This window comes from Macrotis lagotis, chromosome 2 (genome assembly GCF_037893015.1).
Source record: "Macrotis lagotis isolate mMagLag1 chromosome 2, bilby.v1.9.chrom.fasta, whole genome shotgun sequence".
Classification (NCBI taxonomy): domain Eukaryota; kingdom Metazoa; phylum Chordata; class Mammalia; order Peramelemorphia; family Peramelidae; genus Macrotis; species Macrotis lagotis.
In genome coordinates this window covers 188,450,244-188,722,996 of record NC_133659.1, presented here as the reverse complement: position 1 = coordinate 188,722,996, position 272,753 = coordinate 188,450,244, and the positions used below count along the sequence as shown (strand labels likewise).

The following is a 272,753-nucleotide window of genomic DNA, read 5'->3' as shown; positions in this document are numbered from 1 at the left end:
ATTGACTATTTCCTGGCAATCTGTACTCCCAGATCTTCTGTTTCTGCTCATACCCAGGTTATGTTGGTAGGCAAAGGGGACTCAGAATTTGGGATGATCTCAGCTGTCTTTGGAGGTTTCTCTTTGGCAGTATGAGATGGGGGGGCTTGTTAATGGGGAGTGGTTGAATTCATTATCTGATGCTAATGAAAATCCTTCTCCAGTCCCCTCAGGTGCATGGAAAGGAATGCCATTTTCAGGGGAGGGGGGATTTGAGGGGCCAGGGCTGGGGGGGGGGGCTGAGCTTGGAGGAGTGTTCACTGTAGTTTCAAAAACTGGCATCAGTCGCTATACAGATGGCTTCTCAGCTGCGGCCCCTGCCTCTGTGGGCCAGCACAAACCTCTTACAGCTTTATTTCCATCCGACAATGACAACGTGAGCTGAATAAACTACAAAGGCCCAGACATGGAGAGCCGAAGAGGTGCTGAGCCAGAGCTGAGCTGTGGCTGGGAAAAGTATCATAGTTTCTTGGGACAAGCTCATCCAATCCAGTTCTCTAGCACTGACTCTTTTCTCATGTTACACATGAGGAAACCAAGGCCCAGAGCAGAGAAGTGAATTGACCAGTTACCTAGATAGTAAAGCAACAGAACTTTGATTCAAAATCTAGTGTTTATTTCACTTACCAGGCATCCTTTCTAAGAACAAAATGGCCTTCCTTAGAGTCGGAAATTCCCAGTGCAGGAAACCTGAGCCAAGGTCATAGGTAGACTGTCCTGGAGGCCTGGGTTCTCCCATAAGCACGCTATGTGACTGGGTCGTTCAGGAAGGGAGGAAGAGGGGGTTGTGTCATTGAAAGGAGGGAATGCAGCCCTACCTCCACCCCGGGGGAAATTGGAGCCGGCTGCTCAGGAAATAAATTTAATTTTCCAGCATCTTGGAAGGTTTGTTGAACAATAGAGAATTTTTTTTCCCTTTCCAAAAAAAGTAAAAGTCCAATAAAGTAAAAAAAAAAAACCCAACCTCCCAGCCTTTGGCTGAATCTTTTCTTGGTTTTGTTTCTAGGCTCTTTTGAAAGGATGGATCACTGGTTGATAACCCTGAGGCTAGGAGAAGGGGAAAGGAAAACCTTGGGGCTTTGGGGCTAAGGACTGATTGGGGCTTTAGGGGGAAGGTCAGGTCAGGCCAAGGGGAAATAAGAGGTGGGAGCCCCAGTAATATGGCTGCGGGATGTTACTAGGAATGCCAGTCCCTCTCCCCTTCCCCCTTCCCACCAAGCCTTTTAGGTTTGAACAGGAGGGACAAGGTTTAATTTAGGAACGAGGATGGAAGAAAACTTCCAGCTTAGGTTGGTATTTTTACATTATTTAGAGTTGCTTAGAGAGATCTGAAAGATGAAGCAATTTGTTCAGTATCACACATCCAGAAGGTATTAGAGACTTGAACCCTGGTCTTCCCAGTTCTTAAACCACTGACTCTAACCATTAGGCAATTTTCAATGCAATTGAATTCAATAAACACTTATTGAATTGTTTATGTGTAAAGCAATGTGGATTGGAGCTAGGGATATAAAGGTTTATAAATTGAAATTCCTACCCTTAAGGAACTTTCTGAGATTTAAATGAGCTCACAAAACATTTAACAATAGGCTTCAGTTTGAGCTAACTAGTAACCTCCCCCCAATTCCTTCCCCCCCCCCCAACTTGGCCAAGAGAAACCTAAGGGAGAAGGGAGAGTTCTCAAACTTTTCTCCCTTTCTGTTCCTCCTTCCTCTTTTCCCCATAGGATACTATCTCCCTTCTGGACCCAGTGGGGTATGATAGAATTGTCTGTGTGTGTGTGTGTGTGTGTGTGTGTGTGTGTGTGTGTGTGTGTGTTCGGGACTTTCAATTTTATCTGTTTCTTCATAATCACATTTGGTGTTTTCTTGGCAGAGATAACTGTAGTAGTTTGCTATTTCCTTCTCTGATTTATTTTACAGACAAGAAAACTGAAACAAAAAGGGTTAAATGACTTGTCCAGGTTCATACAAATAATAAATGTCTGAAGCCATACTTGAATACAGAAAGATGAGTTTTCCTGACTGTAGGCTCAGCATTCTAACCACTGTGCCACCTAGCTACCCCTTATGATAGAATATCCCCTCCTTAAAAAACTGAAACATCTTCCCTTCCTATCCCTAAACCCAAAGATGTCTGGAGTTAGAATGTAAAGGTGAGGTTTTAAGTAATTTTAAATGTTTACTAGGTTACTGAGCAGAAATTTGGATTGTGGCTGGCCTTGAAGATCTGGGTTTGAGTGTTGCCTCGGATACCTATTGAATGAGTGACCCTGGGCACGTCACTTAACTTATCACTGATCTCACTAAGTGATTGAGAAAGTGCCTACTTACCGTGAGCCTAGTGAGTTTGCACACTTGGATGAGCCTAACACTAAGGAAATCACAGGTCCAATCTTTATCTTTGCTAGGATGCTATAGAGTTGACTCTAGAAAGTCCATGCATAATGGATGGAATTAGTGTGTTGGGCTTGGAGTTAGGAACATGGGGCCTCTGACTCTTGATAATTATCTGACCTTGGAAGGTTATTTAACCTCTGTGTACCTCAAGCAGCTTCCCGGGTCTGTTTCACTAAGTCAATAAAACAAAACAAACAAACAAACCACTACTCATTAAGTCATCTTGGACTAGTGGAGAAGTGACCAGGAGTATGCTGGTAAATGTTTAACAATCATCTTTGTGGGGAAAAAAATGTACCCACAAAACACTCTAAAATTTAATTTACAGTGTTAAGCTTTTCTCTATCACTTTCAAAATTCCAGCCAATCAATCAATCAAATCCTGAATTGTAGCTTTTGCTGATTTCTGAAGCATAAATGGTAATGATTCGGTTTGAGCTAATTCCAGCAAATCATCAGTTGTATCCCCTTAGAATTCCTATCATTGTATCTATCTATCTATCTATCTATCTGTCTATCTCCATCTACCTATCTCGTTATCTCTCTCTGTCTCTCTGTCTCTCTTTCTCTCTCTTTCTGTCTGTTTTTCTTACAACTACACATACACTACCTCTCTCTCTCTCTCTCTGCCTCTCTCTGTTTCTGTGTGTGTCTCTCTGTTTTTGTCTGTTTCTGTTTCTGTTTCTGTTTCTTTGTCTCTCTCTGTCTCTGTCTCTCTGTCATGGAATTTTGCCTACAATGATTTCCAGAGAAAATAAAATACATCAATGAAATCTTATTGAAAACCCAACCCCATGTCTATAACCGGTTCTTGAAACAACACTACTTCAGGCAGTGGGCTGGGATTTGGTTAAAGTTGGGTAATTGTAGGCAGCATAAAACCACTCTTAAATATATTGGTAGAGGAGTGGGAAATAATTGTATACAGCTTCTGCTCTGGAATCTAAGATCTTATGCTTGAAATTGTTGCCTTGAGGCATGTTGAAAATTTTGATGTCTGTTAATTCATCTACTTTCTGGAGTTCATATATTAAGAGACTCATACTTTCTTGAAGCAAAGAAGGGTCAAGGACCTTCATAAGATGCACAGAGAGCCTGTAAGGCCAAAATATATACAATAATAAGATTCCCTTCCACCCCTCCCACCCCCACCCTAACACCTGCATCTCCTAAAACTAAGTCATTTGATACAATTGAAGGGTTATTGAAGCAAGCTTCTTCTTTCACAAATGGAATGAATAGCTTAGCCAGGACATTGCTGTTTAAATTGAAAAGCTTCACCATCTCTCTCATAAGATGGAAATGTTGAGGATTTCTTAGGTGACACTGGAGGATTGCCTTTGATGTGGAATTTATGTTAAAGAGTTTCAAAAGTGCTGCTTGCTTAAATCAAATTCAACACTTACAACAGTATAAAATAAATCCCTTGCCGATGAGACTGTATAACACGTCTCAGGAAGGAAGTTTCTAGTATTAAAGCCATCTACTTCCCCTAAAGAGCTCTTGGCAAAAGGGTCAAAAGATCCCTAGGAAAATGTAGGCTCCCTAATTAATCAAGAAGTATTCACTAAGAACTTAATATGTGACAGGTGCAGAAAAAGACAAAAATGAAAGTCTAGTTCTTGAAGGCAGCCAGATGGTTCAGTGGTTAGTGCTGAACCTGGAGTCAGGAGGACCTGCATTCAAATCCAATCTCAGATACTTACTAACTGTGTGACCCTGTGGACAAGTCACCTAATGTTTTACTCCTTAGTTTCCTCATCTGTAAAACGGGAATAATGATAGCATCTACATACCAAGGTTGTTGTGAATTTAAAATGAGATACTTGTAAAATGCTTTGTAAATCCTTAAGATGCTAGTTTAGTCAATCAATAGACATTTATTATATGCCAGGAACTCAATGGGGAAAGAAAAGGGGGCAAGAGACAATTCTTGCTCTCAAGGAGTTTATGATCTAATGGTGGAGAAAGCATGCAAATGAAAATATACAAAACAAGTTAAAAGAACAAGATATATAGGAAATAATTAGCACTAGACTTAAGACAGGTTAGAGAAGACTTCCAGGAAAAGATGGGCTTTTAGTTGGAACTTAAAGGAAGACAGGTAGATCAGTAGTAGAAGCTAAATAGTGTTATTATTATTATTGTTAGTAGTAGAAGCAGCAATAGCAGCAGCTGCAGTAGTAATAGCTGAAGCAGCAACAGTAGCAGCAGCTGTATTAGTAATAGTATTAAGAACATCAGCAGCAGTAGCAGTAGTAGTAGTAGTAGTAGTAGTGGCAACAGAGGCAGTAGTAGTAGTAGTAGAAATAATAGTAGTAGTAATAGCAGTAGTAGTGATTATAATAGTAGTAATAGTAGTAGTAGTAATAATAGTAGTAATAGTGGTAGTAGTAGTAGCAGCAGCAGTAGTAGTAGTGGCAGCAGTAGCAGTAGTAGTAGAAGTAGTAGTGGTAGTAGTAGTAATGATAGAAGTGGTAGCAGCAGCAGTGGAAGTGATAAGTAATAGTATTAATAGTAGTAGTAATAATAATAACAGCATCTATATTAGTAGCAATAGTAATAGCAGCAATAACAGCAGCAGTAGCAGTAGTAATGATAGTAACAGCAGCAGCAATAGCAGTAATAGAAGTAGTAGCAGCAACAGCAGTGGTAGTGGTAAGTAATAGAAGTAGTTATTGAGGAACTTCTATTGGAAAAACAAGTGGGCATACATGAAAATATGCAAAATGTAAAGGAGGTGTAAATACATGTTTATACTTTAGTGGGTATGAAGAAATTGCTCTATTAGCTGGATGGATGAAATGGCAATCCATTCCAGTATCTTTGCCAAGACAACTCCAAATGGCTTCATGATGGAGCAACAGCCTTTGGATGAAAGTGACTGAACTATCACAGTGAATTTCTAGTGATTAGGTTGAAAGCATATAATATATATGCATATGAATATATACATATATATTCATATGCAATCATATACCCTTGGTTTATTAGGTAGAAACCATCTACTATATATATATATATTCATATGCAGCCATATACCCTTGGTTTATATTTTTGCTTTTCAGAGTTCTTTCATTCTCTTCCTTCTCCCTTGCATTGTCAATGACATCTTATAGCAGATTAATAATGTGGCTATAGGAGATGGAAGTCTATAGGAGAGTACAGACAATTGTGGATTAAGTGAAGCTAATTAGCAAGAAGACTCAGAATTCCAATGACTGGAAGCTCCTTGGAAGATAGAAGGACCAAAGTAAAGAGAGAATTCTGCTAGTCCTAGGACATAGCCTCTGGTTCTTTCTGAAAGGGCCAGGATGTTAGATGGGTCAGACATGAAGCCATGAAGACCACAGTCAAGTTGTGAAGTGGATCTAGTAGAAACTTTGAGAATCAAGGGTTGGTGGGAGCAATTCAATAAACAGCAGTGACTCAATTACTACCACCCACCCCACCATTGTTAAGAATCAACAACCCATTGTTAGAGCAGGATGACTGAAACTGAAAGAAAGACAACAAGATGGCAGTATCAACAATAATCTCTGGTTAAAAATTCAGAGTTTTTAACCCAGTATTTGACATACTATCCATACAATCTGGCAACTACAACAAATTGGGAGCTATTGAAATTTATTGAGTAGCAGTATGATCACATCACTTTGGTAGCCTTGTGGAGGATGTGTTGGAGAGGTTCCCATTGTCAATTAGGTAACTTTTGTAATTGTCCAGGTAAGAAGGTCTGAGCAAAGGTAGGATGTCTTAGGTGACACCCTTGCCCCTTTCCCTCCCCATTCCCCCTACAACTGCCCCTGAGAAGGAGTTTTAGAGTACTTACTCATAAGAGCAGATATACTAAAACTGGGGCTAACTATGGATTACAGTCTCATCTGATTTAGCCACTAGTCCTAATATCAAGTGCAACCAATAGCTGCTTGAGGATGGGGAATCCATGGATGTGCTAAAAAGTCTTTCCCCTGGCTGCCTTCCATCAGGTTAGCTAGAACACCAGCAGGTCCCAGACAACACAAGTAGAACAAATAGTCTCGAGTGATGCAGACAATTGCACTCTTGAGAATTATACTCTCAAAGCATCTGTCTGCCCCAATCCTGGCTACAGCTGCTCCCTTTGTATTCAGTGAGATGGCATGGTGAGCTGGTGCCTCCTTCTTTGCTTCAGTATGATAGAGATATCTACTCAGTGAGAGTCAATCTTCATATCTCCCAGGCTATTGGACACAGAGAAAAAAATCTGTCAGCCTCTTTTGCCAGTTTGGACCATTCCTTTGCCCTGCCCCTTTTTTCATCTTTCTGATCTAGCTTAATAGGTTTGAACTGTTGATTCTTTTCCCACCTTTGGATTTGACCAACTACTTCTAAATGGGCAGCCAGGTGGTGAAGTGGATAGAACACAGGGCCTGGAGCCAGGAAGACTCAGCTTTCTGAATTAAAATCTGGCCTCAGACACTTACTTAGCTGTTTGACTTTGGGCTAGTCATCTAATTCTATTTGCCTCAGTTTCCATATTTGTAAAATGACCTGGAAAAGGAAATGGCAATTCATTTCAGTATCTTTGCCAAGACAACTCCAAATGGCTTCATGATGAACAAACAATTGCTTAATGAGGTTGGGGGGTCGGGGAGGGAATTGAGTAACAGAGCATTGAACCTGGAGTCACAAAGAGATGAGTTTGAATTCTGAATCAAAAAACTTACTAGCTGTGTGACCCTGGGCAAGTCACTTAACTGCTGTCTACCTCAGTTTCCTCATTTGTAAAAATGAAAAGACTGGATTCTGTATTCTCACTATGAAACATCCAGTGTTCCATGAGACCCATTGACATTATGGAAAGTCAGCTAAACCTCAAGTTTCACTCCACTCTGGCTCTGACTCTTACTGGAACTGAGTTGACTGATCAAGATTCCCTCCTCTCTCTCACTTCCAGTGGCCTGCCTATTTATATAATAGCAAAGGAAAATCTCTCTCCTACTTCCATATGTTGGAAACAGCAATGTAATCACTCCCAGTGTCCCCACCTGATCCTTTTCTGCCACCGTGGCTTCATGGGGTTGCCTGGTTACTACACTAACATTTGAAGATCATTTGAAGACATAACAATTCCTGCCCAGGCTGGTCAGGGGTTATGACTTTGTTCTGCTTTGATGAAAGAATGCAGAGTTCAGGTTTTGAGAAGGGGGCAAATTAAGAGAGAGGCAGGGGTGGGGGTGGGGGAGGTGAATGTAGTGGGAACTGGGCTGGAATTGGAGTCAGGGGATCTGAATCTTGGCTCCCAGTATCCCCTCTAGCTAGCCCTCGTGTCTGGAATGCTCTTTCTCCTCACCTCCACTCCTGGCTTCCTGACTTCTTGCAACTCTGGGCTACAATCCAACTTAACTGCCAACCTTTCTTAATTCTACAGTGCCGTCTCTCTTTTAATTATTTCCTGTCCATCCTAGATTTGGTTTGCTGGTTCTTATTTGTTTATATGTTGTCTCCCTCATTAGATTGTAAGCTTGATGAGGGCAGGGATAGTCTTTTGCCTTTTTATTTTTGGTATCTCCAGGGTCTAGCATATGGTAGAAATGTTTATTGATCGTATTCAAATTCTCCCTCTGTCATGTATTACCTGTGACTCATGGCAAATAATTTAATTGGTGTTCTCACTTGTAAAATGAGGAAGAATTAGAGGCTCCAATTAGACTATCTCCAGAGTTCTTTCTGGCTCAGAATCAAGAATTTATGAAGAGGATATTCAAAATCCATCAAAAGAAGCTGTCTAGGCAGTTCCCAGCCCCTGGCATTAGGTGGTCTTGATTATCCAATCAACAGAGTTCTGGAGTTATAGGGTGTGCTGTAATAGAAAAGAAGATTGGACTAGGACTAGAGACCCTAGGTTCAAATCCTTCCTCTGACACTCACTGTCTATGTAACTTTGGGCAAGTCACTTAACTGCTTTTAGTCTCAGTTTCCTCAACTATATAGTAAGGGAGTTGCAAAAGGATTTTGGCTCCATGGATTGGTTCAAACTAAAGACTACTTAACAGGAAATTGTTTTGTTGCTTAAATCTATAACCAAAAGGAATGTTAAATTTGAGTTAGAAGTTAGTGAAATTAAAGTTATAGTTTTTCCCCCCCTTTCACCATCCAAATTCATGAATCCCCTGAAATCTATCCATGGACCTCTTCAGATTAAAAACTCTTGTGCTATATCATCTTCAAGGGCCTTTCTTCGATGATCTGGGTGAGTGATCTGGAATATTCAGAGTCAGGACCTTTTGCAGTATTTACAATGGGTAGTTGTTGAGTTGTTTAAATTGTATCTAATTTTTCATTACTTCATTTGGAATTTTCTGGGCAAAATCACTTGGAGTGGCTTGCCATTTCCTTCTCCAGTTCATTGTACAGAAAAGGAAACTGAGACAAACAGAGTTAAGTGACTTGCCTAGGGTCACACAGCTAATAAATGTCTGAGGGTCAGATATGAATTTAGGAAGAGAAGTTTTCCTGACATCAGGTCCTAGGTTCTATCTGGTATGCCACTTAGCTTTCCTATTTACAATGGGACTAGTGATGAATTCAATTGTGTTGTATGACTAGTTTGTAAAATATCACAGTCTCAAAAGAATCAAAATCACAGGGAGTCTAAGGGAAATGAAACACTTCTAAGTGAATATTAGTAGGCAGAAATAAAATACTAATGTATTGAGGGTTGTGCCCTAGATATAATCTGTCATTATTTGGTTGGAGGGAAGAACAAAGCTCTCCAGCTTCTTCTCCCACACTCTGCTCTAAGGGAGGTTTTTATTCCTGTTTGAATCCAGGACCACTGGGTTTCCCTCAAGGGTGTGGGGGGGTAACAGAGTTAGACTTGTATCTCTCAGCTTCCCTTTGCCATTTCTTTCTTCAGTTCATTTTACAGATAAGGAAACTGAGGCAAACAGGATTAAGTGACTTATCCAGAATCACAAAGGTAGTTTCTGAGGCCAAATTTGAACTCAGGAAGATGAGTATTCCTGATTCCAGGTCTAGCATTCTGTCTACTGGAATACCTAGCTGCTCCTAAGCATGACTACAAATATTAAGTAAGTAGCAAAGAAACCTATTTATCAAGTTGAAAGCAAAACATAAATCATAAAAAGCATACATAGGAAAATATATATGAGACAATTATGTAAGAATTTCTTCCACTGGACTATGGAGGTAACTCAGTTTAACATAGTCCTATATCTCATCCAAGAGATTTCCCAAAGTCTCTAGTATAGTAAATTAGGGAGAGGAACATGATGGAGACCACCTTCTTCTTTCAAGTTAGCTTCTTTTTTTCCTTTACCCACCTGAACTGAGGTTGACATTGTCCTCTCTTGAAACTGAAAGACAGAAGTGTCTGAAGAGACTCAAAGCAAATGCAGAGAGAACAGAATTCTCTTGCATTTCATTTTGAAAAACTTTACCCCATCCTAGCCTTCCTGCAGGCCCAGGGCACGGATCTTCACCAATGAGGAGAATGGCTCATGCCAATGGCGTTAGGACTTGGACCATTTATGAAGAGTCTTTTATGTACTAGACAGTATGATAAGCACTGTTCACTTATTAGATGCTCTGGTGCATTGGGAAGACTTCATGGAGGATTTATAGACATAAATAAGGATTGTATAGATTGGGATGAAAAAGAATACTCTAAATCATAAAGATGATTTCCTTCCTATTTTCTCAATGGTCCCTTTGCCGGTGGTTTCTCTCTCCCTCCCCCTCTACCCCTCTCCCACCTCCCCCTCTCTCCATCTCTTCATCCCCCTCTCCCCCTCTTTTCTTCTCCCTTCCCCCCCCCCAAACTGTGTCTATTTCTCTCTCTGGATCTCTATTTCTCTGTCTCTGTCCCACCTCTTCCCCCTATTTCCATTTAACCACTTAAACAGTTTATCTTTTACAAAGGAATATTTACTTACAAGGACAAATAATCAAGTGTACAAATATTTCCGAAAGACCTCAAAGGCATAATTCTTTCTCCACTGCCTTGATTTTTGAGGAGGGGAAAAGAATCAGACCTACAATCTATTTCAGGTCATAGTTAGTTCAGCTGCCCCCCCCCACATTCACCCCCTCCCCCAAGTTACAGTCTAAAGCTTTTAATGATTGCTATTTCTCAAATAATAGTTCCTATTGTTACTTAGGAGTCTGTGTTGGACACAGAGGGTAGGATACAGCAACAATTCCTTTTCTACTTAAAAGAATGTAGGTGTATATAATTTGGAGTGGATCCAAACCTAGGAGGGAACCTGGCCTTTAATAAGAAGGGCTAGACTCCCTGTCCTCATAGGCTTTAGCTCATTAAATTCTCCACATTGGTGCCCTCAGGTTGATTTTATTTATAACTTAATGGGTTATGGTCCTCAACTAGCATTTTCCCCCAAAGGGAGGACTATTGAAGGTATTCATTATACAATATGAATCATGTATGGTACAGACAATTTATTTCTATCCCCCCAAAATAACAAGGGCAAAAATAAGTGGGAATTTGACAAAAAACAAACTTAAACGGGATTTAGTAACTTAACATAACCACTGTTAACAGTCTGCTGGGAGACTGACACGTAAATCTCACTAGAATAGAAAGCAGTTTGCAGGACTGCCAATTAAGCATTTTATATTTTCCCTTGATTCTGCACCATCCAAACAATCTGTGGGTATAATAGCCAAACTTGGCCCAATATTCTTCTTGTCAGGGGTCAGCTTCTATGATGAAGAAAATTTCTTTGCCACAAGTCAGCTTCTCTGATTAGACTCAGTATCTCTTTGCCTCTTAGACTCATAAAGTTGACTCTAATCTTAGACATGTCCACTTCCAGAACTGCCTGTTCATATATATAAAATGGTAGAACATGGAGTCATGGATCTGGGAGCAAGTTTGTCTAATTAAATCTATACTTTATATGAGAAATGTAGCTGGTAGGGGAAAGAGCATAATCTGTTCCCCCATTCCTCCAATGAACTAAAAGGGAATCTAGAGACAAATACTACTTACCAGAATAAAAGAATAAAAAAGCTAAGGGGTGCAAACAGAAATTATCTTTTATTTCACTAATATAGTCCTCTGCTACTGCCACAGATTAAGGCAATATCTAAGGGTCTCTCAGCATTTGCCATATTAGACCAGAATTCCAAATCATCACATAAGCAGGAAGCCGATCCCAAAGCTTCCACATGCTTCACTGGAATCACAAGTGGTAATTCTGATCATGCTCCATGGAAGAGCCTCCCCTACACATATTATCGTTTATCACTGTCTTTTTTGTTTAATCTAATAAACCAAGACAACAATATAATGATCAAACTTTGCATAGAGGTCTTTCATTGAGGACAGTGAAGAAGAGAAGGGATGGCAAAGTAGAGGTGCCTCAGAGTCATTCATGTGATTGGATAAACCATACAGCCTCAGACTAACAAGAGGAAAAAGGACACCTCCCAGAAAGAAGAGAGCCAAAGACAGGCAACTCTGACAGTCCAAGAGAGGTATGAAGAACATGTCATATACTCCAGGAGCTCTCTCTGGTGTTGAGTGGTGTGCATGACAGGAAAACAAAGACTAAAAAAATACTATATACCCTTAGTCCCAGAAGCTGAATCGAACCAGTTCAACAGCATCCCTATGATCACACAAAATAAAAAATTAAGCAATATCAACAAACTTAGCAATCCTCTCATTTGTCAACATATGCTAAATTTGTATTTCCCTTTGGCTCTACCAAAGAGCTGTATTTCATAATATGACCTTTGGAATCAATATTGGCCATTGCATTTAATCAGTTGCCTTTCTGTGTTGTTTTCATTTATATTTTTGTAGGTATTGTATATATTATTCTATTCTTTCTTATCAGCATCTGTTCATAAAAGTCTTTTTAAGTTTCTCTGAATTCCTCATGTTAGTAATTTCTCACAGCAAAATAATATCCCAATATATTTTTATACTTTTGCTTTTCTAGTCGTTCATTATTTGATGTATTTTTTTTTAGATTTTTGGAGGCAATGGGGTTAAGTGGCTTGCCCAAGGCCACACAGCTAGGTAATTATTAAGTGTCTGAGGTGGGATTTGAACCCAGGCACTCCTGACTCCAAGGCCGGTGCTCTATTCACTGTGCCACCTAGCCGCCCCTGATGTATTTTGTTAAAAATTTTTTCCTACCATATAAGTATGACTCTAAATATTTTGGTATGTATGTGTAGGATCTTTCCATCTTTGACATTCTTAGTGATCATGCACCCCCAATAGCAAAGATCATTATGAACAATTTATTGACTTTTCTGGAATAATTCCCCCAAATTGCAGCAGGTTTGGTCAATTCACAGCTTCACCAACAATTTTTCTTAGTTTACCTAGAGGTGAGTCTAAACCCCCAAGTTGTTTTAATTTATGTTTCTTTTATCATTAGTGGGTTGGAACATATTTTCATAAAGGTTTTTTTTGGGGGGGGGTTGTATATGGGAGCATTGTAGCTTATCTTCACTTGGTGTCCTTGAGCACCAGAGTCTTATCTTACTCAGTGCCATGGGAGTGGGAGTGGATTAGAGACTGGAAAGGTATTTAAGCACTGGTGTTTTGGTAAATAAATGGAGCATTTGGAGATCTTGATGGAGTACTTGTCTCCCATCCCCTCCAATGCCTGGCAAAGATTGAAGGAGTCCAGAAAAGAGACTAAATGGGGGCAAGCAGTAGGATTAAATGACTTGCCGAAAGTCACACAGCTAGGTAATTGTTTCTAAGGTTGGATTTGAACTCAGATCCTCCTGTCTCCAGGACCTATCCATTATGCCACCTAGTTTCCCCTCATAAGGTTTTTACAATAATTCTTTCATTTTTTAAAATCTGTTTGTTCATATCTTTGACCACCTCGTGAATTTCATTTTCAAGATGGCAGTGGCAGACCAATTGCTGAGAGCTGTGCCGTGAATGTGCAATATGGTTTCTTATTGGGAAAATTTTCACTCATCATTTTCCTCATTTCTCACAAGTACTTCCAAGCTACTTTGGATTTTTCTTCTTTATGTGTGTTGTATATTGTATATGTATGTATTTATCTTATATAATATATTGCATACATATATTATAAATGCATATGAATATATATCATTTAATTTATATTTAAGCTGTATATATATATATATATATATATATATATATATATATAAATTTTTGCAAGGCAATGGGGTTAAGTGGCTTGCCCAAGGCCACACAGCTAGGTAATTATGAAGTGTCTGAGGCCGGATTTGAACCTGACTCTAGGGCCGGTGCTCTATCCACTGTACCACCTAGCTGCCCCTAAGCTGTATATATTTTTATATGTACTTGACTTTCCCATCAGGATATAAACTCATTGAAGGTAGTGATTATTTCATTTTTTTATCTTTTATCTTTAGTACTTAGTACTTTTATCTTTAGTACTTAGTACTAGTAATTGGCACATAGTAAGTGCTTAATAAATATTTGTTGATTTATTAATTGATCATTACTAGGTTATGTTATTAGAAACTTTAAAGTAAAGAATTAGTTCCAACCATCAGGAGTAAGTTCACAAGACAGTTGTAGCATTTGAACAATCTGATACCAGGAAGTTGTTAGCAGATAAATTTTAGTATGTTCCCTGAAGCCTTGGGAACTTAGGAGAGAGGGTTACCAGTATCACTCTACCTAATCCTATCATTGCCACAATTGACTTGAAATCTTAAACTATCCCTTTTGCCCAAAGGGTGGTGGGTAGATTTAAAGAAAGGCTTGAGTATCTAATCTGTGTCCTTGAAGGAGTTATATTTTTTCAAAACTTAAATGCCATCCACATCTGTCTGCTGTCAGTCAACTCTTTTTTTTTATCTTTGTAAAATTGACCTTGTCCAAGATTATCAACAGTTGAATGCTAAAGATGCTACTAAAAAACTTGAATAATAAGAATAATAGCTTCTAACACTTATAAAGTGTGCTTCATCTTAAAAAAAATCTTATGGATCTGACATATCAGCAAATATCAATATTTTCATATATAAAAAAACAGAAAAAAAACACATATATGAAGCCCTGTATCCTATTAGGCACAGCTTATTTTTGTTTGTTTTTTGTTTGCAAGGCAGTGGGGTTAAGTGACTTGCTCAAGATCACTCAGCTAGGTAATTATTAAGTGTCTGAGGTCACATTTGAACTCATGTCCTCCTGACTCCAAGGCTGGTGCTCTATCCACTGTGCCACCTAGCTGCCTTTACAACTTTTTTTTTTTTTAAATTATAATGGAAAGGTACTGCTCAATGAGTCTCTTTAGAGGATATCTAGATTTATTTTTCCTGGTGTATTATACAGAACATGTGCAGATAACTAGTCCCTATCTGTTTTCAATCCAACATGTGGAACTTTGAAATCCTCTTTTTAGCCATGCATGACTAAGGGACTGGAACTGTATGATGGTGAAGAGTTTTTCCAGTTGATTATGGAGCCAGAAATACTTATTACTCAGGAGATATTGAATTGGAATTGAGTTGAAATGCAAAAGAAATGATCCAATGGCCTCTCAGTTTCATTTTCTTCCTGGACAGGGAGACCAGGACTGTTGCTATGAGCTGCTGGGTGGGATGAGGAATGGATGACTGACCTATTTCCCACCTGTTCATTGTGGTCCATGAGGATATATCACTTTCATTTCTTTGATATTTATTCCTTCCTGATCTTAAGTGAACAAGTCTTCTGAGAAGGTAGTGTCCAGGCAATTGTGAGAGTTTGGGAGAACCATAACAGGTTCAGATGTGCTTTGGGGAACTGGAATTGATAGCAAAGTTCATCAAAGGTGTAGTAGGGATCAGTGGAGTGGTAGTGGTTGAAGGAAGCAGAGGAAATGCTTGCAGATGGATGTGGAATTATGCTCATTACCCATGGATAGTGATGATTCCAGGGATCATGAACCTAAGTGATGGGAAGATGATCTGGCTATGGACACTAGAAAGATATTGATCTTTAGAACCAAAAGGTACATCTATGATAATGTTAATGAGATCTTTAAAAGAAGAAAAGACCTTCAAGTGCTAGGTCTTTTGAACTACCCCTTTCTCATTTTTTTGTTTTCTTTTTTTTTTAATATTTATTTTTGCAAGACAATGGGGTTAAGTGACTTGCCCAAGGCAGGTAAGTATTATGAGCCTGAAGCTGAATTTGAACTCAGGCCTGACTCTAGGACTGGTGCTCTATCCAATTCGTCACCTAGATGCCTCTCATTTTTGTTTCCTACACAAATGACTCATTATCTCTGTGCTTTATGTTTGAGTCCACTCTCTCTAAGGATCATGATATATCCAAGGGGAGGGTACCTCTTTGGTTTAACAAGATTATTTTGTATGACTGTTTTCCGTTATATCTGCTTGGTAAATGCCCTTTGTTAAAACCTAATTGAAATCAACCAGTTAATTGATAATGGGGCTCACACTGGTCGGGGTTTAAGAATAACAGGGTTATGCAATTACTAAATATCTGAGGTCGCATTTGAACTCAGCTCTTCCTGATTCCAGGTCCAGCCATTATCCATTGTACCACCCAGCTACCTACAATCTTTGATTTTGTCCTAGTATTTCTTTTGTTTCTTGGAGTCATTGAGTCTTGTTTTCTTCAGTTTAATTTTTAGAAACTCTGATATTTGGGTTTTCCATCTTCTGATTTAGGCTATTTATGCTCCTTTTAATTCATTCCCCCAGAACTTTTATTTCATTTTTCATTTCTCATTTCAATTCTTTTAGATATTTTTTTTAGGTTTTTGCAAGGCAAATGGGGTTAAGTGGCTTGCCCAAGGCCACACAGCTAGGTAATTATTAAGTGTCTGAGACCGAATTTGAACCCAGGTACTCCTGACTCCAAGGCCGGTGCTTTATCCACTATGCCACCTAGCCACCCATCTTTTAGATATTCTTGAAGTTACTGTGACCAAGCCATATTCCCCCCCTTAATTTGGTCCTGTCCTCAATTTCCAGAGTTTCTTGCTGACTTGCACCTCTTCTGACGTGTCTGTCCCACACTGGAGTGTTGCAGTTAAGTCGGTCAATAAGCTTTTGTTAATCTCTCTCTCTCTCTCTCTCTCTCTCTCTCTCCCTCCCTCCCTCCCTCTCTCTCTCTCTCCCTCCCTCCTTCCCCACCCACAATCATTTATAATCATTTCCAACTGTAGCTAAATGCTAGAGATACAAGATTTTTTTAACTCCCCCCCCAAGCATCCAAGTTCAGTGTGATGGGTTTTCAATCCCCTGGAACTTAACTCTAAGAGCATTCTGGATTTCTTGCCCTTTGGCAATGGAGAGCTGCATGCAGCAGGTGCCCCTGAAGATCACTATGAGGTTATTAGCTTGCTCACCTGAACTTCTTCTGGCTTCCTTGCCAAGGGAAGCGCCTGCAGGCTTCTGGCTTTCTCTTTTTGTACAATCCTAAACTGGATGGAAGAGTTTTATTATTGTTTCTTTTTGGATTGTTTGATCATTATTCAACCTATTGCCCTTCAAAAATCTTTGTTGGACTTTATGTGTGGGAGAGCTGGATCCTCCAGGATCTTTCACAACAACATGTAAATTTGAAGTCCTTTCTGCCCTTGGTTTATCATTACCCAAAGGACCCAAATCATGCTTCCACCCTCTGGTTCCTGAATTTTTCTCTTAGGAGTGTATTTTCTTATTAAATAATGTGATTCTACTTCCTTCTCCCCTGGAATCAGACATATATTCTCAAAGCCAGTGTCCAGTTATGGGTCAAATCCCTGTTTCCCATCATGGGTTTGTTATCTATGAGGTCAAATTGCCAATTTATGATAAACTTTCTATTTTATTTGACTTGTTATTCATCCTTTGGGCATTCACACATAGATATTGAAAAACATGGATTTTAACATTGGCTACTTTCTTGAATTTTGCCTCTAGAGATCTCCTGAGTGTCTTTATTGTTATTCCTCTTACACATAGTTTTCTCCCTTCCCTTTCCTTTTCTGTTTAAAGTCCTTTGGATTAGATTTGAAAGACTCCAGGCTGATATATTCCTACCAGACCTTATAAGGTGCACTCTATTCCCCAGCCAGGAACTTGTCATTCCTATATTTTATGTCTTGGTTCAGAAATAAACACCATCTTATTTCTTAACCAATTTATTTCCCAAATCTGTCTTTCTTTTTGGAAATCCTTGCTTTCAGTGGGTAGCAGTTGTAAACCCACTTGTGACCTCAAAGGCTTCAATTTCTTTCCAATACTTCATAATCTTAAATAATGCTTCCTAGGTTATATCAGATAGTGTCATTTGAATCCCCCTGAATTATTAGAAGTGTCTAGTAGTTAAGTTGGGTTTAATAGATCTTGATAGATTCTTCTTTTATATCTTAGATATACTCCAAGAAAATACCAGGCCTTTCCATTTCTATTCTATTGTTTGTTGTTGTTGTTCATTCTTTGTTTTGGAAGAGGACCAATGACATCACAGAGTGATAGTTTGACTTTGGATTTAAGTGAGGGAGGCAGAGATGCACAAAGTTGTTCACCTTACTCTCTTCCAGTCATCAAAGTCTAATTGGCAAGATAAAAGTCAGGATGACTGGTTAATTGTCCAGTATGCAATGCAAGGCCTTGGTGTCTTCTATGCTTGACCAAACTCTAAATGCTCCATGGGTGCTTGCAACAGCTACCTTCATGACTATTGGAATAAATTGTTTTCATTCACCCATTGCTGGGGAAAGTCTTCACATGATTGAGATAGATATCCCCCAATTCACAAATGGGTTTGAGGTCTATTGATTGCCCTCAACCAGGTTTAGCCCATCTGCCAAGATGGTTTATGGGGTATGACTACTGTCCATGCTACAACTTCTTGGAGTCACAGAGGAGAGCTGAGTGATAGGTGGACACCAAAGGTGGATGGAGTAGCTCTGAGAAGGACTCTGCAAACCCTTATGCCAGAGGTGGTAGCCCTCCCTGAAAACCTCACAGATCCCTTTCTATTGTTATTAGATTGACAGATGTCTCAGTAGCTCCTTTTGAAGGGTCAGTGGCTATCATTAATTTATCCCTTACTCAAATAATCTCATTTGAAATAGCACCATGGATCTACTACAGCAGATTTGGGTAGACAAACAGTGCTTATTTTTCAGAGAATGCAGATCCCTACTTTAAGGAAGAGTTATTTCTGTTTCTTAGCTTTAGTCTTTCAATGACTTTCCTCCTTTTTTTCTTTTATATAGCTGTGGAAGGAGAAGCAGCTTTTCTGGGAATCATTTGCATAGAGATGTTAATTCAGTTATTGTGAGCGTTTGTGTATGAGTATTTGACTCTTCATGACTCCATTTGGGAGTTTCTTGGCAAAGATAATGAAATGGTTTACCATTTCCTTCTTTAGCTCATTTTATAGATGAGAAAACTGAGGCAAACAGGGGAAGAGAGAGAAGGATCAAAGATAGAACCTTGGGGGTAAGTAGATACTTAATACATACTAGCTGTCTGACTGACAGCTTAGATGATGAGAAAGCAAAGAAGGCTAAAGAATGCTCAGACAAAAGGAGAAACAAGAGAGAGGTGGAAGAAAAGAGAAACCTGGGGAAGAAAGATAATCCAGGATGAGAGGTACTTATGTTATAGAAATGTTATAGAAAGAACAAAGGAAGAATGAGGGCTGAGAAAAGATCAGAAGAGTTGGCAATAAAGAGTTCACTATCAATTTTGAGAGCATATTTTCAGTTGAGTGATAAAGTAGGCATCCTGGTTGTAAGAAAAAGAAGAGGAAGGTGAGATAATAAGTGTAGACAACTGTTTTTCCCCCTAGGAATTTGTGAAAGAAAGGAGAGACGTGGAACAAAACTTTGAGGGAATGGTAGGATCTAAGAATTTTTTTTTAGTACAGGGAAGACTTGGGAATGTTTGTAGACAGCAGTAAAAGAATTAATAGTAGACAGGGAGAGAATGAAGATTAGAGAGAGAAGGAATAATTGTGGGGCAATTTTGTTGGAGAAGATGGGAGAGGATGATACCAAGGGTAGATATAGAGGGATCCATCATGGCAAAAAGACTATCTATTCATTAGAAGCTGGAGTAAGGAGGATTGAATGGAGAATGATATCCAGAAATTTTGAGATAGAAGATAAGAGGAGCTTAAAAATATGACTTTTATTTTCAAAGTATGATTTGAATTCCTCAATTGAGAGGTGTGGGGGGAAATAGGGTGGCATGAAACAACTGAGGAGAGAAGATGTTTAGAACAGTTGTAGATAGTGGGATAGAGAGGAGTAAATGGATTACTTTGCTACAGTGAGGGTGTAAGTGAGTCTGGATAACAAGAATTTGTAGTGGTCTGCTTTGGTGACTTCTTCAAGCTCCGATTTGTTGAATGTGAAGAGCTGAGGAGGCAGGAATAACTTGGGGTCAGAGTTTGCAAGTCACGAATGATGATGGGACAAAGAGGCAAGGGATCCAAGAGGAGCAAAGTTGATTGAAGCTATAGGGTCAAGACCGGGAAAAGAAGAAAGTAAAATGATGGCAGAAGTGATGCTACAAAAAAGAAGTGAGGGATAAAGAGATTTGAGGTCATAGTGAGGAAGGAGAATAGGTTTAGGAGAAGTAATGCTTAGGGGAGAATGAAAGAAAGCAACAATTGGAGGAAGGAATTTCATATTTTTTGATCAAGGAGGTAGAACATTTATGGGGGCTGCAAAGACCATTGGTGTGACCATCTTCATATATATATATATATATATATATGTATATATATGTATATATATATACATATATATATAATATTATTTATTTATTTATTTATTTAGGTTTTTGCAAGGCAAATGGGGTTAAGTGGCTTGCCCAAGGCCGCACAGCTAGGTAATTATTAAGTGTCTGAGACCAGATTTGAACCCAGGTACTCCTGACTCCAGGGCTGGTGCTTTATCCACTGTGCCACCTAGCCACCCACTATCTTTATTTATAACCGAGAAGGCTATGTTTGAGAGGAGTGAGGCAAGATGAGCTTGAACTCTACTGGGTGTGGCATTTTCATTGTACAAATCATTTCATTATGGTTGGTGGCTACTGGGATATAGGCTGAGCAAATGGTTCCATGATGGTTCCTGGGCATGGTAATCTCTGCCTGTTATTGTTCTACTATTATCAGGGGATTACTCAGGTAAAAATAATGATCCAGCCCAATGTGAACACTAACAGAATGCCTTCTGTGGGGGATGGGGGGAGGGAAGCAAGAATGGGGGAAAAATTATAAAACTCAAAATAAAGAAACTCTTCCTTTAAAAAAATAATAATAATCCAGGTTGGAGGCTTGGGGGGTATTTCTATAGGTTCAGATTTGAGGCTGGATTTGAACTAAAGTTTTCCTGACTCTAGGCCCAGCACTCTATCCAGTATCTAGAAGCCCCTAATCTCTGGTGTGTATTTCTCCCTTCCCACAGCTTCTGTGCTTTAGTTCTTCAAGACTGCTGTCAGTCTCAACTATAGCATGCTAAAACATAGTGTCCTTCTTGATAATGGCAAGATGTCATTTTTTTTTTTTTTAGGTTTTTGCAGGGCAATGGGATTAAGTGGCTTGCTCAAGACCACACAGTTAGGTAATTATTAAGTGTCTGAGGTCAGATTTGAACTCAGGTACTCCTGACTCCAGGGCTGGTGCTCTATCGACTGTGCCACTTAGCCGCCCCAAAGCTGTCATCTTTTTACTTATAACCATCACACCAGTGAAAACATATCAAGGGGTAGTGCTTCCAGGCAATAAGATTTTTCTTTAAATCTTTGTATTTGGGCAGAGATTTTAGGTATCTATTCAGAACAACTATCTGACTTAGGGTTAGCCATCTTCAACATGCTTTTTGGTTTAACACACAAATGAATTTGAGCCAAAGCAAAAGGTAAACTAAAAAGTCAAGATCATTGCTGTCCATCTATTTAGCTTGGATTCTTGCTTTTCTTATGCAAGTCTCTCAGCAACAAAATCCTGTTGCTTTGGTGATATATTTTGGTCAGGGGAAAAAATTTGCTGTTTCTCTATACAGGTTCCTGCTCTTCATATTTAATGGAAGATGTGATGGCATCATATTTTCCTTCCTTCTTGCTAATCACAACCCTAAATAACTGCACCGGCCCTGGAATCAGGAGTAACTTGGGCAAGCCACTTAACCCCATTTGCCTTGCAAAAAAAAAACAAACCCCAAAATAAATAAATAAAATAAGTAAATAGATAGATAGATAGATAGATAGATAAACTATCACAGAGAACCAACCTGAGGTGGGCAATGGAATCTGATAGGCAGAGCTTGTGGGGAGATACTAAAAACTCACACAGGTGAATCTATAGTGAAGAAACATTCAGAAAGCTGTGACTGCTAGGGATTCCTCAGGGAACCAGTATTGAATGATTCATGTCCACCATATGCCCCTCAACCATGTCGCAAATAATTACCCTGGCAACTGCAACTGATCAATAGTGTTTTTTTTTCCAAGTTACTTGGTGTTTACTGGCCTTTCTACCTGGTCAATAACTGGATCCCCAGGAGAGAAGCTGTCACTGAAAATGATGGCAGCTATGAAGAATTTCTCTTGAGCTCTGCTAAAGAGCTGTCAGTGATTATAAAATGGGTGTAGCCCCATTTAGCTTCTCATTTCTCCTGTGCCTGATCTTCTGTTTGTCTCTTAGAAAAGGCAACCATTGGAAGGAAGGAGAAAAGCAAGTATTTATTAAACTTTTAAGTTTTAGTAAGCAAGGTTAGATACTATGTGTTAAGTTCTTTAAAATTATCTCATTAGATCCCAACAATAATGCTGGCAGATAGGTCGTCATATTAACCTCATTTTACAGCTGAGGACACTAAAACTGATGTAAGTTGTATATGTAAAATAGTTTAACATATTTCCATTTTAGTTATGTTGTGAAAGTAGAATTAGAACTAAAGGGAAAAACCATGACAAAGTATCTTGCCCAGAGTTATATAACTTGTAAGTACCTAAATATGGATTTGAATTCAGGTCTCCTAGCTGCCTCTTTTGGGAAGGTGCTTCTTCTACCAGAAGAAGATACTTTGGGGAGCTGGGTTGAGCAGGGAACATAAACATTTTTGTGTGCTTGCTAGACCACTCTGGCAGTCTGGTGAAGATTATTGACCCCTTATCAGAAGAATGTTTTTAAATGCATAAAATAAAATATATAGGATTATACAGTAAATAATTCTATTGAAATGCAATTATTCAAATTTTCTAAAAAGTTCTTGGATTCTAGGTTAAGAACCCTTGATCTAGATCATAATGCATAATTTTATTCCTCCCCCTGTGGGTTTATTAAATGCTATAGTAAATGAAGTTGAGCTACCACAGAACTCTCACTAAAATGGCAAATTGAAATATATTATCTATTGTTTCAATAAAAACTTTAAAAAGTAAATCCTTACAAGAGAATTAAGGACATATTTTGGGTGCTCTTCTGTCTGTACTGGATCTCTCCATTTTGATTCCTAAATCTTTCTTTGCTGGGAACAATGAAGCTGGCTAAGTTCCTGGCCCCTATAGTTGAAGCCCCAGGACCCATGTTGAATAAAATCCCAAGTTCCAATGGGCCACAATGGTTGTTGTTGTTGATGATGATGATAATGTTTGTCCTTTGTTCTTGAAGACATGACATTAGGGAGCTGATGCCATGATGGGCAAGTGAGTTGGATTTGAGTGGGGTGGGGCTGTGTTTAGTCACCAGTCTTACTTTCTCCTGGGTCCAGAGTCCAGATGTGGATCAGGATGACTAGAGATGACTCTGTATACAATGAGAGACCTTGACCTTTTAAAAGCTAGGTTTTTCCCAGGTCACAATTTGATGTAGCAGAGAGAGATGAATGACCATTTGCCAAAAAACAAATTAATCTAGTAAGTTAAGAACCTTATAGTGTTTCAGTGATCAAGGATATCTTCATGCTGACTGACTGCTGTTTTATGTTATTTTATTTTTTCCCCAATTACATGCAAAGAGTTTTCAACATTCATCCTAAATTAATCTAGTAAGTTAAGAACCTTATAGTTTTCCAGTGATCAAGGATATCTTCATGTTAACTGACTGCTGTTTTTATTATTTTATTTTTTCCCCAATTACATGCAAAGAGTTTTCAACATTCATCTTTTTGTAATCTTTTGAATTCCACATTATTCTATCAATTTCCCTTCCCTCCCTGCTTCCCATGGCAGTGAGTAATCTGATATAACTTGTATATGTAAAATAGAGTTTAACATATTTCCATATTAGTCATATTGTAAAAGAAGAATTAGAACTAAAGGGAAAATCATGACAAAGAAAGAGAAACATAAAAGAAGTTTTAAAAATGAACATATAGTATACTTTGCATGTTGACTGACTTTGAATGGGGAACGATATCCAGAAGTTTTGAGATAAGAGGGAGCTCAAAGGCATGGCCTTTATTTTCAAAGTAAAGTATGATGAGAGTTGTGGGGAAAACAGAGCACTGAGGAAAGAAGAGGATGTTTAGAACAGTCTTTGTAGACAGTGGGGCAGAACATTTAGGGAGGAGTAAATGGATTACTTTGCTGCAGTGAGGGCCTAGATGAGGTTGGATATAATCCATATGTAGTGGTTTGCTTTGATGACTTCCTCTACTTTTGATTTGTTGAATATGTAGAGTGAGGAGACAGATGGTGGGAGTAATTTGGGGTTGGAGTTTGCAAGTCATGAGTGATGGGACAAAGAGGCAAGAGATCCAAGAATAGCAGATACAAGAGAGTTGAATTAAACTCTAGAGTTGAATTACTTTTAGAGGATCCTGACAAAGTCAAGCCATTGGTAACATGCTACAAAATCCAAGAATGTTAAAACTAGAAGGATCTTGGAACCCCCTCATTGAACAGTTGAGCAAACTAGGGTCTAGAGATTTGCCCAAAGTTATCTTTACTTGCCTCTAAGCAGCAGAGCTAAGGTAGAATTCTCATTCCAAATCTACTGTTCTTTTTTTCCCCCCTTGAACCCATGCAATAACCCACTATACTAATCAATATCTTCATTTCAGGTCCCTCTTTTGATTGCATGCCTAGCCTATCCCCTTTACATCCTCCTGGGGTTAGCTGTTATTGGTCATTCATCAACTATGAATAAATAAATAAACAAACAAACAAATATATGTATATGTGTATATGTTCTGGATAGGACTGTCATTAGATTTTGTTCCCTGGGGCAAAAACAATTGAGTTGGAATCAGATGAGTAATGGGAGAATGTTAACAGTCCAGTTGCACCTACAATGGGAAAATGGGGGTGATAGTTGGCTTTTTGAGGGACTTTCTTTGTATTCCCAACATTTAACACAGTTAACTGACTAATAGTAGGTGCTTAATAAATGCTTTGATTGCTTGGGGGTTGAAATTAATTGAGGGCTACCTGAGAAAAATTTGGGGTATTGTAGGTGGATTGGGGCTGGTGGAGGACTATATAGGGACAATGGCCACCTTGGGAAGAGCTTCCTCCTCCCTGTTCCAGCCACAGCAGAATCCTGGGGTAAGGTCTCATTTGCCTTTTGCTAGTTTGAGATCAGCTTCTTGAGATTAACTAGTGCCAGAAAACTGAATGCAGTGGTAATTCTTCTCTGATCATTATAGTTCCTTGGAAGTAGAGCATGCCAAACAAATGCCTACTTAGGTGGAAATTTCCTTTGTGTTTTTTTTTTTTGGTTGCCATTTAGTACTACTTAATCTGGGGGCAGAATCAGAGGCAAGAGGAAATGTCCAGAAGGGGCACTGAGTTAGGTGGCATAGTGGATAGAGTGCTAGGCCTGGAGTCAGGAAGACCTGAGCTAGCTTCAAATGCTAGCTGTGTGACCCTGGGCAAGTCACTTAACCTTTCTTTGTCTCAATTTGCCTTAGTTGTAAAATGAGAATAATAATAAAAACACTTGCCTCTTAGGTTTGTTAGGAAGATCAAATGGGATATATGTAAAGTACTTAGTGCAGTGCCTGAAATACTTAATAATGAATTTTCCTTCCTTCCTTCCTTCCTTTTCTTTCTTCCACAAATTAGTGTTGATTTATTTTTCTGTTGATTGACTAGACTTAAGAAAATAATAGACAACATGCAGATGAAGCTTAAAAGTTTAGTGAGAGTACATTTTGGAGAGTCCATTCCTTGGAGAATTGGTTGTTAAACATTTACCAGCATACCCCTCAGACCTAAGGAAACCTTCCTCTGAATAGAAGAGGAAACTGGGTCAAGTGTCTGCTGCAGTTAAGACATTCTAACTATATTTGACAGGTAGGCCTAACTCTTAATCTCTTTTTCCTGCCTTTGTTAATTGGCCTAAAAGTCTTCCTCACATGAAGGATCATTTATACTCACTGACATCCGTCCTTGTCTATGCCTACACTACCTCATCTCGTAGCTAAGAAGACTGGATGGTGTTCAATAGGGACACCAGGGGGCGCTGTGGACTAAAGACCAATAATTAAAAGCCTGCAAGCACCTGGCTGGGCAATGAATGGTTTATACTGGTACTGACCATATGGTTCTGCTCAGGTCCCAACAGGGGCAAGAGAAGCAGGAAGAATCCTGACCTGGGGTTGCACTCTGATGAATCTATTGGACTTTAAGCTTCCTGAGGGTAGGGATCTTATGTCTTACTTGTATGTCTTACTGTCCTGTGAGCCATCGAGTAGGTGTTTAATGACTGAGTCAGGGATTGGTTCTTCAACTAGGGTGAATGTAAATTTTTTTTAAAATAATCGTATTTCAGCATAATTAATTTCCTTTGTAATCCCGTGTATTTTATTTTATGTATTAAAAAACATTCTTCTGAGAAGGGGTCCATAGGTTTTATCCTATTGCCCAAGGGGTCTGTGACACACTCAGAAAAGTTCAAAATTTTTGGAATGACTGAATGAAATACCCTGACACATGAAGAAAAAAAGGAAAAGCAGAGGTGTGCATCCAGCTGTTCTTTCCCACTGGACTCTTTAATATACTTTTGCCTGGTTCTCCCCCGTTGAACCCCAGGGTAGTACCCCTAATTTTGTGAGAGACTTCATCGGTGCTAGGGAAACAAGGACTCATGGGTTACTTCTAGTAGCTGCATCCTCATCTTATGAATCTCTGTGGTTGTTTTCTTCTTTCCTTTTGTTTCTGTTTCCCCCTTGCCTCAGCCATAAACCCCAATACTGCTGGCCCTTTTGTTCTTCTCTTTGTGGGTTTCTGTGTCTCTGCCTCATCCTTTCTCTTGTTATCTACCTTCCTTATCTCTTTTTCTGTCTCCTTATATATAGTAGATCTCTACTGTGCACTTTGTCTGAATCTTTTTCCTATTTGTTGTTTGTTCTGACTTTCTGAGGCTCCTGAGACTACTACTTGAGTAAAAAGGAGGTCTAAAGGAAGTGCCTAGGAGTTTATCAAATATAAAAGAGCAATAGATGGTAAAGTTGCTACCTAAGCAACTTGACAACAAAATGTGCAGTTCTTCACTCAACTTAATGGAACTATGGGTTGGGGCCATTGAATGAAAGCAATTGAATAAGTACATGATTAATGTACTTATACAACTAAAAGCAAGCTGACCCCACTCCAAGATGAATTTGGAGGAAAGAATCTGCTTTTTCTTTTTTCCCTTTCACCTCTTAGTGCAGCAAGGGGAGGAAGAAGAGACTTTCTCTTTTTTCCCTTCCCCTCCCCATCAGCAATGGTGTAGAAAGGCAACATCCTATAGAGAGTCACCTGCTGACGCGGTATCCTGAGAGTCTGGTGCATGGGCTGGAATGGGATCTTGCTGGGGGGGGGGGGGACAGCAAGCTCCAGAAACCAGATCTCTTTGGTTCCTAGGATTTGGGCTCTGGTTCTTTCTGTATTACATTCTATGATGTCAGCTGAGGCCAAAACTAGAGATAATGGTCACTACAGCCAGGCTCCGTTGAGCAGCAGCTAACTTGGAAAGCTTGGGACCAAGTCAGTGGACAGAAGTATAGTAACAATTCTGCCAGCATCTGAGGTATTAGTTGTTCCTCTTCAAATATGTGAATTCTCTGAGTTTCTACTTTTCTCACTGAAGCTGATACAGGACTGCCCAGATGCCATACCCTCATCAGAGAGAGTACTGTTCTCTATGAGCAAGGCAGAATTGAAGCAGCCCAAAAGAAATGTGAGATGCCCAAGTTTAGAGAATCCACTCTAGGTATTCACATGGACTATTTGTGCCCAAGAGCATTCCAAATTCATATTGGTCTGATCAGCCAAGATGGACACTTTGGTCCTTTTTGATAACAAAGGATAAGAACAAAAGACATACCATACTGTATTTTTTTGAAAAGTGTGCTTCAGGTTTATGAATTGGATATAGTGCAGTGGTTCTTACTATTCTGTTTCAGTAAATACCTTTATTTTAAGCTAGTTGTATCCTCTGGCTACTTAAACATGGGCAAATGCACTCATGGACCCTCTTGAGCTATAGTTTTAGGAGTGTAGACCCAGAATGTACTTTATTCTGGGGTAGTTAATCACTGGGGTGTGTGTCATTCAAGAAGGACGAACACTTCTGGTATGAGAGCTTGCCTAATGTTTTTCAGGGTTTCTCATCTATTCCTGGTATCCACCTGTCACCAACTGGCTCCAAGAAGCTATAGTAAGGGCAGCAGCCATAACCCAATAAAACCATGTCAGCAAATGGACTAAGCCAGGTTGAAGGTAACCAATAGGACTCAAACCCATCAGTGATTAGGGGAATGACTACCCTGAGCATATGAAGATTTTTTCTGGGGGGAATGGGGAGAGAGAACAAAAAAGAGGTAAAATAGTCACCATAGCATATTTAGAGCCTAGTCAGACATGGACGATTCCAAGGTCATTTTTCTGCCATCACTAGTTGTCTTGACTTTTGTCCTGCCACTGGACTTGATGACTCTGAAAGAGAGTGAGGCTGATGATTTTGTACAGCTTTGCCTCCCTTAAATCCAAATTATCCTCAGGTCAGGATACACTGTGTTGCCATTGATTCTTTTCAAAAACTAAGGATCGGGCGGCTAGGTGGCGTAGTGGATAAAGCACCGGCCTTGGAGTCAGGAGTACCTGGGTTCAAATCCGGTCTCAGACACTTAATAATTACCTAGCTGTGTGGCCTTGGGCAAGCCACTTAACCCCATTTGCCTTGCAAAAACCTAAAAAACAAAAAACAACAAAAAAAACTAAGGATGAACAACAACAATTATTTCCCTGGGATGTGTGTGAATGAGGGATGGGTAACCCAAAGAAGGTATTATATGTGCATATATCTCTGTCCTGTTTCACTTCTTCCAATCAGGAATTCTGCCTCTTTTTAATTTTTCTCACCTGTCCTCTCCTCCTGGTTCCTACTAGTTTTCTCTCCCACTCTAATTCATGCTCTGTACTTCTAAAGCTGATTACCAGCCTTCCTGGATTACTGTATGTCATTCCATCTTAGCATCATAGGTCACAGGAACATGTATTTGGAGCTGTAAGGAATCTTGGAAGGCAGTTAACTCATTTCCTTCATTTAACAAAGGAGAAAACAAGAAACCAAGAGACTTTAAATGACTTGCCTGAAGTCACACCAGGGCTGAGTCTGGTTCTTTGGCTCTAAATTCATTGCTCTTTCCAAAAGCACCACAATGACTTCCCTCCCTCTCTTTGTCTCTACATTCCCCCATCCCTCTTCTCTCTTCCTCCTTTCCCAATGCTCCAACAACCTGACCATGATCTGGGAAAGAAATCAAGGCCACACACAATGAAGACCATAAAAACAAGGCCACCAGGACACCACCCATCACTCTCTAAGGAGAATGCTGGGTGGGCAACTAGTCATGAAGGAATGGGGCTAGTGTAAGGGGAGACAAAGAGGAGGAACTGGTGCTTGAAGGGGAGAATATTGATCCAGGGTTAGAAATGATGAGAAGCCAGAGGTGAAATGCAGAAGAGTTAAACACATGGTCTACATCACTCATGAATAAGGACAGACCAGATTAAAATGTAATTGGGGAAATATTTAACAAAATAAATGACAAAGCATTGATATTGTAAGCATTGATATTTCTAAGTCAGTATGTGGCCTCAGGGATTCTTCCTATGGTGTAGTGGCCCTCATTTTTATTTGAGTTTGATACCATAGAATAGTGGATAGAACATTAGGGCTGAGGACCTAGTTTTGAATCCCAGCTCTGTTTTATAAGATGGGTGTGACTGTGGCTATGTCATGCCATTTCTTTGGGTTTCCATATCCTCATCTGTAAAATAAGGGAGGGTTGAATAAATGCATTAAAAACATGTATTAAGCAGTTAACTCTGTGTTATACTTAGTGTAAGCTCTAAGAGCAGGAATACAAAATTGGGAAATTTCTTCCAACTGTGAATTCCACTATGACCATTCTGCTCTTCAGGGAGGAGTCAGATGCCCTCCACTCAGTTTCTATAGTCATTTTTCTTAAGTCATTTTTCTTAAGTGAAGATCTAACAAGGTCATTCCTACTCCACAAATTTTGGTGGTTCCCTAATGTTTCTTGGATTAAAATGTAGAACTCTATTTTTGGTATTTAAAACCCTTTCCAACATGGCTTCAACCCATACTTCCAAATTCATTTTAATGTTACTTATTGTTCAGTCATGTCTGACTCTTCATGACTCTATTTGGGTTTTTTTTTTTGCAAGGCAAATGGGGTTAAGTGGCTTGCCCAAGGCCACACAGCTAGGTAATTATTAAGTGTCTGAGACTGGATTTGAACCCAGGTACTCCTGACTCCAGGGCCAGTGCTTTATCCACTATGCCACCTAGCTGCCCCTTTTTCATTATTTTTTCAAGCCTTTCTACGTTGTTCTAAGATCAAATTTATCACTTCCTATAGCATAGTAGTATTTCCCAAAAATTATATACCATATCTTGTTTAGCCATTCCCTTATTGAAGAGCATCTGTCATTTTTTAACAAGACCATTTCCTGGGAAAGGTTTTAAACTCAACAGTTCAGTGGGTATTGAGGGTAGGAAGACTCAGCCTTCTCCTTGCTAACCCTTGTCTTTCAGGAACCTGACTCTTACAGGCTGGACAGGAGCCTATTAAGGCACCTGCAGGCCAACTATGCATTCTAGGAAGTGGGGTGTCTAAGCCAGGCCTGGCAAGAGCTCTGCTCTGGCAGGGGGCAGGGCTGGCAGAGGTCTGCAGAGAGGATGGCCAGGACAATGGCTTCCTTTTCTCCCTCTGATAGCATGAACCTTCATCTAAATTGGACTCAATTCAGTTTGACAAACACATATTAAACCCAGGCCCTGGTACATTTTAAGCCCTCAGTAAATGCTTTGTCTCTCCATCTTTATCTATCTTCTTCCTTGTCTGTGGTGAGAGGGCAGCAGGATGTAGTGAACAACAACTCACCTTCATGTTAGAAAGTCCTGGGTTCAAGTGTTGCCTCTGCCACATACTAATCATGGGCAAGTTATTGACTGTACCTTCTCAGTATCTGTTCTCCACCTTTCAAATGAGGAGAAACGGTCCTATTTGTTGGCAGGAGATGGATAAGATATATTCTTGTGGGGCTATACAATTCTCATGTTTACTAAAAGAATAATTCTTGTAGTGGAATCAGGCCTCTCAGTTGTGGATGGGCAGAAAGAGGATAAGAAAAGGGCCTTTATCTTAAGGGCTGCTAGTTTCTTGAATCTAAAATGGTGAAAGGGAAAGATGAAAGAGAATTTATTTCTTCCAGGGAACCACTGACAACCTTTTCTTTCACTGGCCTTTGCCCTTTAAAATGCATAAATATTTACCCAATAAATGAAGAGTTTTTTTAAGGGAATAGTCTGGATTGTGATTTCATCATTGCATGGAACTTCCACTATAGGACTGTCCTCCATTGATACAGATATGTCTTTGTACTGTATAAATTTGTAATCTAAAGTATCAGGACTTGAACCCAGGTCTTCCTGCTTTCAAAGCTGACCAGCTCTCTTGGCTATATCTTGAAGGAATAAATAGAACACAACAAACATTTATGAAGCAATACACTGGGGAGCTGCAAAATTTGATAAGACTTGGCCCCTGCCCTCAAGCAGATTAAAATTCTTGAAATGAAATGCCCTGTTCCCTGGACTTCCAAGTGCCACTCTCTACCGCTGCCAATGCCAATCCCTCTGTTAAGACCAGTTCTGGCTGGACCTGGCCTCTCTTGGGTTGGAGCTAGCCCAGAGAGACGTGAGCCACAGTGACTCCTTCCAAAAATAACAAATTGAGTAACAAAACAAGCTTTAGTCCAGCTGGAAGTGAAGGGAAGCATGTGGGGTAGTAGAATTGGGGGTCAGGCCAGGGACTGGGGTGGGAAGGCTTGTAAGTTTAGCTTGGGAGGAGAAGAGACAAAGACAGGCCAGGGAGGATGGTCATGGGACTAGAACTAGAGGAGGGTGTGAGGGGGTGGTACAATGAACTTGTTGGGCCTTCCTTGGGGTTTCTAGCCCCTGACCCTTCTAAAGGGTGGGGCCTGGACTAGAAAGGAAAAAAATCCATTTCTCTGATTCAGTCTCTCCTGGCTTTTTGACTATAGATTTGGAGTATCTATTCATACCCAGAGAAAGTCAGAGACCAGTCCCAAGGTCCCCTGCAGCAGACATTTCCTGTCCCAGAATTTAAGGTGGGAAGAACTCCAGTCTTTACCTTTTACACCTGGACTCTTAGAGCTTCTTGCCACTTACAGTCTCATGCTCCCTCAAATCCTTGTCCCCATACCTATCTCATTATCATAGATGGAAGACTCATCTTGCTGTGGGAGCTTGACCCTGGACTCCCTGAACATGGAAATCCTTTTCCTCTTTTGCTTCAGGACCAAGTTCTCAGATGATATCTGAGATAGTTGTGAGAACTAAAGCAACAGTGGGAAAGCTGATCCCCTTCAGCAGGAAGTGACTGCAGGCTGAAAGAGTCTGAAGTGGGGATCAGGGTCTTGAGTATTCCTGGGGTTATGAGTGGCATGGTGTATAATGTATTGAACTTTGAGTCCTAGATTCAAATCCCACCTCTGACACTTATTAGCCGTATAATCATACTCTTTAAAAAAAAGAAGAGGGTTGGACTAGAGGGCTTTTAAGGATGTTCCCCCTCCCCCCAGCTCTTGATTTATAATCCTATGAATGAATGACTGTGATGTGGAAAGAACACTGGTTTTCTCATCTAAAAATCCAAGTTCAAGTTCTGACTTTGCCACATGACACTGTGAACCTTTGGGCAAGACTCTTAACTTTTCAGGGCCTCAGTTTCTCCATCTGTGAAATGGGAGTGCTGGACTAGATGGCTTCTGAGGTTTCATTTATCTTCAATGGACTTCCATTCTAGGATGTGATGTAGGGATCCCACTCCCTTCCCCTAGTCAGTTCTAGTCTTACCCTCCAGAGGACAATGGAATGGAAGTTGATTTGAACAGGAGGAGGGAGGTTTCTGAGGTGAGGAGATGAGAGAGGAGAGAAGAGGGGAAAATAGATAGAGAGGGAAAATTAGGAGAGAAAGAAAGAGGGAAAGAGAGAAAAGAGAAGAGGATAAAAGAGGTGGAGAGGGAGGAGAGGAGAGAAGAGGGGAAAAGCAATAGAGAGGGAAAAGTAGGAGAAAAAGAAAGAGGGGAAAGAGAAAAGAGAAGAGAGAAGAGGATAAAAGAGATAGAGAAGGAGGAAAGGAGAGGAGAGAAGAGGGAAAAAGAGAGAGAGGGAGGAGAGAAGAGGAGAGAAGAGGGGAAAAGAGAGAGAGGGAGGAGAGGAGAGGAGAGGGGAAAAGAGAGAGAGGGAGGAGAGGAGAGGAGAGAAGAGGGGAAAAGAGAGAGAAGGAAAAGTAGGAGAGAAAGAGGGAAAGAGAAAAGAGAAGAGAGAAGATTAAAAGAGATGGAGAGGGAGCAGGGGTGAGGAGAGAAGGAGTAAAAAACAGAGGAAAGAGAAGCTGAGAGAGGGGAAAAGGGACAACTGGCAGGAGAATGGAAAAGAATTGTTTGTATGTGTGTGTGTGTGTGTGTGTGTGTGTGTGTGTGTGTGTGTGTATTGGGTGACCTTCTGGACCTATCTGAATTAGGGAAGTTAAGCCCCCTCTTCTTCAAACTCTTTTTATTCAAAGGTCCCAAGTTTCCTCTTGATCTGGACCTCAAGGACTCTCTGGAACTGAGAACTTCTTTCCATTTTGAGCACACTGCTTTGCTCTTTAGCAAAAAGTCAGTTCAATTTCTCTCCAACTCTTTCTTTCTGGAGGAAAGATTAACCAGGGTGGTTTGCTGCCTTGTGTGGACTTGGGCCTAGAGGCATTTTTGGCAGTAAAACTGAACTGAAAAAATGGCAGAGAAGTATGATGGGTGTGGGGGAAGGGCAGTGTATGTATAGTCTGTGTGTATAGCAGAGAAATCTGAACATTGAGAACAGAGACCTTCACTAACCTTGGAATGGCTGATGGACCACAGGGAAGGAGAGAAGGGTTCAGCGTCAGAAGAGACATTAGGGTCACTAAGTCCACCCTCCCCATCTTACAGGCAAGGAAACTGAGGCCCCAAGAATGGGGAAGGCTGCATATTCCCTTTAAAGAATTCTAGGGGCAGCTAGTTGTTGAAGTGGAGCCCAGGAAATCAGTAGCACCTGAACTCAGATCTCACCTCAGACACTTACTAGCTGTGTGACTCTGCCCAAGTCACTTTATCTGAATTGATTAAAAAAAAGAAAAGAAAAGAAAAAAGAAAAACAATTCTACTTGTGGGTTCACTAGAACACCTATGATTATTCTTTAACTTCTGGCAGAATTATCTCTTCCCTTATTCTAGATTGGAGAATAGAGAATTTTCTTCAAGGATGACTTTATAGGTCATCTTATCTAACCTTCTCATTCTGCAAAAGAAGAATTGGATCCCCAGAGAGAGGTTAGCTGATGTGTTTAAGCTGGCATCTAGGTGAAAACTGTGCTAGATCAGAATCAGAGAGATGAGAATTAAAATTCTGCCACAGTCACTTACTAGTTGTGTGACCCTGGGCAAGTCCTTTAACCTCCTTAAGCCTCAGTGTTTTCATCTCTATCTTGAAATAATAAGAACCTTCCTCATAGGGTTGTTATCAGGATTAAGTTATATAATTATACATAAATATTAAAATTGTCAAATTAAAAATAAATATTAAATCAAAATAAACATTTTTTAAGGTTTTTTTTTTTTTTGTAAGGCAAACGGGGTTAAGTGGATTGCTCAAGGCCACACAGCTAGGTAATTATTAAGTGTCTGAGACCGGATTTGAACCCAGGTACTCCTGACTCCAGGGCTGGTGCTTTTTCCACTACGCCACCTAGCTGCCCCAAAATAAACATATTAAATACATGTTAGTTATTATGAGGTTGAAGAAGGGAGCTCTTCCTTCTCCATTGTGAACCTCATCTCTGATGACCCTGTCTTTATGGAACCTGTATGGCCCAAGGTGTAATCTTGCCCTGAATATAGGGCATGAGCTAGACTCACAGTGTTTGGGCAGAAGTACCATAGTAGATTTGGTCAGAGAGAGGCCAGAAGCCAATATGAGGATGTCTTCTATTCCTACTGACTAGCTTATCCCTTGGTTATATGTGAGGGAGCAGGTAGACTGGGTCAACAGTCCAGGTACCTGAACATAGATTTAGAAGGAGCAGTGATTGTAGAGGTCTCCAGATCCAATTTCCTCATGTTAGAGATGAGGAAACTGAGACCCAGAGAGACTAAGTCATTTTGCTGAATTCAAGTTGAGTCAAGTTGACATGGGGATAGACTCCACATTTGGTGTTCCTACCACTATGCCACATTGTCTTCTGGGCAAGCTCAAAGGAGCACAGACTTAAAACTGGAATTTTCCTTAAAGGTCATTACCAATTGAGTAAATAAGGAATTTAATAAAATGAATAAATAAGGATCAGTGGGTCAGGTATTGGATTATAGATTTAGAACTGGGATGGTAGAGGTCTCCAGACCCAATTTCCTTATGTTGGAGATGAAGAAACTGAGACACAGAGAATTTAAGTGACTTGTTCTAGGTCATACAGATACTAGGTGGTGGAATTGGGATTAAAAACTGAGGTCTTCAGACTCCAGTATTCTCATTACTGGGTGATTTCCCAGCTACCCAGGCATACCCAGGGCTAATGTAGCAGTTAGAAGCCCTGGCTATGGGACTTTTTAAGTCCAAGATTGATTTCTCTAGGACTTCCACATGTCTGAGTTGTCTCTCCTGATCCCTAGCCCATCTCCTACATGTCTTGGGTTAGTCACAAGGAAGTGTTGACCCTTGTCTTCTCACTGCTCTGGGTGATGCTTCAGAGCCATCCCTGTTGTGATATGACCCCTGTCCACTCAGGTCTTGGTGGGTAGGGACCATCTCAAGTGGATCTAAATCAGGGTCAATCATATATTTTCTATTTGGTCCAACTTGACCCACCTGGGCAAGGGTTAGAGTTAGAGAAGGGAACTAGAGAAGGATTGGGCAATGGAAAGACCTGAACTGAATCCCAATCAATCACCATCTTGTACTAGGAAGAACATGGGACATAAGACCCTAGATGTAGAATTGGAAGGTTATCTTATAAGAGGTTATCTTGTGCAATTCCCTTAATTTACAGATGAGATCCCACAAGTATTAACTAGGGGAGCTGATATACAAATTTAGGTTCTAGGATTGTAAAATTGGGTTCTTACCTCTTTGTAACATGAATTTTAGTCTCCATTTTAGTTCCTAGCCATGTGACCCATGGCAATTCATTTAATATCTCTGAACCTCATTTCCCCTCCTCTAGACAATAAGGAGATTGGATTGGATGAACTTCAATGCTAATATCCTATAATTCCATGTTTCTTTTTGATTGGTGTCCTCAATTGTTGTTACCAATGATTCAAAATAACAGGATCAGAGATTGGCAGGGACTTTCAAGGTCATCGGGTTCAGGATCCTCATTTTGCACATGAGGAAAGTTAAGGTCCACAGAGTTCCTGGGCTCCTTATTTTCTTTCTTAATAATCTTTCATTTGTTGACCTCATCAATTCCTCTGGATGTAATTATCATTTGTAGGACTCCCACTCCTAACATGGCCATTTATCTATCTATTCCTAATCTCTCTCCTGAGCTCCAGAACTACACAATTAACTGCCCAATATATATTTGTACTGGATGTGCCCATGGGCATCTAAAACTCAGCAGGTCCAAAGCATAACTCATTATATTTCCCCACAAACCTTCCCCTCTTCCAAACATCTCTATTACTGCAGAGGCTACAATCCTTCTTTCAGTCATACAGGCTTGCATGTTGAAAGTTCTTCTTGATTTCTGACTTCATTTATACTCCAGAAATGAACAACTGGTTGCTGTTATCATTTCTGTCTCTACAACTTTCTCAGATCCTTTCTCTCTCTCTCTCTCTCTCTCTCTCTCTCTCTCTCTCTCTCTCTCTCTCTCTCTCTCTCTTTCTCTTCCTTTGCACAAGCAAAACTCTACTTCTTTTACCCTATCATTTCTTGCTTCCACTAGAGGGCAGCTAAAGACCTAAATTAAAAATTTACCCTCAGACACAACTAACTGTGACCCTGGACAAGTCACTAACTTCAGCCTACCTTAGTCTCCTCAATTATAAAATGGGAATGATAATAGTCTCTACTTCAGAGGGTTGCTGTGAGGCTCAAATGAGATATTTGTTAAACTAGCACAGTGATTGACATGTAAAGAAAACAATAAATTCCTTCCTCTCCCCCTCCTTTCCTTCTATCCCTCCCTCCTCCTCTCTCTTTTTTCCCTAACTTCCTTTTCTTTCCTTCTTTTCTTCCTTACCTCTTTTTCTTCTTTCCTTCCTTCCTTCTTTCCTTCCTATAGCCTCTCAATTGGTCTCCTGCCTTACATCTTTCCCCATTCAGAGCTATCCTCTGGTTATCAAATTCATTTTCCTTAAAGGCAGGAAGGCATAAACTCCAGTGGCTCTTTAGTTACCCGAGATCAAATATAAAGTCCTCCATTTGAATTTCAAAACCTTCCCTAAAACAATCTCAACCTATCTTCTCAGTCTGGTTGCCTATTACTCTCCCTCTGGCTTGGATTGAGGCTACTTGGTTGCCTCCTACAATCTCCTTCCCATGTTCCCCCCCCCCCAACCTTCCCCTTCTCTCTCCAGCACCCCCCTTTATGCATTGTCTTTCTCCATTAGAATATAGGGTCCTTGAAGGCATAGACTACTTAACTTTTATCTTTAGATTCCCAGGAACTAGCACTTGATAAATGTTTATTGACTGATGGATGGATAGGTTATCCAAGATGACACAATTAGTACGGAGAGAAAGAGTAAAAGGAAGAGACAGGCAGGGAGACAGACACACACACACACACACACACACACACACACACACACACACACACACACAGAAAGAGAGAGAGACAGAGAGAGAGGGAGAGGGAAGAGAGACAGATAGACTCAGAGTTAGAGACAGACTCAGAGATGTAGAGACAGAAACACAGACAAAGACAGAAAGAGAAAAAAAGAGAGAGACGGAGAAGGAAGAAAGAAACAGGCGGGAGAGAGAGAGAGAGACAGAGACAGAGAGACAGAGAGGCAGAGTTAGAGGCAGACTCAGAGACAGATTCAGAGATAGAGATGCAGAGACAGAGACAAAGGAGGAAAGAAACAGAAACAGGAGAGAAAAAGGCGGGAGAGAGAGAGAGACAATGAGAAAGATTGAAAGAAAGGAGAGAGGGAAAGAAAGATGTAGAGGAAAACAGGGAGAGGGGGAAAAAAGAGAAAGATTTTAAAAAAGTAAGTGGTCAAGGGAAAAAGAGGAAGATTAAAAAAAGAAAGGGAAAGGAGAGCAGGAGAGAAACAGGGATAGAAGAGACAGAGAAAAGACGGAAGAGAGAGAAAGGTTTGCTATGGTGTTGAGGAATTAGGTTTCAGTTTCCTCATCTGTAAAATGTGAATTCAGATTCTATCCTCACCCTTCTCTGTCTGCCCTGCTGGGCTTCCCTGGACCTAGCTGGGGCATAGGGAAGCAGCAGGAGGCTGGCTGGTTGGGGCTATATTCAGGGGGAGGTGGCTCTGGTTGGGCAGTTCCATGCCTGACGGTGCCCATCACCCCCTAGGCTGTTCCAACGGAATCTGGTTTTCCAGATTGAAACTGTAGCCTCCATCAAACCAAGCCCTTGGCCAAGGTTAATGATGTGCTTCTGGCCGCAGCTGCCAGCTGGCTCTCATTAGAGGCCAGTCACTTGTTACTTCTAGAACAAATGTGATCCTTCTTCCAGAGCACTCTCCCTCCCCCCACCAGAACTATCTCCTTCAGAAGAATCTGCTTAGGGCCTCCTATTTTCTCTCCTCCCCCATCCCTACAGGAGCTTGTGAACACACCGTCTGGCTTTAAGACCAAACCATTGTCTCTCTAGATTTTGTGCCTTAGCTGAATCTTTCCATTTCCTTTAGCAAAATCCCCCACCCCCACCCCCCAGTGTCCCTTTCTGGGAGCTGGGGTCTCCATCCATTGGCATGTTGTGATTATTGACTCTTTGCTGTCCCCTTGTGGTTGATGCTGTTGGCTGGAGCCATAAAACAGGTTTGGTCTTTTGTTCTGAGGTCAGAGCGAGAACTAATTGAAACCACATCCAGGGGGAAGAATCAGAGATGAGAACTGGAAAGGGACTGTATAGATCATCTAAACCTATTCCATCATTTCACAGCTGGGAAAACTGATGTCAAGAGAAGGATTTATCCAAGTAATCAAAGGTAAAAGTATGGGAACTCCTTAAGGTTGATGGACCCCGGGTTAACTCCTCTAGAGAAGGTGCATCTATGAAAGTTACATGTTGAATACTTTCTCCTAGGAAAGCTAAAAGAGTCATAGGAGTGAGAAACTGGTAGGGTCTGTTTCTGATCTCAAAGGAAAGGAAATTCAACTCAAGCTCCCTTTAAACTAATTATGCTTTATTGTTATGAACAAAGGTCATACAGCAGGGACATAGGCTAACTTGGGACACAGATGTCGGGCCAGTTTGTCCTGATTTGGGACGAGACACATTAGGAACATCCCAGAGCCAGTTGTCTGTTTGAACTGCAGGCAGAACTGAGCTTCTGGAGTTGATTTGAATATTGGAATTTTTGTTGTCCTTTACAAATACACCAATCCAGGGGAAGCAGACCCCAGATATTTTTGAATGCACCAATCAACAACAAGTAAGATCCAGATGCAAAAAGGAGGTCAGATTCCTTAGATGCTGAGAAGTTATACCTGTGACCATTTTCAGTTTCTATATATTCTGTCCTTCTCTCCTCACTCCCTCCTTCTTTTTGGAGGAAATCTGACCAAAATGTCTGAGAGACTCAGGAAAAAACCTTCCTGAATCTCTGCTTTTCTTCATCTACAAAAATGAAGGAATTGGACTAGATCAGGGCATTCTGGACTTTTTTTTGTATCATGCTCTCTTTGGTCTGGTAATGATGTGAACTCCTTTTCAGATTAACATTTCAAAGGTAAAAAATAAAATATATAGGATTGCAAAGGAAATATAGCTATCAAAATATTATTAAAAACCAAGTTCATAGACCCCCCAGAATAAGAATCACTGGACAAGATGTTCTGATTCTGGTTTTCAGTTTTCTGAGAAACCAGGGTGGGGTTCTGGGGTTGGTGCTGTGTGTGAGGGGCTGGAGGAGGGGAGCTGACTTGGACAGCCTTCAAGCATAGCATTGGTTAGATGAACTCATTTTAAGATTATGGGACCATGGTGACAAATGGAGCCAAACTAGAGCAGAAGACAGTACCCTTCCCCTCCTGGTCTTGTCATCATTGAACATGCATCCATCTGAGGTGAGCTTATTCAGTCCTTGAAGCATGGCAGGCACTGTGCTTTCTGGTCTCCCAAGCACATATTTCTTGAGTCTCATTGTGTTCTACAGAAGAGCTCAGTCCCTGACCATAAGAGTTCTGTTAATGTCTGGAGGTTGTATCTCTAGACTTAGCTTTATCAGACTCTTCCTTGTCTTCCATGGAGATGGCAATCCTGGTCCTCCTGGACCCTGTCTAGAAGTGGAATCTTGGCCTCTCTCCACTATCAGGCAGAGATGGTCAAGGGATTACCACCCTGGGATTCACTCAGAAATTGGCAAGCATCCCCTGACCAGCTGCCCCATACCTCTGTCTCTGGCACCTACATCCTTTCTGTATCCAGAAGTAGGGTGCCCACAAGGTTGATGACCAGAGAGACTGGCTGGACAGTGTCGTATTCAGCAAAGAGATGGCAAACGTTTTCTGTAGGCTCTGTCAAATTTTTGGCAATAAAGCCAAAAATCCTTGAGGAGAGAGAGAAAGAAAGGTGGTCTGAATGAGGTCTAGGGCTTGAGAATTCTCCAGATTGAAATTGGACTAGATTTCCTTAACTCATTATGCCCCTTTTCCCTTTCCCCTTCCCCATTTCAGTCTAGCCTTAGAATTTCCTTATGTTTCTGTCTGGATTCATTGAAGACATTTTTACCAAATGGAAGGGATAAAATCTCTATTCCCTTCCATCACACTGGAGTGTGTGTGTGTGTGTGTGTGTGTGTGTGTGTGTGTGTGTGTGTGTGTGTGTGTGTGTGGTTTTCTCCCAATCACATCAGACTGGAGGCAGAAACTATTTCTTCCTCCATCAGATTGAGGAGTCCTGAAAAGTAGAAACTATATTTCTCCCCACCCCATTCAGCTTGGGGAATTTCCTAAGGACAGGAACTATCTCTTTTCCTCACCTCATCAGACTGGAGACCTCCTGAGGATAGCAATTGATTTCTCCTCAAGCAAAAGGATTGAGTCGTCTCCATTCCAATTAGACTCCAATAGAGCCCCTCTGAAGATAGGGACTAATATTTTATCCAGCAAATAGGGGGCATCTGGAGAGCAAACACTATTTCTTCCATCTTTTGAATCTCTATCATGATCCCAGCATAAGGGTCTATCTATAGAGGATATCCAACAATGACTGGTCAGGAAAGTTTCAGAGTAAGAGAAGAGGGGAGGAAGACTTACCGAGAAGGTTTGCAAAATTTCTGCCACCTGTTAGAGAGAAAGGAGAAATAGAACAAAATGAAGAAGGGTTTGTTTACTTCTGAATGGAACTGTGCCTAAGAGGAGAGTGGAGAAAAGATCTAACATTCTCTTTCCTTGTCCTCCTCTAGTGAACCCTCTAGTGTCACTCCTAGTTCTCCCAAATGGGACCCCCTCATCCAGTGATCCCTGCTGAGAGAGGATCAGAACTGGCTGAAGGTTCCCTGAGAGTAATGGATGGGAAAGATGTGGGACCGACCACCACCTTGAATCCAAGGTTTGCTAGGCTTTGACTCTGTACTTACTTCCTATTCTCTGGGTCCATGCTACAGAAACGAAGGGTGGCAAGTGGATAATGGCGCCGGAAAAACACTCTGTGAAGAGAAGAAATAAGAGTGGTTGGGAGCCTACTGAAGCAGACCAAGAGCATTTCCCTAAAGCATTCCATGGAGAGTTGGGGAGCCAGAGAGGCTGAGGGACATAAATTCAATATGCATACATTAACATTAATATTATATTAATTATATAATATTAGAAAATACTTTGTTACATATAATCTTATATACTATTAGATAATACATGTTATATTGCAGCATTTTATTATATTAAATATAAAAGATAATATATACAACGTATTGTTATCTATTATATTATTTAAATAATATTAATATTTATTTAGTTGTTTGTTCATCACAGTGTTCAAAGTACAGAAAGATACATAAGATAGATACAAATAATTTTATAATCCAATAGAGGGAAATGATAAGGATGCAAATATAACAGAATTAAGGGAGAGGTCAGTTCTGAAGAAGAAATCCTGGCAAGGCTTGGGGACAATTTTGAAGAGAAACAACTCACCTTCAGAGGGGGGGAATTTTAGTGGAGGAAATGGTGCTTGAGTTGGATCTGGAAGGTGGGGCATAGACAGATTTGATGGAGAAGGGGTAGAGGGTTCAAACAGAATAGCCACTTGAGTGGAGACAAAGGATGGGACATGGAGTACAGAATACATGAAGCAGTATGTGAGATAAGACTGGAAAGTCATATTTGAGTAAGAGAATAAAAGATCTTGAATGTCAGGGCTGGGAGGTTACCCTTTATTCAACAGGCAAAGGAAAATGCTGAAGATTTTGTAGTAGAGCATGATAATCAAGGTACTGCATTGGTTGGGGAGGATGTGTGGGCCACTATTGGTTTGAAGCAATAAATTGGACAGACCACATGGAGACCACAATTGAAACTATGAGAATGGAAGAGCTCAAGAGAGTATTCTTTGTTCGGTGAATATTCTGCTTAAATTTTAGGGATAGAAGGGGCAGCTAGGTGGCTCAGTGGATAGAGCACAGGCCCTGAAGTCAGGAATACCTGAGTTCAAATCCGGCCTCCAACACTTAATAATTACCTAGCTGTGTGGCCTTGGGCAAGCCACTTAACCCCATTTGCCTTGCAAAAAAAAAAAAAACCTAAAAAAATTTTAGGGATAGAAAAGAAAATGATGTTTGTCCTGGATTCGAACTTCTGTCCTCCTGACTTCAAGGTCAGTGCTCTATCCGTCAGGATGGAGTTTGAATCCAGCCTCAGACACTTGACTCTTACTGTGTAACCTAGTAAGTCACTTAACCCTGATTGCCTCTCATTCAGGGCCATCTCCAGTTATCCTGATTCATATCTGGTCATTGGAATCAAATGGTTCTGAAGGAGAAAGTGAGGCTGGGGACTTAGTCCAGTACTCCCTTGCCCCACTCAAATCCAATTCACGTGCTTGTCCTGACATCACCTCCCTGATGTCATGATCTTCGAGAATGAAGGACAAATATTGCATTATGGGAGAGGCAGGAAATGAGTACTCTCTGTACCGAAGGGATCTTTGCTTTTTTTTTTTAAATTTTTATTTATTTAGAGCAATGGGGTTAAGAGTGACTTGCCCAAACAACCAGGAACAATTTTGAGCTATCTGCAATGGAGAATACCATCTGTATCCAGAGAAAGAATTATGGACTTTGAACAAAGACCAAAGACTATTACCATCAAATTGGGGGGGGGGAAAGCATTATACTATTATGTAATTTTACTATCTCATACTTTATTTTTCTTCCTTAAGGATATGATTTCTCTGTCATCACATTCAACTGAGATTAATGTATAACATGGAACCAATGTAAATACTAACAGAATGCCTTCTGTGTGGGTGGGGGAGGGAAGAAAGAATGGGGGGAAAATTGTAAAACTCAAAATAAACTTTCTTTAAAAAAAAAAAAGAGTGACTTGTCCAAGGTCACACAGCTAGGCAATTATTGAGTGTCTGAGGCTGAATTTGAACTCAAGTCCTCCTGACTCCAAGGCCGGTGCTCTATCCACTGCACCACATAGCTGCCCTGTTTTTTTTCTTTTAAGAAAGAGAATAAAAAGTCAGATAAGGAGTGATCAAAACCACAAAGAGTATAATGCCAGCAAGAAGAAGGGGGTAGTAAACAGTGTCAAATGTTGAAGAGAGGTCAAAGAGAATGAGTACAAAGCAAATACCATTAGATTTAGGGGCAAAGTGGACCAGAAAACCATGGCTTTCTTGCTATTTATTCCAAGATTCTATCCATTAGGCCACTTTGCTTCCCCTCTCCAAGTTGTACTACTGGAAAGATGTCCCTGTCATTCCCACCCATGCCTATCCCATCCCAGGAGGTCTGGTTGATAGGAAGTCTCTTACTTTCTTTGCATATCGGTGAGGGTGATGCCCTGGTCTGTGACTTTAACATGAACCACAGTAGGTGTTGGGAGCGTGTCCCTTTCAAAGGTAGTGGAGATGGCCTTCTGCACAGCCATGGCCCCTGTCAGTGTCTCCACACTCACAGAGGTCAGGTACAGGGCTTGGCAACCTAGAGGACATAGACAAGAATCACTACAGTTCACTGAGCCTTCCTGTCACCCATTTGGGATCATCTACATGTGGCTCTCTCCTTTTCACCATTCAGCCCTACTGCAAATGGTAGGGCTAAGTCTGAGGCAGTGGGTAGGGAGGAAGTGAGAGTATGTTTTGGATTAGAATTCAGAGTCAAATGGGAAGATTTGCGGTATCATCTGCTGTTCTGTGCTACTAGTCTATCTGCCTTCTGCCATTCATGGGAGGAATGGAGATGTGAAATTATGACCATGCAGGGGTCCTAAGATGGATTATCTATCCTAGATGTTATTTTTCCCTCCCTTGTTCTTCTGATTGGTCAAAGCTCATGGATCAATGTGCATGGTGGGGCAAGGTTGTAGATGAGAATGTAGGAACCCTGTAGATTTCAGTCCCTGGTCTTGATTGGTAAGAGGAAGTGCATGCGCGCGAGCATGTATGTGTGTGTGTGGTCAGAAATTGGAGTGAGAGGGAAGAAGTTGGGAGCTTCCAGATGTGACTTCAGGGTATGAGTTAATCCAGATGGTCAAAGTCTAATTAGGGGAAGCAACTAAAAACTGAAAGAATCTTGCTGGAGGGGGGGTCTTAGACAAAGAGAGGTAGCCCTCCCCCCTTTAGGGGAGGGTCCTCAGACCCAGAGAGACCCTCTTAAGATGAAAGAAATAATAGAATTTACAGCTGGTAGAATTGGAACCCTTCAGGCAACCTGCAGTCCAACTTTCTCATTTTACAGAAAAGGTTCAGAGGTGAAATGACTTGCCCATGATCCCAGGGCAGAGTAGGAAACTTAAGTCTTTGGACTCCAAATTTGGTTCTTTCCTCTCTAACATTCTGTATCTCAGACCCCAAGACTCCTTCCCACAAAAGAGGCTCCTAGACACAGCAAAATACTCTGTGTGTGTGTGTGTGTGTGTGTGTGTGTGTGTGTGTGTGACAAATGCCACTTAAATAAATTTCAGAGATCTCTCAAGATATGAAGAGAGATTGAGGCAAAAGTGAAAGGTTCAAGAATAACATTTATCCTAACTCGATCCCCCCCCCCCCCCCCCCCCACTGAACCACCCTCTTTAATGAGGAATGTGGTCTTACAATCTAAACAGGAAAACTACCCTAGGGAAAGGGTGCATAGAGTTCAAACAAAGCAAACTAATCTGGGGAAAAGAACATAAAATTCAAACCGAAACCGGATTATCTCTTTAGTCTCAGGAATTGAATGATTCTACAGACATCAACAGATAAGATGAAGTCAGTTGACTCTTCAACAATATCCCAGAAGTTTGCTTTGTCAAGGGAGGAGGGGCACATAGCTAACCAGATTCAATCTATAATTTTTTACTGAAGAAATCTCAAAACTTTATCCTACACACACACACGTGTGTGTGTGTGTGTGTGTGTGTGTGCATGTATTGTGTGGATGTTTTGTTGTGCATGTGTGTGTGCCCCCACATGTATATATAGCCCAGGACAATGCAAGTGAATGGAAGCAATATCAGATACCCTTCTTTCATTGAATAATGTTCATAGAACCTACTTTGCCTTAGATGGCCCCAATTGGCCCCTGTTACCTGGTTACCTTTCTGGCTGGTCAATTTAGCCTCTTAACATCTCTACTTTTACTAAGAGGAGAAAAGAATGTAGCACCTTGTTATAAAGGCTTAGAAATAAAGCCCTGATGGGAAACATGTGTATGTGGTTGGAGGTGGGGGTGGGAGGAGAGGGGTTTAGGAATGGGAGGTGAATCTGGACTGTTGGGTTCTTCCAAGCTAAGACTGGGGCCTTTGGATTCTTCCCTTTAACTACTTACTGGCTGATTTCTTCAATTGAGAGGCTTCATTGTCTCCTGGAGGATCTGGGGCCCCATCTCCACCTCCCAATTCTAAAGCAAAGAAAAATAACAGAATCCTAAAGGAGTTAGAAAAAATCAGTCCCTATAGCAAAGAACACCCCTTTGAATTGTACCTTCTAATTCTGTTATGTGACAATGTCTAAGTAGCCCAGTATAATTATTACAATTCTGTAAATATGAGATCTAGACCTTTAGTCACACCATCCCTTTGGGAACTTTATTGATCTTTAGCTCCCTGCTCTGGTCCTCTCCCCTTCCCCCTCCCCCTTTTCCTTCTCCTTTCTCTTTTTTCTATCATAATGTCCTCTTCACCCTCTTCCATCAGAAGCTTTCCTCTAAGATCCTACTGAAACTTGAGAACTTACCTTTCCTGGGGATGACTAGCTTACAGGGCAAGGCTAAGGGCATGATGGAGTGCTGGTATACAAAGGCTGACAAGCTGCCTGCAAGGAAAATTGTTATTAAAATGGAGAAGGACACACCATCACTACCCTTAAAAGCAGAAAAACAGTTGTTTTTGAGAGGGTAACAAAGATAGCCAGGGGACTTACCAAAGTAGGGTTCCTCCCCAGCTCCTTTGAGGTGCACCCCTTTGGCTGAAGATTCAATGAGGAAGTGTCGGATGACTTCGAGATCACTCCCTTCTGCTCCTGAATATGGGCAAGAGGAATAATGGGTGGATTACCAGCACTTAGAATATTTTAACTTTTCCCTATCTTACTTCCTCTGCAAAGTCAGGTTAAGGATGCATTTCCAGGTACCATCTTGGACTCAGGAGGACATAATGGCAAGAGCCATGAACTTGACATTTTTGAATTTCAAACTTTAGTTCTCTCACTTATTGTCACGTTTTAGGTCTCAGTTTCCACATCTATAAAATGATCTAGATGGTTCTAAGGTCCCTTCCAGTCCCATTCAGCCCCCTGCATTAAGGGAACTCCAAGTCAAAATCATCCTGATAGACATGAGAATTCATCCTTCAAATTCTCTCAAGAAGATGTCAACTTCTTTTGACTCCCAGTTCTAGTGTCTAATACTCATCACTGTACACCTGTGTGATCAAGGACATGTGAACTCACATTTCTGAGTCTCAGTTTCCTTACTTGTAATTTAAGAAAGCTAGACTAGATGGTCTCTTAAAGGTCCAAAATCAGTGCCAAATCTTAAGAACTAGCAAATTTTTCTCTGTATTCCAAGAACCTCCATTGGCTCCCAATTGCCTTCAGACCAAATCTAAACTCCTCAATTTAGTTCTCAAATTCTTTCATTTACTTTCCATGCTCTTTCTCTTAGAACTGATTTTCTTAATCTCCAGCATAGTCTCCTAGTTATAGAGTCAGTTTTCCTGGTACCTTACTTTCCTCTTCTGAGCCTTTGATAATGCCATTTTCTTGATTTGAGATGACCTGCTTCTTCTCAGCCAGTTCACAGATTTCATGGTTAATTTTCCCCAAGTGATCTTCCTTGATTCTCTCTAGTCTGATTCTGTGCTTTCCCCCAGAGTTATTGCCTACAGATTTTTTTCAGTCTTTCTGATACTTCATGTTGCCAATTGGGTTTTTTTTTTTTTTTGCAAGCAAATGGGGTTAAGTGGCTTGCCCAAGGCCTCACAGTTAGGTAATTATTAAGTGTCTAGAGGCTAGATTGGAACTCTGGTACTCCTAACTCCAGGGCTGGTGCTCTATCTACTGTGCCACCTAACCATTCCTTAATTGGGGTTTTCTTCACAGAGATAATGGAGTGGTTTACAATTTCCTTCTGTAGCTCATTTTACAGATGAGAAAACTGAGGCATACAGAGTTAAGTGACTTGCTCAGGGTCACACAACTAGTAAATTTCTGAGGTCAGATTTGAACTAAGGAAAATTGAGTCTTCTTGATTTCAGGTCCTCCATTTATTTAATACACCTTGCCTCCTAGTAAGACTAAATTCCTTGAAGATAGGATCTATATCCTGATATAATGAAAGTAACCTGGAAATTAGAAATTGAAGGATCTCAAAATTAATATATGATGACAGATAAGTCATTTTACTTCCCTTCCCTTCGGTTCTCTGTAAAATCAAGATAATAAGAAAGTACTTGTGAGGCTCAAGAGAGGTAATGTAAGTGAAGTGCTTTGTAATTAAAGTATTTGTGATATCAATGTTAATTATTATTAAACATTAGCTAAAATCATGACTTACTAGTAGTGTAACCTTGGGCAAGTCGCTTAACCCTATTTGCCTCAGTCTCCTCATCTGTAAAATGAACTGGAGAAGAAAATGGCAAACCACTCCAGTAACTTTGCCTAGAAAACCATAAATGGAGTCATGAAGATGTGAAACTACTGAAAAATGACTGAGCAACCATGCCATCACAACATCTATACCTAATAGAATGGAGGGGGGTGCTTTTGTATATATACATATATGTATATATATGCATATAGATAGATAGATAGATAGATAGATATAGATAGATAGATAGATAGATAGATAGATAGTCAGATAGTCATTCAGGAAAAGACATACTTTGATAAAAGTCAAATTCCTAAACTAATGTCCTTGTGGTAGGTGAAGCTGGATTGTCTATTAGGTTAATACCTCTTTTCCTTTCTTTATGGATTTGGAGTCCGAGGATATGGGTTCAAATCCCTTTCTGTCTATATGTCTAACTTCTCCTTTATGGACTTCAGTTTTCTATATGAGGAAACTGGACTTGACAACTCTATGAGGTACCTTCTAATTCTAAATCTGTGACCTTTGGCCATCCCTCCCCATGCCAATGGGCTGGCATGTCTTAGATTACCTGATGTATTCTGAAGGGATGTTGGGGATTCCTGAACTTTCATGGCAAGGCCAAAGGATCCTCGATACGAAGTGCTGTCCCTGATCACAAAAGCCCCTGGTTCCTCCATCCTCAGAAGCTCGATTGCTGAAATGATTCTCATGTCAGAAGCTGCTCCCCAACCTTACTTACTTTCCTCCAGTGGATCACACTGTGTGTCCCCCCCCCCCATTTGAGGTGGACCAACAGGCTAAGTACTCTCCCCTGTACTTGGAAATATCTGGGAAAGCAGGTACTCAAGGAGCCATTTTAGCACCTACTTATAGGCTTGTCTTGGTCATTTTGGCTGTAAGGTCAACCCACTTTGAACTGTGTTTGTATATGTTTATATATAGCTCCTCCATTAGATTGTAAACTCCTTGAGGTCAGGAGCTAACTTTTGCCTTTCTTTAAATCCCTAGTGTTTAGTACAGGATAAGTGTTTAATAAATCCTTTTTAACTGATTGACAATCAGGATGGATAATGGCAGAACTACTGATAGGCCTACCCTAGCCCATTCCCTATCCCTAAATGTACCATGACAAAGGATAAGCTTTACTTTGGTTTAGGCAGATGACCTTGATTTAGGGACTTGACTTTTCCTCTCCAATTGTCCACCCCCCCAACCTATAACTAAACTAAATAATTAATTATACCTAGGTCAAATTCATTTCTGGGGGATCTTGGTATTGGTGGTAGTGGTAAAGAGAAATGTCTGACCAATAGGTGAAGTTGGGGAAGAGATAGGGAATGGTTTCTAAAAGTTGAACTGTGTCCCTGAGAAGGTTAAGAGGAGGTGGCTCCATTAGAGGGGTGTCATGGGGATTGAACTCCAGGAGTAGCAGCCTGAGAGGGTGGTCTCTGGTGGTAGAATAGTTAGTGGAAGATCATAAGGTAAGGATCAGGTAGATATATCTTTCACCAAAGAGGGAACCTCCATGGAAGAAAGTATGCACCCTCATATCAGTGCCCTAGGGCAAAGTTCCCACTGTCTCATTCTAGTTTGGCTTTCTTCTTCCCCTTTCTATGTCTTCACCTCCTCTCCTTTCATCAGAGAGCAAGCCTATTACCTTGATCCCGAGTGATGCTTGGTTTAAACCAGTGCTTGGATGTGTCCATTACAAACTTCATGGTTGGTGGTGGGGTGTCTCTGCTGGGACCTAGGTAGGATATGGAAGAGAAGATCTTTATAGATGCCCTGCTAAATGACCCACAATGCCTTCCCACATCTTCTGTTCATTGCACCCTCAAACAGAACCAAATGAAGGACTTCTAGGATGTGAATATCTGAATTTGTGACCCCTTTACACATTTAACCTCTGTGGACATTAGTTCCTTCATCAATAAAATGAAGGGTTATTTCTTTTGAAAAAGAACAAAAGTTCCTTGAAGGCAGACACTATTTAGTTTTAGTTTTTGTATTTCCAATGAAATAGAACCTGGTACCTAGGAGATGCTTAAGATCTTCTATAACTCTAAATGACATGAAACCTGTGACAATGCTGGTAATTAATTAGAATTAAATTATTAAAAATTTAGTTAAAAGGATAAAATCCTCCCCTAGATTTGTGGTACTCCTCTTCCTGGATCCATTCAATTTCATGGCCCATTTCTTCCCTATTTCTAAAGTTGCCATATGACATATTTAGCTTTTAAAAGGCAAGCACCATGCTCTGATAGAATGAATATTTCAGTAGAAGTCAGTAGACCTGAATTCTAGAATTGACTCTTCCATTAATTTTGTGTGTGGCTTTATGGCAAGTCACTTCCTTTCCTGGTTGTCAGTTTCTTCATCTGTAAAATGAGGGTCTTGGATTAATTGGTCTGTGAAGTCCCTTCTGGAAGGTCTATAAAATTCAAATGAATTAGATTTGGAAGATAGCTGAAAGATTTGAAGATATCTCTGGGAAAAAACCAGAGATGGTTTTTGATGTACCAGAGATGGTCAAGGTGACATGAAACTGGTTCTGGGTACCACAGGGCTAAGGAACTCTGGAGGCCACACAGAACAGTAGAAAGAACAATGGATTTTGAAGTGACAGGACCTGAATTCAAATCTAGATCATTTAATCTGCAAATTCCTTAATTTCCTCAGTTGTGTATAATGAAAATACTGGGACTTTTTCAGTTTTATTTCTAAAATTCTATGAATTGGAGATTCCATGGCTTGACACAGAACTAGAATTGAGATCTTTAGGGTTTAGAAAATTCTAGAAGCAATCTACCATAGTGAAAAGAACATAGGATTTGAAGTCTCAGTTACTACCTGTGTGACTTTGGGCCAGTCATATAACATTCTGAGTTATAATTTCCTTATTTTTTGTAAAATAAAGGGGTTGGGGCAGCTAGGTGGCGCAGTGGCCCTGGAGTCAGGAGTACCTGAGTTCAAATCCGGACTCAGACACTTAATAATTACCTAGCTGTGTGGCCTTGGGCAAGCCACTTAACCCCATTGCCTTGAAAAAAAAAACACCTAAAATAAAGGGGTTGGTCCAGATGGCTTCTAAAGTTCCTTCATGTGCTAAAACTGTATTCATTCAATAAACATATAATAAAGAACCTATTATATGCTAGGCACTGTGTTTAGCTCTGATGATTACAAAAAGAGACAAAACACCTTATCCATGTGGCTCTGGGCTACTCATAGGGAGATTATTTTTGTGACTTAGTAAAGTGTTTAGCCCAGTGTCTAGCACATAATAGGAGCTTTAAAATGCTTATTTCCTCTCTTTCTTTCATCTGTAAAATGACCTCTGCTTCCACCAAGTTCTAGATTAGTATTCAGTCCTTAAGAGCTTTATTTTATTTACATTTATTTTACTGTTTTATTTAAAAAAATTTTTTTTTTTTTGGCAAAGCAATGGGGTTAAATGATTTGCCCAAGGTCACACAGCTAAGTAATTATTGAATGTCTGAGGCCAGATTTGAATTCAAATCCTCCTGACTCCAGGGCTGGTGCTCTGTCTATTGTGACACCTAGCTGCCCCTTACTGTTTTATTTATTATTATCTCCCTTCTTTATTGGAGAGATTTCCAGATAAAGGGAATAAGAGAATGAGATTTTTGGTAAGGAAGGAAAAGGGCCACACCTTAGACTCCCTATGATCTTTTATCCCATATTAAGGTTTAGCACCCAGAAGGAGCTTAATCAATGTTAGTGATTTGGAAAATGAAAACTCACCCTCTGAGGAGGAAGTATCTGAGAGGGTCTTGCTGGGGCTGTTGAGGGCTGCATAGGGGCTACTGGGAGTGTCAACCTTGAGCCGGACAAAGCTGTGATGTCGGCAGGGAGGTTGTGAAGAGGTAGGGCCTGGTTCTGGGCAGCCATTGACCAGCACAATAGGGATGTCCACCATGGAATTAGCAATGGATGCAGGGCAGCTGCTGGCATGCTCCTTCTGCAGCGGAGGTGAGTGCAAGCTAGCAGGCAGGCCTGGGGTGGAAATTGGTGGACTGAATCCTGAGTCAGGGCTCTGGAGGTGGAAGTAACTGGGTCTCCCGTTGGGAGATGATGTGTTGGAGGAAGAGCCTCTGGGGAATTCTGGGGACTTGTAGGCAGACTGGTGACTGGAGGTGCTGGCATGAAGCAGAGACTGGCTGCTGGAGAGAAGGAGAGAAGACAGTTTGAAATGATGTACCTGGGGAGCACATTCTCCATCCCCAGCATTGGCTACTGTGTCCTAAGCACAATATCTGGCTCTTAGTAAGAGCTTACCAAATACTCGTTGCCTGACTATGCAGCATTGGTTTGATTAAATGCCACTTGGCAGCTCTCTAAGTCAGGGTTTCTTTTTTTTTTCTTGCAAGGCAATGGGGTTAAGTGACTTGCCCAAGGTCACACAGCCTATAAGTCAGAGTTTCTTAACCCTTTTTGGAATCAGTTCAGTGAAGACTATAGACTCCTTCAAAGAATGTTCTTAAGTACATAAAATTAAATGCACAGGATTACAAAGAAAACAATTTATGCTAAAATAGCCAACCATTTGAAAACAACAAGTTCGTGAAAACCTGGGGAACCTGGAAAGATTTATATAATTAATACAAAGTGAAATGAACAGAACCAGGAGTACATTGTACACACTAAGAATAATATTGTTACAATGAAGAACTGTGAATGATTTAGCTGTTCTCAACAATCCAAGACTATCCCAAAGGACTCATGATGAAAAAGTGCTATATTCTTCAGAGGAAAAAAACTGAGGTTTTCTGAATACAGATTGAAATTTTCTTCCTTCCCCCCCCTACTTACTTCTTTTCCTCCCTCCTTCCTTTCCCTCCTCCCTTCCTTCTTCCTTTCCTTCCCTTCCTTCCCTACCCTCTTTCCTTCCTTCCTCCCTCCCTCCTTTCCTTCCTTTTCTCCCTCCTTTTCTTCCTTCCTCCCTCCCTCCCTTCCTTCCTGCATTAAATGACCAATATGGAAATGTTTTACATGATCGTACATGTACAACCTCTTGCTTACTGTCTCAGAGAGAGGAGAAGGGAGGGAGGGATAGAATTTGGAATTAAAACCTGTTAAAAATTGTTCTTTCATGTATTTAGGGAAAAAATAACGTTTAAAAACCCCCCACAACACTTTCAGGGACCCCAGATTAAGAACACTTGTTTTAAGCAAAGGATCAGTCCTATTAAATAAAGCAACTGTGAATAGAATAATGGACCTGGAGACAAGAAAACTTGAATTCAGCTCAGACACTTAATTAGCTGTGTGACCCAAGGCAAAGTCATTTTACCTCTGTTTTTGTTTCCTCAACTGTAAACCGGGAATGATCCAAAGCACTTATTTTCCAGGGTAGTTTAGAGGGTCAAGCAAGATAATATCTGGTATAGAGTAGGTGCTTAATAAATGTTTCCTTCCTTCCTTGAATCTCCCCAATAGATACTTAGTTATACAAGAATGAACTAAAAATTAAGTTTCTCTATCACTCTATCTTGTTTCCTAACATCCTCCCCATTCTGTGCCTCTCCTCCCCTTTGCCCCAGGGCTTCCCTCTTGATTGTAACTAGTACTTAGAGAGTTCTCTTTGAGGACAGATTGACCCAAACATGAAAGAAAATGAGTGACTGGGTGCAGGCCAACTGCTCTCAGCCTCTAGAATAGAATAGTGAATTACAATTACAATCTTAATAGGAACCAATAGTATGATATATAGCCAAGAAAACTAATCAGATCTTAGGCAATATGGAGAATGATAGAGACCTCAGAATAGGGGAGAAAGATGAAAATCCTGCTGTAATTTGCCATGACTGGACCACATTCAGAATACTGTGGGCACCCCAGTTTAGCAAGGACGTTCCTGAACTGGAGAATGTTCAAAGGAGAGTAACCGGGATGGTAAATGACCTAATTTAACTTGACTTCCCTGGTTTCCTTTTAATTATTTCCTATTATCCTGTACATGGCTTGCTTCATTTTATTTATTGCATGTTGTCTCCTCTTTTAGATTGTAAACTCCTTGAAGTCAGGGATTGTCTTTTGTCTCTTGTATCCTCAGAACATAACATAGTGTGAGGTACATAATAGGAGCTTAATAAATCTTTATTGAATGAATGAATGTCAGGGGAATATTGGTTGAAGGAATGAGGCAATGGTTTTGGTGATGGATATGTGGATGGTTCACAGAGAAGTAAGGATCTGCCTTACTCTGCTTGGCCCTAGATGGAATGGGTAAACATGCAAGAAGGGCATATTTGGTTTGATGTAAGGAAAAAGAATTCCTAACAATTAGAAATATTCCCAAGGCCTTATTGGGAGATATCCAGGGTTCCTTTCTCCTTCATTTAAAAGGGGGTTATGGTGTGGTTTCTTGGTCAGGTTCAGATTAGACTAGATGGGCTTCTAATTCTGAGATGCAGTACGATCTGTGTCCTAGTCCCCAGAAGACTGGGGTTCAAATATGACCTTTGCCATTAATCAGATACATGACTTTGAGCAAATCACTTAACTTTCTGGTTCTTTGTTAAGACAATGAAAGGGTTGGACTGGATGATCTACAATCCTTTTAGAAGCTCTAACTCCAATTATTATTAAGTTATTAAGCTTCAAACCACACTAAGACTTTTGGGATGGTCTGCATATTACTTTATGACTGCTACTATATTGTACATGATTATTTCATTTGAGCTTTACATCATCCTCACCCCACCCCTTAGATGCTTTAGATTTGATTGTATCTTTTTTATAGATAAGGAAATGGGATTTAAAAAGGTTAAGTGGTTTGTCAAGAATCACACAGCTAGTAAGTATCTGAGACCAGATTTGAACTCAGATACTTAGTAGCTGTGTGATCTTGGGCAAGTCACTTAACCCTGATTGCCTCCCATCCAGGGCTGTCTCCAGTCTTCCTGATTTATATATGACCACTGAATCCAGATGGCACTGGAGGAGAAAGTGAGGCTGGTGGCTTGCAGAGCACCCCCTCACACAAAACCAGTTCACACTGATCCAATCATTCTGGAGAGCAATATGGAACTATGCTCAAAGAGCAATAAAACTGATCATACCCCTTGACCCAGCAGTTCCAATACTAAGCTTATATCCAGAAAAAATCATTAAAAATGGGGAAAGTCCTACATGTTCCAAAATATTCATAGCAGAAAGTGAGGGGATGCTCATTAATTAGGGAATGGCTGAACATGGTATGGTATATGAATGTTATGGAATACTATTATTCTGTAAGAAATCACAAATGGTCAGACTCTAGAGAAGCATGGAATGAATTGCAGGATCTTAGCAAAGGGAGAAGAAGCAAGAGGACATTGTACAGTTAACAACATTGTGAGTTGCTCAACCTTGATAGAAGTAGCTCCTCTCAGCAGTTGCCCTTAACAACCCTATTAGACTGGCTATGGACAATACTATTCCCATCCAGAGGAAGAACAAAACAGAACAAACCAAACAAATCAATAAAACCTCCCTTCAGAATATGAATGAACACTACATTCCTTTTTTTTTTCCTTTGCAAGGCAAATGGGGTTAAGTGGCTTGCCCAAGGCCACACAGCTAGGTAATTATTAAGTGTCCAAGACCAGATTTGAACCCAGGTACTTCTGACTCCAGGGCCAGTGCTTTATCCACTGCGCCACCTAGCTGCCCCACTACATTCACTTTTTAAAAAATTTCTCTTACATATTTCTTTCCAATCTCATGGTTTTCTTTCTTTTCCCTTAAACTTAATTCCTCACACTGAAAATGACTAATCTGTAAACATGTTTAACACAGATGTTTATGTACAATATTCACCTAACTGTTTGCTGCTGAGGGGAGGGGGGTGGGAAGGGAGGATGGAAGGAAAATATGCATGTGGATGAATGTTGAAAAACTTTCATAATATGTAGCTGAAAAAATAAAACAAAATATCAATTGGAAAAAAACAAATCCAGTTCACATGAAGGTCATGGCATCACCTCCCCTGATGTCATGGTCTTCTTTGAAAACAAATGACAAAAAAAATCAGCAAATGTGAAAGATAGGACTTGAACCTGGGAATTTCCAGATCTAGAATATTTACTTTGCTAAACTGATTCTTGTATGCTATCAGTGGCTCATCCTGGTTGCACTAATAGGAAAACAACTCTATAAGCAAGCTGCCGGCAGTGTCCCAGACTGGAAATCAATCTGCAGTCATCTCTTTACCCTACTATGTCCAGGATTCAGCTGAAGCAAACGCTGAGGTTTATGATCAGAGAAAAAGTCTATTTATCTTATAGCATATGTTCATAGGATCCAAGATCTAGAACTGGACTGTACTTTTGAAGGCTCCTCATTTTATAGATTAGAAAATGGAGGTACAGACAAAAGTTAGGTGACCTGCCCAGGGTCACATTCATTCAGTCCACAAGCTTATACGTTGCACTGTCTTTGTAGTAGCTACCATGCAAAATACTGGGGTTTCAAAGAAAGGTGAAAAACAATCCCTGCTCTCATTAAACTCATAATCTAATTGGGGAGACAATGTCATTACAACTGTGGACAAACAAGCTGCAGGCAGGATAAATTGGGGGCAGTCCCTGAAGGAAGGCATTAAGTTTAGGGAGGACTGGGATGTATCTTAGTGAGAATTTGAATTCAGGTCATCTTGACTCTAAATCCAACATGGTGCTTACTTATGTGATCTTGGGTAGGTTGCTTAACCTGCCTAGCCTCATTGAAGTTATTTGTACAATGAGGAAGTTGAACTAAACGGTTTCCAAGGTTCCTTCCAACTCCATCTATATATTTATGAGCCTGTGACTATGAGTTCTTTCTAAAATATTCCCAACTTAGAACTACAAGATAAAAAGCAAACAGGCAAATCCATAAAGTAGATGATAGGAAAGGAACTGTAATAAGGAAAACTCCAGAAAGAAAAGCTTTGCTTCCTTTAGATTTCTTCTTTCTTTAAGGGTTTTCTAAGAGTATTTTCTGAATATATTTGGAGGTCTTGGGGCAACTAGGTGGAGTAGTGGTTGGAGCACCAGGCCTGAGTGCAAATACAGTCTCAGACATTTACTAGTTGTGTGACCTTGTAAAGTGACTTTGTGCTATTTGCCTCAGTTTCCTCATCAGTAAAATGATATAGAGAAAAACATGGCAAAACATTCTAGTATCTTTGCTAAGAAAACTCCATATGAAGTCACAAAGGGGTAGACATGACTGAAACAACTAAACAACAACAAAAAGAGGGTTTAGACTTTAAAATAATGCATTTTGCTTGACAACTTCTTATTATTGTATTATGGTGAGGTAGAAAGAGCACTGTCTTAGGAAGCAAGATTTGGAGTTTGACTACTCCAGATCCGAGTCAGGTTAGCTTTTAGGACTATGAAGGTTACCTAACTTCTCAAAGATTGATTCCTCATTTGTAAAATGCAGACAGTATATCCTCATGATCTTCCTTGGTAGATTTCTCCCTGAAGTGTTGTTGGTAGGGCAGCTTTTTTGTAAAAAAAAAAAATCCCATTTTCAACACATATGAGCTCCCTATTTAAAAGAATTCTTTTGTAAAGAGTCCTTAATTTATCTTGAGGGAAAAATATCATTCAGAGTTTTTTGCTTAAAGTGAGGCACACCTACAGATCCTTCTGCCAACATCTCTGAGAAGTTGATTTGGTCACTAGGAAGAGAGGGGGAACAAGAAAAAAGTGAATGTACCTGCCAAACACATAGCTGGTGTCTGAGCCTGGGCTGCTGGACAACAGAGAAGCCTCACTGCCTCTCTGCAGGGCCCAGCTCCCCAGTGAGGGCCTTGGCATAACTTCGGAGTCTGGAGAAGTTTCCAGAAGGAAGTTGTCATTCTGAGGATCAGGGTTCTTGTTTTTGGGATGGGGAATGGTGATACCAGGGGAGGGACGCTGATGTCGGTGGTGATGTCCTCTTTGTTGGTTCCCAGAGAAAATGAGGCTCTCACTACTGGCATTGTTTTCACGGGGGCTGTCTCTGCAGAGGAGGAGGCCACCACTAACAGGTGATCCACAGGAGGGGATGACTGAAGGGCTGACACAGCGCTGGAGGGGTTCTTGGCATCTTGATTTGGCAGATGTCACCTCAATATACTTGATATCTTATGGAGAGAAGAAGAAAGTCAAAAGTCAATGACATCATTCAGGCAGTCATGCTCAGAATAGAACCTCTCTAGAAGAAAAGGTTCTTTCTAGATTCTCAGGAGATGCTACCAATGTAGGAGCACTCTCCCTTGATTCCTCTGGGGATATAATCTTGAGGCATGGTCATTGTTATTCCTTCTTTCTGTTCCACCAACCCCATACCTAGCTGAAATGGCCCAGAACAGAAGAACTTGAATCAGGAGAGTCAGTCAATGGGTTGGGGCATATTACTTAACTCCTCTGACGTCTGATTGACTTATCTGTAAAACAGGGTATTGACCTGGATGATATCTAAGATACTTTCTGGCTCTAAAACTTATGATCCATTTCCTCCAACTCAGAGCCCTGGAGACATGGTTTCCTTCCTGCTCCTTCTTTCCCTCATCCTCCACAGTGCCTCAGGTAAGAGGAACCTGTTTCTTTGTACTATCCTGGACATGTCAGCTTTAGTGTTCCTTATTTTGGGACAACATTGAGTTCTGCCCTATTCTCTTGTCCCTATTCTCTGGTTCTGGCCCTCCCAGAACCTTCACCGGCTCCTGTATGTAGGCTCCTGGTAATAACTACAAAGCTTATACTTGTAGCAGCCTGTTGTAGGGTGGGGCTCATTATCTGGCCCTTGCACAGAACTTCTGGCTCTGTCCTTACCTGCTCGTTAAGACCTTGCCTTGCCAGCAGGAGCTGGTGGTGATGGTGGAACTTACGTCAATTGGAGAGTCAAAGGGTTGGACTTAACCTAGACTTTCTGGGTGGGTACTGACAGGACGGATTCAGCCTGTGTCCTTCTGACTGTCCTTAAGCTAGAAAGGGACTCCCACTGCTAAATAAAATGAAGAATAGGGAGGAATGTGTTTTGAAATTGCTAGACTATAGTGAAGTCCTTGGCACATAGAGCTAGATTATCTTACAGCGTCATAGTTTTTGCCTGGAGTGGGGGGCAGCTGAGTATATCTATTGAGAGGAACCTGCTTCATTTGCTCTTTTTGAGGAATAAGAACAAGCTGTTAATTCTGGACGCTACCCAATAATCCAGCACTGTGGGATATCCATCAGGGTAGCTTTGGAAAATTTCCCCCTGGTATCACTCCCACCTTTTGCTTTGTTTCTGGGACCCTAATACCTCAATGGGGCGGAAAGAGAGCTAGGATTGGGGAAGAGTGCTACTGAAAGGAAAGATGGATAGGGAGAATGATTCACTGCTGCTGTCCTGTAGATAGCAGGAGGTGGAGTGGAAGAACACAGTAGATTTCTCCACTCCTATACCCAAGGTGTGGTTCTTGTTTATCAGGACAAACAAAATGAGCCCGCAGGGCACTGAAGCAGCCAGTTACTAATGGGCAAGTCTGAGCCCAGCATTGGGTCATTTGCCAGGTGCCAAAAGCAGGAGCAGGCAGGGTGGAGGGAAGGGGTGATGGTTGGGTTATTAAAACTAAAAGCCCTTAATGTGGACAAGCATTTACCTAGGAGAAACAAGTTGGAAAGTGAAATATGGCAACATACGTAGAAAGAATTGCTCAGCTCTGGGCATCACATTTTTAGAGGGATAACACAAAGCTGAATGATAGATATAGTTTTTTTAAAAAAATCTTGACAGGATAGAAGATTGGGTTGAATTGAATCAGATGAAATTTAATGAGGGAAAATAAAAGATAGCATCAAAGGGTCATTGATTCAAAGTTGGAAGGGACTTCAGAGGCTCATCTTGTCTAACTTCCTCATTTGAGGAAACTGAGACCCAGGCAGGTCAAGTGACTTGTCCAAGGTCACTGAGATAATAATATTCATCATTTCCAAGTCCAAGATTCTATAAAATTGGACAAGTTTAAATTCATCCAGAGGAAAATTACCAGGATGGGAAAGATTTTGCTAATAAGGTCCTATGAGGAAGGTTCCATATGAAATGCCAGATTGGGTAAATCAAAAGCCAGAATTGAGGTTGCTGGAAGAAATATCAACAGTCTCAGGTATACAGATGTTACTATTCTGATGGCAAAAAGTAAAAAAGAATTATTAAGTCTCTTGATGAGAGTGAAAGAGGAGAGTGTCAAACCTGGTTTGAAGCTTAACATAAAACAAAGTCTTGGCAACTAATTCCATCATTTCCTGGCTAATAGATGGAGAAGAAATGAAAGCAGGGTCAGATTTTATATTCTTGGGCGCAAAGATCACTGTAGATGGTGACTGCAGACATGAAATTAAAAGATGCTCTTTGGAAGGAAAACTATGGCAAATCTGGACAACATGCTAAAAAGCATAGTCAAAGCTATGATTTTTCCAGTAGCACTGTATGGCAGCTTGTGAGAATTGGACTATAAGGAAAACTTTATTGTCTCAGAATCAATGCTTTGAATTGTGCTGGAGAATATTTTTGAGAGTCCCTTGGTCAGCAAGGAGGTCAAATCAGTCAATATTTAAAGAAATTAATTCAGGATATTCACTAGAAGGTCAGATACTGAAGCTGAAGCTTAAATACACCAGCTACATAATAAAAAGATGGGACTCATTAGAAAAGATCCTGTTGTTGGGAAAGACTAAAGACAAAAGGAATAGGAATGGTGAAAAATGAGTTAGATATATAGAGTCATGGAAACAATGAACATGAACTTTGATAGACTTTGAGATATAGTGGAAGACAGAAGGACCTGGTGTGCAATGGTCCAAGGGGTCATGAAGGGACAGACATGATTGAACAACAACAACAAACCTAGGAGGAAGGAAAGAATAGGTGATTGTTTACCTAGACTTACATAGGACCATGACAACTATTTCCAAATTCTGAAAAAAAAAATTTTTGTGAAGAGGGAAGATTTATTTTGCATTGCCCCAGAGAGCAGAACCAATAGGTAGGGGCCACAGGAAAATTGGTTTCAACTCAATATTTAAAAAAGAACTTTCAGGGGTGGCTAGGTGGCGTAGTGGATAAAGCACCGGCCTTGGAGTCAGGAGTACCTGGGTTCAAATCTGGTCTCAGACACTTAATAATTAACTAGCTGTGTGGCCTTGGTGGCCTTGGGCAAGCCACTTGCCTTGCAAAAAACCTAAAAAAAAAAAAAAGAACTTTCCAAGTCTGCTGTTGGGTCTTGTGAGGGAATAGTTCAAACAAAGGTGAATGACCAAGATCATACACTATTAGTGTTAGAAGGTACACTCAGACACCATTTAGTTTCACCCATGCCTGAAAAAACATCTTTATAGAGCTGCTGTTGAGATGATACCCAAATTGAATTGGCATTATGGGATGACATTCAAGACCTATCTACTGCTAACATTCTAGGAGTAAAGGATACAAGCAAGTTAGCTCTTCCTTTCCTCCTTAGCTTAAACCTTGAGAGAAGGGATTATTTTTTACCTTTTCATGGCCCCCAGTACATCCCACAGTGCTTGGAATGTAGAAGGTGTTTAATAAGTTGATTGATTCCTCCTATATCCTCATCCTTTTGTGATTATGATTAAATAAATTTTCTTCATTTCCAGCCTGTCTGGTAGGCACACCTCAATGATGCCCCTGAAAATCACTGAAACTCCAGCCCCTTGAGAAAAAAAAGCAGATTGGGAAAATCCCCAGCTAATCTTGACTCATCACCAACTCTTTATGGTTCACTTTAGGGTGAGTAGAGATAATTTGGGGGGAAGAGATTGCTGGGAGCTAGTTTTATTTTTAGAGGGCTTCAAGCTCAAGAAGTCAAAAGTGGGATACGTAAACCAACAATTCTAATGCTCTCCTAGGCTGTAGTAAGAAACACACTGTTCAAAAGGAGAGATTAAATATTTGTTATCCTCTGACATGGAGGGTTACATTCAATTTTGGGATCCACGTTTTAGGAAAGACATGAACAAGCTGGAGAATGTACAGATGAATGGGAATAGAATACCAAAGCATCTTGACACCAGACCATATAAAAGTTCAGTGGAAGGAAGTGAGGGTGTTTGTCATGAAATAGAGAAGGTTTGGGAAGAGGAAGGGAGGCATGTTGGAGGACAACATCATAGCTGTCATTGACTATTTGAAGGGTAGGTAGATGAAAAAAGAAGCAGCATGGTATTTGATGGACTTGAATTTAGAAAAAACCTGGGTTCAAATTCTGTCTCAGATACTAGCTATGTGATCCTGGGCAAGTCTGTAAATTGTTTTCTTTCTCTTCCTTTCTTTGTCTTCCTTCTCTTTCTTTATGCTTGCCCAGCTAGTAGGTATCTGAAGTTGAATTTGACCTCAGGTCCTTTTGACTCCAGGGCCAGTACTCTCGCTAAACACCACCTAGCACCCCAAGAAGTTTCTTAATCAGATATGGGTTGAACTATCAGGCCTCTGAGTCCCTTTTCCATTCTGCTCTCTTCTCCACCTAATCCATTTCCCCACTGGAAGCTAAAGATTCCTGATTTCTCATAACCCCAAGTCTTTTCTCAAGAGGAGTAACTAGATTTCCTTTGAGTTCAGAGGCCCCAGGATATATGGATGGGGAGAGGGAAATAGCAATAGTTCTCTCTGCCAAGAGGTTGCAAAGGTGCTCCATGTCCATTAAAGTACCCTTTAGGGTGTATAAAACACCCACCTAATGTCATTAATAACCCCCATTAAAATAGTTTGACTCTATTAATGGTAATTAGCCCCTAAACTCCCTCTCTTGGGCAACTCATCATTCTCAACTGGCCCTAACAAGCAATAATGACCACTAGAGGGATAATTATAGTTTTCATAACTAGAATGGAAGGTGGCCCAAATCTAAGGGGAGAGGTAGGAGACATGAGTGGGCAGAGGATAAGAGTTAGTCTCTATATTAAACCCTAACTTTAACTTTTAGAATCAGAGTTAAATCTGGGGTTGTTATTATTTCATTCTTAAAGAGGACCAATGATATCCCAAGGGTGTAGTTTTGACATATGAAGAACTTGGATTTAAGCTGCTCAAATCATCAAATGCACTCTCTCCAGTGGCAAGATGACTGTCAATGAATGGACCATAATATTAGAAAATAAAAACAAAAAGTATTTTAAGAAAGGAATAAAAATTAATTGGAGATTAAAACTGGGGCTTAACTGAATCTCAACCTGGATCCAACCTAACACTGATTCCATTTCCAATTCTGTTAGCCTTAACTTCATTCCTAGCACCAACCCTAACTTAGCCCTAAATCTGGGCAAGTCAGTGATCTTACTTTTCTGGGACATGGTTCCCTCTTCTGAAAAATGAGGCTGTTGCACTTTCTAGTCTTAAATTCTTGGATCCTTTCTCTAATGCTAGCAACTCTCATATAACTCTAACTCTAATCTCAGACAGCTGTTAGGTTTCAGTTGGTGTTGTTCAGCTGTGCCTGAATCTCTGTGACCCCATTTGAGATTTTCTTGGCAAATACACTAGAGTGGGTTTTTTTTTTTTTACATTTTACATTTTACAAATGAAGAAATTGAGGCAAACAGGGTTAAGTGACTTGCCCAGTGTAACACAACTAGTAAACATCTGAGGCTAGATTTGAATAAAATCCTCCTAACTCCAAGCCCTGTGCTTTGTCCACTGGTCTAGATACTTTGCTGCCCCTTCAGGTTTGGTATCCTCATATATATGGTCCTGTAGATGGGATGAAAGTGCCTTACTTAGAGTTCAGAGGAATTGTGATCACCTTTAGGTCAAGGTTTCAACTGAGAAAGGAAACCAGATTCAGAAGTACTTTTAGCATGGATCATATCAATCCTGTAGGATTCAATCCTAACTGGGGAGTGGGAATGGTAGAGAAGAAGAGAAAGGCATTTAGGGAATCCTGATCAATGTCGATACTCCACCCCCCATCCCACTCCAGATATCCCTTGGAAACAGACCTCTCAGGCCATATTACATAGTCTAAGATTTAAGAAGGACCTGAGAGATCATCTAGTCAGGGCTCTTTAAACCAGAGTCCATGAACTTCTTGTTTTTAAATATTTTAATAACTTCAATTTCAATAGAATTAATTTCCTTTATAATCCTATGCATTTTATTTTATGCATTTAAAAAAAAAGGGATCCAAAGGATACCACAGGGGTCCATGGACACACAAAAAAAAAAATATAACCTCTGATCAAGTCCAACCATGTCATTTTATAGATAGGAAAATAGAGACCCAGAGTAGAGGAAGTGCCTTGGCCAAGGTCCCCATTGATAGTCAGTAGCAGAACTGAGATTGGAAACCAGGTCTTCTGACTTCACATCTAGAGCTGCTCTGAGAGAAATCTCTCATCTTGGTAGCAGGACAGTGTCTCTTGCTCCTCATGATCAGGGATCAAGTTATCCTATTTAAAAAATTTATTTATTTTCCTTTTTCTTTTAAAAATCCTATCCTATTTTTATTTATTTATTCTTTTATTCTTTTTTAGTTTTTTCTTTTTCTTTTAAAAATCACAATCTATTTTAATTAGAGGTAAATAAATGACTTAATAAATAAAGTACTGGGTTTAGAGTCAGGACAATCAGATGCTTACTCTGGGCAAGTCACTTAATCTCTGCCTGCTTCAGTTTCTCCACCTGTAAAATGGGGATGATATCACCTTCTCAGGTTTGGTTTGAGGATCAAATGATATAATATCTGTGCTTAGCACAGAGGCTAGCTTATAGTAGGTGCTTAATAAATGCTTGTTTTCTGCTACCCTGAGCATGCCATTTTTTTTGTGTGTGTGCAAAGACCCCTTTTGGCACTTTGATGGAGACTAGGGTTCCCTTCTCAGAATTGTGTGTGTTTGTGTGTGTCTGTGTGTCTGTGTGTCTGTGTGTCTGTGTGTCTGTGTCTGTGTGTATCTTTTAATTTTGAGTTTTTGAGGTTTATGGGGCAATGGGGTTAAGTGACTTGCCCAAGGTCACCCAGCTAGTAAGTATCATGCATCTGAGGCTAGATTTGAACTAAAGTCCTCCTGACTCCAGAGCTGGTGCTTTATCTGCTGTGCCATCTAACTGTCTCAGAATGATATTTTCAAAGTACAAAGGAAACCAATTACATTGAAATATAGTTATCAATTAAAAACAATTTGCAGACTGCAGGTTTAGAAACCCTTTCTTTTATCATAGTCTTGCTGGGTCCTCCTTTCTTCACCTCCCTTTCCCCAGTCCTCTTACCCAACACTTCAGAGTCTTCTTTTTTGCTCCTTGCTACTGTAGCATTGGGGGTTGGGGCTGGGTCTGTTCTGACTCCTGAAGGTAGAAGCTCAAAGTTAGGGTCAAGTTCAAGGATCATCTGGTTGAGGCTCTCCAAGGAGAAACCAATGGAAGAAGTCAACTCATCAGTCCAGCCAGTATCCTGCTGCACTCTGGGCTGGGGGAAGCAATTCAATTTGGTCGCTGTTGGTGCGACCTCCCTTCCAGCTCCAAGGGTATGGAGGCTGAGGACACAGCTGCCCTTATTGGGGAGTGGCTGTCCCTTGCCAGGCATGGGAGCCATCTGCACCTGGGCCCCCCAGCCTTCGGTGGTATAGTATGGACACTGGGGAGCCAGGTTGGTAGTCCGGGCTGTAAGAAAGCTGTTTCTGGTCTCCTCTTGAGGGTGTCCACAGACAGTATGGCCTGCTTTCAGCATCTGGCTGGACATCACTTGGGACATGGTCAGTGTGGACCTGTGCTTTGGGGTTCAACCTTCTTTCTTGAGTCAGTCTTGATCAGGGAGGTAATCCTCAGCTTCTAGTGCTCAAGGAAATCTGGAATAGGCAAGGCACAAGAATAGATTTGGCTTGGATCATTTAGAAACACTGTTTCCAGATGCTAAGACCACTGGGCTCCCAGAATTCAGACCCCTCTAAGACAGTTTCTCTAAGGTTTCTTCTGAGTGTTCCAGAGCATGTGTCCCTCATCCTTTATGTGTCTGATATTCCTTGGGAAATCTAGTAAAACCTATGGATGGGTGCCTTCTCAGAATCATATTTTTAAGTTCATAAAATAAAAATACAGGATTACAAAAAACTACTTTTATTGAAATAGAGATATGATTTCCCCCCACACACACACACACAATCCTAATTTGAAATCTATCCATCTGTTCCTTTGGAATCAGTGGACTTTTGATGGGGTGGGGAGTGACCAATGTCATCTTGCTCATGGGCAGGGGGATGGATAAAACAAGCATTTTAGGGTTAATATAGCATAAAGAAGCAACATGGTATGCACTGAAAAGAGCCTTGTACTAGGAGTTAAGAAATCTAGATTTGATTCTAGCTTTGAATGATTCTTACCTGTATGATCCTGGGAAAGTAACTTAATCTCTCTGAACCTCAGTTACCAAATCCATAAAATAAGAATTGCATCACCATTGGAATACTTGAAGCACCTAGCTAGTTCAGGGGGGTAGTGGAATGGGTCTGGAATCAGGAAGACCTCAATTCAAATCTGGCCTTAGATATTTACTAGCTGTGTGACCTTGGGCAAGTCACAACCTCAATTTGCCTTAATCTACTGGAGATGAAAATGATAAATCACTTCAATAACTTTGCCAAGAAAACATGGATGGCAGGGTCCCAAGGGGTCATGAAGAGTCAGACCTGATTCCATAATAACAACTACAACCTATGGCACCTACTTCCTAGAGTCATAAAAATTGAATCCAACCTCCTTATTCTGCAGATTGTGAGGCCTAGGGGGAGGATGAGATGGCATGGATGGAAAGTGGGTCTTTTGACTCTAAGTCTAACTTTCTTTCCATAACTCCAAAACCAACATTTACTTCATCTACTTTGCTTAATTTAATTCAACCAGTATTACATGCCTACAAGTGTGAGACACTGGCATGAGTTCTGGGGAGACACAGGCAGAACAGAAACAGTCCTTGTTCTCAGGGAATATATTTTCCTTTATCAGTTTTGAAAATATATATCTTTTACTTTTACACAATAATTAGTATTTCTATTAAGTTTTAAGATTTGCAAAGTACTCTAAAATATTATCTCATTTTATCATTACTACAATTCTCAGAGATGGGTGCTATTATTATTCCTGTTTTACAGATGAGGATACTTAAATTAATAAGGGTCAAGTGACTTGACCAAGATCACAAAGTTGGTATATATATATATATATATATATATATATATATATATATATATATGTATGTATATGAGGTCTTCCTGACTCTAGGTCCAGTACTCTATGTATTGGGTCACACTGTGCAGCCCCCTGCCCCAGAGAGCCAGCCCATCCTGGACCTGTGATATCATTGCTATAGAGTTCAAAATCCACTCTAGGGTATTCCTCGCCCAACGCAAGTCAGTTTTCTTTGTAACTTAGTTTTAGAGATCAGAGAGGTTAAGAGAAGTTGCCCAGGGCCACATAGCCAGGAGAGGTCCCAGGCAGGACTTTTAAACAGCTTTCTTGGCTCTGAGGTTGGTTCTGCCAGGCTTTGATGTCTCTTAGATCTTCTAATCAAGTAAGTATAAACAAGAAGGGAAAAAGAAACAGTTCAGCAAAATAAATTGACCCATTGTAGAAGTTGGCATTTGGTGCTATATTCCTCTCTCAAAGTTCACTTATCTTCTTTTGAGGGGAAGCAACATATGCATAGAAAATTAAAGATAAAAGAAAGAATATTATTCCTATTTTATAATTGAGAAAATGGAATCTAGGAGGTTTGCCCAGGGTTACATAGCTCTTAAGTGACAGAGGAAGGGTTTTGAATCCAGATCTTCTTGACTGTAAGGCAGGCAAGCATTCTGTTTACTTCATAAGCTTTCTCTCATCTAGGGTGAGAACTTCTGTGAAGTTTCCTTCCTTTTTCTTTTTTTTTCTCTTTCCCTCCTTTTTTCTTCCCTTCCTTCTTTTCATTTCTTCCCTTCCTTTTTATCTTCCTTTTCTTCCTTTTTTTTTTTGGCAAAGCAATGGGGTTAAGTGACTTGCCCAAGGCCACACAGCTAAGTACTTACAAGTGTCTGAGGTCAAATTTGAACTCAGGTCCTCCTGACTCCAGGGTTGGTGCTCTAGCTGCCGGCAACTAGGTAATTATTAAGGGCTTTAATTCTTTCTTTCTTCTTTCTTTCCCTTCCTACCTTTCTTTTCCTATCTTTTTTCTTTCCTTTGATCATTCCTTTATTTTCCTCTTTTTTCTTTCTTTCCTTCCTCCTTTCCTTTTTTCTTATTTCTTTTGCTCTTTCCTTCCTTCTTTCTTTTTCTCTCTCCTTTCTTCCTTTCTTCTTTCTATTCCCTTCTTTCTCTTTTTTTTTCTTTCCCTTCCTACTTTTCTTCCTACTTCATCTTCTCACCTTCCATTTGGAGAAGCAAAAGCCTGGCTTTTGTTTGGCTTGAGTCCAGTCTGCTTTTTGGCTGCTGTGATTGGCTAGGATCCATTTTCCTGATTCACACTAGGATGGGTCTGAGATGCTTGGAAACTCCTGTTATCTTACTATGGCAGTAAGGGAACTCATTATTGCCAGAGAAAGGGGAGGAGGTTGTTGTTTCTACAGATGATTAGGGGAACAGGGAACAAGAGGACAAATCCACCTTGACAGGGCTAGGCTTGCTGCTCCCAAGGTGTCATGGGGACTTAGGCTGCTAAGACTGCATTTTGGAGGATGTCTATAAATGGAAATGGGAAAGAGCCAGCGAGATCTCCTTTCCATTACCTAGGCTCAGGGCAGCTGAGGATACTGGGAGCTGACTTTTTCCATGATTATGCTCAAATCTCTCTGATGTATAGGATAAGAACTCAAAGCACTTCACAGTATGTATCCTGAAGGAGTAACAGTTGTGAACCCTGCCATAGCCTTTGACTTAATGAGAGGATGGGTCAACTGCTTTGAATTGTGTCAAGTTGGGAGGTTTTGGGAAAGAGAGCTGAGATCTCTGCCTAGACTGGGGTGGAGAGAAAGATCTGGATTCAAATTCTGTCTCAGATACCTACTCACTGCTTGACCCCAGGCAAATCACTCAATCTATCCATGCTCTAGCCTAACAATATTCAAAGTGTGATTTTCAAAGGGGAGGTGGCCCTGGTGGTAAAAACTATTTTTATGATAATACTAAATTTTATTTCTGGAATTCATATTAAAAAACTCTTTGGGGTCCTCTGGATGTAAATGAGTCTTGAGGCCACCTTGAGAACTATTGCTCTAGGTAACTCTTTAAATATAAGGTCTTCACTTCCATACCAGTGAAATTCCAACTTCAGTCCCTATCTCTGTAAAATAAAGAAGCTGGACAAGAAAATCTAATTGTAAAATCAAATATTTCTGCCATTGTACAAAATGAAGTCTTGCCCATAGACTTGACTCAAGGTATATATTCCCTCCTTCCCTCACTTGGCAGTTTTCCTTCCCTGCTCCACCCCCACAACATTTTCTTTCCTGAAATGGGAAAATAAGAGACATGGAGAGGTGATCTGAGTCACACACAGACTGTGTAGAGCAAGGGCAGTGGCAGGGGAGGGAACAAGATCTTCTTTGAATTCTCCCTGATTTATGTGGTTACTGAATGAAATCATTCAAACCTCAGGTTACAATAATCCCAGGGGTTCCATAGGGAAGTGAGTGTCTCTTTCCACCTCAACTCCCACCCAACACCCTGAGAGCTCCTTGGGATTAGATCAGTTGATAATCAAGTCTGACTCTTCATGAACCCATTTGGAATTTTCTGGCAAAGATATTGGAGTGGTTTGCAATTTTCTTCTCTAACTCTAACTTTGCAGATGAGGAAGCTGAGGCCAATAGGGTTAAGTGACTTGTCTAGAGTAATACAGCTAGTAAGTTTTTTGAGGCTAGATTTTAATTTAGGAAGATAGAGGAGTCTTCCTAACTTCAGGCCTAGGAATTTATCCATTGGGCTACCTAGCTGCCCATCTAACTCCTTGGGGTAGAGAAAGTAACTAGTTGGTCAGACTTCTTTGTGGGCTCTTTCTCTTCCATCTCCCTTAGAGTCTAGCACTATATTCTTGTTCTCTGTCTCATACAAGGAAGGTTGGCTATCACAAGTTTGTGTGTGCATGGGAAGGGGCATGTAGGGTCCTTCTGCCCCCCTTCCTCACCTGTCAGAGTTACTCATTTTAAAGGGAAGAATGCTCATCTCCCCAGGCTGCATGAACCCCTCTCCAGAGATTTGGAGAATGAAGTAGGGGATTTTCAGGAAGTTAATGAGTCAGAAGTGTAGCTAATAGTCCTTGAAGGGTAAATATAGTAGGTGCCAGGTAGTATAGCTTGCTGAGGGAAGGGAGTGGGATAAGAACTCATGAAAAGAATTCTCTTGACTTTGGAGTCAAAAAAAAAACCTGGGCTCAGTTCCCAGCTCTGTCAAATTATTACACATACGACATTAGCAAGGCATCTCTGCTCTCTGCACAGTTTCCTTTTTAGTAAAATGAGAAAAGTGGAGTAAGTGACTTAAGGTCCCTCTGAGGGGCAGCTAGGTAGCACAGTAATTAGCATGTCAGACTTGAAGTCAGGAAGACTCGTCTTCCTGAGTTAAAATCTGGTCTCAGACACTTATTAGCTGTGTGACCTTGGGTAAGTCACCCTGTTTGCTTCAGTTTCCTCATCTGTAAAATGAACTGGAGAAGGCAATGGCAACACACACTAGTCTCTTTGCCAATAAAACTTCAAATAGAGTCACAAAGAGCTAGGCACAGCTGAAATGACTGAATAACAAAAACAAAACAAAGACCCCTTCCATTTTGTGATCACAGATGACAAATCCAATCTTGTTCCTAGAACAACATCCTACCTGGTAATTTATCTTTGGGCTTAGGCTCACACAATTCAGATCCTGATATCATATAGTCCTCCTCACACCTCTCATTTTTAGATGATAAAAATGAGGCTCAGAGAGTTTAAGGAGAATCCCCAAAGCCACACAGATATTCCATTTCAGAGCACAAATCTGAACTTGGATCCTCTGACTCTAATGGTTTGGGGATTAATAAATTGCAGAACCAGGATTCAATGCTGTCTCTCCACTGAGATGGCTGGATCCTTATCTTTGACCACATTTTCCTCATTAAATATGAGGTCCTTGAGGGCAGGGACTACCTTTTTGCCTTTCTTTGTATTTTCAAAATACAATCTTTCTTTACTTCTTAGTCCCAAAGAAAAAAATGGTGATGATAATAATATAATAACAATAATGATGATGATGATATTGATGATAACTAATATTTATAGAGCCCTTAGAATTTTGCATGGTTCGGAAAGACGCAGAGAGTTAATAAAGAGAGAGACTTTGATAGGAATGAATAACCAGACCTTCTTCCTCGAGCTTCCTCCCCTCCTACTTCAATACCCCCAAAGACTTAATTAATCTATGATTTGAGAGGCTACCTGTGAAACAGCTGCCTTGCGCCTCCGCGGACGAGATGCTTTCCCTGAGGCTCTCCTGCTGTAACTGGCCTCCTGGGACTCAAGAGGCTCCACGGCCAGATGTGGAATGCTCTGAGGCTCTAGGCCACCCCCCACTTCTTTAAGAGCATCTTTCCCGCCCTCCTTCCCGAGCCCCAGCCTTGACAGACGCCCCTCCCATTTCCTCCACTCCCGCTCGGATTTTTGGCCAACCTCAGGTGTGCCTCAGGTGAGGCTGGCGCGGGGCAGGGGCGGAAGTGAAGCAATGGGGAGCTGGCATACGAGTTCAGTGAGGAGGCAAGGTGGGCGGGCGCCCTGGGCATCGCTGATGCGATGGGAGTTGGAGATGGGGAGGAGGATTGGGTGTCTCCCAAGCTGGACTGGCCTCTCAGGTACCAGCAGCATCCCGGGAGCCCGGGGCTGCCTCAGTTTGCAGACTAGAGGTCTCAGGTAGGAGTGCCCCCCCCCCCCCCCCCCCCCCCCAGGGAAGCAACTTTTGTCTTAACGCTCAGGTGCCCAGGAGCTCAACGACTGGGCTGATGGGATTGGAAGAGAGGAACCCAGCTAGCTTCTTCACCTTTCTAATTTTTCCTGGCATTTTGTGATTGTCCTTTAGACTTCTTCAATAGGAAAGGATAGTATAATTAATGCCAACAAGCATTTATTAAGTGATAATTGTGACTCAGGTACTGTGCTCAAAACTGGGACTAGGGAGAAAGGCAAAAAAAATCCCAAACCAAACCAAAACCAAACCCCAAACAAACCTGGTCCTTAATCTCAGGAAGATCCCTCAAAAAGAGACATGGTATAAATAGCAGAGAGTTAAACCCGTCCATTGGTCTTCTTCTCTGTTGGGGCTTTTCCAATATTGTTATTTTTATAAACACCTTTCCTTGTCTCACAGGTTATTTTGAATACTGCACTTTATAAAATTTAAAGCACTATAGAAATGTGAATTATTCTCTATAGGAAGGAGGAAGGGAACACCTATTTATTAAGCAACAATTATGTGCCCGGGGGGAAATAACGGATAGAGTGCCGGACCTGAAGTCAGCGAAACTTATCTTCCTGAATTCATATCTGACCTCATATATACTATTTGTGTGGTCTTGGGCAAGTTATTTAAGTCTATTGCCTCAGTTTCCTCATCTGTAAAATAGGATGGAAGAAATGACAAATTACTCCAGCATTTTTGCCAAGAACACCCCAAATGGGGTCAAGGAGAGTCAGACAGGTCAAGAACAATAACACATACCAGGGCCTGTCCTGGGTGCTTTACAAAGCACCTCTGAGCCTCATAGCATCTTTGAGAGGAAAATGCTATTATCATTTATATTTTACAGTTAAGGAAACTGAGGCAAAAAGAAGTTAAAGGATTCAGCCTGGTAAGTGACTGAGGATGGATTTAAAATAAAATTTTCCTAACTCCAAGTCCAGTGGACTCCAGTCTATAGGAAGTTAGTATTAGATCATATTATTATTCTTAGTCATAGATAAAATGCTCAGTTCAAATATCACTCCCCACTGGAAGTATGTCTCCATCTTCTCCAGTAATTAATTTTCTAACCTCTTGAAATTTCTTGGCATTATGTGGTATATTGTATTTGTTTATCTGTGCCCTTGTTGAATTTCCCCAGTAAAATGGAAGTTCCTTGAAGGCAGGAGCTAATTTGGTTTTGTCACATTTGGTTATTCCCAATTTCTAGATATATTCATACTTCAGGCTTTTAATAAATGTTTATAAATGTTAGTTATAAGATCCCTCAAGGCAGGGTCTATGCTATTTGTATCTTCCAACAATATCCAGTTTATAGTAGGCTAAATGACTTTATTTTTAAAAATTTGTCGTGAATTTAACAAGCACTACATTAAAATGAACATCTTCAGAGACAAAGTAGGACAGATAATGAGGACTGTGCATGAATCTGTGAATCTGTGCTACATGCAAACTGCTCCTTTTATTTTTCCTTTCCCTAAGTCTATAACAAATTCAACATATAATTTTCAAAGTTGAACTGCTAGTTTGTGTTCTCTTCTGACCTTCCTTCTGTAACCTTCATTAAAAAAAATGCATCTCTATTTCTTTCCTTTTTTACATGTTTATTGAATGAATTGACCAAACAGAGATGTAGGCTGAACCCTTTGTTGAAAAGGATGAGGGATAACAGATGGTTAGCCCTATTTCTACATTAATACCATTAGTAGAATGTTACAAGACCTAGAGGAAACCTCCAGCAAATTGGTCCCAGGGAAGAACATGGACAAGGATGGCACAAGATAAAAAACCATGGACACTAACCCTAATTCTGAAGTTACAATCTACAGAAATAGAGGTAATACCCACATGTATGAGATCATAGACTCCTTGAAATACTGGAAAATGGCCTCAGCTTTTGGGTAGTGGCTAAATTTTGGAGAAGAGTGGAGAAAGGCTCTAAGTTGGATATAAATGAAGAAGGGCACTGTCTATTTGGATCTGTTCCAAGGGGGAGCTGAAATAACTCTCTACTCCCAGTCAGTAGCATGGTTAAAGAACTGTTTTCTCCCAGTGCTACTCCCACAGAGAAACTCAGATCTGATGAATTTTTTGCTTCATTCCCTCCTATTTGAGGGCAAAAAGTCATTTCAGTCTAGCTGTGGTGTTCATGTGATTTCATTTTCTCCCATTCCATTAGAGTGAAGTCCCCAGTCAAAAAACATGTCCTCCACTTATCATTGTGTAGGCTAAAATGGAAGATAGGCCTTGATGTAATGCCAGATCCATGGATTTACAACAAGGTAGATTTAAATCCTGGTGCTGCTATTGCAATTTGCTGAATTGCCTCAGGTAAGTGAAGTTAATGTTCCAAATGCTCCTTTCTTTCTCTTTTCTTTCTTCTTTATCTCTTTCCCTTTCCCCCTTCTGTGTACCTTCTTTCCTTTCTTCTCTTTTTTTCTGTTCCCTTTTCCATTCTTATTTAGCCACCATATTCCCTAGCCTACCTTTTATTCCACCCTTGTTTGTTTTTTCTTCTCAGATGGGAGTTCTAATCCAGTTTCAGACACTTGTCTCTTACAAGCTGTGTGACCTTGTCATTTAATCCTGATTGCCTGTATTCTGGGCTATATATGGTTGTCCTGATTCATATCTGGCCACTGGATCCAGATGGCTCTGGAGGAGAAAGCGAGGTTAGTACAACATCCTCTCACTCAAATCCAATTTATGTGCTTATCATGGTATCACTTCCCTGTCGTGGTCTTCTTTGAGAATGAAGGACAGGGGTAGCTAGGTGGAACAGTGGATAGAGCACTGGCCCTGGAGTCAGGAGTACCTGAGTTCAAATCTAACCTCAGACACTTAATTACCTAGCTGTGTGGCCTTGGGCAAGCCACTTAACCCCATTGCCTTGCAAAAAAATCTTTAAAAAAAAAGAGAGAGAATGAAGGACAAACACGTCAGCTATATTTCACACTAACCCCATTCACGAACTCTTAATACTGACCAAAATGTACTAATTATTGTTCCTCAATCTTGAACTTCTTTTTCTTGCCTCCATTGTATTTACTTTTCCTATTCACCATGTTTAGAACAAGCTTTCCCCACATCCTGGTAGTAACTTCCTTGTCTTTATAACACCTGTGTGTGTCCATATATTATGTCTACAGCTGTAAATCTGTTATCTATAACTTTAAGGTTTGCAAAACACTTTGCAAATGTTATCTCTTTTCCCAGAGTTTGGGAGAATTATGGAAAACTTCATGGAAGTGATAGCACCTAAGCAGGGCCTTGAAAAGAAAAGAATTTTTACTCTTTAGGTGGGTCTGTTATTCTAGAAGCTGCCACAGAGGCCCTAGGGCCTGATTAGTTTCTTGGAGAGACACTGAATCTCATTATGTTATTATTATGCTCTTTACTCAATACAATCTAATCTTGAAGGTGAAGATGTAAGAGGAGTCTATTCAAAACATGGGGGGAGGGAGTAATCAAAAGCTTGGGGGGAGGGCAAAATAGAATAAAGGAATGATGTTTAGTTAGAACATTGACTACTTTTCCAGTCTTCTTATATTTTTCCCTACCTCCAAGAGGTATTCTTGGATCCAGTGACATTGACCTCCTTGATTGATCTACATGCCCAATACCATGTGATGTTTGTCCTTCATTCTTGAAGAAGACCATGACATCAAGGAAGTGATGCCATGACAAGGAATGAATTGAATTTGAGTGAGGGGATGCTGTGCTAAGTCACCAGTCTCACTTTCTCCTCCAAAGCCATCTGGGTTCAGTGACCAGATATGAATCAGGATGACTGGAGATGTCCCTGGATGTGAGGCAATCAAGGTTAAGTGACCCATGCAAGGTCTAATAGCTAGTAAGTATCTGGAATCAGATATGAACATAGGTCTTCCTGATCTTAGGTGCTCTATCTGCTGTGCTATCTAGCTGCACTACTCAATAAACCATAGCTATTAACTATTACTTCCAGGTTCAAGTACAAAATCCTCTGTTTGGTCTTTAAAGCCCTTTATACCTGTGGTTCCTTCCTGCCTTCCCAGTATTATTATATACCTTATTCCCCATCTACATTCTTTTTGACCCAATGAAACTATCATGTTTTAAGTCTTTGTCAATGTGCACCATATAAAAGGAGCCTTTATAGACAAGGCACAGGAGAGAGCTGAATATGAAGATATAATACATTATAAAGATGGAGTTAATGGATGAGAAAGGGAAAGGAGAGGTAGAATATACTAAGATATTATATATAAAAGAGTCAAGAAAAAGGTTATGGAGTGGAAGGGGGGAAAGTGAGGGGGAATGAGTGAGCCTTCATTCTCATTGCATCTAGGTGGCACAGTGCACAGAACACTGGCCCTAGAATCAGGAGGACCTGAGTTCATATTTAACCTCAGAACACTTAATAATTACCTAGCTGTGTGACCTTGGACAAGTCACTTAACCCTTGCCTTGCAAAAAAACAAACAAAAAAAAAGAAATGACTCAGAGGGGAAAAAACATACACTCAATAGGGTATAGAACTCTATCTTAACCTAGAGTTAAAAAAAAAGGAGAGGAAAGCAATAGGAGAAAGGGTATAGGTGAAGAAAGTGGAGTTGTAGATGATAGACGTGAAGGAAGATAATGAGAGAAGATAGTCATATGTGACACACTTTTCACATACAGTATGAAAGGAGAAAGAGAGAATAGAATAAATGGGATGGGGAGGAATAGGATGGAGGGAAATATAGCTAGTAATAGCAAGGAAAAAATATTGAAGCAATTCTCTGATGGACTTATGATAAAGAATGTCATCCATCCCAAAGACAGAGCTGATGGTATCTGAATCCAGACTGAAGTACATTTTTTTCCTCTAAATTTATTTCTCTTGAAGTTTCCCTATCTTTGTGGGGAAGTTTCTCTATCTTTTTGAGGGGAGGAGGGATTATGTTTACTTTTACAACAAGACTATTATAGTAATGCGAAAAAAATAATTAATTAATTTTTTAAAAAAGCTGCTCAGGAACCTATATACATGAAAGTTCCCTCAAGCCATTTTCCTGGAGATTTGCTCTGGACAAGTCATGGTTTTTAGTGGTTCTTCTTTTTTCCTCACAACTCACTCTCTTCCTACTTTTCTTGACATTCTTAGACATTGACAATCCATGAAATTGAATGCTTTTGTAACAAATTACATTTGTACATGTAACAAAGTATATTAAAGACTTTTATTTCAAGAACACTACTGAACATCATGGAGAGTATAGTCATCACAAATTGACTACAACAACACCTGAAGGTCCTGAATGTTCTGTTCTGAGAAAGTAGAAATACCACTAGATCAAGAGCACAGAGAAGAAATGTATTAAAAGCAACACAATCTCAAGGAAGTTGAAAGATTTCTCAAAGGAAGGAAGAAGTCAATGGCACAGGACAAAATTATTTCTGAATCATGTCAATGTTCACTTTTGAATATTTGTGTTTTAAGCGTTTCTTTTCTAGTAGAGGAAAAAAAATAGCTGTCCTATACTTGATCTACCTATACAATGAATAATATTCTATTCCTTTTAGAAGAGATCCTAGATTGAGTTGAACTAAGCTTCAAGTGATTTTCCTCAGTATTCTGAGGTCAAGGTTTAAAGAACTAGAGAGCCTGACCCCTCTCTTTACAGGAGAGGTTTCCCCAGGGCTGAGAAATAGCCTATGAATATGAACCCAGAGCTAGGGTCCCTTAGTGGGGATGTATCCTCAGTCAGAAGGGCTCAGATGGTCTGATACATGGAGAAAAAGTAAGACTATTTAATTTTTCTCTTTATCTCTTAACTTCTTGATATCCATTTCCCTTTTCTCTTTTCTGCAGTTTTTGATGAAGAGGTGACTAAACCTTGCCAAGACCAATTCCTTTACAATTCCCGGCTTCCATTACCTCTTATTTTCTTCATCAGATTAACCACTCCCTACTTCTATAATCCTCAACCTCTATCTTCTGATTACTTCAACGGCCAAATATTGCCCTTTCAACTTTCCTACAAATTGAATTCACTTCTTTCTACTTTCACCATTACCCCCTTAATTCAGCTCCTCATCACCTCTTGGCTTGGTTCTTACCTCTTTATAGACCTTGATGCCTCAATTCTCTCCTCTTTTCATTCCATTCTTCCACAGCTGCTGAATTGATTTCCTTAAATCACAAAAATGGTCATGGAACTGCCCTACTCAATAAACTTCAATGACTTTCTATTACCTCTGGGATCAACTATAAAAAATGCTCTATTTGTTAGATATTGAAAGCCCACAACATGCCCTCAATCTACCTTTCCAGTCTTATTATGCATTACTTCATATCCTCTATGGTCCAGTCCAACTGGAGTTCCATTTTCCATTTCCATGCCTTTGTTTTGGTTGTCCCTTTGGAAAATAGTCTCCTAAAAAATTCTCATTTTTCTTTAGGGTTGAACTTCTACTTTCTTTTTGAAGCCTTTTTGATCCTCACAATGACTACCTTGCATCTATTTTATGTGTAGTTTGCATTTTGATGTTTAGTCTTTATGGCATATATTATAGATGCATATATGTTATATATTATAGATGCAAGCTAGGATGATAGGGTCATAAATTGAGAGCTAAGGCCATTTAGTCATTCGTATTATATATAACAAGAATCATAAGGTCATTGAAGCTAGAGGCCATCTAATTATATTTAAATAGGCATAATATAACATATACTTTTTGTCATATATATGTCTCTATATGGTTTGGAGCTAGAGATCATTTAGTTATATGTAATACTATATAATATAACATATACTATGTATGATATATACATATATGTCACTAGGATCATAGAGTCTTATGATTTGGAGCTTCAGGTCATCTAATTCACCTTTTTCATTTTACAATAAATGAGTAGCTAAGACCTGAATCTGTTCTGCTCCTGACTTTGCATATCTAGCACCTAGTACAGTGACTGAAACAAAGCTGTCTCTAAAGAAATGATAAATAGGGCATTGGATTGGGCACTTGACCTATAATCAAGAAGACCTGGGTTCAAATCCAATCTCAGACACTTTCTAGCTGTGTGACCCTGGGCAAGTCATTTGACCTCTGTTTGCTTCAGTTTCCTCATCTGTAAAATGTAGATAATCATAGCACCCACCTCCCAGGGTTGATGTAACAAAAATCAAATAAGATAACATTTGTTTTGTCTCTTCCTTCCCAATTCTAATTCCTTCAATTTCTTTTTCTTCTCTAATTGCTGATGCTAACATTTCTAATACAATATTGAATATAAGATAGCATTTGTAAAGAGCTATATAAATATTAACTATTCCTAATGACTGATTATTCGATGGAGGCAGACAGTGCCCAGGTTTTCTCTCTCCTTTGAAACCTTCTCTATGCATCCTGTTGTTAGTGGTCTGCTTCCCTAAAATAACTCATATGTCTTTAAGCATAAATAGTTCACATGTCTGTGAACATGTATCTCTACCATAGAATGGGAGACCTTTGAGGACAAGATTTTTTTTTCTTTTTTCAACTTTGTTGTTTTCATTCACTCATTTTAGTAGTGTCTAACTCTTTGTGAATCCATTTGGGGTTTTTTTTTTTTTAGGTTTTTGCAAGGCTTGTCCAAGGCCACACAGCTAGGTAATTATTAAGTATATGAGGTCAGATTTGAACTCAGGTACTCCTGACTCCAGTGCTCTATCCACCGTGCCACCTAGCCACCCCCATTTGGGGTTTTCTTGACAAAGATATTAGAGTGGTTCAACATTTCCTTCTGTGGCTAATTTTACAGATGAAGAAACTGAGGCAAATGGGTCAAATGATTTGCCCAGGGTCACATAGCTGAGACTGGATTTCAACTAGGATATTCTTGGTTCTAGACCTTGAGTAATTCTATCCATTATACTGCCAATCTGCCCCCATCTTTGTTTACCTAGTCCCAAGCATACTATTTTGTGTTGACTTTAATTGAAGTACTATGAGGATTCCAAAAAAGGGAAAAATAAAGGACATTATAGTGTTATCTTTTATCCTGTTGGATTCATTCTAGAATCCCCTCTGTGAGCTAGTCTTCAAGGTTTGTTGTGGAATTCTTATCTCCTGCCCATGACCTTGACCTGAGTTAGAGAGTTGTAGAGGACAGAGCAAGGGAAACCTATTTACCAAGCACAGAATATGTGACCTTGGATTCAACCACTCAGTTGAGTTAAATAACGTCAGTATAAGAAACTTTTCAGCAGGCAACTAGGGAATACAGTAGATAAAATGCTGGATATGGGGTCAGGAAGACTCTGCCTCAGATACTCATTAGCAGGGTGATTCTGGCCAAGTCACTTAACTTCTTCCACTCTGTTTACTTATCTTAAAATGGGGAAAACAATAGTATCTACCTTATTGGATTATTGTGAAGATCAAGTAACATATCAAGTACTTTGCAAAACTCAAAAATGCTATATAAATGTTATTATTAACATTGAACAACCCATATCTGAGTCAAGGTCCCTTTTGACAAATTGATGAAATTTATGGGCCCCTTCTTAGTTGCATGTTTTTTTAAATAATTGAAAGAAATGCTAAATTGCAGTTAGTGAAAAGAAAGATGTAATTGTTTTTCCATTTGAATTCACAGACTCCCCTGAAATCTATCCAAAACAACTGAGGGGGTCTGTGGACCCCAGGTTAAAAATGCTTGCTTTAGAACAAGGTTAGGAATATTCATTAATTCCCTTTTTGACCTCCAACCAGTGACTTTTCCACTCTGGCAGTTTCCTGCTCTTAAAAAATGTGGGGATTGCACTGGAATTTCGGTCAGGTTCCCTCCAGCTGTAACAGTTTAGGAAATCAGCTTTGATCACACCCAGAAAAGAGGCAGGCCCCAGATCGGGGAGACAATAGACCCAAAAGAGGCAAGCCCCAAAGCAGGGAAACAATAGACCTACCCCAGGGTCAAGAATCTGAGCCAGGCTGGAATGGCCAGGCTGAAGGGCCCACCTTCCCAGCTGCCTTCTCCTCTGTCCCCAGCTGACCCTGAGCTAAGTCCTGCTGCGTGCTTTGGGCTTGGGGTTTGTTATTGTGGTGGTGAAGCCTGGCCTGGCTCCCCCCTGCGGAGCAGGAGGAGAGGGTTCCAGGGGCTGAATTCCATTTCAAATGATATTCCCGTGGTTTGCTGAGCTGACACTTCCACAGAGAGAACAAACAATTTGGAATTAAATGTCACTGCAAAACAGACCTGCAAATGAAGATCTGAGCTGTCTCATTAGGGCAGGCAAAGGTCTCTTCCTCCCCACCTCCCTAAATGCCAAGCTGGACTCTCTTTGCCTTCTACGTGTTTCGAAATCCAGGCCTTCCCAAAGCCCAGCCCTGCCTCCCCACCACCACCTCCTCAGCCAACCCTTGAATCCAACTTTCATCACAGGCTTTTGCCTTTCCTGGGAGCAGGACGCCCTGCCCCAGAGAATAATGCTGCAGGAGTTTGCTGGAAATGCCATCCCCTTGTTCCCCTCCCCTCTGTCCCCTCCCTTCTGTTGAGAGGAGGGTCGGGAAACCATCTGCCTCCACCACTGTGGAGCCAGGCTCCCGGATTAGGTTGCAATGTGTATGGAGTGGTGAGACTTGTTGTCTCCCCTGGGTCCCTTGAGGCCTCAATGACAACTTCTAGGGTTACAGACCCCTAAGGGCTAAGCAGCCTGCAAAAAGGGTGCCCAGAGGCAGGCTTGTTCCAATGTACCTGATTTGACTATAAGTAAATAATAAACTAAGAACAGTCATTTATTCAGCATCTATTATATGTTCAGCCCACCTAGTGCTCAGATAAGTTGGGATGTTCAGGTACCCCAGCCCAACCCCACTGCAAATATTTTCCAAATCTCTAATATTGAACTCTCCAGTTCGATTCCAGTATTGGTTAATACATACCAACTATGTGCCTGGTCCTTCAGTCAATGAGAATACAAAGACAAATGAAAAACTAATTCTTACCTTCAAGAAGCATGTGGTCTACATAGAAAGACAAATGCACATGGGTATGCATGTATGTGCCAGTATATACATATATATACACACACACACACACACACACACACACACACACACACACACATAGTCCAAAATAGATACAAAGTGGTATCAGGATGGGGGAAGGTGGTAAGATCTGGACAATAAGAAAAGGTGGCCCTAGAGGGGAATCTTGAAAGAAACTCAGAATTCTATAAGACTGCACTGGGAAGAGAAGGCATTTGAGGCACAAGGGTGATAAGTGTACAATATAAGGAACAGCAAGATTAGTTTGGCTGTACCAGAGTGTGGATAGAGGCTGGAAATGGGTAATAAGCTTATAAAGGTTGGGGCTAGATTGTAAAATGTTTTAAATGCCCAAGAGAGAAAAAATCCAGTTCAAAATGTCCTGCAGGCAGTTAATGTGAGACTGGGAGACTGAGGCTAGATACATAGATCTGAAAGTCATCTGTGCAGAAATGAGAATTAAACTCATGAGGTCACCAGGAAAGAGAAGAAAGAGAGAAGGAGAGAGGGCATAGGACATAACTTTGGAGTGTACCCACAATTAGGAGTCACAACATGGTTAATGGTCCATCAAAGGAGACTGAGTGGTCAGATAGGTAAGAGGAGAGCCAAGAGAATGTCATGGAGACCCCCAGAGAGGGTATCCAGGAGGAGAGGTTAGTCAACAGTGCAAAATGCATATATAGAGATCAAGAAGGATAAAGATTAAGAAAATTTGGCAATATGGCTATTAAAGATTCTTGGCTCTTTGGAAGGGGTTAGCTAGATGTCATGGTGGATAGAATACTTGACGTGAGGTCAGACTAACCTTCCTAAGTTCACATCTGACCTCAGATACTTTCTAGCTGTGTGACCCTGGGCAAGTCACTTAACCCTGTTTGCCTTGGTTTCCTCACCTGTAAATGAACTAGAGAACGAACTAGAAATCTTCGCCAAAAAAACCCAAAGGAGTCAGACATGATTGAACAACAACACTGGTCTTTTGGAAGAGGGCAATTTTAATTGAGTGAAGAAGATGGAAGTCAGGTTGTAAGAAATGAAAGAGAGCAGAAGATGTAAGGGCAATGATTAGAGAAAACTTTTGCAAGGAGATGAGGTGAGAAAGAAGAGAAAATAATACCTAGTGGGAATGCTAAGGAGCAAGGTTTTTTTAAATTTTTTTTTAAGGATGAGAGAGACTTGAATGTGTGTTTTGAAGGCATCAGGGAAGCAGGTAGAGACACGATTAAAGACAAGGAGGTTGCCTGAGGGGGCAATGTGCTGGAGAAGATTCATTTTGCGCAAGGACAACCTAAGGACTAGGGAGGTTTGCTGCTGTTTGTCCATCATTCTCTGATCTAACAGGTAGTAAATAGGGGGACAGCTTTTTTTAAAAAAAATATAGATAGATAGGATAGGTCCTGAGAAGATGGCATATTCTGGAGACACTGGTAGTTCCATTTGTATGGAGAACAAATCATGTGAAGGAGAGAATATGTGAATGAAGGCTGAAAAAGTAGTTTGGAATTGGGGGAATGAGGATGGGGATGGAAATGGGGACAATTATTAGTCTGAGAAGTTTGTAGTTTATCCCAGAGTCAAAAAAGAGCCACTTGGAACTTTTAAGCAATGTACTAACATCATCAGAACTGTGCCTTAGGAAGATTAATTTGGCAGGTCCCTGGAGGAACACTGGAGGTGGGGGGAGACTAGAGGTAAGGAACAGTTCAGACAAAGGGGGAACAGGGAACTTCTCTGATTCCTTCTTTTAGGTACTTAACAAGAACTGCCTTGGAGGGCAGAGATGTCTCCATTAGAGACAAGAGTAGGTGACTCTCTTCCTGGAGGTGTTTTGGTTTATATGATTTATAGATGACATGATTATTAGATTTGTAGATGACACAAAATGGGAAGAAATAACTGATCTAGGGTATCCTGAAAGTCTGGTGCAGTTTGTTATATGTTTTTGATAGAATAGGAATATTAAAAATTTTCAGCAGTCTGGAATATAGGCTGAATTTAATGAAATGAAATCTAATGGTGATAAATGTAAAGTACCATTCAGAAAATCAACTGAACAGAATTTATTCATTCATTCAATAAATATTGATTAAGCAACTGCTATTTACTAGCCCCTACACTAAATGCAAGGGGAATTAAAACAAGACAAAAGACAATCCCTGTCCTCAAGGAATTTACAATCTAATGAGGGAGATAACAATCTCTCTCTCTGTCTCTCTGTCTCTGTCTGTCTCTGTCTCTGTCTCTGTCTCTGTCTCTGTCTCTGTCTCTCTCTCTCTCTCTCTCTCTCTCTGGCTGTTCATGATCCCAATTGAGATATTCTTGGCAAAGATACTAGAAAGGTTTGTTATTTCCTTCTCCAGTTCAATTTACAGATGAGGAAACCAAGGCAAGTATTTTTAAGTAATTTGCTCAGTCACACAGCTAAGGGTGTGAGGCCAGATGTCTGAGATCACTGAACCATCCTGCTACCTTTATTAGGACCATACTCTAAAGAATGCTCTGATCTGGAGATCTGGGTTTCCTTAATTCCACATCAGTAGGCACTTCTAGGACTGGGTTTACTATGCACTCATGTTTTCAGGATATGCCATTTCCCTTACTTAGTTCAAGGCTTGAAATGTCTTCTCTTCCGTCTTTACCCTAATTGGTCTTTTAAAGTCCTATTCAAGACTCTAAGAAGTTTTCCTTAAATCCTCATTGGGCAATGCCCTTCCTAATTCTCATATTTGTCCCTCTCTAGAGCACTTAAATGATTGCTTTAAAGTTATGTCTGTTTTATTTTTCTAATCTTTTCTCCTCTCTTTCTCCAAGACTGTTACATTATCTGAGGAAAAAGACTTTTATCTAAACATTTTTGTTTTCTTCTCCTAACTCCCCTCATTTCCAACATAATGATGTTTAATAAATATTTGAATGAATGAATGGATGGATGGATGAGGGAACTTAATTTTTTCCTATTCTTCTTCTAGAACTTCTGTTCCAGACTCAACCTTTTAAAGATTCTCTCCTGTTAAATCGACTTAATTCACTTTGGATGTCCATGCCATCTATTCTCTCTTATCATCTCCTTCCCTAGAATTAGATCAAAGATATTGCCTGAGAGGCTTTGGGTTTGAGTCATAGGTCTGCCACTTTTACTTACCTTTGTGATACTGGGCAAATTACTTCAGCTCTCTGGGTCTCAGTTCCCTCATTTATAAGGAGATTGATCCTCTGAAGTCCCTTTTTTTTTGTTTTTTTGTTTTTTTCAAGGCAAACGGGGTTAAGTGGCTTGCCCAAGGCCACACAGCTAGGTAATTTTTAAGTGTCTGAGACCGGATTTGAACTCAGGTACTCTTGACTCCAGGGCTGGTGCTCAGTGCTCTATCCACTGCGCCACCTAGCCGCCACTTGAGGTCCTTTTTAACTTTAAATCTGAAGGAATTCTAGCTAATGGAACCCTATCCCTAGAACAGATTTGCTTTGTTTGCCTTGGGCCAGTGTAACTGAGAGATGCTGATGAGACTTCTTCTAGGAAGGAGTGATGGTATGTAATTGAAGAGCCCTGCTCCATGATATAGAGCATGTCCAGACATTCAGATTGCTTTCAGTCTATTGTTTGTCCTACACTCTTGAAGATATACCACCTTAAGAAAAGTCCCTTTTGACTCATTTCTAAAATATACAAAGAACTGAGTCAAATTTTTTAAAAAAACAAGTCATTCCCCAATTGACAAATGGTCAAAGGATATGCAAAGGCAATTACAGATGAGGAAATCATATGAGAAATGCAAATTAAAGCATCTCTAAGGTACCACCTCATACCTCTCAGATTGACCAATATGACCAGAAAGGACAATGATCAGTGTTGGAAGGGATGTGGGATATCTGGGACACTAATACATTGTTGATGGAGCTGTGAACTCATCCAGCCTTTCTGGAGAGCAATTTGGAATTACTCCCAAAGGGCAACAAAAAGTATGAATACCCTTTGATCCAGTAATACTACTACTGGGTCAATAACCTGAAGAGATTATGAAAAAGGGAAAACATCACTTGTACAAAAATATTCATAGCAGCCCTGTTTGTGGTGGCAAAGAATTGGAAATTAAGTGAATGTCCTTCAATTGGGGAATGGTTTAGCAAACTGTGGTATATGTATGTCATGGAACACTATTGTTCTATTAGAAACCAGGAGGGATGGGAATTCAGGGAAGCCTGGAGGGATTTGCATGAACTGATGCTGAATGAGATGAGCAGAACCAGAAAAACATTGTACACCCTAATAGCAACATGGGGGTGATGATCCAACTTGATGAACTTGCTCATTCCATCAGTGCAACAATCAGGCACAATTTTGGTGCATCTTTGATGGAGAATACCATTTGTATCCAGAGAAAGAATTGTGGAGTTTCAACAAAGACCAAAGACTATTACCTTCAATTAGAAAAAAAAAACACAACAAAAACCCCCAATGTTATCTTATTATGTAATTTTGCTTTCTCTTATACTTTATTTTTCTTCCTTAAGGATATAATTTCTCCCTTATCACATTCAACTTAGATCAATGTATACCATGGAAACAATGTAAAGACTGGCAAATTGCCTTCTGTGGGGAGTGGGGGAGGGAAGTAAGATTGGGGGAAAGTTATAAAATACAAAATAAATAAACCTTTCTTTTATAAAAAACATAATAAAGGAACCTCGAAAAAAAAAAGAGTCCCTTTGTTTGATTACTGGTTTTCAAGTGTACTGAGTGCAAGTACATTTAAAAGACAGTAACTGTCCTGCCTATTTGTGTTTGAGTTGAAGAGGCAAGATCTGCTCTGGGGTATTGGGCCTTTATGGTCCCACCTGGATCATCACTCTGATGATCACTATGGAAGGTTGTGAGCAATACATTGCTGTTGATTCTCTCTGTTATATCTATTTTCCCCCCATATTGGATAAAGAAGTGTTGGAGATGCTTACATCTCTGTGAACTTTGAAAGCTCAGAATGTTGAGTGTCACAAGTCCAGGAAGAAGAGTCTATACTATGATTTGTGGAGGCCTTGAAGACCTGATTGACCTAGTCCAAGGGTAGCTGAGATTCAGCTCTTTCAGTTGCTATGTTGCATTTGGAAATGGTTTTGGTAGGGCAAATACTTTTTTGAAATTGCTTTACATCTAAACCCATTCTTTTTAGAGACTTAAGTAACATAAGGGAAAATGTAACCCCTAAATGCTGAGTGGGGCAGGGAATCAAATGTTTGTATTGTTTCTTTTATAATAACATTTTAACAAATATCTAATTGTAAAAAGGGAATTGATATTAATTCATTAAGTAATTTTAAGGTACTGTTCATCAGAGTATAACTATAATACAAGGGAGATGCTAACTAATTGACTGTTGCTCTCAGAAAGAAAACATTGGAATGTGGGCTTCAGCTGGTGACTTTAGAGAAGAATGATCCTGACTTCACAGAAGCACCTTCAAACCCTGTGGGGGAGATGTACAGTTGCTCTGGGGCAACTGATTCTCAATTATGAGTATGAATTTGGTTGAGAATTTCTAGAACTTCATATGGACTAAACCTATGATCAGCATGGCATTGGCACCTCCTTGAGAATAAGGACTGTGTTTTCCCCTGAAAGTAGATTAGATATTCCCCTCCCTAAAATAGGAGTTAGGTTGGAAGTGATTTCTCATGAGGTGGTATGGTGGATTAGAGCACTGGCCCTGGAGGAGGATCAGAGTTCAAATGTGACCTCAGACTTTTTTTTTTTTTTTTTTTTTTTTTTTTAGTTTTTGCAAGGCAATGGGTTAAGTGTTTTGCCCAAGGCCACACAGCTAGGTAATTATTAAGTGTCTGAGGTCAGATTTGAACTCAGGTACTCCTGACTCCAGGGCCAGTGCTCTATCCACTGCCCCACCTAGCTGCCCTTCTGACCTCAGACTCTTAAGATATCTGTGTGACCTTGGGCAAATCATTTAACCCTTTGCTTCACAAAAAAGAAAAAAAAAAGAAGTTATTTCTCATGGAAAAGGGATTTTTGGGAGGTAAATTTTTCAGATGACTTCTTTGTCAGTTTTTAGTCAACTGCTTATTCATTAAAACACATTATGTGTGGGGCCCTGTGCTAAGCACTGAGGATATAAAGAAAGATGGAAAACAGTCCCTACTCCTTTAAGAATGTTTAGTTTAACAGGGAGACAACATATAAACAACAATGGTCTTGGATGATTCAGGAGGAAAGAGAAATGTTGATAGTTTTGCCCAACTCTGTCTCACTTAAATTCAATTCATCAGCAAGTAAAGACTCATTCGGTGATGATCTCATTGATCCTCTTCTAAATGAAGGATAAACAACAATGGGAAAGGCATTAGAGTCAAGGGAGACTGTTTAGTTGTTTCAGTCTTCATGATAACATTTAGATTTTCTTGGCAAAGATACTTGAATGGCTTGTCATTTCCTTCTCTAGCACATTTAACAGATGGGAAACTGAGTCAAACAGTTTAAGTGACTTGCCCAGGGTCACACAGGCAAGGATCTGATAGTAAAGATCTGAGGCTAGATGTGAACTTGGGTCTTACTGATTCCAGGCTCTATCCACAAGCTACCTAGCTACCTCATATCAAGTAGATCTGAATTCAAATATGACTTCAGGTACTTACTATGTGACCTTGGGGAAATCATTTAACCTTTGCCTACCTCAGTTCCCTCATCTGTAAAATGAGGTTTACCAATAGTACCTACCTCCCAGGATTCTTATAAGGATAAAATGATATAATGTCCCTAAAACTCTTTGCAAATCTTGAAGTATTTTATTAAAGCTAGATATTAGAAAGATCAAGTTAGGAAGTTAAAATACCACTCAGTCTGAGACTCGAGAATTTTATACTTTTCTTGAAAATTACCTTATCCCACTGTATTGTTTCTGAATTTGCATAATTTCTTTTCCCTTAAAAATAAACCCTAGAAACCACACTCTAGTGGCCTGGAATGTGTAAACAGGGTGGAAGGGAAAGAGAGGATGGATGCCAGAATCAGGCAAGAAATAAAGGAAAAAAAGGAAATTGGGCATGATCTGAACCCTCATTAACATGTTGGCTCATAGGGAGGAAGGGTTAAGAAGCATTGACTTTGGAGGTCAGTAAAGGTTCATAGGGTTGGGAAAGGAGAAGGCTTTGAGTCAAAGGCAAGATTTCTGGGACTGAAAGAGTCCTCACAGTAGAGATGGTGGTGGTGGTGGTAAAAGGAATCTATATCATTGAGGAGGGAATACTAGATTTGCAGTTCTAAAATCTGAGTCTGAATCCTGGTTTTGCTGCTCAGTGTGTGACCTGGGGCAAGTCACTTCATCGCTATTGATCTCAGTTTCCTCATCTACAAAACAAAGAAGGGTCTCTATAAGACTTCTAAAGTCTGTTCCAGTTCTATATCCATGGATTTATAATTCAAGGCTGAATTCTGATTGTTATCCTTGGGATTCTAATCAGCACTGCAAGAAGGACAGTGAACTTAGGAACTGGGAGCTGTGATTCCCAAGCATCAGTTCTCTGTCCTCCTTCTTCAACTTCACCCCACCTTAACTCCCACCCAGGCATCCACACATTTAGCACCCTTCCCAGTTAGTAACTGTCCATTCAACAAAGTGCTTACTGTGGAAAAGGTATGAAAAATAATGTGCACAGTAGATAAGGAGATATCCCAGAAGTAAGGAAGATTCTGGTTCAAGTCCTGCCTCTGATACCATGACCTTGGGCAAGTCACTTAACCTCTTATTGATCTATGCAATTTAGGCAATGAATTAGAGGGAAAGTACAGATTAGCATAGTTCAAAGGCATTCATTTCCTCACCAGGAAGTTCCTTATTCAGTAACTGTCCTTACCCCTTAATGACAGGTAAGCCTAAACCCTTGGGGAGCTGGAGCTCTACTTGAAAGACAAGAGTATATACACCTTCTACCTTTCTTTCTCCATTGGTATAAGCCAGTTCAAGCCCACCTTCCTTCAGACAGAGATGGAGTTCAAGAGCCAACTGTTAAATTTTCAGGGTGAGCTTTTACACCACAGAAATTGGCAAAGGTGATAAATCAGGGTTTAATTGATTGTTTTGCTGATTGTCTAGACCTAAGAAAGTGATAGAGAAAATGTTAATAGATCAAAGTAAAAGTCTGTTGAGGGTATATTGATCTTTTATCTCCACCTCCCCTATTAAGTTAATAATTAAATGTTTACCCTTGGAATAGAAATAGGCACTAACCCAGGTAGTTTCTTGTCTTTGATGTTGAGGGCTATTTGAGTCAGGGCACTATTTGACAGGCTATTCCTTTGTCTGAGCCAAGGAAGAAAATGTGTTTATTTCCTCTTCCAGTATCAAGAAGCTGAGGACCCACCCTAAAATGTCCAGGATTTATGGAGCCATTATAGAAAATATGGTGCTCAGACTTCCTGCTTCATATCTTTCCAAGATTTGGGACAAAGAAGCTCTTTGATTTCCAAGTCTTAGATGGCATAAATGGGGCTTCTGACAGTATTTTCTCTTACAATCCTAATTTGATTCATCATCTCAAACCTGAACTCATTTAATCTATTAAAATTTTTAATTTAATTCAATTAAAATATTTTTCTTGTCTTCAGTCTTTTCCCCTTGTTCTTCCTTCTCCCCACTGAGAATACAAGAAAAACAAATCTTCTATGACAAACATGTATGTATGGTCAAGCAAAAGTAATTCCTGCATTGGTCTTGTCTTAAAGTCTTTGTATGCTGAATCTATCACCTTTCTCTTAGGAGATGGACAGAATGCTTCATCATGAGTCCTCTGGATTTGTGATTGGTTATTATGTTGTTCACAATTGCCAAGTCTTTCAAGGTTGTTTATCTTTGCTATAATGTTATTATACAAGTGGTTCTCCTAGTTCTGCTCACTTCATTCTCTTCAGTTCAAGTCTTCCCAGATTTCTCTGAAATCATACCTTCATAATTTCTTATGGCACAATAGTTTGAAACTCATTAGTATTACTGATAAGACTATTAGTAATCATATTATTATGAAAATTCCAGTACATTATAATGGTTCTAAATATTATTAATACTAGTTTAATAGTATTAAACTAAAACTAATTAAATTAAAGGTATTGACAGGTACTTGAGAGGTCATATATCAGATTAGTGAGAAGCACCACCAGTATCTGTTAGCAGACTCAGGTCAACCTCTTTGAGTCATGGAATGGTAGCATTCTTCAGAGTTCTTCCATTCTAATCCCAAATTAATCCCACATTTCCTTATTTCCCTTACCTCTGGGAGAATTATTAGTAAGTCCTGTTCATCATGAACTCCCTCTTCTCCCCGTGCCATATTTCAAGATCCCTTTTTATCACTCTCTTCCATTTTCTCTTCTTTTGCTTCAGTCTTTAATGGAAAGGTAAGTATGTAATGTCCTTTTCAGAGCTAACTACCTCACTTGTCCTCCTTTTCTCTTGTTTCTATCAATGATTTTCATTTTTCTTCTTTAATCTTACCTTATCTACCTGTCACTCAACTGTCACCTATGAATGTTTGGGTCTCACCTACTCATAAACAACTTGACATTTCTTCAAGAAAATATCACACATATCTTCTTCCTTTAATAGACAAACTCCTAGAAAATAGCCCAGAAAAGGTTATCTATTCTCAGTGCCACCATTTTTCTCATTCATTTCTCAATCCTTTGCAGTCTGTTTTCTTATCCTATCATTCAATTGAACTTTCTCTTTCCAATGCTAACAAAATTGTCTTTGCTTTTCCATCCAATGAATGACCTTTGCTCAATTCTCATTTTACATGAGCTTTCTTTAACTCTCAACACTATTGAACAACTCCCAAACTCCTTCCCTAAATGATCAATTTGTCCTTGGACTCCACAGGAGCTAGATGACCTAATGGCAATAGTGTCAGATTTGAAGACAGGGACAAACAAGTTTGAGTCCTGTGTCAGACACTTAATAACTGGGTGATTTTGGGCAAGTCTCTTCCTCTCTCTCTCTCAGCCTCAGTTTCATCAGCTGTAAAATAAAGATGGGAGTAACACCTCCCTTGAAGAGCTAGGAGAATGAAAAAAGATAATACATGTAAAGTGTTTTATAAGCATTGAAGTTCTCCATAAATGTTAGCTACTATGGTGATGACTATGGTGATGACTAGGATCTCCTACCCTCCTGTTCCTTTTCAGTCTCCTTTGCTGGATCTTTATCCATATCCTGCACTCCAAGAGTATGTATTTCCCAAAGCTCTAAAATGGATCTTCCTTTCTTATTTCTCTGTAATCTTTTTCTTGGTGATCTTTCACAGTGTCATTGTCTTTTCTATGTAGATGACTCCCAAATATGCATATACACACAGACACATAGACTTATTTCTAGACACACAGGTGTATACAAGCATGTGTATACACACACACACACACACACACACACACACACACACATATTCACACTCACATCCCCAAAGTCTTAGTGCAGGTTTGAAGCATATCAGTTTTAAGCTAATAAAAGCTTAATTTTGTATATGTATGCATACATGCATACATAGACTTACATATAATGCTGCATATAATATTTGAGACACCATATACATGTACAAAACATATATGTTCTAGATAGGAACATGTGTGTTGATTGGTTATTCTTCATTCTTTTTTTTTTTTTTATTTTGCAAGGCAGTGGGGTTAAGTGGCTTGCCCAAGGCCACACAGCTAGGTAATTATTAAGTGTCTGAGGCCAGATTTGAACTCAGGTACTCCTGACTCCAGGGCCAGTGCTCTATTCACTGCGCTACCTAGCCGCCCTGTTATTTTTCATTCTTGAGAAAGATCAAACTGACATCACTATGTTATAGACATCACTGTGTTATAGACAAGTGTGTGTGACTATGGATGATCAGACCAATATGAGCTTGGAATATTCTACCACAGGTTGAGCACAAATATCATGAGAACAAAACATATATGTTCTAGATAGGAACATGTGTGTTGATTGGTTATTCTTCATTCTTTTTTTTTTTTTATTTTGCAAGGCAGTGGGGTTAAGTGACTTACCCAAGGCCACACAGTTGGGTAATTATTAAGTGTCTGAGGTCACATTTGAACTCAGGTACTCCTCACTCCAGGGCTGGTGCTCTATCCACTGTGCCACCTAGCTGCCCCGTTCCAAAGTTTTTAAAAGAGATCTCGAGAGTGTCCTTGTATCACTTTTTCTGACCACATGAGAGTGCTTGCCTTGTATTAATTCTTCACAAAATAGTCTTTTTGGCTAGCATACATTTGGCAATCAAACAACATGACCAGCTCATTGTAGTTGCACTCTCTGTAGTAGAGTTTGAATGTTTGACAGTTTAATTGGAGAAAGTACTTCAGTGTCCAGTACCTTATTTTGCCAGATGATTTTCAGAATTTTCCCAAGACAATTCAGATGGAAACGATTTCATTTCCTGGCATGGCACTGGTAAACTGTCCAGATTTCACAGGCATATAACAATGAGGTCAGCACAATGGTTCTGTAGACATTCAGTTTGGTAGTCAGTCTAAAATCTCTTCTCTCCCATGCTTTCCTTTGGAACCTCCAAACACCAAGCTAGCTCTGGCAAATTGTGTGTCAACCTCATTATCAATGTATATCTCCCTGGAAAGTACATTGCCAAGGTAAGTGAACCTATCCACAGAATTCAAAATTTCTCTATTTGCTGTAATCAATAGTTCTACATATGGATGGTGTGATGCTTACTAATGGAGCACCTGTGTTTTCTTGGTGTTGATTGTTAGGTCAAAATTACCACAAGAGCAGAGAATCAATCCATACTTTGATGCATTTGTGTCTATATATTGCTTCTCTGCACCCCCAAACTTAATCCTTTAAACTTCTCCATTTCTTTTGGTGGTATGATCAGGCTTCCATTTTCCAAGCTTTATAACCCTGGAGTGATATGTAAGGATTTCTTTTTCCTTGATACCTATATCCAACCAGTTGTTAAGTCCTATCAATTCTACTTATTCATTTCTCACATGTGACCTTTTCTGCCAATTCAACCAGCCACCATCTTAGTTCATCTCAGTCTTTTCAGTTGGATTATTACAATGGCCTCTTAATTGGTTTTCCTGCCCTCACTTTCTCCATCCTCCAAACTACCTTCATACCTGATCATGTTACTCCCCTAATCAAAAAGATTCAGTGATTCATTATTGCTTCTACAATAAAAACTTTAAAAATAACAACAAATGAGCTCCTTTGACATTTAAAGCATTTCACAATCTGGTTTCAGTCTACCCTTCTAGATTGATTTCTTATTATTCTCCCTCCTTTACATAATTAGAGGTTCCACTCAAACTGGCCTCTTTACTGTTCCTCACACACAACATGTCATTTTCCATCTTGGACTTTTGAATATGCTGTTCTTTATATTCTGAAGCAAACAGTGTGGTATAATACAAGAGCCCTGGGTCTGGAGTACATATTTAGGTTTGAATCTCAGCCTATTCAGGGTGGAGGACTCTATGCCTCAGTTTCGCCTTTCATAAAATGAGGGATTGAAGTCACTGGTTATTAAGGACTTTTCCAGCTTTATAGCTGTGGATATTTTTGGCAATAAGTGCTGCTTCATTCCATACAAAATTACTTTGTCTATATTGTGTTTTTAATTACTTTCCTCCATTAAAATGTAAGCTTCTTGAGGGCAGGAATTTTCTCATGATTCTCTCTGTATCCCAGGTGCCATCTTGCATATTGTTGATTTGACTTAGATTTCTCAGGACAGGGTCAGGGAGAAATAGAAGTCTCATCTTAGAGGTGATTGAATACAACTCTTAACATACTCCCAACTTGGCTTCATGGGTCCCTGGCCACATATTCTTTCTTCTCCCATTTCCAAAGAAAGGATACAAAAGGGAAGGTTTCCTCCAAGGTCTTTGGGCAAATGCCATCTAGGAATAAAAGCTGGCAATCAGAAAAGAGAAAGGTTTCAAAAATTTCCTTCAAGTTCTAGGCTGCCCAGAGTAATGAGAACAGCTTGAATGGGGAGACTCAAGAAAGAGGGGTTTTAGTCCTTTACTATTATTTGCATGTTGTGTGGTATGATGAATCAGAGATACCTAAGAGGCCATCTGATCCTAGGCCCTCCAAGCAGGAGACTGAAGTCCTAAGAGAGGGGGGAAGTGACTTACCCAAGATTACCCAGAGTGTTATTGGCAGAGATAGGACCTGGACTGGTCCCCACTCCCTGCAAACCTCACCCTGTGGAGCACACTGAAGCAAGTTGCCTCTGCTTGGTTCAGCCCTGGTGGGGGGTTTCCAGCAAGGGTACCATGTACTAGAGCCTGACTTTGGGTATCCCCAGACCTGATGGAGGAAATGCCTGCATGTCCCAACCTGAAGATGGCACACAATGAGTGGATGAGAGTGGAATGTTCTCTCAGACCTCAGGAGCGGCAGGGAGGGGTACTGTGGGGTTACCCTTACACACATCCTGAGGTATCAAGGAAGAATCAACCGCACCCCATGTGTCCACAGGCATGTTTTTCCAAAGTAAAAGCTGTGTAAATACAGCCAGTGGGGCCCTGAATCATACTTTGGTGGGTTTGTTCTTTTTCCCTCTAGAGACTCAGAAATGTATGCTCCATTTACATATCATTGTCTAGTAATGGGTAGGATACAGCAATGACTTCACTTTTTAGTGTGTGTGTGTGTGTGTGTGTGTGTGTGTGTGTATGTTGTGTATGTGTGTGTGTGTGTATGTGATTATGATGGCTGGCAATGTGTTGTGTTCATGTATATGCTTTGTCTCCTTCATCAGTCTGGGAGCTCCCTGAGGGCAGGGACTATTTCCCCCATCACAAGACCATAGATTTAGGAAGGAAATTTACAGTTCATTCTAGATCCACCCCATGCTCAATTTATAAACAAGGAAACTGAACCCCAAAGAATGACTTAACCAGGGTCACATAGATAGTAAGTGGCAGAGTTGGCATTTGAACCCAAGTCTTTTTACTCTGGGGGGTGGTAGTGGTGGTGGGGTGGGACAAGTGACAGGTGGTGTAGTAGATAGAGCAGTTGAAGTCAGGAAGACCTGAGTTCAAATTCAACCTTATATACTTACTAACTATGTAACTCTGGGCAAGTCACTCAACTTTGTTTGCCTCAGTTTCTTCATCTGTAAAATGAGGTAGAAGGAAATGGCAAACCACTCCAATATCTTTGCCAAGAAAACCCCAAATGGGGTCATGAAGAATAAAATATGACTGGAAATAACTGAACAACTGATTCCAAATCTCACACTCTTCCCAGTACACCACATTATCTCTGTTTTTTGTCAAATAATCATACAGTATACATATATTTATTAGGTTAATACTGCAATGTGCTGGACTTAGGGGATACAAGTAATGCAACAATCCCTCCTGGCAAGGAGTTTACATGTTCATGTATTTTGTATCCTGCTCCCTTGGAAAGGGAGCTTCCTCAAGTTAGGAGACAAGTCTCTCTTCTCTCTCTCTCTCTCTCTCCCTCTCCACCCTACTTTCTCTGGATTGCCCTATCCTTTATAGGGAGCATTGCCTGAATAATGGGTCAATATCCCATTAACTTCAAGTTGGGTTGGGGAAGAGGCAGAAAGGAATGAAGAATAAGGAGTAGATCACCTTGTGCTCCTTTGGTGGGCAAAAAGAGAGTGAGCCCACTTCTCCATATTATTCCTAAATTTGAAGAATCAGCAACCACTCCTAGTAGGTTCCAAGAAATCTGGGTGGGGTCAGTCTACCTCCCTATGACTGTTGAGTCTGAGGGGGTGGACCAGGGGGTGGGGCAGGGCCCAAGCTGCTTTAAGGTGGGTGGAGATTTGGGTGGTGGGGTAAAAACAATCTGACCTGGGATAGTTTGTCTCTATTTACCTGTATTGCTGGAAGGGGTAGGGATACATTAAGTCTTGGCTTGTCTGAATCTACCTGTATGGATCACAGACTTTGCTTTTACTTTTTGAGGGTGCTTGTCCTTTGTTTCTGAAGGAGACTGACATCAGGGAGGTGATGCCATGACAAGCAAGTGAACTGGATTTGAATGAGGGGGGTACTATGCTAAGTCACCAACCTCACTTTCTCCTCCAGAGCCATCTGGATCCAGTAATCAGATATGAATCCCGAAAACTGGAGTTGGCCTCAGATTCATGGTAATCGGGATTAAAGTGATTTGCACAAGGTCACACAGATAGTGAGTTGAAGGGTCTGAAGTGTTCACTGTGCCACCTAACTGCCTTTGTTCTTCACACTGTTCCCTTCACACTGTTCTATTGAATGACTACTGGTGCTTGTTATAGAATCATGAAATCTTAGAGTTGAAAGGGAGCCCAGGCAGAGGTTGCCTGCTTTTCTTTTTCTCTTATTTTATTTTATTTTATTTTATCTTATCTCAGGTTTTTTGCAAGGCAATGGGTTAAAGTGGCTTGCCCAAGGCTACATAGCTAGGTAATTATTAAGTTGTCCGAGGTCAAATTTGAACTCAGGTACTCTTGACTCCAGGGCTGGTGCTTTATCCACTGCGCCACCTAGCTGCCCCTCTCTTATTTTATTTTATTTTAAATAAAAGGATTTTATTTGAGTTTTACAATTCTTTCCCTAATCTTGCTTCCCCCCGCCCCCCCACAGAAGGCAGTCTGTTAGTCTTTACATTGTTTCCATGGTATATACATTGATCCAAGTTGAGTGTGATGAGAGAGAAATCATATTCTTCATTTCCTTTTTTTTTTTTTTTGACAAGGCAGTGGGGTTAAGCAGCTTGCCCAAGGCTACACAGCTAGGTAATTATTAAGTGTCTGAGGCAGGATTTGAGCTCCAGTACTCCTTACTCCAGGGCTGGTGTTCTATCCACTGTGCCACCTAGCTGCCCTGAGAAATCATATTCTTAAGGAAGAAAAATAAAGTATAGAGATAGTAAAATTGCATAATAAGATAACTTTTTTTTTAAAAAAATTAAAGGTAATAGTCTTTGGTCTTTGTACAAACTTCTTTCTCTGGATATCTTTCTCTTATTTTTAAAATTATTTTTACAAGTACTTCTTATCTTTCTTTTTGATTATGCCCCCTTCCAAAATGAATAACAACAAAAAGAAAAGAAAAATAAAGACTCATAAAGACACACTTTGGTGAAACAAACTCCCACATTGTCCATGTCCATCATTTTGCATTCTGATCCATCATTGCTCTGTCAGGAAGTGGGTGGAAAGCTTCAGCTCTGGTCTTCTGGAGTCATGGTTATTCAATGCATTGATCAGAATTCTGAAATCTTTCAATTTTTTTTAATCTGCATAATGTTTTCTTTCTAGAAATCTTTTTTTTTCAGTTCTGCTCAATTATATCAATCAGTCAATTAGCATTTATTAAATACTTACGTGTCAGACACTGACCTAGGTGCTGGCACTATAAATTCAAGCAAAAAGAAAGACTTCCTGACAATCTATGCAGGGTCAAGGTGGTGAAATCCAAAGAATGAGACATTACTGGTCTAGACCATTCTCCAAAATGGAGGTTCTCAGAAGAATTAACTGAAGAGAGGAGAATCTGTAGGAGTGAAGTACGGAAGCAGCTAAGGCTTGGTGGCAAAGTCTAGAGAATGAGCATCAGTTATTAGATATCATCTTAGTTTCTCAGAGGTCATCTAACTAATCCCTAAACCAATACCTGTTCGGGATTCTTTTACTCCTGAGGAGTTATCATCTAGTCTTTGTATGTCTGCTACTAGATAGCAGAGATTTTATTTTTTGCTTTTATTTGCAGATCCATCAATTATTGAAGTGCCTGGCATGTAACAAATACTGTTAAATATTTGTTGACTGAATGACAAAGACCACCAGGGGTAGGGAAGCTCACTACTTTTCAAGGGAGCCCATCCTATTTTTGTAATGTTTTAATGTCAACATTCTAATGTAATGTTGTGGGTGGCACATCGGATAGAGGGCTGGGCTTGGAATCAGGAGACTCATCTACCTGAGACAAATTTGACCTCAGACATTTATTAGCTGATGACCCTGGGTAAATCACTTAACCTTATTTGTCTCAGTTTCCTCATCTGTAAAATGAGCTGGAGAAGAAAATGACAAAACCATTCCAGTATCTCTGCCAAGAAAGCCCTAAGTGGTATCATGAAGGGTTGGATATAATTGAATAATAATAAAATGATTAGAAAATTGTTTCCTTACACTGAAATGAAATATCCCTTTCAATACTACCACTGGGGTTACTTTGGATCTATCATTTCTCTTTGGAGGATTAGTTGGGGGTTGTTCCTTAGTATCTTAACCTGTAAAATGAAAGTTAAACTAGAAGAGTTATTCTGACTCTAATCAGTCGATTCCCCTACTTTCTCCCACCTCCCACCCCCTACTCACCCTACCATATAATAAATTCTATGCTTTGACCTTTATTCTACCTTGTGGGGTACAAAAGCCTTATTCCTCTTGGACAAGAGACTGAGTCGGAGTTTAATGACTTATCTAGGGTCACTCAGCTAGTTGGTTTCTGAGACCAGATTTAAAGATGAGTCTTCCTGACTCCAGGATTTACTGCACCATCTAGTTTCTTTTCACCTTCTTTATCAGGCCTTTCTGATTTCCTTTCCTTCTCCCAATTTCAAGTGCCCTTCTCCTCAAGTTATTTTGTATTTACTTTGTCTATATTCCCCTGATAAATTGGAAGCTCCTTGAGGGCAAAGATAGTTTTACTTTTGACTTTGTATCTCCAGGGCCTAATACAATTCTTGGAACAAAGTGGATGCTTAGTGAATATTTATTGAATGATTAATTGACTCCAATGATGCTGTTATTACTCCTCGGTACATGCCACAGCTTGTCAATGTCTTTGATTATCTAGACAAAAGAAAGCAATGAGGAAAATATTAATAATGCAGATTAAACTTGTAATTGTGTCTAGTGGACATTTTTTCCCCTTGGAAAGTCAGCTCTGGTTGGGTGGATTTGTAGAGTTCTGAATCTTGCCCTGGAACCCTGGACTTAGGTAGGTGAGCTTTCATCTTGTATGTCCTAGGATGAGACCACCTCAACACTAGCTAGTCATTTCCAAATCCCCCTCTCCATCCTGCTTTTCAACTCCAGTTGCCTCTTCCTCCATATGTCATTCTCTCTTATTGGAATGAAAACATTTTGTATTGCTTGGATATGTGTTGATAGTGCATAGTAGAGCCTGGCACATAAAGCATGCTTCTTCATCAATCAATCAATTAATTATTTCATCTGACCAATCAGTTGAATAAAGATAAACTTCAAACCCCATTCTCTGGTTAATTCTGCCTCCTTTTCAACATGCACATTTTGAATATAAACATTTTAGTGAATTCTGATCATGGGACTTTGGTTCACATGCTGAGATGCTGCATATATTTTTACTCAGCATAGAATTAATGAATAAATAAGCATTACTTAATAACCAGAGAATATAACACATAATAAAACCTTTGAGGCATGTACTGAATAAATGACTGTGAAGTTGTTACTCTCTCAAATTCCAGAATTGTCCCTCCTCCTTTTCTCCTCCATCTTGCATAGTATTGATCTATGCTCAGGAATTCTATGAAATGTATAGTTCCCACCCTTCTTTGATCAGGCAACATGAAGTATAATGACATCATTCCCACAGGATGTTTGACTCACGCTTCACTCCGGAAGGGCCATCAGTTCGAGATACAGAAACTTTGAAAGGAGCTTACTCCTGACTTAAGAATGAGGAAGGAAGGATCTATTGCAAACTGGAACTCAAGAGGATTGTGGCTCCTTATCTCAGTTATCTGCTTGGGTCCTCGGACCTCCCACAACTTTGGCTAACTTTTAATGGAGCAGGGAGAATGAAAATGACATCCAACCCCAGTAAATAGCAGCATCCCCATTTCATGTCCCTTCTACCCCTTCTCTTAACATGGACCACCATCTTCAGTGGCTGCATCATGTCCCTTCTTCTCTCTCTTCCCCAGTCCAAAGCCCCTGTTGTTCCTTGAAGCAGCATCCTGAAGTTATGGGTATCAATAAAGGAAGAAATATTACTCAATAGGAGAAAGACAATGAACTTACCTGATGAATGATTTTCTATCTCCTATTCCTTTATATAGAGATCAAAATAATTTGAAGGTTTGAAAACCTGAGGGACCTGGAACCCAGAGGGCTTTATGAAGCAGAGTCAGCTAGGTAGTATAATGAATATAATACTAGACCTAGAATCAGGAAGACAGAAATTCAAATATGTTTTTGATTACTAGCTTATTTGATCCTGGGATAATCATTTAATCATTAATTATCCCAGATTTCTCATCTATAAAATGGGGATGATATTGGCATCTATCTCCCAGGGTTGTGAGGATCAAATGAGATAAATATGTGTAAAAAGTCCTGGAACATAGAAAGTGTTTAATAAATGCTTTTCCCTCAACAACCTCATCACCACCAGCACCAACATCAGCACCAGCATCAGCATTACCACCATCATTATCCATTTTTGGAAGGGGAGTCATTCAACCTGATGTGGTTTAGCAATATGTGGGGAAACATAAGGAATTTCTAACCCTAAATAAAAATGATGATTCTCTGAGATCCAGCCTTTAGTGAAAAGGATAGAAATTGAAAAGACCCAGATCTATTAATAAGTTTCAGCCTGTAGGTACCAGCTAGCCAGGATTATCCCAAAAAAAGCTTGGTGCTTAGGGTAAGAGAACTGTTCTGTTTTATGTTCAGTGTCTAGCACAAAGTCTGTTGTATGTGTAGGAGGAACTAATAAATGCTTGTTGAATTGAAAGAAACTAAAGGTTTCTTTTGATTGATGAGGAAAAGTAAACATATAGGTGACCTATGGTTGCATTTTATTTTTAAATCAAATTTTTTTTCAATAAACTTTTGTTTATTCATTTTTTTCCTAGCTCCTTTCTCCCCTACTCCTTATTGAAAAAACAAAAGCAAAGCCCTTGTAACAAAAATTCATGGTCTAGCAAAAATAAACCCCCATATTGGCAGTATCCAAAAAGACATGTCTCATTATGCACCCTGAGACCACCACTTTTCTGTCAAGCAGTGGAGAGCATGTTTCATCCTGGTCTTCTGGGGAATGTAGAAAGTCATTGACTTGATCAGAGTTCTTACATCTTTCAAATTTTGTTTTACAATGTTGTCATTATTGCATGAATTGTTCTCCTCATTCTGTGAGCCATGTTTTTTTTAATTATTCCTTTTGTTTTTACATTCCATTTATTTCCAGATATATCCCTTTCCTTCCCTGACATCCAATAAGCCTTCCCTTGTAAGAGGGATTTTAAAAAATAATTCAACAAAAGCAACCAATATATTAATCACATCTGACAATATATTATTAGTCTCACACTTAGGATTATAGATTTTAGAGCTGGAAGGACTTCCAGAAGCCCAACTCCCTAATTTTTCTAATGAGGAAACTAAGGCACTAGGAAATTTGAGCAATTTGCCCAAATTCATACAAGTTATTAAATAGAAGAAACAGACTTTGAACACAGGTCCTTTGACATTAGAGCAGGGATTTTTCCTACTGCACCACTCCTCTACTCTTTTTTGGAATCAAATTTGGTTATTCCTTCAACATCTGTCCATCCTTCCAGGGCAGCTAGATAGTGTAGCGGACTGGCGTTGTATTCAGGAGGATGGGAGTTGGAAACTGGCCTTAGACGCTTGCCCACTTATTAGCTGTTTGACCTTGGGCAAGTCACTTAACCCTGATTGCTGATCCCCATCTAGGACCATTTCCAGTCATCCTGATTCATATCTGGCCACTGGACCTGGATGGCACTGGAGGAGAAAATGAGGCTGGTGACTTAGCACAACATCCCTCTCACTCAAATCCAATTCACGTGCTTGTCATGGCATTATGTCCCTGATGTCATGGTCTTCTTTGAAAATGAAGGACAAACATTATTATCTATCCATCCATCAATCCATCCATCCGTCCTCCCATCCTTCCATCTGTCCATCTGTTTATTTTTTTAATTTAAAAAGATTTAACTTATTTTGAGTTTTACAATTTTTCCCCCTACTCTTACTTCCCTCCTCCCACCCCCCACAGAAGGAAATTTGCCAGTCTTTACATTGTTTCCATGGTATACATTGATCCAAATTGAGTATGATGAGAGAGAAATCATATCCTTAATGAAGAAACATAAAGTATAAGAGATAGCAAGATCAGACAATAAGATATCAGGTTTTTTTTTTTTTTTCTTCTAAATTAAAGGTAATAGTCCTTGGTCTTTGTTCAAACTCCACAGTTCTTTCTCTGGATACAGATGGTATTCTCCATTGCAGATAATTCAAAATCCCTCCAGGCTTCCCTGAATTCCCATCCTTCCTGTTTTTTTCTTTTTCTTTTTTTTATAGAGATTTTATTTATTTTTGAATTTTACAATTTTTCCTCCATTCTTGCTTCCCTCCCCCACTTACATTGGTTCCATGTTATACATTGATCTCAGTTGAATGTGATGACAGAGAAATCATATCCTTAAGGAAGAAATATAAAGTATGAGATAGTAAAATTACATTATAATATAATGCTCCCCCCCCCCCCAATTTGACGGTAATAGTCTTTGGTCTTTGTTCAAAGTCCATAATTCTTTCTCTGGATACAGATGGTATTCTCCACTGCATATAGCTCAAAATTGTCCCTGGTTGTTGCACTGAAGGGATAAGAAAATCCATCAGGGTTGATCATCACCCATATGTTGCTGTTAGGGTGTACAATGTTTTTCTGGTTCTGCTCATCTCACTCAGCATCAGTTCATGCAAATCCCTCCAGGCTTCCCTGAATCCCTTTCCCTCCTGGTTTCTAATAGAACAATAGCATTCCATGACATACATACACCACAGTTTGCTAAGCCATTCCCCAATTGAAGGACACTCACTTGATTTCCAATTCTTTGCCACCACAAACAGGGCTGCTATGAATATACTTGTACAAGTGATGTTTCTACCCTTTTCCATCATCTCTTCAGGGTATAGACCCAGTAGTGGTATTGCTGGATCAAAGGATATACACATTTTACTGCCCTTTAGGATGTAATTCCAAATTCCTCTCCAGAAAGGTTGTATGAGTTCACTGCTCCACCAACAATGTATCCATCTGTTTATTCATCCATCAGTGAGACAATTAATTGGGTTTAAGTGACTTGTTCAGGATCACACAGTTAATAAGTGTTCAGAATTCTATCCATTGTGTCTCCTACCTACTACTCAACAAACATTTATTAAGCACCTACTATATTCTGTGTTAATTGGCTGGCTGCTGTTATTCAGCATCTTATTTCATTTTTCCATTGTCGATGTTATTGTATGGATTGTTTTCCTGGATCTAATCACTTTATTCCAGACCATATCATAGAAATCTTCCCAATTTTGGGAAATTCTTTATAGTCATCATTTCTTATGGCACAGAAATATTCCATTAAATGAATTCCCTTCAGGTAGGTTACTTATCCTCCAAAATAGATATCTATTTGTTTCAAGTTCTTTGTTAAAAACAACAAAAATAAAACAAAAAAGTAAGGGCAATAAATATTTTGGTAGGTATGGAATCTTTCTGTTTTTGACTTCTTTTTTTTAAAATTTTTATTAAAGATATTATTTGAGTTTTACAGTTTTCCCCCAATCTTGCTTCCCCCCCCCCCAGAAAGCACTCTGTCAGTCTTTACTTTGCTTCCATGTTGTACCTCATCCAAATTGGGTGTGATGAGAGAGAAATCATATCCTTAAAGAGAACAGAATTCTCAGAGGTAACCAGATCAAACCATAAGACATCTGGGTTTTTTTTTTCCGAATTAAAGGGAATAGTCCTTGTACTTTGTTCAAACTCCACAGCTCCTTATCTGGATACAGATGGTACTCTCCTTTGCAGACAGCCAAAAATTGTTCCCAATTGTTGCGCTGATGGAATGAGCAAGTCCTTCAAGGTTGAACATCACTCCCATGTTGCTGTTAGGGTGTACAGTGTTTTTCTGGTTCTGCTCATCTCACTTAGCATCGGTTCATGCAAATCCCTCCAGGTTTTCCTGAAATCCCATCCCTCCTGGTTTCTAATAGAACAATAGTGTTCCATGACATACATATACCACAGTTTGCTAAACCATTCCCCAATTGAAGGACATTTACCGGATTTCCAATTCTTTGCCACCACAAACAGGGCTGCTATAAATATTTTTGTACAAGTAATGTTTTTACCCTTTTTTCCTCATCTCTTCAGGGTATAGACCCAGTAGTGGTATTGCTGGGTCAAAGGGTATGCACATTTTTGTTGCCCTTTGGGCATAGTTCCAAATAGCTCTCCAGAAGGGTTGGATGAGTTCACAGCTCCACCAACAGTGTAATAGTGTCCCAGATTTCCCACATCCCTTCCAACAATGATCATTATCCTTCCTGATCATACTGGCCAATCTGAGAGGTGTGAGTGAGGTGGTACCTCAGCGAAGCTTTAATTTGCATTTCTCTAATAATTAATGATTTAGAGCATTTTTTCATATGGCTATGGATTGCTTTGATCTCATCTGTAAATTGCCTTTGCATATCCTTTGACCATTTGTCAATTGGGGAATGGCTTTTTGTTTTAAAAATATGACTCAGTTCTCTGTATATTTTAGAAATGAGTCCTTTGTCAGAATCATTAGTTGTAAAGATTGTTTCCCAATTTACTACTTTTCTTTTGATCTTGATTACATTGGTTTTATCTGTGCAAAAAGTTTTTACTCTAATGTAATCGAAATCATCTAATTGGTTTTTAGTGATGTTCTCCAACTCTTCCTTAGTCATAAACTGTTCCCCTTTCCATAGATCTGACAGGTAGACTAGTCCTTGATCTTCTAATTGTTTTTGACTTCTTTAGGGTATATTCTGAACAATGGGATCTCATGAACTTTGATTTTGTGTGGATATGTAGCCACAGATTTCTTTGAACTGAGGGTAGTCATGTCTAGGAGAAACTTGGCAAGATGTTGGGTACCCAAAATGTAAAACATGGAAATTATTTTCTAGCTTTGTCTCTCCTGTACTCTACTTGTATAATTGACATTTTGAACCTAAATGCAGTATTTTACATTTATTTATTTTTACTTTTTTAGCCTCTTTATTTGAACTTGTGTTTAATCCATGTGGATAAATCCTTGGAGTAAAAATACTTTCCAAAAATTAAGAGCAACATCTTGTTTATAATTCCTTACTTTTGGGAGGTGCCTAGGGTCCTATAAGGGACCTGTCCATTGTCATATGGGTATCATGTGTCAGAGATAGCTCTTCCTTAATGCCAGGTTAGCCTCATCATTCACTGGGTCCCACTGCCTCTCATTTATCTTTATTAAACTTTAATCTTATTAGTTTCAACTCATCATTCTAGTCCATTGAGATCTTTTTGGATACTAGTTCTGTCATCCAAAATATTAACTGCTACTTCCAGCTTTATGTCATTGGCAAATTGGATATCCTTTCATTGATTTAAAAAGGGAAGTTGAACAGCTCAGAGGCAAGGAGAGCATTAATAGTGCTTCACTAGAGACCTCTTTCCAAAATGATATCAATTAATCAAATTGGCACTTATCTTCTGTCTTTTATTATAGCTTAAAAATGTTTTTGGGAGATTGCTATGGTATGGTAGAGAGTATACCAGATTGGAAGGCAGAAGATCCAGGTTAGGATCTTGGTTATGCCTTTTGTTTGCTGCAAATGTCACTAAACCTTTTTTGATTGGTACTTGTCTTAGGTAGCTGGCCTTTCAAGTTTTTGACTCTGTGGGAAGAAAAGGGCATAAGCATTTATACACTATGAGCTAGGTACCTGCTGAGTATTCTACAAATATTGTCTCATTTTATCCTTACAAAAACTCTTCAAGGTGGGTGTTGATATTATCTCCATTTTACCATGAAGGAAACTGAGGTTCAATGACTTGCCCAGGGTCAGTCAACTAGTAAGTATCTGTGACTAGATTGGAGCTTGGGTTCTGCTTGTTCTTTTGGTTTCTAGGATGGGGATGGGGAGGAGAGAATGGGAAGTTTGCACCAAAGACAATTAAAGAATGACCTTGAAATATTTGTTCTTTCCCTGCGTCATGAGGAATTAGGAGAGTCAGTTTTGCTCTCTTTCTAGGTAGTTTCTTTGTTAAAATAAAGCCAATAAAAGCTCTTTCTTGGACTCCTAATGATGGGGGTGTATATTGAGGGTAGAGGGGAGGAAATTTCTCTCTCTGCCATATGTGTAGCTCTGCTGCTGGGGAGGACAAAACTCTCAATTGCCTTTCCTTTGGGTTAGGCTCTCCTATGACTGAACTCAGGTTTTTTTTTTTGTTTTTTTTTTTAGGTTTTTGCAAGGCAAATAGGGTTAAGTGGCTTGTCCAAGGCCACACAGCTAGGTAATTATTAAGTGTCTGAGGTCTCATTTGAACCCAGGTACTCCTGACTCCAGGGCCAGTGCTTTATCCACTGTGCCACCTAGCCACCCCTGAACTCAGGTTTGATCATGATGATGTTTGTTCTTCATTCTGGAAGATCATTTGGGCATAGAACTCAAGTGGGGTACCTTCTGGATCATGAATGACAAAGAAAAATTGTAATATTTTAACTACCTATCTCATAAGGTTGTTGTCACATGAATCTTCTTGAGGATCTTAGAGTACATACCTAAACCTGTCTCTACCAGCCCCCACCTCCCCCCAGCTTCTCTATTTCTGTGGATGACACTTGGTTCCTCCCACTCATCTGAGGATGGAAACCTCAGCCATCTCTGACTCTTTCTTCTCCCTCCCCCTCTATGATCTAATCAGTTATCAAGCTCTGTTGATGCTATTGTCATCTCTCTTACTTCTTTTCCCTTCTCCCTTCTCATACCAGCCACCACCCTAGCTCAGACCAGTCCTATCCAACCCAACAAACAAAATATTAAATGCCTAATTTGTGCTTTGTGCTGGGAATGGGAAGGCTAAATGGAAGGTCTTGTGGGATTTTTTTCTCACTATTCTTAACCTCTCAACGTTTTTCCTTTCCTGAGGCCTCCTTCCGTCTAAGAGTCATTCATCTCACAAACTGCCAAAAGAACCTTCCAAATGTACAGGTCAGGACATTGTATTCACTCCCTTACTTAACAAACCTATTGCCTACAGAACAAAATACAAGCTCCCTAATCTGGCATTTAAGGATCATGACAATCTGTTTCCAGCCTGCCTTGCTGCTTCATTTCAAATTACTCTTTCCTTTAGGCACTTTATGTCCTAGTCAAACTGAACCGTTCTTATTCCCTAAATTCAGTATTCTATCTGCCACTTTTATGTATTCATCCTGGCTGTCCCCAGGCCTGCAATGTGCTCCTTCTTCAACTCTGCCTCTTAAGAGCTCTCTTCTTTTCAGGCACAATTCAAGGGTCACCTCTTTTGGAGTTTTTTTAGAACTTCCTAGTGGAAAGTATCCTCTTCTTCCTCAAATTTTCTCAGAGTATTTTGTCTTGATCTCACCTTTATTCCCATTCAATCTGTGTTAAACAAGGTATCTCAAAAGTCTTAGTGCAGGGGGGGCTAGGTGGTGCAGGGGTGGCTAGGTGGTGCAGTGGATAGAGCACTGGCCCTGGAGTCAGGAGTATGTGAATTCAAATTTGACCTCAGACACTTAATAATTACCTAGCTGTGGGGCCTTGGGCAAAGCTTAACCCCATTTGCCTTGCAAAAGCCTAAAAAAACAAACAAAAATCTTAGTGCAGATTTAAGCTTTAATTGTTTATCTCTCTCTCTCTCTCTCTCTCTCTCTCTCTCTCTCTCTCTCTATCTATCTATCTATCATGTTGTTTCTCCCCTATAGAAAGTAAGGTCCTAAGAAAGATTCCTTCCTTCCTTTCTCCTTTTTTTCTCTCCCCTCAGGACCTAGTTAAAGCTTAAAACTGTATTAAGACTTTTGGGATAAACTGTATTAGTTTTATTTTTTCCCAGCCTATATTATAATTAATTTGATCTTAAAAAAATTAATCTGATCTATTTGTAAAATTGTATTTCCTCTCCCTACAAGAGTCTGTTAACTCCTTGAAGCAGGAACTATGGTTTTTTTTCACCTTCTTATCCTTAGCACTTGGCAAAGTGCTAATATGCATTTGAAATATTGAATTCTATATACCTCAATCTCTTATCAAGCATTTTTTAAGTAGGCAGTGGGGATTCAAAGGAAAAAAAATTTCTTCCCTCTTGGACAGGAGTGGAAAAGTCCAGTTGCAGAAGCAGCCAGGCAACTGCAGGTGGAACTTGAAATTCAATAAATCTAGGAACTTTTTAAGGGTGAATTAATTAAATGTTTGACCAAATATAGCAGGCCAGTTTTTAAGTTGATAAGTTGGTATGGCCCATGAATGATGTTGGCAGAACATCATTGGCAGAATGATGGCAGAAAAAAGTTCACCACTCCTGTTCTAGTAGTTACATTCTATGGGGGGAAATGATATGAATATGTATAAAGTAAGTACAAAATGCATGCAGAGTGATTTTTGAATGGGGGGGGGAGGGAGAATGGTTAATAACTGGGCTTGGTGGGGGTGGGAGAGGACCTCATGTAGGACTTGAGATGAACTTGAAGGAAGCTAGGGATTCTAGGAGGCAGAGGTAAGGGTGGAGTGCATTGTAGGTATGGCGAATAGTCCAGGCAAAGGCATTGGGGTGGGAGATGAGATGTGTGTGTGTGTGTGTGTGTGTGTGTGTGTGTGTGTGTGTGTGTGTGTGGAGCAACAAGGAAGTCATTTTGGTTGGTATGTAGAGTATGTGAAGGAGAGTAATGTAAAAGTCTAGGAAGTGTGGCTGGAGTGATGTTGGGAAGAGCTATAAATACCAAACACGAGTTTGTAATTTAAATGAGAGGAAATAGATGGTACTGGAGCTTTTTAAACAAGGGAATAATGACATAGTTAGGTCTGAGCTTTAGAATCATAACATCAGAAGAAGTAGAGGGTGAATGGAGTAGGGAGAGAATTAAGATAGGGAGGCCAATAAGGAGGCTGTGGCAATAGTCCAGATAATAAATGATGAGGGTGATAGCCCTATTTTTTTTAGCTTAAATAATCCTTTTTTTATTTTTTATTTTTATTAAAGATATTATTTGAGTTTTACAATTTTCCCCCAATCTTGCTTCCCTCCCCCCACAGATAGCACTCCATCAGTCTTTACTTTGTTTCCATGTTGTACCTTGATCCAAATTGGGTGTGATGAGAGAGGAATCATATCCTTAAAGAGAACAGAATTCTCAGAGGTAACAAGATCAGACAATAAGATATCTGTTTTTTTTTCCAAATTAAAGGGAATAGTTCTTGTACTTTGTTCAAACTCCACAGCTCCTTATCTGGATACAGATGGTTGATAGCCCTATTAATAGAGAAAAATTTAAGAGGTGTATGGGCCGCTAAATGGCACATGGATGGAGTGCTGTGCCTGTGCTCTTAACCCTGTTTGCCTTCATTTCCTCATCTGTAAAATGAACTGGAAGTCATCACACAAACCACTACACAAATCACAAGGATCTGAAAAATAACTGAACAAGTAGAAACAGAATGGATAAAACTTGGGCAACTGATTGGATTTGTGGGGTGGAAGAGAATGAGGTGTTGAGAATAGTTTCAAAGTAGCAAATCTAGGTAACTAGTAGATGATGGGATCTTCAAAATAAATAGGGAAGAAGCAGCGGTATATTTTAGGGGAAAGGAAATGAATTCTATTTTAGACACATAGAGTTTAAGATGTCTAAAATATATCCAGTTGGAACAATTCATTAGGCAGATGATTATGTGCAATTGAATATATATCTGGAACTCCTTCAGGAAAGTTGTCATCAAGATAGGGGAGGTCCAAAGGCTAGGGTAGCACTAACAAAAGTACAGTTCCTTTAGTTTTGATGGCATTGAAAAGAGACTTCTGAGGAAAGTTATAAGGTTAGATACAGAAAAATTACATGGAGAGGTTAGAGGAGAGGGGAGTGCTTCTGCTCTGTGTTTGTCTGTAATGTTTCTCTTGCTGAATTGGTAGAAAACTGGGTAACTAGGTACTACCTCTGACCAAAAGTAGGGAGAATTGGAGCTGAGATTTTGAGTTGTAGCAGTGTTCACGAAAGTATGTAGAGATGTGATGGGGTGGAGCAGTAAGGGGAAAGAAAGGAGATATGGAATAGATTTATCAACCATGGTCTTCTCTCAAATCCAATCTACTCTTGCTGCTCTTTCCAACGTCATAGGAGCAGGGAAGTCATCTGCTGTTTATATGTATGACCACCCACTTTATGTTTTCTTTCAGAAAGGAGGGGAAACAGATTTTACTGACTGGCTGTTATAGCCTGAAAGTAGAAATATGTTCCTTTAAATGCTTATTTGTTATTTCTATGTATTTTGAATTTTCTATTTAAGTATATAGTTACTTACAGTGATTTATTTCTCAGCCTATAGGTACATAATTTGGGACTGAAAAAGGTGAATGCCACCCTAAAAGGAAAGGAAATATTCCTCAACTCAGGCTGAATTGGGGGCAAATAGTTATTTAATTTTCTTTTTGTATTGTTAGTAATGTCTGAGATATCCATACTCAGGCTTTTTTTTTTCTAAATCCAGGGAAAAATCTGGGAAGGAAAAAAAAGTCAGTAGCACTGAGAAGTGGGGTTTCCCATATTTGTTCAGATAATCACCTTACACATAGAATGTAGCTAAGCCCTTCACTGCCACTCCTAACTAGCTACCCACATATCAATCCTTTCAGTTATTATTATAAATAGTGTTTTCTTCCAAAAAACAACATGATCTAGGAGATAGAGTACTGGTCTTGGAGTCAAGGAGTTCTGAGTTCAAATTCTAACTCTAACACATTCTGTTTTTGTGATCATGGGTCATTTTTGTCCTAAGGTAAATCTTTAAAAATGCTTACAGATGAGCTTGCTGATACACACTGGTGGAGAGAGTTTCCACACCAGGAATTTCCTATACTGATGAAAGCAAATGTCTGGATCCCAAAAAATAATTTATTATTTTTTTCTCATTTCTAGAAGATAGGTCAACAGGTAATTTGTTTGTTTTCTACTACTATCTACTAGAGTATGGAAGGAATGCCCAAACTAATGGAATCATTGTTCCTTTTGAAGTACAGAAATATTATTCTGATTCATACAATTTGTATGAATTTGTACAGAAATAGACCTAGCTATAAGCCCCTTAAGTGAAGGGAACATGGGCTCATTCATTTTTGACCCCCCATAGTGCATACATTGCATATGGTTGGTATGTGCTAAATAAACAATGGTTGATTGACTGATGTTGTCAGAAGATATGTTTGATTTTGTTGGGCCCATTGAACCACAGAATGTTAGATATAGAATAAACCTTAAGGTCTATTTAATACAGTGACCTCATTTTATAGAAGAGGAAAGAGAGACCCTGAGGATTTGATTAGTACTACACTGACTTTGTATCTAAGCTAGGACAGAGTCCTGGCTTTTCCCTTTGCAACTTTAATTAGTCAATAAATTGTAAATAACTACTATGTGCTAAGAACTGTGCTAAATTCTGGGATTACAAAAGATGCAAAAGACAATTTCTGCCCTCAAAGAGTTGTCTTTCTTTGCAAAAGAAAGGTTTTTAAATAGCAGAGATCAGCTTCAAACCAAAGCATTTTGGCTCTGAATCAATTCCATCACACAACAGGTTCCTGAGAGTTTCCAGATCTCAGTTTCCTTCTTTTTGACCTCTTTCTCTCAGACTGACCATTCAACCTTCTGACCCTTCCAACTCCTAGGGTGAGATCCCCATTGGGGTACAACTGAGATTTGCTGCTTTTTTTTTGCAATGGAAAAAGCTATGGGTTTGAGGAGTCATGGCTCTGTTATTATTAGCTCATGACTGTGGCCAAGTCACTTTTCTCTCCTGGGTCTTAGCTTCCTCTTTTATTAAATGAGGGGGTTGGACTGGGTGATTCTTAAAATTGCTTTCTGGGTTTAAATCTGTGATTTGATCTTTCCTCCATGGTGAATCGAAATCCTAAACTCAAGGGTTTGTCTGATGGTCTTCTGATGCCCCCTGGTGGATAGTCAACCCTCTCTTTATCTATCCACAGCTACCTAATAAGGGGAAGTCCAGGACCCTGCATGCGACTAGTGTGAAGTGAGGGGGTGGGTAGGAGGAGAGGCATATATCTGGAGACAGGAAATAACAACCCCAGGGCATTGTCTCTGCTTCTTAGAAAGGTGTTCACAAGTACATACAATAAAGTATAAGATAAACATATGATCCATTGTGTGTTCCTGTGTCTCCGTATACACAACTCATTGCTTCTAGATGTTGTATAGATAACTGCCCAGTACAGGCAGCTAAAAACTCTGGGTTCTAGCTGGCTCTGCCATGAGATCCTGGGGCAACCTTGGGCAAGTCACTTGAAGGAACTGGCAATATTTCTCCTGGAGAGATAAAAGAGACAGATGGTCTCTTAATATCTGTTTTTGAGTATCTGAAGTACTTTTATGTGGAAGAGGGATTTGCCCATGATTACCTAACTAGTTAGTTGTAGAGCCATGATTTAAACCCAGGTCCTTGGACATCTAAGCTGGATTGTTTTCAATTTACAAGGAAAGAGACAATTTCAAGGTGGGGCTCTGGTACAGTTATGTGCAACTCTCAGCTTTGAACCACTTTCAAAGCCCATTCATGCAACCCAAGTCACATAACTGGAAAATAAAGGAATGGGTGATGAGTTGCATTATAGTCATACATAAATATTAAATTCTATATGTGGTCTTTGACAAATTTTTGTTGGGTGATGCAGCCCAGAAGAGTTAAAAGGTTGAACATTCATGCCCTGGTAGTTATGTTTGAGCCCAGAGGGCAGAACTAGGGGCAATCAGGTGAATGCTGCCAAGAAGCAAATTTAACCTTAACAATGAGAGCAGTTCACAAGTAAAATGGGATGCCTCTAGAAAAGGAAGGTATTTTGTTCTTGATACCTAATATTCTGCCAACTCTAAATTGCTCTGATTCTATAGAAGTACTTCTGTTCCTTTAGTTCCTATATCTAGAAAATAGGGATGTTAGTTGAACTGCTTTATAACATCCCTTTCACATGTGATCTTCTCTGATTTTTGACTCTCAGAATCTGTGATGGTTCTTTCTCATGTCCCTCTTCAGTTGTCCTGATCCATATCTTGACCACTGGACCCAGATTACTCTGGAGGAGAAAGTGAGACTGATGACTTTGCATCTCATTTAAATCCAACTCACTTGCATGTCACCTTGCATGCACAGTAACACCTCGCTGATATCATGGTCTTCTTTGAGAGTGAAGGACAAACATCATCAACTCTCAAAGAGAAATGAAAGAGAAGTCAAAACTCTTCATGAGAAAAAAAAACCCAAGAGTTAAAAACAAGTCAAATGTAGATACATAGACAGCTTTCCCCCAACCACTCCCCTGTTGGAAACTCCCTTCTTGTCTCCTGGGTCTGAAGCCACTTAACTATGAGTGGGGAGGGGGCAGCTGTGGCTTAATTCAGAGTGGGTATTGATGGGGGGGAAGGGAAGTTCTAGAGCAGGAGCTCCTAAACTGGGATCTAGGGATCCACACTAAATCTGTGGGTAGATTTTAGGAGGTCTATGAATTTAGATAAGGAAAAAAAATACATCTTTATTTTCACCAACCCATAACTGACATTGAACGTTTCTTTCAATAATGGATAAAGACAACAAATTTCATTCTGAGAAGGGTTGTTCATCAGATTGCCTCCAGCTCACACCTGGACCCCAGACTTCACCTGGTAACATTTACATCTTTCCTCAGACCTTTTCCTGGAGACATTCCCACTTTCAGTGCCCAGCCTCTCCCTAGCAAACACTTAGGAAAGAGGCCCTCTCATCTCTCTCCCCTTTGTTTTCTTTCTGGGAAAGAAGCATTTCCAGCTGTAGGCAGTAGGATACTCCCCTTCTCAGTTCTGTTCATATTTCTTATGTTAGTATCCTTCACCTTGGACTAGAGAGGGGCAGGGACTTGATTGAAATCACACAACAAAACGAGAATGGGAAGTTTCCCTAACTTTTCAGTGCATCCTTTCTTTCTTTCTTTCTTTCTTTCTTTCTTTCTTTCTTTCTTTCTTTCTTTCTTTCTTTCTTTCTTTCTTTCTTTCTTTTTATTCTTTGCAGGAGTATCTGTATTTTATTTTTAATGGTATTTTATTTCTTCCAGTTATATGTAAAGACAATTTTAAACATTATTTTTACAAAATTTTGAGTTCCAAATTTTCCTTCTCCCTCCCCTTTCTTCCTATAATGATAAACAATTTGATAAAGGTTATATAAGTTCAATCATGTAAAACATATTTCCATATTAGTCTTGTTGTGAAAGAAGAAACAGACTAAAAGAGGGGAAAAAAAACCACAAAGATAAAAAAAAAGTGAGAACAGTATGCTTCGATCTGTATTCAGAGTCTATTAGTTCTTTTTTTGAATATGGTAACATTTTCCATCATGAATCCTTTGGAATTGTCTTGGTTCTTTGTCTTTGTATTGCTAGGAGGAGCTAAGTCATTCATAGTTGATCATTGTATAGTATTGCTATTAGTGTGTACAATGTTCTCCTTAATGTGTTTGTTTCATTTTGCATCATGAAAGTCTTTCCTGGTTTTTCTGAAATCCCTCAGACTCAGTTTTTAGCAACTTTGTCCCTGAGGCATGGGCACAGGAAAGTCCCTGGTAATCCTTTTGACTATCTCTTCTGGCCTAGTTCTTTATTTGGGGAAGGGTGGAAAAGGCCAACAGGGCAAGAATGAAACCTAAACTTTGGGCACTGGCAATTCACCAAGGCTCATTTCCTGGGCCACTTGTTTTCTACAATTAATAATCTTAATTAGGAATGCTTTTATCTAGGGCAAAAACAGTTGTATGGATATGTGGGGGTGACTTGTCCAAGGTCACATAGCTATTGAATAAATAGCAGAACTGGGATTTGAACCAAACACCTCTCCATGAGCCCTCTAAGGCAGCTATACTAGCTTATTTTCAGTTTCTTAAATCTGACACTCCAATTCCTATGTCTGTGTCTGAAATGTTTTCTCTCCCAACTTCCTACTCTCAAAATTTTGGCTTGTATGAATACTCACCTTAAGTACTACCACTCCTCAAGGCCTTTCCTGGTCCTCTCATCTGCTCTCCTGAAGTCAGGAAAATCTGAGTTTAAATTCCATCTCTGACATTTACTGACTTATGTGAACCTGGGCAAGTCATTTAATATCTGCCTCAGTATCCTCAACTGAAAAAAATGAAAGATGGGACTAAATGGTTTCTAATGTCCCTTCCAGCTATAAGTCTATGATAATAGTGGTAGTGAATACCCATAGCATCTTTATTATCCAACTCATACTTTATTATCAAACTCATACATTATTATTATTATCAAACTCATACTCCCTTATTATGAAGTGTGGAGAGTTCCTTCCAGAGCCTCCATTTAAAGTGCTGTTGAGACACACAAAAAAATCTACAAAAACTTCTTCACAGAAGATTTCACTCACCATTGGTGCATGGAATGTATGCACACTCATAAACACAAGATTCAATAGACCTGAAAGATATACAGCTCTTGCTTCAAGAGAACTCAGCAAGAATGGTATCAAAATAGCAGCCCTGAGTGAAACAAGGTTGGCAAATGAAGGCCAGCTTACAGAAGTTGGAGCTGGAAACATATTTTTTTTCTATAGTGGTTGAAGAGAAAAGGAAGGTTGGGAAGCTGGGGTAGGTTTTGCAATCAAAACTAATCTAGTCAACATTCTTGAATGCCTACCAAGAGGAGTGAATGATAGGCTCATGACAATGAGATTGCCACCTCCAGGAAAATTCCATGCCATCATCATCAGTGCCTCTGCTCCTACCATAATGAACACTATTAAAGTAAAAGAAAAATTTTATGAAGACCTGGAGACCTTTATCATCAATGTACCAAAAGAGAACAAGCTTATAATTCTGGGTGACTTTAATGCTAGAGTAGCTTCAGATTATCAGACATGGTAAGTAATGGAGTTGGAAACAGCTATAGCAATGGTTACCTTCTACTGAAGACTTGTGCATCTCATGACCTCATCACAAACACTTTCTTACATTTACCTAAATTCAATAAAACTTCCTGGATGTACTCTCACAGAAACCATTAGTATCTATTAGACTATGTAATTGTAAGGAGAGGAGACAGACAGGATGTGAGAGTGACAAAGGTAATGTGTGGTACAGAGTGCTGGACTGATTCCCTCTAAGCTAAATATTCACATTCAACCAAAGTGGTAGCCCCAAGGCAAAATGACTACTAGAAGAATCAATGTCAAGAGATTCGAGTGTCTCTCCAAGCAGAAACCATTTGTTGCTAACTCGAAGAGAAAACTGAGCCAACACAGAGCTGGCAATAGTGGAGCAGAAAAGGAGTGGACAGCTTTCAGAGATCTGCATTTGCTCATCTGGGCCAGAAACCAAGATAGCTTTGATGAAAATGATGGGAAAATACAGAAGCTGTTAAATGAAAAATGAGAAATCTACAGGGTTTAACAGCAGGATAGTTCATTTCTAAGAAGGCAGCATTTAATTTCATTAAAAAGTAAAGTCCAAGGGGTGGCTATGTGGCACAGTGGATAGAACACCAGCCCTGGAATCAGGAGTACCTGAGTTCAAATTTGACCTCAGACACTTAATAATTACCTATCTGTGTGGCCTTGGGCAAACCATTTAACCCCATTTGCAAAAACCTAAAAAAAAAAAGTAAAGTCCAAGTGAACCTGAGAGAGATGTAGGACTTTTGGTTCAGTAAGAAGGCAGATAAAATTCAATTTTATATAGACAGTAACAAACCAAAATGCTTTTATGATGCCCTGAAGGTTTCTTATGGGCCAAAGACATATGGTGCATCACAACTACTCAGTGCTGATGGATCCACATTAAAAGGGACTTGATCCTAGAGAGATGGGCTGAACACTTTCATAGTATTCATCAGTTGATGCAGAAGCCATTGACTGCTTACCTCTGATTGAAGTCAATCAGTCCCTAGCTGAAGTTCCACCTGAAGAAGAGGTTTTGAATGCCATTAGGTTCCTTTCAAGTGTCAAAGCACCTGTTGCTGATTCTATTCCAGCTGAGATCCACTAGGTGTGTGTGGGGGTCCATTGCTCATCCAAAAACTGACTGAGATTTTCCAGGTTATATGGCATGAAGAGGTTATCCCCCAAGTATTCAAGGATACTTCTATCATCCATCTCTGTAAAGGTAAAGAGAATAGATTGTCCTGTAACAATCTCAGGGATATTTCTCTTTTAGTCATTTCTGGTAAGATTCTTGCCAGAGTCCTCAATAGACTGATCCTTTTTGGAAGGATCCAACTTGGAAGTTGGTCACCTTCCTGAGAGCCAGTGTGGCTTCAGAAAGGGTAGAGGAACAGTTGATATGATTTTTGCTGCTCATCAACTCCAGGAAAAATTCCAGAAACAGAACAGAGGTCTGTATAGAAAGTTTGTAGATCTGACCAAGGTCTTTGATACTGCTAGACACGAGGATTTATGGAAAATTATGTCAAAATTTGGTTGTCCAGAAAAATTCATCAGTATTGTATGTCACTTTTATGAGGACATATCTGCCTGGGTTCTGAATAGTAGATGATGCTCTGGAGATTTCACAGTCACCAGTGGAGTAAAATAAGGATGTGTCCTTGCTCTCATACTTTTTAGCATGATGTTTTTAGTCATGTTATCAGTGAGGATATACATGGCCTCAAGGTCAGTTACCTCACCGATGCAAATTCTTTAACTTGAAAAGGCTACAAGCTAAGACCAAAGTGGAGGGAGTGTTGGTGCATGATCTTTTGTTTGCAGATGATTGTGCATTCAATGCACCCTCTGAAGCTGAGATGTGATAAAATGATTGATTCTCTGCTGCTTGTGCTAATTTTGGTCTAACAATTAACACCAAGAAAACATAGGTGCTCCATCAGCCAGCGCCACACCATCCATATGTGGAACCATTGATTATAGTAAATGGAGAAGTTTTGAGTATTGTGGACAAGTTCACTTAATTTGCCAGTGTCCTTTCCAAGGTGGTACATATTGACAATGAGGTTGACACTCTCATTGCCAGAGCTAGCTCAGTATTTGGGAGGCTCTGAAAGAAAGTATGGGACAGAAGAGGTATTAGACTGACTACCAAACTGAAGGTCCATAGAGCCATTGTGCTGACCTCATTGCTATATGCCTGTGGAACCTGGACAGTCTGCAAGCACCATGTCAGGAAACTGAATATCTTCCATTTAAATTGACTTGGGAAGATTCTGAAGATCATCTGGCAGGAGAAGATACCAGACATTGAGGTCTTTTCTCAAACTAAACTTCCTAGCATTCCAACATTACTATAGGGAATCCAATGGTCTGGAAATATTAGAATGCTAGACATATGCTTGCCAAAAAAAACCAACAAAAAACAAAAAACAAACCCATTTTATGGAGAACTCACACAGGGCAAGCACTCACAAGGGAGTCAGAAGAAATGATACTGAAACACCCTGAAGGTTTCATTGAAGAACTTTAAAATTAATTGTACAGCATAGGAGACATTGGCACAAGACCACCCAGAATGCCATGCCTACACCAGTGAGGGGACTACACTCTATGAGGAAAACAGAATTGAAGCAGCTCAAAGGAAACAGGACATCCATAAGTTTGGAGTACCTACCCCAGGTGTTTACATGGACTTTTGTTCCCAACCTGTGGTAAAGCATTCCAAGCTCATATGGTTTGATCAGCCACAATCAGACACACTGTAATTTGTCTCAAACATAGTGATATCATTTTGGTCTTCTTCAATAACGAATGACAAGAACCATTCAACCATTTAAAGAGGATGTGTAGTTTAGCCATTTCTTCATTTCCCACATGGTTGTACTCCTCTGGGTCATACTGGACCCCCCCTTCATCCCCATCCACCCTTTCAGCTTCTTTTTATAAGTTATCTTTCCCTCCATTAGACTATGAGCTCCTTGAGAGCAGGAAATGTCCTTTATCTTTCTTTATAGAACAGTGATTAGCACAGTGCCAAGCACATAATAAATACTTAACAAATGTTTATGAATTGATCTTATTGGATTCTCACAATAACTCAGAGAGAGAGAGAGATGAACAGAATTAAATCCTTCCTCCAATAATCACTATCTCTGGGTAAGTCACTTAACTGCTCCAAGTTTCTTCTAAGGGAGGAGGAGGGAAGGTGAACCTGAAGATCTTCAAGAGTCCTTCCAGTTCTAAATCTATGATCTGATGCTATTTTTATCTCCATTTTCCAGAAGAAACTGAGATTAAGAGAGAGGTCTCCTGGTATAGTAATCCCAATCACCTACTTTCTTTCCTCTGCTTTTATCACTCCCCAGCCCAGTATTTACATGTTCTAGTCCACAAACTGCATTTTCTAGAATTAATTTAGGAAAGAAAAAAAGACTAAAATTCAGAAAGTATAAACTGGAGTGAAGTAATTAAGAAACATCCCTGGTCCCCGACTGACCAGACTAATCCTTAACTAAAGTTCTCTAGGCCTAGATTGACTAGTCGTGATTCTATGGAGTTTGGTGTTGTATTGGGGCCTTCCAACGTGGACTTTCAACCAATTTTGGTTCTGATCTTCTAACTTTAGATTTAATCCCTCCTTCTTCTAAGCCGATCAGAAAACCCCTTCAGAATGATGGGTTCCATTGATATCTAGACTAGGGCCTCTCAATTAAGGGGAAACAAGGAAAGACAGATTCCTTACCTGGGGTGGGCATGGGGAGAATAAGCATACAAACAGAATAATTCAACCCCATACAGGTCACTGCTCAAGTTCTTAAGTAATAAATCCTTTTCTCGCTTTTTATAGTTACTAAGACCTCTCCAAAGACTCATAATAGAGCTGGGTAAGACATCTGGGTGTCTCCCCAACTTGGGTGGGAATTTTGTGATTCTATTAACTAATATTTTTTCTCATGGGATAAACAGCATAAACTACCACGGGGGAAACAATACCACACAGGCCCTCATGGTTCTGAGAAAGGCAGCCAAACACAGGCAGGGAAGGAGGGGAGGGCTGAATCAGTAGCTGTACTATCTGGTTGTTTCTTATTCTGTATCTTCTGGCTTTCTGGGGAATAGCAAGTGATGTTAGTGCCCAGTAATTTTGCAACCTGGGACAGAGCTCGGATCACTTACCCTAGTTATGTTTCTAGTGATAGAAGGGATAGGTGGAAAGAACTGAAGGGAGGTAATCAGTCAGGTTGATTGGTCATGTCTGGCATATATTGTTCTCTCCCCCCTCCCCCACTATTTCCTTTTCATATGATTCTTGGTATTTTAGGAGGAGGAGGTTATGCTTTCCTCCATCTAGTGTTGCTAATTGGTCAGTATATTTTTGATTTGGTCAGTAGGTTCTCAAAGAAGCTGCATGGAGTCAGAGAACCATGGTTGAAATTCTACCTCTGCCTCTCACAACCAAGGCAAATAGCCTTCTATCACCATAATTGCTTTAGCAAACTCGGTTCCCCTTGCTTCTGAAATATCATGCAGAGCCAGAGATCAAGTTTGCAATATTTGGGGTTTTCTTGACAATACTGGTCATTCAGCCAGTCAATAAATGCCTGTGTCAGACACTATTCTAAGTGTTGGGTGTACAAAGAAAGGTAACAGCCTCTATTCTCAAGGAGCTCACATTCTCTCAGGGGAGAAAATATAAGACAACAATGTACAAACAAAATATTTTTGTTGTTGTTCAGTTGTTTCAACTGTGTCTGACTCTTTGTGACTCCATTTGGGGTTTTCTTAGCCAAGATACTAAGGAATGGTTTGCTGTTTCCTTAACCAGTTCATTTTGCAGATGAGGAAACTGAGGCAAACTGGGCTAAGTAATTTAGCCAGAGTGACAGAGTTAGAAAGATGAGTCTTCCTGACTCCAGGCCTGGCACTTTATCTATTGCACTGTCTAGCTGCCCCACAAACAAGTTATAGACAGGATAAATTGGAGATAATCAATAGAGGGAAGTCACTAGGGTTAAGGGGAACCAGAAAGGCTTCCTATAGAGCTGGAATTTGAAGGAAGCTAGGAAAGCCAGGAGATAGAGACAGAGAGAGAGAGAGAGAGAACAGTCCACGAATGGGACATAGCCAGGAAAAATTCCGAGTTGATAAAAGGATCATCTAGTTAGAGAAACAATGAGGAGACCAGTGTCGCTGGATCAAAGACTTTGGGTTTGGTGGTTAATCTCTGGGCCTCAGTTTCTTCATCTATTAATTGAAGAGAGTGGACTAGATGACTTCTGAGGAACTTGGTGCTCTAAATCCATTGGTATACATAGAGTGTGAATGGTGTCTAACTGGTACTCTGAACCCCTATTTCTAAAAATCAGACCTAAATTAGTTATCAGTTTTGATTTTATGGTTTGACCTAGAGTTAGGAAGACTCATCTTCCTGAGTTCAAATCTGGCCTTAGACACTTACTCACATTTAATCCTGTTTCTCTCAGTTTCTTCCTCTGCAAAATGATCTGGAGAAGGACATGGCAATTTACTCCAGTATCTTTGTCAAGAAAACCCCAGATATTGCAAACTTGATCACTGACTGCATGACATTGCAGAAGCAAGGGGAACCGGGTCTGCTAAAGTAATTATGGTGTTAGAAGGTTATTTGCCTTGGAATTGAAATTTTTGAGGCACCTTGTTCAATCTTGACAAGATTAAAAAAAAAAAAAGAAAACCCTAAATGGGTCATGAAAAGTTGTACATGACTGAATGACTGAACAACCAAAAAAATTGATTTATGACCAGACCAGAGGAAAATAGTAGTTGAATTGTTCCATCAATTAGTCAATCAATCAGTAAGCATTTGTTAAATGTCTGTCCATAAGGATGCAAAGGCAAAAAAAAAAATGAAGATCTTTGTTCTCAAGGGACTTTTGACTAGAGGAAACCACAGGTCTACATATAAGTAAATGCAAAAAATATACAAAGCAAATATATGATAATTAGAAGTATGGGTCTATGTGGAAGTAACCCGGGGTGGGGGGAAGGAAGGTGATAGGAATTGGTTTTGGCTTTGAAGGAAGCTCGGCTTTCCAAGAGGCAGATGTGAGATGGGGGTGTATTCCAAATAGGGGTGACAACCTGTAAAAAAGACACAGAGATGGAGAATGGGATGTCTTTATGTGAATAATAATAATTAGGCCAGTCTGGCAGAGGTGAAAAGACATGATGGGGAATAATCTATACTAAGTCTGGAAGAAGTCTAACAGATAAGATACGAAAGGCTTTCCCTGTCAAATGGAAGGAATTGTATTTTATACTATTATGAATTTTTTTTTCTTTATAGATCCCAGCCTATGGACTTCTCAGAATCATGTTGTTAAATATATAAAGTAAAAAACATAGGATTAAAAAGGAGATCAATTATATGAAATAGATATAAAAATGTATTTTAAAATAGAAAAACATATTAAAAATGGCTTAGGGACCCCAGATTAAAAACTTCTATATTAGAAGCAAAGGTGAGCCATTCTAACTTCTTGAGAAGGGGAGTGGCCTAGTTAAAGCTATGTTATAGGAATGCCAGCTGTGTGGAGGGCAGATTGAAGAGAGAATTGAGAGGCTAAGAGACCAATTGGGAAATTTTTGTAAAAGTTCATATGAGAGTTAATAAAGATTAGAACTTTGGGAATGGTCATATAAGTAGAAGAAGAAGATAGATGGGAGAGATGCTGAGGTAGATTGGAAAATATTGGGCAACTGGTTTGGAAATATAGAGTAAGGGAGAGGGAAGGGCTGAAAATGGTTCCAGATTAGGAGTGTGGGTGATGGCAGTGAGGTGGTTCAGTGGCTAGAGCTTTGGGAAAAGAGTCAGGATAGAGTCAGGAAAACCCAAATTCAAATCCAGTTTCAGGCACTTTACTAGCTGTGAGATCTTAGCAAAGTCTGTTGGCTCAGGTGGTGGTAGTGATGGTAGCAGTAGTAGTAGTAGTAGTAGTAGTAGTAGTAGTAGTAGTAGTAGTAGTAGTAGTAGTAGTAGTGGTAGTAGTAGTAGTGGTAGTGGTGGTAGTGGTGGTGGTGATAGTGGTAGTAGTGGTGGTGGTGGTGGTGGTAGTAGTTGTTATAGTGGTAGTAGTATAGTGGTAGTGGTATCCTCAATGGAAATAGACAAATCAGGAAGATGGGTAGATTTTTCAGACAGATAAGAAATTCTATTTTGGACATGTGGGGTTTAAGACCCCCATGGGACTTCTAAGAGTAATTATTCCCTCAGACAGTTGGTGATGTGGGAATGGAGTTCAGGAGCAAGATTAAGATTAAATGTGGAGATTTGGGAGTCATCTGTATAAATGGTGAGTTCATGAAAACTAATGAGATTATCAAGAGAGTGAATGTAGGAAGAGTAGAGGGTCCAAGGGCCCATTTGGAACATGGATAATAGATTTAGAACAACTAATCCAAGTCCTTCATTTTATAGTTTTTGCTATGGAGATCCAGAGAGGTGATACCCTTGCCCAAGGTCACACAGGTAAGAAAGAGGTTTTGAATCTGGAACTGCTGACTTCACATTCTACTGAAGAGACAGAGCAGGAGAACCAGAGGATAGAAATGTCACAAAAATCCAGGGAGGAAAGAAAAATAAAGAAGGAAGTATTGGTTGACATCATCAAATCCTATAGGGAAATCATGAGGATTGAGACTTGATGAAAAGCTTTGAGTTTTAGCTTGAAAGAGAGACTAGGATTGGCTGTATGAATCTAGGAACATGCCTAGGAATGGTGATTATACTGGAGCAGATGAGGTCATCAGGAGAAAAGGACCCAGTTTAGAGCTTAGAGATGCAATTTAAATAATATGCCAAACTGGATGGACATGAAGAAACAAGGTACCAAGGTAGTGGTGGGAAGAACACCCTTATTCATGTTTCTATTTAGGGAAAGAACCTATGGTTTAATTAGCATAGAGAATTGTCTGTAACAATGCAGGTTGACACTTTCTCCACAATTTATAATTTTACAGAGTTGCCTAGAATGAGGAAAGGTTGTGATTTGCCCAGGGTCATATAGCCAGTACAGGTCAGAGGTAAGACTGGAACCTTGGTCTTCCAGTAAAGCTCTCTATCCATTAAACCACACTACCTCTTGGGTCTAGTTATGGTTGGTTTTTTAGTTCTGATTTTTGAAATTTTAGCGCAATCTCCCTTGGCAAGTTTCCTTTTCAGGGTTCTTTTCCACCCCCATCTGCCTATAGTGATGGATGAGACTGCATGCTTTGCAGCGCTCTTGTCTTCGTCCATCACACTCTCCCTGGAATGAACCAGGAATGGCTCTCCAGTCCAGGATATGGATAGGCTCCTGGGTAGAGACATGCCCAGCATGAGAATGAAGCAGCTGCCTCCCAGCTTTGCTTCAGTGTCTGCTGATGATTTTTCAAGAGACTGATTCTTGGGGGGAGGGGCAGAGCTGTTCTCTAAGCTTCTGATTAGATGGGGCCCCAGGCAGCCTTGTTCCAGAGAGGGGGATGCCATTCATTTAATTTATAGATGCTAAATGCATTTATTTTTTTCTTTTTCTTTTCTTTCTTTAAGGGGTTTAGCCTGGGAGAACAGCAAGTTTTAGGGCTAAAAGGAGAAGAGCCCATAGTTAGGAATTCCTTTAAAAACACTGGTATCCAATGTCCAAATAAAGGAATGGGGTCAATTCATTGCTAGTCAACTCAGCTGCTGCCATGCTTGGAAAAAATGGAAAAGTAGAAAACTATCTACACCCTTCTCTTCAATAGCCAATGATCCTCATGGAAACCTTCACATTGAATTGAATGACATTTACTGTGACAGCCTGGCCTGGATGACCACTGTGGGCCCTATTTGGGCTCCATCCTGTGCCTTTTGTTGAAGCATTGACACTATTTTCTGTCTGAAACCTTTCTTCATTCTCCAAATGAAAGCACCCTTCCTCCCAAGCTCTGGGTATTTAACTACTTTTTGTATATGTATGTATTTATAAATTTTATATTCAAACTTTATATATTTTAATGTATGCTTGATGTATACTCCCATTAGAATGTCAACTTTTTTTGAGTAGGGATTGTTTCATTATTTGTTCTCATATGCCTAATGTCTGACACACTGTCATTAATAAGTAGAGAACAATAAGAAGAGAAATGAAACCTGTCATTGGGAAACTCCCAATACTATGGGGGAGACCCAACTTTTGCCCCCTCTGACCCTGGCATTCCCTGTGGGAAAAGGGAAATAGTGTTTATTTTTAGAAAGTTTCTAGTTTTATTGGGTTGAGATTCCTTTCTCCTTGCCTTCTGAGAACTCTTGGTCTAATGGGTATAATTGTGCTTAAAGCTTAGGCTAGTTTAATCCAAGACTCTACACCAGGGGTTTTTAGTATTATATTTGTATCAGGGCCCTCTTTGGCAGTCTAGTGAAACCTATGCCCCTCCTCTCAATATGCTTTTAAGTGCACAATATGAAATGTGTAGGATTAGAAAGGAAACTAATTATATTGAAATGAAGATATATATGTATATATATATATATATATATGTGTGTGTGTGTGTGTGTGTGTGTGTGTGTGTATGTTGTGTACATATGTATATAGTAAAAATAGACCTACATATATTTCCATTCCAAGTTCACAGATCCCCCTGAAATTTATCTACAGGTCCCTTCAGGGTTCATGGATCCCAAGGCTAAGGATCATTGCTCTGTGGCCACATATGCTTGTGGGGGAGATGTGATTCTTGTGCTCTGCAAGGTCCCAAACTAATCTAGAGTCAGGTTCAAATCCTAGCTATTCCTTTTCATTTGTGTCTTGTTGGGCAGATTATTTCACCTCTCTATTCTGAAATTTCTCAAACTTTAGAGTGAACTGACTGGACTATAAAACCTCTAAGGTTCTTCCAGTTTAAATCCTACAATGAAGTAACATAGTATAACCCACCAGGGAGCTCCCCCAGTCTGATGAGCAAAGACACAGGCGCCTTACAATACAAACACAAGCTGAGGCTTGGACTCGTAGTGTATATGGACCTAAGCCAGAGCTAGAGTTAGAAGGTACATATTTACTAACTAAAGTGCTATAGAAGGGTATTATTATGATTTTTATCAATTATTATTATTATTCCTTTTCACTGCCTTCCACTAAAGTTTCTCTCCTATGTTTTATACTGATACAGAAGTAATCATATTTCTCTGACAGGTTAGGAAGACCTGGAGGCTCAAGAGGCTCAAGCTAGAAAATGTGTTACCTGATAACCCAGCTAAGTCTGGAGAGGCTTGTCACAAAAGTATTCACCTTCTGCTAATGAATTTCTTCAGATTTCTAAAGAGATGTTTATTGATTGGCATAGTAGTTATCCCTGTTGAGTCCCTTTCCAGACTCCGACTCCCTTATCCTTTCCCCCAGGAGAGTGTTGGAGGGGTGGGAGACAAGGAAGACAAATTCTCCCTTTTGTACACCAAGATCTCAGTTTATTCACCAGAGTACAAGTGCTTAAATATCCTCCCCAGTCTCTAATCCACTACCACTGCCATGGCACTTAGTAAAACAACATTCTGATGCTCAAGGGCACCAGGTGATGAAGACCTACAGTATTCCCACACACAACAATCCCTAACATTACCCAGAAATAGCCTTGCATTTTATAGATGTATGTCATTTCCTTCAGTGAAATATAAGTTATCTGAGGGCAGAGACTTTTTCATCTCTGTCTTTGTATCTCCAGGACTTGGCACAGTGCCCAGCTCTTAGTAGATGCTCAATAAATGCATGTGGATTGATGCAGTAATGATACAAAAATAACAATAACTGACATTTTACAGAGTTAGTCATCAAAACATTAAATGCCTCTAATGCTTTAAGTATTGTAAAAATGCTTCACACATTTCTCCATTTGATGTTCAGGACACTCTGGGAGGTAAATGGTACAGATATTATCACCATTTTACAACTGAAGAAACTGAGGTTGAAATGTTGCCTTTTCTTAGGTCATGGAGCCAGTAGAAGGGTTGTGATCTGTATTGGTTAGGGAGTACACACAGAGATGAAGTCAGAGTTTCTTCTTCTCTTCCTCTTTCTCTTTTCCCTCCTCCTTCTCCCATAACAGAACATAAAAAGAGGATTATATATAAAACTCCATTTGATATTTCATATATCTAGGCATATATATAATCTATCTAAAGCTATACCTATATATATATATATATATATATATATATATATGAAATATGAAGTATTGAAAGGTGAACTCTATAATCTATTGATATAGATAGATCTATAGATCTAAATATTATTGTTCTACAGTCATTTCTAGTCATGGATGACTCTTCATGACACTGAATGGAATTTTCTTGGCAAAGATATAGGAGTGAGGGGTGGCTAGGTGGTACAGTGGATAGAGCACAGGCCCTGGAGTCAGGAGTACCTGAGTTCAAATCCGGCCTCAGACACTTAATAATTACCTAGCTATGTGAACTCGGGCAAGTCACTTAACCCCATTCATTGCCTTGCAAAAACCTAAAAAAAAGATATAGGAGTGACTTGTTATTTCCTTCTCCAGCTCATTTTACAGATGAGGAAACTGAGGCAAACAGAGTTAAGTGACTTGCCAAGGATCATATAGTTAGTAAATGTCTGATGCTGGATTTGAAGTCAAATCTTCTTGACTCCAGGACTGGTGTGTTAGCCACTGAGCCACTGGGCTGCTTCTATAAAATATATCTACAGTACCTCTATCTCTCTATCATTTGCTATCCAGATGTCTAACTCCATTTATCTAGCTATATATCTATAGCTATCTATAGCTATTTATGTATCTATGGTTATCTATATTCTATATAGATAGATCTATGGATCTATATAGCTATTTACCTATACAGATATAGACCTCTATTTTATACTTATTATATATTTATACTCTTTCTATATATACTCTATTATATACTTATCTATAGTTATACAGATAGCTTATAGTTGTCTATATTCATAACTACATAAAATAAATCACAAAACTTCTTTGGATATTTTAAAAATGTTTCAGTAGATTTCTGTTTTTGGCATTGCTAAATTGTTTTTCCCTTCAATCCCAAAATTAAAAATCAGGAGAAAGAAGGGACAAAAAAGCCTTGGAACAAATAAACATAGAGGATCAGCTACGTGGAATTACCTAGCTGTGTGGCCTTGGGCAAGCTACTTAACCCCATTGCCTTGCAAAAACTAAAAAAAAAAAAAAAAAAAAAAAAAAGAAATAAGCATAGAAATACTTGAAGGATCAGGGGGGTCAGTTGACACAGTAATTTCCTTAGTACTTCAGTGTACTCTTTAAGTCTAGTCTTTCTTTGACCAAAATGAATTCACAGTGGCCATGTACTTTGCATCTTGCTTCCACTATCTTTCAGGGAGTGGATGATATGTATCATTATCAGTCTTCTGGAGTCATGGTTGGTCATAACTTTGATCAGAGTTCTTAAATCTTTTAATGTTCTTTTCTTTATGTTATTGTTCTTGTAGAAATTATTCTTGGTTCTGCTGACTTCCCTCTGCATCAGTTCACAATACCTAGTTATCTTTAGTTATTTCTTAAGGTACAATAATGTTGTCCTTCATTTTCAAAGAAGGTCACAACAGTAGGGAGATGATGTCACAACAAGCACGTGAATTAGATTTGAGGAAGGAGGTGCTGTGCTAAGTGACCAGCTTTTACTTTCTCCTCCAGAGACATCTGGGTCCAGTGGACAGATATGAATCAAGACAACTGGAGATAAGGCAATCAGGGTTAAGTGACTTGCCCAAGGTCACACAGCTAGTAAGTGTCAGAGGTTGGTTTCAAACTTTTGTCCTTCTGATTCAAGGCCAATGCTCTATCCACTGTGCCACCTAGCTGCCCTTTTCATTTTTCATTCTATTAACTTACCCAAATCAGCCATTCTCCAATTACCTAAGATACTATCTAAGGCACCCTTTAGATTCTAGGTTTTCTTTCTTTTCTTTTCTTTCTTTTTAATCTTCAGGATCAGGAAGTTTGTTCCTTATGGAATTCCATGATTCCTCATGGAATCCTTCCCTTTCTTCAAAGTTCAGCTCAAGGGCTACCTCCTACAGTGTCTCTTGATCCTTCTAACTGCTCATGCTTTCCCTCTGGACATTGCTTTTATCTTTTATATTTAATTTTTTATGTACATGTTGCCCCTTCTCCTCTCTTCCTAGTAGAATGTAAGTTCCTTGAGGGCAGGGAGCTGTTTTATTTTTATCTTTGTAAACTGAGGTCTAGCATTGTGCTTTAATAAATAAATAAATAAGCTTAATAAAAGTTTTTTTTAACTGAACAATTGGATCTCGTCAATTTTCACTGCTTCCAAAGCCTAAGATCATCCCCTTACCTGTGTCCAAGGATCCTGGCCTCATTCCATATTTCTTTTCATTTTTTAAAAAATTCTACCTCTTATAGTTGCTAGCTGGATGACCCTAGGTATCTCACCTTTTCTTGGCTTCAGTTTCTTTATCTCTTTGTGGGAATAAAAATACTTGCACTGCCTTTTTCATGATTTTTTTTTCTATTTATTCTCATTTTGTACAAATAATTTTTTATATGTTAATAAAATATTCTTGTTTAAGAGTAGACAAAATACCCCCTCCCCCCCAAAATATAGACTCACTTGAGTGATAAAGGGGAGAGAAAAAAATTAAAATTAAAAAAATAATAGTAATAATTGTAGATATGGCCAGGTGGTGCAGTGGACAGAGCACCAGCCCTGGAGCCAGGAGCACCCGAGCCCATATCTGGCCCTGTACACCCAACAATCACCCAGCCGTGTGACATGCAAGCCACCCCAACCCCACTGCCCTGCAAAAACCAAAAAAAAGGAGGAAAAAAAGACCCAAAATAAAATAAAATAGTAATAATAGTAGGGGTGGCTGGGTGGCGGACAGAACACTGGCCCTTGTGCCAGGAGCACCCGGGTTTGAATCCGGCCTCAAACACCCAACGATCACCCTGCTATGCGGCCCCAGGCAGGCCACCCAGCCCCATTTGCCCTGCTCCCCCCCAAAATCATAACAATAATAACAAAAAATGTGCTTCAGTCTGTGTTCCAACACCACCAACTCTGTCACGGGTGGATCACATTCTTTATGGTAAGTCCATCACAAAAGTTACTTCCATATTTTTCCACTGTTGCCATTGCTGATCACAACTCCCTTCTTTGGTATTTCTCCACTACCATGTACTATATTTTCTCTCTCCTTTTACTCTGACTCTGCTGTAGGGTAGCTGAGTTTCATGATGTTTTGAGAAAGTATTTTATAAACCTTAAAATCTTATATAAATGTGAATTGCTATTTTAAAAAACTAATTTGGCCAACCTCTTTCTTTACTACCAAACAATCATTGATATCTTGGGTGTCTCTTTTGGGTAGACATCTGTTTTTCTTTCTCCCTCTTGACCTAAGTCAAAGCCGAGAATTATAACAAAGGCAGGGTGTAATGGAATTAATTTCTCTGGAGAGAGACAATGGTTAAAATTTCAGTGTGAGTGTTTATACCTTGGAAATTGGCAAAAGATTCAAATCAGGGTTTAATGAATTGTTTTGTTGTTGTTTAGATTAAAGAAAGTGATGGAGGATATGTGGATAATGTAGATTAAATGGAAAGTGCTGCTATTCAATAAACATTTTTAATCACCTTCTAAGTGTATGTGTTCAGAAAACAACTTGTTAAATATTTAATAACAAGTCAGCAAAGAAAGTTGTTTTGAGCTTGTCCAGCATGGCACAAGCACATAGAGTACTAATTGGTTAGCTGACCAGTACAATTGTCTGGCACTAAGCTGCCTCATCTAAGTCATTCAATAGTGAATTCTACTCTGTGAGGTTAGCCAGTCATCTTTGATAGAAATGCCACACACTCTCCTCTTTTCTTAACCTCATACAGAATTCCTTTTCTCTCCCTTCCATGATGCTTCTATGGGAGCTCTGTTCTTGGAAAAGGTAGTGACATCTTAAACACACTATGTTCCATCCATGAGTGAACCCCTTGGCTTCATTGTGTATATCAGGCGGATGAATGTTACTCCTGCCTATTATCTCTGGTTATGCAGTTTTCCCACTCAAAATTACATTTACCCCAAATATCACTTTGTCACATGGTCCCTGTAAGTCTCTCTCTTGTTTGGGCTTGCTATTTCCTTATCTCCCCTACCTAATATTCATGGTTGACCTAATGTATGTCTTATCATGGATTCCAATATAACTCTGGAGGAGAGGGGCTGATGACTACACAGCTCTACCTTATTTCAGGCCAATTCACGTGCAAGTCAAGACATCACCCTCTTGATGTCTTTGATCTTCTTTGAGAATGAAGGACCAACAATAATAACTACTCTTCATGCATGACCTGGTTTCTTTCTTTCTTTTTTTTTTTAAGGTTTTTTGCAAGGCAAATGGGGTTAAGTGGCTTTCCCAAGGCCACAAGGCTAGGTAATTATCAAGTGTCTGAGGCTGGATTTGAACCCGGGTACTCCTGACTCCAGGGCTGGTGCTTTATCCACTGGCCACCTAGCTGCCCCATGACCTGGCTTCTTGGTCAGCCTCTATCTTGGTTACTCTCATCTGGATATATTCCAATTTGCCCATTTATTTAGGTCCATTATTGTTCAATGGGAAAAGAATACAGCATCTCTTTTCCTTTGTAAGATGAGGAAAGGGAAGAAAGGGAAAGGGTTAGAATAGATGAATTTTTAGCTTTAAATCTATCATAGGGCCTAAGCAGGTGATCCTCAGATCATTCCATCTTGGTAAGGGTTCACTGTGTCTGCAAGTAAGAAAATACTCTTTAGGAAGAGAAGATATGGTAGTGATGGTCAGAACCATATGTGTTCAGACAAAAAAATTTTATTTTTGGGGGGGGGAGGGACAGTGGGATTAAGTGACTTGCCCAAGGTCACACAGCTAGTAAGTATCAAGTGTCTGAGACTGAATTTTAACTCCTTCTGACTTCAGGGCTGGTACTCCACTCAAATGCCCCCCAAAAGACTTTCAGACAAATGCTGAAGATTATAAAGTGATTCTGCTGTGTCAAGTGATTCTTTCTCTTTCTCCCTTTCTCTGTGTTTTAGCTGGCTTGCACTTATGTTCAAAACAGCAGCAAACTCCACTGGTTTATTTTCCTAATATGATGGATGAAGTTCCTGGTAGAGCAAGAGGACAGAAGTCAAGGAATAAGAAGGGGTAACTGATTCTAAATCAGCTCCATTCTGATATATAAAGTGGTGACTAAAGAGACTCACCTTGCAGAATTAATGTCATCATCTCATCTACCTCAACTTTTCTGGTTTTACTTGACCAGTATCAGAAGCTAGGGGCTGACTTCCTATGGTGGATTGGGCTCATTGTCTTCTTTCAGACCACTATTTTGCCATTTCAGGTCATTGGATCTGACCCTAGTTTGGCATACAGAGCTTCTTCTATTAAAGATCCTTACTTCTTAAAAGCTATACATTTAGGGTTTTTTTTTTTTTTTTGCAAGGCAAATGGGGTTAAGGTAGGTAATTATTAAGTGTCTGAGGCCAGATTTGAACTCAGGTCCTCCTGACTCCAGGGCCAGTGCTCTATCCACTGTGCCACCTAGCCACCCCTAAAATCTATACATTTAATGCATTTTCCTTTCTCTTTTACTTGGTTTTCTTCAAGTCCAAGCTAAAATTCCATTTTCTGCAGGAAGCCTTTCCTGATTCCCCCATTATTCTAGTGTCTTTCTCTCTATTCATCACTCCAATTTATTCTCTTTCTATCTTATTTGTACATAGTTGTTTGCATATTATCTGCTACATTAGACTGTGAACTGGGTGTGAGTGGTAGGGCAGGGTCAGAGTAGGGGTGGGCAGGGACTTCTGCCTTTTTTTATTTTGCCTTTCTTGTATCTCTGGTCCTTAGCTCTGAAGCAGAGTAGGCTCCATAGTAGGAATAAATACTCATTGACTGACTGACAGTAGTGAAAAAGCATTGATCTTGGAATATAAAGGCCTGGGGGCTTTATCACTTACTCACCTGTGTGACCTTGACAAATCATCTCCACAAGATGGGGATTATCTCCTCATGGTTGTGCTGAAGAAAACAAATATAAACTCTAAAGAGTTAATGAATGATTGATAATAAATCACTAATTATTAATAGATTATAATATTATTAATAATAAATAACAATAATTTGAATAGCACTTATCATGTACCACACACTGGGTTAAGCCCTTTACAATTATTATCTCATTTGGTTCTGACATCAGCTCTAGGAGGTAGGAGGTATTATTATCCAATCCCATTTTACAAATAAGGAAACTGAGGCAAACAGAAGTGACTTGCTTAGGGGCACATATTTGAGACTAAATTTGAAGAGTCTTTCTGACTCTGTGCTCTTATCTATTGTGCCACCTAGTTACTTCAATTAAGGGCTTATTACTTGCTAAGGCTAGAGATACTAATATAAGCAAACAAGATAGTTTCTTCTAATAGGGGAAGACAGTATATACCAGGAGGAGAGTTTTGGATAGAGCAAAGAAAGAAATTGGAATTGGAATCTTCAGACAATTAAATGCCTACTATATATCAAATATTTTACAAAAATGTGATAATATCTAATTGATACTTTTTAAACATTTAATCACAACAATCCTATTAGTCAAGTATTATGATTATTCCCCTTTTATAGTTGGAAACTGAGGCAGACAGAGGTTAAGTGACTTGGACAGGGTCATACAGCTAGTAAGTATTTGAGACAAGATTCAAATTTTGACTCAGCACTCCATCTAATTGGCAAATAAAGGAGGGGGGAATTTTAAAAAGATCACACAGTCTAATGAGAGTCAACATTCCCATTACTGAAAGTGTAAGAGATATATATATATATATATATATATATATAGATATATCACCCCATATAAATGAAAGGGAATCTCAGAGGGAAGGCACAAGCCAATGTGGATGTGTGGCTGTGCGAACAGGAAAGCTCTCCTGCGGGGGAAGTAGGATTTGAGCAGAATCTTGAAGGAAACTGGGGGAAGCCAGCAGCTAGGGAGGTGAGAACATTCCAGGCGTGGAGAATAGCCAGTAAAAATTGGAGAAGGAGGGGGTTGTATGAAGAACAGGAAATAAGTCAGCGGGTGACTGGGTTGAAATTCAAGAGAAATCAAGGAGGAGAGAAGGAGGATTGAGAAAAATCCATGGGATTTAATCCTTAGGAACTCATAGGTAATCTCTGAAGTTTCAGTCCTTTGGTGGGTAGGGTCAGAAACCAGACTTAGAGGGGCTGAGAAGAGAGTGGGTGGATGGTAAGGAAGTGGACACAGAGAGGGTTGACTCTTTCTAGGAGTTTGGCAGTGAAACAGAAGTGAGATCTAGGATGATAGCTGGAGAGGATATTACATACCACGACGTCACCAGGGAATCGTCTTAGTGTCAGATGAGCAGCAATGAGAGAGCTGAAGGAAGGAGGGCCCAAGAACTCCTAAATTGTTCTATACTTTTTTTTTAACCTCTGAGACTTGATGTGTTCTTGACAGAGAATATTTGGCCTCTTCCTCTTAACCCTTCTTTCCTGTTGAGGAAGACAGAGAAAGTTTCCATTCTGCTATTTTTTTTTTCTGGTCACTGTGTGTACCTTTGTTCTTACCCTACACATACCCAGTTCCCCCACCTCCAAGATGCTTTCTGATCTTCTTCCTTTCTAAAAAATCAGGTCATGGGTTTCGCGGTGTCACTAACCACAGGGCTACAGTGCCCCATTGTTTTCTGGGGTCACGGGAAGGCGCAGCTAACCCACAGAAGCGCCTTCAGTCTGAACCAGTTCAATGATGACAGGACCTAGGGGAGGGCAGGCTGGGACAGAGAGGAGGTCAATAGGGGCACCCGGACCCTAGTAATGAGATTCAGCCATCTCCAGTTCCCAAGGCTTCCCAGGAAGCTAAGTAAATGACTGGAAATCTGAGAAGATTCACTAAGCACATCCTATTTCCTTTTCTGCATTCCTTTGCTTCTCCCTTGAGAGCTGTCTCTGTTTCTGTGTGTGTCTGTCTTCTCTTGGTCTTCCCAGCCCCTTGGACAGCTGTTTGGTAATCAGAGAAAACTGGCCAAAGTGGAAACTTCATTTCTGCCTTTAGTTTTGGGCCATTCTTTCCAGCTGTTGGAGGGGCTATGAAAAAGGAGGGTGAAAGTGCCTGGTAAATCTGGGGGTAAATTTAAGTCTAGTAAGTCTAGGAAAACACAAGTCTCCTTCCCAGAGGGCAATAGCTTAAGTGCCTAGCAAAAAGTAGAAGTTTAATAGTCATTTGCTGAAATGAATTGAATGATCTGAGGGCCTGAGACTTAAGTGGGGGATCAGACCTGTTTAGCTTCTGCCAAGTGGGAAGGGGGTTGCCTGGACCTAAACCCCTAAAGTCTTCCAGGTGGCCCAGCATCTTGGGAGGGGGGGTGTTCTGGGAAGGTTGTAACCACTTAGCCTGAGCTCTGGATTCACTGAAGAGTCAGTTTGTTGGAATTTGGGATTGTTTATATCAACCTTGCCATGCGTGTCCCCCTTCCCCCCTTCTCATTTCTTTCCCCATCCTTCTCAGTCTCAATTCTTCTCCTGTTTATCTGACTTATTCATTGTCACATGGAAGTGTTGGGGGTGGGGGAGAATAAGACCAGACTTTGGGGAACCACAATTTCCCTAAGGCATACAAATCCCAGGCTTTTAAATCATCTGTTCCAAATTTACTTCCTTTGCCAAAATCTGCTGGAGGGCCACCTTTTCTCTCCTCCCACTATTTGATGGAACTGAGCTTTCCTTCCCAGGTTTCCTCCTTGCTCCCTTCATCCAGGTTTATAGAACTATATAGAATGTCAGAACTGGAAGAGACTTTGGACATCATCTGGTCAAAACCTCACAATTTCAGAAGAATAAAGAATTCATCTAATGCTGTACTTAGTAGGCTCCTATACACCAAGCTATCTCAAACGTCAAATAATGGGCTTTTAAAATAACTGTGCATTGGAATTATCTGCAAACTAGATTTCCACATCTTAAAAATCCTGCTTGGGTACCAAAGTCTTATGTTTTTTTGGATAAGAGGGTGGGTGCAAGCACCATATGAGTGTGCGTATGTATGGAGGGAGAGAGGGAGCTGTTCTGGCAAAGACATCTGACTTTAAGAAGTTTCTACCATCTGGCTTCAGCCTTGCCTTTCCAGACTTATGGCACATTCTTCTTCTTCTTTGTATATTCTGCATTTCAAGCAAACTTGTTGCTCTTGGGGAACAACAATCTATCTCTTTTCTTGGTAGATTTATCAAAACCATCCTTCCTTCCTGGAATGTATTCTCTCTTCACTTCCACCTTCAAGCATTACTGGCTTCAAAACCCTTCTTGACAACCTGGTCCTGCTGAAAGTCTGATTCTTTTCTAGTCTCAAAATGCTAGCGATGCCTCCTTCCCAACTCCATCTCCTATGAGTAGGACATATATTTTGTATATACATATATGTATAAACAATATCTACTTTGTATATATTATATAGCCACTTTTCTGTGCAGATACAGATATATAGAATAGACTATAAACTCCTTGAGAGAAGGGATTCTTGATCCTTCAGACTTTCTCTTCTATGTGACTTTCTCCTATCCCTGTACCTACATTTCTCTCCTCCCCACTTCTAGCTTCTTATTATATATTGTTTTTCCTTCTTCAGGGAAGCTTGGAGGTACATTGGATAGAGCACTGAACTGAGAGTTAGGAAGACATCTCTTTCTGAGTTCAAATCTGGCCTCTGACACGTATTAGTTGTGTGACCTTGGACAAGTCAAGCTGTTTGCCTCAGGTTCCTCATCTGTAAAATGAGCTGAAGAAGGAAATGACACACCATTACAATATTTTTGTCAAGAAAAACCCAAATAGGGGTCAGAAAGAGTCAGACATAACAGGGAAAACACTATTAAATAACAACTTTCCTCTTTAAGGAAATGCTTTAGAACATAAGCTCTATGAGGGAAAGGACTTTCTTTTGTGGTGTATTTATATGTCCAGTATTTAGCACATGACCCAACACACTGAGATGTTTGTCCTCCATTCCTGAAGAAGGCCTTGACATCAGGGAGATGATCCCACAACATGTATGTGAAGTGCATTTGAATGAAGGGACACTGTGCAATGTCATCAGCCTCACTTTCTCCAACTGGGTACAGTGGCTAGATATGAACCAGAAAGACTGGAGATGTTCTAGATGTGAGGCAAGCAGGGTTGGATCTTGCCTAAAGTCACACAGCTAGAATGTGTTCAAGGCTAGATTTGAACCCAGGTCCTCCTTACTTCAGGGTCAGTACTCTACCCACTGTGCCATATAGGTGATGCCCAACACATTGTAAGCACTTACAGGCAAGCTAGTAAATGTGGTTTCAGATGCCTTTTTTTTGCTATGAGTCAATTGTCTGCTGTCTGCCTTAGTTTCCCTCAAATGTAAAATGGGATAATAATTGAACCTAAATATTTCTAAAGTGTTTAACACAGAGTCAGGCATTTAATAAATGTTCCTCATTCCCCCATTCTCTCCTCTACTCCTCCCCTCATCTTGACTTTTATCCACAGTGCTAGAATATAGTATGTGCTTAAATTAATAAATGCTAATTGAATGGATACATATTTACAAATCTGAGCTTTTTCTAAATTTTATACTACTGAAAAGACTTTTGGACACTTAAAAAAAAAATAGACTCGTAGCTAAAGCTGTCCTTATGTATTGACTCTCACATCAGAATGTGAGTTCTTTGACAGCAGGCTGTTTTACTTTTCTCTTTGTATTCCCAGTACTTAACATGGTGCCTTACTTATTGTAAATACTTGAATGTTTCTCTCTCTCTCTCTCTCTCTCTCTCTCTCTCTCTCTCTCTCTCCCTCCTTCCCTTTCTCTCTTCCTCCCTTCCTTTCTCCTTCCCTCCTTTCCTTATTCCCTTTTTCCCTCTCATCGTTTCCTCCTTCCTTCCCTCCCTTATCTTCTTCCCTCCCTCCATTCCTTCCTTTTTTCCCTTTTCCCTCATATTAGGCACTATGGTAGATACTGGGAATATAAAGTCAAGAATGAAGCAGTCTTTATCCTCAAGGATTTTACATTCTTTTAAAATTATCAAGAAGTACATCTTGTGTTCAGACCCTGGATAGGGAAGGGCTCCTCTTTTTGCTTTTCCAAGGGGATGGGACAGGAGTGCTGTCACAGGGGAGGCACATCCTCCAAGACAGCATAACTGGGTCTCACTGGTCAGGGTTGGGGCAATAGAGAATGAATAAAGGGGAACAGCCTCCTATAGGTCTTCATTATACTATTCAAAACTGAAGATTTAGAAATCACCTAAACCAATTCTATCATTTTACAGATGAGGAAAACAGAGAACCCCAAAGGAAAAGTGATGCCCAAATAACACAGGTGATGGTAGTGACAGAATCTCCAAGGTCCCATATTGTTTGTCCTTGTTCCTGGTAATTATTGTCCCAATCTTCCCACTCTGACTGCAGTGTACGATTGGTCATTTTACCTCTATACTTATTTTGCCATCTAAACCTCAGCTGTCATTTGTGAATATGGTTCTCCTGACTCACCCTCAAGCTCCTTTACATGGCTCTCTCCCCACATTCCAGCCTCTTTGGTATTTGTGGAACTCTGGCTAGCCTCTCCTGAATTCATTTTTTCTCTGCTAATAGTTAAGCATTCTTTATAGGCTTCCTCCCTCCTCAAGTCGCAACTGACTACTCTAACCCCTGAGGCAGCTGTTCCTCCTACAACTGGTTTTTGACCAAGCCCAAACCACATTGGACCTCCCCAGAAAGCCTCTAGGGGCTCCTAGACATCCCAGACTAGACGTCAAGCTTCTACCAAGAATTCTGTTGCACCATTGCCCATTCTAAGTACAATTTTGTGGTGTCAGAACTAGAAAGGATTTCAGAGAAAATTCAAGTTTATTTCTTCATTTAACTAAGGACCAGAGATGGGAAGGGACTTTCCCAAGTTTACACAGCAGAGCCATCACTAAATACCCTAGCACTGGGTTCTTGGTCTAGTAAACTTTACAGTAAATACACCAAACCACTTTGTTTTTGTTTTTTAAATTATCATTTGTTTTTGATCTGATTGATGGTCAATATAAAGAACTCTGATCAGAAACTTTCTCTTCTAGGGCACTGGGAAGTTGTGATTTGCCCAAGATCATACACTCAATGGGTAATACTTGAATCCAATTACTCCTTTCTATCCACTAGGGCACCTAGGTGACTTAGTGAATAGTGCACAGAGCCTGAAGTCAGGAAGACCCGAGTTCAAATGTGACCCTAGATAAATCATTTAATCTTTTTTTGCCTCAGTTTCCTCAAGTGCAAAAAGGGTAACTAATAATTAGGGTAAATAATGAAAGCTTTCTACTTTTCACAGTTGTGGGAATCAAATGAGATAAATACCAACTATTATTATCATCATCAAATCAAAATAAACATAATAAATGAGAAAGATGAGGCATAATGTGGTATAGTGGATAAAGTTGTTCAATCATGTCCACATCTTTGTGACCCATTTGGGGTTTTCTTGGCATAGATGTTAGAGTAGTTTGTGATTTCCTTTCCAGATCATTTGACAGCTGAGACCCAGTGCTCTACCCACTGCACTATCTTTCTGCCTCCAGGATAGATGACATTGTCAATTTAACCTATATGTGACCAGAAGTTCTCTCTTGAAATCCTCCTAAAGTGATCCATTAGTCTTTCCTTGAAGCTCTCCAGATTATTTCCCAAGGTTGCTTATCTCTTGAGGTGTCAAAAATTTCTTTGTTCCTGGATTCCACAGTCATCTTACCTTTAGGGAGTTAGATTGTATGCCTTTGTCTACTGTCCATTGATTCATCTGTGTTCCTAATCCCTCCAGCCTGATACATATCTAGTCTGATGGGTCACATAGCCAAATGAAGAATGCCAGCTACTGGTGATGTTTGGAGATGAAATCCTGCTGTGGAAGACATTTGGGGGCAGAGAAGAGAAATCTGTTTTCCTTCCTATCCCAGCCATTTGTTCTGCATCTGGCCTCCACAAAGTTCTAAGTCATTGAGAACTGTATGAATGTGTGAACACTGGCTGTATATGTAATGTAAGTGCCTCTGTGTGGTTGTTTGTGTGTGAATATGTCTATGAGACTTGTGTGAATATTCTGAGTGTATGTGACACGTGTATTGGACATGAATGAATGAAAACTGAGCCTCCCTCTCATCTTACAGTGCTCCAGGGGTCCCCATCAGCTGCCAGGGCTGCTGTGACCTTGGAGCCCTGAGTTTTTTGGTTTGTTTGTTGCCTCCCTTGTTGCCATCTTGCCTAACCTGGATTTTTGTTTAACTCTCTTTGTCAAGAGGGTAACAAACACTTCCCTTCATCTGTTGCCACTGGGGCCCCACCAGAAACCACAGCCTGGGTGTGGAGCAGTTTCCCCTCCTCCCCACCTCTCTCTTGCTCCCTTTCCAGGCACCAGCATACCCCTTCACTTCCAACTCAGCTCAGTCCTGGGCACCTGGGCACAGAGCCACTCGATTCAATTTGAAAAATATTTATTAAGCAACCACTTTGTATTTGGTACAATGCTAGGTGTTGGGGATACAAAGACAAACAAAACAATTTCTGCCTTCAGAGAACTTATATTCTATTGATGAGGTAAAAATTTCCCTTGTATCCCTCCCCCTTCAGCTCCTCAGAGACCATTCTATAAAATAAATAATATTGGGACTAGATTATTTTCAATGGCCCTCTCCTTCATCTTATAAATGAAGAAACCTAGATCATAGCATCTTAGATGGATGGGATGGAGAACTGGAAAGAATCTCAGGGTCAAAGGTTATTTTACAAATCAGGAAACTGAGGCACAGAGTTGGATGTGTGTGTGTGTGTGTGTGTGTGTGTGTGTGTGACTTGCCAAGAGTCATATAAATCTGGGAAGTATTGGAGGTGGAAGAGTCTGATTTTCTTGACTCCAAGTCTATAGATTAAATAACACCATCTCTGTTAGCTAATTCCAAGACAATGTAAGTAGGAGTTGGGTGAAAAAGAGAGGAGATTTCCCTTCTAACTCTGAAGGCAAGAAACCATCTTCATACATTCTTCCCATCTTCACCCTACTTGCCCTGTTTTCTTCTAGAATTGCTCTCACACAATAATTGGCTTCCATAACTAAGGGCGCTGTCCTGTGCCAGAGAGAAAGATAAACCAGGGTTGGGGAGACAGCTCTTGGAGACTGGGAGCTAAGAGGAGAGGTCACCTAAGTTTTAATGTGGAGAAGGCAAACAGAAGATGAACAAATGAACCGCCTGCAGAGAAACCAAACAGATAGATGTGGTCTTCATGAGATTTCTCCATTCTAAGGAAGTTTGAGATTAGAGAGAATGGATTTAGATTAAGGAACTGAAAGGTTTCTTAGATGCCTCCTCTTTATATTGATCTGAATCCCAATGGTGCTGTTTTCCAGAGTTTTGTGCCTCTTTAAAAAAAAATCTGTATTTAGTATTTTAATCCTTGATAAATCCAAAGATTCAAGCTTCAGGGGCAGAAAATTCATTATTTGACAAAAAATTCCAGGAAAACTAGAAACAATATGGCAGAAACTAGGTATAGACCAACATATCACACAGTATACCAAGATAAAGTTAAAATGGGCACATGACTTATACATAAAGGATGTTATCAGAAACAAATTAGGAAAGCATGAAATAGTTTACTTGTCAAATCGATGGAGAGGGGAAGAATTTAGAATCAAATAACACATAGAGAACATTAAAAATGTAAAATAGATAAATTTGATTATATAAAATGAGAAAGCATTTGTACAAAAAACCAATACAACCAAAATTAGAAGGAAAGCAGAAAACTAAGAAAATAATTTTATAGCAAGTATAGCTGGTAAAAGTCTAATTTCTCAAATATATAAAGAACTGGTCAAACTTATACAATCATAAGTCATTCCTTAGTTGACAAATGGTCAAAGGATATGAGCAGGCAGTTTTCAGACAAAGAAATAAAAGCTATCCAATACTCTAGAAATCATGATTGTTAAGACAAATGCAAATTAAAACAGCTCTGAGGTATTACCTCATACCCATCATGTAGGATAATATGACAGAAAAAGAAAATGATAAATGTAAGAAGGAATATGGGGAAACTGGAACACTAATGCATTGGTTTTTTAAAAAAAAATTTATTTAAGGCAATGGGGTTAAGTGACTTACCCAAAGTCACACAGCTAGGCAATTATTAAGTATCTGAGCTGGATTTGAACTCAGGTCCTCTGACTCCAAGGTCAGTGTTCTATCCTCTGTGCCAAGTAGCTGCCCCTCTCACTAGTGTATTGTTTTTTTTTTTTTTCTTAGGTTTTTGCAAGGCAAATGGGGTTAAGTGGCTTGCCCAAGGCCACATAGCTAGGTAATTATTAAGTGTCTGAGACTGGATTTGAACCCAGGTACTCCTGACTTCAGGGCCAGTGCTTTATCCACTGCGCCACCTAGCTGCCCCTCACTAATGCATTGTTGATAGAGTTGTAAATTAATCATACAGGAACCTTATTTGGGACAATGCCTAAAGGCCTATAAACTGTGCATACCTTTTGATATCCCAAAGAGATAAAAAAAAAGGAAAAGGACTTATCTGTACAAAAAATATTTATAGCAGCTCTTTTTGAATTGGCTAAGAATTAGAAACTGATGGGATACCTATCAATTGGGGAATGACTGAAAAAGTCATGGTATATGATTATAATGAAAAATTATTGTCTTTTAAGAAATGACGAGCAGCATAATTTCAAAAAAATCTGGGAAGACTTGAATGAACTGATACAGAGTGAAGTGAGCAGAACCAGGAGAACAGTGTACACAGTTACAACCATATCACAAGAACAAATATGAATGACTTCCTTTCTTCCTTCTTTCCTTCCTTCCTTCCTTCCTTCCTTCCTTCCTTCCTTCCTTCCTTCCTTCCTTCCTTCCTTCCTTCCTTCCTTCCTTCCTTTCTTCCTCCTTCCTTTCTTCCTTTCATTTTCTTCCACAAAATGACTAATATTTAAATATTTTACAATTGCAAATGTATAACCTGTCAGATTGCTTACTGTCTTAGGAGTTGGGGTGGGGTGGGGAGGGCGAGATAGAATTTGGAACTCAAAATTAACAAAAAATGAATGTTAAAAAATTTTACATGTAATTGGGGAAAAAATAAAACATTATTTCAATAAATCTGTATTCTGTTCAGTTATGGGAATTACAGGACATTGATAAAAAGGAGAGTATTCATTTTTAGAAGGCAACCAGGAAAACCTTGACTCCATGCTGTATGGGTATTGGTAGAAGGAATGGGAGTCATTTAGACAGGAGAAGAAAAGACTGAGGAAGACATGATAGAGATATTCAAGTATTTAAAGGGCTGTCAGACTGAAGAAAGATTTTTACTTGCTCTTGTAAGTCCCCAGGGGTTCATAATCAGGAGTGGTGGGCAGAAGCTGTAAATGAGCAAATTAAAGCTTTATGTTAGTGAAAATGTGAATGCAGTCTAAATAAAAAAAAGTAACTCAGATGTAGTATGTCATCTAGGATTCCCCCCTCCTCATCCTCTACCCCCAGGTAGTCTGTGATTTCAGCCTTTGAGGGAAGCAGGAAGAGGGCATCTACAACTAAGTATTTGTTGCTTTCTTTGCCTAGCTTCGAGAGAGATCCTATTGGTTTTCAGTAATGTCCAACACTTTGTGACTCCATTTGGGACTCTCTTGGCAGATAATATAGTAGTTTGTCACTTCCTCTTCCAGCTCATTTTATAGATGAGGAAAGTGAGGCAAACATGATTAAGTGCCCTGGCCAGGGTTATATGGCCAGTAAATGTCTGAGGTCAGATTTGAACTCAGGAAAATCAATCTTCCTGCCTTGAGGCTTGCCATTCTATCTACTGTAAAACTGTCTACTCCTTGAGAGCTAATCTGTTAGAATTCTAGCTCTTCGCTGTAGTTCAGATATCTGTGAATCTAGGGGTGCAATACTTTAAGGGCAAACCCAGAATTCACTCCAATTTTCCTGGTTGCTCTCAAAAGGAGGGTAATGGTTGGTTTACCTCTGCCAACTTTGATTCCTCCCATGAAATTCTTTTTTTTTTTTTTTGACAATATTCATGAGGGCTTTAATGACAAGATTAGAGTACAATACTTTTTTTTGATTAATTAATTTTTAAAGTTTTTATTTATTTTGAGTTTTACAATTTTTCCCCTGATCTTATTTCCCTCCTCCCTCCAGCCCCCACAGAAGGCAATTTGCCAGTCTTTACATTGTTTCCATGGTATGCATTGATCCAAATTGAATGTGATGAGAGAGAAATCATATCCTTAAGGAAGAAACATAATTTAAAAGAGATAGCAAGAACATACAATAAGATAAATTAAACATTAATAAATTGATAATTAATAATAATAAAAATAATAAATTAAACCCCACAGTTCTTTCTCTGGATACACATGGTATTGTCCATTGCAGACAGCCCCAAATTGTCCCTGATTGTTGCACTGATGGAATGAGCAAGTCCATCAAGGTTGATCATCGCCCCCATGTTGCTATTAGGGTATACAATGTTTTTCTGGTTCTGCTCATCTCACTCAGCATCAGTTCATGCAAATCCCTCCAGGCTTCCCTGAATTCCCATCCCTCCTGGTTTCATGCTTTTTTAGGTTTTTTTTTTTACAAGGCAAATGGGGTTAAGTGGCTTGCCCAAGGCCACACAGCTAGGTAATCATAAAGTGTCTGAGGTCGGATTTGAACTCAGGTACTCCTGACTCCAGAGCTGGTGCTCTATCCACTGTGCAATCTAGCCGTCCCCCCCCTCCTGGTTTCTAATAGAACAATAGTGTTCTATGACATACATATACCACAGTTTGCTAAGCCATTCTCCAGTTGAAGGACATTTACTTGATTTCCAATTCTTTGCCACCTCAAATAGGCTGCTATGAATATTTTTGTACAAGTGATGTTTTTACCCTTTTTTTCAACATCTCTTCAGGGTATAGACCCAGTAGTGGTATTGCTGGATCAAAGGGTATGCACATTTTTGTTGCCCTTTGGGTATAATTCCAAATTTCTCTCCAGAAAGGCTGGATAAGTTCACAGCTCCACCAACAATGTATTAGTGTCCCAGATTTCCCACATCCCTTCCAATATTAATCATTGTCCTTTCTGGTCATATTGACCAATCTGAGAGGTTCATGAGTTGGTACCTCAGAGATGCTTTAATTTGCATTTTTCTAATAAGTAATAATTTAGAGTTATTTTTCATATGACTATGGATTGCTTTGATCTCATCTGTAAATTTCCTTTGCATATCCTTTGACCATTTGTCAATTGGGGAATGACTTTTTTTTTAAATTTGACTCAGTTCTCTGCATATTTTAGAAATGAGTCCTTTGTCAGAAACGTTAGTTGTAAAGATTGTTTCCCAGTTTACTGCATTTCTTTTGATCTTGTTTACAGTGGTTTTGTCTGTGCAAAAGTTTTTTAATTTAATGTAATCAAAATCATCTAGTTTGTTTTTAGTGATGTTCTCCATCTCTTCCTTGTCATAAACTGCTTCCCTTCTTATAGATCTATCAGTTAAACTACTCCTTGATCTTTTAGTTTGCTTATAACTTGTTTTTTATGTCTAAATCCTGTATCCATTTGGATCTTATCTAAGTTTCTTCCATACTAAATTCCAATTTTCCTAGCAGTTTTTAATCGAAGTTTTTATCCCAATAGCTGGACTCTTTGGGTTTATCAAACAGCAGATTACTATAATTGTTTCCTGCTATTGCACCTAGTCTATTCCACTAGTCCACCACTCTGTTTCTTAACCAATACCAGACAGTTTTGATGACTGATGCTTTATAATATAATTTTAGATCAGGTAGGGCTAAGCCACCTTCTTTTACACTTTATTTTAATTGAAACCCTGGAAATTCTTGACTTTTTATTTTTCCATATGAATTTACTTACCACTTTATCTAACTCATTAAAGTAATTTTTTTTTGGAATTTTGATTGGTTGGGCACTAAAGAGGTAGTTTAGTTTTGGTAGAATTGTCATTTTTATTATATTAGCTCAACCTACCCATGAGCAGTTGATGTTTGCCCAGTTATTTAAATCTGATTTAATTTGTGTGAGAAGTGTTTTATAATTGTTTTCAAAAATTTTCTCAGTTTGCCTTGGCAAATAGACTCCCAGGTATTTTATATTGTCTGAGGTTACTTTGAATCCCTCTCATGAAATTCTAACTACACAAATGACCATCATGAATAGAGAAGAGTGAGTAAATCTATTTATCTAAGAAAAATAATAAATAAAAGTCAGGAAAGCCAAATAGATTAAACAAGACCAAAGAATATGAAATTATAAATAAAGGTGCTCTTTAATTTGAAAATGAGATTAAAACATACATTAATTCAAAGAGAGAGAAACTAATCTCACCAAGGGGAGTCTGCTTTTCTCTATAGTCCCTGGGGTTACACATACTGGAAATCAATCTTAAGGGGACTAGCTTCTCCTAGAAATCTATGACTTTCAGGTTCTGGTAGTCATTCAATTGCACCTGCTTCTTGTGACCACCTTTCTATAAACTCTGTCTCTAAATCTCTGCCTTCCACCGAATCCTGGTTCAGAGAAGTTTCTCAGTCAGAGTCTCCCAAGGTTGTCTTTTAGGGCATGTTCCAAAGACATAAGAGGAAAAAAAGCTTTTCAACAATTAGTACTATTTATAAGGGAGATGGAATAGCTTAGGAATTTGTGAATTCCCCCTCATTGGAATTCTTCTAGCAGAACCTGGAGAACAGCATGCTTGTCAGATATGTTTTAGTGAGAATGAATAATTTTGGAAGTAATAGTCTGGGAAATTTATTCCTGTGATTTCATGGTTAAAAATTCCCCAAATGTTTAAATACTACTACTAATCCATCATATCAAAGATAATCTCAAAATACTTTGGGAAACATGGATAGGCTCAGGGAAAAGCCCTCCAGTGGATTATTAATCCTTCCCCTCTGGTTAATGCCTATCCCCATCATATTCTTCTCTGGTACCTCTCTTTTTCTCCCAATTCCAATCTCACCATTCAATACAACAAAAACTAGGTGACTCAGTGTATAGATCACTAGAAATGGAATCAGACAGACCTGAGTTCAAATATGACCTCAGATATTTAATAATTGTATGATCCTTGGTCAGATTACTTAACCCCTGTTTGACTTGATTTCCTCATCTATAAAATTATGACAATAATCACCTACCTCCTGAAGTGGTTGTGAGGACCAAGTGAGATAATTATTATAAAGTGTTTGCCATATAGTAAGCACTGTACACATTAGTTGTTAATTTTTAATTCTAATTAAGTTTAGGGGATAGTTATTATTTTCAAGGTCTTATTTCAGGCAAGACAATTAAGAGCTTGATAAATAGAGCTCCAGGCTTGGCATTAGAGTAACTTGAGTCTGAAACTCACTATCCTCAGAAACTCATGTGACCCTGGAAAATTCATTTGACTTATTTCAGCCTCAGTTTTCTTATCTGTAAAATAGGGATAATAATAATTTCAATCTCCCAGCATTAATGAGAGAATATTTGTAAAATATTTTGCAAATCTTAGTGTACTTTATTATTATTAAGGTCCTTTGCTAGAGTCTTTGAGTATAAAAACACAATTGAAAAAGAGTCCTTACCCTCAAGACATTTATATTCTAGGGGCAGCTAGGTGGTACAGTGGATAAAGCACCGGCCCTGGAGTCAGGAGTACCTGGGTTCAAATCCGATCTCAGACACTTAATAATTACATAGCTGTGTGGCCTTGGGCAAGCCACTTAACCCCATTTGCCTTGCAAAAACCTAAAAAAAAAAGAAATTTATATGCCATTGAAGGACTAATTAACTGGACCAGGAGTTTTTTGTTATAAGAAGCTATTAGTTGGTCAAAGGATATGGAAAGTCAATCCTCAGACAAGGAAATCAAAGTCATTCATAGTCATATGAAAATTTGCTCTAAATCATTGTTGATTAGAGAAATGCAGATTAAAACTTCTCTGAGAAATCCCATTCAAAGTAACCTCAGACAATATAAAATACCTGGGAGTCTATTTGCCAAGGCAGACTCAAAAACTTTTTGAAAACAATTATAAAACACTTCTCACACAAATTAAATCAGATTTAAATAACTGGGCAAATATCAACTGCTCATGGATAGGTAGAGCTAATATAATAAAAATGACAATTCTACCAAAACTAAACTACCTGTTTAGTTCCCAATCAACCAAAATTCCCAAAAATTATTTTCAATGAGTTAGAAAAAGTGGTAAGTAAATTCATATGAAAAATAAAAAGTCAAGAATTTCCACATGCTTAATGAAAAAAAAAGTGCAAAAGAAGGTAGCTTAGCTCTATCTGATCTAAAATTATATTTTAAAGCATCAGTCATCAAAACTGTTTGGTATTGGCTAAGAAATAGAGTGGTGGACCAGTGGAATAGACTAGGTGCAATAGCAGGAAATGATTATAGTAATCTGCTGTTTGATAAACCCAAAGAGTCCAGCTATTGGGATAAAAACTCTCTCTTTGATAAAAACTGCTGGGAAAATTGGCAGTTAGTATGGAAGAAACTTAAATTAGACCAACACCTCATACCCTTTACCAAGATAAGATCCAAATGGATACAGGATTTAGGCATAAAAAAATACTATAAGCAAATTAGAAAATCAAGTACTAGTTCACCTGTCAGACCTATGGAAAGGGGAGCAGTTTATGACTAAGGAAGAGATGGAGAGCATCACCAAAAAAAAAAAACAAAAAACTAGATGATTTCAATTACATTAAATTAAAAAGCTTTTGCACAGATAAAACCACTGTAACCAAGATCAAAAGAAAGGTAGTAAACTGGGAAACAATCTTTACAACTAATGATTCTGACAAAGGACTCATTTCTAAAATATAGAGAGAACTAAGTCATATTTTAAAAAAAAGCCATTCCCCATTTGACAAACGGTCAAAGGATATGAAAAGGCAATTTACAGATGAGGAGATCAAAGCAATCCATAGTCATATGCTCTAAATCATTAATTATTAGAGAAATGCAAATTAAAGCTTCTCTGAAGTACCACCTTACACCTCTCAGACTGGCCAATATGACCAGAAGGGATAATGATCATTGTTGGAAGGGTTGTGGGAAATCTGGGACACTATTACACTGTTGGTGGAGCTGTGAACTCATCCAACCTTCCTGGAGAGAAATTTGGAACTATGCCCAAAGGGCAACAAAAATGTGTATACCCTTTGATCTAGCAATACCACTACTGCGTCTATACCCTGAAGAGATGATGAAAAAGGGTAAAAGCATCACTTGTACAAAAATATTCATAGCAGCCCTGTTTGTGCTGGCTAAGAATTGGAAATCAAGTAAATGTCCTTCAACTGGGGAATGGCTTAGCAAACTGTGGTATATGTATGTCATGGAACACTATTGTTCTATTAGAAAGCAGGAGGGAAGGGGATTCAGGGAAGCCTGGAGGGATTTGCATGAACTGATGCTGAGATGAGCAGAACCAGAAAAACACTGTACACCCTAACAGCAAAATGGGGGTGATATCAAATTTTGATGGACTTGCTCATTCCATCAGTGCAACAATCAGGGACAATTTTGGGCTGTCTGCAATGGAGAATACCATCTGTATCCAGATAAAGAAGCGTGGAGTTTGAACAAAGACCAAGGACTATTATGTTTAATTTATTTTTTTTGTTTTTTGTTTTTACAAGGCAAATGGGGTTAAATGGCTTGCCCAAGGCCACACAGCTAGGTAATTACTAAGTGTCTGAGATCAGATTTGAACCCAGGTACTCCTGACTCCAGGGCTGGTGCTTTATCTACTGCTCCACCTAGCTGCCCCTATTATGTTTAATTTAGAGAAAAAAAATGATATCTTATTGTCTGCTCTTGCTATCTCTTATACTTTATGTTTCTTCCTTAAGGATATGATTTCTCTCTCATCACATTCAATTTGGATCAATGTACAACATGGAAACAAAGTAAAGCATGACAGATTGCTTTCTGTGGGGGGTGGGGGGAGGGAAGTAAGATTGGGGGAAAATTGTAAAAATCAAAATAAATAAAATCTTTAATAAAAAAAAAAAACTTCTTTGAGGTACCACCTCACATTTCTCAGATTGGCCAATATGACCAGAAAGGGAAATTATTTATTTTGGAGGGGATATGGGAAAACTGGGACACTAATGCATTGTTAATGGAGTTGCCAACTGATCCAAATTTTTTTTTTCTTTTTAGGTTTTTTTGCAAGGCAAATGCGGTTAAGTGGCTTGCCCAAGGCCACACAACTAGGTAATTATTAAGTGTCTGAGACTGGAATTGAACCCAGGTACTCCTGACTCCAAGGCCGGTGCTTTATCCACTATACCACCTAGCCGCCCCTGATCCAAACTTTCTAAAGAGCAATTTGGAATTATGCCCAAAGGATGATAATAAAAATGTTCCACCCTTTGATCCATCAATACCACTAATGGGTCTGTTTTTCTGGAGAGATCATGAAAAAGGGTAAAAATTCCACACATACAAAAATATTCATAGCATCTCTTTTTGTAGAGATAAAGAATTGGAAATTTAGGGGATGCCATATAAATTGAGGAATGGCTGAACAAATTGTGACATAGGTATATGATGGAATACTATTGTTCTATAAGAAATCATGAGGGATGAGATTTCAGAAAGTCCTGTATAGACTTGCATGAATTGATACTAAGTGAAATGAGCAGAACCAGAAGAACATTATACATACTAATAACATGGGGTGATGATCAATCATGAGGGACTTGTTTATTTCAGCAGTACAATAATCAAAGACAATTTTAAAAGACTTGTAATGGAAAATAACATCCATATCCAGAAAAGGAATTGTGGAGTTTAAATGAAGACCAAAGCTTATAATCTTCAATTTTTAAAATTTGTCTTATCTTTTATGTCACTTTTTTCTCTCTTATGTTTTTCTTTCTTCCATTTGGATCATAGTCTTCTCTCATAATATGTTCAATATTGATCTATGTTTAGCATAGTTATAAATATAGACCTTATATCAGATTGCTTTTGTCACAAGGAAGGGGGAGAGAGGGGAGGGAAGGAGAAAAATTGTGAAACTTAAAACCTTGCAAAAAAAATGATTGATAAAAACTACCATTGCATATAGTTGGATAAGCAAATAAATAAAACATTTAAATTAAAAAAACTATTAGTGAAGAAGTGTTCTTTATCAAAGGAAGAATTATTTGGAAGTTATAAACTTAGAGAATTGATTGGCATAAATAAGTGGTTAGGTGCCCTGCTCAGGGTCATGCAGTATGTATCAGTGGTGAGACTTGAATATAGGTCTTCTTGACTTTAAGGACAACTCTTTTGTTTTCCCCACAAATTTCAAATATTTAAGTCAAAATGTGTACCTGTAGGGTTGGCTAGGTGGTGCAGTGGATAGAGCACTGGCCCTGGAGTCAGGATTACCTGAGTTCAAATCCAGCCTCAGACACTTAATAATTACCTAGCTGTGTGGCCTTGGGCAAGACACTTAACGCCATTTGCCTTGCAAAAAAACCAAAAAAAAGTGTACCCCTTTACACTATTCACTGGCAATAATTAGAAAAATTAACAATTAGACAATATAGTTCAGTAGTTATTATATACAGAGCATCCCTTCTTTCTCTCTCTCTCTCTCTCTCTCTCTCTCGTCCAGGATTAAGTGGCTTGTGCAGAATCACACAGCTGAAAAGTGGGCCAATGCTCTATCAACTGTGTCACCTAGTTACTTTTAGTCTAATAAGGACATTGTTTAAGAATTTCTCAACCTGGAGTCCAACACAGTCCAGGGAGTATCACATCTTTGGGGTTCACAGATTGGATCAATAACTTCAGGGACTAATTGAAAAAGAAAATTGTTTATTAGTTCAGCTGTCACTCGAACGGACTCCCCAAACAAGGGGAGCTTTGGTTTTTTAAGTAAATCTCATGCATTAAGACTTAGCACCATAGCAGAGATTACCTAGCCAATAGGCAGCATACTACAATAAATAGAAATCATTCAGAATTTCTTTTTTTTATTTTGCAAGGCAGTGGGGTTAAGTGGCTTGCTCAAGGCCACACAGCTAGGTAATTATTAAGTGTCTGAGGCCGGATTTGAACTCAGGTACTCCTGACTCCAGGGCCAGTGCTCTATCCACTGCACCACCTAGCTGTCCCTACCACCTAGTCGCCCCATTCAGAATTTCTAAAAAGAATATTCATATTAAGAAATTCCACAGGTCTCTTCCTGGACCTAGGGCCCTTTGTATCCTTCACAATTGTCTCCAAGTTTCTTTGAGATTCCTTTAGATTTCACCAACTCTAGACTACTCAAAGTCTGCGTTCATCAAGTTTTTCAACTTGGTAACATTTTGACTTAACTTATTTTTATCAACATAGAAACAACAAATGATGTTCATAAATGAACAAACCTCCTTGTACTAGTTTCAGATCTAATGCCATTTGACTCTAAACCACTACCTGAGTCAGGGGAGTCTACTTCTAGTCACAGGATAAAAACAGCATCAAGAGTGTCATTAAAACCTTCTATAGCTGCAGACATATTCACTATTACCTTCTTAATTTCTAAAACCTCAAGACATGGAAACAAAGCTCAGGAAAAAAGAATGGAATAATGAGGGTTTCTCAACCAAAGTATTAGTGATGCATGTATGAACCTAACAAATGAAATTCCCAAGTTTTGTGACAGATGTGGAAATCAAGGTCTTATGTATCAATAACACAAGGACTATAATGGTTATGTTGCCCAATTCCCCACCCTGGAGATAAAGCCTAATGAAATAAAGCACAGGTGTATGTATGTGTATGTATGTGTGTGTATGTGTGTGTGTTTGGGTGTGTATGTGTGTATGTTTTTATGTGAGAAAGTCTATTATCATAATAATGGAACCAAATTGCAAAGTACCAAGGGCATTAATTTTCAAAATTTTTTTCCCCATGAATTGGTCAAATCAAAAGGATGTCAGTATATCCACAAAGTATAGACCCAAACACACTTACCTAAAATTTGCATGGACAATCTCTCCCCCCCCCCCCCACCGCCCTCAGGTGCTACATCTAGTATTATTATGATAATACTTTGTTTCACTTTTCTAATTGGTAGAGGTTGAGGGGGCAGATGGTGGAGTAATAGTCTTTTTTTTTTCTCCAGAATGTCACTGGCCGGAGTCTTCCCACATTTTAGGTTTTCTCTGCTATTTAATCCAGGGTTCACTTCCCATGGGCCATCATCAATTTCAAACCACATGGTTTGGGCAGATCCCTCCTCTAAGACATTCCTCAAGTATACTATTCCATTGTCATTTTGGTTATACAATGTATATTGACCTCAGTATTATATTCAATATTGTGAAGATCCTGCAACTTGGTCCGTATAAAAGGAGTGGCTTACACATACTTTGTATTTCAGTCTTTTTCCATATTCAGGTGAGAGGAGCTATGCTATATATTTCTACAGCTATAGATATTTAAGATAGGAGGAAGAATAATACATGCCTTTTATGAATTCATTGATCCAATAGAATAATGATATTGGCATGGAGAACAAGGGAACTTCACTTTCTAGGGTGTTGTTTGTCCTTTGTTTTTGAAGACGACCAATTACGTCATGAGGTTCTATCATGACTCGCTAGTGAATTAAATTTAAGCGAGGCAGAATTGTGCAAAGTCATCAGCCTCACTCTCTCTTCCAGTATCATCGAAGTCCAGTAGCAAGGCAAAAATGAAGACAACTGAGCATGGCCCAAGATGTAGTGTATGACCTTGGAGTTTTTGGTATTTGACTAAGCTGTAAGCACTCCCCAATGTCTGCTTCAGCTGCCTTCCAGGTCATTGGAGCAAATTGTTCTCATTCCACCATTCCACCATGTTGCTCACTTTATGACAGACTTAACAATCCATTAAGTTTGCCTCAATAGTTGCCCTTTGTTTAGGTGTGGTGAATGGATGCTATGGTAAGGCAAGACCTGTTAGGTCAAATTTTGGGAGAACTGTTATGAAATAGCATCTATGTTCATCGTCTCTTGCTTCTTCATTATGGGTGTAGATGAAATTTAATTAGTACAGTGTTTAGCCATGGGATAAGGGTGCCAAACAGCATTAATAGTTAAGAAAATAAAGTAACCAACATCATGCCAGATTTAAAAGGAAAAATTCCATATAATCTACCTTTGACTTATCTTCAATTCTCCAGTGGACTAATGTGGGCCAATTCCATATGATAATGCATCCAGTGAAAAACAGACATGGATTTGGCTTTTGTGTTGTACTAGTTTCACTTGTCAGTACAATTCAATAGGGTCCTTTTTCATCAGAGTTGCAGAGGACTTCCTATAGTAAATTTTGATATGGACTTGGTCTCTGAGTTAGATATTGGGACAAGGTTCTGTTTTAGGTTCCATTGGCATCCTGTGCTTTTCACTTCCAATCTTTGATGTTTTGCATATTTATTTCCATGTCCCTAGATAGAGTTCAGGAACCCTGATTGACTAGATGAGACCAGTGCCACAACCCACAAACCTGCAAAAGCTTCTCCAGCTGCTTCTGCTATAAAAAGCAAGGTCACCCCTTTATACACACTCTTCTATGCTACCTCTAATCTGGGACAACATGATTTGCAAAAAATAACTTACATGAAAATTTGAGAGAACACACTCTCACCTTGAGGAATCAGGGAAAGTTTCTTGTAGGAGGCAGGTTGAGTTTTACCTTGAAGGGATCTAGGGACTTCTTTTGTCTGTCTATTGCAGATGTGCTCAAAATCTACATCCCTCACCCACTTTTTTTTAACACCAGTCACCAATCCTGGAAGTTACTTCCTTGGTGTTCCCACATTAGTGTCAGAGAAGAATCAACAGAAACTTAGAGTTGAATGGAATTGCAGAGGTCGTTATGTTCAACCTAACCTGGACAACAGTCTCCTCTGAAGTAAATCTGACAGGTGGTCATTTTGTCTTTATTTAATGGCCTCTATTGAATGGGGAGCTCACTACATGTGTCAAAGGCAGTTTTATGGACAGTGTTGATAGATTTTCCATCCTTCACACTGAGCCCAACTCTTCCTTGCTGCAGTTTACTAGCTGTTTAACCTTGGACTAGTTAGTTTTCTAAGAGTTTCCTTCTACTGAAAAATGGTGATAAGGCAACTAGGTGAAGCAATGGATAGAGAACCAGCCCTAGAGTCAGAAGGACCTGGGTTTAAGCCAGGTTCAGACGCTTGATACTAACTATCTGTATGGTCCTGGGCAAGTCACTTAACCCAGATTGTCTCTCACATAGATAATGCTAGATCCCTATGGTTCTGACATTTTATGAGTATAAGATCCTGTGGTTCTATGCCTAGGCCATTTGATTCTCAATCCAGAGCTTTCCCAAGAACATACCAGGCCACCCTCATTTCTCTTTTTTAGGAACAGGTTTATTAGATCAGTGTAGTAGAGCTAATACTGCTGAGGATGACCTAGATTTCATCAAAGCATCTGACAGAATTTCACATGCTGTTTTTTTATAGAAAAGATGGAGAGATGTGGGCTAGATGATTTACAGTTACATGTACTTGCATCTGAACCCAGTGAAGCGTCATTAATCATTTCATATTAGATTGGAAGAAAGTCTCTAACAGAAGTCCCAGGGACCTGTGCTTGGCTTTGTCCTGTTTAGTATTGTAATCAATGGTTTGGATAAAGGACTAGAGAACATACTTAGCTAATAGTAGGTGAAAAGAGACAGAGCCCATAAAAAAACACTGGGTTGAATTTGATGAGATAGAATTAAACAGAGATTAATATAAAATCTAATATTTAGATTCTAAAAACTCAATTTCATAAGTAAAAGGTGGGAAGGACATGGCTAAACATTAGCTCATCTGAAAAAATATAGATCTGGAAGCTTAAGTAAATTACAGAGTCAATGGGTCCAAGGTTAGAATATTTTATACCAGCCAAAAAAACCTAATAGAATCCTTGATAGAGGCATAGTGAGAACTCTGATGAACACTAGCCAGCTGTGATTCCAGAGGACTGATGATGAAGCAAGCTACCCACAGAGAAGAGATGGATGCAGGGTGAGATATTTTGGGGACATGGACAATATGGGAATTTGTTGTGCTTGACTATGAATATTTGTTATAAGAATTTTCCCCCCTTCTTTTTTTTCAGTGGGGGAAGAAGAGAAATTAGATTTAAAAAAAATAGAATAAATTTAATTAATTTCAATAAATAGAACAAATTTCATTTATTTTGTTTAAATGATTAAAATAAATTTTATATAGAATTTTATATATATGTACACATATATATGTATGTGTTTATACATATATATATATATGCATATATATAAAAGCACTTTGAGAGGCACTGGGTTCTCTTTCACTAAAGTATTCAAGCAAAAGCTGTACCACTTCTATTCCCGTATTTGTCATCTTTTCCAACTCATGTGGTGTAAAGTGAAACCTTAGAACTGTTTTAATTTTTATTTCTCAGTCTCAGTCACTGTTCCTTACCCCACATAGGCAATCAGTTCCCAAGTCTTTTTAAATCTACCACCATGCTGTTTCAAATTTGTCTCCTTTTTTTCCACTCACTTGGCCTACATACTAGTTCAGATCCTCTTTACTTCTCACCTTACCCTCCCCCCATCATTGAACTTTCTGTCTCAATTCTCTCCTCTCTACTATACAAATTCCACATGGGCAACAATGCAATTTTCCTAAGGCATAGGTCTGACAATGTCATACTCATGCCAAAAAATTTAAAGAGGCTTCCGTATTACTTCTAGGATCAAGTACAAATTCTCCTCTTTGGCGTGGTTTTTTTTTTTTTTTTTTTTTTTTTTTAGGTTTTTGCAAGGCAAACGGGGTTAAGTGGCTTGCCCAAGGCCACACAGCTAGATAATTATTAAATGTCTGAGACTGGATTTGAACCCAGGTACTCCTGACTCCAGGGCTGGTGTTTTATCCACTATGCCACCTAGCCACCCCTCTTTGGCATTTTAAAGACCTGAATAACTTAACTTTAATCTATTTTGGGGGGCTTATTATAGATTACTTCAATTCACAAATTCTGTGGTCACATCAAACTGTTTTTTGTTGCTGATCACATATGACCTGCTATTTCCTTCTCTTTGCATTGACTCTCTCCTATGTCTGGAATGCATTCTCTCCTTGTCTCTCCCTCTTAGAATCCTTCATTTCTCTCAAAGTTGAGCTCAAATACTACTTTCTACACAAGGTCTTTCCTTCTCCCCTGCCCCAGCTACTACTGTCTTCTCCTGAAATTATTTTGATTTATTTTGTATATACTTAAACAGTTCCTCCTAATGGAGTAGAGTTTCACTTATATGTACTTGCCATTTCCTATAGAATTTAATCTTCTTGAGGGCAAGAACTTTCAATTTAATCTTTATACCGTCAGTGCTTAGGACAATGTTTGGTTTTGTTGATTGACTGATTGATTTGGAGGATAGTTTCATGTGACCATTTGTAGTTTTCAATTCTTTTGAAAACTTTTCTTTGATTGCTTATCTATTGGGGAATAGTCCTTGATGCTAAATATGTTAATTCCTTATATATCAGATTTTAATTATATTTTATACAAACATCTTTCCATTCTATAATTTCTCTTCTAATTATGTCTTCAATTACTTTTACTTGTGCAAAAGTTTTATGTTTTATATAGTCAAATATTCTATTTATTTCTATAAGTCCCTCTACCCCTTGTACAATTAAGTTTAGTAATGCTCATGATTACAAATCCTAGTTTTATAAAGTTATGTGAATCAAAAAAATTTTTCATTTCCTTCATTTTCTCTTTGTCTTTATATTTAAAAATATTTCTTGTATGCAGTATATCATTGTTTTTGTGATCTATAACTTCCCTAAACACAGTCAAGAAAGGTATCTGATTTCATTCTCTTCTCTTTTTTTTATTGCGACCTTTTATATTCAGCACATGTACTCATTTGAGTTTATTGTGGTAAATGTTAGGTTTGTCTACATGCAATTTTTGACAAACTACTTTCTACTTTTCCCCAGTAGTCCCTACCAAAAAGGGAATCTTTTTTTGAGTCATTAACACTTATAGGTCTACCAAACACTGAAATGCTGTTCTTGATTGTTTCTATTTCTTTATCACCTAAATTGTTCCACTGAGCTATTTTGTTTTTTTTAATTGAATACCAAATAATTTTTATAACTATTGTTTTACAATATAATCTGAGGTCTAGTACTGGACCTCCTTCATTTGTCCTTTTTTCTCATTTTCTTTAGATTCTAGACCTTGATTTTTTTTATTTGAATGAATTTTTTAGTTTGTTTATGTATAAATCTTTTTAATAATTTGATTGATATAGTAACAATCTTTAGATCAATTTAGAAAGTATAGTCATTTGTATTTTATTGTCATGACTCAACCATTTCAATAATTTCTCTCTTCTTATTTCTTAGAGTGTTTTGCATTTCTGTGTATCTTGGTAGATTAATTTCTTGGTATTTTATGCATTGTGTAATTATACTGAATGTAGAGTTCTGTTTGTTTGTTTTTGCATTTTTCCTGTCTTTTCTATTATATTTTTGTTACATAGAAATCCATATTAAGAAATCTGTATATAAATTAAGATAACTATTTTTAGATATTTATTTTTCAAATTACATGCAAAGATAGTTTTCAACAATTATTTTTTGTAAGATTTAGAGTTTAGCATTTTTCTTCCTTCCTTCCTTCTCTCCCCTGACAGAAAGCAAACATAGGTTATATAGCTATAACCATGTTAAACATATATCCATATTAATAATTTTGTGAAAGAAGAATCAAACACCAAAAAGGGAAAAAAAACATGAGAGGAGAAAAACATAATACATAAAACAAATTTTAAAAAATCAAAAATAGCAAGCTTTGGTCTGCATTCAGAGTCCGTGGTTCCTTCTCTGGATACCATCCACATCACAAGTCCTTTAGAATTGTCTTTGATCACTGTATTGCTGAGATGAGCAAGTCCAACATAGTTGATCATCACACAATATTGCTCTTAGTATATACAATATTCTTCTGGTTTTGCTCACTTCATTTAGTTCATGCAAATCTTTCCAGTCTTCTCTGAAGTTTTATTTCTTGTGATTTCTTACAGAACAATAATACTCCATCAAATTCATGTAACACAATTTGTAGCCAATAGAGAATTCTGCTAGACTTTATTTATGTAAATAGAGATTGAACAGGAGATTTTTCTCAGTTTCAGACTTGTAGAGAGCTCAGTCAGAATTCCCTTTTTATCTATTTGAATTGTATAATACTCAAACCCTAAACTGGTGGATTATACCTTTTGGGTAAGACCCAGTTATTGACTTTGTTCTCAGACAAAGAATTCTGAATAATTTCATATAGAAGAACTTTTCAGTCTTAGCTCAGTGAGGTTTAAGATTAAACCCAAGATGCTGGGAGGTACTTATAATTAGGACCCATTCTTCAGGGGCCTTATGGAGCCTCCCACCACCACTCCCACCCTGACCCTTTCCTATCCCTGTTCCATTAGATACTCAAGCTTCTGTTCATTTGTCTTTCCTACCACTTTAATATAAAATTCTTTTTGCTATTATGTTGTGAATACTATTGTTATGTGTATTTAGAAATGGAAACTAGATGTTTTCTTTCCATTTCTTTACTTATCCTAGGTGTAAGGTCATTTTTATTATATTAGCTCAACCTATCCATGAGTAGTTGATGTTTGCCCAGTTATTTAAATCTGATTTAATTTGTGTGAGAAGTGTTTTGTAATTGTTTTGAAAAAGTTTCTGAGTCTGCCTTGGCAAATAGACTCCCAGGTATTTTATATTGTCTGAGGTTACTTTGAATGGGATTTTTCTTTCTAGCTCTTCCTGCTGTATCTTGCTAGGCATATATAGAAAAGTTGAGAATTTATGAGGGTTTATTTTATATACTGCAACTTTGATAAAATTGCTAATTGTTTCCAGTAGTTTTTTTGGATGATTTCTTGGTATTCTCTAGGTATACCATCATGTCATCTGCAAAGAGTGAGAGTTTTGTCTCTTCCTTCTCAATTTTAATTCTTTCAATTTCTTTTTCTTCTCTAATTGCTGAAGCTAACATTTCTAATATGATATTGAATAGTAGGGGTGATAATGGGTATCCTTGTTTCACCCCTGATCTTATTGGGAATGCAAGGCCACTGTTTTATCCACTGTTATCACCTAACTGCTCTTCTTATCTTCTGTATATTCCCTTTAATAATCTAGGTTGGTTGGTTAGCTCCATATTCATCTACATCAGACAGAACTCATTTTTCTTCGACATTGGAATTTTTTCCTTTTGGGTCTTCAGAATTTTATTCTTGAGCATTTCCTAGCTTTTTTTGGTCTGATTTCCCCTTTACAATTTTAGTTTGTAGAATCATTCTTATCCTTTCTTTGAACCTTTGAAATCTGCTTTCCCAAAAACTGAGCTAAGGTCACACTATGCCCAGATTTTCTCTTATTCTCTATCTCTATTTTAACAGGGAGTGGCCCTCCCACTATAAGGTTCCCATCATGTTAATTCCCCAAACTCATGCTTCTCTGTTGGTGGATCAAATTCAAAATAAGACTTCCCTCTTATTGAATCCTTGATCTTTTGAAGGATAACATTATCAGTAAAGTAGGTCACAAAGTTATTAGTTGTTTTGCTTTTGGAAGAGAAAAGCCCCAGCAGATGTCTAGATAATTGAAGTTTCCCATCATTATTAAATCATGCCTCTGTACCAGATGTGTTGATGACTTCCCAAATGTTCCATCTCTCTTTTTCTGCTTGAGTGGTCTGTTGTGCACTTTGATGACAAAATCTTTTCTGTTTCTTTTTTCACTGACCTTTTTCCCAAATGCTCTCCGTCATCTTTTCCTCTTATGGTCCTGATTTCCCCACATGAATCTGTCTTATTAAAATATACAAAGTCATGGCTTTTATTCCAACACCTCCCAGTGATGTTTATAAGGAGAACTTTTCTTCTTTGCATTAGTGCCTCCTGTTTGCACCTAAACTATACATAGTCATTTGAAGTTAAGGGCTCTAGGATTTTCTCTTATGTATTTCTGGATGTTTCAGTTGTTCTTTTTCCTAATTGTACTTACTCTGTGCTATTGTTCTATAAATCATGAATGGTTGGATTTTGGAAAAGCATGGAAGGACTTGTGTGAACTGATGCTGAGTGAAGTAAGCAGAACCAAGAGAACATTCACATTAACAAAAACATCGTGAGATTATCGACTATGATGGATGCATTTCTCTCAGCTATTCAGAGATCAAGATTAACCCTCAGAAACCTGCTATAAACAATGCCATCTACATGGGGGTGGAACTATAGGGGTCCTTTCTTTTTCACTTTTTCCTTTCCCCTTAGTTCTAATTCTTCTTTCACAACATGACTACAATTTTTATTAGACTGTTCACTGCCATGGGGAGAGAGGAGGGAAGGGAGGGTGGCAGGTGTACTGACCAGGAATCTGTCATCCCTATATTTTAAAGCATAGTCAAGAAGTCCATACCTGACGTTCAGATGCCATTTTCTTAGCAAGTTTTTCACCTCCTAAATCAATTTTTTTCATCTATATCCCTTTTCTTCAATGAGCAATGATCAAGAAAATAAAACGTGTGTCCCCGTGATCTCCATTTTCTTAGCTAAGACCTCCTAATCACTGGCAATGATTTTTAGTTTCTTCATGTAATAATGTTTGAGTTGATGTGAATTACCACAAGTGGGTAATTGTCATTTGTTTTGATAAGTCTTAGAAGGTTCTTTGTTCTCCAGAGAAGAAAATGGCAAACCACTCCAGTATCTTTGCCAAGAAAAATCCCACGAACAGTATTAGTGTGTTATGGTCCATGGGGTCATGAAGATTCAGATAGAACTGAATGACTGAACAACTACAGAAGGTTCTCAGTTATACCTTAGATAGTTGCTCAAGAAAGACAAAAGATTTCTATTCCTTTTATCAGATTAATAAATAGTTGTCTCAGCATCCCTAAGCAGGAAATCACCAATTATTACAACTTTTTTAGTTTTCTTCTGACCTTATTGGATGATCTCATTTCTGATCTGTGTTTATATGATATGATTCTTTGGAAGGCAAGAATCTCTCTTCTATTCAGGAAAAATCTATTTTTCAGTTTTAAGAAAACAACTTATCTTTTCTTTCCCTTTCTCCACTTTTTTATTCCTGACAAGGCACAAGTCTTTTCTTTACCTCTCTTCCTCCTCCCCAATTGAAGTTTATTACTGTTTTCTTTGTAAAAGTGGAAGTCAATTAAATCAATCAGTTGCCCTACTCCCACAGAAAGTATTAACCCAGAGAGGATCCTTTTATTTGATCAATCATCAATCAATCAATCAATACAAAGCACTTCAACTACATGCGACAGAAGGTATATTTAGATTGTTTGAGAAGACTCAGTTGTGCCCTCCGAGGTAGCAAGATAGTTTACTTTTGCACTATGTCAGTTAAGAGGAGAGAATCATTTTTTTTTTTTAGGTTTTTGCAAGGCAAATGGGGTTAAGAGGCTTGCCCAAGGCCACACAGCTAGGTAATTATTAAGTGTCTGAGACTGTATTTGAACTCAGGTACTCCTGACCCCAGGGCCAGTGCTCTATCCACTGCACCACTTAGCTGCCCAAAATGGTTACTTTCTATCAATTGATCTTTCTATTGCACCTTAATAAATATCTCTTTCTAAAAGATGGCTGACTGATATAAATGAATAATTATGGTCAGAAAGCACACTGCAAGGGGCCTGTGAGCTATAGCATTATAGATTAATTTTTTTTAAGGTTTTTGCAAGGCAAATGGGGCTAAGTAGCTTGCCCAAGGCCACACAGCTAGATAATTATTAAGTGTCTGAGGTCGGATTTGAACTCAGGAACTCCTGCTCCAGGGTGGGTACTCTATCCACTGTGCCACCTAGCCTCCCTGAGCTATAGCATTATAAATATACCCCCCACAGGTCCCTCATAGTCCCTTCAAACCCCTTAAGGGACACTCATTCTTTGGAGTGTCTAGGCTGCTGATATGAATAGGGATTGGGAGAGGAGTTTCAGAATTTGCAAAACAGCCTCTTTGAATATTTCTTTATCCCTTAAAATGTGAAGAATGGAGAGATATTCTTTGAATCCTTCCTCACCTTTCCCTTCAGGAAAGAGATCAGTCTCCTCTTGGATCACAGTCTTTGCAAACTTGATGCAAGTTACTGTACAATTTCTTCTACTCTACATACTGGTATAGAGAAGTTCACCTTTGTCTTGCAAAACTAGATCCAATTAGGGACCAAGCCTCATTGTGGAATTCATGGAAACATCTTTGTCTCACCTTTCCATACTGCTTTGAGATTGATTTAAGATACTCTTTAAAAGAAAGATGACTTTCTATTTTTTGGATCCTTGCTGAAACCATGATTGGATTATCAGTTCTTTCCCATCTTCATGTCTAGCATTGGTATGATCTTCTCCCAGCACTATTCTCTATTCTCTCAGACTTTTGAAGGTGGACAACGTTTGTTCTTCTCAAGGTGTGAAGAAAGACCATTGGGATCAGGTTGCAGGGATATTGACAGCAGTTGGACCTATTCTTCATTTTTCCAAGTTCTATTTTTGTGCTTCAATCCAACTTCCTTTCTGAAACTATCTTTAGATTCTTTTAGTAAATGGTTATGAAGGAACTGGGAAAGGATTTCTAAGTTCTCCAGAACTCTGCAGAGGAGGTTTGTCCTTTACCTTTCTCTCACTTCTTATAGAATCTATTTCTTTTGTAGTAGAAGTTGAATCATGGGTCATTCAATGGAGTATGCTTGGGGATAGATCTGTATATAAATCTATGTTTGTGGTTGTGGGATATATATCCCATTGCTCATAAATTGAGCTGAACCAAATTCCCCTGGTCATGTCAGGTACCATTTAACCATCTTTCTTTTCCTATCTGTGGAGTGTTTGGAGGTTCTAGGGATTCTATAGGGGACTTTATGTCTTTCTGACATTTTGTAATGGGGGGAAGAGTTCTTTGCCTTTCCCTTTACCCAATCACTATTGTAGTTTCTCACACATGGTCTTTATCTCTCTCTTCTTGCTTGCTGTGTTCACTGTCAGTGATATTTTTGTTGAGGGCCTCCACAGTCTTGACAAGGATCACACCATTATAGGGTAACTGGAAGACAATGAAGACATTTCTTTCCTTGAAAGAGAGGTAATTGAATAGTGATCATGAAAGGTAAGACTTTTGGGGAGTATCTACCTTAGGAATTTGGGAGTTCCTGGACTCCTCAGAACTTAGGGCAGCTGAAGGAGTTTTCTGAAACCATGCTGTTCTTGGAGAAGATTATTGCCATTAAGAGTGTGAAATCAAACCATGTTTTTATTTGCACAAAGTCATGAACTTTGAAGGAATTCTGTTGCTTGATTTCTGTTAGTTCCCACCATTTAGATTCTCTTTGAACCTGGGCCACAGTTGAGTTCTTGGAGTTGGATGAAATGATACTATGTTCATGGTCAGGTTTGGGGATAGCTGAGGGCTTCCTTGAAGATCAAGTCATAAGGAAGGATAGATGCCCCTCAGGCCCAAGTAAGGTGAGATAGCATTGCTATCACATGATAGGGCCCCTCAGCAATTGCATTAGTTATAGAATACAATAGGCAGCTAGATGGGGAGCCAGGCTCCAACTGAACCTGAGTTCAAATCTAACTTCAGACACATATTGGTTATGTGACCCATTTAACTCTATTTGCCTTAGTTTCCTCATGTGTAAAATGATCTGGAGAAGGCAATAGAAAAACACTCTGAAACAAGTGAAAAAGAAGTGTATGTGTGTATATGTGTGAATCTTTATAAACCTAGGGATTCTGAGCCCGAGCTTGCTTCAAAAATATGTTATCACTGTATATCAATATAATTGGTTTCCTTTGCAATCATATAGATTTTATTCATTTAAAAACTTTATTCTGAGAATGGATCTATAGACATCATCAACTACCATAGGGATCCATAATACATAAGACAGGTTGAGAAATTTGCCTTAAAGGGTTGCTGTAGATAAGTCACTCTTTTGACTTTTTGACCTTTTTTCATCTCTAAAAATGATGATAATAGTATTTTCATTTGTAAAAGTGACAATAATAACATTTTCATGTTCTACCACATAGGATTTAGAGGGTGAAGATACAACCATTTCATTTTGCAAATGAAGAAACTGAGACCCTGAGAGATTAAGTACCATAGCTTGTTGGGACTCAGACAGAGGTTTCTTGATCCCAGGATTTGTTGGGTTTATACTGTTCCTCTTCTGTTCCCAAGGTTGCTGTGAGTAAAGAAAGTGCTTTGTGATCCTTAAGAGGGGGGTAGAAATATGTGTGTTCATTTTTTTTTTATTTTTAGTTTTTGCAAGGCAAGGGGGTTAAGTGATTTGCCCAAGGTCACACAGCTAGATAATTATTAAATCTGAGGCTGGATTTGAACTCAGGTCCTCCTGACTCCAAGGCCAGTGGTCTATCCACCATGCCACCTAGCTGCCCCTCATTTTCCACATGGGGTATAGAAACTAAAAGTGATCTAGCTTTTGAGCTTGAATAGAAGGGAAAGCAGGAGAGTTGGTTTGATATAAAGCATGGGGAAGGAAGGTGGGTAAAGCATGGAAGATGAAAAGTGAGAGAGAAAGGAAGAGGGGGTGGAGGCTGGACCTGTTCTATGGGGACTTTCACTTGTCACTGGATGGCCTCAATCCCACAGTATAAGTGGGTGGGGTGGGTATTTTGGGCTGCATGCAACCCTGAGGCAAAGTCAGGACCCTGAGTTTATAAAGCCTGGGGGTGAGGATGGGGATGTGTGTGTAGGGGAAGGAATGAACAGGGCTGGGACGTTTGTTTTCTTTGCAAATATTTGGAGGCCCTGCTCATTCTTTGAAGATGAAGTGTGGTGTTTGTGTGGTTTGGGTGACTGCCTTCTTCATGTCTGCTCTAGGACATTCTTCCCATCTAGTGATGCCATCTTTTGTGCCATCTATAACTTGATCTGTAATTTGATTAGTGTGTGTATACAAATGCAAAAACACAAGCATCCAGGCAAAAACATGTGCATACCCATTGATAGTCTCACAGAAAGAGGATGAAACCCATGTCCAGAGGCATGCATGGTGCCCCAGCTCACATCAACATGTACACATACCAACAAATGCACACTGACATTCGCACCACAGCCTCCTTTAATATTTAATGTTGTTACGGCAAAATTGGTACCCTCATGGAGGGGCTTTGTATGTTGGATCATTCCTCTCCTGGAGTTGCCTCACAGGCCTGGAGAGCCGCTGACAAATTGTACTTCCTGGCTCAATCCATCCCCAGAGGAGGGTAATGTAATGTGGTTATGAGATTAGAGAATGAGCCTCATTACCAGACAGGCTTCATTTTAAACAGTCCCACTTTCTCTTTAGAAAAATGGATGAACAGTACTGTTTCCATAAGCCTACCGATCTTCCTTCTCCATTTGTCACCTGACTGTAGTTGTTCACCACTCTCCCTCCCCTTCCCCCCAGTGTTTCCAGCCCCCTTTTCATACATCACTGTGTCTACAAAGGTCCTTCACTCCCCCTCTCACCTCCCCCATTGAAATCATAGACTGTCCCCAAAGAGATGAAGTCTAAGAGCAACAATGAGATGTTCCTGTCCCACTCCTTTGACTTCCAAGTCCACTCTTCCACTCCTATTCTCTCATGTAGAGTGGACCCCCATTCTACAGAGGAGCTGGGGATCCACAGTAGGTGCTGTTGCCATGAAGTGCATGCCTCACATTGTCTATGGACTGGCAAACTTGGGTCCTGGGTACATTTCTCCAGGTACTCCTAATCCCATGCTGCATATGGAGTTACATACTATAATCCCAAGGAGAAGCTTTAATCATGAGTTAGCAGAGGCTTAGGTTAGAAATAGAATTTATAAACCAAGTAGGATCTCTAATGGAATTTTATTATTCTCCTGCTTCCCCATTTCTTGAAATCTCAGGGATAGAGCTACAATTCTTCCTGGCCTGTCCAGGATACTGGACCATTGTGGAGGATGGGTATGCTTATTTTCAGGAACAGAATTCCCTAGATACAGAATTCCTACAAATTTTGGCTACAGTGGGAATCTGGGCGTTCCTAACCAAGTCCTGACTCAGTCTGGTGGGGGGATGTCTGGAGAATCCATTGGATGATGCCTAGTTTTACTAGATTTCAGAAGAGGGGCATGTTATCTACCCTACTTTCTCCCTTAATTCAAAGTTATATAGTTCATTGGTTATGGAAGCTGGTTCCTGAATGTAGGGACTGTCAGCTTGATAAGAATCATAAGCCTGAGGTTAAAGGGAATGTCGGGAGAGTAGGTGTGGAAAGGAGGAAAGGAGCGCACAGGTGGGGTCTGGTTGATTGCAAAACTAGAATCCTTATTTGCAGTTTGCAAAACATCTCTTCTTTTATTGAAAAAAAAGCTATTGTTTTCTTAAGGGAAAACATTTATGTGTGCATATGGAAAACGTTTTCCTAATGAAATGGAAGCTGATGCTCAGCCGAGTATGACAAAAATCTTCCTCTGCCTGCTTTAAAGACGACAGGGGAATACATATGTGAAATCTGAGTAGACTGCATTGTTTTTTCCCTGCTTTTCTTCTGCCTAGAGGCAAACAGAGGTTGGGGCTTTGTGCACTCCAACCTGGTTCCACAGGCCAAGGCAGGAAAACTGGGTTTGGCTTTGGAAACTCTTCTGACCTGCAGAAGTAAACCCACTCACCCTCTGCCCACTCTTTACAAAGAGTCAGGGTTAGGAGAAGACCAACTCTATTCAAGACTGGTTCAAGTGTCTGAAAGTTGAGTCTTGGTTGGTGGTGAAGTGAGGGATCTTAGTTCAGAATTGACCCAAATGAAAAAGATTGGGGGCAGGGGGTACAATCAGACACAGTCAAGTTTTATACCTTTCCCCCTTAAGACAAAGCAGGTTGTTTAGATAGTCTGTTCAATGAGGAAATTTGCTTCAGCCCTCAAGAGTCTCTGAAGAGTGTTTTTCCTTTGACATCCAAGCATAGTTTCAGTCTGAGCCTTTGGCTTTTCACCTCATTTCCCCACAACCCCCACCCCACTAGGCCCTTTCCTAGCCCCAGGCCACTCCCAACTCTCACTTTTAGATCTTGAGGATAACCCAAGCATCCTGAGCTCTGTTGTTAGTTGTCAATACATCTCTTCTCTCCCTTTTGTTGGGGTTGATGTGGTTGGCTCAGGCTGACTCCTCTGGTGGATATTTTCTCTGATTGAAACACCAAGAAAAGCCTTTAAAGTGAAGTATCACAGAGGGAGAGAGAGAGAGAGAGAGAGAGAGAGAGAGAGAGAGAGAGAGAGAGAGAGACCTCCTTTCAACCCTAGCAGCTTTGAAATTCTTGGTTGTAACTGTCTAAGCAGCTGTAACCACTTGGGGCAAGAGGGCAATGGGGTCCTTGGGGATGGGTTTGAGTTGGGGAGGTGATTCTCTAAGGGGAGAAGGTGGTGGTTGTCTCTGCCTCCATGCTCATGGAGAAGCGTCGATTCTGTCGGCATGAAGACAAGTGGAGGAGGCGTTCTTGGCTGAGGCAGCCAAAGGTCTTGAGAAGCTTGAAGAGGTCTTGGCGGAACTTGACCCCAATGAAGGCGTAGAGGAAAGGATTGAGACAGCAACGCAAGCAGGCAAGGCTATAGGTGATGTCACTGGCTATGTCTAGCTGCTTGCTGTGTTCACAGTCGGTAACAGTTTTGTTGAGGGCCGCCACAGTCTTGGCCAGGATCACACCATTGTAAGGTAGTTGGAAGACGATAAAGACAATGACCACGGCAATGATGACTTTGATAGCCTTGTTGCGCTCAAAATTACGGGCCTGCAGCAGCGTGCGAATGATGATGAGGTAGCACGAGAACATGACCAGCAGTGGGATTAAGAAACCTATCACCATCTGAGCCACCTGAATGATGGTTGTGAAGGTCACTAGGTCTTCAGTCACCAGTGAACAGCGCCCATTCTTTAGGACGTTGCTGTATATCAACTCTGGGGTGGAAAAAAGGAAGGCCAGCATCCAGACCACACCACAGGAGATCTGGCTGATGAGGATGATGCGGGTCCGATGGCGGTGGGCTGAGACTGCCTGGACAATGGCGAAATAGCGATCAACACTGATGCACAGCAACAGGAGCATGCCACTGAAGAAACTCATTTTGTATGTACAATAGACAGCTTTGCAGAGGATAGGACCAAAGATCCAGGACTTGGCAGCGCTGACTGCCCAGAAGGGCAATGTCAAGAGGAAAAGGATGTCAGCCAGGGCCAAGTTCAGCAGGTAGATGTCAGTCATGGTTTTGAGTCTCTTAAAATATATGTAGGTCAGCATAACCAGACCATTGCCCAGCAGACCCACAAAGCAAATAACTGAATACATGGTGGGCAGGAACCAGGCTTTGAAATCCCGGACATCCTTTTTGTAGCAAAGGGCTTCAAATTGTGTATAGTCCACTGTGGTGTTTTCATCACTGTAGTCATCGGTGACTCCATCATAGCACAGGCAGACCTATGGGTGGAATGGAATGGAGAAAGTAAATTAAGGGGAAATGTTGAGTTTATTCCGGGGTCTATATATATAGTGGAAAAGGAAAGAAGTTTACCTACAGACCCTCCTACCAGGGGGTAGTGAGCAGGAGCAAGTGATTGAGCTTCCCTTGATTGTTCATACACTGGAACTCAATTTACACTTGTTTATATGTTGCTTTATGAGGGGTAAGTTGCCATTTCATAAACTTTGGTGTATGTGTTCTGTTTTCCTGATTAGACAGAAGTACTCTGCGAGTAGGGGTCCCGCCTCATTCATATTTGATATTTTCTCTAAAGCACCTAAATACATGGCCACTAAATAACTAAAGGGAGATTGCAGGTTAGTATATAATAGACTTGGAGTCAGGAAATCTGAGTTTAAATCCGAGTTTTGACAGATTCTAGGCTACTAGGAGACTAAAGGTCACTTTACCACTCTGAGATTTAGTTTCTTCATCTGTGAGTTGGAGATAATAATGCCTTCAGTATCTACCTATTTCAAAGTTCCCATTTTAGAGATCAAAAAAGATAATAAAAAGCTCTTTACCTCAAAGTATCAGATAAAGCATCAGCCATTTTTATGCCATAGCAAAGATTTAGATTTATAATACAGAATAATGAAATATTTATTAAGCATTTACTATGTGCCAGGCACTGTGCTATTTACAGTATTTAATATATACTATATATATATTCATATATATAAATACTTGATGAATGAATGAATGACAGGGGCAGCTTGGTGGGTAGGGTAGTTCTTCCTTCCTCAAAACTCCAGCACCTGTTTCTGCTATTGCGCTATTGCTTGTCAAGGTCCCTCTTTGTTTCCCCAATTCAGCTGTCTGTGCCCACAAAAGGAAATAGAGGCCCCCCTTCTCTCCCTCCCTGTTCCATCTCTCTCTCTCTCTCTCTCACACACACACACACACACACACACACACACACACGCACACATATCATCTTTCTGTCTCTGTATCTCTTACAAATCTTTCCAATCTGTAGCACCCAGTTGATAATAATTTAATATTTTTTAAACTCATCTGCCTATTAGGATAGAATTCAGGTGGTCTGCAATAATTTTGTCAATGAGGGAGATGACATATATTTTACTACAATTTGGAGAGGACCCTGAAGTTGAGGCCCCTGGGAGCCCTTAAGAACTAGCAAAAACAGTGATTTAACTTTTTTTTTTTTTTTTTGGTTATTTAACTTTAATCTCAGGACCTTGGGTTTAAGTTTAGGAACTAGCCTGAACTACTCTTAGCTGGCTCAAAAATGTTTGGCTTCCTGAAGGCAGATTTTTCATTTTGCCTTTTTACAATAACTTGTAACTATTGGGAACTTTATAAATGCCTGCTGGTTTAGCTTGGCTTGGACTAGTTGCATTCCTGGCCATAGGCAGAGGGAGGGATGAGGTAATGGACACTTTGAGTTTTTCTAGTTGGTATTTTGATAAAAACTCACTTTTTACAGAGTACTTTCTTCTAATATCCCTAAGAGATATTGAGGAATGAGGAAACTGAGTCTCACAGAGATTAAATAACACAGAATGCTAGAGCTGCAAGTCAGCTTAGAGCTCCTCTGGTGTAATTCCCTCATTTATGGATGTCTTAAAGAGATGACTTATCTATGACTTCGAGAATATGAGTATGGATGTTCTGGTCCACTTATTGTTCCTCTACCTCCCATCAAAGTCAGCATCCACCTTCTAGACTAGCCTAGGCCATTCTTGAGTAGACTGCTCCTTTCTCCATTTCTCCATAGAAGGCTATGATCCAGGGTCAGAATCCTCAGAAACATCGAGTAGCCCATCTCACAGCCTCCTCTTTCCCCTCCCCAACTGCTTAGGCACATTCTCTCTAGTTTCCCCAAGGCCTCTGATTCCCAGGGACCCCAGCGTGCTGCATTTCTGCCCTCTCCTTGCAGAGAGGGCTCCCTGGCCCTCTTCCTCCTTCCCTCCCTCCTTCTTCAGCTCCTCTGCTCATCCTTTCAGGCTCTCCCTGTACACTGCTCTGTAGCCCACAGCCCAACCACATCCTGTTCCACCTGAGCAGACTCCCTCATGTAAAAAGGAAATATAAGCCACAACTCCTGTTCCTTCAATCTTCCACCCCCTACCCTAAACCCCAACCTCTTAACTCTCACTGCCAGAAATATGGCTGCTGCATAACCCTGAATGGTAGAATCACAGAATCTCAGAACCTGAGAGGTTTCAGAAGCCAGCTAGGCTTACCCTTACCTGAATAATATCTCCTCTACAGCACTTCCAGGAACTAGGCACTCAGTCTCTGCTTGGAGACCCCTGGAGAGGGGTACCCCATTCCCTCCCAAGATACCCCATTCCCTTTTGGGAAAAAAGCTATTTTTTTCCCTTCCATTGAACAGAAATGTGCCAGTCCCAGTCGCTTCATCTGGTCCTGCCTACTGGTGTCAATCTGGTCAAATTGTTTTTTCTCGCCTTCCCATTAAATACTTGAAGACAGTTGCAATGTTCACCTTAAGTCTAAGGCACAAGTAAGAGAGAAGGAGTTTGGGAGAGGGGAAAAAAGGTGGCCTCAAAGATGTAGGCCCAAGTATCAGCAGCCCTCTGACCTGGATTTTCAGGAATAGACAATGATTAGAAATTTTTAAGTTTTGGGTTTTTTTAGGTTTTTTTTTGATAAGGCAATGGAGTTAAGTGGCTTGCCCAAGGCCACATAGCTAGGTAATTATTAAGTGTCTGAGGTTGGATTTGAATTCTGGTCCTCCTGACTCCAGGGCTGGTGCTCTATCCACTGCACCACCTAGCCACCCAATGATTAGATATTTAATTCTGGACTTTGCTCCTGGAAAGCTGCAGCTTTGGTTACCTGTCTTAACCATCACGTTCTAACAATGGGGTCCAATCCATTCACTTCCTTAGGGTCTGCCTCTGAGCCACCAGCATCCACTTAAACATTAGACTTGGATTCAGTAAGTGGCTTTTGATCTAGGGTCCATGGACATGTTTCAAGGTTGAGTGAGGTTGAGGGAGAAAAAAAATTTGTTTTTTTATAGAAAGCTGAATATGAAAAAATGGCATCTTTATTCTTGCTTCCTTCAATTATTTAAAAGCATTCTTCTAAGAAGGGGTCCCTAGGCTTCATCACACTGCCAAAGGAATCTAGACACTCAAAAAAGATATTTCTTAAAGTAGATGAGATGATTGCTAATTTTGAGTTCAATTTTCTCATTTGAAATCTATTTCTTCTTCTGGTATGTAAACCCATTGAGGACAGGCTCTGTTCTGGTTTGGTCTTTGAATTCTCTGTATTGTCTGTATTGTAGGTATTTAATATTCAGGTTGGGTTGAATTGATTCTATAAATGAGGACTAACATAGAACTGTATCTAATGTCAGTGATGAAATGATAATGACTCTATCCCCCACCCTATGCTCAGCAAACAAGATTTGTGGTTCTTTCAGTGATTTTTTTCCTCCCTTTCCCTTCCCCTACCCCCCACCTAAGGAGTTTGAATTGATTCTATCCATTTCATGAATGAGAAACTAAGATCTGAGAGAGATGTACTTTGCAGAGGAAAATTGAGAGGATAAACATGAAGCAGGGAAAATTCAAGATCACTAGGGCTTATTTATATTATTAGACTAAATGTACTCTCCTATTTCTACATTCTACCCTTCCTCAATTCCTCACATGAAGTTTTAACCTTAGACCTCTCATAAGTGTGAGCTTGTTTGTAAAATGAAGTGAAAATATGAGTTTTGTACTTGATAGTACCATGGAATAGAGGCTAGTTTGGAGTCAGAAGGCTTGGGTTTGACTGTTGGCCTTGCCATCCACTACCTGCATAACTATAGACAAGTCACTTGGCCTCTCTCTTTGGACCTCCATTTCCTCATCTACAAAGTGAGTTGGGTAGTCTTGATGATCTCTAAGGTCCCTTCAAATCCCTGATTCTGTGATCCATGTCTGTTTATACTGCTCCTCTCTGAAAGAACATAAAGTGTATCCTTAATTTAAGTCTCTCTAGGGGAGAAGGAATGGTAATACTTGATTCCTCCCCCCCCTTGAAGGAACTAGGAAATGTGACCCAGGATTGTGTGGCTTCCCTAGTTTGGGAAGCAGGAAGAATGAAAGATGTGGTGTGATTCCAAGGCTCTCTCCCATTAGACCCCCTAATACTGCCTAGGTGGGAAACTCTTACCTGGCAAATTAGAAGCAGGGTCACCACCATTATGTTTCGCATCCTTTTTCCTGCAGAAGACAAAAGACATGGCATTATCAATTGACCTGGAGAGTTCTTGGTGGATCTGTGATGAATAAATCATAGTGTAGAGATAAATCAGAGTAGAGATTCTTAACTTTTCTTATGTCATGGACCCCTTCAGTAGCTTAGGGAAGTCTATGGAGGGGCAGACCTTTCTCAGAATGTTTGAAATGCATAAAATAAAATGCATAAGTCCACAGAGGAGACTCAATGAAATAAATATGCATTTTTTACATCCAAATTAATTCATGCCTTGAAATCTATCCATGATGAGGGTGGGGATGTCAGTAGATCTTATAGTAGGTGCATTGGGCAGTGAAGACATGGGTTTCAAGTCCTGTTCCTTGACATGTTTTAGCTTTGAGTCCCTGGATAAGTTATTCAATCTCACTAAGCCCCAACATTCTCAACTATAAAAAGACAAGAACTGACATTTATAAAGCATTTGGGGGTTTGTAAAGAGTTTGCAAAGACTACTGATTAGAAGGAAGAATACTGAAGTAAATAAGTTGACCACATAATGAGAAGATGAAACTCATTGGAAAGACCCTGATGCTGGGAAAGACTGAAGCCAAAAGGAGAAGGGGATGACAGAGGATGAGATGGTGTCATGGAAACAATGAACATGATTTTGTTTAGACTTCAAGAAATAGTGCAGGATAGAAAAGCCTGGCATGCTATGGTTCATGGGGTCTTGGAGAGTGGGATGCAGTTAAATGAATGAACTATAAATGCTATTCATACAATAACTCATCTGACCCTCATGGAAACTTTATGAAAGCAATACCATTATCCCCATTATGTTTAATTGTTTCAGTTATATCCAACTCTTTGTGACTCCTTTTGGGATTTTCTTGGCAAGTTTTGTCATTTCCTTCTCCAGATCATTTTACAGATGAGGAAAGTGAGACAAACAGGGTAAAGCAACTTCGGATTACGCAGCTTGTAAGTGTCTGAGACTGTATTTGAGGTCAGATTTACCTGAATTCAGGTGTGTGCTTTAACCACTGTCCTATCCTCAACATGCAAATAAGAAAATTGAAGTTGATAACAGTTTAATGAACTTGCCAGTGGTCTCATGGCCAGAAAGTAACTGGGCTAGAATATGAATCCAAGGCTTCCTAGTTCCTGGTTCAGAACTCCCACTTTACCACACTTACTTCTTAATATCATTCCCTCCCCTTCCCCTTTCCCACCCCATGTATTAAATATTATTTTGAAGATCAAGTGAGATCATGCATGGGAAGGGTTTTTGCAAAGCCTGAAGTGCTATGTAAATGTCAGCTCTTATTTTTACACTCCCCTGTTCCTTATTAAAGAGAGGGGAGAGGGAAGAGATGCTGGGAACTTTCATCATGGGCTCTGCTACTACGCACTGTTTGTTGAGACAGAACATCAGAACCAGATACCTGGCCAGATGCCCAGCCCACTCCCCTTGCTCTCTCCTCTTTCTTCTCCTCCACCCCTGTCTAAAACCAGTGCTATGTTCCAGGCCAGGTCCATCTCTTCAAGGGGAGGTACAGGGCCCCTTTCCCACCTCTTGGAGGTTCCTTTGATTTCCCCTTAGAATAGGCCGACTTCTAGCTAAGCTAAAACTCACTATTGACTCCTGTATTCTCCATCTCTCAAAGCCCTAAGACAAGGCTCCAAGACAGCCAGAGTCTGAAGTTTTGTTCAAAATAGCCCTCCAGGGAGAGGTGTATTGCTGATGAAATTTGATACCATATCAGGTACTTTGGGACTGACCAGCTTGGGAAACAAGTTTATGAATGAACTTGGGCAGGGTAACTGGGTTCACTAATTTCAATTTATCACTTGATGGAGAACGGTGATGCCCTAGGGATCCCTCAGTTCCATACCCCAATCAGAAGCCAGAGTCTTCTCCCCTCTTTTTATCAAGGTTAGGGGAACCTCCTTTCCCTCCTCCCCCAGGAACTGAGACAAGAAGACTCAGAGGATAATAGAGAGGTGGTGGTAGAAATCCATGGCTGGATTGGGAACCACATGACCTTGGATTTCAATTTGGATTGGACCTTGTGCTACTGTGGACAAGTCCCTGACATCTCTTTGTCTCAGTTTCTTAAAATTAGGAAGTTTAGAGATGATCTCTGTCCCTTTCTAGCTTTAGATTCAAGGTTCCAGGTTCCAGGTTCCCAGAATCCTGGGAACTTGGGTATTCTTTGGTGGGGAGAAGTGGTGGGGAGGGGACCACCAGTACCCCAAATAAAATTTTCTTAAATGCTGTTTAGTGGGAGGGTTCTCTGTCTTTGTCTATGTGTGTGTGTGTGTGTGTGTGTGTGTGTGTGTGTGTGTGTGTGTCCTGGATAGATTTGTGGGAGGTTAGGAGGCACATTCTATTGTGACCAAGAAGGTCAGCTATTGCTAGGGGAAGTCAGGAGACAAAGATCCTGTAGTACCTGAGGGCAGTCTGGGAGACCAGGACCAGAGTCTGAAGGTTTTCAGATGGACATAGCCTTCCCTCCTAGGTTCTTTTTTTTAAGACTCAGGAGTCATGAAGGTACCTGAAAACCTTATTCTTGTAGGTTGGGAAGAGAGCTGAATTAGAAGGGCCTCCCACTTTAATAGCTAACATTTAAAATTCACTTTAAAGTTTGGAAAATGCTTTACAAATATTACCTCATTTTATCACCACAACAAGTTTTTTTTTGGGGGGGGGTTACTATTATTAACCTGAAGAAACTGAGGCAGGAAGAGATTTTAAAGTAACCTGTCCAGAGTCACACAGCTAATAAATCCTGGGTTTGAACTCAGGTCTTCCTGAATGCAGATGCAGAGCTTTAGCTAATGTACCACCTAGTTGCTTTTCCATATTTGTCCTCTGGCAAGTCACGTCTCCCTCTGGGACTCAGTTTCCTTTAAAAAAAAATTAAATTAAGGTATAGGACAACATAATCTCCAAGATTGGCTCCATGTTCCTCTTTGATGAGAATGACTTGGACTTGGATGGGACATCTCTCTTCCTACTTTGGACTGAGGAAATGTGACCTAGTCTTCCACTTTAGAAGCCTTTAGCAATGAGGGGAGTTCACAGGTACTCATAGCCTTACCTCCCAACCCTGGGAGCACGTTTCCTTGTCTACAGCGCCACCTGCCGGTAATGTTCTGACAAGACAACTAAAATTTCTGTAGCCCCTGGGGTTTTTGGGGGGAGGGTTGGGGACTAGGGAAGAGGGTTGTGATTCCTTGGACTGTTCTTGGGGAAAGGAGAAAATGGACTAAACAGCATTATGGAGTAAGTCTCTCTGTCTCCCTAAATTGTCCATAGTGTTTCACCCAAGTGCCCTGACTATCATGAGAAATAGCACTGGATTCCAGGGCCTGGGTTCAAATTCTACATGGCTACTTGTAACCTATATGACCTTGAGTAGATAAATCACACATCTCACTCTGTACCTCAATTTCTTCCTTTGTAAAATGAAAGATGTTGGACTAGATGGTCCCTAAGTCCCTTTCACCTTCAAATCTATATTCTTATAATTTTTCCCTTTTAATAAATTCCCACCCAAAGTTGAACAATAGTAAATGTTAGGGACATCAAGAAAATTTAGGGAGAGGCTACTTTGAGTTTCCTTGAGCAAAACTACCATTCACTTCTCCTGGTTGGGCAACTGGTCCAAGGTAAGGGGAGTCAGAGATGGTTAATTAGTGAGAAGACTCACAGAGAATTTCTAGTCTAGGGATTCTTTACCATTTCATTCATGGTCCTCTTCTCAATGCTTTTGAATGCAAAAAAAATTCTTGTTCAGTTGTTTCAGAATCTCAATGATCCTATTTGAGGTTTTCTTGGCAGAGAAACTGGAATGGCTTGCCTTTTCCTTCTCCAGCTCATTTTACAGATGAGAAAACTGAGGCAAACAGGATGACTTTCCCAGGGTCACATAGCTAGTAAGTGTCTGAGGCCACATTTAAATTCAATTCTTTTCCAGGGCCAGTAATCTATTTAGAATCCTGATTCTTAAAACTTGTTGGTTGTTTTATCTTAGGCAATTCAAAGGCTTTGCGCCTTGTGTTTTTCGGTCTGAAAAATGTGGACTTGTACCACCCATGTGATTGGACTGTCATGATTTATGTTATAAAGCAATCATGAATTGATAATGAAGGAAACTGAGGAGACTCAAAAAGGGAAAGAAAGACTGCAAGTTGCTTAGATAAATAGCCACAGAAGTAGACCCAGGATTACTAGATTATAGATTTAAATCTGGAAAGAACCTTAGTAGTCAACTAGACCAGCTTACATATATGAGGAAACCAAAGCCTATAAAAATTGATTGCCCACAGTCATATAAGCAGATCTGTTTTGAATCCAAGCCCTTCAAAACCTGTATCCTGTCTCTCAGCTCAGGACCCCTTCTCTCCTTCCCACCTTTCTCTTATAACACCGTTTTATCAGTAAACCTCAGTTTCCCCAGAGGATCCAGTCTGGGGCCAAGTCCATACTTGCCACACCCTGTATAAGGGGCCAGGGACAGGTTCACTGACTCATCTCAGTGAAGTTCTGAAATTTTGTTGGACATGCAAATATCATTTAGTTACAGTTGAGAAAGTCTGTTCTGACTAGTAGTGGGAACCAAAAAAAAAACACCAAAACCCCAAGGTGTCAATAAAGTCACCGAGAGTGAGAGTAGGACCAAGACCAACAACCTTGTTTCTTTTTTACTTTGCTGCCACCCTTTGCTCCTCCCCCTTCTCCTTTCCTCCCTCCCTCCAGTACCTCAAAAGTGTCTCTTCATTCCCAGAAGGAATAGACTGGGTGGAGGTTGCTTTCTTCTGTGTTTGGCAGAGAAGGTTAAGGGATCTGGAGACTGGGGACTGGTTGTTTTGTGTTTTTTTTTTCCCCAGGAAGGGCCACAGTACTGGAAAGACACAGGGGGAACCCCTGTGCCTACCAGGGATGGAGAGGTCAGTCAGCTGTTTATGAGTCAGAACCTTAACTAGTCATAAATCAACTGGTCTTATGTAGGAAGCTTGGACAGTACCAGTAGACCTAGGGGTTGGTTGATGGGATTTTGGGAGGTGGTTGACTTGAACACTGGGTGTTTTCTGTAGCTGTTACCTATAGATTTTAGGATAAAGAAATTCCCTAAAATTCCTCTCTGAGTTTTCAACAAAAGAAGTTCTCCCCACCTCCTCAACCTGAAATATAGATTGTTGACTCTATGAGTCCTTCATTCCCTGCTCCCCATATCTCATCAAGCCATCAGGACTTCCAGTCTGCCAAATTATCTGGGTATCGACTTCTTTGTTCTGCTTGAGTATAGTGTATGTATACTAAGAAAAAGACTCAAAGGTTCATAGATCTAGACCTAAAGTGCTTCTGAGGTTGTCCCATTTTACAGATGAGAAAAATGAGGGACAGAGAAGCTAAGTGATTTGTCCAGGATTGTACAAGTAAAAAATGTCAAAGGTGAGATTTGAACTCAGGTTCTTAGACATAATAACTAGTTGACTTTATATGATATCACATCCTGCAAAGGACAGGGACAAAGAATCTGCTGAAGGAGAAACAGTCTCCTCAAAAGGAGAAGGCATCCTCTGGAATTGGGTTAGGCAGAGAAATTTGAGTCAATAGCAAAAACCCTTTCCCACTGATAGCTTATTGCCAGATACTATGCTTTATATGCATGTCTGACATTCTTCATTCAATTCCATGCTTTTTCACCCCTTTCTATACTCTTTTGTCTTCTCTTATCTCCTCCTTCTCATTGCCCCTACAACTAATCCTCCCTACTCCTCTTGTTCCTTGGGACATTTTGAACTCCAGAGGTCTGCTTGGCACTAAAGGTTAAAATCAGCCTTGTAGATAGCTACCAGTCCAGGCTCAGGAACAATGGGATGCCTAGGGCAACAGTACTAAAAATGGCTAAAATGACATCAATTATAGCAGTAACAACAACAGCATCAGAACCCTAGGTTCTAAGATAAGGGTTCCAGTGAGAAAATGCTCTATTGTTCCTTACATTTGACGCTTCATTATTCATGAACTTTGGTAGAGAAGTATGCTGGACAATGAGATTTTTGCTTTGGTTTTCTTCTCTATAAAGGAGGCTGGATTAGATGATTTCTAAAGTCCCTTGCATCTCTGGCATTCTGATATTCTGTTCCTAAACCTAAACCTCATTTAACGTGAATGTTCCCCTATTAGACTGTAAACTTCCTGAAGACAGTCTCTGAAATGTCTACTTTTGCATCTCCAGTTTGACAGTCATGATCATACTAATTTTCAATCCAATCGAATTGTTTGAACTTTCTCTTCTCTAACACCTGTTACCAACCAGAGCTTTTTGCTGAGGGCCAAACAAGCTATCTGACTTTCTCTTTTTGTTGTGGGAAGACAGAAAGAAGTAAATTAGCAAATCTATGTTGGGGGTGGAAAAGAGGAGACTCCTGTAATTTGGACAATCTACATCCAGGATAACCAAATCCTGGGGAAATGGTCATATCAGTTAAGCTAATGATTTCATTGACTATCAGAAGTTCCTCCTCCACTCCATATAATCATCCCTCCCACCCCACTCAGCAATGTGCATGAAAAATTTGTCCAATGTGGATCAACACAAACCTTTCCTTTTCCCCTCATCCCTCAATACTTTTGGATTTAACTGGTATTTCAATGGCATTGGGAACTTCCAATGAGGAATCTCTCTCCATCAGTATACATTGATGTATGGTTTTACTTCAGGTATTCTAAACAGTCTTTTTGTGATAGACTCTTTGGCGATCTGGTGAATCTCAGAAACTTTCTCAAAATGGATAAAATGCAATACACAGGTTTATAAAAGAAATTAATTATGTTGAAATACATTTATCAAAATTGTTTAAAAAAAACCTGCCAAGTTTTAGACCCCTATTTTAGAGAGTTGCCTGAAGTACTGAATTGTTGAATGACTTACCCGAGGTCAATCAAACAGAGGACTTCTGCCCAGATCTTCCTGACCCTGAGACCAATTCTCTACCCATTAAGTCTCTTATGCTGTCTACTCAAGTTTAAAAAAGACACAAAGGACTGACCCAGGTCAAAGATATAGATAGCATACCTGACCTCATGGTCATCTTCCTGATTGACTCTTCCAGGGGACTGATGGCCAGAGGAGCACCTGCCCCATATTCTTCCTTCCTTACCCCAAATACTTCTATCTCCATTTGTTTATGAGAAGTCAGACCCTGACATCTTTCTTCTGTTTCTCAAAGTGGCTGAGAACAGTTATTCCTCCCTGCTCATTCTAATACTGAAAAGAGCCAGCACAGCCCCAATTCAATTTTCATTTTGTGTAAGAGAAACTAGGCAGTTATTTTGTGTGTATGCCACTCCCCTACCTTCTCTTGCCCAACTCTTCCAAAATGAAATGAGTGAAACCTAGCCCACCAATGAAGGCAATGGGCTCTGCCAACTGCCATGGGCCCATTCTTAATAATAATAATAAAAAAAACACTCTTAGTGGTTTCCCTCTTCTTATCTATCCACCATATCTCTAAACTGCTCTCTCTGTCTTAGGTGAGGTAAACTGAACTCCAAGAACAAATCTCCATCATGTGATTCTATCAGGCCAGCATCCTCCAAAGCAGAGATTGGTAGAAGCATCAAGGCAAACCCAGGTGTGGCTGGCAGCCCTCGAAGGTGGAAGATAGAGATGGGGAAGGACCAGGAACAGGACAGGGTCAAAGACCTCATGTTGATAGCCTCTGAATGTTGGAGTTGAGGGGGTGAGGGAGAGGGACACAGTTACAGAGAGGTGAAAGGAGAAGATGCAGTTGGTTTGGGAAGATGAAAGAGGCTTCCCTGGGGGTTTGGAGGAGCCCAGCTCAAATATATTCAGACACAGGACATAAGATGATACATCATTGGGTGAAAACCCTGGTGGTTGTTTGCTTTTTCAAAGCTGCTTTGCAGAAGACTGAGTCCAAGGTTCTAGATGTGTGTTTGTTGGGAAGGGGGTATGGTGGGGGGGGGGTGCTTGGGCAAAGATGATAAGATATGGGATTGTGGTAAAGTGTCAAAGGAAAGCAAGACAGGGTGTACCGAATCACCTTCACTTTTAAAAAAGCCAGACCTTTTGTGGCTTTGAGGCCTCTGCGGCAGCTTGCTGGTGTGAGCTAGTGATCTAGGAACTCAGTTCTCTCAGTTGACTATTTTGATTCTCATTTCACATTTATGTGAAATGGAGCTGACAGCTTCATATAAATCCCCAGAATCCTTCTGTATCTTTTTCCTCTCTCAAAAAGTCAGAACACTGGGATACAACCCCGAGGATTGTTGGGGGTTAGCTACAAGAATGGACTTTTGAACAGAAAGTTTGCCATAGAAAGGATCTTGTAGCAAGGTCTGTCAATATGATTTTCTTCTCTGGTGAGATTCATTTGCCCAGGACAAGCTGGCAATAATTACTTCCCAAATAGTATGAAATTTGCAGATAGCATATTAAAAGAAGGATGGTCCTGAGTCTCCATTGATATTGTCAAGCAAGTTGACTGATTCTTCCAGATTTATAGCAGGAGAAATGGAGCTAGAGGAAGTCTGGGAGTGCCTGACTATCCTTTTCAGGTAGCATTGGAAGCTACATTTCAAAAAATTTGAAATAACTATTTTTTCAAACAAGAGATTTGTGAAAATTTCCCTAGGAATGTGAATCATTCAGGGAACTTGAGTTTGAGCCATGTTGTCTCCGATGAAAATTTAATTGAGGAATGGGGTCAGGGAGCAATGGCAAAGAGGACAGTTGCTGGATCCTCTCAGGAGGGTTAGGAAGATGGAGCCTCGGGGACTAGTACCATGGTAATGAGATTCTAGTGGTAGTTTTTCTGGGGCAGTTGACAGAAAACTAGAACATAATGGGTAGGTTGGTAGTCATCTTGGGTAAGAAGATATCTTCACCCTGATTCCTACCATGCTGGTACCCTAGGGCAAGGCCCCATTTGCCCCAGACTAGTTATTACTCAGATCTGGAGAGACCCTTACTTTCCCATATAGTGGCCAAAAGATACCACTAAGTCTTTTATCTACTGCCTGCTTTCAGAGGATGAACTGCATCTCATCCCTCTGCTCTTTCAAGCTTGACTCAATCTAACTCTCTTTCTAGGGCACCTCCTATGCCAGGTGGAAAAGGATGGACTCAGCCCTTGAGCCCGCAACTACTATTCCTTCCCTACTCATAAGAATGGGTGAGTGATTATTTCTAGGCTCTGACTCTACCTTTGGAGCAAAGGAGATGGGAGGCAGTTTTTGTAGGGAGCAGTGAATTCCCACTAAACTAAATATTATCTAGTTTGACCCTGAGTACCTTGCTAAATCAAAGGTCCCCACCATACTCATCACAGAAATTGAATTTTGAAAGCAACTCAGTCCAATATATTCCCAAGTGGGACTCTGATCAGGGGCCCCACTGGGGATAAACCTTTCCTCCCCCCCTCCACACTAGTAAACTCCAACTGTTACAGAAGCTCAGGGAGACTTTAAAAGTGGCATGTCCCTCTGCCCTCCTTTTTTCTATCTCCTTGCCAATTGACTGAACCTAAGAATTATCAACTCCTTGAAGGTGCCTTGTAAGCACATTCCTATGAATATCAGCAAGAAAAGATTTCCCCCAAAATGCACTCACCTAGGTCCATGATGCTTGCTCTGCTGTTGCTGTAATCACAAGGAGAGTGTGCCTATCCCCACGCCCTCTAGCTCTGAAGCTGTGGAGGAAGCGGTTGGTCTCTAGGTTCTTTTTATTGAGTGAGCAAAGATGCACGTGATACCAATGTCAATCTCCTGAATGCTTCCTCATCTTCTCCCCCTGACCTAAACCACACATGGGGCTCACAGTATTCCATTTTCTCAGAGTCATTATTGAAAGTTTTGCATTGAGAAAGTCCCTTGTGAATTCAGTTACAAGTGGGGGAAATTGGGAGGCCTTGGTGATATAATTCTGGTTGACTGTTGACTGATAACCTGAGAGTCTAGAGAAGAGGAATTGTTTGGAAAATGGTTTTTTTGTATCAGTTTCCTACTCTGAGAAACAAAGGGGTTGAATCAGATGGTCTACAGCCTGTCCCAACTCTGACATTCTATAATTTATGATCTTTCTTTTTAAGGCAAGGGGGGTTGGTGGTGATGGTCTTAGTTTATTTATTGATCGATCGATCGATTGATTGATTGATTCATGGATTCCTTTGTCAGTCTGATAAAGTCTAGGAATTGTTTCTCAGAATAACAATTTTAAATAATTGAAGGAAATAATAAATTTCAGTTTGATATTTTTTTTCCCCCATCTAAGTTCATAGACCTATTAAAAAGCATTTGTGCTTCATTCTTGAAGAGGACAATGACATCAGGGAGGTGAAGCCATGACAAGCACATGAATTGGATTTGAGTGAGAAGATGCTGTGCTAAGTCACCAGTTCCACTTTCTCCTCCAGAGCCATCTGTGTCCAGTGACCAGATATGAATCAGGAAGACTGGAGATGGCCCTGGATGTGAGGCAATCAGGGTTGGGAATCCATGGATCCTGGGTTAAGAATCCTTATACTAAAGTTTCTGCTAATCTTAATGGCTTATGTTCTATGTTTTAAAGTTTCTTCCAGATTGGATGGTCTATGGTTCTAAAACTGTATCACCTCCTTCTAATAAATTTAGATTTTCTCATCTATCACACCTGTTACAAGAACCAAAAGCTGGTTTGACTTCCTCTCTCTGGTGGTGGGGGGGAACAAATAAACAGTGAAACATCTCAGAACTAGGGGGCAGAGGGTTTAAAAAAAGACTTGTTTGAGATCACATATATGAGAAAACCAAAACCTAGTTCATTGAAAGCTGTGTCTGATGGGTCTCCTGGTAGAAGTCTAGGGGTGTCTGTGTGTGTGTGTGTGTGTGTGTGTGTGTGTGTGTGTGTGTGTGTGTGTGTATACACACATGCTCTACTGTATAAGGGCAAAAAGAATTACTTTCAAGGTTACTGATTATATCTTTATAGCAATGATCATCCTTTTAGGACACTCGGGCCAACCTTTTTTTTTTTTTTAATCTTTGAAAGAAGATTTTATCAGTTTCCTGAAGTCTCTGTCCTACCAGATTTGTAGTCTGGGAGGGAGTAAAGGGGGCTTTGTCTCCAGGGTACTAAAATTTAGTAAGTCCTAGTAATATTTACAACCCTTCAGAAATAACCTATCAGTATCTAGTCAGCAAGAATAATTATTTTAAATAGACTAATAATGGATGGTACTTTTAGAAGTAGTCAGTTAGTGCAATAGTGTTAGAATTGGTGTCAGGAAGACCAGAGCTCAGACCAGGTACAATGTTCAGCACACAGTAAGTGATTAGGAAATGTTTATTGAACGATGAATGTACTACTAAGGAACCTTATTCCTAATTCCCTCCAAATGAACCATTGAGAGCCTAACAGCTGACTCCTTTACATTTTCCAAATGAGTCAACTTTTTTGTTTTTGGTTTTGAATTTAATAAATATTTATTGAGGTGCAGAGTACCTTCAAGCCCTAATTGTTTTGGTTTTTTTTTAGGTTTTTGCAAGGCAAATGGGGTTATAAGTGGCTTGCCCAAGGCCACACGGCTAGGTAATTATCAAGTGTCTGAGGCCGGATTTGAACTCAGGTACTCCTAATTCCAGGGCCGGTGCTTTATCCACTATTCCACCTAGCTGCCCCTCAAGCCCTAGTTTTTTTAAAAAAAAAACCCTCTTGAACTTAAGAAAATCTCCAAGTTTATTTTTCAGTCATAAAGATTAATATATTAAAATAGTAAAACTCATCTCAAATTCAGTAAAATTACTGGATGACAAAGATTTAAAACAACCAAGGACAAAGCAACCTCATCAAGAGGTTATATTACAAATATAGATTATTTTAAAGTTTTAGCAATGTTGAGACCCTTAGATTCAACTCACTGATGGAATGTTTTTCAATTTCTTCCTTTTGAAACAGAGTGCATTTTGTTCTATTAACAGAAATATGGCCCTGTCAAATCGCTGCCAACAAAGTTAACTTTAAAATAAACTATTGAAAAGTCATGAAAATTAAATGCTTATTTTAAATAATATCCAGATTCCATAACAAATGAAATTAATTCATGGGGGTGGGATGGGGTGAGGTATTAAATACTGGTAGTTTTAAGTACAATCTTTTTATATAATTTATGAGGCAAGTTGAATACAAAGGAAAATTTCCTTCACAGCACATTTAAAAGTTTGAATTTAAGCAACATTTACAGGAAAGAAATAGCTGTGCTACCATCATAGCTAAGAGAGAATAATAAAAGGCTGTGCCTGGGTCTTCTAGGCTAGCACCTCCCAATCTATTTTTAAAGGTTTAAAATTCCATCCTTGAATAGTATTAATAAACTTGTTCCTGGCTACAACTTGGCATACTAGACATAGGACATGGAGTCAGTTCCTTTTTCCTCACACTTCTTGTAAACACAACTGCTTACAAAATTCTGAGACTATTCTGGAAATACAATCAGCCAGTGGTCTTTGGGTCACCCTTTGTTCAAAAATTCACCACAGTTCTCTTGATTCTTTGGTGTGGGGAAGGGAGCATTTTAATTGGGGAGAAGTAGATCTACAGAAATGTCACAGGAATAGGATATATCAAAATTAGAAACTGATTATGCATTTAAGTAGCCTGTGTCATTTATCCCCAACAGAAGATGGCTAAAAGTGCGTCAAGAGCTATAGGAAGAAGAGACTATGTATTATGTAGATACCGAATGGAGTCTCCATCAAAAATTATGAAATGACATACAAATGACATACAAATGTCCATATGTGGATGTTCTCAGACTTGTTTTCTTAAAAACCACCATCCTTAGCAAAGTCCTCACCATTCCATCTCTATTCCTCAAACTGAAATTATAGTAATACAAATGAGTCAACTTGCATGGTTTTTGAAGGAATTGTTGATATCTATAGTATCTGGGTCATATAGGAGGAGCACCTTATCCATGTGCAAATTGGTGGTGGTGGAGGGGGATTGTCATGAGCCATGCTTGGGCAGATAGGAAGGATTTTGGGTGGTTTACTTAGTGAGGTCAGGGATGAGACATAGCACCAGAGCTCTTACCCTAAGACATGGAGCCCCTTGAACTCATTTCAAGTTTCCTTTTTTCAGAAGCAGATACTTTCCTGAGATGGCAAAAATTCTTTTATGTAGCTATTTCATCTGTTCTGTCTTGACTGTTGACACTGTTGATTTAGAACACTCAAAATTCTACTATCAGATTCAAAAGAGAGTGTATATGTGATGGAAATACTCTTGCCTTGAGGCAATTGTCAAAGTTCAATGACTCTACAGCTTCTCCATCCCAAAGCTTCCAAGAGCCTTGGAAATCCCCCCTCCCTTACTGCCCCCCCTCCCAGTCACCAAGTCTTCCATTTTCTCCTCTCTATCTGCATGAGGAGAGTGTCCACTGGCTAAAGAACTTTCAGTTTCATTCTTAGTTTCTGGGGTTGGTCTTTGGATATGAAAATGGGGATTCCCTTAGTATCTTCCCAGAGTTGGTCAAGGGCTTCTCCTTAAATATTTATTAATCAATCAACAAGCATTTAACTGAGTATCTACTGCATGTGGAACACTGTTTTGGAGATGAGCTATGGTTAATTTGTCATAGCTGTTGTTTTTTATGACTCTAATAAATAGCCTATGAAATTCTTGCACTATTCTTTTTCCTGTAATTACCTGATAGTTCAGCTTAAAACTGGTCTTCAGTTTTTTTGCTATTACAAGCAAAGCAGCTGTGAGTATTTTTGCACAAATTAGGGTAGAATGAATGGGACTTTTCTAAAATTTAATAGATGCTAGCAACATTTGAGGTCCTTTAGAAATAAACTAGCTTAGTATCTAGGTAGCAAGAAAGATTATTTTGTAATAGGAAACCAATGGATGCTACCTTAGAGGAGTGGTGGGGAACACCTTCTGGCCATTTAAGGTATGAGAAATCATTTGGTCTGATGTTGCAAATTGCAGGCTGGACTAGAAATTCAATAAGTCTAAGAGCTTTGAAGGGGTGAATTAATTAAATATTTGACCAAATATAGCAGACTAATTTTTAAGTTGATAATTTTATATGACCTCAGAATGATATTGTAAATATCCAAATGAGCCTTGGGGGAAAAAAAAAGATTCCCTATCCCTGCTTTAGAGCCAGCAAGGTTGTATTGAGGATAGAGTGCTAGACTTGGAGTCAGGAAGATCTAAGTTCAGATCCAGTTTCAAATCCCATTTGTGTGAACCAGAGAAGTTATTTTTACCTCTGTTTGCCTCAGTTTTCTCAACTATGAATGAGAAAATAAGAGCAGTTGTAAGAATCAAATGAGAGAATATTTGTAAAGAGCTTGCAAAGGTAGTATGTGATAGGCTCATAGTGGGTGCTCAGTAAATATTTAATTCCTTATTTCTTTTCCATCCTTAAAGTACCATCCAAGTATTTCTCTCTGGGTTGGTCTCACTGCCTTCCTTTCCCCATCAATGGCCTTATGGTATCCTAGGGTGTTCCTATTGATTGGGGCTTTGTCTCAATGTGATTTGAAGGTGTAAAAATGACAAGTTATGGCTTGGCTAGGATGGTAAAGACATTATAATTCCAAGCTGCAGAACAAGCTTAGAAGACTGTTTTGCTGATTGCCCAGAGTATTTCTTAGTCTTTTTAAAAGTTTTATTCTAAGTGGAAATAAACATGATAGCAAACAGTAAGAGGACTGTCCACAAATCACATATTTTAAACAACTTAAAAATGTGTCTATTCACTTTAGTTAAATAATGACAAAATAATAGCACTTTCCTCCATGTCTTCCTTCTGATCTCTTTTTTTCCCTTTGGCATATTTTTCTCATATTTTGTTACTACTACATCATTATCATCATCATTGTCACCTTTGACAGGATACATTTTTCCAGATTTTAAAATTATCATTTTTCTAAAAAAATTATCATTTTCATACAATTATACTCAATGTATATCTTACTGTTTTCTTTCTGCTTTCTCTGCTTGTATCACTTCATTTTCCCTTTCTTGTTTACTTCTGTTCTATTTTCAGTTTCCTTTTACCGAATCTTTCCACAATTCTTTCAATTTGTCATAGCTGTTGTTTTTTGTGACTCAATAATAAATAGCCTATGAAATTCTTGCACTATTATTTTTCCTGTAATTACCTGATAGTTCAGCTTAAAATTGGTCTTCAGGTTTTTGCTATTACTAGCAAAGTAGCTGTGAGTATTTTTGCACAAATGAGCCTTATGTACCTTTCAATGACACTCCTAAGCTCTCATTTTAATCACCTCAGGCAGCTAGGTGAGGCAATGAATAGAAAGTTGGCCCTGGAGATAGGAGAACCTATTCAAATCTGATCTCAGACATTTACTGACTGTGTGATCCAGGAACAGGTCACTTAACCTCTGCCTTCCTCAATTGTAAAAATGAGGCTAATAATAACCCCTACCTCCCAGGGATATTGATGAGGTAATAGTTATAATGTGCTTAGTATAGTACCTAGAACATTTATTAAGTTTGTTTTCTTCCCTTCTTTAGGGTACAGTTCTGGTAGTGATATCCCTGGATCCAAGGACAGGAACAGTTCACTAACTTTCGTTATATACTGTAGTACTATTTCTTTACAGGATCTGTGGAGGAGTGAGAAAGAAAGAGAAGTCAATACCTTTCTCTTTGGGGAACTCTTATTCTGAATCCTACTGGACTTCAAACCTCACCTCTTCTAGGAAGCCATTCATAACTTTTTTGCCCCATTCTGATCTCTTGAGTATTGATGACAGAACACAGATAATTGAAAATTAGACCTGGAAGGGAACCAGCTAACCAATTCCTTCATTGTATACATGAGCAAACATAGGTTCATAGAAGGAAGATGTGTTACTTAATGATCCAGTGACACTGGTCTTTCTATCCTTCCCATTGGGGGTAAGAATGAAGAGTCAAGGCTAACATTTATTATGCACTTGGAAGGGTGGACAGTTATCATGTATCCCTATATCTTCTCTTTTCCAGGAGTTTCTTCCTGTAACTGATGTGTGATATGGTCTTGCCTCTTCTCCCCCCCCTCCAAAATATCCAATTTGTCGCTAAGTCAATTTTTGAACAAACTTCTTTTGAACATTCCTTGTGTATGAGATGATGGGGGTGGAGGTAGGAAATAGATGAATAAAGACATAAAAAAATTGTACCTGATAAAAGGTTGTTCACTGCTATTTCATCTGTGTTATAGTCATTTTTTTCCTTTGTAATAAATATCTCTCAGATCTGTTCTTTCTTTCCCAATCTCTTTATCAGAGGAGGATCAGATGTAGAAAGACATCAAAGTGGGGGCAGCTAGGTGGCACAGTGGATAGAGCACCAACCCTGGAGTCAGGAGTACCTGAATTCAAATCCGACCTCAGACACTTAATAATTACCTAGCTGTGTGGCCTTGGGTAAGCTGCTTAACCCCATTGCCTTGGAAAAAAAAAAACTTAAAAAAAATAAAGACATCAGAGTTACAATCTAAGTAAGAGATAGATCCTATAGAGAGAACTCTGGATCTGAAAACCCCACATTTAGCCCTAAATAGATAGAGATCCCATGGAGGAAACTTTAGACCCAGAAACACCTGAGAGAGTGAGAACCCCAGACCCAAGAAACACCATGGAGAAGACTTTGGACTCAGACATCCAAAAGGTGAGACTATAGACCTAGAGAAAATGCATGTGACAGCTGTTCCAGAGTTATCTTGGGTGAGATTGATGATCTTGGAGATGAGCGTGGGGGGGGAGGGGAGAATCCTGAGCAACAGAAGGATCTCTAGACCTGGAGAGACTTCACCATATAGAGTTAGATCCGGTGAGATCTTTCATTGCAGACCATAGCATTGAATAGACCCAGCAGAAAGGTGCTTAGATTTAAAGAGAGAGACAGAAGCAGGATCTTCAGGAATGTCACTTACTATCCCTATCCCTCTCCACCCCAACGTAAACACAGGGAGACCCACATTTGGAAAAATCCTCTGAAGGGGGTCCCAGCTGCTGAGGGCCAGTCTAACATTCTCTATAGAGCAGTCCCTGATGGAGGGTTTCACACACACACACACACACACACACACACACACACACACACACACATGCACGCACATGTCAAGACACAAAAGACAGAGAGCGTACAATGGGCTTGCCTCCACAGGAACAGGCTTCCTGTTTTTGATGTGTGAGCTCAATTGTTGGGCATTGGGAGGGGTCTTTGAAGATCTGTTTGTTTCACATTATTGCGTTCTTTAGGGACCAGGACTGAAGGTGAAGAGGGAAAGGAAGTTGGGGGAAGATAAATTTTTTTCTTTCAGTATTTCTCTTCACATCCTCTGGGCAGTATGTTTTCAGTCAAGGCAAGGTGTTTTGAGTGTGAGAGCAATAGAATGGCACAAAGGTTGGTAAGGATTGCCATACAACTTTTCCTGAATTCCACTCATGTCATGCCTTTCCCTCCTATCCAGGGTTTTCTCCCCTTTTGACCAATGTCTGCCCTATATTTCTAGTTCTGCCTACCACCTCTGTTGATTCCCAGGATCAGACCATGGCTCCTAGTGAAAATTGAGCTGTAACTACTTCTGTGACCTTTATTTCAGTGGAAAGACATCAGGGCAGGAGAGAAGCAGGAGCCAAAATAGCTGCCAATTGGTTTGCATATATGTGTGTGTGAGTTTCAGTCTGGTCAAGTAAGGAGATTTGGAGGTGGAGGAGGAGGGAAGGATGGTGATGTGAGTCTGAAAACCAGAACTCCCTATATTAAGGATTCAGCCCACAGTCAGTGCCAGCCATGTGCCCTTTGCAACTGGAATTATTTTCCTTTTTCTCCTTTTTAAAGAGTTACAAGAAAGAACATATCTTCACCCTCATTTAACTTGGTTCAGGATGATGTAATGGAAAAAGTATTGAAGAAGGGAGTTCTGAGACCCAGATATGACTTTATACTTAATAGCCTGGTGACTTTGGAAATGACTCCTCTCCTCTGGTTTGGTATACTCCTTGTAAAATGAGAGGGGTGGGCTAGAAAATCTCTTGGGTCTTTTCTAGTTCTGAGAAGCTGAAAATTCATTGATTATTCTTAGCTAGCCTAGATAATTTTTTACCTAGACCCAGGAGACCCCAGTCACTAATGTTTGCAATATCAAATGTCTTTGAATTTATAGCTCCTGATCCAAATACCAGCAAAACAACCAGGAAAAATGAGGCAGGAAAACATGAAACAATTTACCTACTTGTTCCTGAGCTTACTTTATTGAGTCTGGCGATCATCTGTTTCTCACCTCTTCTCCTCCTCACTCTCTCCTCCTCCTCCTCCTCCTCCTCCTCTTTCTTCTTCTTCTTCCTTTTTCATCTTCTTCATCTTCTTCTTCCTTTTTCATCTTCTTCATCTTCTTCTTCCTTTTTCATCTTCTTCATCATCATCATCATCTTCTTCTTCTCCTCCTCCTCCTCCCCTCCCCTTCCCTCTCCCTTCCCTCCCCCTCCCCTCCTCCTTCCCTCTTTCTCTCCCTCCTCCTTCTTGTTGTTGTTGATATTCTTCTTCCTTCTTCTTTTCCTCCCACATCTTTTCTAACTTCAAATACTACTCAAATCATAATGATCATGGACCTATTCAATAACTTTTACCTTATTTTTCATCCACATTCCTGATCCCTGTCAGATAAATTATACATGTCACCATGATAGAATACTAGGATCATAGATTTCCAGCTGGAAAAAATTTTAGAAGTGATTGAATCCAACTTCTACTCTTTCTACTCAAGTATTTATGAAACTGTCAGGCAATGGATTAGATGCTAGTGATACAAAGAAGGACAGAAATATGGTCCCTATTCTCAAAGGGCTCTCATTTGAATGTGAGGGAACAACATGCAAACAACTGTGCATTTAATGCATATATAGTATATCATTTTACAGATGAAGAAAGAGTTTGGGAGAGGATAAATGACTTGTCCAGGATCACACAGTTATCAATGGCAAAGGCAGGATTTGAACTGCCTCTAGCATCCTATTCATTTCTGCCCCCCCCCCCCCTTCCCCAGCTACCTCTAGATTCTTAATTCCTGGACCATTATTTCTGTTCCTAATTTCAAGTCCTCACATTTGTAGCTTTAATGGGATCAATTAATTAACAATTTTATTGAGTAACTCTGGTGTATTGAGTGGCTTATATGTATTGACCGCTATATGTATCTGGTAGAGAGACATAGAAGAAGGAGGATTCAGCCATCAGTTTCTCACTGGCCATTGTGATAAGAGCATAGTTTTAACACTCAGAGAGCTATAAGTGTAATGAGGTAGAGACCTTGTCCTTGGGGAGGTCCCAGTGTAATGATGGGGAGGGAAGTGGCTCCTCCACTCTCAAGTCTTAGTATTTGTACCATCTTGAGATCAGAGAAACCTGATAGTCATGTGTCTTGGGACCCTGAAAAATTTTCCCCAATTGAATGACTAAATCAGCTCTTCTTCTTTACTTCTCTATTTCTAAAGGGGACATATGACGATAGAAAGCAATGAAAAGAGTGCTGGGTTTGATTTCCAATCTTGCCTCTGCTATTTGCTATCTGTATGGCTTTGGGGAGAACACAATCTCTTTGAGTCTCAGTTTCCTCATTTGTAAAAATAAAATCTTACCGTTCCTTTCTAGCTCTAAATCTTTGATCCCATGACTTCACAATCTAACTGGGGAGTTAAAAAAAAAGAGAAAGGAGAACTTTTTTCTTCTCCTCTCTTTTCTTCTGTTTTTTTTTCCCCTCTCTTCTATTTTCTTCCCTTTTCTTTTCCTCTTCTCTCTTCTTTTACTTTCTATTAGGGGAAACAAGCTGCAGAGAAAAAAATTCAAAATATTTTCAATGTAAATCGATAGTAGTTTGGGGGTTTTGGTGGGAAACATTAAAGGCTGGGGAGAGAAGTGAAAAAAGGTTTCATGCAGCGGGTGCCATTTGGGCTAGGACTTGAATGGGAGGTAGGAATTCTAATAGAGAGAGGTCAGCACAGAGAGCATTGAAGCATAAGCTTTCCAAAGACAGGGAGCTTGTTGATGGAATAGGTTTTATGGGGGAGTGAAAGTAGCCTCGTTTAGCTTGCATGTCAAGTGGATGAGGGGGAGCAAAGCAAAATGCATCTGGAAAGATAAAATAGGCACACACTGAAATGGAACCTCTACTGACCTTGGCAGGTAGTATTCACAGAGGAACCACAGAAAACCCGGGTTACCATTGGAAGAACACTGGACCTGGAGTCAGGAGACCTGAGTTCAAGTGCTGACTCTACTATTTATTAGATGTGTGACATTCCCTTCTCTGTTCCCTACTCTAGTTCCCTACATTACAGGACTGTTATGAGGCAAGGAGTCTGTAAAGGCTATATGAATGTGAACTCTTTCTTGTTTCAATCAGTTAACAAGCATTTATTTAGCTCTTAAATAAATACTACATAATAAGACATATATGTTACATATAATTTATGACATATTATGTAATATTATATGATATAGAATAATGCGCTAGAGGTGCTATTTTGGGGTTTTTTTAACGGAGAAAAAGAAGAAAAGTGGGGGAGGGAAGATTTCAGAGGAAATGGGGCATTGTGCTGGGAAAACATTTCTTTGAACTTCTCGAAGTTGGTGAGGAGGGGACCAGGAGAGCAAAGACACCAGGGCGGGAGGGTACGGGGGGCGGGGTTGGGAGCATTGTTCTTAGGAACCAGGTTCATTATTGAGCCCTTGTCCTTTTTACCCCGAGCCTATATTTGCAAAGGGCGAGTGGTTTAGAAAGCTACAAATTGAGACCAGAGAAGTGTCAGCCCATGTATTTGGGGATTTGGCTGTTGCCGGCGAGCTGGCTTCCCGGGCCCGCTGAGCCTAAATAGCAGAAGTGAAAAGAGGACAGTTCATTCCTAGCCCTTGAGAGAACCTCCAGCTGTGGTTGGAATACGTAACCGAGGGGGTGGCGGTAGTAGCAGGGGGAAGGTTGGTATTTTCTTGGTTGTTGTTGTTTTTGTTCTAAGACATGGCTCTAGGGACTCTCCGGATATCGTCAATCCCCCCAGGGAGGAAAGGGGGTGGGGGATGCGCCTGCGTAACCTCGTGGGGGATGTCACTTGGGAGGGGAAGCCACCAAATTAAAGATCAGAACTTTGTGTCCCATGGTGGGCATAGCCCCCCCTCATGTCCTCCTGGTTCGTGAAGGTCAATCTCTTTCATTCATCTTTAGGAGAGAAACCAGGTTTTTGATGCAGAACCATATTCCTTCTTGTTTTGAACTCTTCCCTTCACCCCCAACCCCAAACTTACCTTTCAACCAACACACGACAGGGGAATTTTGTGAAGTTTTGGGACTTGCTAAAAATGTCAGCCTAACCTGAGCCAGAGTCGTAACCAGTGTGAGTCAGCATGAACTTTGCCCCAGAGCACTGACATGGTGGGGTTTTCTCCTATGGTGGGAAAGAGGAGGAGGGGGTCTTTCTCCTAAGTAGGAAGGGGAACTCTGCTCCAGTCTCATCTCATGTTCCTCTACTAGCCACCCTGTGACAAGATCAGACCGTCTCTCCCAAGATCCATTTATTCCCAAAGCCTCTGTCCTGGAGCTGCCTTATCCTTCTAATTCCCACAGAGGTTTATATGGACTCTCTTGGGGATAGGCTAGCCCCTAAATAGAGGTGGCTAGATGGTACAGAATGAATAGGGCACGGATCTGGAGTTAAATTTTACTTAACTAGTTTTGTGACCCTGGGCTGATGATCATTTAGCATCTGCTTTCTTCAGTTTCCTCAGCTGTCCAATGGGGATAACAATAATACTCACCTGGCAAGGCTATTGTGAGGATCAAATATTGTATAGTAGCTGATGGTTAATAAATGCTTATTTCCTTCCCCTGGCCTGTTGCCACTGTCCCTCCTCAAAGGCTCTCTATCACTACCACTACTACCCTTTTGTCCTACCAATTACCTGAGGCACAGTTTTTCCTAGGTCTAGTTCCTTTCCACATTATTTGCTTGATGAAGGTGGAGAATCATCCTCCTCAAAAAAGAGCTCAAGAGGTTGGCAGTTTAAACTCAACTTAGCCTCCCCCCTCCCTTTGTGGGAGAGGTAGAAGGAGCTCTCTGACCTTCATGGGCTAGTGTGTGACCCTAGCTTTAGAAATCAGATCTCATGGCTCTCAGTTTGGCCTTCTTTCCAAAATATCTATAGCTTATCAGCAGAAGGCTTCCTGGAGACTCCAGGGGTACATTCTTTATTTGCATCAAGGCAGGCAAAGATTTGAGAACTCATTGTATGACCTTGTTAAGGTCACTTACCCTCTTTGGTTCTTAATCTCCTCATCTATGAAAAAGGGAAGAGATTGGACTTGGTCATTTTTAAAATCTGAAAATAGACAATTAAGTGACTGAGTGGGTAATGAGCCAGATAGTCAGGAAAGACTCGTTCTCCTGAGTTCAAATCTGGCCTCAGACACTTACTAGATGGACAAGTCACTTAACTCTGTGTGTCTCAGTTTCTACACCAGAAAAATGAGTGGAGAAGGAAATGATATACCATTCCAGTATCTTTGCCAAGAAAACCCCAAATGGGGATTTAAAGAGTTGGACACAGTTAGAATGATTGAACATATTAAGGAATTGTTCTCATAGCATTGCCATGAAGCCTAAAAGAGTTAATGTATGAAAAGTTCTATTGAAAAATGACAACAACAAGGTCTAGAGAGATATATATTTGGGAGTAATGGAAGCATCCTCAATAGTTAAGGTGAGGCTACACAATGGAGAACCTTGGATACTGGATATTTGGACACTGAATTTCATCTGATAGGAAATGGGGAGTAATTAGAGATTCTTGAGCCAATAAAAACAGTGTTAAGAAAGATTATTGGGATGGATTGAAGAAGCAAGAGACTGGGGAAAGAGAAACAATTCAGGGACTATTATGGTAATCCAGAAAATAAGAAGAGAAGCCTTTTGGGGTAGGGGACTTGATATCTGTTGTTTTCAAGTATTTAAGTCATTGTCATGTGATTGAAGGGGTCAGATTTATTCTGTTTAATCCCCCTAGGACAAAACTAGGAGAAATGAGTAGAAATAAGTTAGAAGCAGATTTTAGCTACATGCAAAGAAAATATTCACAATGGCAGCTGTCCCAAAATGAAAATAAATGTCTTGGAAGATAGTGAGTTCCCCTTTATTGAGGTCTTGGGCCCAAGGAGTGGGGGGCAAGGGGGAAAAGGGAAAGAGAAAGAATGATGGATGAAAACTCTTCTGTGGGGCTTTATAGAGGGGATTTCAGCTCTGTACAAGTTGGATGAGATAACTTCCAAAGTCCTTTTAAGCTCTGAGATTCTATGATTTTATGAGTTTGTTGGTCATTTTGGGTGGGAAGAACTTTGCCAATATGAACTCAATTTCTCAGCTCAATATTGCTAGGACAATAAATCCAGTATTTGATAAATATACATCTTATTGCCACACAAAAAGGTAAGTTTAGTTCCAAAGAAGGACAGAAACAAACAAATTAAGCCTGGATCATTGTCTCTCAGGGAGGTGCTTTAACACGGTTTTAGTATTTGGTGAGGGTTGTTTTCAGGACTGAACTAGAGAAGATGAATGTAAGCTTCAAGTGGAAAGGTTAAGGATAGACATAAAGAAGTACTTTCTGATGGTAAGAGATCATTAAGCAATCCATCAATCAACCAGTATCAATTACAGGTCTATTATGTGTTTACTATGTTCTGGGAACTGTGTTAAACTTGAGGATACAAAGAAAGGCAAATCCACAGTCCTGCCTCAAGGAGCTAACAGTCTAAAGGGGGAGATAACATGCAAAGACCTATTTACAACTAAGATAAAAACAAAATAAATTGGAGTTCACCAATACAAAGAGGGCACATTAAGGGGGATTGGGAAAAACCTTGTAGAAGATGAAATTTTAGCTGAAACTTGAAAGAAGCCTTAGAAGCCAGGAGGGGGAATGTGAGGAAGGGGTGACATTCCAGGAATTGGGGATAGCCATGGAAAATCCACAGGACTGAGATATAGCATGTCTTGTGAGAGGAGGAATAAAGACACTTGAACCATGTACTAAGCTCATTGTGAAGAAAGAAGAATGTCCTTGGGGGCCATTAGACAGCAGCCATAAGACTTGATTGATGAATGTGGATTGAAAGAATTCATTAGGAGGAGAAGTTGCTGAGTGATGTAGGTGAAAGGAGAGACTGGAAGCAGCTATGGGATAGCAGGGTATTCCAACTTCCATAGAAAAACTGCTGGTGGGGCAGTAGAGATAGCGCTGAATCTGGAGTTCAAATTCACCCTCTGAATCCTACTAGCAAGTCACTTAACTTCTATTTAGTTCAATTTCTTCAATTGTAAAATGAAGATAATAATAGCAGATACTTGTGAGGATCCAATAAAATTATATTTGTGAAAAAGTATTTAGCAAAGTATTGGCATATAATTTATTCCTTTCCCTTCCCCATTCCCTCTTCACTTCCAATTGTAAAATCAGAGCACTGGATTAGATGGTCTCCAGTCTCTTCCAACTCTGCAGCCCTCTTACAGTGTCATAACAAGAAACTTTTATGCCCTGAGCAAGTCCAGTGATTTCTGTATTGGGATGGGTGGGTTAGGAGGAAGGGAGAGAAGGGGAAGGGGAAGGATTGTAGCAGTATGGGGAGGGTATGGATGAATGGGTTGGGAACAGAACACAATTTGCCCCAGTTGGGTGCAGTTATACTTAGAAAAGAAGGGTCTATTTCTCAGTGAGTCTGGCCTCTGATCCTCTATGTGATCACCAACCACCCAACATCTGGGAAGAGATGTAGGGAAGAGGGCAAAAGGGCAAAGAGAGGCAACTGTAGGGAAAGGCAGGCATGAGGAGTGAGGAGCCATGGTGCCAGGTGGTGGACCAGAAGACTACTTTAGGGAAGTAGTGCCTCTTCCATATGGGAACCTGGGAAAAGCTCTTATTCTCACGTTAGTTATGAATTTACTTACAGTTGTAAGTCAGTATACTCAATCTGTTCCCTCTACCCCCTTCCCTCCAAATGGAAGATCCATGGAAACCAAATGGACTTGTTGTATAGTTAATTTCTCAACAGGATGCAAATAATTTTTATCTTTTTGATGTCTCTGTTGTTGTCATCATTGTCATCATCACAGACAACAATAAGATTTATAAAGTGCCAATTGTGTACCAAACACTTATGTTACACTCTAAGAATACCAAGAAAACACACATACACACACAGACTCACAGACACACACACACACACACACACACACACACACACACAAACACACAAACACATAAACACAGACATATTCCCTGCTCTCAAGGGGCTTCCATTCTAATAAAGGATACAACAGAAAAACAGCTGTGTATGAACAAGATATATACAGGATAAATTGGAGATAATCTCAGAAGAGGAGAGTGGATGGTCAGGAAAGATTTCTTATAGCAAATGGGATTTGAGTTGAGACTTGATAGAAGCCAGGAAAGTCAGGAGAATGAGGCAGGGAGAGAATTCCAGGCATGAGAGACAGTCAATAAAAATGGAGATCAGTAGATAGTGTGATGTGTGTGAGGATTAGCAAAAAGACTGGTGTCACTGGATTTTGGAGTTTATGGAGGCAGACTTAAAATATAGAAGGGAGGATTTAGAATATCAAAAAAAAGATTTTATATTTGATCCTGGAGGATATAGAGAACCCCTGGAGTTTATCAAGTGTAAGAGGAGTAGGGGTGGAATGTGATTTGGTCAGTCTTTTATTTTGGTTTATATGAATTGTTCATCCTGTGTTTTCCTAGAGGACCAAGGACATAACATGACAATATCTGGAGTTGTGTTTGAATTGGATTTAAGTGAGGCAGAGTTACACAAAGTTGTGAGCCTCTCTTTCTCTTCCAGAGTCATGTTTTTGCAAGATCACCTTGGCAACTGAATGGATTTATTGTAGAGCCTATGAACTGGGAGGAGGGGGGCGAGGGGAGGTTACTGTAATTGGGTAGCATAGGTGGTCTGCCAGTACCACAAATAGAGTATTGTGTACCTAGAAAGTTTCTTCTGTTTTCTCAACTCCCTTGGACTTCTTAATCACAGTGAGTGAGGCTTTCCGCAAAACACATCTTTTTTGTTTTGTTTTGAGTGCCTGAGAGTAGTTACCCTGTTGTTAGCCCATCAGGAGGGTCTTCCTGCCCAGCCTAGCCCCTAGAATGGAACAAAGTATGAGGCAGAGCTTCGAGAGAGGGTGTTGACATGGAACTCAAAGCTTCATTTCTATGAACAAGCAGGAGAGATGAGGCACAAAGGCAAGTGTTTTCCCATCCCCTGAGAAGGGGGTTGAGCTGAGACAAAATAACAAAAAGCCACTTCAAAAACACAGCCGAACAAGTCACAAAAGCAGATGAGACCAGGTCTTGAGAAAGAGAGAGAGAGAGAGAGAAAGATATACTCTGAAAATGCAAAACCCCCGATCTGAGAGCAAAAACAACCAGAAAAAGGAGCAAATAGTCCCAAGTGTTAAAAAGAATTGTCTCAGTCTTCTGAATGGGCCTGTCCCCCAGGAGTTCTGAAAGGAGCAGGGGACTGGGGCCAATGAGGCCCACAAACCTCAGTTGACTTCTGAGAATTGTTTGGCTCTGCAGGTGAAGATGCTGGGGCTGCCCCAGGGCATGGTACTCCTAGTGTGTAGGAGATGGCAAAGTTGGGAGCAGTGGTTCATATTTGTTAACTGTGTCACTTGAGGAAAGTCAATTAAACCTCACTGTGCCTCAGTTTCTTCATTTGAAAAATGAAGGAGGTGGAGCTAGATCCCTTCTGAGATCCCTAATTCTACACTTTCAACTTTTTTGACTGCCACTTCACACTATTGATTCAGATATAGAGTACAATCCAACAAAGTCTCTGTAGGCATTGCCATGGAGAGTTCCCGTTCTATCCTCAAGCTGGACAGATTCCCACTGAGGGGACCCACAGTGAGGTCCCAGAGCAGGGAACAATTTGAGAAGCAGGTTTCCTAACTTTTCTCCAACCTCCCCAAACCCAGGTCTACACTTTATCAGCCTTCTGGTTGAGACTTAAAACACCAGGTTGAGCCCCCTTTGAGCATCTATACCAGATATGGTACTGACCAATTTCTTTTCACTCTGCTAGCCTAGGACTTCCAGGTTATGAAGAAAAAAGGGGGCACAATTCAATTCAATTCAATTAAACTGAACATAAATACATTCATTGTGGCCTATAATGTGCCTAGCACTAGAAGCAACAAGAAAAACAAATTAATTTCTGCTTCTAAGGAGTTTATAGAATCTTGGAAATTTTCATTTGGTGGCATCCTTAGTGGTCATCTAGTTCAATCCATACACCGAAGAGAGTTCCTACAACCCTCTTATGGGCAAGTGGTAATCTAGCCTCTTCTTTAGGACCTCTGGGAAGGGCAAAGGTGCTGCCTCCCAAAGTGGCCCATTCCCTTGATGAACAACTGGTAGAGTTGGGAAGGTTTTCCTGACAGGGATGTCTAAATTCACCTCTTTGCAACTTTCACTTGTGACTCCTAGGGAGTTACATTTTCTGAGGGAAAATGAGCAAACTCAATACATCTTCCATATGACAACCCTCCAAGTATTTGATGGTAGCTACCATGGCACCCTTATAGTCTACTTTTCTACTCCAGGTTGAACATGCCAAGTTACTTCAACCAGTCTTCACATGGCAAGAGTTCAAGCCCTTCATCATTCATTTTCTCCTCTAATTTATCAATGCTTTTCCTAATTCATTATGCACAGTACAAAACACAATACTCTAGATGTAATCTGAACAGGCCAGAATTTTCTTCTAGACTTATCCCAAATACCTTTCCTCATCTCAATTCTTGCCTGTTAATGACTTCTTCATTTCTTTCTGCTTCCCAATACTACCCAGAATTTAATTATAATATGTAACATATATGATATAACAGATAACACATATATAATATATAAAACATGTTACATTATTTATAATTATATAATATTTATATATGAACTACATTATTAAATTATATAAACTATTTCTAACACTTGCTACAATGTGAGCTCCTTGAAGACAGGAACTGTTCCCCTTTTGTCTTTGTATCCCTAGTCTTTGTGGGGCACCTAGATGGCATAGTGGATAGAAAGCCAGGAAGACTTATCTTCCTAATTTCAAATCTGACCTCAGACACTTACTGCTGTGTGACCTATAGCAAGTCTTTTAACTTTGTTTGCCTTAGTTTCCTCATTTATCAAAAATAAGCTGGAGAAGAAATTGGTAAACCACTTAAGTATCTTTGCTAAGAAACATCCAAATAGGGTCATGAAGCATCAGACATAACTGAAAAACAATAAATCTCTAGTATTTAGCCCAATACTCAGAGCATAGTTTGTTGTTTAGTTGTGTTTGATGATTCATGACCCCATTTGGGGGTTTTCTTGGCAGAGATCCTAAAGTGGTTTACCATTTCCTTCTCCACCTCATTTTATAGATGAGGAATTGAGGCAAACCGGGTTAATTGACTTGGCCAGAGTCATACAGCTAGCAAGTGTCTGAGGTCTGAGCTTGATTCCAGGCCCTCTATCTGTTTGGGCTCTATCCATTGCATCATCCAGCTTCCCAACCACAATGTGATAATGTGATAATTGAAGTAATTTCAAGGGGAAGAGATTAACTCAGATGAAAGGTGGTTACTGAAGCCACAGGAATAAATCTTCCAGATGAGGTGCTCTTAACCTTTTTTTTTGCTCTTAGCCTTTTATGTGCCATGGATAATTTGGGTAATCTATGTACTCCTCAGAATAATGTTTTTAAATGCAAAATAAAATACAAAGTATTACAAAGGAGACCAATTATGTTGAAATGTGCTTATTAGGCAGACAGCCAATAAGCATTTATTAGTCACCTACTGTATGCCAAACACTGTGCCAAGTGTTTGGAGAAACAAATAAAAGGATGAAACTTTCCCTATTCCCACGGAACTCCCAAAGGAAAACAATTCTCTAGATCAGTCAATCAATCAATCAATCAACAAACACCTCTGTGCTTGAGGCATAATTTGTAGAACACTTACTTGGATTCAAATCTTGCCTCAGATTTTTGACTTAACCTCTGTCTCAGTTTCCTTAACTGTTAAAAACACAAGTCCTAGAATTGTGTTAGCAACAAATGAGATAATATTTATAAATCAAGGCCCATAGTAGACATTTAATGAAAAAGCTTTATACCCCTTCATCCTTATGTATCAGGTAATGTGCTAAATAAAATACAAAAATGTTGAACTTTTGATCAAGAACCAATTACCTCTCAGTCTTGAGGAAGCTAGGTTAGGGAAGGGACACAATGGTCAATGCTAACGTCTCCTCAACCTCTATGTTCTAGGGTTTTAATTCAGTCCTGAAGTTGGATTCCAGATTTTGCCAGCCTCCCCCAGTTTTTGGTGTCTCTAAGCAACCAGAAGCTGAACATTTCCCTTAAAAGAAGCCACAACGCTCAGATTTATTCCCCTCACCCCAGCCACTCAGGCACACCTCCAGAATGCCAAGTACTTGAGGGACCACAGACTCTATCACTCTGCATCCCTTCATTCCATTTTCTTTCCTGAGGAAAAAAACAACAAGGTAGGTTCTCCCTGGGCATAGGCTTGTTGCCTTTGCAAGAAGCCTGGTGTGACTTTCATACTTTTTCCCACTCAGCACCTCAACCTCCTACTCTCTGAACAGGTTTATGCTGACTGCTGGTTTTTTTTTTTTCACTTGGCCCAGGTATGGGACATTTGGAAGCAAAATCTGATCAACAGTTTTGTCTGATTGGGTCAGCCAGCTCTGCCTCTCTTAGATCTTGGGTCCATGAATAGAAATTAAATAAGATTGAGAAAGGTTGCATGATACATTGGATAAAGGACTAATCTTAGAGTCAGGAGAGACCTGTGTTCAAGTTCTGATTCTGAATCTATTCCTAAGCACAGTGACTGGTAAGTAGTAGGTGCTTAATCAATGGTAGTTGATTGACCAACTCTGACAAATATTTACTATGGAATCATAGGCAAGTCATTTAGTCATTCAATGTCTCAGGCAAGTCTCTGATATTGGAAGTTACAGATAAGCTGCATCAATAGAGGAATTTTTCATGCTAGGTATTCCCCAAACTGAATGAAAATAATGGGTTTGGATCAAATTTGGTTGGAGGTCATTTGGGGGCATCTTGATATTTTATAAAATGGACACATTAAAAAAAACCCCATGAATTCTTATCAGTAGATTTAAATATCAGCACCTGGTAAACCTTTGAACCTGAGGTGGAAACTCTACCTCCTAAGGACACTTACCTGCTGAAACACTGTAGGCATCATTGACGGGAAATCTCTTTACCACTTTATCTTGGGTTCTGCTGAAGCTCAAAAGGATGAGTTTTTTTTTCATAAATGTGTGTGTGTGTGTGTGTGTGTGTGTGTGTGTGTGTGTGTGTGTATGTGTGAATGTGTGTGTATGTGTTCAGAGAAACCCGAGCCCCTCCTTAACAAGGATGGAGAGATTTGGTACACTGGCTTCCCTTCTCTGGAGAATCAAGGATCAGAAGCAAGGGAACAATAGCCAGTAACTGTGGTATCTTCTGAGAAGGTCTATGCATTTCAGTCTTGGAAACTGAAGGAAGAAACCCCTGCTTCTGGCTATTTACAAAGGGATCAGAGATCCTGCATATTAGGGAAATCCTTCTCTCTGTCTAGCTTCTCCTTATTCAGTTTTCTAAGACCCCGCTCAAATCCCACAAAGCTTTCCACTGATGAACCCAGACCACAATGAGCTATTTGTTTTTCTTCTGGATTCCTATAAGCACTTTTTGTTGGTGCTGCACATTGTTCTTGTCATGCTCTGTCTTCCATTGTTATCATGGTGAGAGTGTGAGCTCTCTCCAATACCATTGTAAATTCCTGGGAGGCATAGACCATGTTTATTTCCTGAGAATTATAGAACTCTAGAGACTTAGAATTGGGAGAAATTTTAGAGGTCACATGTTCCATTCCCCCCCCCCAATTAAGGGAGTAGAAAACTCTAGTCAGAGGGGTTGAAGGGTTTGTCCAAAGCAATACAGATGGCAGAGCTAGGATTCTAAACTCAAGTTCTCTCAATCCATATCTAATGCTCTTTCCCCTAAACCACACTCCAGCACATAGAAGGCACTGGATTTCATATTTGCTATTGTTTTCTCACCAGGGTTGTAGAGAATACAGGGAAGGAAGAAGGAAACAATTCTGTATTATTTGCTTTAAACATATCATACAGATTATTTGTTTCTTACAATTCTGGGAGGCAGGTGCCATTATTAACCTCATTTTGTGAAATGAATTGAGGAAACTGAGGTATACAGAGTTAAAATGATTTGCCCAGGATCGCACAACTAGTAAGTGTCTGAGTTCAGATCTGAATTCATGTCTTCTTGATTCCAAGTCCAGAACTCTATCACTGGACCACCTAGCTGCCATGGAGAGAATTTTGAACAAAATTAGGCATAAGAATTTTCATAGCCCAGCCAGCCTGCTATTCTATTTCTTTCCCAAACACAAAGAAATTGCCTATGCATACCCAAAATAAGTCTAATTGTACCTGTTTGTCAATGTGGCCTCAGAGTGACCTACTTCACAGTGATGCAGAGGATATTACTGTATGTCCTTGCATGCCAATAGTCCAATAAGAAATAGAGAATAGGGGTGGCTAGGTGGTGCAGTGGATAAAGCACGGGCCCTGGAGTCAGGAGTACCTGGGTTCAAATCCGGTCTCAGACACTTAATAATTACCTAGCTGTGTGGCCTTGGGCAAGCCACTTAACCCCATTTGCCTTGCAAAAACCTAAAAAAAAAAAAGAAATAGAGAATAGCCTGTTGGACTTGAATCGGGAAGACCTGGGTTCAAACACTATTATAGATACTTATTAGCTATGAGACCCCAAGGAAATCACTTAAACATTCTGTGCTCAGTTCCCATTTGGTGAGGTTGGTTCTACCAAGGATGAGAGATTTGAACTCAATGATTTTTTCCCCCCATTCATTTCAAGTTTATTTATATAGTATTTTATTTTGCCCCAGTTACATGTAAAACTATTTTTAACTTTTTTTTTAAATTTTGGATTTCCAATTCTCTTCCTCCCTCCCTGTCCCCTCATTGAAAAGTAGAACAACTAAATATAGGCTATATATTTGTAATCATGCAAAACATTTGCATATTAGTCATGTTGTAAAAGAGAACATAGACCAAAAAATAAAAACCACGAGAAAAATAGAGAAAGTTAAAAAAAAGTATGCCTCTATTTGTTCTCAGACTATAACAGTTCTTTTTCTGGGAATAAATAGTATTTTTCATCATGAGTCCTTCAGAATTATTTTGAATCCTTGTATTGCTGAGAATAGCCAAGTCATTCACAGTTGATCATTTAACAATATTGCTGTTACTATGTACAATGTTCTCCCTATTTTATTCATTTCACTTTGCATCAGTTCATGTAAGTCTTTCCAGGTTTTTCAGAGAATATCCTGTTTCACCATTTCTTTTTTTTCCAGAGTGATTAAAATGGTTTTTATTAAGATATCTTAACAAAATGGCACGCCTCTCTCGAGGTGGGAGAGAGGGGTAGGGAAATCCCAAAACTTTGCACTTTTATGCACTTTGAAAGGCTTTGTTCCTGTCTCCTCATTCCAATCATAGACTGGATACAAATCTAACTGATACATTTCCCCCACCCTCCTCATTATATTAATATTGCTCATCATTTCTTTTCTGTTCTTTCCCCCTTTTTTTTTTTTTTTTTGGTTTTTGCAAGGCAATTGGGTTAAAGTGACTTGCCAAAGGTCACACAGCTAGGTAATTATTAAATGCCTGAGGTTGGATTTGAACTCAGGTACTCCTGACTCCAGGGCCAGGTCTCTATCCACTGTGCCACCTAGCTACCCCTGCTCATCATCTCTTATAGGACAATAGTAGCTTATTTAACTATTTTCCAATTGATGGGCATCTCCTCAATTTCTAGGAGAAGTGCTACTATAAATATTTTTGTACATATATTTTCTTTTTATTTTTTATTTCTTTTGGAATACAAAAATCATTATTATGGTCCTTTAGTTAGAGTTCCAAATTGCTCTTCAGAATGGTAAGATCAGTTACAATTCCACCAACAGTGCTTTAATTCTCAATTTTCCCAAATCCCTTCTAACATTAATAATTTTCCTTTTCTGTCCATTAATCAATCTGATGGGTGTGTTTTATTAGAATTTTAATAGAATTATTTTAATTTGTATTCTCCAATCAATAGTAATTTAGAACATTTTTTTCATATGGCTATAGATAACTTTGATTACTTCATCTGAAAACTGCCTATTCATCTCTTTTAACCATTTCTCAATTGGGAAATGACTTTTATTTTTATAAATTTGACTCAGTTCTCTGAACATTTGAGAAACAGGTCTTTATCAGAGAAACTTCCTTCAATAATATTTTTAGTTAAGCAGTTATGATTGCTAACTGTATTTCCCTATTTATTTTATTCTCTCTTTCCTTTCACCCTGACCATCCTCAAAAGTGTTTTCTTCTAACCACTGCCCTCCCTTTTAACAGCCCTCCATACCTTCTTTTATCCTCTTTCCTTCCTACTTTCTATAGGGTAAGATAGATTTCTATACTCAACTGAGTGTGTATGTTATACCCCCTTTGGGTCAATTCTGATGAGAATAAGGTTCAATTGTTCTTGGCCACCACCTCCCTCATCTTCTCTTCCACTATAAAAAACTCTTTCTTGTTTTTTTTATGTGAGATAATTTATCCCATTCTACCTTTCTCTTTCTCTTTCCTCCTCATACTTTATTTTTTATGTCATTCTATCATAGTCAATTCACACCTGTACCCTCATCTATATCTATTCCTTTTTACTTTCCTAATAATGAGAAAGTTCTTATGAGTCACATGTATTACCTTCTCATGTAGAAATATAAACAATTTAACCTTATTGAATCCCTTGTAATTTCTTTTTCTTATTCGCCTTTTTATACTTCTCTTGAGTCTTATATTAGAAAAATCAAATTTTCTATTCAGCTTTTTATCAGGAATTCTTGAAAGTCCTCTATTTTATTGAATTTTTCCCTCTGAAGGATTATATTTAGTTTTGCTGGGTAGGTGATTCTTAGCTTCTTTGACCTCTGGAATATCATATTCTAAGCTTTCTAATTATTTAATGGAGAAGCTGTTAAATCTTATGTTATTCTGACTGTGGCTCCATGATCCTTGAATTGTTTCTTTCTGAATGCCTGCAATATTTTCTACTTGACCTGAGAGTCCTAGAATTTGGCTATAATATTCCTGGGAGTTTTCATTTGGGGATCTCTTTCAGGAAATGAGCAGTGTATTATTTTAATTTCTGTTTTACCCTCTGATTCTAGAATATCAAGGTAGTTTTCCTTTATAATTTCTTGAAAGATGAAGTTTAGGTAGTACATTAATTCTTAAATATCTCTTCTGGATCTATTTTCAATTAAATATTTCATATTGTTTTATTTTTTTTAATTCTCTTGATTTTGTTTTATTGTTTCCGGGTATATCATAAAGCCATTGGTTTTCATTGTCCAATTCTAATTTTCTTCATATGCCTCCTTTTTCTATTTGACCAATTCTACTTTTTAAGGAGTTCTTGTTTTTGTTTTTTAGGTTTTTGCAAGGCAAATGAGGTTAAGTGTCTTGCCCAAGGCCACACAATTAGGTAATTATTAAGTGTCTGAGGTCAAATATGAACTCAGGTACTCCTGACTCCAGGGCCGGTGCTCTATCCACTACGCCACCTAGCTGCCCAAGAGTTCTTTTCTTTAGTGAATTTTTATGCCTCCGTTCCCATTTGGTAATTCTGTTTTTTAAATGGTTCTTTTCTTCATTGGATTTTTTAAAATACACAATACACATGTGTATACACACACACACACACACACAAACACACACACACACACATGCTTACATACACTGAAGGATCAGCTTTGTGCACTGTCTGGCCTAACATAATTTGGATAATAGATTTCCTGTCCCAGTCCTCTGGTCTGTGTTTCTGTGATTCCGGATGTACTTGGATTTTCTTCTATCTATAGTTAGTGGGTGATTATGCATCTCATTTCTGAAATTCTGCTAAGTTCTGGGTCTTGAAGCAAAGCAACTGCAAACAGAGCATATGGAGGACTTTGGAATCTTTAGAAAATCCCTCTATCCTGATTCTAAACTCAATGATCTACTGTACTCCTTTGCTGGTTTTGGGAGGACCTGCCTCTTTTCTTCTAACATCAACAGAATATTCACATTAACACTGGAGATGGGGAAATAGATGAATGAATTATTTTCTTGATCACTAACAAAGTCTGTGAGTTTTAAAAAAATTCAATGTGTCTTTTGTTCAATTCTGTCCAATTTTTTGAGACTTATTTAGTGTTTTCTTGGTAAAGAAACTGGAATGGTTTGCCATTTCCTTCTTCAGCTCATTTTATAGATGAGGAAACTGAGGTAAATTGGGTTAAGTGACTTACCAGGGTCACAAGGCTAGTGAGTGTCTGAGTCTTTATTCATTTAGCTACCCAACTGCCCTTCAAGTTATCTAATGCCTTCTTACTTTTTTTGAACAAATTATCCATGACCTGTAGGCATGGGGCTTTAAATCACTTTCAAACTTTTGGCCTTTCTCACTTCTTATTTCTGAGCCATATTTCCATATCATATTTTTTATCATCTTCCCCTATGCCTTCCTTTGCACCATGGAATACTGAAGTATATACTAATATCAGGTTTCATATATCAATTCTCTACCTCTTCATCCCCTGCAACACTTGGTATATTAGCTACAATGATCTCCCTGATAGTATTTTTTGAAAATATTTGAGATAATCTGGTGCAGTGGACAATTGAATTCTGGTGCAGATCATTGGAATTCCCAGATTTGAAGTCAGAGAAGCTTGAATTAAAATCCTCCCTCAGTCACTCACTAACTGGATGTCTTTAGACAGATCATGTAACTTCCCTAAGCCTAGGTCTCATCTTTAAAAATGAGGGGATTAAATTTGATTCCAAAATAAAGTCTCACTATGAGCATTCAACATGAGATGACCTAGTATTCCATGAAATGATTTTTTTGTGGCCTTTGGACTCAGAATAAAACAAGTTCTGCCAACTCATTTATTTGCTTCTGCAGAGGGGAGAGTATGAATTTTCTTTTCACATTAGTGTAACTTCCTTTTGTCTTCTGGTTTCCTTTATAACAATCACATCAAGATTGATGGGATTCAGTTCTTTCAGTTACATGCCTACTCATTTCTCACTGGACATAATTACACATTATGAATTTCAACAGTTAAGTTAATGTGAATAATCTCCAAACTGTGGGATCCTAAGCAACCTCTGCCCTTTAGGAATTTTAGGAACAGAAGGGTTATAGAACATGGAAGATCATTTTGTATTTTTCACTGTTTCATGGATCATGGTAGGCCTACTGAGGATGAGCCTCTCCATAGTCAGATGGGCTGCTTCTTGGGAACCAAATGGTTATTGCCTTTGATTATATTCAGAACCCTACCTGCCTGGTGGTACCTTCCAGAATTTCCAACTCTGGATGGAACAACCTCTGTCTCCACACTAGGGTATGAGATTGGGATTAGGAATTTTTAGCACATAAATCAATCTTACTATAGTAAGCACATAAAGAGATTTATAAATGTTTGTTGAACTGAATTAAGTTGGATCAAACCGTTCTAATTTTTAAAAAATCAACCTGTTTTACTTATTTTTGAGAACACACTGCAATAAAATCATGGCAGCCAGGAGCTACTATCCTATTGCATGTGACAGTAATGAAGACCCTATAAAGTGTTGGATTGAACAAGCACTTGGAACTGTATATTTGTCCATAGCTCAGGATTTACTGTAGAGAAATATTTTGTAGATACTCAAGCAATAATGCATCTGTTCTATCTAGCTACCATTTCTATTTCAGAAAGTTGGAAACTTGTAGCATCTGTAGCAGGCTATAGTCTTCTCTGTCAGACTCTAGTCCCAGTGGTCATAAGCAAGCTGACTGGAAGAGAGTTGAAAAAGATATAAATAAAATAAAAAGACATTTTTAAAATATAATTTGAGAAGTCAAAAGAACTGACCAAGTAGAATATGGTGGTATCCAGTGGATTTGTAGAAAGCTTCTGGTTTGACTTAGCATATTAATGAAGTCAGTGAAGCTGCCTTGTTAGAGTCATTAATGAAAAAAACCAATCAGGTTGGATGTGTTCTAGTTCAAAACACTATAGGTCACTGAATTCTTTTGGGTAAGCATATCTAGTTGAATGACACTAAAAGGGCATTTCAGCACTTATCACAGTGCTTATCCTATAGTAGGTGCTAAATAAAGTCAGTTCACCAACTGGATTAAATATCTTATGTGAAAAATATTTTCTCTAAAAACATATTGTGAAAAGATATATCACATTTCTGGAAAAATTCTGACTAACTTTCATCATGACTTTTAAAGTCTGAGTGTTTAGAAATTAGCATTTTAATGTAGCTATGGGGTATAGATATTCAATTATCTTGAAAGGAAGACCTTCTGTTAGTATTTTCCCTATTGAGTACTATCTTTTTTTTAAAAGACATTTTCTATTGTGTGATAGTTACAGTGTTTTAGATTTTCATCATTGAGAAATAAAAAATCTGATATAAAACTGTAATGTTCTTTTATATAAAGATTAGAAATAATTTTTAGAGATATTAAAAACAAATTAAACAGAAACAAGAAATTGATCAGATAAATTGGCATTCTTCACTGTTTCTTTGGCTTCTTGTTTTAGGTAGAGAAAAGAATGGTTATTTAACTGGATAAGAAAACATTTGATCAGGAAGAACATAGGTCTCACACAGGTGTGAAATAGAGGTGTTAGGGATACCACGCAGTTTGTGAACTCTGAACAAAGGTCTGAAAAAGAAGTGATGCAGACCTTGCTCTTTTCATACCATACCCTCCCCAAGCACGTGGCACTGTGGCTTGTAGTTCTCCCTTTGCCTTAATTCATCTGATGGGTGAATCCTTAGCCCAGCACACACACATATACATGGTTGCTGCCATCTAGTGGCATTCCAAAGCCAGTTCTACTCAATTTAATAGAAATTGTAGATTTTTAGAATTGGAAAGACCCAACTTAGCTTCATTTTTCAGATGAAGAAACTGAGGTTCAGAGGCATTAAGCAACTGGTGGCTATTATCTAATGACTCCTGGGATATATACATACATATATATATTATATATATATATATAAAGATACTCCTTCACTCTATCTCAGCTTCACACAAATATGGTTATACCCTTCTTCCTGTCACCTGCAAATGTTCTATTTCCATGCTTACCAACTCTGAAATTCCTTTATTTGATCCTAACCTTTTATCACTTCATTTTCCCTTCTGATTTCTAATCTTTAATCTTGTTTTTTGTTCTCTTGGTAATTTCTAATCCTTTTACCCCCGTTATTTTCCCCTATGCTACCAATTTTGCCTTGTCTGGAGTCTCCATTCTCTGTCTTAAACCCTTGGTGAATCAATTCAACTCTACACCATCCTTTATACTCAGATCCTTTGCCCCTTTTCCAAACACCAATCCTACCTTGCATAAACCAATGTGGATGAATACTATTTAGATGCTTCTGAACAGTTGAAAAAAGTCATGAGATTGTGCTGATTTGGAGTCACTATAGATTTATTATACAGAATCTTAACTAGACTCTCATTGCAGTACCTCTTTCTTTTTTTATTTGTTCTCCTATTCATCTGAGCATCTATTCCAAACCTTTTCCATCCCTCAGCAAACTTTTCATGTACTCTCTTCCCTTTTCCTTTTCAGTGGAGGCTCTCACTTCACACTTTACTGAAAAAAAAATGAGGACATTCAGTTAGAGGTTCCCTTTTTCTCCCTTCCTTATTTTACATCTCTCAGGTATCTTTCCTCATTATTTCCTTTACCCCTGATTCTCATGAAAAAATGTCTCTTTTCTTCACTCAGTCAAACCCATTCTATACCATCCTGTCTTCTCCAGTAGATTGCCTCTTCTATCATTCCTCTTCTCTCTAATTTTTAATCTTTCCCTATTTATTGACTTCTTCCTGAAGCCTACAAACCTGCTCATGATTCTTCCAATCCTTTTTTTATTTTTGGAATTTTTAAACTTTATCTTATTTTTCCCCTAATTGCATGTAAAAACAATTTTTTAGCATTTATTGCTTTTTTTTTAAAGTTTAAAATTCTCCCTCCTTTCTTCCCACGCTCCCTGAGATGGCAAACAATCTGATAGAGATTGTATGTGCAATCATGTGAAAAATATCCATATTTGACTCTTCCATTCTGAAAAAAACCCTTCACCTGTGCAAGTTATCATCCCATATTCTTCCCCAGTTGTTTCTGTGGATGATTCCAGTTTCTTGCCTCTCACTCTATTCTAAACTTTATGAAATTTGGTTTCTGACCTTTTAATTGAACTGAAATTGATCCACTGAAGGATCTTTCAATTGCAAAAGCTATTTTTTTTCCTCAAGGCTCATCCTTTTTGACCTCTTTGTAGTCTTTGATATATGATTTCCTCTCTTCTCTTGGATACTCTCTCTTCCCTTCTTTTTTTTGTGATATTGCTCTCCTATCTGAACACTCCTCAGTCTTTCAGGGACAAGTCATGTCCCCTAAAGTTCCTCTTCTCTTCACTCATACAATCTCATTTGGTGATCTCATCAGCCCCCAATGGGTCAATTATCTCCTATTCAAATGATTCCCAGATTTATATATCTAGCTCTAACTTCTCTCCTGATTCCTCAATTGATTTTTGGACATCTCAAACTTCACATATCAAAAGTATTTCAAACTCAGCACACTCAAAGCAAAATTCATTATATCTCTCCCCACCGCTCCTTCCCCCCAGATATTCTCCTCTATAAAATTTCTCTATTACTGTCTCAGAAACTACCATTCCCTCTCCTTCCTCTTAGGACCTTCTGTCACAATCATTCTAGAAATAGAATAAGGTTTCACAAGTCACCAGGGTCAACCTTCTGACCCAGTCTCCCATACTTAGATAGGCTGGACCTATCTAATATGCATTCAATATAATTAGTTTCCAAGACTTGCAACCTCAGTGTCATTCATGACTTGTCTCTCTCTCACTCATTTCATATGTCCAGTTTGTGTTGTCATTTTTACCTTCATAACAACCTCTGTAAAAATTTCCTTAGGGATGGAACCAATTCCTAGTTGGTAATTGTACAAGAATAAGACTGAAAAGGGCCAAAATCAAAATCCTCATTGAACCACAAGGAGAGGACACAGAAGTCAATAAATGCAACATATGGTAGGATTGTGTCTCAACCAACCCATCCAGAACTGCAGCATCCCCAGTAACTTCCAGTTTATGTAGGGGATGGTGGAGCCTGCCCATTCTGCCAAAGCATGTTGGATGAAGAGAAGCATGGCCCTAGTATATGGTCCTAATTTAGAATCTGAGGAAAGTGATGTGAGCAAACATAAGAAAACATTGAACATAATGGAGAAGTATTACATAAAAGATAACTAAGAGGTTAGCTCAAAAGAAGAAGGTCACTCCACTACAAATGCAACTTCAGTTAAAGAATAACTTGATCACAAAGACTCCAAGAGTGACTGGAAAAAAATGAAAAAAGAGGGAAAAACTGAAAAAAAGAGCTCTAGAGGAAAAATTTAGAAGTTAATAAATAGATTACCTTATCTAATTAGTGGATCTCTGAAAAATAGAATGGAATAAACATAATTCAGTGACTTCACAGAAAAAAAGTAGTAAATGTTAGAATAACAATAAAATTTAATAAAAAAATAGAAGACCCTATAAGACATCTACAATCAGAAAATGACTGATCTAGAAAGCAGGTTGAGGAAAAGTCATTTAAGCATCATCAAATTCCTTGAAAACCATGATCAAATAAAAAAAAAACTTAACTAGACTCTCATTGCAGTACCTCTTTCACAAAATAAAACTTTAGGATTATTAGAAGCAGAAAATAAAAGTGAAACTAGACATACTCATCACTAATCTTTTTAGGCTATACCCAGGAATAATATATCTCAAATCCAGAGCTTTCAGGTAAAAGGAAAACTACTTCAACTGACCAAGAGGAGTTCAAGTACCTAGGATCTATCATCAGGATCATACATAACTATGCTGCAGCTATTATTAAGGATAGTGTTGAAATATGATATTTTAAAAGTAAAAGACAAAGACTTACAATCAAGAATAACTTTCTCTGATCTAATATGGAATGTTTGATACTTTATTGTGTTTATGTACCAGACACTATGTTAAGCCTGAAAATACAAATAGAAAGAGAAAAACAGTCCCTTTGTTCAAGAACCTTATATTCTAAATGGAGAAGGAAAAGGGAGTTGGAAAATGGCATGGAATAGGGGAAGGGGTAAGAAAATCTTGTGGAGTCAAGACAGTTTTGCATCCTGAAGAAGGATGAAGACATCTTTGCCCTGGGTTTCCTCTTTAACTGGGAAGTTCTGAGAGGAACCTGCCAATCAGAAAGTGAACCCTTTTGTTTTTTGCAAGGCAATGGGTTTAAGTGGCTTGTCCAAGGCCACACAGCTAGGTAATTATTAAGTGTCTAAGGCCAGATTTGAACTAGCTGACCCTGAGTGGAGAATATTTCCAAATATTTTCCAAATATACTCCTGGAGTTTTGAGCTTCCAAGTCAATGAGGTAGGTACTATAGGGACAGAATGGTGCATATGCTCTCACATGAGGACATTATGTTATTGTTTTATTTATTTTTTCCCATTTGTTATATTTGTAAGAGTTCAATTCCAGTTTAATAATGTTATATATGAAAATGATTATGATACATAAGACCCTTCTTGCTGTCTTTGCCCCTCCCTACACAGTTGGGACCTGTGGGGATCTGGTGGGGACTGTGACATGAAGTATGCAACAAAGTCAGATGCTTGGGGTTCAGAGGAGGTACTCTGCTGTTCAGAGTGAAGAGAGTTTCTCTCCTTGTCTCTTCTGCTTCTGTTTATTATTACTGATTGTGAATAATGAGCTATCTTCAGTTAGATTTAATCAGAGGTCATTCCCAGTGACAGGATGGACATTGGGAAGAAAAAGCATCAGCCATTAGAGCTTCAGGGTGAGACCCATCCCACCTCCACAACCTGTATTGAAGAGGCGGGGCTATGATCCCAGGTCCAAAGTTCCTGAGTCTTTAATTAGTCTAGACCTCCCAGATGTGGGGGCTGAACTGCCCTATCAAGAAATGCATATGGGGTGGCTAGGTGGCATAGTGGATAAAGCACCGGGCCTGGAGTCAGGAGTACCTGGGTTCAATTCCGGTCTCAGACACTTAATAATTACCTAGCTGTGTGGCCTTGGGCAAGCCGCTTAACCCTGTTTGCCTTGCAAAAATCTAAAAAAAAAAAAATGCATAGCCATAGTGGCTAAGCAAAATGGATTGTGTATTTCCTAGGTCTTCTGAATTCAGGGCAGTTTATTTACTGTCTGGGGCTGCCAGAGTTGAAGACAGGCATGAATCTATGTGGAGAATGTTTTACTTTGTATAGTTTTATTGCCTTTATTGATTCTATGCAACCTCTAAAGATGCTTTATCAGCAGACAAAAAATAAGGGGAGCTGATTTCATATTGACAAGGTTACGTGGCTAGAGCTCAGCAAAATATTTGAAATCAGGGAAGAGTTAAGGTTTGCCAGAGATGGAAGGATACTCAATAACTAATGTAAAATAATCTACCTCCATTAAGCAGCAATGGTTATTTATCAAGAGGAAGAATTGAAGGACAGAAATTTCTTCTCTAAGAACCATAAGGAGGGGCAAAATACTAGCACTTCTAGTCTTGGGATGGTACCACGCTAGATTCATTTAACTGAAGAGTGTCAGATCAAGAATTACTGGTATCACTTGGTGCTTTGGTTTATAGATAAATGATCCATGCAAGAAGGCTTGCACACTCTCCCATGAACAAAAAAAGGAGAGAGTGAATTAAGCTAGCAAGCGGTTAATTGAGGGAATTGAATGAACCATACTGACTTCATCTTGTGACTAGATTTTTGGAGCTAGCTCAGTTACCTTTTTGCTCAATTATGAATTTAGTTCAGTTTCTGATGAGAGAAAATTTTATTCCGTTTGTGGGAATTGGGAGAAAAAACTTATTGCATTCCTTGAATCTGGTCCTGTGTGACTGGGATGCTTAACCAACCACCTCTATCTGCTGTTTAGAGATGCTTAACCAAGGATCTGGGATTGATGCAAGGAGTTTTCTCATAATAATACATCTCAAGTAACCCATTTGTCTTATCAGAAAACTGACCCCCTACTGATCAATCAGTTATTTTTTTCCCATGTTCCTCCAATTGTACAAGGACACTAATTTTTCTGATTTCAGGGAATTGAACCTGTTTACATTTTGCCTCCCAACTTGGAAAGTACTTAATCTTTCCTTCATTAGAAATCAGAATAACTAACGCTGTATTGTTTCCTCTTAGTTAATTGGTCTTATTTGATTAATTGCTTTTAATATATAAGAAGTCTGTCTCTCCTTGTATTCGGAGTCTAAGTTGAGGTCTGGTCCCGATTTGTTTGCCAATTGGCACATATTACTTAATATATCAATATGCTAGAAAGATAGAATATTTATTTTATTAATCATTTCATCTTTTAGCTGACACATGTTAGGTGTAAAAATAATAGGTATCATAACAATTGTGTTCTCTGATCATAACTAAGATACATTTATCTTCTAACCTGAAAAAGATATATTCTATGTTATCTACCATCTGACAGAAGTGAGGGACAAATGGGGCAGACCTGAGATAAACATTTTTAGATACAGCTATATATGAATTTCTTTCAGATCAGGAATCAGTTTCATGTTCGTGAGTTCAAATCCTGCCTCAGACACTTAGTAGCTTTGTGACCCTGGGCAAGTCACTTAACGCAATTTCCCTCAGTTCTTCATCTGAAAATTAGCTGAAGAAGGAAATGGCAAACAACTACAGTGGTCTTGGACAAGGATACCTCAATTGGGGTCACAAAGAGTCAGACACAACTGAAATAAATGAATAACAAAAATAGGATTTCTCTGGCTTGATTATGTTTGTTACAAGGAGGTGTTTTTTTTTTTAATTGAGGGAATGAAGGAAAACAAGGTGGGAGGAAGGGAGACATGCAATAGGTATGCTCCAAAAATTGTAACATTTTTGAGAAATACACAGAAGAGAAAGAGGAGGTTCAGAAGTAGATACAGATAAGCAAGATAGCTTGCTTTGAAATAATATGCTAAATTCATTATATTCTTTTAGAAAATGCAAGCTGAATATTTGGAAATGCCCAAGTTTGACAATACTTGTGAATTTTAGAGCAAACAAAAATAAAAATTTAAGTTATAAAGGGGATATTATAGTTATGTAGCAAGGGCAAAACATAGCTGATTATGTGGCCCATGTGCTCATTTGATATCCACAATCAAGTAAGCTAGAGGAACCATCCATTCAGGAAATATTTAACAATTGACTCTGAAAAAACAATGTATGTACCACACACTTTCAAGTTTAAGCTGAGTTATTAACATTTTCTCCAACACTTTCTTAAGCATAGATAATCAACAAAATAATCAATCAAGCCTTGAATTGTAGTATTTACCAATACCCAAAGAAATTGTTCACACTGAAAATTTAAACATTAGCTTTTATGAGCAAGTTCGAGCTGATTCCATACTTCTTCCTCTGGGTACATTCCCTGTATTAGATGTAGGAAGTGGCACAGGATGGGTAGGCATGGTTGGCTTATGATCTGCACCTACTTCAATGATATCTCAGATCCATTGAAGTGTTGCATTTTGGTTAAGACAAAGTCAAAGTAAGGCCAGAGGAACCCTTTATAATCTCTACTGTACCCATGTCTCTTGATTATGTGACATTGATTCTGGTCCTCAAAGTCTATACCAGTGGAACATAAGATCTGGAAGATTCTGCTAGACTAGAAAGTACTGAGGTGTGATTCCCAGAGACTAAGCCTGCTGTTCAAGAATTAAACTTGCTGATTATAAAGTCATACTCAGGAGATTGGACACTAGGTATATTCTTTGATTGTGGCAATCCATAAAACAAATAAAAATGTCCCCCACTCCTGGGAAGCCCCTTAAGGCTTTTGTGTTGACAGTGGTAGAGTGGTTAAAAACGGGGTAGACTATATTAGGAAACATAGTTTTTAGGACAGAAGTTCTTAACCTGGGATCTATGAACCTATTTTTAAAAATTCTGATAATTATATTTTAATATAATTGATCCCATGTATTTTATTTTATTCATTTAAAGGCATTTTCTTAAGAAGATATCCATATGCTTCACCAGATTGCCCAAGGCATCCTTGACATCAAAAAGGGTAGGAACCCCTGCATTAAGTTATCTATAAATAGTTAGGTAGGCACCCTGTGTGAGGTCTTCATCCCATGATGATGACAATGAGAATAGCTAGCATTTATGTAGCACTTTAAAGTTTTCAAAATGCTTTACAAAAATCCTCACATTTGATCCTTACAACAACTCTGGGATGTAGGAGACAATTATCTTTATTTTACCAAAAACTGAGGCTGAGAGATGAATTGTCCAGGGTCATTACTAATGCATTTCTGAGTGACTATAGTGAGTTTCAAACTCAAGATGTCCTGCTGCCACTTCTGGAACTCTGTCTGCCATGCCTCCTATTTGCCTTGCTTGGACTAAGTAGATAAAATAATAATAGCAGTAAAAACAAATAACATTTATATAAGACAGTCACCGTACTAAGTACTTTATAATTATTATCTCACTTAATCCTCACAATAACCTTGGGAGTTCCTTTGCCTGGATAACCCCTCAGTAGCTTTCACCTTTCTTGAGATGTTTTATCTGGTTTCTGTCCACTTGGCAAAACAGGTCTCTTTTGCTGCTGGGATACCTCTACCTCTTCTACCCCCTACTAGACCAAGAAAGAGAAGTGACAGTTAAGGACAGCGCTGGTTTGAGTATAGATTCATTTGAAAAATACTTTTAAGGAGGAGAAATGAAGATAAGAAATTAATTCAATAAAATGGCAAGAACTGGTTGAAGGAAAAACTATTTTATTAAAAAAATTTAATTCAATTTTATTTAATTTTCAGGTTCAAATTCTTTCCCTTCTATTTCTCATTGAGGAAATAAGCAAAACAAAATTCTTTATAATCATAGATAGTCAAATAAAACAAATGCCCATTTTGTCCATGTTAAAAAACAACAACAAAAAACCCCCTAAACCCAACACATGGCTCAGTCTGTACCCTGAGTCTGTAACCTTTCTATTTGGAGGTGGACAGCATATTTAATCATGAGTTCTTTGGAATTGTGGTTGGTCATTATGTTGATCAGAATTCCTAAGTTTATGGAAAGTCTCATGAGCAACCCCACATAAGTTGTCTCATCCTGAAAGAATTTGTGATAGAATAGGATTTCTTTTTATACAAACTGAGGTCGTTTTCTTTTAAGGAGACAAAGGGACCATTCTTCCTGGAGAAGTAGGGGCATAAAAATCACTGCTCCAGAGGTTAGGCAGAGTTTCCCCTGCCCTTCTAGTGTTGCTTTTGCATGAAGAACATGGAGGGAAAAGGGAAATAGTGCTTTTTTTTAACTGATTTTTTTAAACTTTTTTTTTTGTAAATGAAGTTTTTAATTACACTTTTATGATCTGTGAGTATTACATTGCCTTTTAATCCCAAATTTGAATCACTGAACTGACCTGAGCTAGGCCTGGCCCAGAATAATACTCAAAGATGAAAATAGGAGCAGTAAATCAGTAGAAAAATGGAGCCAATGTGTCTGCTTGGCAGGGGTGTTATGTGGGCAATGATCTGTTTTCCTCATCAGCTATAGTAGAATCATGGGATTTAGATTCATACAGCTCATCTGCCATGTGTATAGGTGAAAATTAAAATGGCAATTAAGACAATTAAGTGGAGAAGAGCAATGGGAGCCATGCACACACAGACCAAGGTGGTGCTGGAGGTAAAACCAATCTTAAAAGCAACCAGGGATCATTTGATAAGATGTTTCAGAAAGAGAAGGATACCAAACAAATGAAAAAGAAATTATGGACAATATTATTATCCCCAAAATGCAATGGAGAAAACATTAATAACTACTAACCCATATGCCTACTCTCTCATCTTTGTAAAATTTTTATGAGAATGATTCTTGTGTGTGTGTGTATGTGTGTGTGTGTGTGTGTGTGTGTGTGTGTGTGTGTGTGGGTGTGTGTGTATTTTTGATGGAAATTTGAAAAGGGATCAGACTTTTGGAAATATATTCTATGACTGCATCTTTATAGTAACATATTTGACTAGAAAGTACAGAAAATACAAGATTCCCCAATGTTTATTGAATGATTATGATTATTATTAATTTACTATGAAAAAGCATTAATCCAGGTGAAGCAAAAATAGTTTTTCCCTTTAAAACTTGTCTTCACTCAGGAGCCTGTGCCTTTGTCAAATTGTCCCTTAAGCCTGGAATTCACTTTTTTTCCCCTCATTTCTGTACCTGGTGGCACAGAGGACAGAGTGCAGGGTCAAGTGTCAGTAGGACCTGAGTTCAAATTTGGCTTCAGACATTTATTAACTGTGACGTCTATTTGCCTTAGTTTTTGCAATTATAAAATGGTAATAATAATTATAGCATCTACCTTACAAGGTTGTTGTGAGGTTCAATTCAGATAATACTTGTGCCTAACATAAAGTGACTACTATATAAATGTTAGTAGGAATAGTGTTAGTGGTGGTGGTTGTAGTAGTAATAGTAAGAGGGGTGATAGTAGAAAGTAGTAGTAGTAGCAGCAGTAGTAATAATAGTAGAAATAGTAGTGGAATGATAGTAGTAGTAGTAGTAATAGTAGCAGTAGTAGTAGTAGTGGTAGTGGTGGTGGTAGAGGAGGAGGAAGAGGATGAAGAAGAAGAAAGAAGAAGGAGGAGGAGGAGGAAGAGAAGAAGAAGAAGAAGAAGGAAGAAGAAGAAGGAAGAAGAAATGGTAGAAGTAGTAGAAGTAGTACTGGTGTCATATTCTAGGGCTAGGGCACAGTAGATAGGGTCCTAGACCTGAAGTCAAGAAGAACTGAGTTTCAATCCACTTACCAGCTATGTGACCCTCGTCAAATCACTTCATCCTATTTGCTTCAGTTTCCTCATCTGTAAAATGAAAAGGAAATGGAAGACCGCTGCAGTATCTTTCCCAAGGAAAAACCAAGTGGGATCATGAAGTGTCTAACTTGAATGAACAACAATAGTATTCTCCCTCTTAACCAATCAACCAGCATGTCTCTAAATCCTATTTTGTGCAAAGATATAACCACAAAAGTGAAGTAGTGCCTGTCTTCAAGAGGATTGTGAGAGTTGGGTTGAGCAGAGGATGTGCAGAGTTGCCCTCCCTGCATCTGACTCACCATTCCCTTTTTGGTCACTGATCAAGAAGAACCAGACTCAGCAAACCTTTAAAAAAAGGGAAAAACAAGTGAATGCTAAGAAATTATGACCAAGCTTGGCCCAAAAGAAGATATATAAGAAGAATACTTTCCATTATGTTTTTGCAGAGGTGTCATACTTTTTTGATATTTTGGATAGTTTCATGGGACATTTATTCTTCTTTTAAAATTCTTTTAAGGGGGGGGCAGCTAGGTGGCGTAGTGGATAAAGCACCGGCCCTGGAGTCAGGAGTACTTGGGTTCAAATCCGGGCTCAGACACTTAATAATTACCTAGCTGTGTGGCCTTGGGCAAGCCACTTAACCTCGTTTGCCTTGCAAAAAAAAAAAAAATAAAATTCTTTTAAGGGATGGTTCTCTGAATCTGAACTAGACTTCATTTATGGGTCCAGAGCATATAGACTCCTGAGTGGAAAGGGGGTTGAGGGAATTTGTGTGTATAAGGTCCAGATCTCCTGGTCTCCCATTGTTGGAGAATCCATTACAGAAGCCTCTTCTCTGAGAGTTAACCATTGTGAAAATCATCTTCTCAAAATCCCAACTCCTTATGTGAATCCTCCTCATGGAATTTGAGCTCTGAGGGCAGGAACTGTTTCTTTATATCTCTAATGCAAAACATTTTTTGGCACATGGTTGTTGATTAATAAGTGCCCTGTTGGGCTACCCTCTAGAATCAGACTTGGACTCACCAAGGAATGATTACCCCTTTTTCAAGGTACTTTATGGATCTATACTTTTATAACTAGTTCAGAACTCACCAAAGAACATAATTATTTTAGAGCAAAGACATTCCCTGGAGTGACATAGTTATACTTTAATATTAAAACATTCTCCTCCAAATCTAGGGCCTATTCTCCTATAACTATTTATATATCTAGATCTACATCTAGTATACATATGTTTGTGCATGTGTATTTGTGTGTATAGGAAACTATACATACACAGATTACATATAGTTACACTCTTTGGAGTGCTTACATATATATATATATATGTATATATATATGTGTGTGTGTGTGTGTGTGTGTGTATGTGTGTGTGTGTGTATGTGTATAAGTGTCCATATATGTGTAGGTATATGTATATCAATGGGGAGAGTGATCAAGAATGTGGATCCTCCCCACCATGTTATATGTGGCATTACTCTTTTTGTTAGAGGTCTGTGATTAGTACACCACTTAAATATTAGCTTTTATAGAGGGAGATTTACTTCAAAGATATAGCTAAAATAAACATTCCCACCCTCACTTCCCAATACTTCAGAAAGGGAGGAATATCTTCCCTACTTCATCTTGGTTTTCTGGAGAGAAGGCTTAAAACAATTTAGTTTCTACATAGCATTTGTCCCACTAAGAATATACCCAAATGCAGCATGATTGTTGAATGAATTATTTTTTCTTTTTTTTTCTGAGTGGGATGTAAAAGGGGAACTAAGGATAAATTATTTTCCCCCCAATAAAAAGAATTGAGAAGAGAACAGACAGGAGTCCAGGAAGAAAGTGGTATAGCTTTGAAAGTTAGATACTGAGTTTATTATATATGTCAAAATAAAAAAAAAAGCAGCACAGCCTAAATAGAGATTTGTTGATTCTCTTGTTCTACATTGTATTTGCTATTGTGCATTCTCTTTGGTCTTTGTTAAGTTCAAAATATAAAGAAAATTAAGTGGAAAAGTAAAGGAAGTTGTACATCACCTTTCATGATCTCAAGTTACTTCCCAGTCCCCAAATCTATCTTTTTAGAATAAATATTTTCCTACTGATGCTGTTTGGCAAAGAAATTTGAAACACTACCAAAAAAGAGGAAGAAAGGGAAAAAGGTAAGAAAAGAAAAAAAAAGGAAGGAGAAAGGAAAAGGAAGTGGTCTGAGTCAGTCAGGGGATAGATAAATTCTCTCTGGTGTTGGTAGTCTAGTACCCATGAAATACGCATAAAAAGACCTAAAGCAAGGTCTCCCTCATGTTGAATAGATGCTCTTTGGATGGTCTATAGGAGACCAGGAAACAAGACCATACATGAATTGCCATTTTGCCCAGATAAAGTGAATCCTGGCATTGATAAGATCTATTGAAAGGTAGCATTATTCTTTGACCTATTGATAATGTTCAGACTCGTGGTCTTACCTATATAGATACTTCCTACCCCCCCCACGTGATGTAGAATACATCTTTTCTTGTTCATCTTTTGAGATTATTTCTCATATATTTATGTAAATCCTCCATAGATGAACTACTTAACCCCTGGGCTAGGCCTTAATCTGATTATCTAAACATTCTTTGGGGCTGTTACCTACCTTCCAGAATTGGTTATGTCACACTTGTACTGTTTTGACTGATTTTTCTGCCCAAACACATCTTGGATGACATCTCTCACATCTGACACATCCTACACACAAGTCACTGGGAAAGGCAGGCTACTTGTACACTAATTGCTCTTTTTTTTTTTTTTTTTTTTTTTTTTTTAGGTTTTTGATAGGCCATGGGGTTAAGTGGCTTGCCCAAGGCCATACAAGTGCTTGAGGTCAAATTTGAACTCAGGTACTCCTGACTCCAGGGCCAGGGCTCTATCCACTGTGCCACCTAACCGCCCCTACACTAATTGCTTTTTGAATCATTCATAATTCTAATCTTACTGGGATCATAGTGTGTACAGACTCTCTGTAATCATACTACTTGGATCCTATTAACAATTACTAATATAGTTATTATAAACTCTGGGAATCCTCACCCTAACTCACGCTTAAATTGATGAATCAGATTTCCCAGAGTAAGATTAACTTTTTCTCTCAGAGTTGAGAGAAGTTGTAAGGATATTCTAAAGCTGGGGAGAGGAACATTTTTTTTTTTGCCGACAAGGGTCATTTGGATATTTATATCATCATTCATGGGTCATACTTGGTCAAACAATTAATTCCCTTCTATAAATCTCCTAGATTTATTGAATTTTGAGTCCTTCCTGTGATTACTTTGGCAACATCAGACCAATACAGCCCTCAGGCCAGAGGTTCTTCATTCCTGCTCTAAAGTATTGGGGTCTCTCTAGGCCAGTAGCTTGAATCCCCATTCTGGAGTATTCTTTCCACAGAGTGGCAAAGGAAATGGAAGTACTGGGTCTAGAGTCAGGAAAAATCTGAATTGAAATCTAGCCTCAGACACTCAACTGACTATGGGACCCTGGGCAAGTCCCTTCATAACTTCTTGCCTCAACTTTCTCATTTATAAGCTAGGAATAATAATAATAATAATAATAAATACCTACCTCCCAGAATTATTATGAGAATTGAGTAAAATAATTTTTTTAATCTTTGGTTTGATGGTAGGTGAAAAAATTATTTTTTAAATAATATTTTGTTTACAGTATATCTCTCTCATCCAAATGTAGCCTGGCAGAAAAGAGAAAAAGTCCACCCTCCCCATTTCCAGCTTTGGCCAGTTAATGCCTTTTGAATTCACATTCATGTTTAGTTTAGCAACCAGTCAAAAGTCCATTTCTTTACTCAAAGATAGTGGACCAGACCCAGAGACAGAATGCCTGTGTATGTTCCATAATCTATGTGGGAACTTCATCAACCATATACCCAATGCATGCATATATAAGGATTGAGCTTATTAGCCAATCAAAGTCATATCCATTAAACTAAGATTTTTATCATGGTTAGGGACAGGGACAAAAATTGTGATTTCTATCATTAAGCAAAATGGTACCCTGGCCTATCTATAGTCAAGAAGATCTGAGTTTAAATTCAATCTCAAAACTAGCTTTGTGACCCTTGGTAAGTCACTTGACTTTTGTCTGTATCAGTTTCCTGAAGTTTAAAATGGGAATAATAACATCTTCTTTCTCAGGGTGTTCATGAGGATCAAATAAGATAATACTGGTGAAATGCTTAGCAAGGTGCCTAACAGAAGGCACTACATAAAATTATTCCCTTCCCTTTCCTTCCTCCCAATACAAGCCAGCACCTTCTTTGCAACTCCTAGTTTTTAAGAGCTCCCTAAAGCACTCAGAGAGGTTGACTGACTTGCCCAAGCTCACACACACACCTCTAGATAGTATCAGAGGCAGAACTTGAACCCAGGTCTTCCTGGCTTCAAGATCAGCTCTTTATCCACTATGTCACACTACCTCAACATTATTATTGTCATTATTATCCAATATAAAGGCCAAGGGCTATACCTTCATGAGGACATGTCTTTTAGCAAGGGTCTGCCCCTTATGATGATGATGATGATGATGATGATGATGATGATGATGATTCCCTTTATTTGCCCAACACTTTCATTATCTATTTGTTGTCCTAATTTATCCAGGAAAGACTCCATTTTCAGGAAGGTATAACAATGGATAGAGTGCTAGCCCTAGAGTGAGGAGGACCTGTGTTTAAATCTAGCCTTGGATACATAGTAGCTGTGTGATCCTGTGCAAGTTATTTTTACTCTATCTGCCTCAGTTTTCTCATCTGTAAAATGAATGGGGGAAAAAATGGCAGACTATTTCAATATCTCTGCAAAGAAAACTCCAATGGGGTAATGAAAAGTAGAATATGAATGAAATGACTGAGTAATAACAATAAACCTCCCTTTCCAAGCAGGGAGACATCTCAGATAAGAAAAGAGGGCTGTGATTAGCTAGTCATGTTGTCGAAATGGGAAGGCACAGAAAGGTTTTTTGGACATTTTTATTTGCATCATCAGTTAAGCAAGTAGCATAAGAATTAAAAACAAAAACAAAAATCTGTTGTTCTATGCTTTGTCCTATGGGTGGAGCTCTTTAGTTATGGAACAGAGGAAAAATTTACAGATGGAAAACACTCCAAAAGTCATGGACCATTGTGGAATGTTTGTGTGTGTGTGTGTGTGTGTGTGTGTGTGTGTGTGTGTGTGTGTGTGTGTGTGTGTGTATTTGGGGTTTGAATGTGTTTTTTTTTTTAATAGCCTCTTCTTAGCTAAATTGTCCTTTGTCCCCAGTAGACCAATCCCTTCATTTGATAGAGGAGGAAATAGAGGCCCACAGAGGGGAAGTGACAGCATGTATGGATTAGTCTCCTAATTATCATTGTTATCATTACTTAGTATTCTCATCATATTGGACTGCTTTGTTCAAAATTCAACAAAGTTTAATTGAGTATGTTTTGTGTGTGTGTAGATTCTGTCCTAGGCTTTTGCCAAAATGACTTAGAAGCAGCTAGGTGGTATAATAAAGTGCCAGACCTGGAGTCAGAAAGATTCATCTTTATGAGTTCAAATATGATCTCAGAACTTACTGGCTGTTTGACCCTGAGCAAGTCATTTCACCCTCTTTGCCTAAGTTTCCTCATTTGTAAAATGAGCCAGAGAGGAAAATGGCAAACCATTCAAGTATTTTTGCCAAGAAAATCCTAAATAGTCATAAAACAAGTCACAAAATACTAAGATGACATCGTTCCTGCCTTCAAGGATCTTAAAGTCTAGTGGAAAGGATAAGATAAACCCATAAATAACTATAATGCAAAATTCATAAGAAAAAGTAAACAAAATACTGAGGGATTTTAGAGGACAGAAAAGTCACTTCTGATGGGGGACATAAAAGAAGGCTTTTGGGAGTTGCAACATCTGAGTTGGGTCTTCACCAATGCTTTGGGTTTAATTATCTACTAATTCATCAAATATTTATTGAGAACCTTCATTCAAATAAATCCTGTCTTCTAGTCAGAGCAACATTTAGATAAGTTTGGTTTCTTTTCTTATGGAGGAAAGAAATAAGACATAAATATTGATGATCATGATTCACAATATTACAGTGTAAGTTCCTCAGAGATGACAAGTATTGGACTTGACTCAGTGATAACAGGGAACCATGAAAAATTCTTGAATAGAAGGTGTGATATGACCTGCTTAAAACTTTAGAAAATTTTATTCTGGCAGCAATATGGCAAGATGAATTGGGAGGGTGGTGATAGTTTTTGAGGTGGGGTCATAGTCAGGGTGGAAAATAGAGGTAGGAAGACATGTAAAGAATCTACATAAGCCTGTGATGGGACAAACAAGCAGATCTATCTCAGAATATTAATAATTATGTTAGCTCTTATTTTTATAGCATTTTGAAATTTGCAAAGCTCTTTAAATGCTATCTCATTTGATCCTCTCATTACTGAGAGGTAGGTTCTATTTCTATTCCCCTTTTACAGATGAAGAAATTGAGTCACAGAGGTTGAACAACTTACTTAGGGTCTGAGTGGGATGAAGTCTGAGATTTCTTCAGTAGAACATTATAGATTGGAAAATAGTTAACTATGTGTCCCTTCTCCCTTGACAAAGCAACTTCTGGGATATTGGTGAAGAGTCAGCTTACCCCATTTTATCTGATGAAGTCTGGATGTCCATTCAATTCCTGGGACTGAAGGGATAATCTGGTTTTGGTTTGAATCATATGCTCTTTTCCTTAGATTAATTTATGTGTTTAGATTGTGAAGACCACATTCCTCATTAGTGAGGGTGGTTTAGTGGGGGGGGGGGGGGAATCAAGTTAGGATAAATGTGATTCTTGGGTCTTTTGCTTTTGCCTCAATCTCTGTAACTGATTGGGGTCCTCGAGAAACAAATAAAACTTTCTCTTCATACCTTGAGAGAGCTCTGAAATTTATTTAAGTGGCATTTGTCCCACACAGGTCCCACAGCTAATAAGTATCTGTGGCAATATTTGAATTTTCTGACTCTAGGTCTAGCATGTTTTCTAGTATGCCATCTAAATAGAAAGGAAGGAATAATTGAGATAGGTGTTGTAAAGATGGAATCCAAAAGGCTTAGTATCTGATAGGATATGAAATGTAAGGGGAAGGAAGAATCAAAGAGAATAGTAAATGATAAAAGACAGAAATAATAATAATTATTTTTAAAAATATAAATTTATTTTTCCAACTACATGCAAGGATAGCATTCAACATCCATGTTTTTTTGGTAAGATTTTAGCCCCCAAGTTTTTCCCCTTCCCTGACATTGAGCAATCTGATATAGTTCATACATGTACAACCATGTTAAACATATTTCCATATTAGTCATGCTTCAAAGAAGAATTAGAACAAAAGGGAAAAAATCATCAAAGGGGAAAAACCATAAAGCATAAAACAAAATTTTAAAATGAAAAGTAGTAGGCTTTGGTCCACATTCAGACTCCCTAGTTCTGTCTCTGGATGTGGATGGTATTTTCCATCACAAGTCCTTTAGAATTGTCTTTGATCATTATATTGCAGAGAAGAGCTAAAGTCTATCATAGTTGACTATCACACAATGTTGCTGTTAATGTGTACAATGTTCTGGTTCTGCTCACTTCACTCAGCATCAGTTTATGTAATCCTTTCCAGATTTTTATGAAGTTCACTCTTTCATGCTTTCTTACAGAGCAATAGTACTCTATTATATTCACAAACCACAATTTATTTAGCCTTTCCCCAATTGATAGGCATCCCTTCAATTTCTGATTCTTTGCCACTACAAAAAGAACTGCTATATTTCTGTATCTGTAGGTCTTTTCTCCCCCCCTTTTTTTTTTGATCTCTTTGGGATACAGATCAAGTAGTGGTATTGCTGGATCAAAGGGTATGCACAGTTTTATTACTCTTTGGGTATAGTTCTAAATATAATAATTATTAAAAACAAAACAATAATAGTAACTATCTTTTTGAAAATATCTTTAGATTTTCAAAGCAATATACAAATGTGATTTAATTCTTACAACAAACCATTGAGATAGGAGATATTCTGATCTTCATTTTATAGATGAGGAAACCAAGTGTCAGGAACATGATTTGAACTTAGGTTTTCTTGTCCAGATAATGGCAAAGGAGATCAAGTACTGCTCTAGAATCAGGAAAAATCTGAATTGAAATCTAGCTTCAAACAATCAACTCTCTATGGGAGTCACTTCATAGCTTCTTGTCTCAGTTTTCTCAGTTATAAGATAGAGATAATAATAATACCTACTTTCCAGATTAGTTGTGAGAATAGAGTGAGATAATATTTGAGTTTTTTATCCTTGGTTTGATAGTAGGTTGAGTACATTATTTTTCTTTTAAAATAATATTTAATTTCCCCCAATTATATAGAGATAATTTTTTAAAAAATCATTAAAATTTTTTTGTTTTAAATTCTCTCCCTTACTTCTCCCTACCCGAGATGGTAAGCAGCTTGAGATAAGTTATACATGTGTAATCATGCAAAACATATTTCCATATTAGTCATAATGTGAAAGAAGGCAAATTTTAAAAAAATTAAAATTAAAGTGAAAAAAAGTATTTGATCTGTATTCAGACTCAATTACTGCTTTCTCCAGATATATCATTTTTCATCATGAGGTTTTTTGGAATTGTTTTAGAACACTGGCTGACAATAATTAAATCATTCATAGTTGATCACTATACAATACGGCTGTCACTATGTAGATAGTCTCACTTCATTTTGCATCAGTTCATGTAAGTCTTTCTAGGTTTTTCTGAGAGTATTTTGCTCATCATTTCTTATAGGACAATAGTATTCCATCACAATCATATACCACACCTTGTTTAGCCATTCCTCAATTGACAGGCGTTCTCTCAATTTCCAATTCTTTATAATCACAAAAAATAGTTGTTATAAATCTTTTTTTTTTCTTTTTCTTTCTTGCAAGGCAATAGGGTTAGGTAACTTGCCCCTGTTATAAATCTTTTTGTACAAATAGGGGGAATCTCTATGGAGTATAGACTTAGTAGTGATATTACTGAGTCAAAATTTTAATCTCCCTTTGGGCCAGGTTCCAAAATGTATTTCAGAATGGTTGGATGAATTCACAATTCCAATAGTGCATTAATGTCCCAATTTTCCTATATCTCCTCATCATTTATCATTTTTCTTTTCTGTCATATTAGCCAATCTGATAGGTGTGAAATGATACCTCAAAGTCATTTTAATTTTCATTTCTCTAAACAATAGTGATTTATAGAATTTTTATATGACTATAGATAGCTTTGATTTCTTTGAAAACTGCCTATTCATAGCTTTTGACCATTTATTAATGGGAGGATGTCCTAATTTCTTATAAATTTGACTCAGTTCTTGATATAGTTGAGAAATAAGGCCTTTATCAAACATGCTGCCAAAATTGTTTCTCAGCTTTTTGCTTCCCTTCTAATATTGGTTGAATTGATTTTCTTTGTGCAAAACCTTTTAAATTTAATATAATTTAGGGGTGGCTAGGTGGCATAGTGGATAAAGCACGGGCCAGGGAGTCAGGAGTACCTGGGTTCAAATCCGGTCTTAGACACTTACTAATTACCTAGCTGTGTGGCCTTGGGCAAGCCACTTAACCCCATTTGCCTTGCAAAAACATTAAAAAAAATTTAACATAATTTAAATTATCTATTTTACATCTGGTAATGCTCAGTCTCTCATTTGATCCTAAATTCTTTTCTTCTCCATTGATCTGATAGGCAAACTTTTCCTTGCTCTTCTAATTTGCTTATGGAATAAGCCTTTATGCCTAAATCACGTACCTATTTTGGTCTTATTCTAGTAAGATGTTGGTCTTGAGTATGTGGGGGTGAGGGGGAGGCAGAGGAACCTTACCTCTGATTGTGAAGGGTTGAATGCCAATGTCTCCCATATATTATAAGCAGGTGCCAGGTGTATGTGCTCAACCCTTGGCAATCAGAGGAGAGGCACAAGTGAGGCACATCTCTACTTCTTATATCTACCTTCATCACATGTTCCTGGTTTCTGTCATTTTATTTTCCAGTTTCCCCAGCAAATAGTCAAATAGTAAGTTCCTGTCCCCAAAGCTGGCATTTTGGGGTTTATTAAACACTAGATTACTATGGTCCTTTACTACTGGAACTTGTATACTTAACCTATTCCACTAAGTCACCACTCTATTTCTTAGCCAGTACCAGATTGCTTTGATGGTTATTGCTTTATAGAACAATTTGAGACCTGATATGACTTGGCCAGTATCCTTCACATTTTTTTTCATTAATTCCCATGACACTCTTGACCTCTTTTTCTTGCAGATGAATTTTATTATTATTATTTCTAGCTCTATAAAATAGTTGTTGGTAGTTTGATTGTTATGGCACTGAATAATTAAATTAATTTAGGCAGAATTGCCATTTTTATTTGACTTGGCCTTCTCATGAGCAATTGCTATTTTTCCAATTGTTTATATCTGATTTTATTTATGTGAAAAGTGTTTTATAATTGTTTTCATATAGTTCCTGGGTTTGTCTTAGCGAGCAGACTCTCAAGTATTTTATATTTACTACAATTGTTTTAAATGCAATTTCTCTTTTTATCTTTTGCTGTTAGACTTTGTTGGCAACATATAGAAATCCTGATGATTTATAGGTTTGTTTTATGCCCTGCAACTTTGTTAAAGTTAATAATTACAAGTAGTTTTTAGTTGATTCTCTAGGATTTTCTAAGTATAACATCATCTAAGAAGATTATTATGTTTTCTCACTGCCTGTTCTGAATTCTTCAATTTCTTTTTTTTCTCTTATTACTACAACTAACATTTCTAGTACAATATTGAATAATAGTGGTGATAATGAGCATTCTTGCTTCATCCCTAATCTTATTAGGAAGACTTCTAGCTTGTCCCTATTACAGATAATTATTGCTGATGGTTTTAGATAAATATTACTTATTTTTAAAAAAGTTCCATTTATTCCTGTCTTCTCTGGTGTTTTTAATAGGAATAGGTGTTTTATTTTATCAAAAGCTTTTTCTGCATCTATGAGATAATCATATGATTTCTGTTGGTTTTGTTATATATTTGTCATTTAAGCTGATAGCTTTACTAATGTTTAATTAGCCCTGCATCCCTGGTATAAATCCTACCTGCTTATAGTATAATCCTTGTGATATATTACTGTAATCTCCTTACTAGTATATTTAATTTTTCCATGGATATTCATTAGGGAAATTGATCTATAGTTTTCTTTTTCTGTTTTTGCACTCCTGGTTTAGCTTTCAATACTATATTTGTATCATACGAGGAATTTGGTAGAACTCCTTTGCTTTTTTTCCAAATAGTTTGTATAGTACTGAAATTAATTTTTTTAACTTGGTGAAATTCACTTGTGAATCTATCTGGCCTTGGGGATTTTTTTTTAGAGAATTCATTAATGGCTTATTCAATTTTTTTTCTAAGATGAGGCTATTTAAATATTTTCTATCTTTTGGTTAATCTGGGCAGTTAATATTTTTTGTAAATATTCATCCATTTTGCTTAGATTGTTAGATTTATTGGTATATAATTATGCAAAATATCTCTTAATTGTTTTCATTTCCTTTTAATTGAATTCTTCAATTTCTTTTTTTTCTCTTATTACTACAACTAACATTTCTAGTACAATATTGAATAATAGTGGTGATAATGAGCATTCTTGCTTCATCCCTAATCTTATTAGGAAGACTTATTAGGAAGACATTTCCTTTTAATTGATTGTGAATTCACCCTTTTAATTTTTGAAAATGGTAATTTGGTTTTCTGCTTTCTTTTTTTAAAAAAATCAAATAGCTCATGGTTTATATACTTTATTGGTTTTATCATAAAACCACCCCTTAGATGTATTTGTTATTTTCAATTTTATTAATCACTCCTTTGAGTTTCAAGATTTCCAATTTGCTGTTTAATTGGGGATTTTTAAAATTTGTTCTTTTTCTAGTCTTTTTAGTTGCATGCTAATTCATTGATCTATTCATTCTCTATTTTATTGATATAGATGTTTAGAGATATAAATTTCCTCCCAAGTGCTACTTTGACTGCATGCCATAAATTTTGGAATGTGGTGTCATTGCTGTCTTTCTCGCTAGTGAAATAAGAGATTATTTCTATGATTTGTTCTTTAACCCATTCATTCTTTTTAAAAGATTTTTTTTAAATTTAAGGCAATGGGGTCAAGTGACTTGCCCAGGGTCACACAGCTAGGCAATTATTAAGTGTCTGAGGCCAGATAACCCATTCTTTCTTTAGGATCATATTATTTAGTCTCTAATTAAATTTTTATCTGTCTTTCCACTTTTATTGGATACAATTGTTATCGTTTTATGATCTGAAAAGGATGCAATTAATATTTCTGCCTTTCTACATCTAATGGGGAAGTTTTTAATATCCCAATACATGGTCAATTTTTTATAGGTGTCATGTTTCACTGAGGAAAAAGGTTTACTTCTTTTTATCCTTCTTCAGTTTTCTCCAGAGGATTGTCATATATAACTTTTCTAAAATTCTATTCATCTCCTTAACTTCTTTCTCTTTATTTTTTTTAGTTAGAGTTATCTAATTCTGAGAGGGGAAAGTTGAGGTCCCCTATTAATAAAGTTTTACAATCCATTTATTGCTGTAACTCATTTAACTTCTCCTTTGGAAATTTGGATACTATACTTTTAGTACATATGTTTAATATTGATATTACTTTATTGCCTATGGTATGTTTTAGCAAGATATAGTTTCCTTTCTTTTAATTAGATCTTGCTTATCTGAAGCAAGCTTTTGCTTGTCTGAAAACGTGATTGTTATCCCTTTTCTTTTTTCCTTTTTTTTAACTTCAGTCTCTTGTTTTGTCTCAGCCCTGCATATTCACTCTGTGTGTCTCTCTGCTTCATATGTGTTTCTTGAAAGCAACATATTGTAGGATTCTGGTTTTTAATCTACTCTGCTTCTATTTTATGCATGAGTTCATCCCATGCACATCCACTGTTATTATTAATAATTATGTATTTATGTCTACCCTATTCACCTCCTCTTTTTCTCTTGCCCTCAGTTTCCTAATCTATTTCATAACTTTGCTACTGGGTTAGAAATACTGTTTCAAGTTTCTTGTGCTGGGGGTTCAGGGCCTAGACACTGGCCTGCTGTATAGGAACCACGGGGCTACTGACCTGCTGTGTCACTGACCTGCTTGGCCAGGGTTGTGGGATAGCCCTGCTGACCTGTGTTGGGGCTTGGAGCCTCTGTCTGACTTATTGGGATGAGACCTGCTGCTGACTTGATACCACCTGCAAAGATTCACTTGCTTGTCAGGGCATCCCTCCTTGAGGTCATGGTCTTCTTCAAGAACAAAGGACAGGGGCAGCTAGGTGGCGCAGTGAATAGAGCACTGGCCTTGGAGTCAGGAGTACCTGGCTTCAAATCCAACCTCAGACACTTAATAATTACCTAGTTGTGTGGCCTTGGGCGAGCCACTTAACCCCATTGCCTTGAAAAATCTAAAAAAAAAAACCTTAAAAAAAAAAGAACAAAGGACAAACATCATCATCACCTGCACTGGACTGAAATCCTCTTTTACCTTAATGATATAGATTTCTCTTGTTGACTTTTTAGATCGTCTTGGACTAGAAAATTGTTTCACCCCATCTTTTTGTTGATTCTGCTACAGAATTTGTTTTGAGGTGGATTTGGAATTGTTCAGTGAGTTTCTGTCTTATTCTACTTAGCACAGTATCTGGTGAATCCCCTTCTTTGCCCACCACTCACTATATCACTTAATCATCTAATAATAAAAATGGAAATGGGAAAGTCAGAAGGAGTAATGAATAATTAATGGGTAAAATAATAAGCTTGGTTTGCATCATGTTGAATTTGAGATAGTTGTAGCACATTCAGATGAGGCTGTCCCAAAGGCAGGGTCAGTGCTCTGGAGCTCATGAGGTTTAGAGCTAGTGATACAATTTTGATAAGCATTTGCTTTAGATAATAGGTTCCCGAAATTTTTTGCTCTGTGAATTCATATCAACAACAACAATGAAAAATCATTGTGATCTCCTACAGTAGAAAGAATGCCAGGCCTGGAGTCAGGAAGACCTAACTTCCTGAGTTCAGATATAGCCTCAGACACTTACTTGCTGTGTGATCCTGGGCAAGTCACTTACCTGTTTGCCTCAGTTTACTCATCTGTTAAATAAGTTGGAGGAAAAAAAATGGCAAACTGTTCCAGTATCTCTGCTAAGAAAACCTCAAAATTTGGGATCACAATGAGCCAGATATGATTGAAATGACTAAAGAACAAACCCTACCAAAAGTGATAATTTTTCTTTATAATTATTTATAGCTTAAAATTTTATTGAAAGAACCCTTTGAAACATCAATGAGAACCCCCAAGAGGTTTCAAGATCCACTAAATGGGAACCAATGACTTAGAAGATGATCATTGAAACCACCTAGGAGTGAATAGAGAAAGAGAAAAAAGAGAACAACCTAGTGGTGGTGGTGGTGAGAGTATATATTGAGATGGGGAGGCATTATTTAATATGGGCATGCAATGTGAAGGAAAGTATAAGGCATGAAGATGGGAAAATGAGATATTTAAGAAATATCACGTAGTTAAGGCCAGTAGGTGTTAGGGACTGTTGTGTGAGGGAGCACTGTAAATTATCTTCACCTGGTGTCTTATTTTACTAAGTTCCTTAGGAGTGGGAGTGGATTAGAAATTGGGGAGGTATTTAAGCACTGGTATTTGGAGCAATAAATGGAGGGAGACATTGGAGACCTTGGTGCACAAAGGGAAAACTTGTTTTCCTTGTTTCCTGCCCCTTCAAAGCTCTCCTGGGGAAAGATTGAGGGAGTCCAGAAAGGGACTCAACAAGTAGGTATATGAAAGGGACTAGTGTGTGAAAAGGCCAGAAAGACTGGTTGAGCCCTGATTGTGGAAGATTGAATATGAGTCAAAAGAATCTGGATTTTATCCTGTCAGAACCTTTGAAAGCTTTTGAGACATATACTGACGTGGTCAGAGCTGTGATTTAGGAAAATGAAGCTGCCCATATTGCCTCCCTTCTCTGTCAACAAATATGGAATGCTCCAAAAGTCTTAGTGTCATTTTCAGATTAAATAGTTTTGAATGGCACTAAGACTTTTGGGGCACCTTATATAGTTAGACTGAAAAAATTCACAGGGCATTATGCATTCAGAAAAAACCAGGATGGGAAGTATGAAATATTTATTGAATTGAAAAGATCAATTCTGTGGTGGCACAGTGGATAGAGCACCAGCCCTGGAGTCAGGAGTACCTGAGTTCAAATCCGGCCTCATAATAATTACCTAGCTGTGTGGCCTTGGGCAAGCCACTTAACCCTATTTGCCTTGCAAAAAAAAAAAAAGATCAATTCTGGTAAATTTTGACTTTCTTTGTATCCCTAACACTTAGCACAGTGTTTGGCTTATAGTAGACACAATGTTTATTGATTGACTGACCTGTCTCCGATGTCCCTGGTTAAAGATCACTAAATTTTTTTTCTCCTGATGTGTAAATAAGGATTAATATTGCACTAAAAATTTCTTGGGTACCCAGAAAGTTGAATTTTATCAAAGAGCCAAGGAGTCATTTGCCTTAGCCATTTTGACAAAGGTTAAGTAACTTCCTCAGAGGTCAGGGAGACATGTACCTAAGGCCCTTGGGTAAGTGTGATTATTTGCCCTGTTTGCTTTTTCTTGGGATAATAATAATAATAATAATGTTTGTCCTTCCTTTTCAAAGAAGACCATGACATCAGAGAGGTGATGCCATGACAAGCAAGTGAATTGGATTTGAATGAAGGGAAGCTGTACTAAATCACCAGTCTCCTCCAGAGCCACTTGGGTCCAGTGACCAGAGAAGAATCAGGATGACTGGTGGTAGCCCTGGATGCAGGGCTATCAGAGTTAAGTGACTTGTCCAGGGTCACACAGCTAGTAAGTGGCAAGTGTCTGAGGCTGGATACAAATTCCCACCCTCTTGAGTCCAAGGGCAGTGCTCTGTTCACTCTATCACCTAACTACTTTTCTTGGGATAGAAGAAAGGAGAAAGGGTAGTCAAGCCCTCGAAAACTTTGCCCATTGTTCTGGAATTTTAGGAATCTGCCTAGACTACTGTTTTAGGGAAAGGAATCTCATTTTGCCTCAGGGGTGAAGCCAATATTTGCCTATGAAGCCCATTCCTGTTGCCTCTTTTCTCTGGGGTGGAGTGAGTATGAGAAGAATAGCAAAGCAAGTTTGGGCCTCTGGAAATCCCTTCTAGGCTTGACTCCTGTCATCAATATGAAGCTTTTCCCAATATAGTAGTTGTTGAAATTAAGTTCACAGGATCATAAATCTAGTATTTGGAAAGGATCTCAGAGGCTGTTTAGTTCAACTATCTCATTTTACATACAGTAGGATTCTCCCCTCACATGTAATAATTATTTACACCAGGCAGCATACATGTCACAGGATTACCATGGAAGTGTAGCCGGATGATTAGAAACTGAAGACAGATGATTTGAGGTCACTGAAAATGAGAAGGAGTTCACATGCTCTCTGGGCATTTAAAACTGCTCAGGATTTTATTATGGAAAAATATTACAAATATACAGATTAAAACTTGTGGGAAAGCAGTAAGCATTTCAAAAATAGATTAAGTGAAGTTTGTGTGTGGGGGGAGAATGAGAGAGAGAGAGGGAGAATGAGAGAGAGAGAGAGAGAGGGAGAATGAAAGAGAGAGAGAAAGGGAGAATGAAAGAGAGAAAGAGAAGGAGAATGGAAGAGAGAGAGGGAGAATGAGAGAGAGAGGGAGAATGAGAGAGAAAAAGAGGGAGAATGAAAGAGAGAGAGAGAGGGAGAATGAAAGAGAGAGAGAGAGAGGGAGAATGAAAGAGAAAGAGAGAGAATGAAAGAGAAAGAGGGAGAATAAAAGAGAGAGAGGGGGAGAATGAGAGGGGGAAATGAAAGAGAGAAAGAGAGGGAGATTGAAAGAGAGAGAAGGAGAATGAAAGAGAGAGGGAGAATGAGAGAGAGAGAGAATGAGAGAGAGAGGGAGAATGAGAGAGGGAGAATGAGAGAGAGAGGGAGAATGAAAGAGAAAGAGAGAGAGAATGAAAGAGAGAGAGGGAGAATAAAAGAGAGAGGGGGAGAATGAAAGAGAGAGGGAGAATGAAAGAGAGAGAGAAAGAGAATGAAAGAGAGGGAGAGAGGGAGAATGAAAGAGAGAGGGAGAATCAGAGAGAGAGAATGAAAGAGAGAGAGAGGGAGAATGAGAGAGAGAGGGAGAATGAAAGAGAAAGAGAAATAATGAAAGAGAGAGAGGGAGAATAAAAGAGAGAGAGGGGGAGAATGAGAGGGGGAAATGAAAGAGAGGAAGAGAGGGAGATTAAAAGCGAGAGAAGGAGAATGAAAGAGAGAGGGAGAATGAGAGAGAGAGGGAGAATGAAAGAGAGAGGGGGAGAATGAAAGAGAGAGAGAAAGAGAGAGAGGGAGAATGAAAGAGAGAGGGAGAATGAAAGAGAGAGAGAAGGAGAATGAAAGAGAGGGAGAGAGGGAGAATGAAAGAGAGAGAGAATGAAAGAGAGGGAAAGAGGAATGAAAGAGAGAGGGAGAATGAAAGAGAGAGAGAAGGAGAATGAAAGAGAGGGAGAGAGGGAGAATGAAAGAGAGAGAGAGAGGAGAATGAAAGAGAGGGAGAGAGGGAGAATGAAAGAGAGAGGGAGAATCAGAGAGAGAGAATGAAAGAGAGAGAGAGAGGGAGAATGAGAGCGAGAGGGAGAATGAAAGAGAAAGAGAGAGAATGAAAGAGAGAGAGGGAGAATAAAAGAGAGAGAGGGAGAATGAGAGGGGGGAAATGAAAGAGAGGAAGAGAGGGAGATTAAAAGCGAGAGAAGGAGAATGAAAGAGAGAGGGAGAATGAGAGAGAGAGGGAGAATGAAAGAGGGAGGGAGAATGAGAGAGAGAGGGAGAATGAAAGAGAAAGAGAGAGAGAACGAAAGAGAGAGAGGGAGAATAAAAGAGAGGGGGGAGAATGAAAGAGAGAGGGGGAAATGAAAGAGAGAGAGAGGGAGAATGAAAGAGAGAGGGAGAATGAAAGAGAGAGAGAAGGAGAATGAAAGAGAGAGGGAGAATCAGAGAGAGAGAATGAAAGAGAGAGAGGGAGAATGAGAGAGAGAGAGGGAGAATGAAAGAGAGAGAAGGAGAATGAAAGAGAGGGAGAGGGGGAGAATGAAAGAGAGAGAGGGAGAATCAGAGAGAGAGAGAGAAAGAATGAAAGAGAGGGAGGGAGGGAGAATAAAAGAGAGAGAGAGAATGAAAGAGAGAGAGGGAGGGAGAATAAAAGAGAGAGAGAGGGAGAATGAAAGAGAGAGAGGGAGAATGAAAGAGAGAGAGGGAGAATGAGAGAGAGGGAGAATGAGAGAGAGGGAGAATGAGATAGAGAGGGAGAATGGGAGAGAGAATGAGAGAGAGGGAAAATGAGAGAGAGAGAGGGAGAATGAGAGAGAGAGGAAGAATGAAAGAGAAAGAGAGAAAGAGAGAATGAAAGAGAGAGAGAGGGAGAATAAAAGAGAGAGGTGGGAGAATGAAAGAGAGGGAGGGAGAATGAAAGAGAGAGGGAGAATGAAAGAGAGAGGGAGAATGAGAGAGAGAGAGAGAGAGAGAGAGAGAGAGAGAGGGAGAATGAAAGAGAGAGGGAGAATGAGAGACAGAGAGAGAGAGAGACAGAGACAGAGAGAGAGAGAGAGAGAGGGCAGGCAGCCATGAGGCCTGGCTTAGTCTGGCCATATGGTCAGGGTGTTCTACCTGGACTAAGAAAGAACATAAAAGGGGCAGCTAGGTGGCACAGTGGATGGGGCACAGGCCCTGGAGTCGGGAGGACCTAATTTCAAATCCAACCTCAGACACTAAATAATTACCTAGCTGTATGAACTTTGGGCAAGTCACTTAACCCCCATTGCCTTGCCAGTCCCCCCAAAATAAAAAAATATACAAGTCCATCAGAGAAGTTGCTTCAATATTAAAAAAAAAAAAGAAAGAGCATGGGGAAAAAAAAGACCCATCCTTGCTAGAGTCAAAAAAAGAAGAAGAAGAAGGGGGAAAAAAAAGCAAAAGGTTCTATGCTTCTTGTTAAATACCCTTCTGTGGTAGATTGGGCAAGAGGAATGGTCTTACATCTTGGGCCAGGTATCTTCCAATGGCAGTGAGTGGGATAAAGTCTGAGATTTCTTCAGTAGAATATTATAGATTGGAGAATAGTTAACTATGTACCCCTCCTCCCTTGACAAAGCAATTTCTGGGATATTAGTGAAGAGCCAACTGACCCTATCTTATCTGTTGAAGTCTGGATGTCCATTCAGTTCCTGGGGCTGAAGAGATAATCTGGTTTTGGTATGAATTATATGCTCTTTTCCTTAGATTAATTTACCATCTAGATTATGAAGACCACATTCCTCATTAATGAGGGTGGGTCAGTGGGGCGGGGGATCAAGTTAGGATAAATGTGATTCTTGCTTCTTTTGCTTTGCTTCAATCTCTGTAATTGATTGTGGCCTGTTCCTCAAGAAACAAATAAAGCCTTCTCTTCATACCTTGAGAGATCTCCAAAATTTATTTAAGTGGCAATTGTCCCACACAGCAGGCTACATACATGTCTCTTCCTGTCCCAAGGTGTGCGACCTCTAAGTTCAACATGTCATTTCTTGTCGGCCAGCTTCGTATTGGTCCCTTCCTGTCCCAAGGCCAAGAGGAAGGGAAAATGGAGATGATGCAAAATAACAGGATACAGTCAACAGGTTCAGTTTACATCTCAGGAGCAAACAGCCCCTCCACAATTCACAAGATTTTAGCAGTACTAAAGCTACATTCATAATTCTCTACATCATTTCCCAGCATCAGTAGGGAACCTCCACTTGTAGGAATAAATCAGGGGGAAGGGGTAGAGAAGAGAAGAACCTAGAAATAGCTGCTCCTTAATGTTTGCCAGAAAAAGAAGACTCCTGTCTGTAAAGTTAAGACTTTTGTTTTGTCAATATCTTGGGGAAATTTATGATTTCAAATCTTTTTTCTCCCTCATTCCCTCTTTCCTTTCTTCCTTCCTCCTTTTCTTTGTCTCTCTCTCTTCCTCCCTTTCTCCCTCCCTCTTTCTCTTTCCTTTTCTTTTTCTCCCTCCCTTCCTTTCTTTCTCCCTCCTTTTTCTATTTCTTTGTCTCTCCCTCTTTTTCCTCCTCTCTCCCTCTCTTCCTTCCTCTTTCCCTCTTCCTATCTTTTTTTCTCTCTGTCTCCTGTCTCTCAATTTCTATGTTTATCTCTCTTTGTCATTCTGTTTCTTTTTATTTCTCTTGCTTATCATCCTGAGATGGTTTTTAAAATGCTCCTAGACAGCTATCATTGAGTCTGGGAATTTCCTTTCACATCCCTATTCTGGCTCCACCATTCAGCAGGCACTGGATCAGTCTATTATTTAGATTTCACTACCCCAACCCCCCAGTTTCTGACACCCTCACAACAATACAAATAAAGGTTAGAGATCACTAATATATTTTATATAACACTAAAATAAACAGCAACAAAACAATGCGGAAAAAAACCTCAAGATGAGAAAAAGGAACCAATGGGTATGTGCTGACTGGGCACATTCAACTGCTGAAGGAACTGGGGCTGTCTTGCCCTGTTCTCTCCCTCTCATATTTTTGTAATTACAAAATTACAAAAGAAATCTACACCCCAAAATCATGTATCCCAAATTGAAATGAAAATATTTAGGTCTGGTTTTGCTTCATTCACACGCACAATCAAGAGCCAAATGAAGTCACTGACATTTATTTCTTCATCCTTCTCTCTGGGGGCTGTTATTGGTTAAGGATATGCTAAAATTGAGTTGGAGAAGAAAGTGGTATGAGTACTCTTTACATTAGATAATTAAATCCTGCATAATCAAGAATTGACCATAGGTGTATGAAGATTCTTGTGAATGATGATTCAAGCTTCCTGCAAACAAATATGCAGACCAAGCTTTTCTTACCCTCCCCCCCCATCCAAGCAATTTCCCAAGGAGAGTTTTTAATTTTTTTTTAAAAGGAGGAGTAGCAAGGGAAGATGGCATTTGAAGGACACAGAAAACCATATAGTTGAGTTAAATGAAAAGGAGGTGGGGGGGGGTTAACTTGGGAGAAAAGAAGAGAGGGAGACTTGATTGCTGCCTTCAAGTACTTGAAAGGCTGTCAGGTGGAAGAGGGATTAGATTTATTATGCTTCAAGAGGGTAGTGCCAGGAGCAAGGTGTGAAAATAATTGGGATGCATATTTGACCTTGTCTTCCAGAAGAAATTCCTTTCCAGTTCCATCTATCCCAAAGTGAATTGGTCACCTTGGTCCATTAAGAATAATAATAAACTTACATTTATGGAGCATTTTAAAGTTGGCATTATTAATAAGTCCACAGATAAATTGGGTGAATGTCTTGTGGAAGGGGTGATAAAGAGGAGAAGGTGAGGGTGGGCTATGAGCCTCACCATTGGAAGAAATAAGCATGATGAAAGAATGGAGCTTCTGAAACCTGTGAGATAGACAGAACAAGGACCATCTCAATTGTAAAGGAGAGATTCCAGAAATTCATGTGATGTGCCAGGCCATGTAGCTAGTAAGCATCTATCGAAGTGTTGGAGTTGAGATTGTAATTTAAATCTTCTGACTCCAAGCCCAGCACTCTTTCCAATGACTGCCTTGTTCACTTGAGGTTTTCAGAGGTTGGATGATTACTTTTTAGGGATGTTATAGAGAGATTCACTGATTAGGGATGGATTGGGGAGATTAGCAGAATAAAGTGGAATAACCATTAAATCTGGAGGGAGAGGACCAGGGTTCAAATCCCACCTGGGATGTTTACTATCTGTAAAATCTTGTACAAGTCTTCTAACCTTCCATGACTTGTTTGTCTGTCTGTGTGTGTGTGTGTGTGTGTGTAAGGGGGGGAGATGTTAAACTATATGACTTCTGAGGTTCAAAGGAATAGATCCTATGACAATTCTGATGTTTCTTTATTTCTTCAATGAGAGGTTAGGGCAAAACTGTAGAAGAATTGATGTAGAGAATTATGAATTTAGCTTTAATAGTTAAAATCTTGTTAATTGTAGAGGGCTGTTTGCTCCTGAGATATAAACTGACCCCCTGTTGATTGTATCCTGTTGTTATGTATCACTTCCATTTTCCCCTCCACTTGGCCTTGGGACAGGAGGGACCAATATGAAGCTGGTGTGACTGGGAATGACATGTTGAACTTAGAGATCACACACCCGGGACAGGAAGGGACCTGTACGTAGCTTGCCATTGGAAGATACCTGGCCCAAAGTGTAAGACCACTTCTCTTGCCCAACCTATCACAGAAAGGTATTTAATAGGAAGTACAGAGCCTTCTGCTCATCCCCCCCTTCTAATTCCTTCTTGTTTGACTCTAGCAGGATGGGTTTTTTCATGCTCTTTCTTAGGCCAGGTGGAACACCATGGGCCATGGGCTCCCCCCTCACCATGTGGCCAGACTAAGTCAAACTTCATGGCTGCCTGCCCTTCTCTCTCCTCTCTCTCTCTCTCTCTCTGTCTGTCTCTCACTTTCACTCAAACTTCACCTATTCTATTCTTAAAATAATTACTGCTTTTCTAGGAGTTTTAATCTGTATATTTATAACATTTTGCCATAATAAAATCCTGAGTAATTTTAAATTCCCAGAGAGTGTGTGAATTCCTTCACCTTTCCAGTGGTCTTAAATCTTCTGTCTTTAATCTCTAAATCTTTGATTATCTGCAACAGAATCACAGGTCATCAAGTCTATTTTTCCCATTTCCATTTTGCAGATGAGGAAACTGAGGCAAACAGCATTAAATGACTTGCCCAGGGTTAGACATCTAGTAAGTATCTGTTATCAGATTTTAGCTTGGAAAGATGAATGAGTCTTCCTAACTCCAGGCTGGATATTTTGTGCATTATAGCACCACTTAGTTGCCTAGTGTTACCTAGATATTAAGGACAATTAGTGGCTCAGTGGATGCAGCACCAGGCCATCAAGGGGTTAGGTCTTCCTAAGTTAAAACCCAACCTCAGATTCTAGCTGTGTAACCCTGGGCAAGTCCCTTAATCCTGTCTGCCTCAGTGTCTTCATCTGTAAAATGAGCTGAAGAAGGAAATGACAAACCATTCCAGTATCTCTGACAAGAAAACCCCAAATGGGGTGAAAAACTGGACACAACTGAAAATGACTGAATAACAACAATGACAACAAATTAAGTGGCACAGCAAGGATCTCAGCCCAGTTGCTCTGATTCCAATTCCAGATCTTTTCCCATTTCACTGTTCATGCAGTCAACAAGCATCTATCTATTGATGATGAGCACTTAGTATGTGGCAGAATACTAACCTAATTGCAGTAGATTCAAAGAAAGATAAATAGTAAAAAAAAAAAATACAAAAAAACCCCAAACCCAACCTAGTCCCTACTGTTATGGAATGTATCACCTCTTGAAAAAAGACCACAGGATTCTCAAAATAATTAGGCACCCATAAGGTCAAGAAAATGGAGGCAACCTGAGAGAGGAAGGCTCTAGCAGCTGGGGTGGAGAGGGGAGGAATTTGGGAAAGACCTCCAGAAGATGGAATTTGAGTCTTGAAAAGAAAGTCAGGTCAACTGAAAAGATGGAGGGTGAGGGAGGGGAAAGAGCCACAGAGGCCACCCTGTTAAAAACTGGAAGTGGGAGATAGACAGTTGTCTTAGTGGAGAAATAAGCAGGTCAGTAGTATTTGATCCTTGAGTGTGTAGAGGGAAGTGAAGAATAAAAACACTGGTAAGAAGGAGCCACGTTATGAAGAGCTTTGATCACCAAACAGAGGACTTCATTTTTGATGATGGAAGTGATAAGAAGCCAGTGGAACCCATTGAGCAGGGATGGAGAATGGATGAGATGGGGTGACATAGATCTCTTTTTAAAAATCTCTTTGACATTTAGTCAATAAATATTTGCTATCTGCTGACTCTGCTGAGTGGCTACCTGAGAGAAGGATGGGTTGGAAGGAGGCACATACCTTGAGGCAAGAAGAGCAGTTAGAAGGCTACTGTGATGAGAGAGGTTTTAGGGATTGTGTGTGATAAAAATACACTGGTCTGAGCAAAAGAAGGTTTTTATTTGCTTTTCTAGAGAGAAGGTCACATTCCAGGTTTCACAAAGGTGGTAAAGATCAAAGAGCTGCTCTGAATTGATAGTCAAGCAAAATTATATGGCCTAACATGATCCCCTCCTCCTCCCTATCCTATCTTCTCTCTGTGGACTCTTTGGTTAGTGTTGAGAGCTACATTCTACTTGAGAAAATCTACCCTAGCAACAAAGAAAAAAATGAAAGGTTTTCATAAAATATTACCTCATCATCTGGATGGTAAGAATAACCTACAGTCTGCTATGCCTCCCAATTAGTAAAAATACCCTTTTCGAGAAAACAGGTCTCATGTGGAATGCAAGGTCTTTCTTTTAAGAATAATCTAAGAATATGGTTTGCTTTTCTTAATATTTCTTAATCTTGAGAGGACTTCACTAGGAATATTAACTCTAAGAAGGTTTTAGTGGGAATACTCTGCTCAGGATCCCTTCAGGCTCCCTGAATTTTTAGATTAGAATTTGTGATCAAAGTTTCTGTTGTTTTAAAAAGCAGAAAAATATCTTTAGAAGTATCTTTAAAGACAACTAGGAAGCGACTGAGCAACTTTCTTGTTTGATTGCAAAGGAAAAGGGGAACAAACACTCTCTGAGAGCAGAATTTGTAACTCTCCATTTGGCCCCATTCCCCAAATTGTAATCCCTCCAGCCCATCCCTGGGATGTCTCAAGTTGGGCAGAGGTGTCTCTATGGGAAGGTGGCCCCAGCCAGTTTCCTCATCCCTTTTTAGTTATCCTCCATCTGCCTGGGGCTGAGTAGGAAGCTGCCACTTGGCCCAGTCTGAGCTAGAATCAATCTCTAGTTCTTCACTTTTGAGGCAGCCTTAGATTTGTTATCCCAGCTAGATCTTCCCTAGGAACAGAAACAAACAAACAAACAAACAAATTCCAAATTATCCCCACCCTTTCATTTTTCCCAGCCTGCTTAGAATTAGTTTTGTTAATCCAAAATCCTTCAGGGCTATAATCACAACTGGTGTCAAGGTTCCAACTCCACCCCTGGCACCAGGAGAGATGGAGGGTGGAGGGAGCAATTAAATTGAAAGGGAAGTTAATCTCTGTCTGCCCTCTGCCCTGCCCCCCCCACTCAGCCATTTTAACTCCCCTCCTTACCCCTTCCATCTCAATCTGTGAGCCCAGAACTTTTTCTTTCACTTTAAAATTACAACCTTCTTGTATCCTAATAAACTGTTAGTTCCATGAGCATAAGAATAGGCTATCTTCTCTGGCAGGGATAGTTAAGTGGTCCAGTAGAGAGTGTGCCAGCCTGGATTCAGGCAAATATATCTTCCTGCATTGAAGTCTTGCTTCAGAAACTTAACAGCTGGACAAGTAACCCTGGACAAGTCACTTAACCCTGTTTATATCTCAGTTTTCTCATCTGTAAAATGAATCAGAGAAGGCAATGGCAAAGTACTCCAGTTTCTTTGCCAAGAAAACTCCAAATGATGTCATAAGGAGTCAGACAAACAACTGAAACAACTAAACAACAACAAAGATAGGAGGTATTGTGGACAGAGCCTCAGGTCTGGTATTAGGCTGATCTGTGTTCAAATCCAGACTCAGATATTTATCAGCTGTGTGAACTGGGCAAGTCACTTAACTCATTCATAGGGACTAGAACTGGAAGGAATAGCAGAGAACAAGGTAAACTATCCAAGACATGAGATTATTCTTCTTTTTATGCTCTGGGTACCTTTTCCCCTAGACAGACTTCAAAACCTGCAGATGAGAAAACTGACATTCAGAGAGGTTCTGAGCAGGTTGAATGTATCCTTTAAATTCTCTGCCACAGGATATTACCTAGGGAAGGGTTCCAGCACTATTATGCCTACCCTTTGGAACAGACCATTAGGTGTATGCCCTCTAGAGGGCACTCGGTACAAAGATTAGGAAGAAAATAGGAACATCAGTTGAGGTAAGACTATTATTCTGTTCTCAGGTGAAAACATGCCCCTTTGGAGATAATTATTATTACAACAGTTTTTTCATAGGTGGGAACTGATTTCTTCTCAGAGAATTAGAAAAACAGAACTTCGTGAGGAGCGAAGCCTCCCTGTTGGGAACTAGCTAGGTGTTCTTAACACCTGGCTTGGGGATAAATATTAAACAAACCTTCTCATACTCACTATGTAATATGGCAATTCAGTCTTATGGCTAGTGCTGGTCTTAGAGCTGAGATTTAACTTCTTATCCCCTTTCTTATAAGGACGTATGACCATGGGCAGGTATCCTAAGTGCTTAACTTTGTTGTTGAATCATTTTTCAGTCATATCTGACTCTTCATGATCCCATTTGAGGTTTCCTTGGTAAGGATACTGGAGTGATTTGCCATTTCCTTCTCCAGTTCATTTTACAGATGAGGAAACTGAGGCAAAGAAGGTCAAGCTAGTAAGTTTCTGAGGTTAAATTTGAACTTAGGAAGATGAATCTTCCTGATTCTGACCTATCCCAGTCTCTTAGATCCTTCATTTTATAATGAGGATAATGAAGATAGAGAGCTACCCGTGTACCTACCTTGTTGGATTTTGGGGAGGTCAAAATAACTTAAATAACACACTTTATAAAGTGCTTACTGTGAGCCAGGCTTTATAAATATCTTCTTCTTTGAGCCTCACAATAACTTTGAGATGTAGGTGCTATTATTATTTCCCATTTAAGATGAGGAAACTGAGATAAGCTTATTCTCTTATTCTCTAAGTGATTTTCCCAGGACCACACAGCTAGTAAATGTCTGACGCCAGATGGGAACATAGGTCTTCTTGACTTTAGGTCCAGTGCTTTATTCACAGTGAAGCCTAGCTATAAACTATTCTTCAAACTTTAAATAACCATCAGTTATTACTGTTGATCCTCAGCACTCTAAAGGAATCAGATGGAGATAAGGTATAATTATCTCAAAATTCAGGTGAAGGTAAAGGAAGGTAACCTGGAACTCTCTACAGTATCCTATAATTTTGGTTCTTTTTCTGAACCTTTGATAATGTAGGAATTTCCTAGTGAGGAACCTTTCTCTACACATTGGCAACTTATCCATCACTTATAGTGGATCGAAAGGCATAGGTCAAATATAGCTGCAGACTTTATTAGCTGTATAATCCTGGGCAAGTCACTTAAACTCTTTTGCCTCAGTTTCCTCAACTGAAAGAGGGGATATTAATAGCACCTCCTTTTCATAGTTACTGTGAGAATTAGATGAGATAAGTGTAAAATGCTTAGTATAGTGCTGACATAATAAGCACTTTATGTGTTAGTTATAATATCGGTTGTCTAATCTGATACGCTTTAAGATGGAATTCTATATATTTCTGATCATAAGTTAATCTCTTAATCTTTAACTAATAGTTTTAAAATATTTGTCTGCTATGTAAGGCCTTTCTCCCACAATGTTAACTTTACCTGTGATCCTCTCAATGTTAACCTTACCAGATCAGCTTCAAGGTAAGAGATATCCTAGATGAGCAGAAAGGAAGTCCCATTGTTATTTGTAAACATTGACTCTTCAGCTTAGGTGGAATTCTTGTCAATAGGAATTTTAAGTAAATAATTTAAAAGATTTGAGGGAATCATCTTGTAAAATCATGTCATCTATGTGAAATCTCATTGGTTGATCACCAAAAGTTTCTTTGTTCATTTGTATAAAGTGCCCCCCAAATTTTGTATCAATGTTGGCATTTACAAGGATACCATCCATCTGTATGTTTTGATAAGATCTTTCATTTATAAAACTAACGTTGTTATTTCATTTTTAGTCTAAGGAAATTATGGTTAACATAGTTATAATATAATGATTTATCTTAGCGATCTGCCTGGAATTGAGAGTCCTAATTGACTTGATTATAAATTAATTTTGATTATTGACTTATGAATTAATAATATTATTTATGAATAAAAAAGTATTTTGTCAGACATGATGTGTTTGGCCTTCATTTTCAAAGAAGGCCATGACATCAGAGAGATGATGTCAATCCATGCCAATCCATCCATGAATTAGATTTGAGTGAGGGGGATGCTGTGCTAAGTCTCCAGCCTCATTTTCTCCTCTAGAGTCATCTGGGTCCAGTGGCCAAATATGAATCAGGGTGACTGGAGATAGCCCTGGATGTGGGGCATTCACAGTTAAATGACTTGTCCAGGGCCACACAGTTAGTGAGTGGCAAGTGTCTTCTGAGACTGGATACAAACTCCCACTCTCCTGAATCCAAGGCTGGTATGCTATCCGCTGTGCCATCTAGCTGCCCTAAAGTGCTGGATATACAAATAAAGGCAAAACTAGTTCTGACTCTCACAGTCTAATGTGTGGTCCAGCACTAATCACAGTGCCTAGACCATGGAGTTGTTATATCATGGGGTCAATGGTGATATTAGAGTGATTTACTATTTCCTTCTCCACCTTATTTTACAGATGAAGAAAGGTTATGAAGAAGGGTTATGTTATGTGACTTGGCCAGAGTTACACAGTAGATGTCTAAGTCTGGACTTGAACTCAGCAAGATGAGTCTTCCTGATTCTCATCCCAGTGCTCTATCCATGTCACCACTTAATTGTCCTAGTAGGCACTAAATAAATGCTTATTGATTGGTTAATCAAACATCTACAGAAGTAAGATTTGAATCCAAGTCTTCCTGACACCAGTGCTCACTCTTTATTCACTATACTATGTTTCTTTTCATGTGCCTTGGAAAGATTAGAACAATAAATGTTTATGGAATTGAACTGATTGAATCCAGATAATTGTATCAACTCACTTCATTCTAGTAGTATAGACCTGAACTGAGGTCTATGGCAGGATTTGACAGGATTTGACAATCTTAATGGAAAATGCCAAGTTTTGTTGCAAAGTTAGTGAAGGAAAATTGAGTAAACAGAGAAAATGGAAATTCCTGCAGGGCTGTGGAAGCTACACAAATTGCTGGTGTTCCCATGTCTTCTTTTTAAAAATTGTTTATTTATTTAAGGCAATGGGGTTAAGTGACTTGGCCAAGGTCACCCAGCTAGGTAATTATTAAGTATCTGAGGTGGGATTTGAATTCAGGTATTCCTGACTCCAGGGCCAGTGCTACCTCTCATTCTGTCAACACACACACACACACACAAACACACACACACACACACACTCACACATCCCCCTCCCATGTCTTCTTTTAGTTTTGTTGTTCAGTTGTGTCTGATTCTTTGTTACCCCATGAATCATATTATCTATAGAGTTTCTTTTGGCAAGCAATTTGCCATTTTCTTTTTCAATGGATTAAGGCAAACAGGTTAAGTGACTTGCCTCAGGTCACACAGCTAGTGAATGTCTGGGACTGGATTTGAACTCAGGTCTTCTTGTCTCTGGTTCTATCCACTGAACCATCTAGCTGCTTCCAAATCAGCATGGTGATTCATACAAGGCTGTCCCTTGGAGTTATGTCATGCCTTTGGCTTGGGACATAATGTGCATCCCCTTGGGGGTGTTTATCTTACTGGCATGTTCAAAGTTTGTGCAATAGATATCATCAACTCTTGGATCCTTTGCTAATTCTTCCATGTTCTTGCCCTTAAGTTAAAAATCCTCTGGCTTCAGATTATCAATGCTATTCATTAGATATGCAATGGGAACTGGTTTTGCCATAAGAATTATCTGTTAGAGGACTTTTGGAAAATATTAGCCAAAGGAAAAAATAATTTAGTGTTGTTATTTCCAGTTTAGAATGTCCTGCCTTCCCAGGAGAATAGTTCCGTGTACCTAGGTCAGCACCCACCAAATGCTTTTCTCATTAGCCACCGCCACCCCTTCCCCTCCCCCAGCACCAAATGGGAACCATCAGGTTTAGAAGCACAGAATGTTAGCTTTAAAGCTCAGTAAGTCTAGGGGTTTTTATCCTAGGAGCCATGAACTTGCTTTATTTATTTATTTATTTATTTATTTATTAGGTTTTTGCAAGGCAAACTGGGTTAAGTGGCTTGCCCAAGGCCACACAGCTAGGTAATTATTGTCTGAGACCGGATTTGAACCCAGGTACTCCTGACTCCAGGGCCCGTGCTTTATCCACTACGCCACCTAGCTGCCCCTATGAATTTGCTTTTTAAAAATATTTTATAACTATATTTTTCTTTTTTCTCCTCCTTCCCTCCTCCCTCCTTCCCTTCCTTCCTTCCTTCCCTTTTCCCCCTCCTCAGATCTCTCTCTTTTTCTCTATCTCCCCCTCCCCCTTCTTTCTTTCAAAAAAGGGTCTCCCTATCTCATCAAGGCTAGAAGTGAAGCAGCCATTCATGGGGTTTGAGCCTACTGATAGCCTGGGAACTTTGATCTTCACTGCTTCTGACATGGGCCAGGTTGCTCCTCCTTTGGCAGGTTGATGGCTTCCAAAAGTGGGGGCTCATTATATTGATACTGAATTTAGTGAAAATATCTGATTTGTTTGAGCTCCACTATGATTAAAAACTCCCAAACTCACACAATCCCACAGCTTCAGTCTCCCCTAGTAGTATAGATTTACAAGCACGAACCTGGCCAAAAACAATATTTCTTTTTTTTCTTTGAATGTAATATTTATTTGGTGAATTTACATGTGTGTTCATTTACAAAAGAAAAGTTACAGACAAATGTAGCTTTCAGTGCAGTTTCAAATATTTTAAGAACAGGCAACAGTCTGTGAGGATTTGGAATGATAATATTGAACAGCACATACGTCATTTTCCTTTGTGTGTTTTTTTCCTACCCCTCTGGGGGTGGGGAAAAAGGGAGAAGAGTAGAAGAAAATGTCAGTGTCAATGAAAATAAGGCCATGTGAATAAAAACTCATTTAGAGAATCAGAGGAATTGAGTTGGAGATAATAAATAACCTTTCTAAAGTCAGCAGTGGTTGGTATATACACCTGGAAGGTGTATAGCTTAAAGACTAAAAATGGAGAGAGTCTTAGATCTGAATTATCATTACCCTGGCTGTCAAAAAGTTTCATTTCTCAATTTGCTGCCTTTAGACCCACAATCTCCCTAAAGCCTGGAGTTACCCCTACTGTGAAAGAGGGATCATCTTCTAGGTACTTACAAAGGAAATGTTTGCACTGACAAAGTTTATTTGGTTTCAGAAGTATAAGCACCCAATAAATGCTGGCCCTTTGGATAAGCAGAGTCCCCTCATCTCAGACCCTGTACACTAATAAGATTTTATTTCCCCAGAAGGGATACAAGGCCCTAATATATTATGGTATGTATTTACTAAGACTCAGCTAGGCTCAGGCTTAGCAAAAACAATATTTCAATATAATTTATTTCTCTTTTATTTCTATGTATTTTATTTTGTGCATTTAGGATCATTATGCTGAGAAGTCTTTACCAGACTGCCCAAGGAACAGAAAAGCATAAGGAGACCTAATTTAGTTCACCCTCCTCTGTTGCAGAAGAGGAAACTGAGTCTGAAAGATGGGGAAATGAATTGCCCCAAATCTTAGGGCAAGACTTGAATCTAGGTCTTCTGATTCTTAAGTTTGGGTCTCTTTCTATTATTCTTTACTTCCTCCCATGTAGAAATTTACTTCTATAGCTTAACATAAATGGAGAAGTGAATGAGAGTCACATTTTTAATGGGTTTCTGGAGATTGACGACATGGACTGGAAGTTTACAGGTATCAACCCCTATCATTTAAGATGGAGATGCCAGATGAATCTGTTTCTAGGTTTGCCACTACTAGGGTGACCTTGGGCAATTAACTTCTCCCTAGGTCTCAGTTATTTTAATGATCACAAGCAGGGATTTGAAAAGGTGACCTCCAAAGTCCTGCCAAGCTCCAACAGTCTGTGGTTCTGTGTGTCTGCCAGCATAACACAATGTGGTTTATGCCTGAGGAGGCCAGGATAATGGGAAATATTAAAGTGTTCTATATCAGAGGGAAAGCACACTGTTAGCTAGGTCAGCCTTACTGACCTAGAAAGTAACTTCTTGGAGTAGCCTTTCTTGCCTACGAACTGTGGTCAGGATGCCAGGCCAGAAGAGAAAATACAATGATGTTGGGTAGAGCATCTCTAGGAGCAAGAAAAAGATAATGGAACAAACTTCCAGGAAGAGTGAGATAAATTTTGCAAACATGGTGCAAAACCCATTCTGAGATTGTCCTTGAAGCACTGGGAAAATCAATCAGAGTGGTTCTTCATAAAGAGTCTCAACTGCCCACAGATTAACAGGAAACCACAGCAGGGGTTGTGGTCTCTCTATCTCTGTCGTTGTCTCTGTCACACACACACACACACACACACACCACACACACACACAAACAGACCCCATTATCAGTATATTGCTAGCCAGTTTGATGGTGAAGAGGATAGAACATAGGATCTGGATGAACCTGGACAAGTCACTTTATCTCTGTGTCTCAGTTTCCTCATCTACAAAGTTCGAATATTTTAGATTCTTTGTGACCCCATTTGGGGTTTACTTGGCAAAGATATTGGAGTGGTTTGCCATGTTCTTCTCCAGCTCATTTTGCAGATGGAGAAACTGAGGCCAACAGGATGAAATGACTTGCCACAGGGTCACCCAGCTAGGAAGTATATGAGGCTAGATTAGAACTCAGAATTCTTCCTGATTCTAGACCTAGTGCACTGTCCACTGTACCACCTAGTTTCCTCAATTTGATTCTACACATTTCACTCTTCATACAAGACTTCCTAGGTTGTTCTGAAACCATCCCTTTCATCATTTCTTATTTATTTATTTATTTATTTGTTTGTTTGTTTTTTTTAGGTTTTTGCAAGGCAAATGGGGTTAAGTGGCTTGCCCAAGGCCACACGGCTAGGTAATTATTAAGTGTCTGAGACAGAGACCGATTTGAACCCAGGTACTCCTGACTCCAGGGCCGGTGCTTTATCCACTATGCCACCTAGCCGCCCTTCATCATTTCTTATAGCACAATAATTTTCCATCACATTCATATGCCATAGCTTGGTCAACCTCTAAAGCAGTTATGAATTTTTTTGTAATATGGATTCTTTCCTTCTTGAATTTCTTTGAGGTATAGACCTAGTGGAATTCCTGGGTCAGAATGTATGTGCAGCTTGATAGTTTTTTTTTTCCTGACTAATTTAAAACCTATTGCCTGGGCTTTTGAATATATGTACTTAACAAAGGTAGTAGGGATAGAAGTAGCTTTTTTCCTCCTGCTATATATAGTTGTTCTGATGTTTCAGTCACTATATTGATATATGTAATACATAGCCAGTTGTGTCCAACTCTTTGTGACTCCATTTGGGGTCTTCTTGGCAAAGATACTAGAGCGGTTGCCACCTCCTTCTCCAGTTCAACGAACAGATGAGGAGACTGAGGTAAACAGGGTAAAGTGACTTTCCCAGGGTCACACAGCTAGGAAGTATCTGAGACCAGATTCGAATTGAACTCAAAATGAGTCTTCATGATTCCAGGCCCAACCGTCCGGCCACTTTGGCACCTGGCTATGCTGCCCATGTTATGTAGCTACCATAGACACAATTTGAGGTTGAAGGAAACATTTCAGGCCCCAAATGGTAAATAGACATTTCATCTGAAGACAGTATTAAGTTCACAGAAGTTTAAGAGAACACAAACAAGTAGAGACATAACTAATATTTTTTTGTGCTGGAGGCAGGAGGCAGGAAGTGTGTCCCCATATCTATAGGGAAGGCACTTTCTGCATGGAATGCCAGGGAAGAGCTTGCTTTGATAGCTGAGAGAGTTAAGAAGTGGGTCATCTGGCAGTTTAAGATCCTAGGAATAGACATTTAGACCTGTAAAGGACCTTGAAGAGCTGAATCTTTCTTCAATTCATAGATGAGTGAGACTGACAGAGGAGAAAAGATTTGCCCAGGACCACATGGCTAGTAAGTTTCTGAGGGAGGATTTGAACCCAAGTTTTCCCTCCCTGCAGCTTCTCTTTTTTTATGCTCATTCTTCTTGCTAACTAGGTGTGGAGCTTGCTCAAAAAGATCAAGAGTACTATCAATGCCCTCCAAATTACAGCAGCCTATTAAAAAATAATAAATACATTTCATTGCCTTGAGGCAAAATCCTTATGGGAATGTTTTGGCTCTGTAAATGAGGAATGGGCTTTCCCAGCCACTTCTTTTACACATCTGACCAGAATCATTATAATTTAGAGGAATTTGCCATTTGAAACTTGATTAGAGGGCCACAGATTTAGCCTTCACAGGCTTACTTGAGTTCTAAGCAATTTATGACTCACGGGCATGCTAGTGAGGGTAGGGATTGTAGTTTCTGAAACTCTGAGGGGCACCGTCCCTGCTGAGCCCTTTGCTAGTTCCCTGTGGTGGTGAGACTCTGTTTCTTTCTGTTTAGATCTACAACTACTCTTTGGACATGGGTTTTATATGACATTTAGAATGACATTTTTGACATTTTAGATGACTTAAACTTTGCAACCACCAAAACTGACTGTTCTCTCTGCCTGTGGTTTCTGTCTGGCTTTTGCATAAAAGGCCGGGAATTTCCCTTTGCTCTAGCATTGTGTTTTTTCCTGAATAGCTGTTCAAAGGGGTATAAGGGTTCTTTTTGGCAGGGTAAAGAAAGAAGAAAACATGAACCAGCCAGCTCAATTGTTTCTTTGTCCTCATGTCTTAGTTTTCATCTTTTTTTTTTTTTTTTTTGGTTTTTCAAGGCAATGGGGTTAAAATGACTTGCTCAAGGTCACTGTAGTAAGTATTAAGAATCTGAGACTTGATTTGATTTCAGGTCCTCTTGGCTCCAGGGCTGGTACTCATCCACTGGAATGTTTGTATTGTTCCCTTCCCTCCCCGCCTTCCCCCCTCCCCCCACCAAATAAGGTCATTACTGAATAAGGCCTGGTGAGCTGACCTCTGAAAGACAAAGATTCCTGCATTCCTCATACAGAGGTCATCTTCTAAAGCTTTGTTAGTTTAGATCCAGACCTGCTACAGCCCCCAGTCAACCCCTGGAGACAAATGATGAATCAGGTCATTCCTCTGAGAGCAGATTCATACTGTTGCCAGCAATGAGCATGGACTATTCTTCTGCAGCCTGGTTAGCAGCCCTGCTAGAGTTGGCAAAGCCTTGGAGGGTCACACCAAGGCACGGAGGATTGCTCTTGAAGCCTTGTTTCCAAAAATCATCCAATTTTGTCCAAGACATGTGACCCCAGGAAAATCACTTAACCTCTGTCTGCCTCACTTTCCCCATCTGTAAAATATATATAATAGTAGAACCCACCTCTCATGATTGCTATGAGAATCAAATGAGATAACATATGTAAAAGCCCTTTGCAAACAAAGTATAAAACAATGGCTAACTGTAATAATAACAGCTACCATTTTTATTGCCCTTTGGCAGAATTGCAGAGTGCTTTGCACATATTAATCCTTATCTTCACAATGACCTTGGGAGATGGGTCCTACTATTTTACCGATGGGGAAACTGAAGCAGAGGTGAAGTGACTTGTCCAGGGTCACACAGCTAGTAATTGTCTGGGGATGGATTTGAACTCAGTTCTTGACTTAAGATGCCCTGGATCAAAGGACATAGGCCCATTGTGCTGGATAGTTTCTCTTTGGATAACTGGATAACTTGTCTGGTATGGCCTAGTGGGAATCCTTATTCACTGACTGGAGGCTGTGAAAATTGTTTTTAGTTTTCAAATTCTGTGATTTTTTGACTCATGGATGCACTTGGATGCAAGAAATGAAAAGTGTAAGAAGAGATGGATGGGTTAAACTTTCTTCTAGTAGAAGTAATACTCACACTGGACAGGTCCAGGGTCTCACTACTGTAAAACACTTACCATCTCAGCATCTGTGAGGGCACAGAATGACACATACTTAGTGATTCCCTTTCTCCAGAAGGCTATAAATACCTGTTTGATTCCTTGGCACTTGGAGAATTGAATTTGAATGAATGAATTGAATTGAAGTCTTGATTATGAGAAGGGCAGAAAACATATTCATTGGCAAATATGGGGCAAAATGAAATAAGTATTTTTACAACTCTAAATTACTGAACATAAAAAATATTTTTTGATATATAGGGTGTCCCAAAAGTCTTAGTGTAGTGGTAGTTACTAAAGGTCTTAAATTGCACTAAGACTTTGGGACACCCTGGATATAAATTTCATGTTTAATATTTTAGAGGTAATATAGTAGAAAGATCATTGGATTTGAATCAGTGGACCCAGGTACAAGGTCTGGCTTTGACACTCCCTACCTGTATGACCTTCAGTAAATCATTTCATTTTTCTAAGGCTGCTTCCTTCAATTAAAAACAAAGGAAGTTGAACTGGACTTCTAAAGACTGTCCCAGATCTAAGGTTATGATCTCATGTAATTTTTCTTTGTGGGGAGCGAGGGGAGAAGAGTAAAGGGGCATTATGTGAAACAGTTTGGGAAACATAGGAACCTGGCCCCTAGATTCCTAGTCAGGAGAATGTGACCAAGGGAAAAAGATCAGAAATAATTTTGCCTTATATAGTTTCCAGCATGCCTGTTTTTCCCAGGTAGACTGTAAGGTAGGAGCTGCTTTATATGAAAGATTCCTGCTCAGCTATGAGACAGAACATAAATTCAGGAAGAAGAAATTTGCCCCTCTATTCTGAAAGACAAGTCAGAAAATATGAAAAAGGGATATTGATTCAGAATGGTATGGTTATCTGAACTGAAGGATGGAGTATAGGATTTGGAGTTAGAACAGCATTCAAGTTCAACCACAATTATTAGATATGTGACCCTGGGGAAGTTCTTTAACCTGTCTGCCTCACTTTTCTCTTCTGTAAAATGGGGATAAGGATAGAACCAAAGGGGGCAGCTAGGTGATGCAGTGAATAGAGCACCGGCCCTGAAGTCAGGAGTACCTGAGTTCAAATCTGGCCTCAGACACTTAATAATTACTTAGCTGTGTGGCCTTGGGCAAGCCACTTGACCCCATTGCCTTGTAAAAAACCTAAAAAAAAAAGAATAGAACCAAAATTATTATAAGGATCAAGAGATAACATAAGTAAAAGTACTTTGCAAATATTTTTTAAAATTTTATTTATAGCAATGGGGGGTTAAGTGACTTGCCCAAGATCACACAGCTAGGCAATTATTAAGTGTCTGAGGCCAGATTTGAACTGAGGTCCTCCTGGTTCCAGGGTCAGTGCTCTGTCCACTGCACCCACCCAGCTGCACTAATACTTTGCAAATGTTGAAGTAACTATTATAAAAACAAAAGATCAACAAAAATGTTTAAAATAATAAAACACTGCAGAAAATAGATTTAAAAAAAAGAAAATTCCTGAAAATTTTTGTCACGTCCTAAGTTTATACTGGTCACAGATGATTCATTGAATGCTTCCTCTTATAATAAATTATATAGTAATTTATATTTTATATAATATTCACATTATATTTTATATAGTATAATATATATATTATATATTTATTAATGTATTTAAATTAAATTTATAAATAACATATAAAATATAATATATAAAATACAATTTTATATGAAATAATTTATATTTTAAGGTTTGCAAAGCAAATCCCTATTTTACAGATGAAAAAACCAAAACTGTGGAAGATTAAATGATTTACCCAGACAGCTCTCTGAGGCAGGATTTGAACTAGGTCTACATTACTCAAACCCAGTGTTCCATTTAATCTGCCACCTAGCTGCTTAATTTGATTAATTTTTAGTAACAACTTCTGAAATACCTTCTGACTCTGAGGTCCTGTCCTATGATAACATTAAGATTAATAATAGCTTTAGGGAAACAAAGATAAAAAGGAAGCATAAATATACTTAAAGTTTGCCTCAAGACTTCAAGAGAAATATTATGATTTCATTATTTTTTCTTTTGAAGAATTCATACTAAGAGACTATAGGCCAGATTGTTTATTTGCAAGGATTTGATGTTTTACAGGTAGGTTGTTAGAAACTGATTGTTGTTCTTCCAGAAAGACTTTGCCCAGCCCAGAGGTGACAGGAGACAAGATAAAACATGTTCACTTGCTGAATCTTGGTGGAGAGAATGAAATGCATGGTGTTACTTGATTTGGGGTGCAGGTGAGGAGGTAGTAGGGTTTCTGCAATGTGGCTTTAAGCCTAAGCCACATTTTGTGGGAGAAACCAAAGACTCATGCTAATAATGGAACCAGTCAGAATAATCAGAAATCAGTGTCAGAAACTGGAAGCATCAGGGTAACTTGATTCAGCTAAACCCTTATAAACTTTCAGAGATGCCAACAATAATCAAAGTGCATTCTTTAAGGTAGACAGTGTTGCAGCAGGAGGGTTGGAGTCAGAAAGACCTGAGTTCAATCTAGTCTTAGACACTATTATTAGCTGTATGACTTTGAAATGATTTATTCAATCTCTTAGTGTTCTAGTTAATTCTAAGACTATAAGATGCATAAAAGTTTCAACCTATCCTGACAGAGGAATTCTTCAGCTGAGGCTACTTAACACAAATAATCATGGTTCAGCCCCAGAGTTTGCATCATAATCGTCTCAAGTTGGAGCCAGGCAAGATTGTAGGGGGGTTCAGATCAGACGAGGCTGATTAGAGAGTTCTTGTAATCAATGCCCCTCTCCATGACTGCATTTCTTCCACATTCTACCTTCGACTTTGAGAACACCCAAGGAATGTTCAGAGATCACGTCTGAGCTGGAAGGAAACTTGGCAGTTGGCTGGTTAAACCCAGACCTGAATAGGAATTTTCTCTCAGCACAGGCTCTGTTCTTCAGAATTCCCAGACTAAAAGGATTAGAACATTGGAACAAAGGAAACAAGTACTTACTTATTAAATGCTTTGCAAATATTTTCTCATATATCTCATTAAATATTTAATCTCACTTAGGAAACAGACAAAAATGTTAACAAATGAAATAATTTGTATACTATTATAACCCTTTCCCTCATGATCACCTTCCTTCAGCTGGGAATATGTGCTGGGTTTCTATTTTGGGAAGCATTTCTTTCCTTCATGGAGAGTTGAGAACCTTTGGTAATCCCTTAGGTGTCATTATCTCAGGAAAAAGTCAGGGAAGCTTCATTTCATCTTCAACAACTGGAAATTCCAGGGCAAAATACTCCATGTGTTAAGTGATTACTCATACCACTTACATTAAAAGGGGGCAGTTAGGTGGTTCAGTGTATAAGGTGCCAGATGGAATCAGGAACTTACCTTTCTGAGTTAAAATCTGCCTCAGACACTTGCTAGTTGTATGATTCAAGTCACTTAACCCTGTTTTCCTCAGTTTCCTCATTTATAAAATGAGGAAAAGGCAGAGCAGTCCAGTATCTCTGCCAAGAAAACCCCAAAGGTCACAGAGCTGAACACAACTGACCATCAGCCAAACACAAACTTCAGTCAAAAGGCTATGCGAAGCAGATGGAAGTGAAGGACTTTAAGAGGACGGACCTAGATTAGGGAAGTGATTAGCCTATAAGCCTCAGGGGCATTCACTCCAGAATGCTTCCATAGTATTGTGAAGGCCTACTTTGCAATGCTATTTACCCAATACAGCCCCAATTTTTTAGCGTTTTAAGTGGGCAACTACTTTTTTTCAAGGCAGTTTGTATACCTTGTACTTCTGCAGGCTCTTCAGATTTTTGAGTAAACATATATTTTGTCTGTAACAGTAGTCTGCGAGGCATTAGATACTCATTTTCTTTGTGGTCTGTGGTTTATTTTCTTCCTTTCTAGGCATATCTCAGAGGGGTGATCTATTTGATTATTGACACTACACAAATGATCACTGAATTGCTAGGAATGAAACTAAGTTGTATTTTGCATGTGTTAATCCACGTATTACAAACACTACTTGAAAGATCAAAACATTTTATTACATTTGAAATTTTAAAAAGAAACATTTGTCATTGGATATGAGTATTCAGTAAGTTTCCTTTTCATGAAGGAGATTCATCATGTGCTATCTTAAGTCTAATAGTTTCCATGAAGTTTAATCAAAAATGTAGGTTCTGACCTAAGGAAATCTGCAGTTTGAAGCTTTAATACAATTTTAAAACTGTATTTTGTAATATTAAAAAAATGTCAACCAGTAACTCCCAGATGACTACTTTGAAACAGGATATTCTCCTTGGAAGGCCTGTTTATTCTATATACACATAAATGTCTATTATGTCATCAGTGTGGGAAACTCCCAGGAGACAGCTCCCCCCCCCACTAGTTTATAGTTCGAACCTCTCTGATTTTGTTAAAGTCTGGGGGAAGTGCTAACAGTGAAGTCAAACAGCTAATGAGTGTTAGAGACTAATGAAATCCAGGTTCTTCCTGGATTCAAGTCCAGTGCTCTGGGGCCCACTGTACCATCAGGCCTCTTTTGTCTATATAATGCACTTTAAATTATCTTAGGTGTGGGATCTTCTCCATCTTTGGAAAGTTTAATTTTTTAAAAAAAGTAGTTTTTTGAACTGGATCAATAAAAAATAGATGACATTCATCTCCATGACATAAAACTTGGGTGAATTAGAGTAAACTATACAACACATGATGTTTTTCATGTTCCTGAGGAATGACTTATTTTACTAACTAGTATCCCTGTTGCCTACAGCATAGTCAGGAGATCAACATGGCCCAGGCTTAGGTGGAACCTGTGGTATTCATCTCTGAGACATCTCACTTGAGAAGTCAAAACACTAGTGAGATATAACACATTCAGCTGTGTTTAAATCCTGCCTTTAAATCCTGCCAGAGATGAGATGAACAGGATAAGGATGCTTCATTACACTGTTAATGAGAACCAATTAAAGATGTGGCCTTGGCCTTGGCGAAGACCCAAGTAAAATATGGAAAGGCATCTTTAAGAGGCAAGTCTAAAGCAACAAAAATCATTCCATAAAAAAAGAGATGGAAATTCTTCCCATCCACTAGAGTTTTGAGGCTTTAAGTCATCAAGACTAGAAAGTCTGAAGAAAATAGTTATCTTTACACAATTGCTGAAGAAAGGCCACTTTACCACTAGAGATTCATGGGTAAGTGATGCTGTAGTCTTTGGTAATGGACAAAGCACAAAACACCATTAAAACTCAAAAACAGTATTTCATTAAAAAAAATAATTCAAAACACATGGAATTGGTCAACATTTATTCTTTCTTCTCACTGTCATCTGGTGTAGGATCTGTTGGAGGTTCCTCCACTGTTGCACTGTTACTCTCTGACCCAGTGTTGCTGTCACTGGTCCCTTCTTCTGCCATACTATCTACTCCCTCTTGGCCACTCTCTTTATCTTCAGGGGTGGATGTTCCTTCTTCACCATTTTGTTGACTTTCTGTAGTTTCCTCTGGCTGTGTCTCTTCTGCAATCAGATATTTTTCACTGTCAGTTTGAAGACTAAGATTTATTCCTTCTAAATAAGCTGACAAGCTAGAGTTTTGGAGGGGTGAAACATGTAAAATTATTGCATATTGTTATTAGAAGTAAAGGGCTGTTCCAAAAGTCTTAAAACAGCCAACCAATACTTGGATGCTTGTTTAAAAAAAAAGGATTTTGGTCTAATTTCTATTGATATTTTCTTCAGCTTTTTCCTTTAAAATATGAGAACAAAGTTTAATGGCTTCTAATGAAAAACGTGAGCAGGAAGGCCCTCTATCCTATTTGTCACATCAAAGAGGGATCTAGACCTCATAAGTAAACTCTTGTATGACTCAAGTCTCTTCTCTGTCAGCTATAAATTCTATGCCCTTTATATACAGGACACTGTGAAGAGTTTGAATTGGACTGAACTTGTATTTTATCATCCTCAACCACTGTCCTTTCACTTTCCCATAACTTTGATTGGATCTTCTAGACTTTCTCCCACCCTAAGATAGTCTGAGTCACAGGGATATCTTTTCAGCACTGTGCCAATTTTAGCTTATCTGCTACTGAGGGAATAACAGATTTCCTGGTTCTTATACTAAATTTCCTTTTCTTTCTTCTAATGTCACTCACCAGACCAAGTTTAGTTTTTCTAGGCTTTGCTCACAAGAAGTAATATAAATTTGAAAATATCAATATAAAGGTCATATTGTTGAAAGTGTTCACACAAAAAAATCTACACAATTTAGTGAGGTGGCTCAGAGCTATACTAATTTCTCTTTAATGATCTTGGGAAAGGAACTTTCCTCTTTAGTTCCTTAGGTGCAAAATGGGGAGGGGGAAATGGAAACAGAGTGGTAAAGGAGGCTGGATTAGATGACTTCAAGATCCCTTCATGCTCTGAATCTAGGAACCCATGAACAAAAAGTTTTCATTAAAAAAAAATATTATGCAAAACATTTCCACATTGACCATGTTTCCCCTTCTACCTCCACCCCAAAAAAGAAAAATAATTTGCTTCAATCTGCACTCTTAACAACAGTTCTGGAGGTGAATATCATTTTTCATCTTTTTCTCAGCAATTGTGGTGAATCCCTATGTCGATAAAAGCATTTCACAGTTGAACACCTTTATAGGAATGCTGTTACTATGAACCATGTTCTGGTTTTCTCAATTTACTTTGCAATAATTCGTCTTCCAGAATTTTCTGAAACTATTCGCCTTCATATTTCTTACAGCAAACAGTAGTCTATTATTTATATACTACTTGTTCAGCTATTCCCTTCAATTTCCAATTATTTTCCATCCACAGAGAGATGTTATAACTAATTTTTGTATATATGAGCTCTTTTCCTTTGATCTCCTTGAGGTATAGTCCAATATAGTGATATTGATAATGATGGGTATGCACAGATTTACAGCTTTGGGTCTAGTTCTAAGTTTTTCTCTAGAATGCCTATCAATAGTGAATTAGTATCCCCATTTTCCCTCTGTCACATGAATCAATCTGCTAGATATGAGGTAGCATCACAGAATTGTTTTAATTTGCATTTCTCCAAATTATTAAAGAGCATTTTTTCATGATTAACATATAGCTTTAATTTCTTTGAAACTGTCTTTTCATACTTGTCGACCGATTGTCAACTGGAAAACGGTTTTAATTTTTATAAATCTGGCCTAGTTCCCTATATGAGAAATGAGACCTTTATTGAAAAACTAGTTGCAAAATATTTTCCCCTTCTAATTTTGACTACATTTGTTTTATTTTTGCAAAAACTTTTTTTTTAGGTTTTGGTAAGGTAAACGGTGTTAAGTGGCTTGCCCAAGGCCACACAGCTAGGTAATTATTAAGTGTCTGAGACCGTATTTGAACCCAGGTACTCCTGACTCCAGGGCCGATGCTTTATCCACTGTGCCACCTAGCCACTGTTGTGTAATCAAAAATATCCATGTTAACTTCTGTGATCCTCTCTCTTGGCTTTTAATGAATTTTTCCCCAAACCAAAGATCTGAAAGATAATTCCTTTCATGCTCTCCTAAACTGCTCAATATACTACAATTTTTTCTACACAATACTCATTTTGATCTTAATTCAGTATGTGGTATGAAGCAGTCTATGCCTAATTTCTACTTTCCAGTTTTCCTAGTCATTTTTGTCAGATAATAAGTTCTTGGTCCAAGCTGGGATCTTTGCTTTAATCAAACACTAGGTTATGGCACTCATTTCCATCTGTATATTCTGTACCTAATCCATTGCACAGATCAAGCTTAATATTTATTATAAAGTAACACTGTTTTTTAGTATATGCTTTGTAGTATAGTTGAGATTTAGTACTGATAAGCCCCTCTTTCCTTTGTATTCCCCCCCTGCCATGATTCCCCTGTTCTTGACCTTCTGTTCCTCCAGGTGTTTTTTTATTGTTATTCATTTTTTCCTGGTTCTATGAAGTAATCCTTGGGTAGTTTGATTGGTATGACATTGAATAAGTAAATTAATTTAGGTGGCATTGTCATTTTTATTATAATAGCTAGGCCTACCCATGAGCAATTAATATTTCTTCAATGATTAAGATCTGCCTTTGTGTGGAGAATGTTTTGTATTGTTGAACTGGGAGTCTTCTGAGAATCCTTGGCCCTGCCATGATTCTCCATGCCTTTGGAGCCCCATCTTAAGATGTCCTGCTTGGCTGAGGCCCAATGTAAAATTGGCCCCTCATCCTATGCTCAAGTGGTCATCTGAGTCTCTCTCTTCTTTGCTATTTTCTATATCTGTACCTTTAAAACAAAACAAACAAACAAACAAAAAACAAGCTGCTGGGATTAAAATCCAGCATTCTTTCCCATTATCCCGATAGAACAACACCCTTATTCCCCCTCAGTTTCAGGGGCATAATAGGTCATCAAAGTGCTAATAATGATTTGATTTTTCATTCCCCAGGAGATATTCCAGCTTAATGGAGTTCTCCCAAGTGACCACATAGATAGACTATAAATCCACAGTACTTGTATAACTTTCTAAGGTTTGGGACTGGTCTTTCATGGGAGAGAGAGATATAGCCCTCAAATGACCCAAGAAACAATTTTATAAGTAAAGATTCCATAATCCTGAAGGTTCAAAAATATTAATTCTTTACTGCTTCCACAAATGGGCTGGAAAAAACTTTTATAAATAAGCACTACCTTATTTATAAATGATGAAATGAAACAAAAGATTGTGTTTTGCCAAGTGGTAAAAATAGATGAGAACAAGATTCTGATTCTTAAGTTCTACTTTAACCACAAGACATACTTTGCTTTCCAAATTTACCAAGATCAAAAACATGGTGATTCTAAATAGTAAGAGATATAATTATTTTTAATTTTATTATCCGATGGGTTAATCTACTGAATTTTTTTTTCTTGGTTTTTGCAAGGCAATGGGGTTAAGTGGCTTGCCCAAGGTCACACAGCTAGGTAATTATTAAGTGTCTTGACACCGGATTTGAACTCAGGTACTCCCGACTCCAGGGCTGCCCCTGAATTATGTTTTTATAAGAACATTTACTTTTCACATGTCAAATGAGGACATTAAAACATCCAAAAATGAAGCCTATGGGTATAAAGGATGCCTCTTCTACTTCTTAAATTAAGGTTAGGGAGAGGTGGGGGGGGGGAGGGAGGGAATAGTCTCTGGTATGCTTCTCCTTTGAATATTTTTAGAATGATCCTACCTGTGCAAATGAAGAGGACTGGTAGCAGGTATAAGGTGGTAAAGGGTTAAGGAAACTAGAAAATTTTATAACACATGCAGAATAATGGCACTGGCTTTGGAGTCAGAAGGCACAGGCTCCAATGCCATCTTGGAGTACATCACTGTGGGCAAGACATAATCTCTGTGCTTCAGCTTCCCAAACTGTAAAGTGAGAGGATTGGACTAGATTGCTTCTGAGGTCCCTTCTAGTACTAGCTCTATGAATTTTATGAAATTTTATGAAAAGTTTTCTAGGAGATAACTGTTTTATAATACAAGAAAACTAAATCCAAGATTCTACAGCTGCAATTATTTTCTGATGACTTCTAAAGAAAGAGGGGTTCAGTTTGTTTGAAGGCATTTCCTTAGAGTAAGATTTTTAATCTGTCAAGGACTCTTTGAATAGTTTTAGAAGGGGAAAGGTTAAACACCATATAACCCATAGCCCACACTTGGAGGGGTGTGCTTTGACCTCACCGCATAGATTTTCAGACAGTATCCCCAGGGTAGAGGTTACTACCTGTCTCCATTGGAGTGCTTTCCTCTTCCTTCTTCTCATCACCTTTGCTGGCTGTCTGGTCATCCTCAGTGGTGGCAGTACCAGCAACAGTGGCGGCAGCCGCGGCAGCAGCAGCAGCAGCACTGACACCACTCTGACTGCGCTCTGCTTGCTCCATTGCTTCTTTCTCTCGTTCCTCCTGCCGTTTGCGGGCTTGTTCCTCTGCTTGGGCAATTTCAGCTGCTATTTTTTCCATGTCCACTTCTACTTTTAAGCTACACAACTACATGCCAGGAGGAAAAATATAGGCCTTTCAGCCAAGTCTCACTTTAAACAGGTAAACCTGGCTCCAAAAATACACACACACACACACACACACACACACACACACACACACACACAGTCATATTGCATACCTACAAGAATGTGTTCTGCAAGACACATCATCACTGTTTCTAGTTATCTGACATATATTTATCAAATTGAAGTTAGTGGCTTCAAAAACTCTTATATAACTAATACAGAGCAGTCACTAACAATGAAAATACATGAAAATACAGGAGTGAGAAGAGGACTTCAATTTCTTAGCTTAAGTTACCAAAACCTAGATTTACTAGTCATTATGGGAAGGGTCATATGTAAATCACATCTGATGAAAACATACACTGAAAACTTCATACTTATGCATATATATATATTTTTTTGCAAGGCAAATAGAATTAAGTGGCTTGCCCAAGGCCACACAGCTAGGTAATTAGTGTCTGAGGTCAAATTTGAACTCAGGTACTCCTGACTCCAGGGCTGGTGCTCTATTCACTGCACCACCTAGCCGCCACTTATGCATACTTTTTGATAGTTTTACTACAACATGTAAATATATATAAACCAAATTCTTTTGTCACAAAAGGGTAGTTGTTATAAATTGGTGATGTCACTCTTCTTTCAAAAGGGGATAGTTATAATAAAATTAATTTGGAGCACGGCAGCATTGTGTAAGTAGATAAAGAGCTGATCTCAGAGTCAGAAAGATGTGAGTTCAAGTCCCACTGGTAACATGATGGCTATATGATCAGCAAGTTACTTAACTGCAGAATACTTGCTCCAATTTGCTTTGGGTGAGAATTTTTCTCAAAGGGATTTCTCTAAACCAATAAATCAAAAGTTAGTTCCAAAAATAATGAAGAAAAAAATTTCCTACCATAAATAAAATTAATAAATAGAATTATTACCCTCTTGAGTTCATTGTTAAATGAATCTGTGCTTTCTAAAAATTTCCTCTTCTTTTCCTGGTGACGTTCTTCTATTTGTAAGAGTTCAGCTTCTAATTTTCTCTATAAAACATAAGATCCAGGTTCAGTGTTTTCTAACAGACAGATGAAATTTACCCCTTTGTCTCTATCCTTCTTAATACAAGAATCTAGTTATTTTGATTTTTTTCCCTAATTGTTCCCTCCACTTTTTTTGTTAAAATGGTATGGCATTAAAAAGAATCTTTAGTTTTCTACTTCGTTCTTTTAAGATATATTTTTAACATATTGAAATCAGGAGAGGGAAGTAAATGTGGAGTCTGTATGGCATGGTGGTTTTGTTTGTTTTTTGTTCTCAAAGAGGACCATGACTTCAGAGAGGTGATACTATGACATGCAAGTGATTAGATTTAAATGGGGAGGGGGGCAACTTTGCAAAGTGACCAGTCTCACCTTCTCCTCTAGAGTCATCTCAGTTCAGTGACAAGTTATCGATCACTGGAGATGGTCCTGGATGCAGTGGAAGACCTTGGCATTTTTAAGCCAAGACCTTTCCTAGGTCTCAGTCTGACTGAGGCAACACCCATTAAAGTGACTATTGCTAGGTAAGAAAAGATTCAAAGAATGGTCTCTTTTACCTAGTCAAAAAAACCCCTAAAAAAACCCCCAACAAACTCAACATACCCAACAACAATAATCTGAGAGGGCAAGCTCCTTAGAATGGATGGCCAAAAGAAACAATTGCTAGTTACACTCACTCAGAGGCATCAGGGCTCAAATGATGATGATTAAGTGAGACTTGGACTGGAACCTACTGTTGGCCAATTAATGACAGCTAGGGTTATTTGGGCTTAAGGCAGGGTCCTCAAGAAAGAAATCTAGCCTAAGATATTGAGCTATCTTAGAGGACAGTCTTCTGTCAGGAAGACTTATAGCTTGGTTAAGGCTTAGAAGAATTTAATGTTTTCTAGAATAATTTCAGTGAGTACTGGGTCACTCCCACATCCTGTGAGGGGTATCTGAGTAGAAATTCACTGGAGCATTATTTCTGTACTCAAAAACATAGAAACAGAAATAATTAAATATTTCAATTAAAATATCTTTTAATATTAATCCTTTAAAAAATTTGCCGAAATAAAAATTAAAGTTGCATCAATATACCTCAAAAGGTAGATTTGTTCAATGAAATATTAAACAACCTATTTGATGGATTTATCTAGATTTATAGCAATATTGGGGTAGAATGATGAAGAGGGTTTTTCAAATATTCCTATTTGCATTCTTACCCTTTTACTAATTCATCATCTTTATTGTTTTCTAGATATAAAGAATGGGGTTAAATAGTTTGCCCAAAGTCACACAGCTAAGTAATTATTAAGGGTCTGAGGCCAAATTTGAACTCAGGTCCTCCTGACTCCAAGGATGGTGCTCTATCCACTGTGTCACCTAGCTGTTCCATGGAACTGGGAAGTTGTTAAAAAATAATTCTCTCTCTTCTTCTATCCCCCTTGCGCTCTATCTTCTTTATTGAACAAAAGAAAAAAATTGTTAGAACTATTTCTCTCTTCTTTAGGAACATCCTTTTCTTAATTGTCTTTTAAATTTCAAATAAATATACAGAAAATAGCAAAAGTCTATTGCTAACACTATTCATGAAAATAAAGTATAAATGTGAAACAAATTTAAGATAAGCAGTGGATAAAACACTGGGCTTGGAATCAGCAAGACTCATCTTGAATTCAAATCCAGTCTCAAGATACTTAACTAGCTTTGTGATCCTGGGCAAGTCATTTCACTCTATTTGCCTCAGTTCCTTATCTGTAAAATGAGCTGAAGAAGGAAATGGCAAACTGCTCTAGTATTTTTGCCAAGAAAATCCCAAATTGGGTCACCAAGAGTTAGACATGACTGAAACAACTCAACAACAATGGTATAGTGTAAAGTGTAAGATCAGAATAAGGAAAGATCTGGGCCCAAATTCTGTCTTTGATACTTTCAAGCTATATAACTGTACAAATAACTCAAATACCCTCAGCTCCAGATTTCTTAACTGCAAAATGGGGATATTTCACAGAATTATTGAGAAAAAAATGAGATAAATGCATACTTATAGGGTTTTTTGGTAGGGCTTCAATTACTACATGTTAATTTTTACTCATGGT

General features: G+C 39.1%; 3 protein-coding genes, 1 long non-coding RNA gene and 2 other non-coding genes across 10 annotated transcripts in view; 2 read left to right on the top strand and 4 right to left on the bottom strand.

Moving 5' to 3' along the window:
* Positions 1–38,774: 38,774 nt before the first annotated feature.
* On the bottom strand, positions 38,775–71,938 carry TNS4 (tensin 4). Of its 2 annotated transcripts, none has more exons than XM_074223971.1 (13): positions 71,810–71,938; positions 65,646–66,220; positions 58,116–58,524; positions 52,167–52,585; positions 50,056–50,145; positions 48,967–49,092; positions 46,730–46,828; positions 46,544–46,621; positions 46,137–46,208; positions 44,141–44,309; positions 41,742–41,810; positions 41,419–41,445; positions 38,775–40,709 (listed from the first exon to the last, which is right to left on the bottom strand). In XM_074223971.1, the coding sequence occupies exons 2-13, from the start codon at positions 66,124–66,126 to the stop codon at positions 40,568–40,570; spliced, it is 2,181 nt and encodes a 726-aa protein (XP_074080072.1). In that variant the 5' UTR covers positions 66,127–66,220; positions 71,810–71,938; the 3' UTR covers positions 38,775–40,567. The 2 variants fall into 2 exon arrangements, with proteins under 2 accessions (XP_074080072.1, XP_074080073.1); XM_074223972.1 differs by having other exon boundaries at positions 52,167–52,582.
* LOC141513800 (uncharacterized) lies at positions 58,549–152,599 on the top strand. Of its 2 annotated transcripts, none has more exons than XR_012475880.1 (5): positions 58,549–58,969; positions 62,042–62,174; positions 74,503–74,654; positions 74,845–74,995; positions 151,708–152,599. It is a non-coding gene; the product is annotated as an uncharacterized LOC141513800 (long non-coding RNA). The 2 variants fall into 2 exon arrangements; XR_012475881.1 differs by lacking the exon at positions 151,708–152,599 and adding an exon at positions 133,470–133,851.
* On the bottom strand, positions 121,783–121,918 carry LOC141515737 (small nucleolar RNA SNORA66). Its single transcript, XR_012476484.1, has one exon. It is a non-coding gene; the product is annotated as a small nucleolar RNA SNORA66 (small nucleolar RNA).
* On the top strand, positions 122,927–123,060 carry LOC141515735 (small nucleolar RNA SNORA66). Its single transcript, XR_012476482.1, has one exon. It is a non-coding gene; the product is annotated as a small nucleolar RNA SNORA66 (small nucleolar RNA).
* A 15,511-nt stretch (positions 152,600–168,110) lies between the features above and the next one.
* Positions 168,111–185,053, bottom strand: CCR7 (C-C motif chemokine receptor 7). The gene is made up of 3 exons (XM_074223970.1): positions 184,961–185,053; positions 175,284–175,333; positions 168,111–171,079 (listed from the first exon to the last, which is right to left on the bottom strand). The coding sequence occupies exons 1-3, from the start codon at positions 184,968–184,970 to the stop codon at positions 170,015–170,017; spliced, it is 1,125 nt and encodes a 374-aa protein (XP_074080071.1). The 5' UTR covers positions 184,971–185,053; the 3' UTR covers positions 168,111–170,014.
* A 79,784-nt stretch (positions 185,054–264,837) lies between these two features.
* The window catches only part of SMARCE1 (SWI/SNF related BAF chromatin remodeling complex subunit E1), a 22,272-nt gene continuing 14,356 nt past the window's right edge, over positions 264,838–272,753 (bottom strand). For 2 of the 3 annotated variants that reach the window (XM_074223967.1, XM_074223969.1), the window contains 3 exons: positions 270,574–270,675; positions 269,366–269,627; positions 264,838–265,113 (listed from right to left, as the gene is read on the bottom strand). In XM_074223967.1, coding sequence (XP_074080068.1) covers positions 264,902–265,113; positions 269,366–269,627; positions 270,574–270,675 — 576 coding nt within the window. In that variant the 3' untranslated portion in view covers positions 264,838–264,901. The other variant, XM_074223968.1, reaches the window with a different exon arrangement.

Excerpts from the sequence above, each read along its gene's own strand:
- TNS4 (XM_074223971.1), bottom strand. The coding sequence starts at position 66,126 with ATGTCCCAAGTGATGTCCAGCCAGATGCTGAAAGCAGGCCATACTGTC. Across the intron at positions 50,146-52,166 it reads AGATACTTCCTCCTCAGAGG|GTCCCAGCAGAGACACCCCA; the intron begins GTGAGTTTTCAT and ends TATCCTACCTAG. Across the intron at positions 41,811-44,140 it reads CTCACCGATATGCAAAGAAA|AGTGTTTTTCCGGCGCCATT; the intron begins GTAAGAGACTTC and ends TTCTCTTCACAG.
- CCR7 (XM_074223970.1), bottom strand. Across the intron at positions 171,080-175,283 it reads CCCTGCTTCTAATTTGCCAG|GTCTGCCTGTGCTATGATGG; the intron begins GTAAGAGTTTCC and ends TTCCACCCATAG.